This window comes from Dromaius novaehollandiae, chromosome 14, assembly GCF_036370855.1.
Source record: "Dromaius novaehollandiae isolate bDroNov1 chromosome 14, bDroNov1.hap1, whole genome shotgun sequence".
In the NCBI taxonomy this organism is placed as follows: domain Eukaryota; kingdom Metazoa; phylum Chordata; class Aves; order Casuariiformes; family Dromaiidae; genus Dromaius; species Dromaius novaehollandiae.
Genome location: NC_088111.1, coordinates 17,873,585 through 18,158,553, shown reverse-complemented (window position 1 = coordinate 18,158,553; position 284,969 = coordinate 17,873,585). Strand labels below are relative to the sequence as shown.

Sequence of the window (284,969 nt, the reverse complement as noted above, 5' to 3'; positions counted from 1 at the left end):
GACCTTCAGACATGCCTTGCCAATGCCCCAGCTGCAGAGTGGGTCCTCCCCTACCAGGTCACCTTCTGGGTGGGCAGCTGCTGACAGCAGAGATGGTAGGTGATGCCTTTGTGTGCAGGGCTGAGACTCAGCAATTCCCCAGAAGGTGCTGAGTTTACAGATAGACCAGTTGCCAATCTGTGCAACCCCCAGAGCCCCCCTGCAGCGACTGCCCCCTATCCTCTACTCTGCTCCAGCCAGAGTCCAACACGCTGCTGCTGCATTCAGTCCAGTAAGCGACTGCTTCAAGGATCTCTGTGGCCTGATCCTGGAGAAATGCTGGGGTGACCTATGTCATTATGTGCATACCTGGAAATAAAGTGGTTCCTAGCTGAAAAGTTGCCTTGCGCTGCCTTCCTCTTGGTTGTGGAACATCATATGTGCCATTCAGGGTGCACTGTCAGGCCCAAGCTCCACTCCCTGTACAAGAGATCTCATGCCATGTACTAGTGTGACAAGGCTCACAAATGAAAAATGGCCTTGGCAGGATGCACAGCTCAAGGCACCAACTCGTTTGAGCTTTGGCACAAGCCCCTGGAACTGTTAAACCTCCTTCACTCTCCTACAACTAACCTGTAGTTCAGCATCTCCCAGCCTCAGAAACACCAGTACTGCATACACACGCTGTTGAGGTGTTAGCTATGGGGAGACTATTTAGACATTCAGGTGTAGTTAGGAACATGGATCTTGGCTTTTTATCTATTTTCTTCCTAAGGAACTTGATATTCACAGTGATTCTTCCCCCAGCACACATCCTGAAGGAAACCTGCCACCTGGACAGACTGTGCTGAAATGGAGCTGGCTGTACTCAGCACTGCACCTTGGGACAGGAGAGGAGCAGGGACCTGTTCTCTGCCCAAGGCCATGGTACCTGGGAAGGCATCGGGCCAGGTTAAGCCAGGACCAAATCTGAAAGGAACACCTAGGTCCAAAGCAGTGAGCCAGGCTGACTCCAAGTCTGTGTCGGTATAAGCCCAGAGTCAGGATTGTCCCTCTGCCCCCACTGTGGCCACTCTTGCTGAAATTCTGGGATTTCAGCTCAGAACTCTGAGCCTCAGTCTGCTGCTTGAGAACCTTCTAATGCAAACGACGAGCAACTGTGGAAACAATCCACTGTCCTGAAGAAGGCTCAGTCAACTAACAGGGATGGAATAAGCATCAGCCCAGGACAGGAGGCACATTTTCTCCCCCGCCTCCTCAAGAAGCAGATGGCATTTGCCTGAGGGAATGCCTCCAAAGCCTTTTTTCCAGGCAGGGGGAACATAAGTTGGGGCTGGCTGTCCTGTCTCCAACAGGACATAGTTATGTGGAGTGATTTAAGTCCTACCTCTTTCACCATTATTTCCAAGCAGATGGAGTGGCTCAGGGCCAGCCCTGCCCAAAGGCTGTGTGTAAGCCACAGCTGTCACCTATCCAAGGTCATCTGGAACACCAACAGGAGACAGCCATCAACAATCCTGAGCTGTCTCCTATGCCCTGAAACTCCAGGAAATGCAGAGTTAATGCAACAATTTGGAATATGTTTTATCTGTCTGTATGCATGTATGAGTATCTAGCTACACCAACACTTCCGAGCTGAAGGCGTCAAATGCTTGGAGGGTGCATTGCCACTGGAACTGGGAGGTGGCTGCTAAAAGCACTGCTGTTTATGTCTCAAGCAAGAACCTGCAATACAAACCACAGCTACCCTAAGACTTGTCTGGCTGTGCTGAAAGGCTGAGTGGCAGTGCTGCCCAAAGAGGCTCCATTTCTGTACACAGAGGTATAAAGTCAGCTTTCCATTTCAGCTACAAGATAGGAAATAAGACGGAAAACTGTAACTCTAAAACTGCAGCCCAAACTCAGAGACTGGGCCCAATTTCATGAGAAATCTCTCTCTTGGGCCAGATGCAGCTCTTTCAGTACGAGGGGAGGACCAGAAGGGATTCTTTGCATCACCTGGGAGAATGTTTTCAGAACAAGTCCTAAAACTGGACATTCTCAGCACCGAGGAAAGGGAATGGCAAGCATGTGCACTCTCTACCTGGCTGTCACAGGACTACCCTAACAAATTTGCAGTAGATGTCTAACACTAAGGAAGCTGTCCTCCATGTTCGCTTCCTCTGAAGTGAGGTGCAAAATGCCAATTAACTTTACAGGGTACAACATGGTGTCAGCCTGTTCAGCTCAAACCTGTATAACTGCATGCATTTCAGTACACCACTGCACCCACATATGTCCCCTGTTACTGCACAAACACTGTGGTTTATTTACCTGTAAACTTTTGTCCCATCCTGACATGACATTTCAAGTTCTGAGCTCTGCTGATGGGGATCTGCCTGAAGTGTGAAGATTCCACCTTTAGGGTCAGAGATTAAGAGATGAAAAAGCTCTTGGTTTTTCAAGTAATTCATGCGCATTCCTTTCTTCAGCACAATAATGGAAGGGTTGGACCTGACACTAGATTTCAGGTGGAGGGAAAGCAAAGTACTTTGCTGACGTAGAAAAAGGGAAGGGCAGGAGAACAGCCTGGACTCGTCTGCCTTGATGAACACACACTGAAGTGAACTCTTCTAATCAAACACTGATTTCTGCTCCTGTGAAGATAAATTGCGATGCTACAGCAGAACTAAAAGAAAAGAGGCAATACACCAGACAAACTCTAGCTTTTTGCTCTAACCTCAGTATGCTTTCGCTGATGCATCAGTCTAACCAACTAAACCTCTCGGTATACCAAGTTCTTCTGTGAGCAGCAGACTAACAAAGCCTGGTTACCTATAAATTTGAGCTGAAGTCCCAATACCACCACCACCCTACACTAATCCCCAACTCCTACCATATTGCTTATGATCTTCTGGCCCTCACATATACTATCTCCTATTCTCTTATAATATATATATATATATATCTTATACCTCTTAATGGCAGGTAGTGCATGTATGCTGATGGGTCAGCCACAGGCTCCACAGAGCAGGTAACTGCTAAGCTCAGACAACAGCCTTACATCTGGGAAAGGAGCACAAATTTGGGTCTTTCCTGTGTACTTGGCAATTTTTTTTTTTCAAAATGTGCAGGAATTTAATATCTGGAGACGTTTATCACTCTTAGCTGAAACTGTCCAGGTGTCCAAAAGTTCTTTTGGGGGGGGGGGGGGGTGGAGGAGGGGGACTGGTACAGAAAAATGCACAATTGCTTTATCTTGTTTCTATAAGAAACCAAGGGAGAAAATGGTGTATAAATAAATATGGAAAATACACCTATTCACGACACAAGGAGGAAAAAACAAACAAAAAATGCAATAGGGGAGCTATCGGAAGAAGCATTTTGTACCTGTCAACTTCTATGGATTTTTGGGTTTGGACATTTGTTCTCCTGGGTTCCCATGGACAAAAATGAAGACAGGCATGTATAGAAACAAAGGGGAACAACAGTAGCTAAACTTCTGGCCTGTTTGAATGCCTAAAGCTCAGTCCACCCCAGAAGTACCAGTATAATTAAAGGGCTGATTTTGTATGGATTTAATTACAATGCATGGCTGCTCTCAGGACATTCAAGCATGGCCCATTTCAGTTTAGTTTAGGAACACTTCCCATTGACACAGCTGAAATACTGAGAGATATTGCATTGAAGGTGGTATTTGAGAATTCCTTCACTGGTTCCATGTTTTAACTTCACTTCTTTAGTCCAACTGGTGCTGCTCTTTGTAGAGACAAGCCCTTGATTTAGTAAGAGGTATGTTTAGGATAAATAAATTTAAGTCAGATTTAAAATCAATTTAAATGTGCTCCCAAAGCAGCTTTCCATCCAGATTTATTAAGCCAACAAGTCTGTTTGGATATTGTGAAATGCAGGGAAATCAAGCACACAGTGCTCACTGGAGTGCAACTCCTGGCACTGTGGTGCATGAGGGCCTGTTCTAAGGCAATTATGGAAATAACAGCATTCCACATTACTGTGATTCTAATTACGGATAAACTGCTCATACTTTGAGAGTCACAAGATTAGCAATCCAAGTTTAATTTTCAAGTTTAATGAACATTATATACCAACTCCTGAATTCGAGCTGGCAAGCACTTCTCAGATGGCAGGCTATTAGCTCCTGACCTGCACACTGTCCAAAGTTTGCATTTCAAGATGCGTCCTGGTCCTGCTACTGAATAGTCAGAAGTCATTATCACTTTCCTCTAGCGGCTCTGGCTTCCTCGCCCGGCGACTGGATTTCCTTGGGGAGATTTCCATGCTGTCATCTTCCACATCTTCTTCATCATCATCATCATCATCCAGGTCAATTTCACTGTCCTCCGAGTCCTGCAGGAGAGAGTGCGCAGAATTCACAACTAGTTTGGTTCTCAGAGCTACCTGCTACCACTAGACAAAGCTCACCATTCACAAGGCATCTCTGCCAGCTCAGAAGTAGAGGATGCTGCTGCTGACTGACATTAAGTTGCTTCCTCCCCTGCAAGCAGCATGATCACACACTTGGGGGCTGAGGGGAAGGCACTTTGCCTCAACTAGTAGGAATCTAGATCTGCACTTGTTCCAGCGAGCAGCAGCAGATTCTGCAAAAGGCTTTGCTCCAGCCTGTAGCTCAGGCTGCTGTGCTGCTGGCCTCCCAAAAGAGTGAAAGGCTGAGCTAAAGGCCCGCATGGCTTTCACCTGCACTTCCCCACTTTACTAGACAGTGGCTGCTCCATTCAATCCGTTGCACGCCTCCTTCCACACTGCACAGGGCTGACAACAACAGACTCCCTCATTTTGGCTGAACCTGTGGTATTAAAAACTTTGTGGGGCTTTAACTTTAAAGTGGGACCTGATGTGACCAAGGGACTTAGGCCTAGTGGAAAAAAAATAACTGCAGGAGAAAAACCTACCTGTGCCTTGGTCTTGCACATGCCTGGCTGGGCTGGGGCAGATCCCCCCTTGGAGAGTCAGAGTAGAAAGAACAGGAGAGGCAGAGACAGAAAAAAGAAAAAAACAACCCAAAACGTACAAGAACATAAAAGAAAACAGAAAGCAACCGGAATGACAGCAGGAGAGAAGGCAGCAGGGAAAGCAGGTACAACTGAAGTGCCATGTGCAATACTTGAGAACTGTTACACTGCTTTCCAGCAAAGACACTGGGAATACAAACAAAATGGAGGAAACTCAGCTTAAGCTATCAAGAAAGAGCAGGTGCCTCAAGACCTGCTCTCCAAGAGGAGGCCTGCAGGTGCTCCTGCCTGAGACACATCCTCTAGGAAAAGCAGCTGCCTGGAGTGGGAGGGGAGCTGAGACGAGGAGCAGGGAAAGGTGGGAGAGCTCTGTGGCCTGGGTTCCCTCTGCCTCTCTGCACAGGGCAGCGGTCACCTTCAATTCAAGTGCTCACCTTGCCTTCTCAGCTACTCCCAGACTCGAGGGCAGCTCTGTTCAAAGACGGGGTCAATGCTGGGGCCTCCTCTCACAGCATAGAGCTGCAAGAGAAGCCCTGCTCCACAGAGAGGGGGAACTCTCTCACAAGGAAAGGTAGGGATGCCCTGAGCTGGACAGGAGGCCCAGGATCACCAACACAGCTTAAGGTCTCACCAGACATGGGGAGAGGAGGAAGGAAGGGGAGCCACACTAGCAAAGAACCAACTGGGGCCTGGCACACAGCTGGTGGCTCTTGGGGTCTCAGCTCCATAGCCTGATTAACTCTTTGAGAGGTTCAAACCAGCCTCACTAGTTTCCTTCCCTGGCCTCAGACACACAGATACCTGTCAGCATCCCCAGCAAGCCTCTCAGCCCTGATGCCTGCTAAGATGCTGCATCAAGAGGGCAGGGCCATGACATGACCAAAGTAGCTGCAGCTGAGGGCCCTGAGAGGCAGAAGACCTTGGCTTTCCACACCTGGATGTGCTGGGGCTGTGCCAACAGGGAGACATGGGAGAAGGTCACAAACAGGATGTGGTTAAAAACAAAAGGAAAGTCTGACAGGAAGAGAGATTGCAGAGGAAAACACATGGGACAGAGCAGGGACAAGATGACTATCTATAGCCAAAACTGGTAAGAACGTGGTCAAGGACAGTCAGTCAGAGCAGCATCTCATATGCTCTGCCGAGCAGGCCAGCCCTGCTCCCACCGACCTGCTCAGTGATCTTCAACAAACTTAACAAACCCAGACATAACTTGCTGCCAAGAGTCCAAGTGCTAATGCAGTGAGTCCTAAGGAAGTTCAGCCTCCCACGTGCAGAGCAGAGGTCTTCCCTTGTAGTCTCCTATCCCCTTTTTGCAGAGTGTCCCGCTACAGCCTCCTAAACTCCCATGGGCTGCCTTAGAAGCAGGTCACGGAAGCTCACGGGGACAGGAAAAACTAAGGTCACAACACCTTCACCTAAAGCACTGGCAGCTCCCATCCCTACCCAGAGATGGATCTGAATACCAAAGGCATAAATCGTTCCCCAAAAGGCACCAAACAGCTTTAACCAGATCCATTCTGGCAGAGAAAACAGCAGAGCATGGCCAGGTAAGCTCCTTTCCAGGGAAAATGTGAAGATGGGAAGAATGAAAGGCAGTTCTTCCCTCTCTAATAAGAAACTTAACTCTCTTAACACTAGAGTGCTTGTGTCTTCCTACGGGGAACACAGAAGAGCAGAGGTGTTTTCTCTCTTCTGGCCCTGCCTACAGGAGAAAGTCTGCCCAGACCTCTGTGTGGTTAACAGCAGTGTCAGACAACTGTGCCAAAGAATGGCTTTTGTATTTGGTGGTGAACATTAGGAGTTTCCTGCTATTCTTGTCTCCTCTGGTAGTGATTTCCCCCGTCAGCTTCCCTCCAATTTTAAATCTTTTCCTTGGGACTCTGGGGCTTAACAGTCCATTTTGGCTCTGGTGAGACACATCTCTCGCTGGAGGTCTCTAAGGTAGGCAATGCAACAGTATCAGGGGCTTTGACTGTGAGGGCAGAGTCTCTGAAGCAGCCTGTGGTCAGCAGGTGCTGTGCTCTGAGACCCATGTGTAACTACGTAATATGCAGGCTGCTGTGCTGAAACCTCACTGGAGCTCTGAGTTGCAATAGATAAACCCAAAGGCCCCAAATGCTGGATTACAGGGTAGGGCTCTGTCTCACTGTAAGGCTCAACATCTCCACTCCCAATGCAGAATGACAAAGCAGCTTTTGCTAGTTGATGATGACTGTCCATTAATCTCGGCTTTTTGATCCAAGCCAGTGTTTTGCTGCTCACCCAGGGTCTGCAGTCTATAATGGGCTTTTGCGAAGGACTTATTGAAAGAGCAAATTCTTTGTTTCAAAGAGGTTTAATTTCTATGGCATGAAGGTGGCAAAAGGCAGGGCAGGACAGAGAGAGACTGAGGATGCCCCAGTACTGCAGGGCTTCTTGCTGGCCCAGACAAGTTGTCTGAATTTCTAGCATGTCCTCCTCACCTAGACAGGCAACATTGGTAGGGCCCGTGTCCACTGGACAGAGAGACAGAAAGGCTACATCTATACTTGCAAATTAACAGACAGCACAGGTTCAAGGTCTAGTCCACCGTCATCACAGCTTTTAAGTGTTTGTACTACTGCCTAGCACAATTTTGACCTGTGCTAACTAGCACTCTCCCAGACAATATCCTAGCACCATCTGGAGAATAGGACATCCCCACTGTAGGCGGTTTGGATGCAGGCACCTTTTTGGATGGTGTACTGTATGGATGCAGAACATACCAGGGCAGATGTGTTAAGGGCAAGAGGCCCTGTTTTACTTCCTAGTACAGACGTACCACTTAGAGCGTCCAGAAGCACAGAAAGATCGCCTGTCTGCAGCAGGCTGAGCACGGCAGCCAGAATACCTGCCGGCTGTACAAGCCTGTGCGCACCTGTGAGGCACCGTCTGCTCACGTCAGCCTAAACCAGCTACAAAGGAAGGAGCCATGGGATGGCTGTATCTGCAAAGCAGGGATCTCCAGGGGCACAGAGATCACAGTTCAGCTCTCATCCTGACACAGTAGCTGAAGGACTGATGCTTGAGATGCTGTGTGTTAACACAGGCCAGTATGAGGGCTACAAGTCACGGCATGACTTTGGAGCAGTGCATATGCACAGATCCGTATGTCTGACTCCCGCTACACTGAACTGATCCCCTCCTCCCAGCAATCTGTCCCAACAGCTCAGCAGAACAGCACGATGGCAGCATTCCTGCAGCACATGTACCACTGTTTACGCGCTGCAAGCTGAGGTTAATGCACTGGCCAAGGCCCGGAGACTCCATGAGCAAAATAAAAATGGGAACGTATGTGTGTATGCAGATAGCTGGAGGAAAGGAAGGGAGAGGCAGGCCTGTGGCATGAAGATTTGCCAGGTAAGAAACTGTTTTCCTAGCTGAGGAGAGGGTGGTAATTCTAAAGCACTGTCAGAGAAGCTCTGCAGGCGTGTGGGATGGTTACTTACGTCGTCCTCTGTATCTCCACCGTGCATTGTTCCCACGATCCGTTTGCCAGATCTTCCTGCAGAGCAAAGAAAAACACCATAAAGACTGGCTCATGGTTAACAGAGAAGGAGAACGAAAAAGTTCAGAGTTTACCTTTTAGAGAGGCAGTGAGAGGGTAAGATCCCAATGCATGTAAGGTCATCCCACTTGTTAAGCCACAGAGCTCAGGAGAAGGTGGGAGAGGGAAAGGCTGAGATACTGGAGTAATTCCAGTCAAGATCATGTTTCCACAGCTACCTTATGCCACTATGACAGTTCTGTAGGCCAGGGCACATAACTGTTTGAAGAACAAGCGTTTACTTCTCATGCATAAGGAACTTGATAACAATTTCTTGCCTGTGGCATAAACCTTCAAGCAGGGAGAATTCCTGGTCATGTAGCTCAATCTATTTAGCTTACTGGAAATCTGGCTGAGAGATGATATGATTGTGGTGTACAGGTATTCATCAGGAGAAAATCTTAGGGCATACAAGCTCTTAAATTGCTAAGAGAAAGACACAAGAATGTGGGGCTGGAAGCTGAAGCCAACTGAATTCCAAACTAAGATATAGCAATGATTTCTCACCATAAGGGTGATCAATCCTTGTTCCAATGAACAGGATGCTAGGGGCAGAGTCAGGTTTCTCCATTTCTTGTTTTCTTCAAATCCTAACAAATCATTGGTTCAAGGATAACAGGGTAAAATTTAGTGTCCTGTAATACACAGGATATCAGATCTAAGCAAGTGTTCTGGCTTCAAATTCTTGGAAAAAAATCACAAATGGGACTTAGCATAAAACTCTTCCAGAAAAGAGGACTGATTATTTGCCATTAATGCCAAACTACAAGAAAGTTCCTTAACACACGAAGCATGAAGTGAAATAGGTTTTATGCTTTTTAGCTAGCACTCTGTTATGCGGGACAAAGTTATCACACACTGAATGTCCAGCAAGAAAACAATAGCTCTGGCTAAAGTTTGGGAAAAATGACGGGGAAGCTACTAAGGGCTCTCTCTATCCCACTTCCTGCAAGTCTGATTCAGTAATCTTATTCAGTACATGACTCATTCCCAAAATGCCTTCTGTAAAACTCTACGTACTCAGGACAGAAAATATTAAGTGGAACCATGTGTATAACTGTTTTAAGGATTTCCATGCAAACCTCTACTTGCTTCCCATCTGCCCATGTGAAGTTTGAGAAGTTCAGAACAGGTCAATCTGTACAAATCTGTAGAATTCACTTGAATCTGAAAACAGGGCAAAACAAATAAAAGGACTGTCCTAGGTTTGGCCACAGATCAACCAAACACTGGCCTTCTGTGGCTCCTGTATACACAGCATGGCAGCTCCTCAGGATTTCAGGGGTAGGACACCTTGACTCTCTGAACTAAACTGGTATACTCCTTCCTCTCCTCTGGTGCTTAGAGAATAAAAACCCTTCTTTTCCATGCGATCAGTTCCTTAGAGAGCCCCGATATTCTGATCTATTCAGACCTTCCAGCATGTATCGATCTCACAGAAATCCTAGGCAGCACCAAGGCAAATGTCAAGAATTCCCTGCTGAGAGCCAGAGGTGCAATTCCCTGCTGAGAGCCAGAGGTGCAGAGGCAGGGGGAGTTCTCACTGGTGGAAGAAGGGTTAGAAGGAATTTACTGCAAAGGGAGAAAACACTTGTGTCTTGTTTTGCTACTTTTGGATATGTAGGGGTCACCTGAAATGGGGAAGATGCCAGTGTGGCCTTCCTTTGCAGCTCCCTGGAAGGGGTGGGAACACGTAGAGTGGAGTTGATGGGGAAATTCTGCATGTGGGTTGCCTGGGCAAAGGGAAAACATTTCACTTCTCTCCGCCTTGCTTTCTGCAGCCACTGGAAGTCACTCAGTGCTAACCAAATGCCTATTCAACAGCCCTGCTGTGAGTATCAGATTTCACCATCTATTTACCTCCTGTCATCTTATCTCCTAGTTTATTCCACATCAGATATGTGTCTTTGCAATCTTGACAAAATCTGTCTTTTCAGCATGAGAACAAAGCAACTTTAAAATATGCCCTCTCTAACCTCCTTTGTACTTCCCAAAGTACCAAAACAACACAGGTCCCTTTTGCTCCCTTTGCAAGTTTGATTTTGGTTAGGCATAACAAAAAGCTGGCTAACACATCTAGAATTTGCCAAAAACCTTGCTATGTCACGGCCGACAGCTTAAAGCACCTCATGTCTCTAAACAAAAAGCCGTGTCCTCTACCCACCTGCTTGCTGACAACAGAGGCAATGGAGATTTGTCTCCAGAGAATTCCTGGAAAGAGAATCTCCTGCCAAGCTTTAGAGATATTTACTGTGATATATGCTAGACCAAACTATGTAAATTCAGAGACAACTACAACCAACATCCTTAGGAGACAATAGATCTACATTGTCTATAGATGGGTCCAAGAGTTTAACTGTAATTTTGGTATGTACAAGACTCAGCATCAAGTGCTGGATAGGGAATTATTACTTCAAAGGAGAAAGCAGAAGAGAGCTCCTGAAATTTACTGATGAGAAAAAGATGAGACACATCCTGAATGTAAAAGAGAATCAGGAAATCAAAGAAGGTGATGTGATAAAATAAGACAGTGCAAAATCACCAATGAGATTGCCAGCAGAAGACCTGCAGGACACTGGCAGACCATCAGTGTAAAGACATCTTGTGAGCATCTAACTGACTGCTGCAGCTGGAGAAAGAAGAGAATCAAATACTGCCCTGACTTTGATCCTTACATTGGTTTCAGCCAGGAGCACCTTTGAACTAGTGTCTGTGGGATCAGCATTAGGTCTCGTGGCACAACTCCAGGGCACTCACAGGGGACACTAGGGGATGTGGAGGGCCTGGAGCTTCAGGGTGTGCAGTATGCTGTAGCCTACGCAGGAGAGAAAGCAGATTTTCCACATTAATACAAGACCCTCTGTGGCAAAGGTGGGAGGCATGCTTTATTTTTCAGATATTGAAAAAACAAGTTTCTCTGCGTGGGAGCAAGAGACATGACAGATGGCCGGAGTGCATTTGTGTACTGGCGGGGAGGCAGGAAAGAGAGAAGTTGTCCACACCAAACAGGGAGAGTTGGCAGGCACGGGGGGTATGTCGCTTGAAATTTATTGGGTACAATTTAGCTGGGCTCAGCTTGCTACGGCATTAGTGCTGCATCGCTCTGGCCACAGAGGCTCACGCAGCTTCCAAGTAGGCGAAAGCTGGTTATGTTTACTTACAGACGATACGAATTCAGCTAGGACAGACTGTACAGAGTGATAATTAGGTAAAATGCTAGTAATGAGCAGACTGTAATTCACTGCACCTTTGGATTCAAATCTAATCTCAGTGCATCGCCATGGTTTATAGCAACTGGAGCCATCAAAGAGCAGAAGCAAATGCATATCCAAGATTAAGCCTGTGAGCATTTGCAGTTTTTCGTCTGCATGCAGTGCTTGCCATTGTACTAATCTGTGCAGCTGCCTACAACGGATCTGCAGGGTATGAATGACTTTCATGTTCTTACTCAGCAGAGGGTATACATTAACCCCGTGCTTGACAGCAAGACACGACACTTCACCAGAGAGGTCAGGACAACCTACCATGACCTTACCATGGGGAGACAGACTTGCAGCTGAAACATTTTGCTCTCATTTTGGAGATCTGCATTCAGTCCTGAGCTCTTAATGCAAATTCCCAGTGTGAGCTTGGACAAGACACCTCCCTTTCCTCCACTTCACCTCCTCACCCAGAAAATAGGGATAAATCCTTTGCCTGATCTCTCTGATCTGCAAGTCCTTTGGGGACTGCCTTCTGATGCGTGAGTGTTTGTATCCCTGAGTGCAAGGCCCTGCCCTCAGCAGAGTTTTCTAGGCATTGCCAAAGTACAGCAATCAAGTCCACTACAGCTGTTGCTCAGGATAAGCATACTTCTGGCTATTTTTTTTTTTTTATATAACCTTCCTGAAAAGGAAATCTGCTTGGGAGCTAGTTGCCCGTCTCAAGTCCACCACTTCTGACCTACAGCATCTCCTTCTCCTCCAGTATTGCAGCTGCCATAGCATGGGCTGAAGGCATACAGGAAAACCTTTTCTCTCCCAATATGCATTTGACTTTGCTGACACAGCACGCGCACCTGAACACCGCTCTGTTAGGAAAAGACGAACAGATTTGAGGGAGGAAGCTCTATTCCAAGTTAAGACAAATTAATTTCTGTTACTTCAAACGGCAGCCCCTTTTCTAGGACCTGAACTCTTATTATGTGCTGAGCGTTTCCAAAAGGCTTGACTGCTGCCCTTTCCCCAGCCACGCAGTCCCAGTAATGCCCAGCAGTGAGCCATATCACTAAAGCAAAAGACCTTTCAGACTCTTATCTAGAGGATGGGAATCTATAGAGATTCACATAGAAATATTTTAAAATCAGAACAGCAATTATGTCAAGTTTCCTCCTTCTCAGATTTGTTTCCTTTAAGCACTGACATTCAAAGCCAGTGGCTCCTAAAGTACCTATAATGTTGACTCTTTTTCCTTCCTGCTTGAACTGAAGAGGCAAGGAAGAGGAGACTAATTTGACTCTCCAAAATGTTTTTATGGGGTTTGCAATTAGAACTTGCTTTGCTTTACTAGAAAAATACATTCCAGCATGTTTCGGAAGCACGGTCACAAGGAGCTGCTGTATGCCACACATACAGAGTCCCAGTCAGGGTAAAACTGCACTTTGTGGCGTTCACAAAGGAAGAATTTATTTTTAAAAGCTCATGGAGATCAATACCAGTTTGGTAGAGTCCTGCAAGGCTGTGAGCTGCTTTGAGGGCAGATGCAACTAGAAAATGGTCCCCCTTGACTTCATACATCATTAAACAGCTGGAGAAGTCGAATACCATTAATACATAGCCAAACACCTTCCTGCATGACGCATTCTTTATGCCTCTCTAGTCCTCTTCCTCTGCCACCACCATGATAAGCAAAATCCAAACCTGCTCATCTCACTTTCACAGACTTTGGATCAAGGCCCATCTGCCAAGACATGCAACGAGAGGCCTGCAAACATCAGGGCTCATGAAGAACCATCAGGAAGACAGCAGCAGTCTGACCAGATTGAAGGATTTATTGTGTTTCTAGTTTCTGTTCATCTATTGTTAATCACCAAGAAACCAGATGTGGATTTTCAAAGCTTCCAAGCACAAAAATCGCAAACCCTACATGGAAAGGAAAGGTATGAAGAGTTATAAGCCCAGCAGAGCCTGTGTCGAGGCTGCTATTCATACCTGACTCACCACTGCCTGTCTGGCACCACAAAAGGGCTATAGCTCTCCCTTCTGTGCAGACATCAAAGTCTAGCCAGGTGCAGGCCTCCAAAGGCAAGAGGTGCAGGGTACCTGCAAGCCCCACTGAGTATGTGACCTGCAGATTCCTGGTACTTTTGATACTCAGGCCTTGACATGATGGAATTGCTGGGACATCAAAAGGAGACTGGCAGTTTCTTGAGTCTGTGGCTGAAGTGCGCATGTGAAACAGACCCTTGACAAATCTTCCAGAGTGGCAGAGATGAAACACTTTCTTCTGGGCTTAAAACAACACAAGCTCCAGTGCCTCTGACTGCAGCAGCAGGGACGTCCTGTCCATTGTTTCTTAACGGTTTCTGGATATGCTGACTGGGAGGAATGACTCTGGAAAGGTAAAAAGGGAGACTACATCCTGCACTAAGCTGCGTGCCAGTAAGAGGCAGCTGTCCCTGCGGAAGAAGCCGAAAGATCAGGGCTGATGGGATCACACAGCGTTGGAATGATGCCTAGGAAAGTGCAGGGTGCTTCAGCACGTTTTCCCTATCAAGAATCGTTTCCACCATAGAAAGGAAGGCAACACTGAGAAAAAGTGCGATCTGTTCATCTTGTATTTGTAAAGATAAATGCACTTGCATATGTTTCTTGATCTTGGACTCCCAGATATAATAGCTTCCTTTAGGAACCAGAGAGAAGGGAAGAAATAGATTAGTTATTTAACATATATTTCTAACAATCAGGCAGGTGACACCCGCAGGAACTCAATGTGAGCAAGGCTCTGAACAAACAGGAGGCAGCTGTTGTATATTCCTAATCGAATTCCTTCACTCCCCTTCAGATTTACAGCACGTCTGTGGTTTCTACACACCTCGGGGAGGCTAGAGAGAAGGAAAGCATTCTAGAAATGCAGTAGCAGATGTCTGAACGTTGTCACAAGCTGGAGAGAGGATTTCTGTAAGAGAAGTCTGACCATTTCAACAGAGAACAAACCCAGATCATGACTTTCCTACTTTTTAGCTTGTGTACTGTAGGAAGGGATTTAGAAACAGGTCAGTGGAGCTATTTCTTGCTGTTGTGTCAAACCTCCCTTTTCCCCCTAAAAGATTAAAAAAGAGGGCAATTTCAGCCTTCATACCCTGCACACTGCAAAAAGGTTATCTCTGGCCCTTGCCCAGTGTCTGCTAGCCAGCTCCTACTTTACACTCACAAGCTCAAATTTAGCAAGAAAACTAGGACAGGGAGGCTAAACATTATCATCACCTCAAGACCCTGAATGTCTGACGTAACAGCAGCATCAGCATGCTTCGGATATATGCCACTCCATGTGCAATCCCTCCGTGAAATATATCCATGGCAAGATGAGGAACATGCACAGGCCTGGCTATAGCACAGGAAAAGCTGGCATTGGTGAGTCGGCCTCTGGTTGGGTTTGATTGTTGCATATTTGGTTTTATGACCTCCAGGGAGAGACACTTTGCTTTCTTAACAAAAAACTTCTATTCTCCTCATTTGCCACATCCAGACATTTTCGTCCTTGCTGTGTTTAACTGCGCAGGTTTTCACAGACTAAGATTTTATCGAGGTACAATTGCTAACCTGTCTGCCAACACATCATTATCACGTTGATCCTCTGGGTGCAGTTCTGGAAAGGTAAAAGGCTCCAAGAAAGCTGCGCTCTCATTGTCTGACTTCGGACTGACTGTTTACTGAGCAGCATTTAGAGTGCGATAAAGCTGCCTTCTTACAATAAATACCAAATGAGGTTGAAGCTGTTATTGCTTCGATAGTGAAACAGTCTTTTCAATACAAACAGGACAAAAATGCCCTTAATGTCAACATTAAAGGGAAGCATAAGAGCTTCCAAAACATTTGGATATGGGAGCTGAAAAGTGGATAGAGGAATAGACGGTGATTTAATATGGACAAGCGCAAGTCCCCATGCCTGTCTGCTCTGCAAGTGTAGATCATTTCTGTTTCACTCTGTAGCATTTCCACGGCCTACCTTGTTCCAAGCACAGCGTGTACCAGTCTGCCATGGCCTGCACAATGAGCCAGTACTAGACTAGGAACAGGAGAGATTCTGAACTGATTCATGATTCCAAAATGCATTTCAGAGCTCTTGTCTGAATGAGGCTGAAATGATAGATCTGCACATGTAATCACAATGTCACTTCAAAATCTGCCACTTCTGGTAGCGTGGATGCTAAAAAAATCACTTTAGTTCAAGGGGAGACTGCACAGGTTCTTAGAAAAGAAAAAAAATCTACTGAGAGTTAAACCAAGTATGCAGAAATCACATTCAGCTCAGGAAACCCTGATGGAGGTTGAAACAGCTGAAGGATGGGAGAGTACCGAGGGAAGTTCTTACACTCTCCCCTTGGCATTTTCTTTCAGCCAGCGCTGGAGACAGGAGACCAGGCTAGGTGGACCTTTCATCTGACCTGGCACGGTAACGTCTACATTCTAGGACAAGGTTTTGCTTTCCTCATCCCAACATCCACCCTGTCTGCACATGAACAACTAACCAGTTGCAAACTAGGGGTCTATAGCCCGTTTCAGTCAAGAGGCTTCTTTACATTGCAGATGATTAAGACCTTAGAACACTGCAAGAATTTATTTTCTGTATTTTTTGGCACTCTGATAAAACACAGTCTTACTCCAAATTCCACTGCTCACCCATAGTGTGACCCTGGGAAGGGCTGCTTAACTTCTCCATGCATCTGCTGTTTCATTTGTATAACTGCCTCACTTATCTCTTGCCAGACAGAATGAAAGTGCATTATGCATTTTTATTCACATTTACAACCTTCAATTAGAAGGTACAGATGATCAATGTATTCTTTTATTTATAAAAACAATGATTAGTGACACGTGGATTTAATTTTAATAAGCCACATCAAGCAGGAGACTTGCCTGCAATTGTGAATCACTGTAAAACAGGCTGTAGTTTCACAAACTCAATAAGCCAGCATCTGCCAGTTTGGCTACTATCTTCCTAGCCATTTTTTCTCAGCTCCATGCCTCTTCCCTTCTTGTACCAACATGAGCCTTCCTGGCTTGCTAAAGCTAGTTGACTGCTTTTTGAACCAGAGCCTAAAAATCTTGAACTACAATGGAGATACAAGCTACATAGTGCATTAAAACTTCCTTCTCAACCTGCCCCTTCTTATTCCTCCCTGTATGAAGAGAATAAGGATTCGATTTTCTCTCTGTACCACAGGAACTAGCAGTTTGTCATGCCTCCCCTTGCCAACACTCTTTTCTGCTTCATGGGAGACTAAATCCTATCCCTTCAAGTCTCTGAACTGACTAAAAGAACAAAACTAGGAGCAATTGTGTCAAAGCTGCATTTAGTTTGAGTTTTGCTGCATCTAGACAGACCTCATGAAAGGACTCTTGAGCCTGAAAGTGTGTCCATTTTTCTCAATTATACCAAGTGGCCTAAAAAGAGATACTATATCTCCCTGCAAATCTTGCCTCTATAATGGCCAAACACACTGGAGTACCTGCCTACCTATTATGAACAGAGGGAGGAAGTATTCTCTTAACATATTAATAACCTGTAAATTAGAGGTGTAAAACTGAACCACAGCATCTGCATAAAGTGACCACAGTGGCCTATTTCTCCTCAGCAGGAGGACAGATGTGGCTCAGAAACACCACCTTTTAAGAAAATACAATTCTTTAACAGAAAATGATTGAAATGTCTTGAACTGAGTCAGGAAAAGAAAGTAGTAATTAATACAATAATGTTCTTATTATACTGCCTTAATAATTAAGTACATTTTAAATGCAAACAGTATCTATGCTGAAGTATACATATAGATTTTTTATGTATTTAATGACAAATGCCCAGTGAGTGTTGAGGCTTGATTTTCCAAAGAAGCTGAGGCACCTGACTTCAGTCTCAGGTCTTGACATGGTCTCCAGCATGTCAGTATGTGAGGGTCACACAGTCAAACATATAACATCACCAGTGAAGGACTGGGACCAAAGGGGCCCATTTACACAGACAAGTGCAGATCTGAACCTGTTCTTAAGTCCAGAATTGCTCATCATGTAAGAATGCACTCCGGATCAGGCTGGAGCTCCTGGAGGAACGCTCTGGCCTGACTGGTATCTTGACATAGTCCAAGCCTTTGCTCATATAGTCTGGACAGATAAGGGATGGGCAGGACTGAGCGAGCCAGGAGAACAGAAATCCCAAGGTTGACTTTTCTTTAAAAAAAAAAAAAAAAGTAGGCATTTTGAACCAAAGCCAGCAGTGTGGACAGAAAGCCTGCTCTTAACCTCACAGTACAGATAGAGCTAGAGAGACTAGGTGACTAGGCTCAAGATTATGAAGAGAAACCTTAGCAAGGCAGAAAAGTGAGCCTAGGCCTCTCAGCTTAAAAGCTCAACAACATCTGTATCTGTCTCTGCCAGAAGACTGTAGGACTGAAGTGCTACGAATACGAGCGGGAGAGTACAGTCATTACTCTTCTGGATGAATTGCAGAAAAGAAGCCATTTAACCTGGAGCTGATCCAATAGTTCTGTTCATAGCAGGCGGAAGGCAGAAAGAGGACAGAGCAGCGAAGGGAGGCTTCCAAAATACAGAGAGATACGGAAACAGTAAACATTGGGATGGCCACCTTGTAGCCAGCAAACAGCAGAGTATGTGAAAGTCAGAGGATAATTACGTGCTAGAAGTAGTTTACTATACAAGGAAGAGAGGTACAAAAGCATAGCAAGCTATCTAAGCAGCACGGCAGAGAAACATCTTGGGGATTATGGGCGCTTGAAGTGTGACAAGCACTGACTTAATGTTGAGTTTGCAGTCAGTGTAATTAGTGATAACAAAGCTCTTCCTAGAAAAATGCTACTTGTAACAAAATCTACAATTTTTATAATAGAGCTTCTTTCTCCAAAAGCTGATGTTAAGAGCTGACTATGTGACTACAGACAGTTCCCATGTCTCTAGGTTATCACTCCCGGCCTAAGAGAAGTGATGAGATGGGGCATCTTAAACAGTTATACGTAGTCACTTCTAAAGCCCTAAAAACTCTGTATGGTCTTTTCTCTGAAAAACTGCAACGTAAAAAAATACTAGCAAATATCAGGGTTTCTGGCATGTTTCAAGAAGAAATAGAGAAAATAGGGATAAAAATTCTTGGATTACATTGATTTGCGAATGTCAGCTTCTAGCTCTGGCCTTGCTCAGAGAAGGGAGAGCAGAATTAGACTCAGACATAAAAATTCATTTGCAGTCTATCCAAGTAACAGGTTCGAACAGAAGTACTGGCACATGAAATTACCCACACTGGTACTACATCCAGAGCCCAGAGGGGCTTTTGATGGTGGTCAAAATCACTCACAGCTGACAAGAATGCCAATGAGAGCTAGCCAGATTTTGTGGTTTCATTTTGCTGGATTGTAAACTGGGCAGAACATTTTTTTTTTCCACCTAAGTGAAACACAGCCCCTCAGACAGTAATTTCTTTGAGTTGCTACTGACCAGAATCTACTGGAATCACCAGCCAGAGGCTAAAACTTCACTACATGTAAGCAGAGACAGAAGCCAGATGTCCTTCCATGAAAGAAATAATTCAGGTGGTCTTGCACCCATAACAGTGTCAGTGACGGTGGCTTAATGAACTCACTAAAGGTCTCCTTTTGAAGATGACCCTACCAGGGCTAGTGTCTAGAGCTAAAGGAAAAGAAATGCTTTGCAATGAGAAATACAACTACTTTTCTAAGGCTTTCTATACAAAGCTACTCCTGAATCTGCAAGACAAAACTAAGGGAGGATTCTTCTCACGTGGTACTCTTTCCAGTAAATACTCCGTAATACGCTCCCTTGAAAGCACTATGTTTTCTCCACAAAACACTGTCCTCTTAAAGCTCAAGAGAACTCTGCAATGTTCTTGAATACTAAAGGATCTTACATTTAAGATGCTTCAGAGACTTTCAGCATGTTCTTCTGAATAAAGAAAACTAAGGAAAGGTTAAGATACCTTGCACTTTGGTCTCCATGGCTGTGCGCTGCTTCATTGTCTGCCTTTCTTCCCCCTCAGTATCAGATCCTTCATCCTCCTGAATCTCCATGTCGGAATCATCATTATCTGGGTGAAACAAAAGCAGTTGAGTAACATCATTTGAACCAACCCACAACAACTCAGAATAGCAGTTGGATACAAGAGCATGCTAGCAGTCTCTGCCTCTGTTACAGGCCAAGATGAACTCAAAATGCAGTAGCAGACAGAGCACTGGCTCTACTGACAAGCACAGGGAAATAGCCAACCTCTTGGTCCTCACTAAGGCAGGCATCATTGCAGACATCAGTGCCAAAGAAGTTGAGATGAACAGCATGTACAATATAAAAACCCTTGAGACAATTCTCAGATTGTACCATAAAGGCAATGTTCTAAATATACTCCCTGGCTATGAATCATATATATACAGTCAGAAGGTGCTATTTCAGCAATTGATTTCAGAATAAAAATCTTTTAAAAGCCTTTGGAAAATGTGGGGTTATTAATATGTCTCCAAATCTTTTATCCTGACATAAGGAATATCAAAAATGTCCCCTTAGAATCTTTGCCTTTCATTTAATCATAGGTTAGAAAAGCACAATGAAACATCCCACATAAATGCAATTAGTTATGGCTAAACCCAAGATGCCTGGAAGGATAGGAGAACTTCCCAAGGCCCAGGAACTTCTCCAGATATTTTCATAATCTGCCTTTTCATTTTCTTCTTCCTATCCCAATCAAATCCTTGAGTCCTGACTCCCATTCTCCAGTCACTGAATTGAAACAAACCTTAAGAACTCAGGTTAAACTGTCCTTCAGTTGTTTGAAAGGGTGGCAAAAATCTTCAAATGTGTAAAAGTGTCTGCAGAAGGAACAGGGCAGACTACTCTTCATGTCAGTTGTACCAGTCCCATATTGGTACTCACAAGCATGACCAGCTGAACTGATTTTCCTCCGAGTCTCCTCTGAAGCTGTCCAGCTGGGCTCAGAAGCAGGTGGAAGGTTTGGAAGGGGCTCTGCTCCATTTAAGGCTCCTATCCCATGGGCTTTTCTGCCGCCCCCTCCCCATTTCTGTTCATGCCAACCTGCTTCTGCAGACTCCCTGGCTCTCCAGACTGAGCCCTACTTTCCAGCTACTGCCCACTTGTGATTACTTCACTCATCAAACAGTCAATCAGTGAGGCAGGTCCTCAGCTGACGCAGGCTTAACATACTCTCTGATTTAAGTAGCAATGAGCCCCTCTACGCCAGCTGACCCTACAGCTCAGAGCTGGTGCTCTGGCAAGGACTGCTGCGTATGGCAGATCTACACGAGCCTGTGGAATCAACAGCCCTGTGACAAACCCAGCGGATGCGGTGTTAGGTCATCACCCCGTGCAGCTACAATACCAGTTAATTATTTAGAGAAAACAGGCAATCCTTTCCCAGGCTCATTTAATTACACACGTCTGTGCGGAAAATTGAAATAACCACTTTTATTTATGATTAGTAATGAGCTGATATATCTTTGCAATATTTAATTATCAGACAATGTACGAATACTAGACATTTTTCCATAATCTTTTTTTCATTGCAATATTAAATTAATGACAAAACATAATAGCAAGGGATGTATCTGATATCCTGGTAAGATTATGAAGCTCATAACAGTGCTGGCTATGATTTCTATTTGCATTGCAGTTTCTTCTTTGGCAAGTGAAAGAATCACTTACTGCGGTGTGACCTGAATACTGTTTCTGCGTACCTGGTATTCCGGAAAGCTAGATTTTGTTTAGTCCTTGCCCAGGCAAACACCTTGGGAAGAGCAACGTGTAGCCTACCTAAGGGACTTTGGTTCATGCTCTGTATGTTAAACAGCAAGACTGCTCCATCTGCAACGGTTCTCAGGCAACTACCAAAATGCCGTCTTGCTTATTTTGGATTGTTTTTTGTTTTTCTGTTTTTCTTGAGCAGCAGTTCCTCCTTTTCAGATTTTGTCAAACATGGTACTCTGGCTACCAGCATCACTGGCCAAGGCTGATGATGCCACAGAGAGCCAATATGATTCCTTTGCCAAACCATTTCAGATTCATTCCCATTAGCACTTTATCCTTTTCACGGGGACCTCCGGAGCACAAGCACAAGATGCAGACTAATGGAACCAGTGCTTTCTGCTGATAACCCAAAGCGACAAACCCAGTTAACACCACTTCAGGTGTAGTAAGGCTTACAGCATTCACTCGGCAGAGATGTGCAGTGATGTGATTCTCCTCTGGGAAGGGACACTGCTGTCACAACATGGGGCTTTAATTTTATATTTCACTTTTCTGGAACACCCCCCCCCCCTTTTTTTTTTTAAACACTTGTGGCAGCAGACTCTCAGATATAACATGTAAAATACAACTCCCTTGGGGAAAAAGCAGGGGTAAGAAGACAACCTTCCCCCCCCCCCCCCCCCCCCCCAGGAATGAATCTGCCATCTTCCTTTAATATACTCAGAAATGTTATTCCCTAAATACCTATCTTCCTCTGTGGCTTAATGCTCTCCTGAACTATGGGAACCCTTCCAGCTCCCTGCAGCGCACTCCTTTGCACTCCAGCCATTTCTGACCCATTTCCACTTGTTAAAAGGAAGCTCATGTCACCATACAATTCCCCACAACAATTTTCTATTGGAAAATGGGACTTGCTGTAAGATCCTGTGCCTTGGGATAGAAGTGATAGCTACTTTGGAGAGAGAATGATGGCTGGAGGGCTCCTAGCTTTTTCTTTATGGAAGGAAACGGTTTAAACACAACTTTTTTCTCACCCAGCCCTTTTCTTCTTTCTCTCAGTTTCTTAGCTGCTCTCCACCTGCTCTTATTCACATTTCTTTTATCCTTCTCACCCACTAACTTAGATGTTTAAACTTAATGATGGAGCTGCAGTTCTGTCCTGTTCAGCCCATATGTGGATGCAATAGCATACAACCGGCCAGCCCCTGGAAAGCATGCCCTGTATCCCAGCTCCACCGCCCGAGTTTCCTAAGCGTGCTTGACAAGTAAGGCCAACAGCAACTGAACATCTAGCTGTCATTTCTGCCTTTAAAAATTCTGGATTACTCTTCAATAAAAAAAATGAAGGAAGATTCACCAGGCGGATTAGCAGCACATAAACACAGCGCAACATTTTTCCTTCTGAGTTGTGACTTTGGAACAATTCTTGTTAAGAGTGTGTGGCAAGAGTTTGGATTTTCAATAAACAGTCTGGCGGGAACTCTGATGCCCATACTCTAACACGAAGCATAAGCCTGCTGCTATAGTAAAAGCACATTGGAGGAACAGAAAAAAGGGAACTACAAATGCAAATTCAGCAACAATAAAATCTGTGCCTCTGAGTCTCCTGCAAACCATTCGGAAAGAAATCCAGCACATTTTCACTTACAAAAATACAAACGTCCTGCTCTGACCCAGCACTCTGTGATGGATGGCTCAGGAGCTGCTATCGCCAGCCCCAGCTCTGCCTTGTATACAGTCAGAGTTATCGCCAGCAGAACAGAATTATGCTAGACCAAAATACCAGGGATGCAGAAGCAGAGCATATTGCTGACAATTTATTTAAATATACAAGATAAAGACCAGCTGAGTAGAGGCTTCTTAACGGGATTAAATGGCACACTGGGCTAATGCTCTGTGTGACCCATCTTATCTAGAGGACTACAGGGTTCGAGCATCCTACATTTCTCATCGTATATGCCCACTCTGTCCAATTTGCAGCAAAATATTCTTGTTATTCATGAAAAGATGACAATTCAGGAAGCTTCACTTAACAACACATAGAGGGAAACTACCTGTTGCCCTAGGAGAAGTCACAACCATTCACTGTGTATTACTGCATTAATAGAAATGACAATGCATCAATTCCAGGGAGCTAAGGACTACTCTTAAAATGTACATTTCTCTCAGTATCAGCATAAAGCAATCAATATGATAAAGCATACTACTCCAAATTCACACATACTGGTACATGAAGTACAGAACACACTCTAACGCAGCTGGCTTATGAGATTTGCATTGGTTTACATGAAGATTATTTGACATTTAACAATAAATTGCAATTTAGCAATCCATGTGCCCAAATTTAAGCCAATGCTGGCAGCTTCCTGGAGCTTAACGCTGGTCTATTTACTGAACCCTGTATTTTTACTATGAAAAGGTGATCAACAGAGAGACTCTATAAACTGCATTTGGCCCATTTTCCCCACTGTTGTGATTTGCTCTCATGCACTGACAGCACTGGCAAAGTATGAGACTGTCTGAGAGAGAAGATACTGGACTTGGGGATTTTAGACTTCTCTCTCCTTGCATTTCAACATTTCCACTTCATAAATTTTAATCAACTACATTAGTTTCAATTAAACCAGTTCAGCAGTAAAAAGTACATACTGGCCATAGCTGAAAAACGCTGCTCTCAGAAGATATGTTACTTGTTTCCAAAGCACACCTGTTTTTTCCAAAGAGAAAAGGGGCAGATGCTTGGACCGATTAATATTGATAATGATTTAATTTTAGGTAGTTTGCAATGCTTGAAAGAAAAACAGCATGATTTAATAACGTGCAGTGATTTCATTACAGATTTGTTTGTTTGCATAAATATTCAAGCAAACGTATGCAACTGTAAAATAAGAAGCTATTGGGGTGAAGATAATGAGCATAAGGTGCACAGTTTAGTGATGAGCTTTAGAATTAAATATAAATGTTGTTTAGCATATAATTTTATAATAAAAATCACCCCTTTGAAAACACAAGCATTGGCTCTACAGCAATTACTGCATTCAGTAAGATGTTGATTTTGGTGAAGCAACATTATGAGAGAAACAAGTGGATAACTAACAGCCACTTGATCCAAAAATAAATATCTATTTAATACAAGGAAATTTTAGAACTGGAAAAAAATGGGAGGACTGGGATTTTTAAAGTGAGCTAAGGGAGAGTGGAGATCAGTTCTCATTTGAAAGTCTCAGTCTCAATTCTACCAAAACTCATATTCATGTCTTGTCTCATCAAACTCAGAGAAACCAGTCGTGTGTGTCAACCCGCATACTTACAAGTTCACAGCTCTGCAATTTGAATTAAAAAAAAAATGCTTTGAAAGAGATGGAAAATTTCAGAGGGGAACATCCTTTGTCCGTAGCACAAAACTAAGATCCCTCATCTGATTTGAGAAAAATTCATCTCAGTACCAAGAGCTGGTGACCAAGCTCCAAGCCCCTGAAGCTCCTACAAACTTGGGCAGAAAGTGTGGGCGTCCAGACCTTAACATACTAAAACTGGGCAAGACCATACTAACACACACCAACTAGTATGTTGCAGAGTTGCGTCTAAGGGCATTTTCTTACATCTCTTGGTTATTTTAAAATGGCCTACTGCTGCAGCATCCAAGTCTCACATTTTTAACAGTAAGGATAATTAACCGCTGCCTGGAGAAGGAATAGGTCTCTGTCACTTGAAATCATTAAAAATAATTGTTAAAGACAAGTTCCATTTAAACTAGGATTTTTAGTCTTGGCACCGGAATGAGTAGGTAAGATACTTTTTGGCCCATTTTACAGAAGAGGTCATACTCAATGACCATAACAGTTTCTAATGACTTTAAAAGCCAAAAATCCATCAAAGCACTACTAAATTAAAACACGAATTTGCAATTATTTAGCAAGCAACACACAAGACTTGTGGACGAACTCCAAGTGTCTGTCACAAAAAGATAGATGGTCTTAGCATCCCGCTGGCGAGGGTGCTGAGCACTAGCAAAGTTATCCGGGCTCCCAGCCCTCGTGGGAATTACCCAGCGACTTACTGCCACACTTCAAGTGTGACAACTGTTGTAATAAGGCTTTTTGGTTATCGACTATCAGACTTCAAAGCATCAATTCCTGACTAGAGAGAGCACAAGAGTCGGTATGACAGCAAACTGCAAGTGTCATGCGATCCGCCATCCTAAGCACATCTATTTGCTCAGCTTAATCAAGCAAGACGATAAAGTTCAGCACAGTTTACCTGCCTGTCCAAAAAGAGAAAGCAGACCTTGCCAAGAAAACGTTTTGGGTGTGTATCGGGCAGATTTCAAGCTCTGCAGAAGTTAATCTTGTTGGGACATGAGTTTTGCTGAACAACGCTGACCTACTGCAAATTCACAATCCTGTGTAACGGGAACATTTATTCATATTACAGAGCAAGCGAGACTATGCAGGGCTGACTGGCTGTACTGACAAACCTGTGATTACATCTTTAGTCTTTCAGGTTTACCTAACTGAAGCTCGGCATGATTTTTGCAGAAAGTGGTATATTCATGGGGGGCAGGGGGGAAGCAGTTATACAGCAAATTTCAATTGCAAATTTTGCAAATTTTTTTGCAAACAAATCAAATTCTGAGCATAGCTTTGGTCAAAAGAAATGCAGGAAATATTCTGAAAGTTTAAAGGTCTTATTTTTATATTTTCAAAACCAAATATTTTAAGTGTTTTTGCTTTATTTGATATATTCTGCTTTTAAATGGACAAAAAAACAGAAAGAAAAATCTGTAAATGAAATAAGCTGATTAGTCTGGAAAAAATGTCTTTTAGGCTAGAACATCTGTCATGTGTTCCTTTTTGCTCAGCAAACATGTTTTTTCAACCATGCATGAACCAGAAGGAATAAATCCTGAGTTTCTGTTGTGGTCAGGGACTTTCCTAGCCCCCTCCTTCCACACCAAACCATATCCAGAGCAGCTCTTCATGTCTCTGACAATAGTTCTACCAATGGTCTTCACAGTGGTCATCTGAGCAGTGTCTAATATAATATTTTAAGAGTTCTTATTCCATTTTCCACAGTCAAACCAAGCCCTGCTTTCCTGTCAAGTGGCACTTGTTTCCTTGCACCAGCCTTGGATGTGCTACAAGGACAGCGCAGTGTGTGAAAAACACCATGCTGTATGACAAACACCACATCGTACATTGGTTTCTCTAGCAGCGTCTTACGTGAAATAAAGATTACAAAAAATACCAGCACTTTTCTTATCACTCATCACGAGAAACATGTTTTGTACTGCTACAAATACTTAACTGCATGTATTTTCATCATGCAAATAATACTAAAAGCTTGATCTGTATCTAAATTTCAACATCTTCACATAATTTAAGAATGTTTTTTCATGTAACTTAGTATTAGGGTTTTTTTAGCGCAGTAGTTTTATGGAGATGCTCTGTGAGAAATAAGAGATGATTTGCAATGTACTCCAGCAAAAGAAAAGAAAAGAACCAGGCTGTTACTAAATTACATGAAAGATTTTTGCAAATTTTATGCGAGTGTCAGGACTTATGTAGCAGCTTTCTATACTCCTAACCTTGGACCTGCACAATTTAACCGATCTTCTATAACACATTTTCAAAAAATATAGGCTATGATTTAGGATTCTCTGAAGTTAGTTCAGCCTGAAACTAAAGTTAGAGCTGTCCAGAACTCCTGCAACTTTTGCTGCACAGAAATGAACTGTTAATTTGCAATCGCTTCTTAGCAAATTAGCGGTAGAAAAGGTCAAAGGATTCAGACAGCAAGAGAAGTGCATCAATTACTAAGGCACGCAAAGGTAAGAGTGCTTACAGGGACAGGACGAACGCTTTTTATCAGTTAATGGTAACAAATTTATCAACAGATTCCAGTTTACGCTGTTAGAAGAGCCTCATTAAGTGGTTCGCAGCTCTCAGGGACAAAGTGTAATGGGACTTGGAGAACCTTTCCCTTTCCCTTGCAGGAGGCACTGGCCCCCTCTCTGGAAACACCTTTGTGCAGGAAAACAAGGAATCTATTCAAATGAAGCTAACAGCACCACTCAGGGACTTGGAAGATTCACACGGAGAGTCTTAAGATATTAGGAGACAGCAGGCCAGCTTGCCTGCTTTCCACCGAGGGAGGCTGCATGGGAAAGGTGGTAATCCCTTCAACTCCAGAGCACATTGCATAGGCAGGACCAAGTCATTGCAGGACCCGCTTTCACAGCTCTGTGACCAGGCATTAATATATTAGTTGACTTAAAGGCCCAGACATTTAAGTCCAGAGGTGGGGTTTTTTTGTTCGTTTTTTACAAACTGAATACAGATGACAACTTACGGTAAAAGCACTTTGCTTTGTATGTGTGGGATTACTTACAAATGCAAGTGGAATAAGCATTTTTCTTCTAAAACCTACTTTAGAAATATCTTTCTGATGGCCTTCTATCTTCTGTGTGTCTGTCTCATTAAAAGGGCACATCCTACCTCAGAATGAGGACCTGGCATACAGAATCTCAGAATATGGGTGAAATAAGGCTTAAGTGTTCATGCCTGTTCCACTTTACACCATTTTGCCAGAATATATATCAGCTTATAGCACACGTTGATAAAAATCACTGACTGCCAGACCAAGGTTGTAGGGCTCTTGGGAAGCCTTGACTGCAGAAACTCCATCCCTTATCATGCTTTCTATTTCAAGCATGAATATTACAACAATTAACCTTTGGGGTGGTTTGGGCAGGCACAGCTGTTTAGTTTTTTTTAGCTGCACTGATTCTGCTGCTGTTTCTTTATTTCCCCTTGTGCACGGTATGTGCCTTTTCTTGTGACCAGGATCCTAAACTTATGCTAACTCTTCTGCAAATATACCCCTAATAGGGCACCATGTCATTTAAGATGCCAGCCTCTGCATTTCTTACCAAAACAAGTATCTTGGTTTTGAATTGTATAAAGGGCATCATTTAACTAATAATGAGAGGAGGAAAGTGGGATCTAGTCTAAAGGGAAAGCAAAGACTGGTACATAATCATTATCTGATAGCAAATGGCTGTCTCAGCTTTACAAAATTCAATAAATTAACCTTACAGCATCCAGTAATTAAGCTGTATTCCATGCTCATACCTGGGGAAACAGCCTCCAAGAGTCAAATTATTCTCTCAGTTATACTTCTCCAGGGCCACAGACTTCAAAGCTGTATGCAGACAACGACAGGCAAAGGCTCAGAAGGATGACTGGATTTGCCCAGGGTTACAGGACAACCAGCAAAGGAGCCAACAATGACACCACAATCCTAGTGCTCTTATCACTAGAATAAACACTAATTTTGACAATTAAATACTTGAATAATGATGTATTATGGTAATATTCTCTATGTCATTAACAGTCATAATCATGTGTTCTTAGGTACCATTAGATCACTCACTAAAAGGCAAGATTGAAGTATTCAGAGATGCAAAATCACCGAATAGTTTTTCAAGTGAAGCAGATCTGGAAATCTTCACACTATACTTCATGCTGCTAACTACTAATCGTAAATGTTCTTCCCCTGTTGAACTTATACCTACCTTGGCAACTGGCAGATAGCAGGCCATGGACTTTCTCATTCGAGAAAATCCTTGAAACAATTCCACATTCTTGTGATTGATATTAAACATCCTGTATGTTTCAGCTAAAACTCCTTCACTTTGCACCGCACTGCCATGGAGAGATGAGATTAAAGATGGCAGGAAGGAGTGAGCTTTCTCTTTCACAAGCTTGCTCAGAGAATATCTGCCAGCAAACTGAAACTGTCACATGTAATTTTAGCTTTCATGCACTGTCTCTGATCCAGAGAATCAACCCTCTTTCTATTTTTTCCTCCACCATATAAAAATGCACCTATTACAATATTAAATTTATACAGTAATTAATGAGGAAGTTCTGCTGATGCTTAACTCAAAAGGAGCAAAATCTGGGTTGTGAGCTTTCTGAAAAAGTCTCAAGAGGTTATTATTCTCTTCTGATCCTCAGCCAGAATTCTAATTAATTAAAAGTAAGTTTAGAAAAAAAGAAGAAGACACAAAATTTTAATTGCTTTCACATTTTGTAGGTACCCTAAAATCAAGGAAATGCAAGCAGGCAAACATGTCCCACTCTTTGAAGATTACTGATATTAAAGAGGATTTCAAACTGACGTTTTTTTCATCTGTGAAAGTTATGACCTGAAACGCATATCACAAAGAATTAGCCTGTACACAAACCCAAACTCCAGGGCACACGTATAGCAGGCAAACTACTGAGAACAAGAGCTGTACTCCAGTTTTGCAAGGCACACAAGCACATGTGTAACATGAGGCAGGTGGTCCCACACACCAATGAGCCTACTCACCTACACACAAGCATTTTGCTGGGTGAAGTCTTCTAACCACACTTGTTCGCACACCAACCTTTCACAAGCAATTCCATTGTGCTGGGACAATTGCACTGTCCCCAGCTAGTCCTTGCAGGCTTGGATAATAGCAAAATGAGGGCAAAATCTGCTCAGTGGAACTGCATAGTATGTTTAACGAGGGAGTGCTTTCACTCCTCAGCACTGCAGGTAAAATTTGCAAGGTACAGGAGCATTTTATGGAGGTTAGGTTACCAATTTCACTGATGTCCTTTTCAAGTCATTATCATTCCACTTTTTCCAGTATACTCTGTTGACTCTGTCTTTCTATCCCCACGTGGTTGACCCATCTCTGCTCAGCTTCAGGCTTTTAAGTGGATACTTATATATAGAGTAGCTGGTACTTAACAATCTTTCTGCTAGTACAAGCAGTGAAGAAATGCAACTTACTTCCACTTTTAAGTAGGTTCTGCTCCTCTTCCTTCAGCCTGTTCTGCATAAGATGGAGTATGTTGGCTGCTTCCTGTAAGAGGTGAAAACTGAATCAGAAAAGCTGCCACATTGCCCAGTCAAGTGGCTATCTGGATGGTCCTACAGCAGTTAAGGACACTCAAAGGCAGAGTGAGAACAGAGAATTTCAGCATTGAAAATATCTTAGGGAAAAAAAAAAAAAGGTCTTAATTGAAGTATGGGAGCTCCTACCTACTTTGCCTATAAGGTCAGGATATAAAGAACATACCCAGAAAATCAACCACATATTCCCAGTGGCTGAAACCTCACTCATCACATTGAAAATGGGTTCAATTGTCTTCATCCCACGGAGAATTACTGCCATTACAGAACGAAGAGGACTTCCTGTGGAAAGCAGTCTTTGCTGGTTGTTTTCAACTCCATTAAACCCCAGAAGTGGTTTGTGAAATGACTGTCACCTCATAATACATAAACTAAAACAGAACAAATTCACACATTTCCATGCATGCAAACAAAATGGGAGGAAACAGCCCAAACATTAAGCATTAGAAGTATAGCCAAAACTGTATTTGGGTGTAAATGCAAACCACTATAGCAACCCTGTGCAAGATGGTTTGCTGACTTCCTTCATTAAATGTAGCAGGTCTTTAGATAAAAATAGGCTGAGAAACACTATTGTATGTTGTATTATTGTATGTACAACACTTGTATATTGTATCAGCTATGATACAGTTATGACAAAGGGGGTTAAGAGCAAACAGAAACAGGTAGCTAGAACAGTGGTTGCTCTAAGAGAAGCAAATGACAATTCTCAACCCATTCAAACGAATCCAATGAAAACAGAAAATGTTACAAAGACACCTATAGAAACTTACAAAATCTAAGTCTGGTAGAGATAACTGAGTAAGATATGTGTCTCTTAGACAGGAAAGGTGCAGAAATGGCAAGTATTTTATATTTAGGAGTCTGATGAAAAGCTCAGAGGGAAGAAGCCAAGCTGATGGTAGCAGGGGCAACGGCGGTTAAGACAGACATTTCCATTCCAGCATAATGGATTAGGAAGAAAATGTGCTTTCCTCTGTAAACAGTAATGGATGAGAGCAATTTTGGTTTTCTAGGATGTATGCATTTGCAGAGCATCATGGACAAGGAGACTAAAGGTACTATTTGATTGCTAAACAGCCAAAGCAATTGTAGAAGGTGTTGCACTGAGTTCTTCTCCATCCAGTTAGGACTAAAATCTATCCAAGATATTAAGAGACAATTTTAGGGACTAGTGTTCACTATTGCAGGAGCAGCATCAGACAGGAAAATGTATTTTTTAATGACAGCAAGTTTAAATTAGGACAACGTTAATGGTGAAAAGCAGACTAGACGTGATAGAGATACAAATGCATGCAGTAAGATTAAGATAGAACCTACAAAACTAACCATATGGCAAAAAACTGATTGAAGGATTTAGCCACTAATTTGCTCAAAATACCCTTGATTTTTAGTCTCTTCTACAATTCCAGCCAAGGAAGACAAGTAGATGGGGACACTAAATAACTGTGGATTGAACTCAGATTTTTTCTGAGCCTTTGATTTGCTAGGCAGAACCACACACAACCACTAAGATAACAAAGAAGTATACAATTAAAAATAACAGAAAAAAACTTGCTCTGACAGGCGAACAATGGGTCAAATCTATGTATTATCTGTGCATTTGTGGAAAGGAAACAAGAGCTCCAACCGGTATTCATATGGGACAGAGGGAACAAAATGAGAAGAGAAACCAAAAAGAGTTATACTTTAGCTGAATCATAGGCAAGCTTTTTACACTTTCAGATGGATATGTGTATCTTTATGCACAGCAGCAGTGCACTAGCAGGGAAATAAAATCTCCTCCCACCAGCCTCTAGGCAGGAGCAAATTGCAGGTCCTACCCAGCGCACAGGGAAATTGCTAGGGACAGAGGGCTGGGGACTGGCTTGTGTGATGCATCACTTCTGGACTAACTGGCATAAACTTTTGTCTTGGGAGTCAAAGCTTATGCTGAAAAAGCTTACAGAAAAGTTGCTTACAAGTAATAAGGTGAGGTGATTTAAGTTCTGCATTTGTCAATCAATATTTGAAATAAGTTCTGAATAATCCTTCTTTTCTTTTAGTGTTGCTTGAGTTTGGTGGTTAGATTGAATTAGTGAAATGGTAAATTGTCACAATTTATGTCTAATCTTACATTTAGCAGAATTAACAAGCAAGGTGAGCAGTGACACTGGTAATGGCGATCAGCACCTGCATTAACATGTGGCACACATGCAGGCATCTAAAATCATATCATATAACCTTATAACTTGTTTCCAAGTTGTTGTGTTTAACCAAACATACAGTTTTGAATGTAACCAGAGTGGGGTGAAGGCAGGCAAAGTTTTTATTAAAACTTTAACCAGTTACGGAGGTCAGCCACCTACACTGCCACGTCTGGTACTGACAAAAGCCACCAGCACAGGTGTCTCGGGAAATTTCAACTGACCCAGCCAAAGACGCCCTGGAGGATACCTGCAGAGGAGATTCCCACAGCACCCCTCAGACAGCAACGGGCCATCCTGTCTAAGAGCTTTCTGATCAAGGTGCACCCCATTTTGAAGAACCTAATTAAGCTCACTTACTAACATATTGCTGCAGCTGTTCACATAACACGTGCAATAATTAAAGAAGCACAGGCAAGTATCTTTGGATTTGCCTAAATTGTAGGAAAATAAAGCTGTAGAAATGGAAGCCAAAAGCTACCCAACCAAAAGACAAATATGCCCTCATACTGAGGAAACTGCTTATTGATAAGGCTAATTGTTTGGGTAATGATAGTAGCGGCTGCCCAGATCTCATACCACGACAGATGAGGCACAGGCTGCAGAAGAACTTAGTTGGGGGACCTGCGCCTGTTCCCCAAGATCAAGCAGACACAAAACCTGTACCTGCTGTCCTGGTGAGAAACAAAGGTCAACGCCTCCTCATGCCCACACAAGGAATAAATTCTGATCCAAAATCTGCTTCAGATAACCATGGGAAGCGTCTGCCCACAAAACCCTTCGCTATGGCTCCACGGACTCTAGGAAGACTGATAATGATTGCTTGGAGGTCTAAAAATAATACTGCAAAGGCAAAGTAGGCACGACGGCTTCCAGGGCTACAAAGCAGAAGGTCAAAATGCAAAATCATGATGAATACAAGATACTCCAACAGCAACTGGCAATAATATAAACTACTGAAATCTCTGGAGAATTGGGAGTCCATGCTTTCAAGTAACCAGTTTTCATTGCCTGTGATTCAAGGTCTACAAACCCTTACTTACATATTCTCATTCTGCACAGTCCAAGGGGAGGACCATGAATGCAAACAGAGAATCTCAAGAACAGCACAAACTCAGCATACTAATATATTTCATAATCATCTTCTCAAAGGTTTAGTTACCCACCTCTGAAGCAGGAATCACTGCTTCCTGGTTCACAAAACATATTTACTTAAATTAAATCCACTGCATGTCCTATACCAAGACTAAGCAGAGCTCCCCAGGTCCCAGAAGCCCCTGGTCTTTCTTCTACAGCACTCATGAGATCAGCTGAGCCCGTGGTCCCAAATCATACTTCCCACAAGGAAGAATCCCTGCCCTTTGGCTTTCATCCTCATTACTGATTTTGTCCCCTGGGTACTGAAGAAGTGGCTGTGTATTCACAAAAGACTTTGCTGGGGAAAGTGGAACAGGCCAAAGGGACCAGCATAATTGTTAACCTCTGCCCAGCAATGATACAACCTAGAGGAGAGGAAGGTTTGAAAGTGAAGAAGCATATAGGATCTACTCACAGCAGTGGCTTTCTAGGCCCTGCCACTGAAGAGATTTGCCTTTCAGGATGCCTCGGTCCTTCTATCCTCTTACGGAAACATAAAACTTTTCAGTGAAACACCAAGCACTTCAGAAAGATGCACCCATTTTTAATTTGTTTTTATACACTTAAACAGCTCTGAGGTTTCTTTCATCACACACTTTTCCCCCTTTTTCTTAAATTTTTCTTGGGGAGTAATTGTGTGTTCCTCTTCCTAATTGTGTCTCCATCTTCTGGGATGGAGGGGGACAGTTAAATAAAAGAAGGAGGCTGTGGTTTCTTCAAGTCTCGGCTGTTCCAAAGAAATTATAACACAGCTACCTTTCACAATTACCTTGCACAACACGGACAATGCCCAAGGGAAGAAAATGATCAAGCACCAGAGGTATCTAAGTAATACTGTGCTAGTTCATGAGGGCGGTATGGGCAAGACACAAAAGACTGGAACCTAGCAAACAAACCAGTACATTTTAACAACACAGAGGGCGAGACAGTGAGAAAAGGCTCACTAGGAATTGTCAGTATGTACGTGGGGAAAGGCCAGTAGGCACAGAGAAGTATTTCGGCTCATAACATTCTGACCAGAATCTCCTGTGTGTTTGTACAGGTACGTATGAAATGTTCAGTCAAGCACTAGTGGATTTTCAAAGTCACCAACAACTTGCTCTGATGGACTTCCATTCAATGCTGGGTCACCTGCATTTACAAAACTGTCCAGGAATATAGCAAAGATTCTGAGAAAAACCAAGTGATTGCTTGCTGGGAGATGAAAAGGAGACTGCTGTTACAAAGAATGCTTAATAAAAGGCAATTATGGAGTAGCTATTCTACCTAGAAATTAAAACTACTGGTGATTGATAAATATTCTGCAGCAAGAAGCTTCCAAAAGGAAAACAAACTAATTCAAGCTGAGAAACAAGGAAGAAGAAGTGTTGCAGTTGTGGGGAAAAAGCAGCGAGGGTAAGAAGAGGTGGTACTATCTCTTTCAGCTTCAGTGCTGGTTTATGTGCTTAAAATACAGGAGAAGTGGAGTCGAAGAAAGTGGTTTGACCATACAGATGAGTCACTTTTCCGTCTTTCTCCTAGTCTTTTCCTTGTGCTTGGACTAGAAGCTCTGCTGACCTCCTGGAGAGTCAGCTCAGAGAGCTAAACTGGCAGAGCAATGTTCACTGGTGTTTCTTATGTTGATTTTCTGCTGGTTTAGGTTCCTCAACAGCTCGATGCAGGGTCAAACAAATGCCACTGTCAGCCCAAGGGAACTGATGAGTGCACCACATCGCCTCTTTGGTTCAGCCATGCTGCCAAACCACCACCTACAGAAGCTTACCATACACTGCAGAAAAAACCTGTTTCAAAAGGCTGGCCTCAACTACGCAGATAAACCCTAGTTCTGGTGAAGTTAGTGACAAAATGGCAACAATTTCATTGGTTAAGGATTATGGTTTTAAAAACAAATACATTTTTTTTAAAACAGCTGAGTTGGTGGCAGCTTCACATACTCTCCTTCTCTCTGCCACTTTCAATGACCATAATCATATGTCTGTATTTTTGGCCTGACTGGGTTTCCTTCCACCTTCATGGTAGACACTATTCCTCACACTGTAAATTATCTCAGCAGAACTGATTTATACCCTGTGTGTGTATTTAACATTCAGCTCAGCAAAAACAAGACCATGCTAATCAGAGACACTTTTCAGTTGGCCACTTCTATGTGACCCAGTGCTTTTGAAACGTGACAAGGGAGAAAAGCTAAGATGATGATGAATGTAACAGCACAGATGCTTTTTCAACCCATTAAGTAATGTGGTACAAAGGACTTTAATAGAACAGCACTCACACGGGCCAACGGGCACGCTGGCTGTGCAGTGACAGCTCCATGCGACGACAGATCTGGCCTTGCCCTCGCGAAGCACCCATGGGGAACGGACTGAACGCCCCCGGAGGCACAAGAGCAGCAGCCGATACTGTTCAGTCTATCCAGTAAACAAACAAGGCTGAAATGCTGCAGGCAAAATGCCTCACGTATCTTACTCTAAAAGCTAACTTTAGCCAAATCAAGTGGCAGCATCAGGTGTGGAACCACAGTGTCAAGTTAACACAATTAACACTGTGCCAATTAACACAAAACCAGTGTCGGTGCATCCCATCCGAACGCGGTCCAAGGCCTTTCAAGACACCAGAGAACCTGGATGCCCTGGGGCTGAAACCCCCGTTTCGGAGGCAGACCGATCTCCATCGAGATGGAACTTTACATCTTCTGCTCCACAGAGCATGCGTTCTTCTGTACTGCACCGACAAAGTCTGCTCTGCGAAGAGCAGTCAACAGATCATTTTTACAGACTCAAAGCAGACAGTCTAGTGAAATGTGCAGCAATGCAGGAACTTGTGTTATCTAATTTATGACTGGAATCACAGGGTCCAATCTTGGGACCTTAGGAAGTCCCTAGTCCAACTTCCTGCTCCAAGCAAGATCAGCTATGGGATCAGACCATACTGCTCAGTGGTTTAAACAGTTGGGTCTTAAAAATTTCTAAGGACAGAGACTGCACAACCTCACTGGGCAATCTGTTCTGATACTAGACTATCCTAAAGTGAAAGAGTTTCCTTATATCAAGTTCGAATCGTTCTTCTTTGCTAACAACTTGTCCAGGTCTTTACCTTATAAGGGTTCTACTCACACTACTTACTATTATGTTACCAGTTTTCCATAGCAGGCACCTTATCTTGTGACATTTAAACAAATGGTCTCTATATATTCAAAACTAACAGGAAATTAAAAAAAAATCATTTTCTTGACCTACTAGGACAAACAAGGGCTTTTTAAACAAATAAATCTCACCTATGTTTACAATCCACTTAGCCCTTTCCATGCCAACTTCAAGTCTGCCCAACTCAGCAAGAATTTTACCTGTCTTCTGCAGAACTTTGAATGCACTAGTTCAAGACAGATGTATGCTTTTCATAGAACAGAATTTGAATGAGAACAATACAGATATTCTCCTGTACCTTGATCTACTTTAATTGGCAAAGCAGATGGCACTATGTCTTGTATCTGACTGCGAAAGCCTTTGAAAAATAGGAATAAGACAAAACACATAGCTGCTTAGCAGAATGTTTTAACATAAACTAACCTATTTCTCTGCAGACCAGTAAAACCTCATCTGCAGGTTCCTAGGGCAGGGTGAATAGGACTCAGCTTTGAAAAATCTTTTTACAGAAAGTTATATAAATGCATGGCCTGAGAAATGATTTTTTATTCATCAGCTTATTTAATTTATACTGCAATTTCTTGAAGAGAATGGTTATTAAACAGCATGCAATTACAACTATGTGCAGCGATCTTTGTTAAAACAAAGAAAAACAACAAAAGAGGCCAATATGCCAACATGTAGAATATCCTCCAGCAGTTGAAAACATTGTTTGACTTTGGGCAAGCGAATCATGGCTTGAACAAGCCATACAATTTCTTGATTGCCACTTCTTTATGATATAAATTCATGCTGTTCAGTGTTGTTTTGAGCAATAAAATCAAGTTGCTGAAATCATGATACTGAAGAAGACACTCTGCCCCTTAAGACTGCAAAGCAGCAAATCTAAACAGCATGCTCAAAAATAGGAAAAAAACACTCAAAAATGATGCAGTATTTGGTCATTTAAAACATCTAAATATTTTTAAGTTAATCCCAAAATTTTGTTGAGAAAGCTGCAGAGAAAACACTGATAGGATTTTGAATAGAAAGAATTTGTGCCCTGGAGCCAGCTGGCCAGGCAACATGGTCACCACTAAGAAGAAAGAAAAGAAAGAAATGGGAAAAACGGGAAGGTGATAAGTGTAAAAGAATGACAGGACAACAGCTGGAGATAGCTGACTTTTTTGTTCAGATGCCATTTTCTTTTCTTCCTAAGCTATTTCTTCTGTTCGCACCTCAGCCATCCTCCAAACCCCACAAATCTCTCTAGACATCTCTCTGTAGCATACGTTTTCATCTTAGTAAGGGAAAACAATGTTTCCTTCTGTTTTTTTTTTTAAAGGTGATTTGCTAGAGAACATTGCTAAACCTACTGCTCTGCAGTATACTTAAAATGAACTGATCTGAAGATGGATTGAAATGCCTCCTCTTCACATTGCCTATTAATCTCAGCAGCTGTTTCTCGCTTTGTTATAGAACAAAGCAATAGAGATTAGCTCTTACTATGTGCACGCAACGGGATTTTTTTTTCATAATAGAGTGTTGCCACTCATTCAGCAAGGGTGAGATACAAGGACCAGGAGAAATTCTGTGGTGCCTGAACAGAGAATGTGACAGTATTCTTAATAAGAGGAAGTCTGCTTAGGTACAACAGAAAGGTAAGTGAACACAGCATTAAGGTTGCACTGTTAAAGTACACGATAGCATGAGATGCCAACTTACCAGAGCTGCTCTTTACGAATTGAAGACAACGCTTAGTATCTTGCTGAACTGCTTTTAAATATCTGTCCCTACACTCATGCCCAGTTTTTTGCTGTGAATGGAAACCTGCATAGCTATGGTTATGTTTAACTAAAAGCAACTGTAATGCTATAGGGTTTTATCCTTCTTATTTCACTGAGGAATGAAGACTACAGGAGAGAGATGAGATCCATCAGAAAGAGTGAGGTAGAAGACTCCTTGCCAACACATTTGCTAACCTATGAGAGGGGCTTTAAACTAGGTTCGTCTGGGAATGATGACGAAGGCCTGAAGAGAAGCGGAAGCACTGGGAACAGGGAAAGGACATGATCTGGCACTTCCCCTGCGAAGGCAGCACAAGTGGGAGCCCATCTCAAGTGCTTATACACACATGCACATGGCATAGGAAACAAATGGGAGGAATCAGAAGTCTATGCAGAGCTGCTGAGCTTTGATCTCACAAGGATTACAGAAATATGGTGAGATAGTTCACACGACTGGAGTGGTGCAACAGATGGATACAGACACTGTAGAAAGGATAGGCTGGCAGGTGAGGAGGACAGGTTGCCCCCTCTGCACAGGAGCAGCTTGAATGCACAGGACTTTGCCTTGCAGTAGGGGATGAGTCTGTTGAGAGTTTATGGGTAAGGATTAGATGACAAACTGCTAGCCTATAATACAACACAGCTCACACTGCATAAACTGTTTGCTTTAACCTTGCTTTCTTAAACTTTTAAATGCTTAAGTCATATTCTCAGCAAATCAGTCACTTCAGTAAAAACCACAACAGGGACTTTCACTTTCCCATAAAAGCTACAAAAAGTCAAAATTAAAAAACTTTCAACATCACATCATACTGCTCTCAGTAAATAGTATAGAACCACAATGAAACGGGCTTACAACTGCTTAGGGCAATAAAGCAGCTTCCTGGCATGCTGGCAGAAAGAAGAATTTTGCATCTGGAGGTTACTCTTCACAATTACTGAGGTGGCATCATCAGTCAAAGAAGTACTATCACGGTGATACAGCTGTCAGAGGAATACCAAAGCAGCTTCTCCCCTCTTCCCCTGCCCTGAATTAAATCAAGTACTGTGCGCTTCGGAAAATGTGGTCTCAAAGGAGCTACTGCTTCAAATACAGCTTTCTACACCAAAAAAAACCCAAACAAAAAAACGAAACACACACATGATTCTCTGGATCCAACATCAAGGTTTATACTAATAAATATTCAGCTTTTACATAGGCTTAGGGATCTTTACCATTTTAGCCTGAAGAGTGTCTGAAAATCACCACCATTTGCCTATTTTACTTTTTTAGAGAGGTCATCCTTACAGTGGATGGGCACACTCTGAAGGCATTGAAAATCATCATCCCCTATTATAAAACCATCTGCCTCCTCTCTATTTTCATTATTCTCATCTTCTCCCTCACTTTCATGTCCTGAAGCAGTCATCTCCTCTCATCATTAATACTCATTTTAGAGTAATCATTTCCATTGAAACGCATGTAAAGCATACTTAAGAGTATTTTATAGTCTTAAGTGATACTCAGCTGAAATTCACCAACTGTTATCATAACATTGTCATCACTGGTGATGGTGCAAGGGAGGAAAAATTCATTTCTGCTGTAGTGCCATTATTTTATATAAAGAATTGGAGTCATTGTCCTTCTTCAGAAAGTCTTTTATTTTGAAATTCTTCTTCTTTCCCAACTAGCCATTACATCTATCTAGAATTAAATTCTTTCAAAAACCAGGAAAGCTTATGCTGCTTTACAATGTGACTTAGTCTTTTTGGTTTATTCTTTTCCCATCCTAAATCTTGATAGTCTCCTGCTTTTCTTCCTGTTGTGGTAGAAGTGTTCACTGACAGCACTGTAACAGTAGAAGTACTTCAGTAAATGGGGCAGAAGACTATTATTCCTTAAAGTTGAGAGAATAATGCAAAGGGAGCATCAAGTCTGACTTTGCACTGAAAGAGGCTCTGCAGAAGCACAAGGACCAAGAAGTGGTCATGTCACTCAGTTCGCAGTGAACTGATGCCGCAGCATGTAGCGTCCTGCCCTGAGGAGTTCTGACCCAAGAACTCCAGTGATCACAATTATGGAAATAATGAATGAGATTTGTTAGATCTCTACTGAAGTGCAAAGTCACAAAAAAACCTTGAAAACTTCTTGAAAGGTTTATCTTCTCAAGAAAATATATAATAATCTAACTAGGCTTCATTCAGGATGTCATGAAAATTAGGAAAAATGCCTAAAAAATTTTTCTTATGTAAATGAAAACTATCATAGTAAAAGATTCCTAGGATTACTTTGTTCTAGGGAAAGTCTAGGAAGGTAAGTTGCTGCTACAGTCTGTGACACCATGCAGCAAGGATCAGGCCACCCAGATGGGCCTTCGCACAGTGTCACGTAAGAAGCAGAAAGCAGAGACAGGAAAAGATGCGGTTTATGGCCTAAGATACCTCTGCTGATGCTATCCTAACATAGCAGCTCTTATGGCTATCAAGCTCAAGATGCATGAAACCAGCCAGTGAAGTGTTAAAAAAACCCAAACACCTCCCCCCCCCCCAAAATAACAAGATCTAACACAGCCCACAGAACAAGTATTTTGAAATTACATTGGTTTTATGTTTCTCACATACAGGCTTTTTCCTAAAGCAGCCATAGGATTATTTAGCAGCTCTGACTTCAGTATGTCCCACTCAAATGGTGCAATAACCACTTGTTGCAGAACAGAAATTGGAGATGGAACTGAGCAGCATGCTTCATAATCTGAAGTCGAGAGATAGAGTCCTGAGACTTAAGACAGATCAGTTATTGGCCCTCTTTAATGAGCAGTTTGTGCACAAAGGTCTCATCTAGAAATGAATACCTTCCCTTTGGGAACTCAAAGAGAAGGGACTAAATAGAAAGAACATATTAGCTCAAGGGTACACATCCAAACTTTGTAATAGTTGGTTGTTCTTGCATTATGGATTGGGTTTAATGACTTGCGCTATAAATACAGATGCCATATTTATGCTTCTTAAGAACCTTGTTAGCTTCTCTCTACAGCTTTCCCCTCCTACCCTCGAAAAGTAAGCAGATATTTATCCTAGGGGCAAGTTTCTTGAACAACTTTCAGTGCAATATAAAAGCTTTCTGCCCAGGTTACTCCACTTCTGCGCCTACACGCTGCATGTTTTTCAGCATTAAACAACCAAACGGTGGAACAGTCTGCCCAGAAACGCTGTGCAGTCTCTACCCTTGGAGGTTTTCAAGACCTCATTTAAAGCTTTGAGCAATGTGGTCTGATCCCACGGCTGATCCTGCTGTGAGCAAGAAGTGGGACTAGAGACCTCATGAGGTCCCCTCCAACCAGACTTCTTTGGTGATTCTGTGATCAAGAAAGCTGCTCATGAAAGTTATTTAGCTATTTAGACTTCATTCTATCAAAAAAAGAAAAAAAGAAAGAAAAGAAAAGAAGTATCTCAAACACACTCCTGCCCCCGCCACTGCTGCCCTGTGTTTATTTTGGGTTATATACTAGGATGAATAGCAATTCAAATTAAACACCAAAAAGAATTGAATATAAGCTACCTGAAGGCTCTTGAAGAGAATGGCAGCTCAGCTCTGTGCAACCACATCTACTTCATTATGAGCTCTGCCAGTTCTGGAGTCATTTCTGGCTCTGATAAGCCTGATGCTTCACATCCTGCTTCATTCTGTGAAAGTCTTTGCCCTCTCCATTGGAGCTCCAATGATTAGGATCCCTTCTCACATACACACACATACAGCCTTTTTTCTTTTCTTTTTTTTTTTTCTTTTTCTTTTCCCCACTGCTTCTTGGGCCAGCCAGTTTCCCCCACATCCATGTAGCACTTTGTACAGTGTGGGTCACTTCCTTTCAGACTGACATAAGAGTTCCCTCGACCACCTCTATTTGTTCAACAACAACAAGAAACAGGCACCATAAATATTGAGAAGCTTTCGTAAAAAGACAGGTGACACTTATATCAAATGCTTCCGCTGAACTGCTTTTCCACCACTGTTCCCAGAGCGCACTTGGCCATGCCACTAGCCACAACCACCTTGTTAGGCACACAAATTGGGCCATCTTGAGAGTGAGGAGTTTTGCAGCGTCATGATTAACCAGAACAAGTATGAGAATAAATGCCTTTTTCAATTAGTTAAAGGTAGCATAAGGATCCTGCTTTTGGGTAAGTAGCACATTTAGGCATAAACTGAGTTATCAGGAACACCATTTTTCAAAAGAAACTTTTAAAAATTGACATATCCAAGGAATTGCAAAGCCTTAAGCTATAAGAAGTAGCACAGCACAGGACAGGAATAGGGCAAACAGGCACAGAATCACACAAAGGCTGAGGTTGGAAGGGACCTCTAAAGATCTTCTCATTCAACCTCCCTGCTCCAGCAGGGTCACCTAGACCAGGACCATGTCCAGGCAACTATTGAATATCTCCACAAATGGAGACTCCACAAACTCTCTGGGCAACCTGTCCAGTGCTCAGTCACCCTCAGAGTAAAAAAGTTTCTGCTTAGATTCAGACAGAACTTCCTGTGTTTCAATTTGTGCCAGTTGCCTCTCGTCCTATCGCTGGGCACCACTGAAAAGAGTCTGGCCCCATCCTTCTACATCCTCCCTTCAGATACTTATACACATTGATAAGATCCCCCTCAGTCTTCTCTTCTCCAGGCTGAACAGTCCCAGCTCTCAGCCTTCCCTCATATGAGAGTTGCTCCAGTCCCTTAATCATCTCAGGGACCCTTTGCAGACTTGCTGCAGTAGCTCCACGGCTCTCTTGTACTGGCAAGCCCAGAACTGGACACAGTACTCCAGATGTGGCTTCACCAGGGCTGAGTAAGGGGAAGGATCACCTCCCTCAATCTGCTGGCAGTGCTCTTCCTAATGCAGCCACTGGCCTTCTTGGCCACGAGGGCACATCGCTGGCATGTTCAACTGGTTGTCCACCAGCACCGTCAGGTCCTTCTCTGGAGAGCTGTGTTCCAGCAGGTCAAGCCCCAACTTGTACTGGTGCACGGAGCTATTCCTCCCTAGGTGCAGGGCTCTGCACTACCCTTTATAAACTTCATGAGGTTCCTCTATGCCCATTTCTCCAGGCTGTTGAGGTCCCACTGACTGGCAACACAACTCTCTAGTGTAGCAACCACTCCTCCCAGTTTTATATGATCAGCAAACTTGCTGAAGGTGCACTCTGTCTCATCATCCAGGTCATTAACAAGTAAGCTGAACAGGGGAATCAACATAGAAACAAGAACTGCAACAACCAAGACTCACAGAAGATTTGTAGGAAGGGACTGCATAATCATAAAGTGAGTATAAGTTGACAAACTGCCAGGTGACCTCAGGACTCTTCCTTACTCTTCCCAGGGAGCTCTCATTCCTAGTGCTTCATGACAGTAGCTCACCTGGCAAGATTAGGAAGATTCTCTGAGGAAGAGAAGATGGTTATGATACCATGGTGGCCAGAACAGTCTTGAGAGTATAGAAACAAGCTACAGGGCAAACTGAAGTTGGAACAAAAATCAAATATACTGACAAAACTAATCATTTCCTGTGTCTCCTGTGTTGGTGGAGGGGGAAGTGAACCCCCAAAGCCTTTCTAACCTTTTTTTGTTTCACGGTAACTAAAGCATGTCCTCCTGTTACAAGTACTGAAAGGAGCAGTTACCTCAAGACTTTTCTGAAGCCACAAAACCGAGAACTGATGGAAAGCTTACATGCTCTGGTTTTCCCTTTTGGTTTTCCTTTCAGAATCAGTACGGTTCAGATTCAGTAAAGCTGGCTAGAGGCCTGAAGTCAAAAACCCCAAAAGGACGCAAGAAAGATTCCTGAGTCTAGGGGGCAGAACGTCACAGGTAACACACCACTGTGGAGGATTTACATGACCATCTACAATAGAGTAAAGTGCAAGAGGGTTGTGAAGAGAGAAACAGAAGACAAAAGGATTGGAAAGGAACTAGCACAGACTGCAGCAAGGCAGTGGTTAAGATCACAAGCTTTTAAATCATTCCACAGTGTCAAATGATAGAATCCAAACAGGACTAGATGGTGGGGGGGTGGAAACCAGCAACAGACTAACATTTTCTGCCCAGAGTTTTCCAGTTAAAAATGCTATTATACAAGGCTCAAGTCAGCACTAACACTCAGGAATTCACTACTGCCTAAAATAATGTGACAGAGGAGGGACTTCATTCTGCAAATCAAATGTATTCATTATTAGATAATATGTAAATTTACCGTAATGACAACTCCTCTCTTTACTTTTCCTATTTGCTTCTGCGGAAGATAAGAATTATAATGACTCAGTAACAGTTCATTGAGCATTCCCTTCATGTACTACATTTTTATTGTATTAGCTTACAAGCTATATTGGTTGGATGTGTGATATTTATTTGAATAATGTACAATTTTGCAATGTAAACCTGAGGTCAGTTTGCACTGTCTGAAGAAATTATCACCAAATTAATATTGATTGGAAGTTAGTAGTCACAGCTGTGCCTTGCTCCTCACCATAAAGCAGTCACTGTCACATCACTGCTCTAATCTAACGTCAGAATTATCCTCTCCCTATGTCACAGGTAGCACAAACACTTAAGTGTTCCAAAGGGAGTTGGGAGTATGCGCTCCTTTCAAGTATACTGTTTATTATATTAAAGAGTAGTTGTTCTTGGTGAACTTGATGATTCCAGGAATTGATAATGCAATCTGTTGTCTTTCATCTCGAGATCAGCTAGCTTGAATACAGCCCATGTTCATTATAACAAAGAATCTCTTCTCCAGGTGGCTGACAAACTTCAGTTTATTTCTTATTTCCCACCAATTAAGTCCCAAATTAAGAGGCAGCACTAGCATCCCTCTCTCTAACAGTCTTCTTGTTAGAGCCCTTACACATGAATTAGAGACCTGGGTTTAAGGATTTCTCCAGCCTGAGAACATTTGAGCCCCCAGTTCCTGCTTCCCAGGACAGTGGTCCACATATCTGGCTAGAAGACTAAGATAAAACTATTTTTATATATCTCACTTTGATGAGTTAGAGAAGGAAAAAGTAAGAAAGACTAGTAATGCAGACAAATCCCTCATTTGAAAGGGGATGGCAAGTTCTGTTTTTAGCACTGTTCATTTGCATTAGGTTATGATTCTTTAGCACAAAACAAATATGTAATCTCTGAGCAACCAATCTACAATAGCTACAAAAATTAGGCTTGCCTTTACTTATTCTTCTTTTCTAGGTTCAATAATTCCACATTCTTCTCTACACAATCTCCCAGCTTAAGCAGTAGGAATACAGGGGCTTCATTCGAGTCTGCTCTACAGATTAAGAAACAAGCTGTGGGTTCAAAATCCTTGTGCCTGAGGAGGAACTGGAATATAGGATGCACTCACTTTAAAGACATCCTTGCTTTTTGTCAGAAGACAGCCACCACCAGGTATTTCAAGTGAATGTGACACTGCCAAAGTGAGTTAGACCCTACTTAACAGGCTGGGCTATGACTAAGTCAGGTTCTTCCTCACCCCTCTCAGAGGTGCATCAAAGCTTGAGTAGGAGAGAGGCATATTGTTCTCCAGGTCGACACATTCAAAAGAACAGGCTTTCAGAGAATTTAGTGGCCTAAAATGGAGGCTCCCATTGGTTTCAGGCATTTCCAGGGACTATATTGTGCTTGAGATAAGCCTAGATGAGAATGTAAGTGGAATTCTGGCAAGATCAGTATTCCACACAGTCTCTGGGCAGAAAGGGGTATCATTTGCCCTAGGATTTCTTACTTTTCCTTAATCCTGATGCTTGGCCTTGTTCAATGGTTCTGTAATGGTACTGGGTCACAACTGGGTCACAACCCAGCCCACGGGTATCTCAAACTCAGAACCCTGACTGTTCTGGAGCTTTCAGAGGAGGGAAAGATGGAGGGCATTGGGGCGGGAGTGGTGGCAGGTTTTTGCTCCAATGGAGTGAACACATGCAGCAGCAGCTCCTTGTACACTTCCATCTTTTCTGACATGCTCTTCACTGGCTCTCCCACCTTATCTTTACTTCTAGGACTCCATGCTACCTCTCTCATCTCCTTCTGTGTGATCACCATGTCTCAGTCCAGCAACTTCCTACGTCCTGTTGTCCCAAGCTCCGTTGCCCCTACTCTCCCTCTGCGTACTCCTTTCCTTCTCCATTTTTTCCCCTCCACATTTCTCCATTATAGGATTTGTGCATCTCAGCCCACCAAGCTTGTCATACATGCACCCCAGACTAAATACAAATATAGCTGCAATCAACAATCAAGATGCCTATGCTTACTTTTAATTCTGATATTCAATATAATTTAGCTACACTGGACCAAGAGTGCTCTCCTGGTACCCATAAAAATGTTACCAGTCATAATTCAAATGTACATTAGCTGGAAGTTTAAAAGACTATAACCAAATGCTTTTCATATTAACCTTCTGTCCAGCTATTTTAATAAGGACACATTGCAATGGGAATTTCTAGATTTAATATTTCAAATGGGACAGCTGAATGCAGAAGATAAAAAAAGCAGCAGAACAAAGGAGTACCGTGGAGTGAAGCAGAACTCAGATATCCCTATTATGCACATATTCAAAATAAACCATCTTCTGCAGGTATGGAGCTCTGATGAGAAAACGAGCTTAATGAAGGAGAGGGGATACTTGGTGTGGAGGGTAGGAATTGCAAATGGAAAGTCACAGTTGTTTGGCTTTTCCTTGCTTAATCTTTTATCATGATGGACTGCTTACAAATACTAGTACCATGGTGATGAAAAGAAAAATATTTCAAGCAATCTGAAGCCAAAGATAAGGACCATGTGACTACGTGTGTACTCTCCCTTCTGTGTCCACCACAACACTGGTACTCCTTAGTGGAGAATTCACGGTACCATCATAACAGCAATTTTAAAAGGATGTTTGATGATATAGTATCTTAGTAGAAATTAGTTGAAGGAGAAGAAAGTACTTCAGGGATGTTCTCTGAAAAGTACAAGAAAGCATAAGCATATTCTGTCTGGAGAAAAGGCCAGCAAGTGGTAAAATATATTGCTGAGTTATTCTGGCATTACGCAAGCTAGTTTCAGAAACACCGTTTTGAACTGTGTTAGTCTGTACTGTCCTTTAAGTACAGACATTCATTATAGTCCATGGAAAAATTCAGCCTCCAAGTCTGAAAAGCCCTAAAAACTTTGATTTTTGGGGTAGACAGAGTTCTAATAGCTTTAACATCTCAACATCAGAAACAATTTCATTTTAAAAATAGAATAAAGATTAATGAAATGTACTTTTCTACTATGTAAAAACAGTCAGTAAGAACAACTCTTTGAGGAGAACTGGCACATACAGACCCCTGCTAGCACACAGAAACGCAAAGGCACGGATCCCATGAACAGCACAAGAGAACAGCAACAGAATAAAAGAGGTGACTGAAAATGGGGGAAAAAAAGTCTATGGAAACTGCAAAGGCAAAATATCCTCATTTAAACTCCTTTGATCCAATAGGTGCATGTCAGTCTGTCAACAAATGTGAAAAAGCTTACTCAAAGGAAGAGTTATGTGGGGACTTCTAACATGTCCACCAATCAGAGTTGGTAACAGATACATAATTTCATATTTTTCATACATTTCAAAGGGCTTTCACAGCAAACAGGCAGGTACTTTGCAGGTAGTAGTTTCACCATCAGTTAACTATTCAGTTCTTACAGTACATTCAGTTCAGACTCAAAGCCAAGCTTTTAAGTTCTTTTTAACACTCGGGGATATTTCTCAGTCCAGTGCCTAGCAGGAGACCACTGTCAATCGCTTTGCAAATATTACTCAGTGTTATTACAGACAGCGTGTACAGACAGTGTGTAGCAAGAGGAACAGGAAGCTCAAGACCACCACAAAACAGGCTACAGAGCCTCTCTCTCTGTATAACGGTATACCCATGAAATGAAAGAACCAACCAAAAAAAAAAGAAAAAGAAAAATCAACTCAAACAACCAGTACTGTGCGGTTTGGAAAGGCTGGAGTGCTTTATCTACTCAAAGTCACTTAATTAAAATTGTGTACTTGGGTACAATCTTTAAATCACTTTTCTAATTAGGAAATGCGCTCTGGCCAATGTCATTAGCTGTGCAACGTCAGCATGGTACCGAAACAGCTTTGAGTGCAAGTGCACTAGAGATTAGTCTCATTATTCTGCAATAGTATCCTAATCAGAGGAAAAATTCATCCTAAAAACATTCATCTAGTGAAGGAAGATGGTCCAGGAATCAGTCCCCACTACTGAATGCCAGACAGGGTGCTGGATAAATCTAATTACATTGGAGTTCTTTTTCCTAGGAAGCTATTTAACAAAACACACAGAGATGATAATAGAATTGACTCTCATTTCTCCTACAAAAGGTAATTAAGATTTGTTTGGTGGAACAAAAGACAAATCATGGTTGGAAAAAAAAAAAACCAATGTAATTTTTAGTAATTTTTGATAGTTGGAGAGAGTGGGTATTGTAATAGATTAAATGCAATTATTCTAGTCATTTTCCCTCTTGTTGATCCTAAAAATGATAACGGGATGATAAAGCTCAGAACAACATGCAGCATCAGCTTCAACCTCTTGGTGTGCAATTGTGCTAATTTTGGAGCAAACTGCTTTTTTTCAAGCATGGAATAAGCTGCCCACAATTTTGCTTCAGCAACAAATAGCCAAAGGTGATGAAATACTACCTGAAAAGCAGATCAAGACCTATGGAAGAAGTGAGAGATGCAATAATGTTTTGGGATGGCAAGGAACTAATCTGAAGTGGATTAAACACTACACTGTCTTTTTTAAATTAAAAAAATAAAAGTAATTAAAAAAAATCCCACCACTGGTTTGGCAATAGGAGTGCACCAGCAAATCTCTTGGTTTAGTTAAGCTTCAGATTCTTCATCCTCTCTCATTTGCCGAGTCTTGGAGCCTGGCTTTGAGCACGGACACCTCATGATTACTTCAGATAATAGTTTGGACTCCAGCACTTCTGAAAACCTGCCTGTAAAGCAGACATAGGCATAGCTGCTTCTTCTACAGCTAAGTAGTCAGGGCTACTTGAGTCACTGGATTGCTCCCCATAAAGAGACAGTTAGCGTCTCATCCTCTAAATACTCTAATACTATTTTTAGATACTCAGATTTTTTGCTGTTGATCCCCATGCTTCTTTCTCCTGATCTGGAAAACAGCTATCAGATGTAACCCTCTCCCCCAACCTTCTTTTTAAGTTCACACAAGGCCTGTGAACTAATGCTGAATCCACACACAAAGACATAGGATGGTCGGGACACAAAAGCTTACAGAAAGTGGGATTCCTATCTACTACTCCCTAGTGAAAACACTTAATAGACTCTAATATAAATGAAATGAAATAACCTCCAGATCTTTTCAGGGTTAAATTCAAACTATAGAACTAGATTTCACGCCGGTTTAAGCTAACACAGCATATTCTGCAGAAAGTTTAAGCACAGGCAACTTGATTACACTTGATCATGGGAGTATAGCCATGGTTAGAGACACCCAAGTACAGACCGCTACACATGGTAAGAATGTATTTCAAATGCAGGTGACCTGATGGTATTTTAGCATAAAGCGTATCTTAGTTAAAGATCTTTCCCAGCTCTGATGCCTAGTAATGCATACTGCATATAGCGAGCGACTACAGCAAATGGAGGGAAACACGGCTTTTTGTCACAAGACTTTATACTCCTTAGTTTTGCACGATGCTGAAGTATTGCTGTCTGCTTATCCTAATAAATTAAAAGCCAAAGTATATGGGCATATTCTTTAGGTGTCTGAGAGTTAGACAGAAGGAGGAAAAAAGAAAATAAAAAGTGTTCTCCATATCCTAAGCACAGACACATTCCTGAATGGCAAAAGCTCTTCCTTCATCTTTTTGTCTTTAAAAAAAACTCCTCTGAAGAGCTGTATGCCAACTTATTAATAACTTCTGTTCAAAAAAACAGGTTCTGGTAGCTCAGTTCAAAAACATTCCTACTCTTGATATTAAGTTTCCTGGTATTTGAAAAGAAAGGAAAAAATAAGATTTTAGGCTACACTTCAAGAGTACCATTTAATTGACGCTTTTTTTTTTTTTTTTTTTTTTTTTTTGCCAAAGATGTGGGCAAGAATGAGAACATTATAAAACAAGAGACATGAAAATATGAAGTTGACTACAGATTAAAAATATGTGAACTAATGTTCATAGAGATAGTGCTTATAAAAAGGGATGTTAATGGGAAATTGTTTCACAGTGATTAACAAGCTGTCAAATGCCTGGGTGGACTTGTCAATCTTACACTAGTTTTTCAGATCCCATCTTATCTTTTAAAATAAAGGGTATGTTGCCCCTCTAGCAAACAATGCAGCAAAATACTTGAGCCTTCTCACCAGAATACAGCATACCCTTCCTATGTCGGAAAGAGGATGCAAACCAATCCTATTTCCCCCATGTCTGCAGAGTTGACTGAAGCCTGGCTATGAAGCCCCCTGCCCATCTTAGTGTCACGTCTTAGCCAACACTCAATGCGGGAGGCTTCTGGGTGCAATCAGTTCTAGAGGGACAAGGCTTTCTAAAAACACCATCTCGTAGATAATAAGATATGCAGTTTGCAGGAGCAGCGGGACTACAAAAGTTACCTTATCTTCAGCATAAACACAGATCGCAACATTTCACTGTAACTAAACAGAGATATGATGATGTTAAAGGAGGAAGGTAAACAAACACAGGACCAAATTTTTTTTCTTCACATCGGTAGGCACACACAGACATAGGAAAAGCAAAATATGCATTTATAGGCTGGATACAAGGAACGTTATTCAAAGCCCTCCAATATTTGTGTCAAGAACAAGTTGCATTAACAAAATAAAATACAATCGTCACATGAAAGATAGGAAGATCCCAAGAAAGGAAGCACTGGTTAATTTAAACAAAGTAAAGAACACACACTAGTTAATAATAAAAGTCCAAGGAGACATCATTCACTGAAACATTCATTTAAAATGAAGAACAGAAAATGTATGGGGTAATGATTGCAAGAAAGATGAAAAGCCAGTAGTATCAGTAAAACACAAAGCTACAGAAAGCTGAAAGGAAGGCTGCCTGAATGTACTGCAGTCAAATAAACACCCAAAGGAAAGCAGGGAGCAAGAAGAGACAGAGATGCAGATTATCCAGCAAGATAGAAAAGAAACAAATAATCGCACTGAATTGATACAATTCAGGAAGTCAACAGAAAACAGAATTTCTGCCAAACAAGAGTGAAGTCTGTGTTAGAGAGGATTTCGGCAAGTCTGATCTTTTCATTGATACTTTTTGCTGTGTTTTCACTGAAGAGGGCAATTATAAGGAAATTGAAGAACCTTGTGCTAAGAAACCCTTACACATCAGTTGTCAGCAAGCGATAAAAATATATATATATATATATATATATATAAAACTCTTAGCATATACACTGTATGTGGCACTGGAAGATTAGAAATGTTGAAAACATCCTTCAGGAACAGAGACAGAGAGATAAAGGAAGAATCAGGGAAAGTCAGAAATAGGAAAAAAGTTAAAGCCCAGCATTGAGTTCTGGGTGCGTTTTACACTGGTCTAGCTTCAAAAGCTGCGTTAGGTTTGTCTGAGAACAGCCAAACCTACACTGCGTGGCAGAAGATGGCCAGTCACTCAGAGGTGGATCTTCAATTAATAACATGCTGCTTTAGTAAAGGGGCTGCTAGAAAGTTTTTTGTTACAAAGCCAAAGCCAATAGCATATGTACTGGAAGCTGGCTCCGTTAAGGAGACGTGGCTAAACTACAGTGTCACTTGGGAATTCTAAGCTATCTTACCTCAAACATCTCTTGCTCTGTTCTACGATGATCGTCTAGGAGCTGCTCCATACAGGACAGATTATGGAATTTTTCTATGTAACTGCTGTATTGTTTCTGCAGTTCCTCCTCAATCTTCTCATACTCATCCATAAAAGCAGGACTAGAGAGAAGAAGGACAAAGTGCTCAGAGAGATACTGACCTGTAGACACAGAATTCTGAAAAAGCATTTTTGTTTTTGAAGTTTCCTTTCCATATCTGCCAAACCAATCTAAAAGGACCTTTAATTTTCAAGATTCTGTACTACTTCAGAGACTAAAACCATTAGACAAAAAATACTAACCTATCCCGCAAAAATTATACATAGCAAAGGAAAGGTTACTGTGTACCTGCCACCAAGCCCTTCCAAACAAGCAGAGAGACAGCATTTCAGCAGACAAATCTAAGGAGAGGTTAATCATCTTGCTATTCCATGATTTCAAGAACTAGCTTGTAGTATGGCTTGTAAGTCACCTGCCTTGCCTGAAGACTTATTTTATTTGCAACTAAACTGTGCTGTGTAGCTAGAAGTATAACCAGACTTGACAGCAGTAAGCCATGATGTCCTTTGCTACAAAGGCAACTACTGGGCCCCAAAGAACACTACTGCTGTTTATGCTTCACAGCTACACAATATACTTCCCCCAAAGTGTTACTGATCAAAACGCATCTAAATGAATTCAATGCCATTCCTTCCACTGCTCATTTTCCTAATATTTCTACTATTTTCTCTCTGTATGAAGTCACAAATAGATCTCGTAGACAGTATAAGCCCCCTAATGAACTAGGGGCATGAAATCAGTCCAAATTGTGATTCTCGACACTTTGATTTTATGGCAGGCTGCATCACTGCCTAGAGGAACTGATCCCAACAAAGGATGCTTAGTGACCTTCTCTTAGCGGTGGCTGGGAATGCTAGAAGCCTCTAGCAACATAGGGCACAGTTGCACCAGTCAGTTGTCATTTTCAAGAGAACTATCTGATACTGTTTACATTTAATATCCTAAAGAAGAGCCAGGCCTGCTACCTGACTACTTTGTACAGCTCAAGCAACAATTAATAAAGAAAACTCCAAATTATATTGTGGCCACTTTAACAGCACCATATTGCTGATTTCAAATACACAGTAATTGAAAAATGAACAATCACAATCCATACTGGGCACCTGTAGAGGAGAAAAAATCTCTTGCACAGGCCATCAACTCAGACTCATTCCAGACTTCATTTCTCACTGCAGTAAGTATTAAGAATGCACAGTACCATCATTTATGCCAACAATTACTTATGCAGTAGATGATCAGTTCATAATGTTTACCGAACACTTTGTAGGGTCTGTAGCCTCTTCTGGCTTATTTCCAGTTCCAATTTTCGTTTTTCAATTCTGGCTTCCAAATTGGCTTCATCCAAAGCCACGTTATTCAACATGTCATTAGTCTTTTGGACTTGTTCCTATAAGAAAAGAGCGGTGAACCATGGCTTGCGCTGGAATAATTAGAATCATCTTTCAGACGCTGGCCCAGATTCCGTATTATCTCACGTCGCATGCTATCAAAGAACCTCAGAACAATGAGCTAGAGCATAAACTGAGCTCAGGTGATTAAAAGTTTTTTAAAAAATGCTCTTTGGGACCCAGGTATCAGACTAGCTGGACCTCTGGTGTGACCAGGCATAGTTCCTTCTTAGGTGTTTACATGTTGGCCACATCAAATATCGAAATCATTATTTGTCATGCGCTCTCCACCAACAAGTACATACCAACCTGGCCTTGTTTTGAGTTGCCCAGTCTTGCAGTGGCTTCCCCAGACAAGCTGAGAGTGATAGTGAACAGTCCCTCTGTTACAACTATCTAGAGGATGGTGGGCTGGGAGATGGGCTCCCCTGTCTGCTTCTTGGGTGGCAGCACTCCTCTCCCTGTTCTCAGCAGAGGCCCAAGCAGAGCTTTTATATTTGAGAAGGGTCAACGTATCCCAAAAGATGGATAGGTCAGGGTCTCTTACTTTAGGAGGTATGGAGCATAGGGATCAGCACAGGGACAGAGAGACCTGACAGCTCACAACCCCTAAAACCTCCCAGACCTTTCATCCAGAAAGATCAGTAATATTAGAATATTAAAAAAAAAAAAAAAAAAGGTCAGCCATCATCCATCACTACAGAACGTCCTGCCTTGCTGCAGGCTGAATTCAAACGGCATAAGCTACAGCCAATGGGCCTACTACCACCACTGTCATGCCTGGCAGTAGACCTGCCATTAAAATGCCAACATAATAACAAAAAATGTTATTTATATTAAGAGAGAATTCAAGCATTATTCGTTGTGGAAAGCTAGCATACCTGGAAAACATCTACAGGTATCTCCACATCTTGCACAGGAGGCAAGACTAATATGCCCCAGCTATGTCAGCTTCTCCACAACTTCCCGTCTCTCATTTTTGTATTTCCTGACCTCTGCAAATGCAAAATATCTGATTTCTTTAACAGTTAAAAAAAAAAAAAAATCTGCCTTGGCCTTCATTTTTCCTTCTCACTAAAAAAGCAGTAAAAATAGGAAGGAAATAAGGCCCAAAAGAAAATCTGACAGGATGCACGAAGACATCTTTCAACATACAAATACCTGAACAAACACAGCTGAGAAATCCCTGGTACTATTTTAGTGAATTTTTAGGCTTCCATCAATATTTCCACTATCTTCGTCCTTTTCTGAGTCCTGCTGTATCCATCTTTTTGGAAGCTAGGAAGCATCCCTAACATTACAACAGATGCTACTGGAATCAGAAGGGGAAGCTTCTTAAAATGAGCTGGGTACATTAAATGTGCTTGTGCTCTAGAAATTGTGAGCATCATGAGTGAGAGCACGCAACTACTTGCTTGCTGAAATTCCAGCACTGTTACTTGCTGTTCAGCTATAATAGGTCATCTCATTAACTGGTCCAGAACTAAGCCAGCTGAGGTATGTGTTATTGATATTTCCCAAGAAACCAACTGCTCTAATATGATGTTAGTTTATTAGCACTACTGCCTAGAATATCAATAAGAAAAGATCACCTGGAGTATCTATTGATTAGGCATTGGCTATTTAAATCTGGAACTTTGCTCTGTGTAATTATACAATTGGACTGGACACAGTCTGCAGTTAAATAACTTAAATTACTTACTAGGGTTTAATTAGCCACCATACTCGCACAATGGCTGGCAGGGCAGCTAACGGTTCAGAGATATAGAAGCGAAGCACTGCAGCAAGAACAATGTTCCCAAGACTGGAACAGACCAAGGGACCTCGGGAACTAGAACCATACCGACAGACCAACATGGCACTAAATTAGCGCAGTGTCAGTACCTCTCACCTCTTGACTGGTTCAGCTATCCTGCCTCCAGAGCCCAACTTCACATCTCCAGAGGTACCAGCACATTTTGAGTTAGAAAATCTACAGAGGTGGAGCAGCAAGTTTAAGTGGCTTAGAAGATGTAGACGGATTGTAGATTTCTGTGTTGATTTAAGCAACTTCTATCCTTCCTAGAGTCTCTGGTGCTACTATCTAGCCCCTATCAGAGATAGATGGTGACTAAAATGGCAAGGATTTTTCTGTCGTTTTCTCCCTAAAGCAAGGGAGGCCAAGCATAGCTCTCTGATGCAGCTGTATTGACAGAAATACCACAGGCTTATCAGCAAAGCCACATCAGCTGAGAGAATATGCCTGCACATTGAACCAACGCAGTTAGACAGCGCAACAGCTTGACAGCAGATCTGGTCTTAACAGGTTCTTTTAGGGCCTGCTGCTAACATAGTTTACCCTTTCCGCTGCAGGCTGTGATTGCTAACTGTCAGCTCAGAATCACCACTGTGCAGGCACCTCTCACCCTACCAAGAGCTATTAGCTTCAACAAACAGGTTTGCTCACTTTAAACACAATACTTTTCCTAAGGAAACCAAAAGGAACATCAATGACCATATTCATTGTCATGACAGAAGGAGTCATCGCAGACTGATCACTGCCCTGATGAATTTGTGTTTGCACATTTGATGTTACCTAAAGACCAAAAGCTGCATTAGCCATTAACCAAAGTTTAACATTGCCTGCTAACTAACCACGTGCAGCACTGCTTGGCCCAGATCTTTGAAGGTGATGTGTGTTATGCCATGTTTAACCCTAGACTGTTGCTAAAACAAACTATGTTCTTCTTGCAGCAGAGGAATGAAGGTTTTGCAAATAAATAAGTAGCAATTTGCTTACCAGAATATTGTCGATGGCAATTTTCATCATCTTTTCAGCCTCATTTATCTCCAAAGGTCTGGCAATAGATTCTGTTCTTGCTTCCTATGAAATAAAAATACACTGATACGGTCAAACACTACACAAGTGAATTCATATTTGCAGAACAGAGGGTGTTCAAGCAACTCCAATATGACCAGCTGCATAACAAATGGAATAGGACAATATGTAAACACCACGGCTCAGATTATTTAAAGAAGGGGAAATTACGAAAAAGTCAGTTAAGTGATGCTGGGATTAACACTGAGTGTTGGGGCCTGGAGCGTATTCACCTTCTAGGAGTCTAGTTTGTTAAGTTAAAGAGTTTAGCTGGCTGAGTCTGAGGTCAGCTCCACCGCAGGTAAGAGCTGTGGTGAAGAAAGCTAGAAGCAAGGGCCTGCCTCACCTTTCCCTTGGGAACTGCTTTTATGCTAAGGCTCTACTGCTGGTCTCCATCTGTACCACACAGCTGCTGTGCAGCTGCAATGTCTGCGCCCAGTCTCCTGCTTCTGCAAGTCTGACCCTGCACCCACCAGCTCAGCTGCCTGGCTTGACCTCAGACCTGCCGCAACCCTATGGACTTGTTGGGTGATCACTGGACTGCATCTGACCCTGACCGCTGTCTCTGGCCCTGATCCTGACCTGGACTTGCCACTCTGCATCCTGGCTCCTTGTTAGGGAGGTCGCTGCTCGTGCTTGCCTTATTATTGCACTCAGTTCCCGGCTCACCTTCCTTTGCAGAGCAGCCAGTCCTCATTGCTCCCTGACACTAAGTATTTAAGATACCATATCAAAAAAGACGAGTGCTACTGCTCTGAACTGCAAGTATTCTTGAATGCTTATTTTTAGGAACTGCTTATTGTTAAGATAAAGGAAACCACACTGGTCATTACGTAGCATACCTTGCTCAGTGTAACAGATTTTATCATCTTTACATGACACAAGAAAACAATAGGGCAGACAGATGAGCCCAGTGTCACAAATACGCAGAGCAACAAGCAACACGAATGCATCTAACCCAGCCAGGCAGATGCCACAATCAGCAGGTGCCTCCTGTGCCCATATGAAAATTAGATGATCCAGGTGTACTGGTCTTTTTTTTTTTTTTTTTTTTTTTTGACTCTGATAACCAAGTGACCTGAATTCAGACTCATCATCAAAACAGTGCTCCTTGTTTAGATCCCAAAGGATGAAGAATCCTTTCTCAGCCTCATCAGCTTTGGGGACAGATGGAATGAGGGGTATTCAGCATGTATTTATTAGTATGATGTCTTACAAAGCTGACCCGGTCATTATATGAAAACACTGAACTACCAGTGTGCTACTAGGACGAAAAGGGGGAGACCTGTCCAGCTAAATGTCCTTAAAATGATTTTATGTTGGCAAACCATTTGGCAACAGGCAGGTGAAGATGGAAATAGCGTCTCTAGAGCACATCTAAGAATCTAAAAATGCTTTAGACACCCTGCAATAGGCTGTACCCAGCCCACTGAAGGATGTATTCTAGCAGCAGATACAATTGCTGGAAAAAAAAAAAAAAAAAATCAGCTTTTTGTGCTGAGTTTATTCTTCCATTGGATCAATTCCCTGAACAAGCCTACTGCATGCTGCACAAACTTTTTTTGGCACAAGGGAGGAAGTAGGAGAAATATTCTGTTGGGGACAATGACAGGAGCTACATCTGTTGGTGGCAGTGACAGCTTATGTTGCCTAAAGTGCTTGTGAACATTCCCCTACCCACACAGAAATATAAGCTCCAAGCAGCAGAAAGTTAATTTGGATGAATATAAGATATGAAGAGACAACACAATACATATTCCTCAATAACTCCACAGGTAGGCATTTTTGGAGGAAGACAAGACAAAAATAATGCATTTCAGTAGCTGTTAGGAGAATACTATGTATATACAAGCTCAATCAAATGCCTATTTATTTGTGAAGATTTTCCCCGAGAAAAGATGCACAGAAACTGAAAGGGAAGCCAGGATTCAGCCTGCTGGAGATACTGCCCTCCCTACTATGCTCAGTTCTTCCAAGGTCAACAGCGAGCTCTCTCCTACAGAGCAAACATATTTCAAACAAAATAGTTCATCACCCAGCAGGAGGAAGGAAATGATTTTCCTTCCCATTTTCAAAAGAGAGAGAAGAAACAGAAAGGACCTTAGGTTTTAATTAGAAATAACCCCCTTGCCAATATCCTTCTAGTAACCTGGTAAAACACCCGCAGAACATGCACAAGTCACTACAGTCTGTGCCAGATCCGGGTAACTGCTTTAGGCATACATTTGATTTAATGTAAAATATTTAGATATACTGTTTTAGATACACTTCTGAGGATCTACTTTAAGTTGGAATCATTTATGTAAGTTTGACGTGGTTTCCTCCTCCACCTTCCCTCTATTATCTGTGCAAGTCTCACATGCAGACCACAGTCTTTGTGCAGAAATCCCCATCAGTTTCTCAAGCTCATGAAAATTTGTCAGATCAATCAAGAGCACTACAAAAGCAGAGATCTGTATTTTCAGACCTATTTGCAGGATCAGGCCTGACTGAACAGCAAGAAGGTCAGTGCAGTTAGCCTTCCTGCACCCCTGCAGACAGGGAAGCAAATCCAAGGGGGATGTCCCAGCTTCTGGGCATGCACAGCTGCCCCCCAAGGCTCTAACCTGACACATGCATATTCTTCACTATCAACAATTACCACTAACCCAACTGTGACACTTCTGGGTAGTAAACGTAAGTGGGTACTAAATCACAGTGGAAAAATAAACTGTATCTGGTAAGTAACAAAGCTGCTGAAAAAGGTTTTGATTTTTTTTTGTACCAGTTTTCCTGGATATCTGTCACTGGCTCACTTTCTGTTCTCCTATGAACACTCTTCAAGAGGAAGGTTTTATTTTTAATATCTCTTTTCAGAAGGGATCCTGCAGTTGGCCATACAGAAGAGGATTAAAAGGAAGGCAGTTTATATTAATATGCCTGGCAAAAAATAAAAACAACATAAAATAATCATAATAATAAAGATTACCAGTATGTTAGGAAAAATTTTCCTTTAAAACACCAAAGTAGGTTATTTTAAACATTGTTAAGACATTAGCAAATTAAGTAAGTTAATTTAATATCACACAACTGCTCTGACAATCTGACTGCCCAGATGAGCAAAGTATGTTTTTCTCCAGTTCAACTCATCACTGCTATTTTTTGCAGAATATAGAATACTTAGCAATAGGACAACTGAGATTTTTAAAACATGGCTTTACGCAAAAGCTCCCCATTTGTGCTTAAATTTGTAGATACAGATAGATTGTATATTTGAAGGCAAAACCAATTTTCGACTTCCATCCAAATACCAGGTACTACATTGTCACTGGCTGTACTCATAATTCCTTGTGCTCAAAAAAAGCGTGCAAATGAAACTGAGCTGAAAAATATGTCCTTGTTCATTTTCTTTTAAAGTAATGTACTCTTTGCAATTAGGTGTACTAATCAGAATACACATTATAATACACAAGAGGTTTTCTTTAAATTAAGCATTAAAAATAGAGTTCTCAGGAGAAATGAAAAATATAGGAAAAAAAATTATCAAGGCAAGAGGAGGTAAGAAGCAGAACAATTTAGGACTGTGCCTGATAATTACAACTTAAGAAAACAAACATAAACAGAGAGGTATTCCTGAGCAATTGGATTGTTTACCACTTACCAGTGCTTCCTGTTCAAAGTGTCCAAGAGGTCCATGGCCACGGTTTTACATGAGAAATACTGATTAAAAAATCAGGGAAGCCAAGTGTAAAATTATTTCTGATGAACTAAAGCTGATAATTATTACAGAAAACACATAAAAGCACACAGGAGACACTATTTGCTGGCAAGGTTTTTATCCTTTCTGCTTTGACTAATATGTGGTGCTACATGGAAGGGCTGAGATTTTAATTCCGCAAGTTTTAAATCTCACTTTTGGACACAGCCAATTGGAAGAACTAACAAATTAGTTGGCTGGCTTAGACTGGAAAACTTTGTTCTCTTTGGAAATGAGAATTTCATTAGAAATTAAGACAAGTTTCTACTCAAAGACCAGCTGACTGCCCAATTAAGCAGAACGGAGCACAGCCTGACAGGACATTCCCCACAGGAGATGGAAGGCTAATGCTGAAGTCTGCTCTGCCCAAGTCACACCAGCTTTGGCATCAGAAGTGAAGATAAGTTTCCTTAAGCAGAATTGCCCTGCAGTTGTTTCAGGGAATAACATTCATCTTAAAGCCTTCAAACGTCCACCTGTCTAAAGAATTTACTCATCTCAAACCTGCGTCCACACCGAGGGATCCCTTGGGTCAAAAAAACCAGCTAGGGAGAAGACCACAGCTGCTCTTCGCAGCAGCAGCGCTGAGGCTCTGTCCACAAGACTCAGATCAGCAGCCAGCCTTGGAAGAGCAGTGCTGGCCACTTACTGCCTCTGCCACCTTTTAGCTCTCACTGGAAAAGTCAGACTAATACAGGACACAAAGTACCCTGTTCTCTCAGCACGCAGTTTACTGTCACAGCCCAGTTTCTTCCTGCCAAAGGACAATGAAGCAACTGGTTCAACTAACCAGGAGTTCTACATCACTCGCCAAAAAGCATCCTGTAGGATGCAAGCACAGAGGTAGCAACCTTATCAAACCCTCCCGCAGCTCCACTCCCTAATACCCAGCTAAATGTAAAAAGGCCATTTGAAATATGAAAGGCAGAAAAGCAGCACTGGACCAGCCCTGCCTGTCACTGAAGGCCTGCTCCATAAAGCTCTGCAGCCTTAAACCTCCTGCCGTGTTCTTCAGTGTATGGCTATCGCTGATACTCCTTCCCCTCTTAACACATGGACTTCTCTGGCCCACTAGGATCATTAGGAAATACTTAGTTTTTATTTTAAGTATACTACCTCTTATGGTATGTATACAATATCTAAAAAATATGCTAAAATACAAGGGACTCCACTGCCTGAGGCATCCACTGTCATTTTCCAGGTGGTGCAGGTACGCCCTAATCCCTGTATATTTGCCAGACCCTTTCAAATGTCTTGGACACCCTCAGACATCTCAAATGGTACTAGACACCTGTACAGCAGCTTACAAGCGCACAGTGTGGCTTTGTCATCTTCCTGAACACAAAAAAAAACAGCTAAAAAGCTTCTGAAAGTTTGGATTTTAGCCCACTCACAATTGTAATTGTCAATATAGATTATTTCTTGTCTTAAAACAGTTGAGAAGACAATTCAAAACTCCCCCAAAGCATTAGGACTTAGCAGTAAACACAACAGAAGGAACTGGTATGTTGTCAAGTATCACATGGGCTCCACAGACCAAGTACTGGGAGAGGGTCAAGATTCGGCTTCCTCTGAAGGCACGTGTGATCATGGTCCTAGCAGAAACTGGCAACAGCAAACGGCACTTTCTGGGTACACAGTACCTTTTCCATTACGTGGATGATGTTATAACCCGATTCAGAACTCTCATACGAAAGCTAATGCTGCAAGTGCCTGAGAACACGGTCCTGTACCTTCACTGGGGGAAGGAGGTTGAGGAGGGGAAGGTTTTCCCATTCTGAAATACAGAAGTACTTTCAAGGACTCATTTAACTTAAATTTCAGACCTAGAATAGGAAATAGCTGTACAATCACTTGGCCTTCTCCTGAAGAGCTTCTCTTAAAGTCGGTCAATTGTCAAGGAAGCAGCAATGATGCAAGCACTTGTCTGTATGTGAGAGCTGCTGTGATGTGAACTAGGGTGTGAACAGTGACTGCACTACCTACCTCACATGGTCTTGCTGTGTGACCATGCTAATGTGCACGAGTGATGCCACTGACTGAGGCAACTCATTCCAACTTCTTTATGCCCCTGCTGATACTCCTGTCTCCCTGTCCCCCAGCGTTAACACGGAACACCTAAGCCATCCTAAATTCACATACTGCCTTGTTGCACACTATTGTCACCATATGGAGAAGCCAAATGTACTTACTAGACTCAAAAAGTGAGAGAAGGAGGACACTACCTACCATTTCTGCAGATGCACCCTCCCACTTCTATTACTGAGATTTTTTTTCCCTCTGGGAACTTTATACTTAGTTAACAGTTAGGAGCCACTACTGTAAAAAAAAAAAAAAAAAAAAAAAAAAACCACACATCATTCTGTAAATATACCCAATGAAGCTAACAGACTGAAAAGGGGCATTTTCAACTGGTAACGGTTTCCATCACAGTGAAACAAAAAACAAATAAACCAGGTTCCTGCATGCTTGACTTACAGAAGGATAGACGTACATATCTTCTGAACTGAGGTAAGGAAGCGAGACAAGCAATTAAGCTTGACCAGCACACAAGTCACTCACGCTGAATGTGATGTAATATATGTATATATACATGTACCTAAGGTCTAGCAGAGGTTTCTAAACACCTTTTTTGTGATAAGGACAAGAAATGAAATCTTTTTTCCCCATTTACCAGTCTTTGCACCAAACATTTTTTGATCACAGCTTACATCTTTGCTGGTTGTCTCAGGAGCTCATAAGCCTCGTGCATACAAAAGAGGTCCCTCCTCACTGCTACTTCCTGTTGCACTCCATCTTAATCCAGGATCTGTTACATCCCACACTTCATTGAGGTAGGTTTTTGCAACTACTGCTGTCTAGGCAGGCAATAAAACTCTCCTTTTGGAGAGTTTATTTTCCAGGGAGTTTATTAACAAACACTGGGATTACATTTGGCCAAAACAAGGAATGGATCATTAGGCATAGTTACATCTAAACAGGAAGGTACAGGAGGGACATGAAAAATAATCAAGATGTTCTGAAGGAACCTGATACTTCCTAACGGCTTATTTTCTTCCTCAAGAGATTAAAGCTCAAACTAATTGAGAATTTTTGCTGCCTCCAGACTCCCATAAAGCTATGCTGCTTTCTTGTATGCTCATCTCAGCAGTCCACAAAGTGAATCCACAGAGACATTTCCCTACTCAGCTATGCAGAGCCTCAATCAAAAACAGTCTGAAACCCCCCTGGCTGTCATGTTGTTTAAAAAGTATGCCACAAGAAGAGAGTCTGAGATAGAGAACCAATTGGGTAGCTTAAGGTTTTAACATGAGTGACTTTGCTGCAGACAGACCAGAAAGAATCCGAAGGTCTGCCTGGCTGGATAAGAAGGAATCTGAACATATGCTTTATGACAGAATAAACCCCTTACAAATACGAGCATACAGACTGCTGGACTGTGAAGCAAGAAAGAGAACTTTAAAATTTCTGACAGGCGTGAAGTCATACTGCTCTCTTCCCCCTCCTGCCCCCAGTACAGATCTCCAGGTGGTCAGTCCACCTCCTATTTCAGTAGCCAATTTCACTGAATTACCCTTAGTTTGCGAACGCCAGGACGTGCTTACCTGCATCTTCCTACATCCCCCCAAAACCTCATCTTTAACCTACTTCTTGCAAGGCTTCATGGCACGTTACCTCGATAAAGCTCGGATTAGTCCACAGGACTCTACAGGTGTTACTTGGACAACACACCCTTACCAAGGGGTGGTTTGCTAAGTCTCATCCGCTGTCTGGCAAGAAAAGAATGAGCATTTTTCTCCTAGGAAATGAAAAGCTACACTTGTGAAAGAATTTCCTAATACACGTAGACAAAAATGTCCTTGGTCAGCATAGCCAGGTGGAATTTTGTCTTTAGTTCTCAAATGGTGAAAACAGCAGGGTTATCAAAAAGGCAAAACATCCAGTTAGACAAAGAAAATCTTTAGTATCTTCTTTTATCTATGTTCTCCTGTAACAAGTGTCAGAAATAGCATTTCTTTTCATTACTAGATAATATAAAAGAAAAACTTCAGGAAGGCTTGAGATTTCCTCAGAAAAAAACAAGCAACAAAAAAGAAGATACTCTTCAGTAGCACCTTTCGGACCTAAGGGATATCCAAAGACACCATGCAAAGCTGCAGTATAAGTAGGAGCAGGTATTGTGTATGCAGCAATGCTGTATGAAGAGATAGATTAATCTTTTAATGTGCATCAGGCCTTTGACTTTAGCAAACATTGCCACACGACTGAAGCTTTTATTCTCAGCAAAGCTTAACCAGCCAGTGAAGTGGCTGTAGCATTCAAATGACAGAAATACTGTGTGGCTCCTGTCAAGCAGAAACAAAGGCAGTTTAAGTCAGCACATTTTGCTCTGGTGTAATTAAAATTTTGACATGGTTTTGCTCTGTGTCTGATGAGAGAAGATTAGGAATAACAAGCAACAGAAACCTCACCAGCATTTCTGATTTAGACCAATTATTAAGTGGAGTTTCTTGCAGCCATAACAATCAGCAGATGGATAATGCTTCCAACATTACAAATGGAATAATTTTCTGTAGTTAATTTTCAAGGAGTACTGAAGAATGCAGCTGTTGCTCAAATACATACCCATACTTCATAAAGAGAGGCAGGCAGCGACTTACAACAGCATGAGCCAGGAGACATGGAGAAAGGGCTCTTTAATCAAAAAGTTGGGAATAAAGAGATCCAGTTAAATGCCTTTAGTGGCAACTCTTTTCAATGCAACTATTATCCTTTCGATGCCACAGCTGGATCCAAGTGCCTCTGGCTCTCCTAAGAGTTTAATTCAAATATTTCACACATTGAAGTCTGTAAAGAGGTTCCCAAGGACTTTCATAAGTTTTGGAACAAGCTTACACTGTGTGCACGCATAACAATAATAATTAATCACAATAATAAAGTGTAACACCCTGCACTTATTTTTAAATTTCTCCTCCATAAATCTGCAAACACTTTGTCTGGCTGTTAAAAGCTTTAAAATAACTTCTATAGTTTAGTAGATTATACACACACAAGGATATACAGGGACTACATGGTTTGCTCAAGCTCCGAGAAGTAGTAGGTGCCAAGAGCAGGATCAGAATACAGACCCACTTTGTCACCCATCTTCGACATGAGCAAAGTACATCAGAGGAATGATTATTTTCACCCTTCTTTGATTTTACATTAGATCTAATTGAGAGGTAAATAAAATGAAATCAACCTTGAAAAGGTCGGAATTCTTTATGCCTGCCATCAGCACAGAGGCAATTTTATTTGGGGATTTTTTTTGCTTCATTATCTCACTGCATCTAATAATTCAGCAAGTCGAAGCAAGGCAGCTTCGCGACAGGCTGCTGCTAATATGTCCACAGGACCTCTGGCAGATGCAAAGTGGCAGGCTCTGAGAGCCAGGCAGCTTAGCTGAGGCGTTATAAATAGACATGAATTTTTCCTTTTGGATTTCAAAAGTTCAATGCATGGTAACTCAGGAGTGTCCTTCCTCAACTGATCACAACCGACCTTGAAAGTCATTACTGCTTTATTTCGAGCTATTTAACTTTTCTGGATCACCTCATCATTTCCCTTGTCCCCGCAACATCCGTCTTGCCATTTCCCCCATGAATGACCTATCACCAGCTGTTAAACGCATGCAGGAGACCACTGATTTTCTAACATCTTTTGGCTGTTTACAAGACTGCAGCAGTTAGCTGTGCAAGCCCAGAGTCAGCCACCACACATGAAAACCAACGTGACTGCACAGTGAAACGGTGCTGTGTTTTGCTCAACTACCAACATTAATTACACTGCTCCTTTTTTTTTTTTTTTTTTGGGGGGGGGGGGGGGGGCCCTTAACAGCACCACTGGTAATTTCAACTTCTACTTCATTTAATCATCCTAAACACTGAAAATACTGTATAGAGAGAGAGAGGAAGGGAGGGAGAGAAATCCAAATAAAATTTCCCATCTGTAGTCAAAATCCAAATCAAATTCTCCTTCCCCACCAAAGAAAACAAAACTAGGAAACAGCTTAAAGAAAGCCAAAACTCAAGGTGTATAGTTAATCATCCAGAGCTGGACGTACATACTCTGAAAATCAAGGCCACATAGTTATATAACACAGAGAAAGCCCCCCTGGAAGCAATATCAAACACTGAAGATAAAACACATACACCTTTGTGCATAGGATTTGCTTTTCAGCTAGGGATCTCACTGTTCTATCAAAATGTATTCATCAAGTTCACTACAATCCCAATGCATATGCAAAATCATTCTAATTTTGATATATGGAAGAAACAATTAGATTGTGAAGAACCAATGTATTCAAAAAACAGACTCCATGAATTCCCATTTTCCAGTTTCTATGTTCTAAGATGTAGACCATCAAGACTTCAAACTGCAAAACACCTTGCAAAATATAAGGGTTAAGCAGGTTGTGAAATAAAAACTGTTTCTCACACATTGCACTACCACAGGACACCAATAACCTATGCTGTGCTCATTTACAGTTGTTCTAGAAAAAAAAAAGAAAAAAAAAGACATCCCAGCAACTTCAGTGCAATTCCACATTCAACTCCAACGATCCTCTCATCAAATATGGCTCTGCATCTCCTTCTTCCTTAGCACTGAATTGCTGCCTGTAGGTGCAAACTTGGCACAGTTAACTAACACCTAGGGGTGGCACAGCCGTAACAATTCATCTGCAGCTCCTGTCCTTCTCCCCCTCCGCACTTTGCACTCCACAGCCCGCTGCACAAGCTGGTATCCCACTGATACGGGATCTGTGGACACCAGTCAGGAGAAGGGAAATCTCTTTACCTATCTGCAGGCTGGAACAAAATAGTTTCTCTTCACATTTCAACTTTCTACTGCTTCAGGAAATGCTTTACTTTTGTTTTTAAATATAAAATCTGACTTCTTTTTTAAACTAAAAATGACATTTGTGATTTTTGCTTTATAAAAAAAAAGTATAGCTTTGGGGTGCTCCCCCCGCCCCAATCTTAACCAACAGCATTACAGTCTGAATTCAGCAAATGAATATTTGCAGATTTTGTTTCCTCTGCTATTTTTAAAATGAAGGGGTTTTCTACCTTATATACTACTTTCAAAACTAGTTTACACCAGAACCATATATTCAATCTGGAAATGATCTATTTAAAAGGAACCAGAAAGTCACAGCACTGCATTTCCAAGAAAACGGATACAGACTTAAGTCCTAACGAATAAACGCACACGCATAACAACATCAATATGTATCTACAATACATTTATTAGAAACATTCCCTTGTTCAATCTATTCTGCTCTGCTCCAGCAGAAATCTGTTTTCATTCAAAAATAATTTATTAATAAGCAAGATATCCTATGACTTGGAAAAAAAAAGAACAAGATTTATCTTATGTATAGGCTTTTCTACACAACCTCTACACAAATTGCATGCAAAAAAAAAACCTTCAATAAAGAAAGTAGAGGTTGCGGTGCAAATTAGAGTCAATATTTCTACAAGAAGTAAGAATGAAAACTTTACTTCACTTTTCCCAGTGATCCTTCCCCAAAAGCTGCTGAAAGGAAACAATGAAAGCAGACCAATTCAACCTATTAACGCCAAATGCTGGTATTTCTTTTACAGTTATAAGAAAATAAAGCATCCTTCCTTTAGGATAGAAATGAGACATATCATTGGCTTAATCTGGGTAGCAAGATCCTTTATTTCAATATAGGGAAACGAATGGATTGGAAAAGAAGTGCGGCGGTGCAGAGAATACAAAACTATCATGTTTTAAAACTCATTAAAACAATATCACAGCTGTCAATACATTTTAATATATGCAACAGGTTTCAGGACATAAAATGTAATGAGCAAATAAACCATATTGCTCTCCTACTGCCCTTTCATAGCACAATCCCTCTGCCAATGCAATTTACTGTGTGCATTATTTTGCCATGTAATACCAAAAAAAAAAAAGCAATGGAAATCAATAATCTCCAAATTAAAAAATAATAAAAGTAACCTGAGATTATTGGCAGCTAATTTGACATCTAGAGACAAAGTTCTAATTCTCTACACAAAGCCAGAATTAAAGACATGTCTGTCTTATATTTCTGCTCACCTGGAATGGGGTGGAGAAGAGCTAACACAGGATCCTATCCCCGTGAGCCCAAAGAGTACAAAATCTATGAAGGACCCAAGGAAGCCAGCGTGAACTGGAATGGGGCAATTCCTTACTGCCCTCAATATTGGCTACTGCAAAGAACTGTAATGCCACTGACTTCCTTGGGGTTTAAACAGATTTAGCAGTGATGAGGGGAGCAGGGGGAACCCACAGCATGCGGCCCTGTCATGCGTCTGTCATTAGATAACTTTTAAGCGAGAGACGGAGCTAGATGCTCCTCTAAGCTCCTAATTATTTTAAAATATTTTCAGATAAAACATAGGATGATGAAATCTTCTCATATATCAGGTCACATTTAACAGATTACCTGCCCCAAGTTTACCATACATCTCCTTTTTCCCAAGGGGCATGGCAGTGCCAAAGTCAATAAAACTGACCAACACTTTGATAACTTCCTAGTGTAAATGGTCTGCAAAAAACCTGGAATTACAAGTTATATTCGACTCATTTTTTTTAGAAGATCACTTTTTCCAATGCACAGCCTGGAAATATTTTTACAAAATGGCAGTTTTAGATACCACAGAAATTAACAGCAACAACTATCTATTCATTAAAGAAACTTCCTATTACTAATGGAAAGCAAATTCTTCAAGCCTTGCTATCAGTCCATATATTCTTTAAATGATTTAATAAGCTTTCCTTAAAAAGTAAAATAGAGATCCCAACTAAAAATCAGCCACTGTGGAAGTGCTTTTCTACCATCCATTTTACAAGATCCATCCAATAGAACGGGACATGAAGACACAGCAATCAGAAAAACCATATCCACTGCGTTCCCACAGGCAGTACTAGATGGATCGCAGGCATGATTCAGTTCTGGAGAACAGCGCAAGTGCTCAGAGTTACCATTTAAAAAAAGAAAACAAAACCCAACCCTCCAAAAAACCCAGCAACAACCACCACCGGTGGTCTTTGTAAGCACAAAGCAATGAAATAAAAAAATTTAAAAAGGCTGTTTATGCTTTAAAAAAGGAAAGGTCAATAAAGTTGATTCAAAAATTGGTTATTGCAACCTCATGGCTTTTAACAAGAAAACTGTTGCAAAATGGTCAAGTCTCAAACTAGTCACACACTAGGTACCAAACTTGGTGTTTAGCACATAAGCCAAAAATGGGTTCTTCAGCTTTAATAAATCACTCAGAAGGCTGGAACCAGTCACAAATCATCAGGAACAGACTGTGGAATCCCTTCTGCTGCTCTCTGGAGGTTCTCACTATGCTGTCACAGTGTCACCTTGTGCCTTTAGGATATAAACTCACAGCTAATGAGACAGAAGCAAAGGTCATCTTTCCTAAGACTGGATTTCTTAAAGACAACAAGTTTAGTCTGTCAAATCTTTGCACAAAATATAAAGTATGTACCTATACAAGATTAGCCTGCCCCAACTTGTGCAGTCAGTCATTACGCCATGAGAAACATGCTCTCTACAGGATATAATAAATCCTGCCCTTTTAAAAATTGCACCCTTAAATTGGCTTCCATTGGAGATTTCTTAACAGGCCCAATGAGAAGTGGTTGCACAGAAGCACTTACTTATCTCTTGATTTTTCATTTCATGCTTTCAGCACTCAGCACCTGCCTAAGTCCCTCTTTTAGGGCCCAGTTCTAAAGTCGGTTGGACTCCTAAAAGCTGTGATTTAAAGTGATTAAAGAATGCCCAATTTCAAAGAAATGCTTAAGTGTTTTTTTTTAAATGTTGCCTCGTAGTGACCTACACTTGACCTTTTAGCCGAGTTCTAAATAAGGGATGCTGTGCGCAGAAGGAGCTTAATGCCCCGAAGCCAATGTTAAATGTGAAAACTATTTCAAAAACCAAGAAATTAAAAAAACTTAATGCAAGATGAGAAGCGATTGATTAACAGTTTAATCCAATACATATGATTGGTACAAAACTGAGGTTATCACTTCTCTCTCCCTTCAAGTATCAATGTCTTTCACACCTCTGCATACACACTAACATACACAGCAGAAAAGGCAAAACTCCATAGAAAATCTTCTCTGTACATCACCTACCCTTTGAAACACTTGCACTCAATCAAACAAGGATCTGGGAGCATTAACTATCAAGGCACACAGTCTATTACTCCTACAGGTGCACTTTCTACAGCTCAGCTATTGCAAACCTGAAGATTAACAAAAACAGTACTAGAACGTTCAGGGTTTAATGTCTGTTATCAGTAAAAGAATAACCTCTGGCATTACAGATAAGTGTATTTAAGAAAATAATTGAAAGACTTACTGGCAAACATGAGTGTTCCATCACACTTCTCTAATTTCATGCAACAGCTTGTGATTTTACAACTCAGCTAAACAATACGTACCTACAGGTTTATGAGGCCCTCAGCTACTGTAACAGAAATAAACAGCTTTGCGTTTAGATAACTAAAAGCATTAATCGCTCATTTATCTTTTAGAACATGTCTATCCCCACTACTAAAGCACACATATAGTGTTAATGTTTCTAAATGATTTTTTACAAAGAGTATTTCAGTTTTCTTCTGAAGAGAAGATTTTGAACTGTTCTCCTCTCAAGACTCACTGCAATGCAAGTATTAATGAGAGTGGGAAGGAAAGGCAAACTTTCTGATCCCTTCCTTTAACTCGCAAAATCTTCATTTCAGATGCAGCTGTTAAAAACAGCTGCTCATACTTGTCTCACCTTACTCCTTTGCAGCATCCAGGGAACACAGCAAGTTCTTACACACTCTCCAAGGTGTACTTACCCTTAGTTCAACTTCTTTGCCAAGTAAGTCATACAAACTTGCTCCTTTGGAGGTGATTTCAGAAGCAAGCTGTCTAGCTGCCTTCAGATCAGCAACCTGGAAACACAGCAACAGCACTGAGTAGCAAAAGAGAATCCCCAATAACACAAAGAAAGTCCACAACAGATTTTCCCCATTTTGATGTTAAAATTACATGGGGGGACATCAGCACAGTGGCTGACACACTGCTGTAATACTGAAGAAGCTGTCCACTGAATTGAAGTGAGCCTGTCTCCTGGTCTTATCAATGTCTAGAGCAGGCTCCATTTATTTCTAGGTGAAACCCTAATCGCATCAGGCCAGCAGAAAAACTCCTCAAAACTGTGATTTTTGCCTCTGCCCTGGGTAACACCAGCCAACAACTGCCTAAGGCAAACTTCTTAGTTTTTATGAACAAAAGGACAAAGCATATATTCCAAGGTACATGACTAGCAAATTGCTTAGGTAATGTTTCCTGACAATCTAGAAATGTTTTTTCATCATTTCATCATGTACTTTCTTTGAAGAGACACAACAGATTTTACACAAACATATACAAATTCCTCTTAGAGGAAAATTTCTGTGGTACTGCCATTCTTTTCCAAGAAAAGTAGTAACATTGCCTAACAAGCAGATATGACATAATATAGCTATAAAAGAAACACAGACTAAAAATATCAAAATGTAGAAAAGGTACGAAAATTAACAACAAGCAGCAATAGGGACTCAATTTATTTAAGAATCTTTTTTAATATCTGCAGAAGAATTTTAAGGACTTGAACAGATTTGATATCTGTTAGGAGAATACATAATTCTCCTTTCCCTTCAAAGCAAACTTGTTGAAAAACATATTTCAGTCAGTATTGTGCAAGCTTCCCCCTTACAATAAGGTTAATAGGTTGGATATACTATCTCTTCTGGCCTACTCCAATTTCCACAATTTCAACAGCATTCTGAAACAAAGATGACCAGTTTCGTGCCATTGTTGCTTTGTATTATGCTGCTGGTTAAGACTACAAAGAGATTAAAACAAGTCATAGCACACTAACTCAACTACAGAAAATCTGAGCTAAAAAATACAATTAAGCCATACCAATTCCCTTGTGTGGACACTCTCTATTTAAGTTTCAGATAGCTTATGAAAAACAAATCTATTTTCTAACACAAACCCCACACACAAGAGTCCAAGTTTTCCTTACTTTTGAGCCAAGATCAAACTTGAACTTGCTGCTGTCTTCCTCACTCACTTCTGTGCGCTCCATTCCTTTGGTATTCATGGCACTGTAGAGCACAGAGGTGATCTTTAACAGCTCCTTCACTGCATAGCCATCTGCCTGGTAAAGCTTCTTAGTGTTGAGCTTGATGTGCGCTTTGGTAGCCTTTCAGAAAGAAAGAATTTACCATGTCTCAGAGAACAGAATCTTCATTTACCTATTCACACTTTATTCAAAAGCAATTTGGGGGGCACCATGCTCTGCTTTACACAAATAAAACTTGCTGTTTAGAAACACAAGTTTATCTAAAATATATTACTGAAGTTTTGAAAAGAAATCTTTCTGATACACGTGCACTTTCTGTGCGTCAGAAACATTTGCAGATAATTACCAGAATGAAAAAACTCAAACTATCCATTAGTTCTTCCCTGTGTGAAGATCAGCAAAAACCCTGTACGCCACTTAAATTCAAATTAAATTTAAGTGGAATGTAAGTGCTGCCCAGGTCTTGTGATGATGCTGCACAGAGGTAAATTTCACCCTTAATGAGTTACAAGAATAAGATCAATTATCCTAAATTAACTGTCTTCTTTTCCAGGAGTATCTTCAAAATGGTATTTTATTGTTTGTCTCGAATTATTCCCTGCTTTGATACTAGTGACTTTGATCCCTTTTCTTCCACCTCTGAAAAGCACAGGCAAATGAGTAAGGAAATGCCATTAAAAATTACAACATTATCTTTTTATACTTTAAAATACTACAGGGAAGGAAAAGTTAACATAATGGAAAGTACACACCTGTCGCAGGAAGGACAAAAACGCAGTTCTTGAAAATCTTGACAAGATTATGTTATATGAATAGCCAGAAAGAGCCAAGAGCAAACAGCAGGGAAAACTCTGCAAAAGCCTAAGATTCAACTATTAACGTGGTACAAGTTTTGTTCACTCTGCCCTGCCCTTCACTGAATAATTCTGTGGGAAAATACCCTGTGAAACTAAAGGGAAAAAGGACCACATCTCAAACCATGGATTTAACTCCAGCTTTTAAAGGAAAAAAAGAAATGTAGCAAAAAGTTGTAGGCCCACATCTTTTCTTATGCATCTTGCCAAACTTTGTGATTTTACAGTCAGACTTCTCCATTTTTAAGAAGTGTTTCACTCTTACCTCTTTCTTGCACGAAATCTCAACACAGCAGAGAAAATTGATTCTACCTGTACTTCCTGTACAGGGGAAAAGAGCTAAAAAATGAAGCCAAGACTTCCAGAGGGATTACTGATGTTGTATACCCTGCCTGGGCGGAGTACAAGACTTACGGCACAAAAACACCTGGTCACTTGAAAATTGTGACCAGCATGACTTTGAATTAACCAATACACAAAGTAGAGAGCCAGATATGTTCTCCTCCACTCTTTTTCAGAAGAGGGAATCTAAAAAATTACCTATAGAAGCAGTAGGTATAAATTTAAAGAAAAGCATGACATTAAATTGACAGAATCCTTAACCATCTTCTATACAAAGGAGCCTAATACACCGCCTTATAAAGGATGTTGTTAAAGACAGAAATTCCAATTTCAGTTCCATTCAACCCCAAGAGAGAAAAAATCAATGTCTAATAAAAGGGAAAAAGTGTTTTCCACTCAAAGACTGCTCAGAAAAAGAAAAGGAAAAAATACACATGCAAGTATGTATATTTTTCAGATTGACATTGTTTACATAGGTAACTTCATGTTTGGAAAGCTTGAGCCTTGGTCAGCTATTTTATAACAACTCCAAATGGTTTTAAAGTATCGTTAAAGAAAACCATCCCCACCTATTCTGAATCTCAGATTACCACGATGCAATACAAAGAGAATTTAAATGCAAGAATGGCATTGATAGGTAGGAAGTTTGCTTTAACATCTGTCTTACTATTATTACAGAGTCAAATTTTGGACACAAGGCAGAGCCTCAGTAAACAGACTGATAACACCAGGAACGCAAACGGTTCCTGCATGATCCATGGAGTTACACTGCACTACTTCACTTCCACCACTGTTGCATTATATTTCTCCTTCTGGGGAAATAGAAAGGCTGGTGGATTTTCGCAGTCCCACCCTAGTTTCCTCTGTGTGTTGGGGGTAGGAGGGAACACTACACCACCTAATGTACAAGTTATTTTTAAACAAAGGATAGGCTCAGCATGATTTAAAAAAAAAACAAAACAAAACAAAACAAAAAACAGCAGACACTTCAGAAACTTCTGGGTCCAAAAAAGGAGGCACTTGGTAAGTTCTAGCGCTATATGGTGAGCTACCCACTTACATGAACATATTCTGGATTCCTATGTTATGCTTAAGGACCTCAGTCTTGTTCTGGATCTGACCTAGGATCATTAGAGAAAGCGGAAGGGCAGAAACTATTTTCTCAGATATTAAATGGCATAGCAGTCTTGAACCATTAGAAATGTTAATTAGATTAGAAATATTTAAGCCTAGTGACATAGGGTAATGCACCATTTGGGTAAAAACTTAATACATTTTTGCTCCTTGGTCAGTATAGGAGATAGATACCGTAATTATATTTCATGATGATTAACCCATCCTGATATTCACTTTTAAGGTAAATCTATCTCCATCAAATGTCACATGTGGCTATAGATGCAAAAAGCTATTAGCTACTAGAGAATAATTGTGTATTTCATGGACAACAAACTATTGTGGAAACGTCTAGAAGATTTTCTTATTCTGAAAAGGAAGAAAAAAACCTCTGTACTGACAGTCTGGCTACTGAAGAACTACAATAATCCCCATATTATCTTGTAACATTAACTGAGACTTTAAGTACAGGATGATTAAAGAACCTTCCACTCATTTCATCTTCTGAATCATATTATACAATTCTTCAAAGCCCTTAGGGATATCTTACCTGAAATCAACAATTACAAGAAAAATGTATTAATAATATTATTTCTGTTTCCTTCCTTGTCTTTTTAAACCATGCTTGACTTGGAGGGTGGAAATCTCTCTAAACAAAATAAATATGTCAACCACATCTTATGATGCTCCAAGGCTGAAAAGTGCATTCTGGTACATACAGAAATGCATCATATTTGAACACATTAAAATTAGAAATTAAGATAATTTATGGCGGACAGCATCATAAGTCTCAAAGCAAAAGCTGTCTTGGAGAGAGTGTCATTTTAAGATAATATACGAAAGACAGTTTCAAAAAACTTTATACGAAATTAATCTTTGGCCTTAGCATAAGGATTCCCACTGTTTCCTGACACACTTGCAGCCCTGTTAAGTTTAGTCTATCTGATCAACAGTGCTATGCAAGTCTGTCATTACAACAAATATTCATGCTGCATGAAAATAACAAGTCATGTGAACAACAATGTTATCTTATTCCATCAGACTAAAAAAATTAATAGCCCAAATCAAGTATGCTTATGCCTTAAAAAAAGTCTATGAAAAGTTGCAATACTTCTGTGTATCCAATCTTAATGAAACCAATTCTTTTTAAAATATTACATATTATAATATTATATTTTTTATTTTTATACAATAATAGAAAATAGTAAATACCCAGGATTTTTTAAAAATATTATAAAATCCAAAGCATTATGCTTGGGAAGGTGGAAGATTTTTACTATTAGCACTTCCATCTTCCTCGTCAAGTGCTAAAAGCCTCTTGTACTGCTTTAACTGAATTATCTGGTCCTTGATCTTTTCAGCTTCAGCCTTCATTCTAACACTTCTCTAACAGTAGGACCCAGGATAAAGGTTCAGCACGGTAACGGCTCATTAACTAAAGACAAGGCTGGTAAAAGATCTGATCTGGGAATATATGCCTTAATAGAGTAAGAGAGAAGGCTCATACAGTAAAACACCAGCATATGATTTTATATCAAACTGAATATATCAGTTGAGGCTATGACTACCCTAGTGTATACAAAAGAATTAGGCATCTGAAGTTAGTCATAGATATAAAACCATGTGAAGTCCTTTAAATGAGTTCAGAAGAGACCCTGTCATATCTACAGCTGAATCTTCCACTATTATATTACTCAAAAAAAATGTAAGAGTGATAAGCATGAATATTGTTTTATGGTGTTAGATGTTTAGATCCCAATTCTGCGAAGACACAATTTCAGTAACAACACACGTGGTCTTTTCAAATTTATAATAGCTCTCACCACAGGGCCTCAAGTCATGGACAAGGTCTCCACTCAGTTTGGTGCTACATAAACACATAACCAAAAGACTCCCCTAAGCCCAAAAGGGCTTATGATCCAAGTAAGAATTCTTCTACTTGACTTCAGTACTATGACTTAAATGAAACAACCTATATTAATATATACACTTGCACTGTTGCAAGTTTTGAAGCTGTAATATCAATAAGGCTCAAGAACAAAGCTCTCTTCCCCTGCTACATCTCCTCACTATTTTTTAATACTTAGCAGAATCCCCAGGTCAATTTTATAGCTTGTGTATGGTCATTTCAGAGAGAAAACAAAACTGACGTGGAATTGACATAGAGCACTACAATACAATATACACTCAGCCATCCATGGCAAAGAAATTACAAGGGGTTAAGAGATTAAAGCATTAAATCTAATATTGAAGAGTTATTTCAGTGGCCTTAAGCCAGACCTACCATAAACTGAGCTACAGCCTTAATGAAAAAGACACGGTCCTGCTCTGTCTCCACATCAGGAGGAATATCAGTCTGTGGTTCATACCTGGGGAAAGAAACATCCATAGATTCTGACAAGAAATACACATGCAGTATTAAAAAGACTGGTACATCTGTGAGGCAGAGTCAGACAAAAATCAACATGTGAGAGGCTGCAAAATAAATCTTTAGCTCTTAAGGCAGATGGGGTATCTAAACCCTGCGGTGGGATTGTGTAAAAACTGCGGAAGTCATAAAACCTGAGATACTTCTGCAGAAGTAATTATTACTTTTGGGTCCTGAATTAATCTTTTCACTTAGTTTTGCAAAGGAACAAAGTTTAGCTGGCTCAGTCAACTCTATGAAATACTTATTTTCAGAAGTAATTTATCACTTAAAACATAAGATGCTTATAGGAATCAAACTAAACTTAATTACACATGGCTTCACAATTTAAAAACACTAGGCATACGATTAATTATCTCAACCTTTAGCATGTTAAAATGACTTGTAATAAAAGAGTTCATAGGAAAAACAGTCCCCTTGTAATTTAAAATGTTGGTATGTGTTACCACCTCTTGAAGTATAGAAAGAAGTTCATACTCACAGACAACATTTCAAACACATTACTTTCAAAGCTAATCCAAACTAACGAAACAGTAGATTTTTGAGCGTGTTGATATGAAAGTATGTTCTGCAAGAAATTTTCTGGACACACAGAGAAGCAAATATAGAATTCTGGTTACTACTTAAGCTTGTCACTAAACTAACTTCTCCTTCACTAATAATACATTCAATATTAGATCTTTATAATGCCTTTCAACTGGAAAGACTGTGAAATGCTTAAAAAAAAAATGTTAGTAAGATACAGAAACTTCTAGAGTGGAAGTCACCAGCCTACAGGAATCAGGGAAGGAAAAAGAAAGCATGTTTCCTGAGTCTTATAAAAGGCTTTGAGATTTTCAACATTCAGACAGACAAAATAGCACCCGCACTTTTAAATCACATTTGAGACTAAGAGCAAGTCAAGTGCAAATTAGCCTCTCCGCTTTAAAGTATAATTAAAAGGCTTCTAGAAGTAGGAATAGCTGTCTGTTGGTGTTAAGTGCAAATTTGACTTGTAGCACAAAAGAAATCTAGTGTTTTGCTGCTATTTGGTCTGCAAGTGAAGCACTTCACTAATAGACATAGGGCTCCTAGTAATCTTCTAAAACAGAAGTTTAAACATTTAAAAGTGTTCAGGTACATTAGACAAATACATTTTTTTAAAAACTTTTTTTTCTTTCAATTCTTTCAATTACTCTGTTGTGTTGCTGTTATATATTGTGGAGGGATACCAATTTTTGTTTTTAAATGTGAGATGGAAATGGCAAGTAATTCAGACAGCAGTACTTTAAAGAATATTAGGTAATTTAATCTAAACAATTTTGACTGGTTTAAGTATTCCTCTATTTTATTTCTTCCCACTTGTGACAGTATTCAGCAAACATATAACAGAAGAGAAATTAAACTTAATGGATATTAATTACAAATCCGGGCCAAAATAAACCCTGGAAAATGGGTTATTTTCACATTTTTCCATTGCAATATTCTATATTGAGTAGCTTAAAAGTTAAAGTATTTTACTTTTTCATGTACATAAGTGAAAGAAGATTATGTGTAATTTAATCAGCACATCAAGTTTCATAAATATTTAAATAAAGTCTGTCAATAGGTTAGGTGAACATAAAACTGCATCTAGATAGTTGCAGATTAATGCTGTGGATTTTTTTTATTATTATTTACATAGCATGAGTGCTACACACTACCATGTTGAAACACTAATTCTGATTGCAAGATAAAAACTAAATGTATCTTGAGAAGTTCTCATTGTATACTGCCTTGTTTAGAGTACAAGGTCAGACACAGCAAGGATGGTAACAGAGTTTGTAGAACACAGGATTGAGGGATACAGCTACACTCCAGCAATAAATATATCCACCTTCAGGAGGCAATCTCTGCCAGGACTGAGTCATTTTATTTTTTACTTCAGACACATTTTTAGGGTTCTATAATTAAACTAAAGACCAGAGAGAGCATTGCATCTAATTTCAATAGGAAGACAGAGTACATGCTCAGCAGCTTAATAATGGGACAAAACCTCAAAAGAGTAGAAGTGAGATATTTTGCCATGAGCTTAAGTCACAATTATAATACCCTTTTCACTTATTAAAAGCCAAAGAAACAATCACTCAAGCCAACGTAACAAAAATGAAGAAAACAATATTTGATTATTTCAGTATATTCCTACTGAAATATTATTCAAATCTGGAGTGATGGGACCCCACAGGGTTCCTTGTGGTGCCAAGTCACTAGTGTATCTGTCGATGTAGAACACTAGCAAAAAGCTACCACTGTGCATTTCAAACAGTAATCTTGTCTTCCAGTTTGAAAACTATTTTAAAACGATGTCTAGCTAAGAACCAGATCTGAAAGACTGAGTTAGGACTTTACTGCATGAAAGTTTTCTGAAGTGTCAGAAGGTCCGTGGTCTGCGCAAAGGGAGATGTGGTGTACCTCACTTTACTTTTAAGGAAGTACTTCCAGATCATTCAAACACCACAAATGCTTGTGAATGAAAATAGCTCAATCTTGTACTGCCTGAATTTAACACCGCCAAAGCAAGACTCAAGCTGTGCGCTGGACTACAGAGTCTCAGAAGAGCAGCAGCTACTACCAGTAGCCAGAAGAAGGCTTTCTTTACTGTCTGTGTCATTCCTTTGGTTTAGCCATTGTTGGCTTCTTTGAAAAGCACAGTGAGATCCACGATACACACGGACTACTGAAGCCACAGGCCTGACACTTAAAATGCAAGCTTAAGTACAAACTTCCTACCTGATACTCATAACAGTAGCTCCCTCAAAACAGTAGCACTCTCTTAAGTTTCAATTTAAGTTCCTCTTTAGACAAGATCTATCTTAATACAATTTCACACCAAAACATCAGCTCCAAATGCAAATGTCACATCCGAGCATCAGTCTTGACATTCATTAGCCTAATCACCAACCTTTTCACCAGCCAGAGAAGCACCTCTGAAACTAGCATGAAGTTTGGGGTGCGAAAATTCTCCATAGAAATGAGTCGAGGATACCCCAGTGCCTTCATCATCTCAGTAAAATCTGAAAAACAACCAACAGCAGCAATTTTTTTTTCCATATCCACCACTGACGTCACTAACAACTCAGGTTCCCGCAGCACGCTGCTCATTGACAATTAGACGCAGCCTGGTAAAACCACTCCTCAAAAAGCTTATGAGCAGAGCAAGGGAGAAAAATAATATCACTTCACTGGAAAATTACGTCAAAGTAAGTAAAACTGACTTTTCAACCAAAGAGTCACTAGGTAGCGAGGGAATTTTCAAACAGTGAAAGACTGCAATAATCACCACCACTACGTAAAGGCAGCGCTACCCCAGCCACGGGGCTCAAGCACTCAGACACTGCGTTTTTACACCACGTTAAAGCAAAGGCTGCCCGTTAAATTAAGAAACACTATGACCATCTTTTCAGGAAGATTGCCTGCATGTGAAGCACCCGGAAGGTCATAAGCAGCGCTTGATCCGCCTGCGCTGGACCCTGGTGTGGAAATGCAGGGTTTGAAAACAACTTAACAAAACTTCAAGCCTGGAAAACCCGAACGGCGGCGGGGCCGCTCGGCTGCAGGCCGCAGAGCGGAGCTACGCGCGGCCCCGCCGCGGCGGCGCCCGGGCCCCCCGCGCGCTGCCGGCCGCCGGGAACCCCGCTCCCCCCGCCCCGCCCAGCGAGGCGCCTCACTCCTGAGGTCGCGGAACGACATCGCGGCTCCGCGCCGGAAAGCGCGCAGGGACCCCGCGGGCCGCCGTCGCCGCCGTACTAGGCCGCGCCGCGCCGCGCGGTCGCTATGGCAACCGCCCTACGGCACCGCGGCCGGGCCAAACTGCCGCAGAAAGCGAAGCGCCGAGGTGGGGGCGAAGGCCTCGGCGTCCCCCGGCATCCGCGGCGCCCCCAGCGCCTCAGCACGGCAGCGCGCGTGGAGCTGCGTCCCGCGGGGGCGAAAACCCCGGGAGGGGCCGGCTGGGCTTGGCTGTGCTAAGCCCTGGGTGGAGACAAGACCTCCGGGGAATCGCGGGGAGGGAGGGCCTACATACTGCCTCCAGGTGTTTTCAGGGAAGAGCCGTGGTGCTGCTGCCACGAGCAGCTGTGGCGGCTGTGGTTGAGCTCCCCAGGAGCGCCAGAGCCCACCTGCTCGCCTCTGCCTCAGTGGGTGCGAACCCGCCTCTCCTGCTTCCAGGAGAGGGCTGCCCGCGGCCCTCTGGCACGCTGGGGTCGCTGGGGTCGGGGCGCAGGGCGCTCCCGTCCACCAGAGCCCTGGCGGCCTGAGCGGCGAGGCGGTGCGGGGTGAGGGCTGGGGCCTGTCTGCAGGCGCTCGGTGGTCTCCGGCTGACGCCCAGGGTGCCAGAGCTGGCAGCGATCTTTCCCGTGCTGTGGAAAACCAGCATCCCCATGGCGGCCTCCTTTCCCCCCCCCCCCCCCGCGCAGCTCCGTGCCACCCCTCAGCTCCGGCTGTCGGCTGTCGCTGGCTGTTCATGTCATCACTGCTTCATAACGTACCAGCTGTGGCATCCCCAGCCTGCCCCCACAGACCTCATAGCCAACAGGAGTTTTCCTGTTGATGCATCAAGTAAGGACAAGATGACACTTTTTCTGCTAACGCTTTGTGGTTTCAGACGTCCTAGAGGCATGGGAGCTCTGACCACAGGACTCTGCTGCAGCGCCGGCCAGAGTGGCCACAGCTCTGCTGACAGGGTCATCAATATTGCGGGGTGGAATGAGCTGAAAATGATCTAGATGTCAGGCTGATCGATGGCTGTCTCAGTACACTGTGCAAAGCTTTCCGGTTGTAACTGCCCAAGTGTATATAACACATGCACACATCCATGCACCTGGCTCTATATTGAGCTGTACCTATTCAAATGATTTAAAAAGTAATCAAAAACAAGGAAATAACAATGAATCCTTGAAAGGTAAGTGCTGGAAAGAAGCAGCTACATTAGAAAATATGAGACATGATTAAAGGTCAGGTTTCTTATGATGGAAAGGCACAGGATAGCAGACCTTAAATAAGTCACTGGTTCCAGATTGAGTGTCAGGCATCTAATAACTTCAGCAGGGAGGACAAGAGAAGGAAGGAAATGTTCATCTATTTTATTGCTGTGGTACATTGACTAGTGGGATGTGTTATGTGTGGGGGAAATCCAAACTCATAAAATAAATGGAATATAAATGGCTGGTGTACTGTTTACCTCAGGCATGTCACGTCTTCATATAAATATCAATGATATTTTTATAGGAGAATATTAGGTAGCACAGATGTGCAGTTGGGGATGGGGTGGATGCAGCTTTGAACTGAACAGTGGCCCAGAGGGAAGCAAACTGCAGCCATTTAACTGTGGCAGAAGCTCACACCACATCAGTGAGGGCTAAGCCCTCCTCCCTCCCACCGTTCTGTTCCCAGAAACCCACACCCGAAAGAAAAAGTGATACACGTCTATATTCATACCTCCAATACAAGAACCAAATCCCGTGGAAACAACTCCTCATTCCACAGCAAAGTGAAGTTATTCTTCTCCCATGTAATCCCCTTCCCATCTGCCCGTGACGGGCGTGCATACAACTACAGTTCTTGATTATGGGTACCCATGGACCTGGGTTCCCCAAATTCTCCAGCTGTGAGGCGGTCTCCAGACCTGACTCCCCAGAACCCCATTGCTTTGTTCCTCTAAGTAGAGTTTATGCTTTAATCCAAAAGTTACCCTACATGGGGGAAGCCGAGGAGTGAGAGGCAACGACCGACACGCTCCAGCAGGACAGGGACACAGAAACCAAACTGTCGGGTCCTGAGCCGAACCTGCCAGCAGCTCCACAACACAAGTGCTCCTCTGGCACAGGATTGCAGCCAGAAGTGCCATGACTGGCATAAATGAGGCAGCTGTCACCCCTCTGGATTTTGTTTTGTATTTTCAGACTCTGCAGACTCAAAGTCCGCTGGGCCCAGTTGACACTTTTGAGGATCCTTTTCCCCCTTCACTGATACAAAAGCTGCAAACCTTGTTGGGAAGGAACAGAGACCTAAATTTTGGCCCAGCTTTCTGTGGCAACAGGTGAATTGTCAGACAACAGTCATGGATGTAGCAGGTTGCGGAGTACAGCTGATAGCACCTTTACTGCACCTCTGCAGTGACCAGTCTCCTTCAGAATCACTAATTTCATTTAAGAAAGGGCAGTGGGAAGCCACAGCCCCTGCTAGGGACCTGGTAGAGCATGAGAAGCCGCCAGCCAGGAATGGGGTTGGCCAGCCCCGTCCAAGCTGTACGTGAGCGTGCCAGGCACTGACCGTCGCTCAGACCCAGACAGACTGATTTCTAGAGGAAGGTGGTGATCCCGCCTCTCAGCCCGAACTGCTGGCGATTAAGGAATTAGCAGCCCCGGCTGTGAATGTCTTTATTCTGAAATGTAGTTTGGGATGACAGAAGAGACGATTAGCAACAGCTATTATTCAGCACCTCACAGATAAATTATTCTGCTCTGCCCATTTCATATTCTGTACATGTGAATTTGGGGCTTACCAAATGACCTCGAGGCTGACAAGCTCTAAGCGTGCTACAGGTGGGGCCAGGCAAGCATCTCACATGCCAGCCCTGCTAGCATGATTTCACCCTATTTACTGCCTTCCTTTTGGTTTCAGGACTCTGCCAATGCATCTTAGCCCAGCAATCTGGCTCGCGCACATCCTCAAAACACAACTGGTGTAGCCATCCTTTGGCCCACGAGCATCCATTAATTGATGATTTCCCCAAGGAATCATTGACCTGGGCAGCTGAACATCATTGATTCAGGCTACATGCCATCGGGTCGCTTTTGACTACTGAGAGCGTGGTTAGTATAATGTGCTTTTAAGTAGCATTACATCATTCAAATGTATCGTCAGACAACAGACAACCCGATGGCTTTGTGGCAGTTCCTAACAGAGGAAGAACAGTGCCCGAGTTTGCTGAGCACAGACTCTCCTTGCCTGAACTCCAGACTTCTCCTTGGGAGAACCTTGTTTTCCAGACCAATGCTAGAGACACAAGCTCTGTGGTCAGAAGAATAAGGGAAGGAGAAGTAGTCTCATTGCAAGGATATCCAGACCTTGTGGCTCTCTACCGATCTCCTCTGCTTATTCATGAAAGCCATTTTCACAGACTTGAGAGAGGAAGAGCTCTTTCATCACATTTGCCCAGGCAGGACTCCCCCTTTCTCCTGTATATATTTTCTACTGCTTTGCCCTGTTGTTGATGTTTTAGGATTAGAGAAACAATCTTTTGATTTGTCTGTAGGCTGAGAGACCCCTTTCCTCACTGTATTGTCCAAACAGTCCTTATGTCTAAAACATGCCATCGATCTATCAGAATCCCCAGATGATCAGCCAGCATTTTTCATTCTTCCAAGCTCATCTCAGAACTGCTGGCTGCACCCTTCAACAAATGCTCCTGTCTCAGGCTCTGCACAATTCCATCACTTCTGGATATTTCCCCTTGTATCTGGCAGGTTTTCAACATATAAATAATCAGCTCTATTAATCTTTCCCTCTGTCAGTCCCTTCAGCCTTCTACTCAGCCTTCAACTCAGCCTTCTACTTCAGCCTTCAACTCTTGTCACCATCCTTTTATTTTATTTATTTTTAAATAGATCTACTGCTCTTTCCCTAGGCTGTTTTGGGGGAGGGCTTCGCTATCACATATTTCTAGCCAAATTCTCACTTTGTACATTACAGTAGATTACCCTCTCCACAAGGTTTTTCCCCCCAGTAACAGAAAATGTTGTTTTGTGGAAAGCTGTTGTTTCATGCTGTTCCCATGGGGCAAACTTTTCCTTTGGGTCAGGTTGGCCTTGGCCGTGCTTGGGGTACACGTCTGGGCTTATGGACACAGCGGGTGGATGAGGGCCTGTGGCCAGTTGTGAAGACAGGACTTGTTCCAGCTCGTACACAGCCTGAAGGAGCAGCAGTGGTGCCCCTACGAGATTACTGGAATGGAGATTTCGATGCCTTTTGATGCCAGAATGAAACCGTGCTCAGCGGCCAGGTGAGCCATGCCTGCAGGGCAGTTTGGAGTGAGGGAGCGTGAGGGCATGGAGAGGCCGCTGCTGCAGTGGCCGCAGCCACCTTCCCAGGGGACAAGCTGAGATACAGGAGGGTGAAGAAAACTCTGTGTGACATGCCGAGACACTCATCTCTAACCCTGCTTCTGCTACGTGCCTAAAGCAATGGCTCAGGTAGGTTCCCGGTGCAAAGTGCTAAGCTGTTAGTCTTTCCACTGTCCCACCACCTGGTTTCCCCATGTGTTGGAAAAGCCAGCAACATTTGATTTTGCCTCCTAAATATGCAGAATTATCCAGTGAGGAGCAGATCACACTGCTGTCAGTGCAGATAAACAGGCTCTTCCAAGACTGGGCTTAGTCTCGGAGTGAGACCGCCTCCGGTGCAAAGCTGCCCGGCCCTCCTGTGCTGGGCTGCAGACCCGTTTCTCCTTAGGGCATTTAAACAGTCTGTACTGCAGTTTCATACAAAACTGCGCCGAGATGTCTGCCTGGGAATCCACATGCATCGAAAACTGAAAAAGAGCTTTTTCCAGCTGAGATCTACTTCCGAGAGCCTGACTGCAGCCTCCCCTGGCAGGACTGCTGCAAAGGGGCTGGGGGCACACTGCCCTGAGCCAGGGACAGCAGCACTGGGCAGGGGGGTTCATGCTTTCCCCACTTCTTTCTGATATCATTTTATCTGGTTATTCTTGCACTGCAAATTCACTCCTTCACATGGGGTGACTGTAGTCTTCAAGGCAAGGCTAGGACATACTTTACTTCTGAAACTCTGATCAAGTAATTTTTATTCTTGCTTCTGATGTTTTTAAATCAGGGATAGAAAAACCTTTGAGATGATTAGGCATTCTTGAGATTTCTCAAGCACCGAATAACAAAGCAAACTCATCTGTGCCCTCATTTTGGGGAGAAGGGAGTTTAAAAAAAAAAAACAAAACAAAACCCTCCAGCTTCGTTTATGCCCCAAGAGACCCTAGTGTGAAGTCACTGTACTGTTTAATTTACTTTTCTAAGTTGCCTTTCAGACAACAGGGTCTTCTTGATGGTTGAGAATACTTCTGCTGGGTTATTCCCCAAGCTGTGTTAGATAAATGCTGTAGGAGAATATCAGCTTTACAAACAGAGCCTTTATAGCTTGAGAGATTGGGAAGGGAGCCTGCCAGAAAGCTTCACTCACCAGAGAGGCTGATGTTGAAAGAGGCATGGTATGAAAGCGTAAAGTTTCCATTTGGCTGATATATGTAAGTGTCATATAGACACTTCATGCTCTGTCTTTTGCATCCACTTCCTAATGTCTAACCCGCGAGGAAAAACCTTCTGCTCCTCAAATCAGAGCCTCCCCCATTACCCAACCAGAGAGACCAATTTTCACCCAAAGGCTGTTTTCTATCTTCACTGCAACGTTCACTGCCCCGGCCGCACTGTCAGAGGTTTGTTTGCCACCAAGGGCTGGCTCAGCACGCAGCCGCTTGCGGACTCCTTGGCGTTAGCATTGCAGTTTCAAGAGCAGCTCTCTCGCTTTCCACCTTGCTTGCAGCTTTAACATTACCCTCACTGCAGAAGCGAGAGAGGAAAATAACTGCTGCTTCTAAGTACAACAGTACAGTGCAGACCCAGAGGAATGGAAGTGGCTCAGGATCACCGGTGGAAGCCTGAAGTGCCATTTGCGTGGAGGAACCCAGGGAAATCAGAAGCCTTTGTGTTTGGTGCAGGAATGTCACGTTTCCCATAATTACATTGCACAGCAGCTCCCTCCCTGCTAATGCGCTGCCATTAAAGAGAGCGCCAAGAGCAGAGTGCGATGTCCAGGATAACGAGCAGCCCATGTATCAAGTGGAAGGGGTAATATATCAACAGCCACCACTTGATCACTCAGCAGATAAGCAAGCAAAGCCGCTTAGGGTGAAAAAGCATCCCCAAGCAAGTAGATTTCCAGATCTATCTCAGACTTTGCCTGACAGGTCAGGAGAGGAGAGACTAAGTACTCATTTGCATGCAGTGAAAAGCAAGATTGCATTTCCCCCTCTGTTAGCTCTCCTCTAAGCTCAGCACCACTTGGCCTGCCTGAAGCCAGCCAGAGGTGCTTATCTACCCTCATCCTCCTAGTCCTGAGGTGTCCAGCTTAAGATGGCACAGCACAACTTGACTTATAGAACATGGGGACTCCGCATGCCTCTGGGAGTTGGAAGTTCAGATTACCTTCCCTAGGAGCGTCATTTGCTCTTGAAAAGTTTTGGAGTGTTTTCCTGCAGAGTCAGCATTTAGGCTCTTGACACGCAAGGGGGAATGGTACGGAGAGCAACCAGCCAACATGAGCACAGCCTTAATTGAACCTTTTCAGAGATGGAGAGTCAAAGTAGGCTTGGAATAACCCTGACATCAATTATTGATTTGGCCTTTGGGATGGGGATCACCAAGTGAAACATGGTGCTTTCCCGTGGGAGCAATACATACCCCGTAAAGAACAAGGGGGCCTACTGGGCAAGCTCTTTTTCTCTGGGCTCTGGTCTTGACACAGCTACATTAATTGACTAACTGCAATCATAATTGAGGAACTGCCATGAGAACTAAGGACACAAGTAGTTAGAAGTGAGCTCTTCCGAGAGCACCCTACGGACTCATTACCTGTGGAGTTGCAGCAAGGCTTTTGCTGCGGAGATGCCGTCCTCGCCCCGAGCACACCTTCCCTCCCTCCTTCGCTCATGGGCTGCTTGCTCCCCTCTGCTGCTGTCAGGGGCCTGGTTTCTCGCAGAGGAGCCCAAAGGGAAAAGCAGAAGTAATATTAGCATTTAAACAGTGAGCAGTTGCTTCAGCTTACAGCCTTTTACACTGTCAGGAGAAGAAACAGCTTGCTTCAAATCATTTCAGATTTGTCAAACTGTAATGAAATTCCTGAAGTGCCTCTCTGCCTGCACGGCCGAGCGGAGCAGCTGAGCCCCGCGAGGGCGAGTTCCCTTCGCCGGGGCATTGCTTACATGTGCTGCGAGCGCAGGGGCCCTTTCCACAAGCTTTTGATCACCGCTGCCTTCTGGGTGCTGTCAAAAGCAGCTTTTAGGCCCAAAGGAGAGAGGGAACTTGGTGACGGGAAGCAGTGGGAGAAGGCAGGGTGAGTGCCGAGGGGATGCATGGGGCAGCGCTGCACTGAGCGTGCACTGGCACCGTGAGCGGTCGCAGCATCGCCGAAAGCTCCAGACCTCTGTCTGAGCAGGTTCAACCCCAAGGACGCTGCCCTGAAACCCTCAGCCTGGTGGGCAGGGCTCTTCTTTAGGAAGGGAGCTGGGTTTGTCTTCTATTCCCAGATCTGCTTATACATTAAGCAATCGTCGGTTAAACCAAAGCCCCTCCACGGCTCTTAGCTCACGGGGAAGTCAGGGTCTTGGATAAACAGACCTTGGGTCTGAGCCAGCCTGGCAATTTTTTGTCCCCGTGGCAGCAGAAGCCTCTGATCTCAGCAGCAGAATTAAGTGTTGCTCTGTTAAGAGGTCAGGGCAGCTGGTTTAGGTTCAATACAGCTAAAAATAGGTTTGTGACAGGAAAACATTTGAAGTGAAAATAATGAAATGGAGGAGGGACTTGGAGCAAGGGACAGGGCACAGCAGGAGCTACGAGGAGACGCGCGAGAGCAGCATGGGGGGACCAGGACGAAGGGCCCCTTACCGGCCTGTGCAGGGGAGACCAGGCAGGGCAGCACAGCTCTCGGGCTCGCAGAAGGAAACGCACATTCGCCTGTCTTGTCCAAGTCCATGCAGTGCTGGCAGGCTCAGGACTGCCGAGGAGCACTGTCCACTCACCCTCATCAGGTGCTTTGCACTGCCAGGGAGCAGCTCCTGCCGAGTCACCTCAAGGTTGTCACCTCCCGGCTGATGGGTTCCCCAAGAGCTTCCCGTCCTCCTTTGATGGCTCCTGGAGATGCTCCTCTCCTCCTTTTGCAGGTCGCAATGCCCAGAGGTCCCACATCTTGTAGCTGGATCAAGCCCTCATCCTGTCCATCCGAGGCTGAAAGCTCAAGGCATAGGGGACTCCCTTTGAGTCTTCCCCATGGATTAACTCTCCGCTCAGAAGTTCAGGAAAGACAGAATGGGTAAAAAAGCAGAAACAGGAACTAGCTTTTCAGTGGTTTGTGATCCAGATAATCCCAACAGCTTCATACAGGTGGGTGACCGCGGCTGAGGAGAGGCTTGAACTGCCAAGTCCTCCTGTGGGACCCTGCCTCTCAGCTTACAGCGGAGTCGGCGGGATTGCAGTGCCTGGTGTCCCTTGCCCCTCAGGGAGCATTGGTGGGATTGCAGTGCCTGGTGTCCCTTGCCCCTCAGGGAGCATTGGTGGGATTGCAGTGCCTGGTGTCCCTTGCCCCTCGGGGAGCATTGGTGGGATTGCAGTGCCTGGTGTCCCTTGCCCCTCGGGGAGCATTGGTGGGATTGCAGTGCCTGGTGTCCCTTGCCCCTCGGGGAGCATTGGTGGGAATGCAGTGCCTGGTGTCCCTTGCCCCTCGGGGAGCATTGGTGGGATTGCAGTGCCTGGCGTCCCTTGTCCCTCGGGGAGCACGGCCAGGCCCCAAGCACGGGAACACTACTGCAAGAAGAGGTGGGCGATAGGTGGGATCTCATCTGGAAATAAACCCAGCTCCTGCCCCTTCATCCTTTCTTGTAGCTACCTTTTTCTATTGCAAAAATACAGTCAACTGTGAAATTGAGCTTAGAGGAAGCTATTCCTCTTAGATAAATTCAGCAACATTTTTAGCAGCTGTCTTTGCTGTGGCTGTGTCACGTGCCTCTGTCCGAATCATACAACGGATGTAGGGAGACCTTATAACCTTTCTGCTGTTGAAGCAAAAGCTATTGCACTGAAGATATTATGGGATTTGGGGAATTATTATCCCCTTTGGTTAGGTAACGAGGATCTAAGGCTCCCTGAGCAAGTGATAGATTGCTTTCTCTGCAGGCTAGAAGACTTCATTGGCTTTTAAGCTGTTAGAAGATTAGGAGATCTCTGGTCACATCAAAAAAAAAACCCTTGGGATGAGTATGTCCTGTGCCTCTTTATGAGAGGAGGTGATATGTACATCCAGAAATCTCTCTTTACTGAAGCTCCAGGAAACACATCATGTTGCCAGCTGAGGTTTCATTAGCTAAAACAGAAATAAATACTCCTCAAAACCTAGTCTAAAGCTTATCGAATCACACAAAGATGGCCTTCAGGGTGGAAAAGCCGCAGAGCAGGAGCCTGGGGTCATTCCTGCTTGCACCTTCTCAGCGGAGAGGTTTGCTAACGTCCCGTCACTGCTCTGCTGGAGCATGGAAACCTCCAAGTCAACGCACAGCCTCTGGTGTTAGCGAGGCCCGGGAGAGAGGAGGAGCCCAGGCCCGCTCACAGGACCCGGGCTGCATCTGGGAGACTGAGAGCTAAAGATATCCTGTGTCCCCCTACATGGGAACAAAGCTCCTTGAAGACACAAGATACCGAGACTAAATAAATAAATAAAATAAAAATACACACAAGAAAACCACACCCACACATGGAGTCCATACCGATGCATCCGGAGATTTTCCCCACAACAGCAGAAATCAGAGTGAGTGGAAAAGGAGAAAACCAGGGAACTATGGAGCATCAGCTTTTTATACTAATTAATTGGCTTTTCTATCATCAGAGGCAGAGTCATGCAAAAGCAGCTCTGACTAATGCCAGAATCAAAGGGACTGTTTTCAGCTCAGCCCACAACATCTATTAATAGTTATAGAGACATACAATCCAGAAAGATTTTGTACATACACAAAAAAATCCGGTGCCAAAAAGGGCCCAGAACAATAGCATGTGCCGAGGTGCCCAGATTCTTTGTGTTCGAGCCTCAAGGAACAACAGTACGCAGGAGGCTGGGTTTAAGCAGAACAGTCATCCCTCCACAAATAGCAAGAGAAAGAAGCACGGCAAACAGCAGCCTCTTCCACTAACGTCATAACACAGAGCAGTGTCAAACCTTCCCAGCCTACCGGCTAGTTGGGAGCTGGTGGGTTCGTATGTGCAAGAAACTGGTAAGAGGGGAGGAAGCCGGCAAGTCCATCTTCAGTCCTCCCAGAGCAAGGGAAAGGGTCCAAGTTTCACAGCAAGCACAGCTAAGTTGAATAACCTGGTGTCCTGCAATATGGTAATGGGCCTGCGACGGGCAGGCTGGACCCTCACGAACCTGCGGGCTCCGGGCAATTCCCGCCCAGGGACGTTGGAAAAGATGCATCTTGACACACAGAGCGCAGGAACGGTAGCTGGGCTTCGAGGGCTGTCACTCCTGCCTCGAAGGACCTGCCCCACGACACAACGCAGGGCACATACAGGCTCAGCACCTCCCTTTCTCCAGCTAAAATATATTACTTATCACAAGGGGGGTTATCATCCCTGTTATCATCTTTTTAAAGCCCTTTAGATCTCCTGGTGAGAGACGCTAAGGAGATGCGGAGCATCCCTCTAACCCTGCAGGTCTGAGCAACTCCAGTGTCTCACTAGAGTGTTAATGAATCATGCAGATTACAGTCCTGGGGAAAAATACATTTTCTTCCATCTTATTATAGAAAAGTTGGCAAAAGACCCAACTCAAGACAGCTGAAAGGCTACAAAGGACTCAGAATACACTCTAAGACAAGGCAGCCTCTTAAGTCACTATTTATTTGTCTCTGTTTTGCAAAAAGAGATGTCAAAGTCATGCAAAACATCAACACCTTTCAAGGCGGCCGAGCCACGAGAGCGCAGGGAAGCGAGGACAGGGCTTGCTGTGCCACCGCAGCTCCGAGAGGCCGTGCTAGCTCCCCCCGGGGAACGCGACTGCCTTTGAGCACCGCTGCTCCTGACACAGCTTCATCTGTCAGCAGCCCAGACAAATCACTTGGGGTATTAGTACCATCAGAATAAAAATAAATACAGCCCAGCTTGCACAGAGGGGGAGAGGCATATTGCAGGGGCAAACACTCCTGGCTTGGCAAGCACACATCATGTGCATGGCTCACACTTCCCCTGACCCAGCAAAGTACTCCCCCAAACACACCTTAACATGAAACACATACATAGTCCCAGCAAAGCCAGTGGGATGATCAGATGAAGATGCCCCTAAGAGCTCACACCTGGGTTAGCCCAGCCCATCACCCAGACTGTGCTTGATGACAGATTAGCTGTCACTCCACCGGAGTGGGGTCAGGAGAGACAGAGGTTAAAGACGTGGCTCACTGCTAAGCCCAGGGTGGCTGCAGCAATAGATATCTCAGCATGTGTGGTGGCATTTTGAAGCAAGACCTGTTTTTCCTATCGGAGACAGTGAGGACTAACATGTGCATCTCCCAGACGGAGCAGACGCTCCGTTTGCTACCCACCACTAATAAAAGCAACAGCCCTGTTTTGTTACTGTGAGCCATCTCGCCCGTGGGCTCCCTGCCCGTGGTGGCCACGGTCCCTGCTGAGGGAGCCGGCGTCCTCCTCCTGCGCGTCCCTCCAGCGGCCTTCCCGCGTAGCGTAGGCAAGGTCTCTGGGGACTTTTTTTCAATTCAAGGCTTATTCCATCGCTTCTTACAACCTTCCTATGAATATTCTCCCAGCTCCCATGGGGAAATGGAGGCACTGAAGCAGGACACGTCTCCCCCAGTGCTGCGTTCAGTGCACTGCTGGCTGAGCTGGGAATTAAACCTTTTGGGTAGGCAAGCCCCTGTCCATCATAAATACAGCGAAACCCGTTCACCTGCAAAACACCTCACACGACGCTGGCTTGTCTGTAGCGGAGGCACCGTGAGAAGTCCTGCGGGTCGTGGGGTGGGCTGGGGCCATGTCTGGAGCCCCCAGGTACAGCAGCTCGGTCACTGCCGCAGCCGGCCTTCCCTTGGGGCTGGAAATGCCTAAAATTGCAAATGCAATTTTCTTTGCAGGTTGGATGAAAAGCTGAAATACCATCATTTGGGTGTATTAAAAAAATTTAAGGGCTAAGATCTTTGGGAGAGAAATGTGCATGTGGACACACAGGGTATTTTTAGAGTGCTTTGTACCATGTACTTCTCAGATAGGACTCTGAGCACGATGAAAGTATTTCCAGTATCATCAGTGCAGGCAGGTATTCCTGCAGCGAGCAGTACTGTAGTGCAGAGCTCAGCAAGGTATACGAAGTTACCGGCTACCTTTTTAACGATTGAACCTGGCCTTTATGAAAAGAAACCAGAAAAAGAAAGCAGAAAAAAGAGAGGTGATAGGTAATATAAGCACAAGTCTATGGAGAGCTGAAACCAATCTAAGCTCCTGGTCTGAAATGATCTCAGAGAAATGTGGTCAAAGCGAGCCGGCAGGCTGGGAGCACGGCTCTCCGATCGCTGGAGGCCAGCTACTACCATTTCCCTTTTATCTGTGTTTTCTCAGCTATTCTGAAACACATTCTTCAAACTGGGGCATGCATTGGGTGAAGCACTTGCATTTGAAATAAAATTATTTCCTCAGAGGAAAAGTTTTGGTGCTCGTTTGGCTTCCCTATATTTCAGTGGAACAAAGTAAGATTCAGCGAGAACTGACCTGTAGCCAAATTGCTTCAGAAAATAGCATTAGTGTTTGCTGCTGCTGGGCTTCTTTGCAATTCAGACGTGGAGATGCGCGGAGTCTCCCGAGGAGCTACGCGGGCCGGGTGAAACCCCTCCGGAGCGTCCCGCGTGGTGCGTGCACCCCGGGACCAGCGCTGCCGTGCCTGGCTCCGGGTAAAACGAGCAACACGGGACAGGCACGTCTCGTCTCAAGCCTGTTACTAAAAGCTCAGTGAGTGAGCAGGGTAGGAGGTGCTGAGGAGGGCACCAGCTAAGCTCCAAGTCCATTCGTTTCTGCCCCTGGCTCCCCCGGGGAGGGGGCAGCTCAGCTTTCCCCGCGAGGGCAGAGGGGTTTAGCAGAGAGGGGCTCGCTGCAGCCATCACAGCCACCTCTGCAGGCAGCGGCCAACGTTTAATCTTCAACTCCTGCCGCTGCCGGCCCGGAAACCTGTTCGTATCCTCTTGTCTTTCTGGGAAGCAGCCGTACCCAGTTTGCAGAGCCCCCCGGGACAAGGCCGTGCCCCGAGGACTGCCAGCCTGCTGCCTCCCGCTCAGCGGCCGAAGGAGTTTCGCGGTCCTCTTCGGGGCTGCGCTTCCGATTTGGGAAGTCAGCCGCGTTTTCCGCACACACGCGCTGGCTGGAAACGCAGCTCGGTGCGAAGCCCGGCTCCAGCCCTGCAGGACGGCGCGTGACGGATCGCCGCGGCCCGAGGCAGGGCCGTGCCTCCCCGGGGAGCGCGGGCGGCCGGCGGGACTGGCCCAGCCCCTCTGCCCTGAGCCCGTCGGGCCCGTGGACCCTGCGCGGCAGAGCAGCTGCGCGGGAAGGCGTCCAGCACCTGTATTTTCACGCTGTGTCCCCGCAGCGGGTGTCCCCGCAGAGACGTGCAGGCGGCTGGGGGATGCTGTGCTGCGCCTGCCGCGGCGCAGGGGCGCACGGGAAAAGCCTCCGCCGGAGCCCTGGCCTCGGCCTTCCTCCTTCCCAGCTGGGCTGGTGACACCCTGAAGTGTCGCGGGACCCCAGAGGAGCAGCACTGCTGCTCTGGGGGAATCGCTGCTAGTTTTGGGGGTCAGGAGCAGAGCGACGGGCAGTAATAGGCCTGAACAGAGGGAAAAATGTAACTTTGAATAAAAAACAGCTAGTCTGGCCAGAAAGGGAAGACAGGCAAATAGTATATTAGACTGCAGTTCTGTTTAAATAGGTGGTAATAGAAGTGGCAACCAGCTTCCTCGTAAGCAGGAATGAAACAAAAGACACAGCCTCTTGTCTGCTCCTTGAATTACTGATGCCAGGGGTGCAGCGTGGGATAGGGATGCTGCTCTGCCTGCCAAGGCTTTACATATGGAAGAGGGCAGGCCGTGCCCTTCAGCAAAGGACGGGTACAAAGAGTCCAGCTACGAGGTAGGATGTGAATATAAATGATTTTCAGAGAAGTTCTTGATCTTATCGTTTAGCCTTTCCGCTTGAACAAGGAGGGGAACCACAACGGAAGCTAAGGGGACTTGCTAAGCTTTCAGCACAGGTCCAGCAACTTAAATATCCACAGGCAATCTGTAGGAAAGGCATCTGTTGAGGATTTCTCTGATTAAATGCTGAATTCAATAGTGGCCTTGTAAGTGGAGAACAGTCATTTATCAAGAGCACACGGCAGCGCCGCTCTGAAGCACCGCGTTGGCAGTGACCTTTGCGGCAGACTGTTGAATGCGATGGAATCCCCCGGCCACGACCGCCTGCGGAAAGGGAGACGGGATGCTCCCCCCCTACTCACAGTGTGTTTTGTCATGGATCTAGCAAGTGGACCTCAAAATCCCTGGGGGACAGAGCGGGAAAGAGAAGTCCCCTCCGCACGGGCTTGCAGCACCCGGTAGGGATTCCCAGGCCGGGTGCTGGAGGGGGAAGGTGACACCACGGCTTCGGAGGGAGCCCAGAGCTGCCCCAGGCTCACCTTGGCTGGCAGCAAACTTGCACGCTTCCTACTTCTCTCCTCAAAAGGACATCTCTTATCCAGCCAAACTCCTTTGGCCATTACTACCTCCGGAAACCATTAAAACTATTTGGGAATAAATGTCCAAGCAGCTGATTCTGTACAAAATCTCTTAATCATAAATGGGCAGCATCTCAGTGGCATTTGGCTGATTTCTGGCTATGGACAGGTCAGCATATAATTAATCTCTTTATAATGGTATTGGAACAAAGACTGTAGCAATCAGACAACTGCTGAAGCATATAATAGCATTAAATACTGCACTTCTCAAGGCCTTTGCAGGAATTAACCCCCAAAGCAGCCCGTTTCCCAGAGGTGAGCGCCAACAGTCCGCTCCCATGAAATCCATGGTGATGTCCTTGTTGGCTTGAGAGATTCAGTGTTTCCCAGAAGGTATTTAGGATATTGCTTTGTATCAGAGGGTGAAGTCAGACCCACCCAAAACCACTGCAGTAAAGAGAGGGGAAGCACTCTGTGGCTATGCAAAGCTCAGAGTCATTTTGGGGGAGGAAACATGAAGTCTGAAGGAAACTCATCGCGAGCCCACCACTCGGCGGCTGCTGAAGTGAGCCAACGGACCTGCTGCAGCACTTAGCCTGGCAACAGGGTGCTTTTGGCTCAGATGAGGGCTGCGTGCTGCTTTAGGGAAATATCCCCTCCTGAACCAACAAACAAACCCAGACAGATTCAAGCAAGAAAGAAACTTTTCTTAGGTGCACTCAACAGCTTCTAAAAAAGAGCAAACACCAGAGCAAGCAGCTCAGCACTTTCAGGGATCTGCTGCCACACGTTGTGGGACTGCACTTTTGCAGCTACCTTTAACAGCACCAGTTGTTGATACTAAAAACATTTTGCTTTTTAGTATACAAAAGACTTTAGTGCATCTGAGATTGCAGCAGACTCCTAACATTAAGTAGCGAGCAGTGTGGAATTGAGGTTGCAGTGAGGAACATCTTCCCTGACTTTTACTTTCTCACATGGCTTCATATGCATTCATGTGCTAATGGATGTCTCTACCTGGTAACGGTCTGGCAGTCCTTTCTGAGAAGTTCTTTGAATAATTGCAAGTCATGAGTGTTGATTAGCATTTCTGCTCTCTGAATTACTTCTGCATGCGAAGCAAAGCAGCACCACTAGCCCAGTCTACAATAACACACACATGAATTTCCCTGTCAATAATGGCTACATGAAGTGACACCTGCTTTTGGGATGCATTTCTGTGGGTAACTGTCTTTGGAGAAAGGAGATGATCCCTGTGCGCTTTTCGGGTGCACCGTCTAGCACAACGCGGTGCTAACGGCAGATGATGGCGGATGTACTCCAATTTCTGAGCAGCTCTTGCAGCACAAACCCTCTCGGTGCTCAGCCTGCCCAAGAGAGGCATCAGCACCTCAACGTGCACGACCATGCAGGGGCAATTTTCCCACCTCTAACAGTGAACCCTGTACCCTGAGGTTTATTGAGCACGTCTCCGCAGTGGATGTTCACGCAGCACAACCAGCATCCCAAAACCCAGTCCTGGTGAGACAGGGGCCGCTGCAGAGCGGGGGCTGCTCTCACGAGGTTTTGCACTTTGGGTGAGGAATTGGGAAGGGACATTTCAAATGGCTGCAATTGCCACTGAGTGAAGGAGGATGCGATCACTGAGGCAGCAAGGAGACATGGAGCAGCAGGCTCCATCGGCACATCCATCCTGGGAACACTGCCTGCATGTTCGCTACAGGTCTCTGCCAGGTCCCCGGGTGAAAGTTCCCACTGGGCTCCAAGTTTCCCAGAGCGGAGGCAGCCGGGGGGGTCCTGGCCACCTGCCCCACGCCCACCCCTACCTGCTGCTTGGTGGCACCCCATCGATCCGGCTCCGGCAGAGCTGCGGGCACCGCAGTCACTGTGGAGACAGGGCCAAGGCACATGGACGTGTGGTGGAATGGTTTGTTCCTCCCCTGCCAGCTCCTCCTCACAGCCCCCTTCGAAGGTCCCACAAGCAGCTCCTCTCCAGATGGGCCCTCCATCCCCATAGGCCACCATGGCCCTGACCTGCCTCTGTGCGCTGGGAGCACCCGCTCTGCGGGGAGGTTGCCTCTGGCTGGGTGGCTCAAGGTGGGTCCTGCTGGCAGCCCCCGGCCCCTCTCACCCACCGGGTGCTCAGCCTCCCTTCATCACCGCTCTACTCCAAATCCGGGATTACAGGGAGATGAGCCTGTCCGCTGCTGCTTCTCACACAGGCCACGGGGAGCAGATGGGTTTTGGCAGGGTACCAGTCCCAGCAGAGTCCTGGGGACGTGCCAGGGCAGCGTGGCAATGCTGCAGCCGAGCCATGGGGCATCCAGAGCTGGAGAACATGGCTTCAGGCAGCCTCCATCCCTGTGGGACACCACCACGGGCGAGGACACCACTCAGAGGTACATTAAAGAAGCGGCAAAGCCTGCTGGGGGGGGGCTGCCTGCCTGCAGCACTGGGCAGAAATGGGGCAGGGTGCAGGGGACTCGTCCCCCGGGATCAGTCCTCCTGCCCCACTGCCACTCCTGGACTTTTTGCGTGCAAAAACCAAGACTCTGCCACCTCAGCAGTGGCAAAAGGATTCAATTCATGCAGCGAACAGAAACGGTCCCTCTAAGCAGCAGTATTTCCAAAGGATTTAATTTACCAAACCCCAGGAAAAAAAAGCTTCTCTTTCTTCCTGCCTGGACATCTCCCCGAGTGCTGCCTCACACACGCACGCTCTAACAAACTGCTAATTTCCGATGAAGATCCGAGTTTATTAATTTCCTCCAGTGCTGTTAATGTTAAAAGCCTGAATGCATATTAGCATCCTGGTGAGAGCGTTGAGCCTGTGCAGGCGGAGGGAGGGCAGGTGCCCAGCACCGCGTGCTTGCTGCACGCAGCATGGACCTGCGTGCGGGGCAGGATGGGACCCTGCGAAAGCCAGTGCACATTGGGTCCTGCTGCTGGGGCTCGTGCATTCGTGCACCTCGGGTGGTGTGCGAGGGTGGTGTGTGGGAGCAGCAGAGGGGCCCCTGGGCTGCTGCCACCCGCATGCCGAGGCGGTCAGGAGGGTCCTCTGGCCGGACCCACTGCCGAACCCTGTGCCAAGGGAGCGCGGGTGATGCGAGTGCTCCCCTGGTGCTGGCACACAGCCGGGGAGCCCCTTACACAATTGTCCCCCCAGACAGAGGAGTCCTCGTCTGTTCAGGCACGCTTTGCGCAGAAGCTTTCCGAGCCACCAGCCATCCTCCCTGCTCTTCTCCAGAGGCATTTTGAAGCAGGGGGACAGCACAGCAGCTACATCCTCCCCAAAGCCCCACTTGCCCCATCAGCACTAAAACCACCACGTGGAAACATCAGCCCGTGGAGAGAGGGGCAAAGCTAGGACGCGAGCAGCCAGCAGCCCGGCAAGCAATACGGAAGGGAGAAATAAGGGGGTGAAGCAGTTCTTTACCTGGAGCAACAGCCAGTCGAGGGAGAGGAGCAAGGCTGCAAACGGCAGCGCGAAGGCAGCCGTCCGGGGCAGGGTGAGACGGGGGGACCATCTGGAGCTCAGTGTGCAAAATGAGCCACAGAGCTCCGGTGAGTCACGCTCGGCTGCCTGGTGTAATGGAAAAATCACGGCGAAAGGCAAAGTTTAACTGTGACCATCTGCACGAGAAGCCGTGCCTGCCCGGGCAGCGGCGGGGGCGTCGGACCCTGCCAGCCAGTGCACAGTGGCATCGGGCAGACGTTGGGTCCCAGCCTCGGCCGGGAGACCGGGCTGGCTGAAGCAGGGTTACGTGCTCACACAGAATGCGTTTGTCACTGGGAAAAAGTTTGCTGTCCAGCAGGAAAGAAGGCAGCAAAATCCCCAGCAAAACTGCTTCAGCAGCACAGCTGCGGTGACTTCCCAGGCCACCCCCCTGCCTTGTGCCCCTGTCCTTCCCTGCCACTCAGTCACCTTTACGGGTAATAACTGAGGCCAACTGCTCTCGGCGTTAATAGTTGCTACATCTTACTCCAGCGAGGTTGTTACCGGGGGCAGAGCACCTCTGCTTGTGTTAGCTCATCCTGCCTGCGGGCACAGGCACCCATTCGCTCACACCTCTCCATCTCTGTGGTTTACCGGTTTCCTTGCCCACAGTGCTGCTGGTGGCTGCCCAAGCACCGGGCTGTGGAGCCTGCTTCTGTCCCCCACATTCGGGTGCTCCAGTGACGCTCATGCAGAGAAACCCCACAGGAAACCCTCTGCTTTCTCATCATCTGCAGTCTGGAGGCTTTAAAGACTTCTAGCATGGTCCGTCTTCCATCTCCACACTTGGAGGTTTTCAAGATCAGACTGAATAAAGCCTTGAGCAAGCAGCTCTGACCCCAGCACCGACCCCAGCACTGACCCCACTTGGAGCAGGGGGTTGGACTAGAGACCTCCCGAGGTCCTTCCAGCCTGAATTATCCCACGGTCTCCACCGCCAATGCTGTTGCTCCGTCTTAATCTTACTGGTGTCACCCATGCGTGAAGCCAGCTGTCTCCTGCCACCGTGTCCCCACCTTATGGTGAAGTTTGGGCAGCTGGACCTTCAGATGACCCCGTCCTTCAGCCAGACCCTGCCAACTGTAGATATTCAGTACCATGCACAAACATCCCCCCACAGTTTCCGCAAAGGCACCTTCATTCCCAGGATCCATACAGTGCTCCTACCATCCCTACCTACCGCTTGCCTTTCTCGGGCCACCCCTGAGCGCTCGGCTGACCAGCAGCTCTCACTCAGCAGGCTCTGATGAAGTTGGAGCATGGTAGGTTCCACCTAGAAACATCCTGCAAAGGGCTGATACATGATGTTCAGGTCTTTTCATTACCAGTTACCAGTTCTGGAGCATTAACCATCCCAGCTGTCTTAACCGTAGCTTGTGGCTGTGGCCAAGGGCTGTACTACTTTCTGCCCAGGTGTTTCTATAACCTGCCTGGGTCAAGCATCAGCCTCATGCTGGGGCAGCCACAGGTCATGGCCTAAGCCTTCAGAAACCGTGTGAATAGCTGCCAATGAAAACGTAGCCATCCTTGGTATTTCTCTGGCACTGGAGCACTGGAACAGGTTGCCCAGAGAGGCTGAGGAATCTCCATCCGTGGAGATATTCAAAAGCTGTCTGGACAGGGTCCTGGGCAACCTGCTCTGGGTGACCCTGCCAGAGCAGGGAATTTGCACTAGATGATCTCCAGAGGTCCCTCCAAGCTCAGCTATTTTGTGATGCTCTGGCACCCACCCCTGTTTCCAAAGCCCTCTCTCCCAGCCCGATTTGTCACCCCCATCACTGCTGTCCAAGGAACCCGGTGAGTTTTGGTGGGAGGACGTTGCCTTCTGCCTGAGTCCAGATGAAGAGAGCCCCCCGGGAACGTGGTAGCTCGGGGCAGCCCCGAAAGAGGAGGGAGGCACGTGGCTGTGCACACACACGCTGATGGCTCTGGCGGAGCTTCCCGCCCGCAGCACAAGGACCTCGGAGGCAGACGCTGACCCCAGTGGCAGCGTCTCAAGGCTCACACTGATTTCTCAGTTTGGCTCGCTGCTGGTGCCCAGCCCGCTCCTGCCGAGCTGACCTCCGGACCTGCTGTTATCGACGTGGCCTGCTGCAAGCCTGGGAGCTCGGAGGAATGAAGCAATTGCGGTTTTCTTTGGCTCTGGCAAAATAAGATATGGATTGCCAAGGGTCTGCGGAGCCGCATCACCCACCTCCACGTGACGCTTGTCACAGCGCTGGGCACCGCTCGCTGCCTCCGCCAGCTGCGCGCTGGGTTAGCGGCGCCGTGCCCGGGCTCTGCCGAGCGGGGAGGCAGGCGGGGGTGTGCGCGAGGCGGCCTCCCTCCGAGCACCCCACAAACTCCAGCCGAGGAGCATCCCGCCACCGGGGAGCCTGCCTGGGGGCTGGCCAACACGACAACGTCCTCGGTGAGCAGCTCTGCTGGCTCACGGGGCCGTGCCACGCGGCTTGTGCCGGGCACAAGGGAGGTCGGCTCCAGGCTGGAAGCGTCACCGACCCCGGGAGGGGACAGCGTGCAGCTGGTGCCACCGCCGAGCTGAGGACCCGAGCCAGGACCCTTGGCGCCGGGTGCCCAGGGTGACCTCCTGCGCTGTGCGGGGACGCGGGCACGTGTCCTGGATGCGGACGAGCCCCCGCGGGGAGAGCAGGCACGCGGCGCACGTGTGCTACGTGCTGTCCTCACGCAGCGGCTGGTTTATCGCTGCCAGCCCTCCTAGAAAACCGTTTTGTTTCTGCCAGTCCCCTTAGAAACGGGGAAGAAGTGCATTCCTCGCCGCACGGCTAGCGTCACCGACACACACCCGCCAAGCGGCTTTCCGGCCCCGGGAACGGCCAGCGCTGCCGGGACGGGGCCCTTCCCCGGTGGTGTTAGGGCAGGTTGGCGCCTGCAGCATTTTGCATCCCAGCAGCGCAGGGTGCCTCGGCCAAGCCAAGCTGCAAAGGTAGCCAGTGCCGAGCCCAAGTGTGCCAGGGACCCCGGAGGGCTCTGCAAGTCACTCTACGGGGAGCGAAAGCATCTGACCTGGATGTCCCTCACGCGCTTTATCTCATGCCCGGGTCTCTCTGTGGGGGCTGTTTCCAAAGGAGGGCTGAGCTCGGGCTGCCTCCCACCCTCCGCTGGGCCACGCGGGCAGGCGCTGTGCTCCAGCACCCTAGCACGGGAGCGCCCTAGCACGGGAGCACCCTAGCACGGGAGCACCCTAGCACGGGAGCACGATCCCCCCCCGTGCAGGTTAAGCCAGGGACCCGTGCACCTCGCTGGCCCGCGAAGGGGCTCATCCTTCACTAACGGGGGCTTTGCATGGCTGCAAGGAATGCAGGAATGACCCTGGGCGCCAGGGCTGTCCCCCGGCCCCCGCGGCCGACTCACACCTCTGCCCGGGGCCCTCGGGCGTCCTCCTCCCCCAGGGCCGGCAGCCGCAGGGAGGCCTGGGGCAGGCACACGTCTGGCTGCAGGCTGCCCGGACCGCTGCCCGGGCTCTGCCCCTTAAATCCTGAGTATTATTTTTAGCCTTCCATCTGTATGTGCTGAACAGACCCGGGAAAGTGATATAATCTGCTTATAAGCAAAAGCATCTGTGAAGCGTGGGAGCAGAGAGGACCCAGAGAGAAAACGTGAAGCAGACACCGGGGTCACCTCTGGTTGCAGAAGGCAGCCGGAGGGCAAGGCTTCCCCCGGGATCCGCAAAACGCCGCGCAGGCGGCGAGAGACAGAGCTGCCCCTTGCGGCAGCACCGCAGGCGGCTCTGCTCCGCTCCTTAAACATGGTTTGCTTTTTCTTTACTTGAAAGAACTGGACACTGCTCGTTTTGCTAGAGCAACAGATGCATCTCTTAATTGATCTGGATTTGTTTGTTTGTTTTGAGCCCATCAGACTGGTTGCAGAATAAACATCGCCCTTCTGCAAAATAAACGCATTTTCAGATGCATTTGGCCAATGCTGCTTTCAGGGCATAAGCCAGACCGCCTGCTGCCTCCCTGACCCGAGCGGCTTCCGGGCAAGGGCAGCACCCCGGCACACGGAGACTTCACACGCTTTTACGAGACGCAGAGGAGGAAAGCACTGCTGTTCCTGCCGTGAACCTGAGGGTCTGGAGAAGCAAAACAACCACCCGGGTGGAGCACAGCCAGGACACCAGCACACACCTTCTGGCCTTAGCACTCTTAATGAGCACAGGCTGTAAAGATCTCCTTTCTGCAGCCCGTCTGAAGGACAAACCTCCGATTTGCTGAGCACCCCCTCAGTCCTGGGCCCACCGCTCCTCCCCGGGCAGCTCTTCCACTCACCTTCCCAGTCCCCAGGGCTTCCCTGGGGGCTTTCAGGCAGATCTCAGCCTCTGCCACGTTTCCTCCTCCTTCTCCACTGGTAGGGAAACCATGTTCACCCGCACATCTCCTATCTGCAAACCTTTTAATTAGCATGCAGTACAAACAGGGGAGCTCTGCCGTACCCCTCCCGGATGCTTTCAGAGCTGGGAGAAGCTATCTCACAAGGGTTTAGCACGTCGGGGTCGCACTCAGCCCGTGGAGGAGGGCGCTGCCGTGCCCACCTCTCTTTGGATGGGGTGGAGGGTCAGCGCAGAGCTGCTCCCTTCCCCGCGAGGGCCTGCTGCCGAGGCAGCGTGCCCAGGGGCCGCCAGGCTCACGGCACAGCTTGCCCCCGGGCCCCTGCTCTCGTGGCCTCCCTGCTGCTGGGACCGCACGATCGGATGGAGTCGCAGGGTGTGATCCTGTGCCGGAGGCCCAGCGTGCCGCCCTGCCTGGGCCCGTGCCCGGGGTGGCCTCGGGGGCGCCCAGCTCCTCGTCCCTGCAGGCAGGGTGGCCCCGGCAGCTCAACCTGCCTGCGCAGGGGTCTGTGGGTGAGCGCCTGGGACCACGTCGGCTCCCTGCAGCAGCTGGCCCAGGGGACAGTCATGGGGGAGCCCAAATGTGGGGGGCAAAGGTCCCCTGCGACTCACCTGGGGGCTCTGGGGGAGCCTGGGGTGCTCCGGCAGGGCTCTGTGTCCATCCCTGTCCTTGTCCCCAGGTGCCCCACATAGGGAGCCCCAGCAGGGCTGGATCCCATCCCTGTGTGCCCCAGCCGGGGAGCCCTGGGAGGGCTGGACCCTGTCCCCGTCCCCGTGTGTCCCCAAAGGGCTGTTCCCCGGCCCCATCCCCGCGTGCCCCAACCGGGAGCCCCGGCAGGGCTGTTCCCCGGCCCCAGCCCCGCGTGCCCTGCCCGGGGGCTCCGGGGCGGCCGTGCCGGGGCAGCGCGGCGGGGGCGGGTGCCGGCGGCGCCCGGGGCGGCGGGCAGCGGGCAGCGGCGGGGGGGCCCGAGCCCCGGGAGGCGGTGCCGGCCCCGAGCCCCCTCCCCGTCGGGGCACGGCGCTGGCGGGAGGCGGCCGCGCCGCAGACGCCGCTCGCTCGCCGCCGCGCTCACGTCGCGGAGCCGGGGCTGCTGCCAGGGCTGCCGGGCAGCGCGGAGCCGCCGCCGCGCACGGTAAGCGGGTTCCGCCGGGCCGGGGCCGGGGCCGGGGCCGGGGCCGCCCCCCGTGCAGCCGGGCGGGCCGGGCCGGGGGTCGCCCCGGGGCCGCGCTGCGCCGTCCGGGCGAGGCTGCCCGAGCGGCGCTGCCCGGGGGCACGGCCCGGGGCTGCCGGGCTGGACGGGGCGTCCCGGGGCTCGGACGGGAGCTTTGCTGCCCGCGGGGAAGGGAAGCCCTGGGGGCGCGTACCGGGGGCCACCTAGCCCGGACAGACGGGGACCCCGGTGGGCTCGGACAGGGGCTGTCCATGCTGGCTGGGGAGTCGTGGTGGGCTCAGACCAGGATCTGTCCCTGCTGGATGGGGAGTCCCGGTGTGCTCGGACCAGGATCTGTCCCTGCTGGATGGGGAGTCGTGGTGGGCTCAGACCAGGATCTGTCCCTGCTGGATGGGGCTCCGGTGGGCTTGGCCAGGGGCTGTCCCTGCTGGATGGGGCTGCGGGGGACCAGTCCCAGGCTGCCGTATGCCAGGCAACTTCTCCCCTGGAGCTCCCAGTGATTCCTCCCAGGCGGGTGTCCCTTGGCAGCGCTGTGCGGGTGCAGCCGGGGGTGGGAGTCCTGAAGGCTGGCAGGACGGAGGTTGTCTCAGCGTGCTGGGATCTGCCCTGCTCCCCCGCTGGAGCTGGTGCTGGAGCAGCCTGGGAGGTGATGGGGCACAGCTCCCTGGGCACAGCTGATTCGGAAACATTTCCCTGCTGCAGTGTGGGCAATGCCTGGCTGTCAAGCGCTGGGGTGGGGGTGACACCGCCGGTCCCAGCTGAGCCACAGGGAGAGGTTTCCTCGCCTTTCCCTGGGGTCGGGGCCACTGTAGCGCTGGCCTGAGCAGTCCCTGGCTCGGTGGAGGCCACACACCTCTCAGGTCCTGCAGAGCCACCACCACGCTGCCCACGGGGGTGCCTGCTGCCCCTCGGGGTACAGGCTGCCCCTGGGTGCCCTGCCGTGGGCTGCGCGAGCCCTGCGCCCCGCTGCAGCTTGGCACGGCCGTGAACCCGGCTGGCCTGCGTTTCTCTGCCACCCCTCGTGTCTTCTAGGCATGTGGGGACCAGGGGCCTCCAGGTAGCACCGCTCAGTAGCTGGACCGATTCGTGTTAGCAGGCTGCACGGCTGCCATGCCCGCCGCTGCTCAGCACCTATGTGTGGCTGTCCCGGCACGTACGAGGGTGGTGTGTTTGTGTTATAGAAATGATTTTTGCACCCCTCCGGCTGCAACGTCGTGTCCCCCCACTCGCTTGCCAGCTGCCCTGTGGGCTGGCGGAGGCAGAGCAGAAGCAGGCACTGCTCGGCCGAGAGGCATGATGCAATTACGCCTCGCTCCGGGCTGCTTTGCCTAACGCTTCCTGAGATCATGGGCTCTGGCAGAGGAATGACTCCAGGGTCGTGCCAGCCCCGTGCGCGCCTGCAGCGTGTGCCCGTCCCGCTGCGGAGGACAGTGCCCGCTGCACCCGGGCTGGGCGTTCGGGCTCCGGGGCAGCTCAGTGACGTGTGTCGCCAGCGCGGTCCCCAAGCAGTCCGCTCTGTCCCAATGTGCTGCTCCGTGCACCCCCCAGGACAGCAGCCAGCACCCCCGGCACTGCTGGCAGGTCAAGGCGGGCTGGCGAGGGGACGCAGGGCACCGTGCTGCTGGCGGGAGCGTGGCAGCGCTGGCTGTACTGGCTCCTTCCAGAGCTCGCGTCCTTCCCACGCTGCTGCCCGCCTGCCCCCAGCTCCGGGCACCCTCTGCTTCTCTGCGCCCTGTGCTTGGCCCTTCTGGTTCCCACCGGTGTCTGAGCACAGAAAGTCACCGTGCCACCGCCTCCAGGAGCACCTTGACAAGCCCCAAAGCTGCCCTGTGACGATCTCTGCAGTTTGTCCCAGTCTCCTGCCTGCGCGGGGGCTCAACCGTGGCCAGAGAAGGGCCTTGCCGGCCTGTGCCACGTTGGGGTTCGCGCTGCGGTGCTGCCTTGGTTCTCCTCCTCCGCCTTCGGGAGCGCATCTCCCTGGCCCACGCGCGCAGGGGCGAGCCGGCGGCGAGCCCACGCCGTCCTCAAGTTGCTGCCCTCATGTCTCTCGCTCAGGACCGGGGTCCCTGGCTCGGCTTGGAGACGCGCTGCGGTGCCGGGAGCACCAGCCGCCGGCCGGTGGGGACAACCATGAGGGACGCGCCTGTCTGCGGGTACCGCCGGAGGCTCGTCCACCTCGCCTGGATGTGCCTCTTCTCCTCCGTGCCGGTAAGGGCGCAGGGCTGGGGCGGGCCGGCAGGGCGGTGGGGCTGGCACTAGCCGCCGTGCTTCCCTGCCTGCGCCCAGGGGATCCAGCCTGCCGCAGCCGCGCTGGGCGAGGGGGCCTCATCCGGTGGCCTCAGCACCACTGGATGGACGGGACCCAGGGCTGAGCGCCTTGGCCCGCTCCTGGCGCTGCCGTCCCCTGGGAGGGGGGCACCAGCCCGGGCTGGCGAGCACAGTCTTGCTGGGGGCAGGGGGTATGCGGCCCCCCAGGCCCTGGCGGGCAGCAGGATGCACTAAGTCCAGCTCTGGGCTTGCAGCACAGCGGAGCCAAGGTGCTGGAGAGGACCTTTGAGGAGTGGATGCGGTACCGCGACGAGTGCCTGAGGAGGATGGCGAGTGAGCCGTACCCGGCAGGTAGGGCTCCTGCGACCCTCGGAGGCGGCTGCCCGGCTCGGCGGCTGCGGGACGGCCGGGGGTGGAGCGCGGGAACCCGGGCACCTCTGTGCCGGGGGTTTCTGTCCGTGAGCACTTGCAGACACCAAACCCGGCAGAGCAGACCCCTCGCCAGGCCTAGCGCTGCAGGTACCCCTGCACCAGCCAGATCCCGGCTGAGAAGAGACGGTCTGGGCTGCTGGGGGGCAGAGGGGCTCTTTCCCCTTCATACGTCCCTGCTGTTCCGCGGCACGTCTGCTGCCACGGCCGGGGATGGCTCGGGGGCTGGACGGGGCTGTGCCGTGCACGTGCGACTGTCTGCTTTTCCCAGGGCTCTGAGCTTTGTCTTTGCCTTTGGAAGGGCTTTTCTGCAACCGGACCTTTGACATGTATGCCTGCTGGCCGGACGGGAGCCCCGGCACCGCCGTCAACGTCTCCTGCCCTTTCTACCTGCCCTGGTTTGAGAAAGGTGATGACGACCCTCTTCCATCCTGCACCCGCAGGAGAAACGGGGACCCAGGGCTGGGCTGACCGGGAGCCTGAAGTGCGTCGGGTCGGGAGAGGCTCTCGGGTGCCTTCCCTTCCTCCCGCTGCGAGGAGGAGGAAGGGGGACAGGGGCAGACGTAGCTGTAAGGGGACATCCATGGCACGTGTAGGACGGAGCTGAGCCAGCCTGGCAGCCAGCCCGGCCCGTGCCCTATGGCGTGTGCCGGCAGGCCGCGAGCCGTCCCACGGGGCCGGGAGCAGGAGAGCAGAGGGTGACCCCGCCGTCGCGGGGGGGGATGTCTTGCGGGGGGCACGTGAGCCTGAAGGGGCCGGGGCCGTGTTTTGTGTCCGCAGTGAAACACGGGCAGGTGAGCCGCAGGTGCGGGCCGGACGGGCAGTGGGTGACGGTGAACGGCAGCCAGCCTTGGCGGGACTACTCGCAGTGCGAGGAGGAGATGGAGTCCACCATCGAGGAGGTGGGCTTCCCCTCGCCGCTCAGCGGCAACCCAGCAGCCGTGGTGGGAGCCGGGGTGGGATGGCGACGCTCGGGGAGGCGGCTGGGCTCAGCAGTGCCGTGCTCGCGTGCAGGAGGGCGCCCGCAGGCTGATGGTGAGCTTCAAAGTGCTCTACACCGTGGGGTATTCGCTGTCGCTGCTGACCCTCGTCTCGGCCCTGCTCGTCCTCACCGTCTTCAGGTAGGGAGCACCGCGGCGGGACGCCCGTGTGCTGTGGCAGGGAAGGGGCCGGTGCCGGGGGCACCCCGGCAGGCGCGTGGCCCCCTCCATCCCCGCGGCCAGCAGCGGAGGCCCCCCGACGCCCTTGCTGTCCGCAGGAAGCTCCGCTGCACCAGGAACTACATCCACGCCAACCTCTTCGCCTCCTTCGGGCTGCGGGCCACCTCGGTGATCGTCAAGGACGCGCTGCTGGAGAAGCGCTGGGGCATGGAGGTGGCGCGGGTGGCCGACTGGGAGGCCTTGCTGAGCAACGAGGCAAGCGCCGGGGCGGCGGCGGGCACCCGGGAGCGGGCACGGTCCCCGCGGGCAGCGTGCCGCCTCACGGCCGCGTCCTCTCCGCAGGCGGCGATCGGCTGCCGGGCGGCGCAGGTGGTGATGCAGTACTGCATCCTGGCCAACCACTACTGGTTCCTGGTGGAAGCCGTCTACCTGTACAAGCTGCTGATCGGCGCCGTCTTCTCCGAGAGGAACTACTACAGGCTCTACCTCTACCTGGGCTGGGGTAGGGGCCACCCGGGCGGGGGGGCCCCCGCGGCGGGCGGGCGGGCTGCTCGGCTCAGGCGGGCGCTTGGTTTTCACAGGGTTTGCTGTGACTTGCAGGCACTCCCGTGGTGTTCGTGGTGCCCTGGATGGCCGCCAAGTACCTGAAGGAAAACGCCGAGTGAGTGGGGAGGGACGCGGGTCCCCAGGGCCGGGTGTCCGCTGGGGCTGGGCGCTCACGGACGGGGACCGAGGCTGCTGCGGGGGCCGGAGCCGGTTGCACGCCGCAGCAACGCCGCGCTGGTCCCGTAGCCCACCTCGCCGGGGCTGGCACGCTCGACGGGGCTCCATCCTGCTCGCGGCCCGGCGTCACCGCGGTGCTCTCCCTGCCCAGGTGCTGGGCGCTGAACGAGAACATGGCCTACTGGTGGATCATCCGCATCCCCATCCTGCTGGCGTCCCTGGTAAGGAGGGCGCGGGTGTCTCTTTGCCATCTCGAGCGCATCCCATGGCTTTTTGGAGAACAACAGTTTGCCCCCCAGCTCATGGCCCTGCACAGGGCCACGATCCATGGGGGCCATTTCTGGTGCTGGAGAGTGGCTGCCAGCAACCAGTCCTGCCCCTGCCCGGCTCCCCCTTGGAGAAGCATCGCCATCCTGGTGCCCACTGCACAATGGGGCCACCTCAAAGGCGCTGTGCTAATTGCCTTCCTTTTTTTTTGTGCACAAAACTGCTAACCATCCCTCTTGTAACCTCAGGGACATGGAGAAAAGGAGGGCTGCAGGCCCCCCGGGTCGGCGCAGAGGGGCATGTCTGTGCTCAGCCAGGGAGAAGGGGCCTGGATGCAGCCCCTGCTGCTTCCCGGCCTGGACTGGGGCTGGGGGACAGGCCCTAGGGCCCCAGTGCTGTTGGGCTGTGCAGCTGGCCATGGGTGTCCGTGAGTTTGGGCAGCTCGCCTTTGCCGGTGGGTGGGCACACCTGCCTCCCCCCCCCCGAGCACAGCAGCCCCCAGCCCCTCGAGGGGTGCCAGGGATGGGCTGCGAGGTGGGGGCATGCTGGGGTAGGGGTGCCCCCCCACCCAGGGCACTCCTGTGCTAGCACCGTCTCCCGCCAGATCAACCTGCTGATCTTCATGAGGATCCTCAAGGTGATCCTGGCCAAACTCCGTGCCAACCAGAAGGGCTATGCGGACTATAAGCTGCGGTGAGCTTGAGGGGAGGAAGGGGACTGCTCTCTATGCCATGCCACCCTCCACACTGCCATCTCTTCCAGGGCCACACGCTGCTCCTCAGTCCTGTAATGTCATTAAATGACCATCCTGATATTAATTAATGGGCTGTCCCTGCTCAGCTCTGAGGTGCACTTTGCAAGCATGCCCCAACCATTTCGTACTCACAGCTCTAGGGCCCCCTTCTACTCTTTCAGGCTGGCCAAAGCCACACTGACCCTCATCCCCCTCTTCGGGATCCACGAGGTGGTCTTCATCTTCGCCACTGATGAGCAAACCACAGGCGTCCTGCGCTACATCAAGGTGTTCTTCACCCTCTTCCTCAACTCCTTCCAGGTGAGGCAGGAAGGTGAGCTGTGCAGCAGCACATGGCCCGCACAGGGAGGAGAGGCCCCTTTTTTCTGCCCAGTGCCAGCCTGGTGGTGCCCACCACTGCCCCTCATCTGGGCTGTGTCCCTGGCCTGGGGAGTCAGTGCCATGCCAGCTCCAGGCTGCATGCACCCACAGCATTCACGTCACCCTCCTGCAGCCCAGCAAAGGGAGCATGACCCAGGCTGTGGTCCTGGCTTACGCTCCCAGCTCCAGCCTACCTGAGCCAGTGGTAGGAGAACACAGGTCCTGACCATGCTTGCAGCCTACTCAGGCACTATGGAGCAAAAACCCTGCCACACACTGGCCCCTAGCTGAGCTCCAAGAGTGGGGGGGGTCACCAGTTGGGCAGCCCTATGGCCAGCAGCAAAACCGGTGGCACTGTCACCATCTGCTTAATGACAAGGGAGAAGCTGATGCGTACATGCCTGCTGCACCATGCCCAGGATGTTCTCCGGGCTGGTGTGGGCAGCAAAGGCAGGGTGACCTGCACCCAGAAATGGCCTCATGAGACAAAACGCACTGCAGCTCCCAGGGCCGCTGAATGCACCAGCCAGGGAGAGACCGGTGGTGGTGTCAGTCTCATTCTGTGCTCTTGTTCTCTCCCCAGGGCTTCCTGGTGGCAGTGCTGTATTGCTTTGCCAATAAAGAGGTATGTACCACCTCTGCTAGCTTTGCCTTACAGCCCACCCACTTCTGCCTAGAGTTGGTGCTCCCTCCCTTGACCTACAGCAGGGCGCTAACTGCATAACACAGCCACAGCCGGGGTGAGAGGTACCCAGTCTCACGTCCCAGCCTCTCCTCGGCCATGGCGTGGCCGGGTCTGGAACCAATCACTGCATGAGTGCAAAAATGCTGCAGGATGCTTATGGCTCTTCCTTCCCCTAACATGAGGCAGGATGACCTCAGAGATGGCCAGGCCCAGGCAGCGTCAGCAAGCTGTGCTGTGTGTTCAGCCCAGCCGCCGCTGGAGGTTGCATGCCTGTACTGAGCATGACCCATTTTGCCACAGCATTAGTTTAGGGTGCCAGAAGCCAGTAAACCCAAAGATGGGAGGTTTCTTTGCGCCTTGACTTTATTGCCATTTTGTGCTGGGAACTGGGCTAGGCTTGTGTCCTGTCAGCCACAGGCTTTGCAAACTTGCCTCTTGTGCCGACTGGTTTGTGGGGAGGGAAGATGTTCCTTCAGAGCACGCAGGCCCAGCTTGGCCCCAGAACATCCCTAATGTCCCACAGGGCCCTGACCTTAGCCTTACCTGTGCCTACAGCAGCAGGTAGGAAGTGCGACAGGGCACTACTGCCAGGGAAAAGCCTCTGTGGCATCTCATCTCCTTGCCAGGTAAAGTCAGAAATGAAGAAGAAGTGGCAGCTCTGGAAGCTCGACCACCCAGCGCTCTGCTGCGCCCAGTGATGGCAGCACAACGCGGCTGTGGCGACCTGCCCCAGAAAGCCAGAGGACACGGGGGCTGCAAGTGTCACGACCACCAAGGTGGGAGCTGCGCTGAACCTGGCTCTGGTACTGCACCTCTGTTGTCTGCGGAGGAGCACGCTGGGAGCCTATGTCCCAGCTGCGCCAAGGACCTGGAAGCAGGGCACAAGCCCTAAAGGAAACTGCAGCAGCATGCATCAGGAACGGCTGGGAGCAGTTTCCAAAGCTGTGCTGCATCCAAGAGCAGTGGAGCTGCCCGAGGAAGATTCCCTCCAGGGCTGAGACAGACATGCTTGGCTCTTACAAGACATTGCCATCTCCTCAGAAGAACCTCACCTTGCTTGGGCTTCAGTGCAGAGCAGGTAGGCTGCGTGGGGGAGGCCAGCCTGCTCATTTCTACCACTGCCTGACCTGACTGTACAGCACCACGAACTACCTCTGTTGGCACCCGCCAGCCCTGCACACAGGAACCGCCTCCCCATCAGCACTGATGCCTTGGGCAGCTGCAGGAGTGGGGTCACAGCAGCTAGAGACAGAGCCTGGCCCTCAGCAGGGAGACATTGCGATGCTGCTTGGCCCTGACATTCCTGCACAGCATCTGCTGCCACCGTTCTGGTTAACAAGCATCTCTCGCTGCCACTGTATTCAAAGCTGGAGAGCTGAAATGCCCTGAGCTGTGCCAAGCAATGCTGCAATCCAGGGCATCACATTCCTGCTCTCCTTGCCCTAAGACAAAAACCACAGTGCTAATGCCCTGTGAACTGTCTGTCCCAGAGGCCTCCTGCAAAGCTCCTCCTTCATAGGAGGGTGCACCTTCTCACCACCCTCATAACTGACACAGAACACAGCCTCCCTCAACATCTGCCTCCCTCCTTCTCTCACCACCCTCCAGCTGCCCCAAACACCAGATTTCCTCCATTCTCTGAGCTCCTCCTACAGCAGAGCCACCTCAGAGCCTCCATTTGCAGTGAGCAGAACCAGCGGAGTAGGCAAGCATGTACGTTACTGCAGCATTCGAGCGCTTTGTATTTATTCTCATAGCACCCCTTTAAGCAAGAGCAGCACTGCTTCCTCTTTGGCAGCAGGGGAAAACCACAAGAAGGGAGGCTGAAGGACTCCAAAGCACCAGCCTACAGCAGAGCTAGGAACTGAGCCTTGACCTCAATGAGTGCTAGGCTCAGTATCTTAACCCTCTCTTCCTTCCAGAACTGAAGTCCTGCACTGGAAACATCTTTGGCTTGGGAACTGTTTTGCTGACAAAAGACTGGGCACTTCTAGTCGCAGCTGTGCAACAGATGTTTTAAGATGTTTTCTTTCTGTAGGACAACGCATTAGCTGCACACCCTTGTCGAGTGTACCCCAGAAATTCCAGAACCTGTTCCTTTCTTAGCTCTTCTCAGCAAATCCACCGATCCTGAGAGGCGGACACTGCAGAGACAGCTGCTCACGAGGAGTGCACGTTGCAGAGCCTAATGGGAGCAGCTTGTCTATATTGCCCTGGCACCCTGTGGTATCCTGGCTGCCAGGCTGCAAAAGGGCTCCTGACATCCCCACACAAAGCATCAAAATCAGAGACGAGCCAGCAGCAAGCAATACTCCCCAGTGAGTATGGCTCAGAGCATCGACATGTCTCTCTCCCTTTGGAAGTGAAGCATCTGTGCGGTTCAAGCACTGATGTTCACTTGCATCTGGCTTCTGCCAGAGAACAGCGGCAGGCAGAGCTACCCCGTGGGACCGATTCTGGTGCTCTCCCATAAAAGCCAAAAGTGCAGCAGCAGATGCCAGCGATGTCCAAGCCCCCTTGCTCTTACCTTCAGTAGCAGCACGCTTCTGAGACTGCAGTCCATATCATTTACTTTACCTCGCAAGAAGGGCCACACCTCCATCAGGAGGGTGAAAGCAGCTCTGACTCTCCATTACACAGAATTGGATACAGGTAGTTCTCCAGCTCCAGACAAGCTGCCCACACAGAGGGAAAGCATCTTGTGGTGTCTTAAGGAGAGCTGCCTTGAGCACAGGAAGGAAAGGAGCCATGCCAGGCTCAGCTGCAACTGGGTTCAAGGCTGGAGAGCAAGTCCTGCAGGAGTTCTTTCCCGGATAGATATAACCCCTGTGAGACCATTTTGCACATTAACTCTTCTCAGATGTAAATAAATGTTTATTTTTCAGCAAATGGAGCATGCCACTTCTGTCTGCTCTGAGGGAGGGAAACAGCTCTCAGGCAGTGAGGTAGAGGCAGCAGCATATGCAAGGGCACTGATACTCACTCTGCCACGTAAGTACACGCACTCCCAGTTATAGGAGTATCAAACCCAGAGCCCCTGACTCAAAGTAGAACACAGTTCTATTCTCTAGGAATAGATTTCAGTTTACACAACAAGGAGGTAAGTGGCAAAATAAAACCCTTATATGATAGCGATAAATAATACAAACAGCTACCCAAATCACACGTCAGGCTGAGCCATCTACAAAACAAGCAAGCAGATAGTTTCTCCTGGATAGGAGTTGGATTGCTCTCTGGATGCTCCTCTGCTGTTTGCTGGCTGCTGCAAGCTCCAGCATCCTACTATCAGCATGTGTTTGGGGGTGCTGCTACAGGATTTGATGCCAAACCTGTTAGAAGCCACATTGCCTTGGGAGGAGAAAGCTGGCCCTCTTCCTGAAATTACAATTAATCCCCTTGATGAGCACTGGCCTCTGTGCTTCCACATGCTCCTCTCTGAAGCGCTGCTCAGTGCAAGATGAAGCTAATGAGAAGAGGCAGGTAACAGTTCTCAACTCCAAGGACTCACGGCAGTGAGGGGGAGCTGCTTCCAGTTCTTTCCCAGCAGTTTTAAAACTGCACATGGAGACAGGAAACCCTTGCTGCATATTGAACCACTGCCAGGCTGCTCTAGGATATAAGGATTGTGAGAGCAAGCTCACTGTGCAGCCTACTCTGCTCCACTCCCACCAGTCCAGGCCCCAAGTCAGCTTAGCTTGTGTTGAAACACAGAGCGCTTTAGTTTTGGCTAGAAAATGACAGAGATCTGTTTTTGTTGCCCTATTTAAAACTTTCTGTAATAGCTGCCGAATTGTATCCTCTTGGTGTCCCATCTCCAGTGACAGATCAGAGCTTTGGCTGAGGGTTTGGAAGAGCTTGGTCACACTGACAGATCACAACAGTCTCAGACCAGAGCTGGATGCTAGGGCCTTTTGGGGGCAAAATGTGTCAATTCCCAAATAGGGAGGAAGGAGCTGAGCTCTTTGAGGAGCTCACGCTTTGTTACCTACACACACTCTCCCTCTGCAGCTCTGGCACTGCCTGACCACGTGAGCTCCCACATCACCTTCCCAGCTTGTGCTGCAAGGGTGTCCCCTTCCTCAGGAACCAGGCAGGGACAGGTAAGCCATGGATGAGGAAGCCCCAGAACGCTTTGGCATGTGAGTGCCTGGGGAGAAAGCTGGAAAAAGCTGTATGTATTTCTGACCGTCCTGAAAGAAATTAATCAAGTTATTCACAATTCGACAACCCTGGCTCCCTCCAGCGAAGCCCACAGACCAGGCACTAGGAACAGATTTTGTTTTTTATTTTAATCCAAGTCAGCAAATGCTATTTTATTTAGCCAGCCAACATAGTCTGCAGGACAGCTCAACCTACAGTAGCAGCAGACTCTCCCTGCTGCCTGCACAGCCACCCGTTCAGCACTGAATGCTTTTAAAATCCTGCATTTAAGGGATTGCCTCCTTAAAGAAACACACTGTTCTATGAACATCTCATCTCCAGTGTCCCTGTAGGGCTACTCTGGAACTCCTTTAAACCTTTACATCTGGGTTCCTGCAGCACCTTTTCTTTGGGACTCCCCTTCTTCCTTCACATCTACACCGTTGAGTCTCTGGTGCACCCACACTCTGCACCCTCATTTCCAGTTCTCCAAGCACTAAAATCCCCAGGATGTCCCAACCCCCCCCCGCCCCAAGCCCTTCCTTCCACCCTAAGACCCAGCAAAGTTGATCCCAAGTCCATGCAATCTCTCCTTCCTGCCATCCAATTTCCTGCATAGCCTATCCAGCTCTACTAAGGCATCGCCAGGCCAGGGCCTTCCGTGCTCTTCAGATGCTATGAGGCCCTTCCACTAATTTCTTGCCTCTACAGAAGTCTCCCCTTCCCCCACAGGCACCTTGCCTTAACTGCAAGTCTGTCCTTCCAAAGGAAGCAGCACTGACAACACTGTGCTACTGCAGCCAGAGACACCCTCAAGGCTGGGGAGAGGGGAGTACGCCCTGCCATGGCATTCCCCAAGTTTCCTCTGGCACCAGGGAATGGAGGACAAGGCCCAAAAGACTGTTCCCAGTAGTCATGTCCTCAGCACTCTGAGAACCTGTCAGGGTTGCTGCCTCAGGAATTAAAGCCTTCAGGAGAATCAGCTTTGCCACAACAAAAAGCTTTTCAGGGTGAAGCCTCCTGCGGCCTTGTCCTACCGCCTGCTGCCCAGCTAGGCACCAGATGCATACGTGCGTGCACCCATGCCATCGACTCATTTGCTAAACGTGGCACACAATTTTTTGGTCTCAAGTTTAAGAGTCAAACATGAGCACAAGGCAATGCCACACAGCTGAGCACACAAGCTGCACACAAACTGCCAGCAGGGCAGGCTTGTGGAGTGGGCCTTATCTGCCTCAGTGCCCCAAGGTTGTCCCCCGGAAGCACAGGTACACCTTTCCATTGGGACAACTAAGCTAGATGTCACTTATCAAACATAGATTAGCTTTCAAGCCCACCTAAATGGTCCTGGGCTGCTGATCAGAAGGGCTGACTCCAGCTCCAAGGATGGAGCTAGAACTGATTTTTGTACTTTGCTATCAGTGATCAAGCTCCCCCCCCCCCAAAAAAAAAAAAAAAAAAAAAAAAAATCAGAAAGAAAACACTGTTTCTTCCCCTTCCCAGGGAAGAGAAGGACAATTTTCCAGGCTCCTCAAGCCCACTCAGAATTAAGGTATTTTCCCCCACAGGACTCAGCAATACACAAGAACAGAGAATCACTGCACAGTCCTGGAAACCATTTTGCTTTAACACAGCTGTCACTGGCCCCCATATGGCTGCTTGCACACCTTCAAGAGATGGGCTAGTCTCTTTGGGGAGTCAGCCTCTTCCTGCACCACCTGCTTGAACTCTGAACACACCTGCACTGCTGGTGCAAGAATGCCTTGGCAGATCTATTTCCAAACACTGAAGCCTGGAATTCAAGGGCAAGCAGTCGTTGAGGACTGAAGCTTTGCACTGCAGCAAGATCTGGGACATGACTTTTTACCCATCTCCCAGAGGGGACGGACCTCTATCCCTCATTCTTATTCTGCCTGCCATGGCACTCTCCTCCTAGCCAGAGGCACAGGAGACTGAACAATCTCTGGAGCTTTTCCTTCTCTCTCATGTCCTTCCAGGGGCACATATGCCTTGCAACTGATCTCAGTGTTGGGATCTTGGCACGGAAACTTGACTGCCAGGGTCTCTGCCATTAGGCATTTACCACAAGAACAAGCTTTTTGGAGCTGAGGAGCACAATCACAAACAACTCCTGAATGGGGCAAAAATCTGGACTGAACCAGGGTGGGCTGCTGGGAGGGAGAGGTTTTGAAGGACAGCTCTGGGATGGCAGAAGGGGAGACATGCCAGCTAGAGACTAGGCCTGCAAAAACTGTGCAACTCAGTGAACTGACAGACACTACTAACTACTCACTTTACCCACTCACCACAAGCCTGCCCTCCTTATTGCTTCAGACATTTTTGGAGTCAGCTCCTGGACAACTACCAATTCACATGTCACAGGAGGGGCTGTGGCAGGTGTCAGAGGTCTTGGGGAGGATGGGATGCAGAGAGAAGGGTAAGTCAATTGCTGCAGTCAGCTTTCTAACACCACACAGCCCTTAATGATGAAGGCTGCAGGAAGCTTTAGGCAAATGAACCCTCCCAACTCAGTGCTTCTCCTCTCAACTGGACCTTTTGACATGAACAACATGGTCCTGTGAACCCAGACAACAGTGAGGCCCATAGAGCTGTCAAGTCCTTGTCCTCTGTTGTCCCTTGTTCTCCTAGGCACGTTCTCCAGTGGCTGAGACCTTCTTCCACGTATCTGTCAGCCGTTGCAGCACTCTCAGCCGAGCTGCGGTACTGCCAGCACAGCCCTCACGCTCATTCTCTCAGGCACACTTAGCTTCCGGGTGGAACAGTCACCCGACGTCTGTATTCCTGCAGCCATCAGGAAACACAGGACAGTCATCCTTTCAGTGGGGTAGGGGGACAAGGGGGCTAGGGATTTTCCAGAGGGGAAGGCAGTCAAAGGGCACATACTTAGGACTAGTTAGAGCAGAGCCCAGCTGTGCAGGCTATGACTGAGCACTGGGCACAAGCAGCAGATGGCTGTTACCTGCTGTGAGCAGCAACACCCCCTCTATCCCATAGCTCTCCATAGCTGTCAATACTTCCTACTCACCATCCTGCTTCGTTATGGCTCTAGCCAGCTCTGCCTGCCCTGTCCCGGGGCTTGAAGCCTTTGGAGGTTTTGAGTCACAGTCTGCAGAGCTTTTCCTGAGGACAAACCAAAAGAAAAAATCATTAGCGCCAACAGGCCAACAAGTGGCAAAGAACAGGCTGCAGACTGCATTGTTGCTGTTCTCTCGCCTCTCACACTGCCCCCGTCCTTGCAGCTTCCAGTGCTCCACAAACAGCCGCCTCTTTGGCTGCCTGCTGCTGGGACATCTCCCTGCCATCACAAGAACAGGGCACAGGCATTGGAAGCCACCTCACAGGCAGCTCTGATAACTGAGCAAAAGGAGAGGATGGTAGCTGGGCTAGCTGGGGGGCTTATATCCCTTTCTCTTAGTCTGGTTCTGTCAACAGAGGACACTGTAGAGTCCAAGCTTTGCAGTGAGAAAGAGGCCTACTCAGTGACCAGGGAACTGGATGTTCCTGGCCGGGACGGGACTAAGGCTCCTGAGCTGTTGGGCAGCTGGAAACAGGGCCCACACTTCCATCTCCTGTGCAGCTCAGCACAGGCAACAGCTCTCCTTTGCACAAAAGTGCTGCAGCAGATCTGGCCCTTCACTGCAGCTTAGGCCCATAACTGTGCAGGCACAGGGTGTAACAAGTTACGCTGACACTACAGCTCAGCAGTACAGCGCTCCTAGGCTTGTTTCAGAGCAGGCAGCAATAAATCCTTGCTCTTGGCTAATGCTCATCCTCTCAGCAAGGTAGATGCAACCATCCAAGGTCCAGGTATCAGCAGCTGCTTTATGCTCAGCAGTGACAACATTCCCAACACCTAGAATCTCTCAGGGGAGAGCACACCATAATAGAGTCCTGCAACCACGCAGAGCATGTCTGCAAAGAAGCGAAGCCACAGGAGTCCAAGCGCTTTAGTACCATTGGAGATCAGACTGCTAGGACAAGAGGCAGAGCAGTGACTGGGCTGAGTCTGGGGAAAGCTGCTGTTGAGCTGGACTGGCAGAGCATACTGAGGCACAGGGAATGCAGCACTGGGGTAAAGCACAGGACAGCATTCACACCTCAACAGAAGAGCCAGAACTTCTGCGACACAAAGGGAAGAAAAAGATGTAGAAGACAACAGAAGAGGCTTTTCCTAGAAATCTGTCCCGCAAAAACACATCAGGATCTATTCTAGCAGCAGAGAAGAAATGCAAGGAAACGCCAGCACCAGCTTCAGAGCCTAGAGACTTCCCTGAACATGATGGAGGATGATTAGGTCCCTCCAACCTGCCACTGCTATCAGGAGCCTGCCCAGCCATGTGCTCCAGCACAACAGGCACTTCATGTGATCAGGGTTCTCCCTGACCTTACCCATTTCTCCCACACACTCCTCTAGGACAGCTGATAGCTCAGGCAAACTCAGAGACTTCAAGGAAGGCGGCCATCCTTTTAGACCTTCAAGAAAGCGAAACAACATATTTATAAGTCCGCATGTTCTCCATGACACAGTGGAAACAAGGGTTTGGTGTCACTTTGACAAAGTGGCTCCAGAAAGGGATTCTGTATTGCATGCTGAAAAAACTGGAATCATCTGTAATAGGAACGGAGTTCATTTTTTTTTGTGCCAATTCCATCATTTAAGAGAATTAAGCTCATGTGCTTAGATTTTTTTTTTCTTTTTCTTTCTTTCCTCTTTCTGGACAAGTCACTAAGTGAATTACGGAGGGATTAGATGTAGTGGATGGGAAACACCAAGATCTTCACCTGTCTCACTTTTAAACACAAACAGTGAATTGCATATCTGGAAACTTGTCATCAGGCAGCAGCATCATCTGCTAACTCTGCAGCAGGGATGCAGTGGGCCATCCCTACCCAGCCACATACTGCCTCAGTTCACACTGCCTCAATATAACAGCACGGTTCCCCAGACTGGGCAAGGGAACCTACTGGAACTTTTGATTCAAACTTTGCTCCAGAGCACAGTGTGATAACACATCTGAGGAGCCCACGTGCTGTACAGCAAGGGGAAGTCACAGGCCCACGAAGCTGAACTGTCACTGAGTGCCTGTGCTACAGCCTTGCATTTCTGGACACAGACATACCTGCCAGACCCCAGCACTTACTTAGGAAAAAAGTTTCAGAGAAACTCCGCTGCAGTGAAAGTCCAAAGGCCCTGGATGCTTCAGATGCTTTCCCTGATCAAGACCTTTTACATTAAATTTGGGGGTTTGGCAGCTCAGCCATTCCAAATCACTTCTAATATTATCCTCTCAGCAGCATAAGGCACAAGCATGTGCCTGCTCTGGGGTTTCCTGTTGTTTACTCAACCCCTGCTCCCTTTCCCATAGGGTCTGATAAGCTCTTCCTTCCCCAAATGCAGCACGTGACTCTCACCAGGCCGCCTGCTCTCACCGGTTCCAAGCTGCACCTTTGTGTCCAGCACTCTGCCAACCGCCTGCTCTTGGATTAGCCGGGAGGACAGCTCTGCCTGACAGGACCTGCCAAACGAGACAAAGACCATTAGAAGCGCCCCTGTGCACTTCTAAGAACAGCATGCCAGTCTCTGCCCTCCTACATCCTGCAAGTACCTGCTTGGGGTGCCGAGGGACCGCATCTAACGCCCTGGGTTACAAACTGCTCCTTGTTCCTTCCCAGGAAGAGGAAGACGTGCCCCAGACAAAGCTCAGGGCGCTCTCCACTGTGCCCCATCTCCACAGCAATCTCTGCCCCTGTCCACAGAGGAGCTGCGGGGGGAGAAGAGAAGGAGGGGGCGGGTTGAGCAGGAGAAAGCCTAAGCCAGGGACTATGCCTGCTTTGCATGAGAATCAAGCCTGATCCAAGGTTTCTTCTAATGGGCTAAATGAAGCTAGCCCAGGACAGGCATCAGGTTAAAGGAAAAAGGCCATGGATAAAGTTGTCTGGCTAACATCACATCATTGGTTCAAGCAGTGCAGCCTCAGAGCATCACGGAGTCCTCCTACCAAGCAGCCTGAGCTTCAGTCAGAAGGAAGAGAACGGTGCTCTCCCCTCACAGTTGGGAAGATTACTTTGCTGTCCTTTTGCAAGACAATCTCATTTTACCCTGGTTCAGAAGTGACCAGACACCATCCTTCTACTGGGCCAGGAACTATAGCAGTAGGACTAGTGCCAGCTTCAGGACATGTCAGTCCTGCACCTAGGTAGAAAGGGGCCCAAGACAGAAGGGTAATTCAGTTGGGGCAGGGAAAAAAGGGCCACAAGTGCAATAAAGAATAGATTAGGGGGTGCAAGAAGAGAAAACATTAAGGCAGTGGTGGGTATGAACAGGGCAGGTTTTTCCTGTCACGTGCCACTAGAGCTGCTAGCAGAGTCCTCTAGCCAGGGCAGGACACTGCTAGCCCTCTGATGCTATCTGGAAGTTAAAAACTCAGTCCTGCATCCACCTGAGCACCAAGGTACACCCTGAAGCTGGTCCCCAGGTGTTCGTGTAACCATGAACAAAGCACTTAGCCCCTTAGTTCCAAAGGTGCTGAGTGCCTTCTCCTTTTATGTGAAACACAGCACTTGGCACCTTTGAAAAAACAGGCCCTTTATCATCTCATGCATCAGATGAAAGCTTCACATCTGCTCACATGGCTTTGGCTTGCCAATTGACACTGTCGGGAACAACTCAGAATGGGTTCAGATGCCCGGTAAGCTCTCCTGCCTTACCCTAAGAGTCACCTGCAGGAGTGCCAGTGTCACCCCTGATCCCTGCACAGCCTATATGCCCAGTTTCCAGTAGCCACGGTGCCATTTCCTGGCAATGACTTACTTGATTTGATCCAGTAGGACCCCAGCATTCTTGGTGATAGCTTGAGCCTCTCTGAGCTGGCATTGGACATCATTCAAGGTCTCATCCCGCTCCATCAAACAGCTCTCGGCCACCGCACGCAGCTTCTGCTCCTGGCACACCTGGCCCTTCATCACCTCTACCTCTTCACACCTCTACAGCAGGGCAGAGCAAAACAGGGACTAGGCTGAGAGTGCTGTATATCACCCTCTCACACGCCTGCTCCCAAACATCCCTGAAGTCTCTGCTGTTTTAGTGGTCTAGGCAGTCAGAGGGTTCCTAGAAAAGCATGCCCAATCCAGCGGGAAGGAAGTTGGCTGAGATTCACACACTCAATACAGATTTACCCCACACCAAGACCAGCCCCACAGTTATGATTCTCCTTCTTCTCCACTTGCAAAGATACTCTGAAGAGCCAGTTTCCCAAATCAACGGAAAACTATTCACTAATGGTTTACAACTTCACTGGAAGAAGGACACTGCCAAAAAAGCAGAGGCTTTAACATCCCCCAACCCTTTAATTCCCAGGTGGATGGAAACTACAGATGTAAAGGTCTTGCAAGCATAGAGCACAGACTAGATAACCTGTACTTGGGGTGTTACCTGATCTACTTAACACCTAATGCATCCATTGAAAATTAGGTCTGTTCCTTTACCCCAACCCATTAGAGGCACAACATAACAATGCGCTGCTGATCACTTATTCCAATGTGATTAGCCATTGAGCAGCTCACAGCAGACTTCTTACCTTGTGCAGCTGAATGGCCAGTTCCTGCATCTCAGCCTCCAGCCGATCCGCATAGGCCAGCTCCAGGGCATCACTGGGGGGGCGAGCGTTGCTGTGCCAACGAGCAATGGCAGAAGTCATCTTCCTTTTGGGTCCGAACAAACTAGTGGGACAACAGCAAACACTTCACCATTTGGCCCCTGGCCCAAGGGGATGCCATGAGGACCTCTGCAACCTCCTGGCTTTTCCAAGGCACTGTCAACAGCAGGAGTCTGTGGCAGCCAACAACTAAGGGATCTCAGCATTGCATGGGAGACAGAGCCAGGACAGAAAAGTGCACACCAGCTAAACTTTCCTGATCAGACTTTGCACACTGTTTCTAAGGGAGAGGTTATGCAAATTGTAAGTGGAAATGTGAGAACTACATTACAGCCACTCACGTGATGCCTATTTCCTTCAGATCGCTCTCTGTGAGGGTCAGGAAGATTCGGAGGTCAACATCTTGCTCCTCAAACACCTGCAGATACTTCAGGCACCCAATCTGCTCAAGGAATGTTGCCAGGTCCTGCAGCCCATCCAAAACATACTTATTTATACCCTCATAAACAAGAGCACCACATTTCTTGTTCATCATAAACATCTGCTTCTTTGTGTTGCTGTTATGCCTTCCTAGACTTCCATAGCACTGTATAACTGCACTCCTCTGGAGTCACACAGTGCAACAGGACCGGCCTACATGCTGCAGCTATCGCATCTTATACCTAACATGAGGAGGACAGAAACACCAACATTTCCCCTAGCCCCCACCACAGTCACAGTTGGTAGCATGCTCACAGACTTCAAGGATCTGGAATAACCTTCAGAGCAAGAGCAACACTTAAGCAAGCAGCTCTTTGTAGAAGAGGCTGCTGTTCCACAAACATCTGAGCTGGGGCAGAGGTTTGGTGTCAATGACATTTTGCTAACAAATTCCCTTTTACCTGACAAAGCCAAGAACGAAGCTTGGACACCCTCAGAGAAACCTCCAGAGCTTGATACAGTGGCATGGTCTGCACTACTTCAGAAGAAGCTTTCTGTCCTTAGTTACCTGGGGTCCTGTATAAACAGGGGGCTCAGGAAGGATGAGGTGCTGACTAGAACTCCCAGGTTTCCCAGGGCAATGTGTCCACTGGCTATCACTGTTGCTGTAGCGGTTCTTGATCTTAAAGTTTTTGGCTTGTTTCCGACTAGGAGGACTATTTGCATGGTCAGAATCCTAGAAAAGAAAAATCATCACAGGAAATGTAAAGAAGGATCATGTAAAGATGTCAGGATCACTATATGTAATAAAACAGTGAAAAAGAAGAAAAAGTGCAGGCTCATTCAATTCCCAATTGTTAAATTCAGGCAATGGCCCACAAACACATGCACTGAAGACTAGCAAATCCTTTATCAGAAAGGGATGAGTCAAATAGCTCCAGAGTTGCAGCTTGACACAGTGTGACTGATCTAGAATGGGGTCTGGCTCTTGCAATCCCAACCTTGGAAGCAGCACACTGAAGCACAGAGCAACACTGAACCAATACAATGCACTGAGTTATCTTCTGCAAGAAGTGCCTCAAGAAACAGAGGACTTGTGTTCATGCCCAGCTACATCACCCTTCTCTGTATACATGCCTACAACAAATCCAGAGCTGGCTTCAAAACGTGACCTATGACTTGAATCACCAAGTAACCTCCTGCCTCTTCCCCTCTCTGTTGGTACTTCAGAAATGCCAGTATGGCAATGCTGCACTTCTCTAAACCTTGTGATGCTGTTTGTCATCTTGCCAAGCCAAAGAACTGGTCCAAGCTCTTGCAGAGAATGTCCCTTCTAGACTTCTAGCTAGATGGCATTTGAGAAAGAGCTCCAAAGCTAGGGAAGAGAGTACTTAGAAGTTACTGACTAGCCATCAAGGACCTACTCTAAAGTGACCATGCTCTAAGAGTTAGCTTATTTGATCTCTCAGGCTAGTAGCCAATTCGTAATGCTCACATATGGAAACAGATTTTCTTGTCTCTGCAGTACTGCCTTTCTTTATCTAGCCTGCTACTACAGTCTCCTGTGGAGGTAGGGTCAGAGCAGTTTGCAGAAGGGTGACAGCATCAGCCAAGCTGAAGGCAGAGATAGGAAAATGGACATCCCCACCTCATTGCTCTCCAGGGAGCCTTCGCTGCTGACCCCCAGGGCTTTGGTCAGGCATTCACTGCTGCTGCTGCTGCTCCTGACGGTTGCCAAGTTGTTGGTGCAGAAAACATTCTCCTCTGGAAAGGAAGGAAACAAGCCAACCAAATAAAGAAACCAAGGATCAGCTTCCTTATGTTCAAACCCAATTTTGTCACACAGCTAATCAGGGAAACCTGCTGGGAGGTACAAAGAAAGCAGAAACACAGAGCAGGGCTTCACGTCCAATACTCATGACATGAGATGATTCTGCAGTATCACGTGTCTGATCCCAGGCACTGGTTTTCTCTATGTCTGTTTAGTATCAGAGAGCAAGAAGGCTGAGAGACATGTATACACGTGAAGTTCTTGGCAGCAGGGTGAAGAGGGGATTGTCACGACCAAGCCTGTACGCCCATTACTAAAATCCAGGAAAGGCCTTTCCTTGAGCACAGTGCCAATGCAGACCTACATTTTCCTCTACTACGCTTAAAGTGCCCACAGATCCTTTATTCCTCCTGCTCCTTCCATTAGAGCACCACACTCACTGCTTGGAAGTCAGCACCACCCAGTTTTAGCCACAGATGCAATAGTGTGATGCTAAAGACCCTATGACCACTGCTGCCTGAACAGGCTAAGCAGATTGGGAAGGGAACATACAAGCCAAGGGGCTGCAGGCAGGCTGGTCCCACATCCAGGCGTGCACTGCAAGTCAGGTTCTTTTCTGAGGCAGTAACTTACCCCTGCTGCTGCTGCTCTCCACATCCTGCTCATTGATTGGAGAGGTAACGTCCCGGTTCCGGATATCATCTGCTTCGCAGCTGCCATCATCATTGAATGTAACATAGCCCTGAAGAGGGACCTGCTCTGTGTGCAAGAGAAGGGGAGAACAAGCAGGGAAGTTAGGATGCAAGTTATCAGAGAGGCTCTAGCAAGAAGGGCAACTACCAGCAACCACTCAGGGCTTTGAAAAGAATTCAAAGAAGGGACTGTAGTTTCAACTGGCGGGTTCTATTTAAACAGCACACAGAAAAATTGAGAAATGCACATGCCTACAAGTTCCCGCACACAAACACACACCAAATGTACTTTATCTCCATAGTGACATTGAAGAAAAGTCACAGGGAAACAGCCTTGTAGCAGAGATGCACCTTATTCATGGAGCTTTCAGCATTTCCTCCCCTCTTTACTCCCAGACTATCAAGGAGAAAAACCTTCTGCTTAAGAGAGAAAAGTGCAGACTGTGTCCACCCCCCCGCCAAGCCAAGCGCATCCTGTAAAAGCAACCCTTTTGCAGCTGTGTTAGTACACTGGTAGCAGCCCACTAAGATTTCAGAAGCTGGCAGTACTATTTTGGTACAGTCGCTATCCATGGGGTAGCATGTATCCATGCTAATAAAATTAACCAAACATTAAATATGCTTCTAAGCCCATATTTGTAGCTATTCTGGACAATGACATAATCAACTTGAGGACTAGCTATGGTCATGGACACAAAGCAAAACTCACACCATTGCATCTAGTGGTTTATGTCTAAACTAGGACCACGTTTCTCCTTACCTATCACACAGGTTTTACGATTTCATTTTTAAGCAGGGAATATTTATTTCACCTGTCACAGAAGACAAAACTGACAGGTCTAGGAGCAGCGAGTTCACTTTCATTATCAATGATATCTTGGCCTGTGTAACCGCTTACTCCATCATCAGCTTGGGAACCGCTCAAATCTACCTCCAGAAGGGAAGCTGAACTGTACAACAGTCGGGGGAATAATGACTGAGCTAAGAGTAGCATTTGTTCCACTGATAAGTGAAGCACACATCAATATCCAGCTCTGACAAGAAAGTTCAGGTGTTTTGTTTTTAAACCAGAGATTGTATAGCCTTGTATGAGGTGTTTGCTACCTTTTTCCTGTACAAGCCACACAGGAAATCCCCCCCAACCCCCGCCCCCCCCCCAAAAAAGCACAGAAATAGCTGCAGAGCACTTCAGAGATCAAAAGGACTCAATTTAGCTTTTAACTTTTCTCACCATAGCGAGACTGCTTCTTTCCCCCAATTCCAACTGCCGTTATTTTAGCCAAAGCCTGGGGCCCCTCATGAATGCTGGGACCCTTGGTCCTACGAACAGGTCTCTGTCTCTGGGGAGCAGAACATGATTCATCTGAGGAACTCAAATCTTCATATTTTCCTGTGGCCAAGACAAAGGCTGTTAACAGTATGTTAAATTTACCTACTGTATTTGCTACAGGTCCTGTAAAAAGCAATTAAAAAAAGTTAACTAGCTAAGAAAAGGAGCAGATCAAAATTGCTAGATCCATGCTTCTTTCACTCCAGTGACTCTTGTTACTCCAGTCTTCAAAAAGGGCAAGAAGGAAGACCCAGGGAACTACAGGCCAGTCAGCTTCACCTCAATCCCTGGCAAGGTGATGGAACAGCTAATCCTGGATGCCATCTCTACGCATGTGAAGAATAAGAAGGTGATCGGGAGTAGCCAGCATGGATTCACAAAGGGGAAATCATGCTTAACTAGCTTGACTGATAGCCTTCCACAATCGGATGCCTGGCTAGGTAGACAAGGGGAGAGCAGTGGATGTTGTCTACCTTGACTTCAGGAAGGCTTTTCACACCGTCTCCCAGAACGCCCTCATAGGCAAGCTGATGAAGCATTAGCTGGATGAGCGGACAGTGAGGTGGACTGAAAACTGGCTCAATGGCAGAGCTCAGGGGGTTGTGATCCGTGCCACAAAGTCTGGTTGGAGGCCTGTAGCTAGCGGTGTACCCCAGGGGTCAATGCTGGCTCCAATCCTGTTCAACTTATTCATCAGTGACCTGGATGAAGGGACACAGTGCACCCTCAGCAAGCTTGCCAACGATACAAAACTGGCAGAAGTGGCTGATACTCCAGAGGGCTGTGCTGCCACTCAGACGGACCTCGGCAGGCTGGAGAGATGGGCAGAGAGGAACCTCGTGACGTTCAAAGGGAAGTGCAGAATCCTGCACCTGGAGAGGAATAACTGCATGCACCGGGACAGGCTGGGGGCTGACCTGTTGGAAAGCAGCTTTGCAGAGAAGGACCCGGGGGTCCTGCTGGACAACCAGTTGGACATGAGCCAGCAGCATGGCCCTGTGGCCAAAAAGGCCAACAGGATCCTGTGCTGCATTAGGCAGAGCACTGCCAGCAGGTCGAGGGAGCTGATCCTTTCCCTCTACTCAGCCCCAGGGAGGCTGCATCTGAGTACTTTGTCCAGTTCTGGGCTTCCCAATACAAGAGAAACATGGAGCTACTGCAGCGAGTCCAGCAAAGGGCTACTAAGATGATGAAGGGACTGAAGCAACTCTCCTATGAGGAAAGGCTGAGCAAGCTGGGACTGTTCAGCCTAGAGAAGAGAAGGCTGAGGTGGGTGGCACAGAGGGGATTTTATCAATAAGCATCTGAAGGGAAGGTATAAAGAGGACAGGTCCAGACTCTTCTCAGTGGTGCCCAGCAATAGGATGAGAGGCAGTGGGCACAACATGAAACACAGGAAGTTCTGTCTGAACACGAGGAAAAACTTCTTCACTGTGAGGGTGACTGAGCACTGGAACGGGTCGCCCAGAGAGGTTGTGGAGTCTCCATCCTTGGACATATTCAAAAGCTGTCTGGACACAATCCTGGGCAACGTGGTCTAGGTGACCCTGCTTGAGTAGAGGGGTTGGACTAGATGATCTCTAAAGGTCCCTTCCAACCTCAACCATTCTGTGATTCATCCTCAGAAGTACTGCAATTTCCAGGGCAGATCAGCTAATGCTATCCCTACACAAATAATTACATGCTTTCAAAACAACAAGCACCTCTCCTCAAGTTCTGTCTAAAAATGAACGAGCTAAAACATTTCCCTGTTACCTGGACCCCTGCAGAAGACTTTGGGCACTGGAGCTGTATGGAAGTCTATCAACCCCACAATCTTCATATGTCCATACTTCATGGCCAGTGTCCGTGCTGTAGCTCCAGTGTTATCTCTCACATCTGCTTTTACTCCCTACAGAAAAAGAAATACATGTTTATCACATATATAGCAAAGGGAACCATATACAAAATTCAAGGGAGCCAAAGAGTTGTCCTATTTCCTCTAAACCCATCAGAAATACAGGCTCGCCTTTGAAATACAATTCAAGCTCCACTAACTAATCCCTTGTTGTCTTCCTAATTATCTAGTCTCTTCAATCCCAGAACGCCGATTAGCCCAGGTATCCTGCTCTTGTGCACTGCCACTGGGAACTAGTCTGTTTTATCCAAAATATGCTTTTGCATTGCTGCTTCTTTGTGGAAGCAAGCTGGACCAGTTAAACGGGATATTAAAAAGGCACTGTGTAACACCAAGACACATGAATGTCCACAAGCTTTAGGAAAGAGGCACAAGATGCCCACTAGCCAGAGCACACAAACCTGTAAACACAACACAGGAGTAACTGCATTAGTTGTTTACCAATTTAGTCATTATTTAGTCTAATCTGGACAGTTAGATCTCAATCCTATTCATGCAAAGCCAGTGTGCGATCAGAGCACTAGCATTCTGAAAACATACTTCCAGAACAATTCTGGAAGTTTGGATCTTCAGAGGTGACTCATCAAGAGCCAAACATAACACTTCAAGAAGTCTGGTGTCAAACACTCAGTTCTTCCCCACTGAGGCGTGGAAACACAGATTTTCAGCTTTACAGAAAACAGTCAAACAAACACTTACATGATTGAGAAGGTACTGAACAATTATCTCATGGCCAGAAGCAGCTGCTTCCATCAGAGGAGTATATCCATACACAGGCTCCCTAGAGAGAGAAAAAAAAAGAACACATTCACATGGGCTGAAATCAAAGATGATTCACATTTGAAATATTAAAGACATCTTTTGAGAGATTAATTCCTCCTTACCTGCAGTTGGCATTTGCCCCATTGTCCAGCAAGAACTTCACCATCTGCTGATGTCCAGCACTGGTACAGTGAAATAAGGCTGTCCAACCATGAATATCCTTCATCTCCAGCTCCGCGCCTTGCTTCAAGAGAACAGAGAATGTTCTTTACTGCATCCCCTCTGCTGGGTCTGTTAGCCATTGCCCCTCTGTGCTGTGATACCAAGAAAGTTTAAATCCCTGTCAGGAAGCTGAACTCACAACAGAGCAAAAACTGCAGTTTGGTCACAACTGATGGAGAATCCTACTCTTTGTAGATGTAAACCATGTAGTGGTGGCTTTACCTCTTTATTACTGAATACACACCTGGAGAAGGAAATAAGCAACACTTTCATTTCCACAGCTGGAGGCCAGCATGAGCGGTGTCTGCCCTTCTGGTGTTGGGATATTCACATTCACTCCTGCTTCCAGCAGCAGATGCACAATGGTGTCATGACCAATGTAGGAGGCATACATCAGTGGGGTCCAGCCACCACAGTTCCTCTTATTTAAATCCAGATCTCCACTAAATAACAGAGAAAAGAATTCTGCTGAACCACTGGCCTGGAGCCGTAGATCACAGTAGGTTTCTGTAGCCTCTTCCTACCATCACTGCACTGAAAGAAGGTTGAAAAAAATTCTAGCAGCAAGGCCTTGTCCACATGGGAATTCTTATCAGCTGTAGAACAATTTCCACCCAATAAATGAGGCAATAGTTTTCAGCAGAAGACCTGTTCCTTCCAACCTTGTGCCTAAAGACACTGCAGAAGTTCCAGTGATGTACCCTTGTCCCAGTGTTAGGCAGACCTGCATGACAGCCAGCAAAAAATCATAACTGGAATTAAGTAACAACAGACCTGTACCCTCTCTAACCCTCCTTACCATTGAATGCACTCCTGCACCACTTCATATTGGCCGACAGAGGAGGCTGTATGCAAGTCCAAGGGAACGTCCAGTTCTTCCCGACAGATCATCTGACTGACCCCATGCCACATAGAAAGGCTGCGGCTCAGCAGCTCCGACTCACTGGCTTCATCGCTCAGCTCCGACATCCTGCCCTGAGCAACCAAAACAAAGTGGAACTTTTAGCTGGCTGATCTCACTTCCCTACAAAACACAGCATCACCCTTTGGCTCTACAGCTCCAAGAGGCGGTGGGCTTGGAAAGTGGTCACCTCAGGTATTACACGTCAAATTCCTACCTCTGCCTTGATCCTCTCCTTAGCCTGCTGTAGCCTGGAGCACTAAGATTTGCCGAGGAGGTTTGCTGGCAGTTTGCTGCAGTGGACTCTGGGATTTGCATACACTAGAAAAATAAAAGTCAAAGATACTAAGAAACCATCTTTTAAATCTGATTTTAAGATTTTGGAAACATTGTCTTTCTTTCTTCTCCCTTCTAATCAAAATCTGCTGAAGGTAACTTTTGAAAACCCTTGTCAAGAAAAGACATTTAACTCTTATTTAAGCGCTTGACAGCACACTTAGTATTTTACTAAAGGATTGATTTCTGGTCTGTGTGGTTTACAATTCAGAGAGAATTAAGAATTTATGCATCAGGGGAACACCAGGAACATCTGTCTTCTGCTGCAGCATAGCCCTGCTTAAATTACAATGAGGTCATTAATAGCGACTATCAACTGCTTTCAGAAGTAGTTAATATCACCTGAATAGAGCGGACACTTCATTATGTCATACGGCTGTCAATAGGTTGTTTTTACTGTTTATTGTTTCAGCATTTCACAAGCAGCCCAGCAGTCCTGTCTCTGTGAATCTTGGAAATGGCTGAAACACACTTTGATCAGCAATGCACCTGCCCATTCGTTATCCGAGTGTGTCCACTGTACTGCAGACAGTAACTTAATTACAAAGCTAGCACAGTTTCACAACTGTCTGAAAGGTTTATCTTCCATCCCTAGCCTTGGGGAGCAATTGCGTATTAATCACTTTAACCACTCACAGGAGAACATTCTTGTCTGGCACTTCATAAAAGCTGTTTGACACAGCTGCATCTATCATTTGATGTCTTCAGCTGCGGTTTCAGGCTTCAGGCTACATCCAAGACAAATCCAGTGGGGAGTGCTTTCCCTTCCCTCTAGTCTTACCACCTTCCATGCACCACTTCTGGAGTTTGCCTAATCCCACCATGTGTTATGTTGGGCAGCTAAGCCAGCAAGACCTAGTCTTTTTTCTGATAATTTCTTGCCAGTTTATTTCCTCAGACTGATTCATGGCAGGGTGATGCAAATGCCAAATTTGGCATCCATGAGGAATAAAAGAGAGCAGGAGCATGTTTTTTTTTAGCAGTAGTTGCTCTTTAGATTGCCTCAGCTGAAACATTAAGACCATCCTTAGATTTTCTAAAGAATGCTGAGCCCTTTTCTTGCAACCACCAGCCCCTTTTCTTACAAAAGAAGAAAAACGCCTTTAACTCCCAGCCCCTTCACTCCCCAACTGCATCTTTTCTCCCATGAATTTGCCTTTTTTCCTCCTTCTTCTGAAGTTTAAGATTATAAAAGCACCATCCATTCTACCTAATAAAGGTCTCCTAATAATAAATGATTCCTTTTTAAAGAATATCTGTAAAGGCACATATTTTACCTAATAATAGCTATTTCTATTATAATTGCAACCCAAAGGCAAGAATATACAGGGCTGAACACAAATAAAAGACAGCCCACATCCTGAATACCTCACAATCAAAATACAAAAAGATATAAATGGGTATAAGTGGATGATAGGGGGAAAAAGTAGGAGTGTTTCTTACTGCAACAGATTAAAGCTACCATTGGAAGGCAAAAAAGTCATGTTCAGAGTTAAAGGAGGTAAAACCCAAGACAACTTGGAGAAGCACATTCAGATGAAAGTGAAGCTCCTTGTCTTCTCTCCAGACCTCCTTGTTAACTGGATATGTTAACTATAACAACTACAGAGGTTTGGTCTATTTGGCAATATTGACACAAAAGAAAGGTTATGTTTGAGACCAGAACATTCAAGACTCAGCCTCCTTCCTCCTGTTTCCACTGTGTTCTGCCTACATCACTGTTCCTCTTACTGTGAGATTTCACCTTGGCATACTAAACTGCAGCATAATGTCAGCTGCACATGCACCTGCAAAAACACAGAGGACAATCAGGCAGAATCCAGAGAAAAATAAAAACAATCACAGCTGTAAAAACTATGACATACTACGCCTATCAGGGTTGTCTGGACTAAAGAAGGGAAGACAGAAGGGGGCATGCGGTAACAGCCTTCACATTCACAAAAGGCTGCTGCAGACAGGGAGAGGAAAGAAATAATCTGTTCCTTGTGGCCATGGTGAATACAACAAGATGCAATAGGCTTAAATTGCAGCAAGGAAGATTTTCGTTAAAGACCACAGAAATCACTCTGAAAGTAAAAACAACAGTACTGGAATAATTACCAATGGAGAATTACAAACAGACACCCTGGGCTGTTCTTGCTTTGTGGCAGAGTAATTAACTTGACATTCCTTTGAGAATTTTCTTAGCCCTGTGAGTCTAGTTATTATCAATTATACTTAACATATCAACACCTAGCTATTCACCATGGTCAGAGCTCTCCTTTGCTGAGACTCAACGCAGACAGTGAACAATACAGTGTTTCAGATTCAGAGAGTTTGGCTGTTGAAGCAGACAAGGTAACTAGAAGGTAGGGAAAGGGAAACACACCGCAACAGCTTATTACATAAATTGCAGCAAACCACACCTTAATATCCCTTTTTGAAGGATAAGGCTAGGAAGAAATAAGTGACAGTATATGGAAAGAGAGGTAGAAGAGCAATACCAAAGGAAGCAGGAGGTAATTTGAGAAGAAACTGGGGCAAACAGCCCCCATCACAAAACAAAGTCCAGCACTGCATGTTAATCACTTGCCCATCAGTCACCATTAAGCTGCACTGACACCGCTAAACTCACTTCAAAACTCTTCCCCAAGCATAGGCAATGGAGAAACAGCCACACAGGCCCTTCCGTGGCAAAAAATACCTCTCCAGGACAGCACAAGCGTGGATGCTGGTGGAGTTCCCAACTGAGCCACCAAGCTGATCACATGCTTCACTTCTGCTTCCACCTTTGCCACCTCCACTAAACTCAGCAGCAATCTATCAGAACTATAAGAAGCCTTGTCACACCCTTGCAAAGGCTCAAACAGCCCAGCTGTAACTAGCTCAGCCACCACAGCCAGCGCTCCCAGAGCCGCGACATCTCATATCCAGACTGCTGTTTCCTGCGGACTGATCGGAGGCAGGTACACACACTATGTTTGTGGAAACAGCACCGGATTTCATGGGACTCACGATACCATGATCTAATTAAGTGAGTGTGAGAGAAGGAGCCATTCCCACAGCATGGGCGCTGGCTGAGGACCCAGCATACCCACGCTCAATCCTACACGGGCCTGCGGACAAGTCCCTGTGTTGCTCTACCCCTCGCCTGCAACGCAGGTGTGACACTCACAGAGGTGTTAAAACAACAAAACGCTGCCTAACAGAGCCAGGTAAAAGAGGAACTAAAAACACTTCAACAGCCGCACCAGGAAGCACGTTTCCTGAGACGGAGGCTCCTCATCGCACAGCCGAGGGGAGGGCTCCAAGCCGGGGCAGCTGGCGGCCAGCCCAGGACAACCTGCCCTCGGGACGGCAGCTCGGGGCGGCCGAGGAGGGACAAGCTCGGCTGCAGCCTTCAGACTGGGACAGCCAGATGCCTCTGTCCGCACGGCCAAGCGGCTCCCGAGCGCGTCAAGCCGCCCCGCCGGGGCTGCCGCGCCCCGGCTCCCCCGAGGCCCTCCCGGAGCCCCGCGGCGGGGCAGGCCTGGCGCCCCCGCGGTGCGGAGCCCGCCCGGGCGCGGCCGGCCCGGCACGGCCAGCGGAGAGGCCCCGCCACAGCCCGGGAAGGGCCCCACAGGCGGCTGCGGCGGGGCAGGCCCACCCCACGGACGGACACCCAACCCGGCCCGGCCCGGCCCCGCCGCCCCTCACCTGCGCGCCCGGTGCGCCCCGCGCCCGGAAGCCGCCCCGCCCGCGCGGAGGATGCTGGGAGCCCGTCGCCCTCGGGAACTCGAAACCACAAACCCCAAGAGCCTCCGCGGCGACAGCGCCGGCTCCGCCCACTGCCGCGCCTCGCCAATAGCAGGCGGCGCCTCTCGAGGGCAGAGCGCCGGCTGGCCAGTGAGAGTCGGGCTCGCGGCAGGGCGGGCGGTCCTGGCAGGGGGCGGGGACGCCCCGGGGGTTGAGGTAGGGGAGAAAGAGCCTCCAAAACGGTACCGAAGGGGTGAGGAGGAGTCGTAGACGCTCCACACCCCCGTTCTCCCTGGGTTACCCATCCCGGTTTCTCTGTACCACATAAGTTACGGCGATTTGGTTCCGCTAGCTGCCAGGACCCGGCCCAGGGGCGGGGCCAGTGCGACGGCTCGGAGGCGCCCGGGCGGGTTCTGTGAGTGAGGGGAAGGGGCGGCGCGGCGCGGCGGTGCACGGGGAGGGGCGGCGGCCCGCGGCGGGGCACGGCGGGAAGGGCGGGCGGGCCTGGCGGGCCCCCAGCGCAGGCAGCCGTTGGCCGCGTTGCCATGGCGACGGGGCGGCCGAGGGGCGGGGCCGCGCGTGCGCAGCCCCCCGCCATCTTGGGGGCCCTTCAGCGGTGCTGCTGGCTCTCGTCGCGGGGGTCCCGAAATCGGTCGCAGCGCCTAGGTGTGCGTTAGAGCTGCCTGACACAAGGCTGTTCGCCCTTGGCTTAGACACACGGTACTGCTTGCTCTGGGAGAAGAGGGGTTGCATTAGATGAGTGGTGCCAGGAGCAGGCTGGATTTGGGGATGCCCGGGGCCCTTGCCTGGGGAGGCTCCGGCCTCCTCCCGGTGGCAGGGGGAGCCGCAGTAGCTGGTTGGTTTTCATCCCCTTGGGAGTCCTGTTCTGCTCAACAGCTTCTGTTTACTGTGTGAACATATTTCAGTCTTGGTGATCCCCCTCAGCATTACATAAATCAGATTCCAGCATTGCCTCGTGTGGAAAAAAAAAAAGGAGTTGCTGTAGGTGGATGACATCGGAAGTGTTTGCAGGGGCACTTTGTGGGTTGTGAACTTACGAGGGCATAAGATGAGTTTTGCTTTATATTGAGAAGAGTGTTGTCCATCCATGCCAATGCAAATAATAATGATACTGTAATTATACGAATAATCAGCTCAGTTCTGAACTACATACGGTCACAAACCTCTTAACCTTTCTTGCCAAATGGAACTGATTTACTCCCACTTTACATTCTCCAGGGAACCATGCAATTGTAGCACAGAAATTCAAAAAGCAAAGGTCTTCCATTAGGATTAATTATCTAACAAGCACATTGGTATCCCCTAATATATTTTCTCAACTCCTTTTGTACATCAGGGAAAACATGAGAAAGGAGTGCACTTTATAAATGGTTTGAGAGGTCAAATTCCAAGAGCATGGCTAGTCTAAACTATTTTTATGCAAATCCAGTGATAAAAAGCAATGATAAATCATTTTATCAATCTCTGAATAGTGGAAGGAGGGAAGGTGAGGAGAAATACGAAAGCCGGGTAAGGGTCAAATGAGAGCAGAGGTGTCACACCTTCTCTTTCCCTCTTGATGTGGGCAGTGAGAATGTGCTTTTCTGAGAACACAATTACAAATCAGCCCAGCCAGGAAGTGCTTTATAAGTGAAGGGCTAAACTGGCTGCCGGATGGCCCCAATTATGTGTGTGTATAGTGAGCAGGGCAGGAAACTCTCAGCCTTGTGGAACTCAGGTGAGAAGGAAAGGCACCAGGAATGCAGATCTTATTCATTGCTGGGAGTGAAAACCCTGTGAGTGTTGAGAATTATGTTGACCCTGAATACACATGCTTTGTTCTTGCTTTGTACTGATGTTATCCTTTGCTTTCTTTCATGGTGTGTGTCATTCATTTGATTGAAAGGAAGCTGTTCAAATGGCCTCAGAAAGGCAAAGTGAGAATACAGAATGTCCACCAGAGCCTCTTACAGCTCCTGTTCAGAATAACAGAACATTTCAATGGGGAGCCATTCTCGCTGCAGTGAAAGATCAGCTCCCGTCTCTGGACTCTGACACTTCCACAGTAAGCACTGGAACCCACCCTTCTTTCACAGTCTTTTAGAAAAATCTCTCAAAAGCAAGAGAAAGTCGCCTCCTTAGCCAGGCATTTCTGAGTAGCTAGCACAGTATCCTTGATGGGCTGCTTTTTTGTGCCAAGTACTGTTGTAGTGTCCATTAATCATTAAACTTTTGCATTAGCTGTAATTGCCAGGGTGTAATTGCCACCTCACCTCGCTGCATTCTTTGGAGCCTAAAAATGGGACTGATTTTCACAGATGCTGAGTATTGTCAAGGTGGGAAAATGGAGGTAGTAGGTATCTCACAGAATGAACCTACATGTCTTTGTTTGCTCAGCAAAGAGTATGAAAGAAACATACAGCTGTGTTAAAATGAAATCTGATCTGGTTTTATCCTTGAGAGTATTATGCTATTCACTCGAATAGCATACTGGCCAGGCAGTAGGCCTGTTAGTATGTTTTCCTATGTGTGGTGCTTGCATGGAAGTCATATTTCTGAAGACTGTGGTAATCTGGAAAAAGCAATTGGCAGATACTTGAATCCTGGATTCTGTTTTCTTCCTTGCCTGTAATTCTTAGCAAGGCATATTTTCTTCCTGTGCTTCAATTCTGCCTGTAAAGAAGGATAATGCCACTTCCCTTTTTAATATGAAGTATGAGGTTGATGGATATTGTGCAGTATTCTTTACTGTTACAGTTATTTTACAAGCTGCATCTCAATCTGGGACTGACTGCTTATTGGCCACCTGATGACCTGAAGTTCTCTGTTCACAGGACAGCAACAATTTGTTGGCAATAATACAAGTGTATATCTCTCTAGTCTGAGTTGCTAGCTCTGGTAGTGGCTTTACTGAGGTGATCATGTGTCTCAAGATTTGACTATTAAGGGCGTTTTGTCCAAATCAGAATATTCTGTTAGTTTTCAAATGTATTTCCTTGAAAAGGATGTTTTTGAACACTTAATGGAAATATTTTATTCTGACTTAGTGTGCCCCTTCATCATACAAAGGGAGTCCTGTGAGCAGTGACAGGGATGGAAATGCCTCCATGGGGTATTAAGTAGCTATTATTAATCAGTCGTCAGAAGCAGTGTGATCTAGTGGGTAAAGAGTTGATATGGATGCCGTGACTTGGAGTCTGTTCCTGGCTCTGTCACTAACCTGTTGGACAATCATATTGCCTCACTGTTTCTCAGTTCTCTTCTGCCTACATTCTGTTTGTTATTTAAAGCAGGCATTGCATTTTAATGTGTGTCCGTACAGTACAGATTAAGACCCTAGACTCAGGAATGAGTTCTAGGCATTCTCGTTGCATAAGTATACGGCAATGTTATGACAGAAAAATAGCTTTGTGCTTTGGTGCTAAGTACCAATCTGTAACTGAAAATGATATTGAACATTTTTTTACTTATATAAATGATCTCCAGATTTTCTTTGTTTCTGTTACATATTGAGCACATTTCCTGCTGGAGGAACTGAGGCAGTCTATTTGGCACTTACTTGCTACCCCTAATTTGCATTCAAAAGATCTGATTGTATAATCCCTCTCCTGCTTAATATAAAACAGTGGCCTGCTGAGACTGTGGTTTTGGTGCTGCACCTTTGTCTGGGTGGTTTCTGCTCACATCAGGATACATTTATGCATCTGAGATCTGTAATCTCAATGGGCTGTGGTCCTGTATTTGGAAATGGCGGTAGCAAGCAGTATTTTATGCCCCAAGGGTACTTTGGTCACCCTGCATCTTATTAAGGTAAAAGCAGTTCTGCTGCAGTTTCCTCCATGGTGAGGAAAATTAATCACACCAAACAATGAGAATTCTCCACAGTGCAAGTTACTGGAAGTGTCACATTGCAAAACAAAGGGACAAACAGGAAACCTGGTCCTGACTGTCTACTGAGGAGGTGTTTAATGTCAGTTCGATGTCTATGCATAAAGATTCATCGCAAACATGTATCTTATGTTCAGGAAAGAGATTTTCAGTTCTATTTAAACTCTGTCCAACCAAGGGTGGACACTGCTTTGCATTTTGAATAGTGAATGAGGCAGTGTGGTCTGTTAGATTGGCAGGTGCATGGGATCATTTGGGAGTTGGAAGACTTGCCCACTCGAGTCTTCATTTAGCTCAGGGGGATGTTAGTCATCAACCTCCATGGTAATTCAGACTAACATAGCTTGCTCAAATGTTAGGCCACTGTAATGACAGCCTAGGTTGCTGAATGTTGTGGTATCAGACTGTCTAGTGAAGATGTGACTGAAAAGAATATTCTTGTCTCTGAACTTTAGTGAAGTGCTGAAGAGATGAAATTTATCATTACAAGACAGATAGTTGGAGGTTAGTGTCTCTCATTTAATTTCTGTTTTTTGTTGGCAGTCTGATTGTGAGAGCGATGGGGAGCTTTTCATCTTCCAGCGAGAACATCCAAACTTAATTCCTGACCTGTCAGAAGAACTGATGGATTTTTCCTGGGAAGACTCAAATATGCAGGTTGTTAATTGGTCTGTGCAGACTGTACTACTGTTAACTCCACTCTTTCGGTTGTCTGCAGCGTGGGTAGTTACTTTTATTAAACCTATTTGACTGAATTGTGTTATATAAGAGCATAGTTCCCAGTACTTCTTTGCACTGTGGATTAGATCTTTCTTTCTCTTTACACAGCTCCTCTTTGAAGCTTTCTATGCTCTGGAGATTTAGGGCTTTTTTTCTTTATCCCATCTTCTTGAAGTTTCTATTATTGTCCTTCCACTCTTTTTTCAAGACCTATGGCACTCCTTAGTTCCTTGGATCCCCTCTCTTCCTCTCTAAAATCCTAACCTTCTTTACTCATTGTCCTGTCTCTCAAAATATCTTTTGGCCTCTTCTAAATCTAACAAAACTTATTTTGAGTAACGTACATATCAAACATGGGCAAGGTACTGGTTGTTGTGTAATAACAGGTGCTCAGTGAGAAACAGCAAATTGCTAGTCAGAAAGAGCATCCAAGTACTTATGGGTTGATGATAACACCAAATTGCTAAGGAAGAAGATGCTGCTCATTGAGTCTATGGCCATTTCTGTAATAAACTCACGACCTGCAGCTCAGTTGCTGAACATTCATACCCTCAGGTTGAGGGCTCTGTGAAGCCACTGTGCATCCATGCATTAACAGGAATGCTGCAGAATGGCTTCTGAACTTTTCAGGGTTTGAAATAGTTTCAACCACTACTTTATGCATCTAGAAAATGTAGATTTAGGAGTGTGGAGGACTAGTGGAGGACGAAGAGGACTAGTATGAAGTTAATCCCTTGTACAGCTGTTCTGAGATAAAATGATTACATTGTATCTGCAGTGATGATGACTAGTCATCACAGGAAGCTGGAAGAGAAGCCAGCTGACTATTATTTCATCACAGGAAGACTAGCTTCCTGTGCTGCTTTTCCCATTCATTTATCTTGGTGTAAGACACATCACATTATGACTAGATGTAAGGCAAATTAATTTCAAGGACATTTATCATTTTCTGAAGTTACAGACTTTGCAAAGTAAACAGTCTTACTGTTTTCCATGGCAAAACATGCTGTGTGCTGCTACCAGATGGTGTCTGAGTTGGAACTGCTGTCTGCCAGTCACTTTGTTTTGGCTTATTGTCCACTTCTGTAGCTTAGTAGGGAGATGTGACCTTCTGCATGTGTATTTTCTCTACCTGCAGCAAATACAGGAAACAGCAAGACATCCACGAGACACCTGGAATGAAGACCTGGAAAGTTTTGGTTTGCAGAAAGAAACAGATAGTGTCCAAGTCATTGCAAAAAAACATGTGCAAGTGATTAAAGATGAGACTTCCAGTCTTGCCAGCCATACTGAAGAAATTCCAGGACAAAAGGGAACTGTTCTTGAAGAATCTCTTGCAGATTCCACAGATCAATTTGAAGAGAAGGAACCGGGCAGGAGACAGGCTGGGGAAACAGAGGAATTTTGGCTTAATACAGCATTGTCTTCAGAAGAGCCAGGCAGTGAAAAAGAGAGAAGAAAGCTGATAGAGACGAAAATACTCTCGAAAATATTTCTGGAGCCATCACCAGGCCACACAGAGCTAGAAGTGAAACCACCCTTGGAGGGCACTAGCGGCATTCTAGAACGAATCACTAAGGAAGAAACTTCCTCAGCTGAACATCCTCAAGAACTAACCCATTTGTCGTTGCAGGTAAGTGGGCCAAACAAATGGCATTTGTTGCTGTCACAAACTGGGATTTTGTTCGCTCAGATGCTGTACAAACACAGAACCCCAGATATGATCTTTGTTCCATAGAGCTGTCAAAAAAAGTGCTTTATGGTAGCAAAAACCATTGATCAGCAGCAGGGTAATGTTCATATTCAGGAAAGCCAAGGTCTGTCCCTGGGAAGACATCAATGGTTTCTGTTCACAGTCAGACTTTTCATTAAAGCAATGAGGTTTCTGGCCTTCCAGCATCTTGACTTTTCTTCTGTGGTACTGCAGTAATGCTAGAGGTGAGAAAAAATGGCAGTTAGGGTTCTGAAATCCAATACTTAAATGTCTCTTCTTGAATCTCTTCCACCTAAGCCAAGTGCTTAGATTCATGAGCTGACCAGTTCATCTGCACTTGACGAGCATATGGCCCCAGCATGGACACTGTTGTTTGCTACAATATTTATTTAGTTCCTATGTTGATTTAAAAATCATTTGGACTTAGTCAGCAAGAAACACAAGAACCTGATATTTTTGATCAAAGCTGTCCATGGAGTCAGAGTACAGATGTCTCATTTCCTCTTTCATCTACACCCCCCACAAAGTTCGCTTTCTGGAGTTAGAGCCGTTACAGGTTAGGCACAGAATACAAGTGCCTGCCGGTGTTGTGAATTATACTGCGTTGCTTAATTATGTAATTATTGGAGGGGATCTTTTTCAGGTGTTTAATTCCCACCTCACCTAGTTTAAGTCAGTTGCTCTAGTAATTCAAGAGGCATGGCTTTCCTTTCAGTACCTATTTGATAACATTGACTTCAGTGGACTTAAATTTGATGTTTCTGGGTGAGTGACCAGGCTCAGTGTGTTGTATCTTTGTGCAAGTGAGGGTAAGACTGGGTCGTACGTGTACACAGTGCATGCGTTTAGATTTGAAAGCTGATAGTTACGGCCCAGCTCAGTCAGATGACTCAATCTATGTCTGACTTAAAAGATGTTAAAACTAATATATATATAATATATATATTTTATATATTATATATATATAAAAAACATAGTTAAGGCTGATTTTTAAGATTTAAGACTCATTTAAGACTCATTTTTTTTTCTTCCTCAAGGTATATTTTCAAGTCTCTTTCTCTGCTAGGAGCTGAATCCTGCAGATCTTCATTTATTTTTCTTATGGAGCGAGTACAGTACCTTACAATATTCTTATTTCTGTGAATAAGTTTTCACAGGATAAAGACTTAGTAATACAGTAGGTTACCTGACAGTTTGATTTTTTTATTATAATGATTTGTATTAAAATATTAAGCACAATTTTTAAAATAAGCTAAGTACTAATTGCATTATAATTAAAGCAGATGTGTACATTGTATTTCCCTTCAGTTTGTTTGCTAAAAGTTGCCTTTTATCAAAGAGCACCTGTACTGAACTGTGATGTGTTTCTCATGGTAGTAAGCTCATCATTCTTCACTCTTTCCAGACCAATACATCTAAATGATATTGCTGAACCAAGATTAGTTTCATGTCAGTGTAAGAGGCTTCAGCTTGTGGCTATCATCAGGCTTTTATCTTTATTCAGCTGCAGACTGTAATGTTAGAATCGACCTAATCATGGATCAGCTACCCATGGAGATTTATTGGTCCGGAAAGAGTGAGAATCATCTCTTAGGTGAGAGTGACAGATGATGAAGTTTTTTACAAGGTGAAAGTATGTTTGGTTTTGAGGCTGGTGCTGCCTTTTTTCTAAAAGGCTTGAGTGGCTGTATGAAATGTATGGTTTTGTTGTAAGTGTGACATAATTATGTCATAACTGACAGCCAACTTCCTTTTCAAAAAACAGTAAGTATTTTTAGGTAATCTCTGTTATGATGATGATATTTCACAGATTAGATGCAGATATTTGTAATGAAAAATTAAATTTCAAATAATACTCATCAGGGGAAAGCAATCAGTGTTTTAAATGCAATTGGACCTTTGGATCATCACAGGTAGACTGGTTCTCATACCTAAATCAGCAGCATGCAGTGTGAGCGTACCCTCAGCCAGTGTATGCATGGTTAACTATTCACACTAACAAAATTGTTGAGATTATCCCTATCTTCTCATTTTGGATTAGCTGTGATCTCACAACTCTTTATGTTGACGCTGCTTAAAGGAGCAGGAATGTGCCCTGGTCAGAAGCTGGAAGTGGAAGAAAAGGCTGTGGGCCTCATCTCAAAGAACTGGCCTTCCCATGTCAGTGAGAGTAAGAGGTGCTCAGCACTTGCCAGCTTCAGAATCTGTGTGTTTGGTACAAGTATCAGGCCATCTTTTCATTCATTATACTGTCTCCCTTAGTTTTTGTAATCTATTTCAAAGGGATGAAGAGGCCTCAGCAGAAATGGATGAGGCAGCTGGATAGGTGCAGTACCCAAAGAGATGATGTAAATGCTTCCCTTTCATTGCAGCATTTCTCAGTGTAACTTTTTAACATAGCAAAATGGCAGTATTAATGGGACCCTGATCTTTCCTGGAGGTAGTGAAGGGGTGAGGAAAGGTAGTTGGAGATGTGGGGAGAAGGAGATAAGATATGGGGATATCTGATACTGCTAGTGGGTTTGAGGGAAGAAGAGGAGCACTTGCTGTTGTAAAGAGATTCCAGTATGTGAATGGATGTGGAAGACTGAGCTGTATAGAGAATAGGCTACGCCCTAGCTGATGGAGGTAAGTGTCAGATGGGTGTTAGAGAGATGGAGTTTATGTTTCTCTTTTTAGGGCACTGCCAGTTCAGTCCATTTTAGAAGCTTCTGTTTAGGCTTTGCAGTTTCTCCAAGTGTGGCAGGAGATGGTATTTGATGCTTGAGCATCAGTTAGATTCTTCATTGTGTTTTGTTAGAACTTGTACTGCACTTGCCTGTGCCAGATGTGCAGAGCTGTGACAGTAACGTGAGGTAGGCGATGTTCAAACAGTAAATACCCTTTTGTTAGTCATGCTCAACTGTGTAGGCTCATGCTGAAGCTGCTGTGTCCACAATGGAGCACTGGTTCATTTACTGGCAAGTGATGGCAGCACAGTACTGGAGATAAGTAGGACAAACTTCCAGATGTTATCCACGTACTTAGGTGTGGCAGAGGAATCTGACAGATTACCACATAGACTGTGACTCAAAGGGATTTATACGTTGTAGCAGCCTTTTGGGGGTGAATTTTCCATCACTGTTTGATGGTCTTCTTTCAGGATATTGAGAAATGGGATCTAGACAAGATTTGTGAAGAGCTGGAGCAGCAGAAGGATAATCACGCTTGCTCAGAGGAAGTTGCTTTCTCTTCAGCAGATCATGGTAACACTGCAAAACTAATACTACCTTTGCTGAAAATGTGTGAAAATCAGCCTCATGTGTTTTTATTGTCATTCCCTGCAGCATCTTCTTGAATGTTGAGATCATAGTTGTGCTTTGACTGCCTCTTTAAAAAATCTCTTTTAACTAAATAGCTCTCCTTAAGAATTTATTGTGCTTCTTTAGCTTGAAACCAGTGCTTTTGTGGCCTGTCATGGTCTGAGAGTGAATCAGGGACAAGACAGGTGAGGGTTTGAAGTGGGCTTAGTTAGAGCCAGATGACAATAATATCTTTATCACTCCCCTTCTTGTGACAAACTATAGAGAAAGCGACAGTGTGAAAACAGGGAAAGGGGTATGTGGGGTGATCCCATGGCAGAAAGATCATAACTGATCTTTTTTCTTTTGTTCTTTCATAGAGACCTTGAGGGCTAGGTCTGAAAATCAGCTCATGAAAAAGCTAGAAGAGCTGTGTGCCAGGCAATCCAGGACATTATCTCCATACTGCAAGTGGCCATCAGCCAAGCTCTCTTCCTCTCAAGAACAGCAAGAGAATAAGAAGTAGGTTCTCTTTCCCAATTGTCACATACACTGGGTGATCATTAGTAGCAGTAGGAATGCCTGAAAACTCATGGTGTCTTATAGATCCTTTTCTCTATAGCCTTTGCCTTTGCAGAAAGTTGATGCCGTAGTTGGAACGTGCTACAGTGGTATTAAAGGAGAAAAATAAGGGTCAGTCATTCATGTTGTATATTTGATGATAAAGAGTATCCTGCCACCTTACCACTCTCCATCAAACACCACAGCTTTGTCTAGATTTTGTAGGACTTATGTTTAGCACTGCATTCTCCATGTTCTGCAATTTGCTGTACATACAGAGAGCTTACAGTTTAAAAGGACAAACACGAAGGGCTGAAGAACAAGGTTGAGCCAATAAATGATCAGGGTGATAAGTGGCTGTGTTTTTGTCATTCAGAGTACGTTTAAGGTTTGCAATTTCTCTTATCATCCCTTGATTTGGCGAAAATATACCTAGCAATTTTCTGTAGGTGCCAGTGTGGATGTCAGTGCATCTTGGGGAGGGGTCTGTGTGAAGGAAGTGGGTTTCCAGACAGTTCGGAGGGAACAACTTTGATGGCAGTATGGAGGGAACAATAACGAAAGAAGCCAGTAAAATGGAAGATGGAAGGTGACCTCATCTGCAGAGCAGAGGGAGCTAGGAAGATATTTGCACTGTGTATACTCTGAAGGATAAGATAAAATTGCCAAAGGAGGCAGAGAGGAAAAAGGGACCTATTTTACTCATTGATTTGGGACTCTTTCAAAACTTGTATACCTTTTGGTACAGCAACTCTCTGCCTTTGTGTGTTCTACAGTGTGATTTGACAATGTGACATCCTCGTCAGTTTTTAAGAACTAAAAATAGATAACAGGCGGCATGATGAGGGGTGTTCCTAGAGGGAAGCTGAATCTTTTAGTTCAGCTCTGAAAGTTGGTGGTCGGTAGGCGGAAGCCGAGTTCGAATCTGTGCCTTAGCCAAACACAAAGTTCCTTTGTCAATCTAATTTTGATCATAACGCGTGCCCTGCAGGACTTCTTGTTTGGATAAGGAGGAAGACATGCTGAAACAGTGTTTTCTCTACTTAGGGATGTTGCCTTCCTGTCATCTTCACCAAATTCTCTAAGGATGGACATGATGAAATTAAAATGCCCACCAGAGCCTCTAACAGTATACATTGATTTAAGAGATGCTAAACCACAGAAGTCAGTATCATTCCCTGATGAGAAACAAAGGTAAATTTTGGCTTTACTGTTAATGAGAAGTAAGTAACAAAAAGTTATTGAAATGAAAATTTCAAAATGGGAATTGAAACCTTCTCTTTGCGTCTCATACTTATGGTAAAATATAACTTTTAAAGTTTTCTCTACTTTTCCACCTCTCTGTGACCTTAGTAGGAAGGCATAGCCTCTAGTTGAACATGGAAGCATTCTCAAGAGAAAACAACCTGTCTCAGTACAAGCAGGGGTGCAGGGAGCATGGAAAGGGCATGCAAGTCCTCCAGGGAAGTAACATTTAGAAAGTTTTCCATCTCCGAAGAATTAGGCAGTGCCTGCAAAGCAATGCTTGTAGTTGCCTGTTGGAGTTGGGCTAGTGTTCTGACAGCACTGTGTAAAAATAGGAGTCCTAGACTACACTCCTGGGCAAGCAACTTTGGTGCTGGTTTCTCAGTCTCCTGTGTAGATAGGAGGGCCTTATAGTCACTTCTGGGAGGCCAGATTCTTCTCAAAGTCTGGTACGGATTCTGGCAAACATCCTTTCTCCTAGAGATAATGGGGTCTGAGGTAGCTGTTTGCTCCCTTCTCAGGATGTGCACTTGCTATGGAAAGGGTTTGAAGAAAACAATCACTGGAAAAAAACTTATAGATAATAAACAGCAAGGTGCTTTAAATGCCCTCAGCTAACACATTGTGGTCTAGAGGTGTTGCTTGAATATTTTTTGCTGGAATGATAGTGTGAGGAGCCATCCATAACACCCAGGGATCTTCCTCAAAAGAGTGTCTCCCTTTTTTTCCTAATGTTTTTAAATTTGCGTCCTAGAAATGGCTAGTAATCCAAAATCCAGTTTGAACAGAGTTAACTAATATTCTGGTGTCTCATTTGTTTCATAGTGGAAGTGACAGCTCCACTGAAGAAGAAGAAACTATGACAACTAAGGACCAAGCAAAAAGGATAATGTAAGATTCTTTACCAGGACCTCAGTTCAAATGACATAAATGTCCACTTTTTCTTGAAATTAAAATAATTCCCCAAACAGCAATTAGAGGGAAGGCTCCCATACTGAAATACCTCCCTTTGTGGTCCTCACAGCAAGTGCCCAGCCTAATAATAAAAACAAAGTGTTTCCATCTGGCCTCAGGACCTTGTTCTGTTCTTCCTGTTGCATGATAAAGGTACTGAAGTTAGAAAATAGTTGTTGATGCTTGAGGCAGTAAAGCACTGTGCTCCTTTAGAGCTGCAGGGGAACAACTCAAAAGACACATACAGAGTAGACATGGGTAGTTGGGAACTTGACTCTTTTTTCCACAGAGATGTTTGAATGACATGAGAAAACTGTTTTTTCAGTGACTCAGAACCAAACTTTGAAAGTGTTAGAGGGAGTTGACTCAGACAAACCTTTTATTTTTAGAAATAACAAAACAGATCTAGAAATGGATGTTGATTTAAAGAGGTTATTGAATACGTTGAGTGGGTAGGAAAGCTCACAGTTCTCCTTAATTGTGTAGATATATATAGTCATGGAATCCTAAACTGTAAATTCTTCAATATGCAGAGATGCCAGCTTTTTCCTGTTACTAAGCATAGGATTTGATTCATACCCATAGGTCATTAGACATTTGTTTAACTTGAAGCATGTATGTCAAGTTTTAAACATCTTATTGCATTTATGCTCTGGATTATCTTTGGATATCTGATGCATGTAAGCTCACATTACAGCAGTACAGAGGACAAGCAGATCATTTTGTATTGTTGTGCCAGCCAATTAGTCTTACTCTTTTTTAGTAATTTGAAAGAATAAATGACTTGCCAAGGAACAGAGCCCAAACAGTGTAATTTAGCAGTTCAGAACACCTAATCCAAAGCCAGCATAAAGCAGGAATGTGAATATGTTTGGGAAACTCACTGGCACTGATGCAAATTCAGAAGTTGCATCAGTGTAAATCTGCAGTGATGAAAAGCAGAGCTTAGCTGATAGAATTTTCATTAGTTTTAATGTTGCTAAAATACACAAATCAAATGCTTGGCAAACATTATTCTATTCTGTTCCCAAATAAGGAAGCTTCATCATCTGAGCAGGGCAAGATTCTGATCTCATTTACTTGGAGTAAATGCTAATTTCATTCTTCTGATCTGGATGGAGTTATTCTTAAACTGGGCTCTGTCTTCCATAGCATAATATATCTACACGTTATGGCCTTGGAGGGAGAGACTTCTGAAAATCTCCAGGAGCTTGCTTACCCTGTAAAATAGGCTGTTGGCTTATCCCCAGAGTGGTCAGTTAGTCAGGGCCATCTCTACCAGTATGCCTCATGTGGCCTCAGTCCAATACATGCCTCTCTCCTAAAATTCCCACTTTATTTCCGGACTGTTTAGTGGGGCAGAGTAGGCAGAAGAACACGATACAACTTGTTCAGTTGTCCCTCTTGTCTTCTTAGAGACGAACAGATATCAATAACCTTCAGGAATGTGTTGATGTATGAGTACTCTTTATCCGGATTTTCTTTATGTTCCAAGAAGCATAATCTAATTTGGATAGGTACAGCGCTATGATGCTGTACACTCACAAACACTGCCTAACCACAATGTCAACGTTCAGCTCAGTCAGTCTGTCACTCAATCCGTGTATTTTTCAGCTACAACTAAAATAAGGTGTATTATTTGCTTATAGATGAGTTACAGATTAGTGGGAGTCTTACTTTATCAAATAACTTGGGAGTCTCATCATCACTGAACAGGACTGCAAAACAGAATAACCATATCCTGCTTGTTATGCCATGGGTAGGATATTTCACAGCAGAGTACAATCCCAAGATTATGATGCTGACAGTTACACAGTCTCATTAACATGGAGGACACACAGGTGAAACAGAGCCAAATACTCCAAAATTCTAAGATTACTGGAAGAACTTTTCCCTCTATATGTATTTGAAACTCAACTGCTATGTCCAAAGGGGAAAAAAGCCTACAGGCTATCTGTTTGCCATGTGAATATTACATTTGGCCAAGGTTCCTCCAGTAGGTGTTTTTTAATCCTACTGCCTGAAATCCATAAGAGGTAAGTAAACTGCCAGTAAGATCTATTTCACATTCTGTAACTGTAGTGCCAAATTCTGTTGCCTGTGTGCCAGTGCTGCTATTGTTAATAACCACTACCCATGTAGATGCCATATAGATGCCCAGTGCCTCTTTTGAGCTGTCACTGAAATGAGAGGTTCCTCAGTATGTGGATTTATTCCCTATAATGTTCTATCTTGATTGAATCAGTTTTGTATTTTCTTTGCAGAGAGAATTGCTCAGGAAAAAGCCTGCTGCTGCGACAACTCCATACAGCCCATAAAGAAGCCTCAGGGCATCTTTGTAAAACATCTACCACAATTGAAAGACTTGAAAGCGTAAAACAGGATCCAGAAAGTTTGGAAGAGATAGGTGCCTTGAAAGTCAGGCGAAAACAATATTTTAAAGTGAGACAAGAGACAGACAAGGTGATTTCCAGGGAATTGATGAGTTTGGAACCAGAGAATGGAAATCTCCCCTCGTTGAGCCATGGGGACAGCAAAGCTGATACAGAAAAGGAAAACAAAACAGAGACTGAGGTGGTTCCACATTCAGGAAATGCTCCAGAGTCTCCTCTGACTACAACAGAATTGCTAAGGTACCATGCCAGAAAAAAAGTCATCAGTGGTTTTGATTACATTTTATCTAATTGTTTAAGATTAAAGAACTTTATTTGTTATCTTGTCTGTAACTTGGGGAACAAAGATGTGTCTGGCTTTGTTTCCCAGAAAGACAGTGAAACCTGGCAGCTGTTCTTAATGGTTTTAGAGACAGCCTGACTTCGTAGACCAGAGAACCGGCCTGGGATTAGGTATACTTTGCCATTGCACCACTGACATCATAATTTTAGCCGTTTTCTTTAATTTTGATTCTATGTAAAAGGAGGATAATGGTATGAATCTCCTTTATGAAGAAAAATACTGAGATCTAGTAAGCATAGCATCATAGAAAGTAGGGCTGGAAGGGACTTAGGAGATCACTCTGTCCATCTCCCTCTACCGGGAGAGATTAAGCTATAATCTAATCCTTTCCTGGCAGATCTTTATGTAACTTGGTCTTGAAATCTTTGATCGTGAGGATTCCTTGACTACCTAGGCAGTATATTCCACTGCTTAATTGTCCTTACAATTGTAAAGCTTTGCCTTAAGTCTGATTTAAATTTTTCCATCTCCAATTTAAGCTTAATTACTTCTTGTCCTGTTCCTAAGGGATGTGAAAATGGTTTATTCCCTTTCTCAACATAAAAAGCCTTTTACACATTGAAAGACATATCATGTCTCATCTCTTAACTTCTTTTCCAAAAAAAGCAATTCTGATTCTTTGTCTTACTTCATGAAAATTGCAAGAGCTTGAAGGTACGATCTCTTTGCTTTTGAGAAAGTATAGCCATGAGGAACTGACATAGCACTGGAATATTTTGGAAAGCTAAAAAGAGGAATAGCAATGGTATCAATTGAAGAAATTGCGGAGAGCTTACTCCAGTATTTGGGCTTCTGCCTAGTTGGGCTTAGTTTAATGTAATGCATCTTGCTAAAGGTCTAATTTTAAGATTAAATCAGGCAGCTGCCTTGTGCACCTGCCCAACCGTACGAGAAAGCTCCGTTATACTGACTTTTCAAAGGTTATATTAGCTGCCTGCTATTTTCAGGGTGAAATTTAATGTATTGACTTTGACATATGAGCCCTTGAAAGAATTAGAATCTGCCTGCTCCAGAGACTATTGCTTTTTCAGTGTTAAATAGTTACCTATACCCAGCCATGGGGATGCTTCAGCTAAGATGTACTTGGTTTAAATGGCAGATGGTTGGCTACAGGTTATTTCTCCAAGGGATTCCTGACATTAAAGCTCATTCCTTCCATCACTTCAATAAAACTCCTATTTGTTTACCTGTTAGCCTGCCATATAGATGACAGACCATCACTTGGCAGGAGTCTGGGTTGTTTGTTATTATTGCAGTGAGTAAGAGCTCACAGTGATTTTAGCGAATTTCAGTTCTCTTTCTGGCCAATCTAACTGTTCTTGGGGCACCTGGAGCTTGGATAAAGAATTCTGAAGAAATCAAACTTAATTTTTGCCATGGAAAGGGCAGATAAAATTTTACTGCAAACATCAAAATATACAAAGATGGAAAGTCTTGGTTCAGGGAAAGCTTGTCACTGAATTACAGCAGATGAGAAAGGAAAGGGAGTTAGAGATCCACTGAGAATTTTGGTGTGGAAAAGCGGAATGAAACATCAAAACCAAACCTCTGCTGACTTCCACTGTCTTAATGGCATGTTCCAGTCCCCAGATGAGTGGTTGTCACTACTAGTCAGAGATCTGAGTTTGCTCGTTATCTTCTTCGTTGTTTCACAGAGACATAATTTTACCCAATCGTGTAAGTCCTTGTGCTCCCACAAATACCAGAATTGCTTTCTAAATCTATTTTAGCCTTTTTCTCCTAAGTAAAAATTAAAGCAAAGAAGAATCTGTGTATTTTTCAGGAGAGAAGAAAGTAAAAGAGAGCTATCCCAAAAGGAAGCACAGATGAAAGAGAAACACAGGAGAAAGAGCTTCCAGGAGCAGCTGGAGAGATTGCAGCCTCAGCTCTCAGTTACTGGAAAGCAGCCCATGGCAGAGAAAACACCTGTTTTGTTCCACATGGTTAGTAGTTCAGTGTAGGACTATCCCTTTCAGAATGGCTTCCTGGCCAAATGCAACTGTGATCCCAGAAGCAAAAAATCATTTTCATTGTATTATTTTAAATCTATGTTTGTTTATGGAGTAGCAATACCCTATTAGATGAGCAATCCCAACAGCTCTTCCTTCATGCTAATGATACCTTAATCTTTCACCTGTCTTATATGGAGAGTGCTCCCAAAACTGCCCACTCTCCTTCCATGCTTGATGTGTGAGAGTATAGGGGAAATCCTGGCTTGCTGAAGTCAATGGGCTCTGTGTTATCTACTTCACTGGAATCAGATTTTCACACACAATTTTCATAACTTTTTAGAAAGACAGAGATATTTTAACTGTCATACTTTCAAAGCAAAGCTTATGTTTTGAGTTCTGTCTGGTTTTCTGTCCCTGGTAGCTTTATATTTCTTGGGGTTTTTTGTGTATGTGTGAATAAGCAGTTGATGAGGATTGTGTCTATAGTAGTAGTTTCTGGTTTTGGCTGATGCTTTTAGTAAGGGAATATGAAGTTATTCTGATTTTTCAAAGCTCAAAACACATCTCAGAAGCCCAGGCTGTTTCTCACTCTGGTAAGATGTATGCATCTAGTCCTATTTCAATCTGGCACTGACTTCATGGAACACAAGGCCAGCTAAGAAGGTAAGAGGAGGTAAGAGATACTGCAAAATTTGCCATTGGTCCACTATAAATGATTGATTTGGGTTAATAGCAGTAAACAAATCTTTTCTATCACTGCAAAAGTTGAAAGACCTTACAGGCTTCTGACTGGGGTACAGGTTCGCATGTTTTGTAAACAATCAACTACTGTATTTCTGCACATTAAAAAGCTCATTGCTCAGTGAACTAATCACTGATGAGAGGTACAGGACTAAAATTGCCAGCTGAAATTCTCTCTACTGACTTGCTCTGGTAAGGACAATGCACTGTTCCCTTAGCTCCTTTGATCCCTGTTTTGAAGGTTGTGAAGTCTGTAAATACAGTCTTCAGACCTGCTTGGTTCTCAGCCTGCTGAAAGGTGCCACTGGCAATTCCAATTAGCCTTCATTAAGATGCAGGCACTTGCTCATTAGAAATGTACTTGAGTCTTGCTAACTCATTCCTCACATTGCACCAAATGGTTGCTGGATTGTGGGGCATTTCCCATATTTGCTGGACTGAATCACAGAATCACAGAAGGGTTGAGGTTGGAAGGGACCTTTAGAGATCATCTAGTCCAACCCCTCTACTCAAGCAGGGTCACCTAGACCAGGACCAAATCCAGATGACTGTTGAATATCTCCACAGATGGACACTCCATAACCTCTCTGGACAACCTGTCCGGTCACCCTCAAGGTTAAAAGGTTTCTCCTTAGATTCAGACAGAACTTCCTGTATTTCAGTTTGGGCCCACTGCCTCTCGTCCTGTCACTGGGCACCATTGAGAAGAGTCTGGCTCTGTCTTCTTTACACCTTCCCTGCAGATATTTGTACACATTGATAAGATCCCCCTCAGCCTTCTCTTCTCTAGGCTGAACAGTCCCAGCTTGCTCAGCCTTTCCTCATAGGAGAGTTGCTTCAGTCCCTTCATCATCTTAGTAGCCCTTTGCTGGACTCGCTGCAGTAGCTCCATGTTTCTCTTGTATTGGGAAGCCCAGAACTGGACAAAGTACTCAGATGCAGCCTCCCTGGGGCTGAGTAGAGGGAAAGGATCAGCTCCCTCGACCTGCTGGCAGTGCTCTGCCTAATGCAGCACAGGATCCTGTTGGCCTTTTTGGCCACAGGGCCATGCTGCTGGCTCATGTCCAACTGGTTGTCCAGCAGGACCCCCGGGTCCTTCTCTGCAAAGCTGCTTTCCAACAGGTCAGCCCCCAGCCTGTCCCGGTGCATGCAGTTATTCCTCTCCAGGTGCAGGATTCTGCACTTCCCTTTGAACGTCACGAGGTTCCTCTCTGCCCATCTCTCCAGCCTGCCGAGGTCCGTCTGAGTGGCAGCACAGCCCTCTGGAGTATCAGCCACTTCTGCCAGTTTTGTATCGTTGGCAAGCTTGCTGAGGGTGCACTGTGTCCCTTCATCCAGGTCACTGATGAATAAGTTGAACAGGATTGGAGCCAGCATTGACCCCTGGGGTACACTGCTAGCTACAGGCCTCCAACCAGACTTTGTGCCACGGATCACAACCCCCTGAGCTCTGCCATTGAGCCAGTTTTCAGTCCACCTCACTGTCCGCTCATCCAGCTAATGCTTCATCAGCTTGCCTATGAGGGCGTTCTGGGAGACGGTGTGAAAAGCCTTCCTGAAGTCAAGGTAGACAACATCCACTGCTCTCCCCTTGTCTACCTAGCCAGGCATCCGATTGTGGAAGGCTATCAGTCAAGCTAGTTAAGCATGATTTCCCCTTTGTGAATCCATGCTGGCTACTCCCAATCACCTTCTTATCCTTCATGTGCTTGGAAAGGGTATCCAGGATTAGCTGCTCCATCATTGAAGTATTGAACTCAATAAAATGAAGATAGAGGTTTGGTAATGTGGTTTCAAGTACAGCTTGGAGTGCATCTACACAGTAGTCTTGCCATCATGGCACCGCAGTGTAAATATACCCTGAGAGCTTTAAACGTAGTGCTGCCAGCCTAGCCGTGGCAGTATGGACATTGGGATAAGCTAACCGTCCCAGGGTTTACTCAGCTTCTGATGCTTGTAGAAGCAGCTAATCTGCTACCTGGTACATAAACTAAGTGACTGCCTGCTTGAGGGAAATCTGCCTGAGCTCTTGAGGCACTATTGGTAAAGCCAAAATCAGCACAACCCCTAGTAAACACATTCTGTGGGCAACATTGCTCTTCTTGTTCAGAAATATTCATTATTAAAATTAAGAAGAGAATAAAAAAATGTATCTGCATCATCCATCAAATATAACAGTTGTTTATAAGATTACTTGAAATTCATCCTGACAGCAACAGCATTTGTCTTTGAATTAGAACAGGTTTTTCTTCTTTGTTTCTTTTTTCCTTTGCTATACATAGGGAAGCAGAAAAACTTGAATGTTTTGACATTTAAAACTAAAAAAGCTGTAATTTGGCAGCTGTGTCTCTCAGTGGAAATATGTAATATCTATATATAAACATGTATATTCAAAGAACAAACCAGAGCGTATGAAAGAGTAGCACACTTTCAAATTTGGTTTTGAAGTCCTTTGTTCTGGCAGTGATGGATGTTCAGATCTGGAACACTTGTCATAGTTTCCAGAATTGCCCTGACCAGTTTTAATATACATAAATAATTGAATTGAATAATAATTATAAAGAAAAAGTTTAGAAACTCTGCAATTAGGGTAGCTGAGGTACTTGGAAAGAAATGTGAAAATTTAAAAAGCTGCATTATGATTACATTAGAGTTCTTGTTTAAACTTTGAAAGCAGTGAAATTCAGATTTAATGTTGCCGTCTTTTTAGCTTAACCTAATTCAGTCAAACTCTGTACTCAGTTTCACTGTCAGTGGGAAGCACTAATATAAGTGAGAATCAGGTTTGGGGAGAACACTTTCAAAACTATGCAGGTAATTTTGAAGACCGAGAACTAACTTTCAGAGGTATTTAAGCATCTTAAGAAGGAGCTGATATCCAGAGGTATTTTCAAGATACGCGAGTACCAGATTCTCATGGAAATCAGTGGGAATTAAGCACCTTATCATCCTAAGAATTCTGCCTGTCAGTCAGCATCTGAAGTACCTGAATACTTTTGTAATCTGCCCCAACTCGTATTTTCAAAGATGCACAAAGAAAGAGCCTAATTTCTGCCCCCCCCCCCCCCCCCCAACTTTCAGCTCTGCGAAAAACAGGCCCCTTAGCCTTTGGATCAAATTCAGAACTGAAGACCAGCTGAGTGGTGATGTAATCCATATTGTAAGGTCAGGTTGTATTAATAGCTTGGAGTAACACACATAGGTTTGGTTTCAGTTTTGGAGAAGAACTAAATGGATGTAAAATGAAATGGGGTTGACTTGTCATTTCATTCAAGTTGCATGTTATTATAGAGTAAATTAGTACTAATTTTGATTTCCATACTACATTGAGATTAGATAGGGTCCAGTTAATTGTTGTTATTTTTGCCAGGCTTATACCTGACTTTTATGTGAGGGGGAAGTAGAAGGAGGTCCCACTCTAGGGGAAGACAAGCCAGGAGCTGAGGGTAGCAGCAAGGCAGGCAGGGGCGGTGACTGCACTGGCAAGGAGTGCAGTCCGACAGCACCCGAACAAGAAGAGCAGAGCAGGTCCTGTCAGGGTAGGCAGTTCTTCCAATAGTCCAGATCCCCAGCAAAGTCCACAGTGGTGAAGTAGGTCTGAGGTCAAGCCAGAAACCCAAGTCAGCAAGGCAGAGTCAGGACTGGGTCCAGTAACGATAAGCAGGATCAGCCAACGGTTCAGTGATCACCCAGCAAGTCTGCTGTGATAGAGGTCTGGGATGAAGCCATGAAGTCAAGTCAAGGAGTTAGGGGCAGGGCTGAGACCAATGAGATACCTAGGCACAGCTATAGCAGCAGCATAGCTCAGTCAAGAGCAAGCAGCTCAGCTTAGATGCAGCTCCGAGGCAAAGAGGGAAGGGCCCCCATGGAGGCTTCTTGCAACTCTTTCTTGCATGGCTCTTTTCATAGCAGTCTAATCTGAGGTTGCACAGCTGCACTGTACCAGAACTGGCCTTGAGCACTGGCAGCTAAACCCCTGCAGGGGTGGTACTTATGGCCCTCATATTTTACATCCAACTATGGATTTAATTTAACTCAACAGACCGCAAAAGGCAGAGTTAGCTTTTATTATTAAATTATTTTATTGTTGGGACAAGACAGTGGTTTTCCAACATGGCTTCAGCTTGATTCTCTGTTTACCTTTATTGCTTTATCATGATACAGCAGAACAAGATCATGTAGTTTGAAAGCCACCTCATTACCAGTTCCTTGTAAACACTGTTTTATCTACCTTACTTAGTCAAAAACTATTAGATGAATGTATTGACTCATATATACTGCAGTATCTAATTCTTGGCTACAGAATCACTTTGGTTAACCTCATATTAGTACTTATATTACCATGATCAACATGTTATTACAGCTTAGCTTTACAGCTGGCTTACTAAACAAAAACGTTTTAGCATGCAACCCAGTCATTCTAGCTTAACAAATATATCATGCTGATGTTTTCTTTTCCAACTTACAAACATAATCTCTATAAGCTTTCTGGCAGAATTGGCAGTTTTCCTATATTAGTATGCCCTTGATTCAGCTCACTGATGGCAAGTAAAATTCTCAGACCAAAGGATTTTCTGCTTGGGTTCTCGCAAAGTTAAAATTAACAATATACTAGGGTCAAAACCTTCCTTGCCCCTTTACTGCTTTAATCTCCTCTTGATCTGATATTACTTCCATTGGAGACCACAGGAAAATTCTTGACAAAATTCCTGGATCTTGCCTACCATCCAGAATAGCACTGAAGCATTATGTATTCAGTTACTGTGACAGTTACCCTGAGCTAGCACAGTAAGACTGTAAGTAGAGATTGATTTTCAAAACTTGTAGAAATATTTTTTAGTTCCTTCTATTACTAGTGTCATATGGCCTTTTATATAGTAGATGCCTTGATATCTGCACAGCTGTCAGGGATATGCTCTTGATTATTTACCTGTCTTACTAAAGTAGGTATCTGTGATTTCCATTATTATAGCCTGAGTGCCTTGGTCTTTTTAATGCAGGATTGCTTGCAACATCTTTGGAAATTGCCTTTATCTTACATTTTGCCTGAGCACACAACAGGTTGCTTAAGGTCCCAAAGTCCTAGCCTAACAGTTTATGAGATGGACCATACTTCTGTGATATCTCACCAACTCCATTGTAGAGTTGCTAATATCAATGTACTTAGGTGAACTCCCAAGCAATACTTTTTTTAAAAAAATCTCCATTTTTTTCCTGTATGGAAGACACTCAAAGGAGAGGAACTGTAAGATTTCAGCGGGTGGTTAACTTAATGGGTAAATCTACTTACCTTTATATATTTGTTTCAGAGCAGGCTCATGTTGACCAGAGAGAGAAATGAAAGTGAAATTCACATCTCGGAAGAAAGACTGTACAAGGCCTGATACCCCAGTTAGGAGAGGAATAGATTTTTTACTAATTCTGCACAGAAAGCCAAATTTATCTCCAACGAAGGGGTTCTATGTACATCTTAAGTAGAGGAAAATAGTTATTTTCCTATTTCAGTTGTGATTTCCTATTTCAGATCTTGTGACAAAAGTAACTGAAGAATTTTTCTGTGTCTATGTTACTCCAAAGCTGATTTTGTAAGTTTATATTATCCTGTGGCCAAATGTTGTTTTCATTTACACTGAACCAAAGCAACCACTACGTTTGCACCTGAGTGAATGTAACTGAACCCAGCATTTAGCCCTTGCTACTATTTTAGTGTAGGTTGAAAAATGTTAGTTGTAAAATTTGCAAAATGTGTTTTCAAGGCTGAATCTGTTTCTGGTACCAGAGCTGAATTTGGTCCGTGCTTCCTCTAAGTCCTCCTCACTTTTCTTGGTCTGATTCTATGGGGTTGTGGCCAGCAGTGATGTGCCAAACTGCCAGCAGATGGCCCCTGAATTCTTCCCTTTTTGTAGAGTGAAGTATTTAATGAGTTTCTGAAACAAGATTAAAATCTCTTCTACTTAATGAACCTGCTGCCTCAACTCAAGAAAGGATTAGAAATAAACTAAGGCAATTAGAGGTGGTGTAGTTAAATTTAGCAAAAACAGAAGACCAAGATTCCTTTGTGTGCCACCAGTCCAGCACGCAAAATCCAGAACAGCATAGAAGTTCCCCAGAAAATGTTTTCCTACCACAGGGGACTGTTAGCTGACACAGAGCCAGTATTTCTGGCCTCTTCATCATCTTCCCACTTGGTACCAACGTAGGAAGAAAGAGGGGTTTGCTGGCACAGTATTTTAGGCTTCAGTTGAGCTTAGCTGGTTTATGGTATCCTTGGCTGCAGTCAACAAGGCAGAGGAGCTAAGGCTGCTACAGCCTCTAACATGGCCCAGTATAGCACAGATCCATCCTAAAGATTTGTCCATAACAGGCAAAGCAGAGAGTCCAAGCCTTAAGTGTTCATTGTAAATAACTTGCTTTACATAGGCGGAGTTTGCCTGCTTGCTCTTCATGTTCTCAGAGTAACAGGAGTTATGGAAGTGTGTGCTTTGGATACTCTTGGGGCACAGATTAAAGCAAGTCAAGAACTTTATGTTCTGATGACTCTTCTCAGTAATTCTGCACTCACAACCACGGTACTTGGTTAGAAAATGACATACAGTAATCCTGCCTTAATATGGCTCTTCAACAGGTTCGTCAGATACATTGCTATATATATGCTCACCTCGTTGAGTGTGCTGTTCCTTGTAATTTCATTACATCCTTAACTGAACAGTGCTGAGAACTAGAGTGCTACTTATTTGAAATCAGTCACGGTATGACAGATATTTATATTATGGCAACCTCTAGGAACCCCCATTAAGGACTGCGGTCTTGTTGTGCTAAGAATTGTACAAACACAGAAGAAAAGAAAAACTCAGAACCAGATTACTCACATTCTGTACTGAACACAGTGAAACTATCAAAGCAGCCATACAGAACCTTCCATTTAAACTTCCTTTTTGCCTCTTGCCTTTGTCCATACTAAAACATGACCTTGCCATTACGGGCTTACAGTAGGAGAAAATAAGTTGGAAAGAGAATTAAATTCCAGGAAGACAAAGTGACTTGCCCAAGACTGTAAAATGTTTACACAAGCAGAGTAAAACCTGGGTCTCTGCTCATGGTTTTACAGGGGCTCCCACCTTTGTCCATTGCACTTTCCAGCTACAGAATGAATTAACACAGTCAGTTCTCTCCAGAGTGACTGTTTTCAGTCCTGTTTCACTGATTGGAATTTGAAATGGCCTCAGGAAAATGTGAAATATTTAATCCTTTATATTCCTTGGCACATCTTGGAGGTGATTAAAATGAATTTAGGCCTATCATTGAATATATTTATGCCTGATCTTGACAGATGGGAACATTTGTTGCTGTTGCATAAGGGAAAGGTTAATATAAGTAAAATGAATATAGTTTCCAGAATTATGTGCATGAACTTGCTGCCAGTAGAGGTCCTAAATACTCCTCCATTTACAGTAGCAGAATGGTTCAGATAAGCTTGAAGTAAGACAATATAAAATGTAAATAGTAAGAAAAAGAAATAAAAAGTCCATTGGCTAAACTCTATTTCTCATTCCAAGGGGGCAGGAGAGAAAGCCATTTCTGTACCCTGTGTTTTTAAAGGTACTTGCTCTTTGACAAGCCTTATGTTTGCTGGCAGAAGTAATAGCTGCCATAAGTTTGCAATGCATATGAATGAGTGTCAGTCGTGTTTACTCATACAGAGAAATACTTTCTGCCATACATCTCTGCTTTGGGATCAGGATAGTATTCACCACTCCTGGTCTTACCTCACAGCTATGGTCAGTGATGCTATTTGTAACTGAAAGGAGGCTGATTCTGGCCCTCTATTTTTGCAAGGAGCAAAATGTGTCTTGCCACATGCTCCTTGCAAGGAGCATGCATCTGACACAGCTACAACACTACTGTTAAAGCAGCTGTATAGTCTAAACTGTATTCCTAGTTTTTCTCGTGCCTTCTTTTTTGCCATTATGACTTAGGTTGGACTGCAGTTCCTCGTAAATCTTAACGCATTGGGGATGAGCTCATTCACAACTTGTAAACGCATTACACAAATAATAATTATGGAAACATTACTGGCAAGGCAATCGTTACTGGCAGGACTGTTGGATGGAATTTGAGGCTTTATCGGAGTTTACAAAGTGGAAGAATCCAGCAGTTATTTTTATTTTAAAAGTGTAAAGCACTGTCCAGCTACGTGCCAAGCACCTGGAGTTCCCACAAGCATCTGTGGAGATTGTAAGCACCTAGTATTTCTCAGAATCATAGATAAGCCATCTTTCCTGCCTTGGAGGATTCCTAGGTGTCAGAGTTTATCTGCACAGGATTTTGCAGCTGGACACAATATTACAGAGCTCATACTCTGACTAGCTGGACCCAGTCCATCTCTGAACTGGAAGCTGATAGTTTGCATAGCAGGCCACTTGAGCTGTGGTAAAACTTTGTGATAAAGTAGCTGAGGTGCTTTCAGCAGTCAAGCTCGCACCGTTAGGATGCTGCAGTATGCCTTACAAATATTCCAGACCAGAACCTGTTACCACGCTCACAGTGCAGGGTGGTTGAGCTCACTCTGAGTTTGCGTGTGATACAGCCTCTGTGTGTGTGTGTGTGTGTGTGTGTGTGTGTGTGCGCGCGCGTTTCCTTTGGGGATTCGAGTATTGCCAAAATCAGGGGCTTGGCCCCTGGAAGTGGCCACAGTGTGTTACATGCTGCAGCAATGGGACCTGTGTAAGGTCTTGAAAGAGAGAGCATAGTTGGTCATTCTCCCCCCCTTTTTTTTCCTGTGGGATTTCCATAGAGCACCAGGGGAAAAGACATTCAAAGACACAGATTTAAAACTAGAAAAAATAAGGGTTTACCTAAGTTACTGAGTTGGTGAATCTCTTGGAGTATCAAACTAGAGCCATTTCAGGAGTAAAACCAGCTAAGACCAGGTGTCACATAGTAGCCTAGTGCTTAGATGACTCTGGACTAATTCCTTGCTCTGTCACAGCACTTTAGAGTGATCATGTACAATTTCTTTCCCTGCTTGGGCCTGGAAACCGGGATACAGATTTTATTTGTGAGGTAATTCAAAATTGGTTGAAGAACTGTGCTATGGAAGATATAGTTACTACTGTTTGCATCATAGACGACATGATACTGTTTCAGGAATGTAAAGAAAGGGAACAGAGATGAATTTTGAAAGTTTCTTGATAATCTCAACAGTTACTCTTCAGAGTGTTTTACAGGCTTCTGATAATTAATCCAGCTAGACAGGGACTAGGATAAGGAAGTGCTATCCTTACTTTACAGTTTCATGGAGATGGAGTTTCACAGAAAATAATCCATTTCAGAGCCAGGACTAAGACACAAGTTCCTGATTCTCAGTCCTATGCTCACATGCAATGTGCAAGTAATTTAACTTCTTTTACTTACTTCAGCTGCTTCTCATTAACCAAAACTATAAGCTCATTAGAGCAGGAACTTTGTGTTACATGTGCTTATAACACCAACACAATGAGGTTCTGAACGGCTCTAAGCCTCTCCAAGTGTTACTGTAGTGTAAACACCAATCATGGAAAAGGCACTTCTCATTTTTAATGATTATGTCTCAGAAAGCAAAGAAAATCAAATAGGATTTAGTGTCAGTTTGATTTAAATTTTAGTGCAGTTTTCAGAGCAGTTCTTTGTTTACCTGAGAATTTGAGCCTTTGTCAGAAAATTTGCTCCCCCCCAGCAAATAAAGAGAAAATTGTGTGTAGAACAGCTACTTGTTACCAATTATTTGCAGCAGTTATTTGATTGTTTTTCAGTTGCACTCAGACTTGGTGCCAAATGGCCTCAACTGACACAGTTTTTCTTGTCAGAATTTGGGTGAAAACGCCATTTTCAAACGTTTTGGGTTAGTTAACATGCATTACAGCTGTACGTCTTTTCTACATTCCAAAGAAGTAATTCAAGAGCAATTCTGTCAAGGAAGTCACCATAGCTCTAACTGTGCTTGCCCATCACTGCTTCCTGATAGATATTTTTGTTCCACTCATAGTATTCTGACTGACTAGAAATATATCATCTGAAAAAGGACATTAGCTGGTTGTGTAAGACTATTTAATAGCAATAATGTTTGTAGACCCAGGAGAGGGCAGGAGATGACAGTGAGACACACTTATATTCACATAAATATACATACATGGGAGAGACAGCATAGCAAGGGCAGTCCTGTATACTCACGTGAGGAACACCATCAAGAAAAGTTCTGGTCAACAGAGAAATGAGCAGGTTTGGAGAGGAAGCGTACTCTAAGATACAAGACTCTCTTGGTTTAAAAGCAAATGGTTGATGCTTTTGAGTTGTCTTGTTCACTGCAGATAGCAGAATAAGTGTATCTTAAATTTTGGGCTGAGTATACCTTTCTGTCTGCAGCTGTGGACACAGTGTCTCTTCCCTAGCATATTCTTTGGGACAGATTCCTGACTCCCCTGCCAGAGGGGTTATACATTTCTTTCATAGCACAGATAAACTATTCATTCCATTAACTTTAGTGAAGTAGTTGAGGATTCCTTTAATGTAGGCTAATCCAGAAGTGGCATAGAACCAGTGTAATTCACTCGACATCCCATTCCTATGTTGTCTTCATTTGTGTGGAGAAAGATGGATTGGATTGGATGAAAAAGGACTTTTGTGTAATGCTCACGTGTCCTGAGCTGGAAATTTAACTGGTCCTAGCTATCATTAACTGTCTGCAAGTGTTGTAGGAGCAATAAAGCTTCTTTAAATTGTACTTGGGGTTGACCACACTCAACTGGCAGCAACATGAAAAGGTGCACAAAGTAAATTTTGCTCTGCTTGGTTCCTGTGCCAGGCAGAGCTCGGTTACTTTCTATGTGGCACTTCTGAACTGTGCTCCCATACTCAGTAATTTCTGGTGATGAGCTGACATTTCTCTTTTACACTTGCCGCCTTTATGCTCCAGCAGAGATGCTGGCTAGCTTTAGCACCTTCATGCTGACAGAGATGGAGAAGTAGTTCCTTCTGAATTAGGAGAGATTATATATTTCATGGTCGAGACTAAGCATAAGCATCCAGAACAGAAGATACTTTCAACAAAGACATTTTCTTAATTTTTATTATTTTTAACATAACCTCATATGATGTGTAATGCCCTAACTAATTGGAGAACTACAGAGATCATAACAAATACCGTAATGCTTTCGTTATGCAGCTCTTTGAATTCCTGCAATCTTATTTTGGCAGTGTTTAAAATTACCTGTTTTGAAGGATCATACCTCCTCCATTTTAGCAATCTGAAGTTCAGTTCAGGTCAGAAAATTTCAATACAATCCTGCTACCATCATATTTTTCAGATCAGTAACCTTGGCAAGTTCAATACTCAGAAAAACCACTTGTGCTATAGAGAGTGAATCTAGTATAAAAATGAATTAACAGAAAGACCATTCAGACCATTAACATCAATCATACTCTCCTTTATGTTATTAAATGTTGCCTTCCTAATTACAGTATGTTCTGCCAGTTGCATACAGGAAATGCAGATACTTTCTTCATTCTTATCCATTGCTCCCAGTTTGCAATGATAAAGCAGTTCTTTGAATGGTTTCAGGGTTTATTCCACAATTTAATGTGGAATTCAAATTGTCCCACAGATGGTATTGTCATCATTTTTCCTTCCCTAAAGAATGAAAAAGAACAAACACTTGACATTTCCAATACATCTTCATCTAATGCAAGAATTTTTAGAAGCCATAAAAGAGTGTTATTTGCTTTGCACTGGAGAGATGGGCAGAACTGTTAAATGTCTCCTAACTATCTACTGTCCTACACTGGCAACCTTCCATCTGCATTTGAAACATGCATGACCTGTTCTTCAACATGGTTGCATTTTCTTTTTCTGCCATGAGCTCTGTCTACAGTAAAGCATGAACATGCAATGCTAGAGCTATTTCAGCATACAGAGTATAGGATTTTCATTACAGGAATTAGCTAGAGCTGCTAAAGTACCTAGAAATCAGTTCACATTTACAAATGTACAGCAGATGCATCATTTGGCAGAAGATTTCTGCAGTCAGTAATTTGCCATTCATCAGGGATTGCCTCTTAAATCTGCGTTATCCAAGCTAGGGGGCAGATGACATAGAAGGATAAATTTAGACATGGCTGAAAACAATTATTTTGATTAATCCTCCAGCCAATGAGAGTAAGATTCTGCCTATCCCACCCCTTCCCCCACCATAAAGAAGCGAGAGAATGCGCAAGTATAACTTCTCCTCATTTTGCATGTAGTGCATGCTTTTGTTTAGTTATTCCTGCTAGAGAATCTGCGCAGCACAGCAGGGGTTATCTTTTAATTGATTGTGATACCTTGCTTTAACATTAGCATCAGTTTAATGCTGAAGAAGGTACTAGATGTAAAATGCTGAAACTTTATTTAGCTGCAGAGGAGAAACACTATCTGTAAAAGGTGGCCTCTTCCAGACCTTCCTGTCTGATGGGAGACACCTCAGACTGAGTGAGCTACTTCTGCTGAGAAATACTAACTTTTTTTCTGGTGAAATGAACTTTCTGAGCATGCAGTGTAGCACATTCTCCACATGGCAATTAGATAGCAACCACTTTCACTTGCTGTCAGCCTTGTACCTAGCTGGTGACCAGCAACAAAGTTTTCGGCTGCCCCTCTTGGGCTCCTGCATTACTCTGCTGCTCTGTCCTTCCAGCTTCCTCAAAGCTTGGAGAAGGTTTCTGAGTATTGGGACAACAGAGCTGTCTGTCCAATCTGATTCAGAGACTCACTGAAAGGAGTTGTAGAGTGATGCCAGCTAGACTTCTCAAAAACCATCAACAAAAGCATTGTTTAACCAATTAGACCCATTTTATTAGAGACAAAATAACATTAATCTTGGCTGACAAACTTACATCCTCCTAGCTTCAGCTTGCTGTGATTATAAAAAGCTCTTTAAGAAAAGTATTTTGAGATAAAATGGTGCTTTTTTTTAGTGGCTGTCTGTACATATCCCTTCTAATTGCAATTTTTTTATGAATAGTTGTTTCTTCTGGGTCTGTGCCTCCATGTATGTAATTTTAACACCACTGTTGCTGAAGGTTAGAAGATATGGGTGTCCTTAAGTTGTTTTTCAATTCCTTTTTGCTCATTTCTTCTTGGTGTGGATTTGGAGTGGGAGGGCTGTTTAATTTTTACATAAAACAAACTATAGAAATGTGTTCTTCCTTGGCTGCTCAGTGTGACTAGTGCTTCTACTTACAGTGTAATTATGCTGGGGTGGTGATAGATGGTCAGAGCTGGGGGTGGAGGGGTGGTTGGAAAATCAAGCTGAAGGGTGGTAAGCTGCAATATTGTAAGATGTAATTGCAAAATAAAATGGCAAGCACTTTGAAAATAGGAAATTTTATCTTATTTGCTCTATGGTAACTGTTGGCACTTGACTGCCATCAACTGCAAGCCTGTCTGTGATTGATAACACAATTCAAGCAACCAAAAATAACACAGGATTTAAGTCATTTTTGTCTTTTTATAATTTAGTGTTGTCCCAAATAAAAGCTGGTGTAAAATGCAGGCAAATTGGACTCTCTTCATAGTTAGCCTAGGGTAAATTGGACAACTCTGGGTGAAGGCATACTAAGAAGGCACTGAATGTAGCTGACTTCAGGTACTCTTGCCCAGAATTAAATAGGATTAGCTCTTTTTTATTTTTTTGTTCATTAGCTTTAATATTTTTGCAGCTAGTTAAGTTTTTATACTCTTGGATCCTTAGAGTAAGGGGTCTGGCAGAGGGAAGGATTAACATTGTTCAAAACCTCATTCATTCTGAGGAAGAACCTTAATAAATGAAGAGGCAAAATTGTTAACTGGTCTTGGTCAGAAAACGTATTGAATCTTCCTCTGCTGCTGGGCCAAGCAGATTTGGAACAGTTGGAATTTTTCCTGCTTAAGCAGCAGTAGATACTGGTTTAATCTTTTGCTTGTGAGTTATCTCCTGTCACTGATCTCACTACTCCCGTCTTGGTGAGAGAGGACAGAAGTAATGTTTTGCCAATATAGGATGTAGAAGCAGGCCATCTTTTCCTAAAAGTCCCCAAGTTTTTTTAGGCCTTTTCCTCTGAGAATTATGGTGGTACTGCCAAAGCCCTGATCAGTTCTGTTAGCTCCGTAGGACTACAGTAATATTAGCAATGTGGATCTGCAGCATCAGAAACTTTGGCATGAATGTTTTTCTCTTATTACTGATTGTAGTTTTTATTTAGTACTGGCAGACACTACTGCTATCTGTGGCAGATGTCTCATCATCAAAACACTGTGCAGCACAGTAGATCTGCTTGTGGCTCTTTTATTAATGTCTTTTTTGAAAACTTTTAAAAACTTGTGTATTTTCAGGACAGGCAGGAAAGTCAGGCTACATTAGCTTGTAAAGTGGATTAGTCATTAAACACCTTTGTGGAGATTTTAATCCAGAATTAAAGTGGCTTTAATTGGATTTAGCTTACTTTGCTTCCAAAGTAAATTCAGGTAAATCAAATTAAGGTTAATTCAGTGTAAGGGCAAGGGCAGACATCCTCATTAAGGGCTACCTGGAGTAACTGAAAACATAACTGTCCAGCTGCTCCTTGACACCCTCCTGCTCCAACTGTGTTCCTGCTACGTTCACACAGCTCCTCTCAAGGAAAGGGGTGCTCTCTGGTCTCCTACAGTAAGAGGTCATTTCAGATTAATTCTGCTCATTTTAACTACTAGTTCAGTCTGTTGGCTGACTACATTGGCACACACAGGAAAGGCAGTCATATTCCATGTTGGTTCTGCAGTGGGGAGCATAGCCTTCAGCCACTGCTGTAAGTAGTAGTGGGGAAACAGTAACACCATAAGCAGCTCCAGCTATTTGCACACTGCATGCGTGTCTAGGTCAGTAGAATATATGCATTCAGGATGCCTTGGGGGCCCTGGAGGTCCTTATTAGAGGGTCATAACTGTTGAGATGCAATACTGTCTTTTGGCAATGCTAGAAAAACTTTGTGAAAAACTTTATGGACTATCTGTCTTCCTACTTTACAAAGGAAATGCCAGGGGCAGCAGACTGAATGTAGATAGAACAGCAAACCAGCTACTAATTACAGCTGCAGCAATCACATCTTTGGAAGAACAAAAGAGATTCCATGAACTGTAATTCCACAACCCAAGCTTGGGTTTTTTTCTTTAAAGAACAGATCTTTTAAAGGAGAGGGATTTGTACCCTAATAGACCAAGTATCAATACTAAAGTAAAGAAAAAGGAGATGAGTTCACCTAAAAGTGTATCATCATCTAAAAATGAGGTATGTTAGACAAAGCAGAAGATAATGAATGTTTTGACACTTCTATCAGGCTCGTTTCAAAGGCATTTCACTGATTAGAAAGTTAATGCTAAAGCTTAATACAGAATACAAAATGAATTTGATCATACTATTTCCAGTTGTGACCATGTAACCTTCCATTTGCCAAGCAGTATCAGACTAAGGGAAGACCCAGGTGATGGCTCTCCAAGAAAAGCTGAAGTGCTCCAGAAGGTGTTAGTGAAATAGTGACCCAGCTTTTATGGCACAAGCAATGTATGGCCTCATGATCCCTCTTTGGTAAATGCTTGCTAGATATTAATCGCCCCTCCTGTGATGGCAATGAATGCAGTTCATTCATGATGATGAATACAGTTCAGTAATCCAAATGACTTTCATTTTCCTCCTTTTTTCTTTTTTTTTGACAGGAAGCCTCTTATTTGCCAGATATTGATATGTTGCCTAGACCAGACAGTATGAGAAATGAGATGCTGCTTATGACAATTTGGCTGTCAAGTTGTGGCCAGGTAGCTGCAGATCAATACAGTGGGCAAGTGCCTAACATGGTGCTGACAGCAGCCAACATCTACCAGGCCCTTGTGACATGGCTTCTTTCTCTGGTGAGTAAATGCAGTGGCAGTGTGCAAGAGGTGGTGCATTACTAAAGGCGTATTTTGCCCTCCAGTGAATATATAATCATTCTAGAAATCTCCTTCTTCCAACAGATACAAAACAGTGGGCTAAACAAAAGAGAAGTTATGTCCCAACTTGCCTTGAAATCAGTAAATGAAAGTCATACTGATTTCAATGGATGCCGGAACATGCCAGTAGTTTACAAAGAATATGACACAGAAAATAGAAATCGGTGGGACAGACCTGAAGTAATCAGAATTGAGTGAAAATAGAGGGCTGAGTGTTATACTTGTTCTCTGCAAAAGAAGTGAATGTAGACAGGTGCCTATTTCTTACCACTTGGTCTGATTAAGAGTAGATCCTTTTCAATAGTCAAAAGAGGGATATAAACAAGTGATGGTCTGTTTAATCTTAATTGTCCTTTGGATCACATCTCTTTCTCCCCTAAAGAAATCTTCTTTTCCTCACTCTTCCCATTCATCCTATGTTAGTCTTCTCCCTGACGGCAAGTAGGCAATGCCTGTTTCCTTTTTTCTCCACTCACATGTTGGCCTTATTCTTTTCCCTCATTGTAGACATCAGCATACCAACCTGCACACTCAAGAAAAATCTCGTCCTGTGCAGACAGCCTGCACAAGGCTTTTAAATCACTTAAACGCCACTTAAACAGTATTAATTATTAATGATGTTCACACTTCCATTAAAATATTGCGAACATTCTTCAATGTTAGTTCAATGCTAATAAAAATTGTCACTTGAACAGCCTCAGAGTCTGAATCTTCCATTCAGAAAGTAGCTCATAGGCAACTGCTTTGTGAGCTTTCTTCTCTTGAGTTATTCCCACTAAAAAGCCTGAACTTGAAGCAGCTTTCTGCAAGGCTGAAAGGACATCTGAGCTTCCAGGGCTCCGTGTCACACTACTGAGGCTGCGGGGCTAAGTGTCGTGATGGACTTTGTGCCTGATAGAAACTGGAATGAAATACAGCAATCATTTCAAACAGGTCCCCTCACAGCTGTTGGATAGCAATGACAAAAAAGGCCTGCATTTCTTTTTAAAAACAAACAAATACAGTTGAAAAGTTGAGCCATGTCAGACCAAATTCTCATCCAGTTTAAATCTCTATAGCTCCACTGTTTTTCTGGCTTGTGTAAATCAACATAACTTTGTGTTCATTGGAGATGCACTGATTTATACCAGCTGAGAACATGATCCTCCAAATGTAAGCATTCCCCAGTGGCAGGGCTGAAATTCCCTTGTGAAAGTAGTGATCACAGCAGTCAAAGATTTCTTAGTGCTACTTTGAGTGACCTATGAAACAGTTTGAAAATGCACTCAAGGCTTGTGTTGACAACCTGTTTTTAAACACATTTGTTTCACTGTAGTTTTATGTTATATATGCAATAAATAGCAGGGCTGTAAATCCATCATCTAGAGAACAAAGCTTAAATGGTGTTTGTGTTCACCAGAACCCTGGGAAGGAATCATAGTCCTGTGATTCAACCTTGCCTGTCTTTTCTTTTCATGTGATCTGATTCAGGAATCCTCACCTCACATGGCTGCTGTTCCTTTCTCATGGCTTCACTAGTTAACTGTGTCTTTATTTTCCCATAGCCCTCTCCCCTCTTTCACCTGCTATCCAAGTCTCAGGCTGTTTTTCAGCACTACAGTGCCTTTCCAGTCTGTTTCAGGTATCTTTCCTTTCTCTTCTCTACACAGTAGTGAGGTTTCTCATGTATTCTGTATACTGAAATGCATCATGTTTCAGCCTGACTTTGAGCCTTGAGCCAATGAGTGATCTATGCACCTGGAACCCTATCTCTGGAGCTACACCAATATTCATGATAAACAATGCCTAGTGTTCATCTTGGGGTTGGCAGAAGTCACTTCTTATCCTTCTTATTTGGGATCAAATCTATATATTGGAAAATAGAATGCTTGCCTCCCACTCATGCACACAAAAATAAGATCTGTCTAAAAGAAACCACCTCAATCTAACTAAAAGGTGGAATCATTGGATAGGGATTGATGGAGTTTTGGCTATTAGTGATCGCTAATGGGGAGGATGAAGGCTATTAAAGAAATCTGTACTAGCTCCTTAGAATGGCATAATCATTTAGTATTGATTTTGAACTGAGATTGTATTGATCTCATTATCATTAATAAAGGCAGCACACAGTACCACTGTGGTAAGAACATGCAGTGCAGCGTTGACAGAGGCTCCGTTCTCATTTCTTGCTAGACTAGGGACCTAAAATGACCTCTTGCTTTCACATGGCTGGCTGAATTCAGAGCTTGCAAGTTATGAGAGTCCTCACTGAGAAAATAAATCCTATGATTTATCAAAACCTACGTGTTATTCCTATTTAATTTGGTCTTTATTGAGTTTCTACTGGCTGAACCATAGCTAATCCACTAATCAAGCTAGAGTACTCCCTGGATTATTGTACACTGTGTGTCTCTACTCAAAAGCAACAGAGTGAGATGAAGGGTTATTTTCAGTCTCTAAATATAGCTGTCTAAAAAATGAAATTCTGTTCAAATGGATTTACAGGTGCCTCCTGTGAAAGTGAAAGGTGAGACCAAAGCTCCATTTCAGGTGGTAGGACTGCAACAGGCCTGGCAAGAGAATGGCTTGGCCCTCTATGCTTGCCTAATGCCAGCAGATGAATCTCCAGCCCTGAACAGCACCAAGATCTGGAAGATTAAAGTGAGTAGCAACACTTAGACTTGCTAGTTATGCAGAACTGCCATGGGTATGTACTACTGTTATTTACTAAGGACCAGGCTTGGATATGCCAATTCAAGCTCAAAGTTCAGTGAACTGGGATAGGGTGGCCTTATGCTGCTCTAAATTATAATGGGGGAGCGGTGCAGGATTTTGGGAACAGAAAGATGAACATTGTGGGAACAGTGCAGAAATTTGACTGGAAGCATATCTTTGACATGCATTGTTTTTGCTTTTATATTTTAACCATGCGAAGAGTGCAGCCTAGGAGAGGGGATGTTTCTTGCTATTCAGTTCACAAGGGTCAAGACCCACAGATGGGACCTGAGACTCCATTCCCTCAGAGCTGGTAGACTAATGAGTTTGTGCTGTGCTATAAAGCACCAAGCTGAAAGGTCCTCATCTAGCACATGCAGGCAGCACACTGTAATGTAGGGCATGATTCCAGCTTGTGTCCTGGAAACAGCAGAGCTATGAAATAGCAGCTCTGGGCCCTTGTTTGTTAGTTCTGTCTTTCAGCAGAACTAATTTGAGCAGGTTATACTCTGAGCATGCTGATGCATCTGTTCTCTTTTCCTTTTTGGAGACAGCTTGTTAGGTATTACCCTGAGACCTACTCTGGCCTTGCTATCCCTGCCTGCTTCAGATACCTGTAGAAACAAACGTGTAGTATAGCTGACTTGCTGGAAAATGTACCAAGGTATATCTGAGGAACAGTGATCCTTGTGTACCTGGGATCTCCTCTGGATCACTTGCTTGAATAATCATCCTCTTTTTGAATAACCTTTGCTGAGACACTGGCCCTGTGCTCTGTAAGGGCTGGTGAGTTGCTCTTAGGTGGTTCATTTGTGGCTTTGGTGAGCTCGTAGTGGATTTTCTACTCCTGAGACACTTTGGCTCACCTTGACAACTGCACTGTCTCTGCATCCCTATTTACTGTCTGGTAATATGAACAGGAACGTGATGTGAGAGATTTGATAACTTGGCATTTCCTCTATGCCGAAAAGACCCCATTGGATCCAGTAGAAGGTGGTTTTAGGGTGGCCCCCAGGTATCCTAATTCACACCTGCTGGACACATCATCATGTGAAGTTTAAATGGAAGAGGAAGTGTAAACATGGTTTAAAAACACACACTTCCCCTGTTCGACTGCAGCAAGAATTCTTGATTTGCAGCTGCCTGTCTATGAGCAGTAAAGATTAAATTTCCCATGATGTATCATAAAGCCTAAAATGTGACAGCTGTGGCTCCACTGCTCCTGCAAGTAAATGATTGATGCTAGCAACAAATGTAATGATTAAAACGCTTGGAAAAAAAAATACAATAAGTAATGTTTCTGCCAGTGTCTGGGCACCTGTGGACAGAAGCAGCAGGGCTAATGAGACTCAGCAGCCTGCTAGGCTGGCCAGGGGCTTAATGGTGATTTCTCTCTCAGGCACCTGGATTCAAGATATTTTTTATGGCACAAAGTAAATGGAGGAGCAGAGACTGACCTGTCTTCTGCCCATTTGCCTTGTTGAGATCTACTAATTTCAGCTGAAGAGCTGGCCAAAACATCAAAATTATTGAGTGCTGAATATGCTTAAAATAGGTATCTGATGTCATGTAATTGAATGAACTTTTCAAGCTACAGGCTCAGGCTGCTCTAACATTTGGTTGGAGCTGGGAAGGTTGGCAGAACATGCCTTACAGAGCTTCCAGTCTGCGTGTAAACTGTGATGCTATTCTACTGATCCATTTACAGACACTGACGTTGCTGTCAAGTTCAGCTAATACGCACTGCAGTGAACATGCAAGGCATTCGGACAGCGTTCTTTAAAGCAAGACTACATATCACTGAGGTTTCCTCTCATTAGCGGCTCTATCATGTGTCTTTGCAATAATGACTTTTGTTTTTTCTGCATTCTTGTGGTATTTGTAAAGGTGCTGCTCTCTCCATTTCAGAGATCAAAGCTGATGGGAACGACAAAAGTCCTTCAGAAATGTCAGCCACAGCAGGGACAAGAAAAACAACAGCACCTAGTCCTGTCTCTCCATTCCTCCCCTTGAGCAGCTCCAGCTGTTGTTATAGAGAAATTTGATAGATTTTACTCTTCAGACTTAAGTCTCTTGATATAGTGTTAATGTACAATATTTAATGGTTGAATTGATTAACAATATTCTGCTGTTGCAACATTTAACAATTCTTGTTCTAGTTGTCTCCTATTGGCATAATGAGAATCAGTTACCAGGGCTTATCTGCAAAATATGAATATCAGGAAAAATACCTGGGGTTCTAGGAGTTCTTGTTGCAGCTATTGGCTATAAGAATATAGGAAAATTTTAGTTATTTTTTTTAGGTGATGTATAAAAAGACACACTAAGTAGTATAAACATTAACCAGTAGCATGATAACAAAACTGGCATTTTAATGGTCTTCATGTGAAGAGTACAGAGTTCATTTTTAGTGTCAGAGATGGATACATACTGATTGTGCAACATATTAGGTACAAGTTAGTGCCTGTTTGATGGCAGGAGGGAAATGCCCATTTTTCTATGTGCATCTCTACTATATCTTACGATAGGAGCAAAATGGCCGTTGTCCATGGACCCCTACAATTAATTTTTTTATGATAATATGAACATAATCTTTACAGCAGGTGTTGGATTGCTTGTCTAAGAGTCTAAGGACATACCTATATCAACGGGGCAAGGTTTCACTTTCCCCAGCTTGTCCCACTGACATTTCCCAATGCTTATCTGTTGGAACATCCTGAGTGCGTTTATCAGCCTTATTGGCTTTTGGACTATTTGCTTCTGTGGCTTGTTGCCTGCTATAGTGCTGAAGCTCTAATGGTGGTGGGGTGCAGTCCATCACTGAGAACTGGACCAAGACAACCTGCTTGCTTCATGTAGCTATAGGTTGTTGGAGATTTCCAGTTACTAGTAACTGGGGCTGAGCTACTTTCTAGTCCTCTAAACCATCAGTATTTTATTTACTAGCCATTTTACTGTCAGCTATGTGTCTTCTATTAGCTGTCGAATTTTATGTCTCCAACCCAAGGTCTAATGGTCTATAAATATAAATATAATAATGGTTTCTCAAGGAAAGAGCTCCTGTCCCCAAGCAAGTTGAGTTTTGGCTCATTCAACCATGACAACATCTATTTGTATAATTTGAGCTGCTGCTCAGTGTTTTCTCCCATTATTGTCAGTTTTTTGGGTTTTCATTTGGGCTTTTTATTTCTGTCCTCCCTCCAGACAGTTGATTGAAATGAGACAAATATAAACATACCTACGTGGCTTTGCTTTCTTGAGTTCTTGTCAGAACAAATGCCCATACACATACCTCTCATAATTTTTGCATGCTGATAAACAAGCTTCATTTACAGGCATATCCGGGGGGAATTAGATTTGTATGGAGTGTGCTTTCTAAGAATCTACTCAGCATTCCCAATTAGGCAGACGAGCACTGAACAGGGCAACGTGGCTCTTTTCTGCACACTTTGGTCACTTAACAGTTTTATGGTGGTTCAAAACAACTTGTGATATCTGTCATAGGATTTGGGGGGTTTTGGAGGCTTCTACTGTTCGAGCTTTAGTTTCCAGGAGCCATAGTAGATGTTTTAGAGAAAGTGCTTTGTATAATTGTTCATTTTGTTAATTTCTAATTAGGTCTCATTGAGTTCACCAATTTTGTAATCCGAAAGTCCTACTAATATGGAAGAACAGGGAGCTTAGAGGGGAGGCTAAACGATGGAAAGCTGTATTTTAGCATCATGATGCAATAGTCAATAACAACCTTAAAAATCCTGAGATTGATAAAGCTATTCAATTATGTAAAATATCCCTGTGAAACCTTTAGTAAATTGATGTTATATTGTATTAGGCTGATTTATGGTCCTGTTTATGGTGTTTTCTCCTTCTTCCACTTGGTTTATGATAAGTCTGGTTATAGTTACAGGGACTGCACCTCCATAAAATATTTATTCAGGAGACACATTCCACAAGGCTGCAGACAAATGGGATATCATTTGACCCCCCAAAATTACCTTTGGTAGAAGAATGTTTGGAGATTGTAATTACTGGCCCCTGCCATCTGTTAGGCAGGATTTTTAACCTTTTGGGCATCCAGATGACTTCTGCGGTACAAAAATTTGGCTGTTTGTGCTGCACTTTCCTCAACCATCCCAGCTCTCCTTTAACACTGGCCACTTCTTCCTTCCTTACCTTAATGTATAGGTCATGAAACTGCGGTATTCAAACTGCTTCAGAGTAATTCATGTGGGCTGATGGATATCATGAGCCAGTTATCTTATACCAGCATTTTGTAACCAGTTGAACATTACTGTTAACTGTCCGACCATCTTCTGTGATGAAGTTCTATATCTTAGCAGTCTGACTGTTTCAAGCACCTTGGTGAAAGGTCAATGCTGCTAATTTCCCCAGTGGTCTTTACCAAGGGCGATTTTCTTTGGGTCAAGTCTATGTGGAAGCAGTCATGGGGGGAGCACTTCCACACGGTCAGCTGATGAGTTACTGTTGCAAACAGCATCTCCTCTCAAGGAGCTCAGTCAGCATCAGGACTGATTTTGCATGTGAGACGAGAGACTTGGCAGGGTGATAGCAGGATCATGTGAAGAGTGCACTTTCTATGGGTAAGAGGACAAGGTTAGAGCCCTGGTTGTAGGGATGCAGGGTCTGATAGTTTGGGAGGCTGAGAGGGATATTAAGTTAGGGTTTTGGCTTGGAGAATTTGAAATTCACCTGCATGGGAGATGCACAAGGTGCGAGGTTGGGATTGTTTTTGTGGGACAGAAAGAAGGGAGAAAGCTGCTGCAGGTACATGGCACAGAGCAGGGAGCTACTGAGGCCATCAGTGATGGGTTTTAACCATTGACTCTTTGCAGACTAAAGAAGATCTGCAAGAAACATCCACTTTTTACCAGAAGATCTCTGCATTTCTATCCCATACATGGCTTCCAGATGTTATCTGGTGGAGGGCAGAACTGGCCAATCACTTCCAAAACCAGCCGTACCCACTTCCTCCTGAAATTCCCTCTGTCCTGCTCAGTTACATCACTGCTGTTAATCCTTATCCTCAGGTACTGTACACAAATGCTTAGACTTCTGATATTTTTTCTCATTAGATCCAGTAAAAGTTGTTGTTCTTCTTGTGTTACAAATATTTTCCTTTGGTTTAGTTAAGGGTTTAAACTCAGTTTGAAAAAAATGTTTCTAAGCAGTGTTGCTTGCTTACCACTGAAGAGTGAGATTACAACTGTGTAACATCTCTTAAAATCAAGTGCTTAAAATCATTTGCCTGCCTAGAGAAGTCTGGAAGAACATTCACCTCATGCTGTCTATAAGTAGAATGATAATTAACTTTTTCATTTCTTTTGGGATTGCAAGTGCTCCATAAATATTTAAGTGAATGAAATGTTACAAGAATTCATATACTTGTGGCTTATTGTAGTTTATTCCTTGAGGGCATCTAATATGGCTTTTAGGCCTCTAAGTACTGAACAGCCTGTCCTACCTTAGTGTAAATATTCATATCATTTTTCAAAGAAGCGCTGAGTACTTTTGAGGGAATGTTCCACTTATTCCTTTCCCATAACATCACCAGCCTTTAGTCAATCATGGTCTTTTCTCAAAATTCCTAGGTCAACAAAAGCCTTGACACACAATTCCAGGGAATGGTGAACACTGCAACTCAGGTTCATGTCTAAGTCCAGTTGTTCTGAAAATAATGTAGCATGAGAATTCTTCTGCAATTTCAACCAGATTTGTGGATTAATATTACTCTGAGAATCAATACCATGAAAGCTTAGGGGCTTAACAGTGCACTTAGCAATTTGCCTTAAATTTTATCCCACTTCTATGAAGGAAAAGGAGGCTTAAATTTGTTGATTTGCAGTCACTGTAGCTTTCAAGTATAGGCGAGTGCTATAAGGCAGTCTGACATACAGCAGATTTATCTTTCCCAAGTACATTTGTAAGGCATAAAGTACGGCCTCATTTAAAACCGTCAGGGCCTTTATGCATATCCCTTATTAGGGGAATTATAAATTGTTACAAATTGAACAGCAAGATAAATGCTTTCTGAGAGTGAATCTTTGCCTCAATGGCATAGAAAAACTGAAATCAATTTAAGACCGCATTCTCTTCCCAAGTTCAAAAGCTCAGTGCCACTCAGGTTCAAGGCCTGAATTGCACTGAGACCACTAGGTGTAATGGCTTCTTGACATATGTATCTTGCAGTTAAATGAAAAGGCTGCCTTCTCTAACCAAGGTGCAATGATCCAGACTTTCAGGGGACAGCAGCTAACCCTGTTGCCTGCCCTGAGGCTTTACCAGTTGGTACCAACTGAAAATGTGTCCAAGTGTCATTAAAAAGCAACCATAGAAGTGGCGTATAGAAAATGTAGTATCATTTTCAATCAACTTTATCAGATTGAAAACCTTGTACAAGGCCAGTGATCCATGTGTGTTACATATATTGAAATGATGTGCACAAACCTAAGTAGACCAAAGTATCCTGCTACTTTGTGTTGGAAAAGCATGCGGTAAGCACCCGTTTTTGCTCCAAGTGGTTTATCGTCCAAGAGGCAAGTCCTGACAGGTGGATGAAACAAATAGGCAGGAGTGAAGGAAGGGTGACCATGAGGTAAAACTGCAGTTTACTTGTGTACTGATGAGCTCTGTGTGGTTTATAAGCAATTGGTAGCAGTAATAGTAATAACCTTCAAGCACATTGTTTGCTAGTGTGAGCCAACGTCTTGTTTTCAGTCAATTGGTCTAGCAGTTTCTCAGTCTGTTCTGAATCCCAGATAGATTGCTTTTCTACTGCTGTCCTGCTTTGAGGCTCTCCATTGTAAATGCTATACATGCAGCCTATTAACCTGCAGTACTTCACTTTGGAAATGAAAAGTAAACTCACAACACAGTCATTAAAATGCCAGGTTAGGTTCAGAGTAACATAATCCCTGTGGAGGCTATTAGCTACAATGTCCCTTGTCAGCAAAAAGAGGATTGCTTCATTTTAACATAAAGTAAATGTAAGTACTTTCTTCTGTTAAGCCTTAGGATGTAAGCATTAAACTTAGGGACACTTGCTGAACTCCCAGCCCATACAGGTGCCTGCTGTGACAGAGCAGTCAGGGCATAGCAGTATGGGGTGGGCAAACATGTCAGAATGAGGTTTCAAGGAGGAAGGGAGCCTCCACCTCTAAGTTGAGGTGAATGAGAAAATTTTTTAGCTCCAGCAAATTGATTTTGTTGCACCTCCTGGTGATTGGAAGTCTCCCACTTACTTCCCCAGAGCGCTTTATGCTAGTTATTTCCCTGCTGACTTCCAGCACAAGGGTTATGTTTTCTTCTTTGAGACAACAGTGCTGATTAATGGCAGGTCTGCATCAAGTTCCCACCTTGCAGTTCACTCAGGCAAGGCTCCATTGAATTTTTTTGATACAGTTTTTTCTGAGCATGGATAAGAATTCCAGAACTGGGTCTAGGGCACCAAATTTGCCATGATGTCATAATTCAATGCTGCCGAAAAAGCTTTAAACAGCATAGACTGAACTAACAGGAATTTCGATGTATAGAAAGGGACTTGCAGAAAGTACAGCAGTTCTGTACTATGGTATTTCTGTAACGCTCTGATGCAGACTTTTGTAATTTCCCTGCCCATGTCACCAGAAGAGCTCTATACCCACACACTGCCAACAACAATTAACACCACCAAAAAGCTTCGAAAGGTGCAGACTTCTTTTCAAAGACTGCAGTAACCATGTAGCTGCAACAGAAGAGCAGCACATTGCTGATGAAATTCACTGTTTCATGCTGTGGAAACATGGGCCCAAATTCATCACTTGTTACTTTGTGCACTTCAGGCACCTACTTTAGATATGCAATTGCCCTAAGTTCCACATATAGTCTCTGCGGAGGGAGTGAGAGGCATTTCCAGAGGGTGATTCAGATCCATCGTTGGTGACAGCATGCACAACATGACCCTTCTCCTGATTCAGGCACTTAACCGCCCTAGTTGGGATGCATTAAGTCTCTAAGGACTACAGAGAGAGGAAAGCTGCATGAAATGAAAATTCTGAGACTTGAAAAATCTCCCAAGAGAAGCAGCCAGAAACACCATTTGCAACATTAAAAGCAAGAGTAGGAAAAAAAAATCTAGCAAGAAACTAAGGTGTCCCAGCAGAATGAGACAGATCATATAGTGGGGCTTTTCTGGCTCTCCACTTCTCTGACTGGAAATGAGGAAGCTTCTTCCAAAGAAAAACATGCTAGTGGAACCAGAACCTCCTAGTCGAAAAGTTTGAGAGGAAAAAAAGATTTTTGACATGGGTGAGAATAATCCTTCCTGATAGGTGTGGTGTTCATGCTGCATTCCAGACAATACAGTCTATAGGATATATATAGGATATATAGGACAGCTTTGAGTCTGTTTTCCTAGCATAGGTTTGACAAAACCCAGGGCTTTAGTGTTTGAATGCTGTCACACTATTTCACGACAAGCATCATAGCCTTACCCCTGCTGAGTGGCTTCAGTATCTTCCACTATCTTTTACTATAATTTCTTTTAACACCAGTGCTAGTAAGAGGCTTGCTCAGAAAATTGCTACTTGCCACATCAGCATCTCACCTTCACCTGGCTGCCTTCAGGCCTTTGGCTGTGAGGTCGCTGCCTGCCACATGCAAACTCAATCGTAATAACTAATGGTATGCCCTGGTTCAGTGCCTCACGGATGTTGGCAGTTATGCTGTTCTGTTTTTGTTTTATTAACCCGTGCATTCTCTCTTTTTTTCTCCTTTCATGCTGTCTGAGAAGCAAACTAGCAACACCCAAGTGAGGCCATGTAATGTTTCATGGATATAACAGAGCCTGAGCTACCTGGAGTGCAACACAATTTGGCCAGCTGTCAGATCTGATCCACATGTTGCTGTAAGCTGTCACATTCAGTGTATGGGCTCAGGGCCATATTTTCCTCCCCTGAAGCTTCTGCTGAGCCTGATGCTAAAGCTTGAAGGATATGATTGTTGAGCAGCTGAACTGGGCTTTAGAGTACTGGTTTAATGTACACAGTGGGATAGAACACCCAAAACAACACCTCCGCAAGTCTGCTTTTCCAAACCAGAGCCAGGAGGTTGCTGAGGCTTGCAGCATGGCAGATGTTGACCCCTAAGACACCTGGACTGTTTGAAGTCTAGGCTGAAGCTGTAAAACAGGAGGTCTGCTCATCTGTAGTAGATGTCCTTTGTTTTCCAAATCTTGCTCCTATCTCATCTTTACTGGAGTTGGTGCTAAGGATCAGGCCCTTGTGTGTCTGGCAGCCTGAACCTGCCATGCCGCCCGATAAAGCCCTATCAACAGCTTTGGCAAGAGCACTTGCATACATATCACACGCCATCTGACTGAGTCTGCATGAAGATGACTCACCCATAGGTGAGACTTTTGTCCTGGGGCCTCATCTATATGAATTTACAGAAATGTATCCACAGTCAGAGAACAGCTGCATGGCAGTGTCTCAAAGAGCCATCTTCATGAGGGTAGAAGGGAGAAGGTGACATCCTGGCCCTAGCTGACTCCACTGGAGTTTGCCATTGATTTTAGTGGGGCCAGGAGTTCATTCTGTCTTTGGTATTTGTAATTAAAAAATCTAATCTTTAAAATGAGAAAGCACTACAGTAATTTTTGCCTGAGTTGGCACAGGGATGAAGACATAGCTTGGGGAGGAGTGAACCATTATAGTTGTTCATTCTTGCTAAAATTTGATAGCTCACATTTAAGTTGTGACCATCACTAATTATTCCAGAAGAGAGCAGTTTAAAAGAACTGTCAAGCTAATTTGCTTGGCCATTAGTACTGTGCATGATGGTAGGTAATGGGCAGAAAGAGTAGAAATTAGTCTCATCCTTTCTCTCTTCTGTGTGTTAAGACACCTCTTTCGCTGTCTGAAATGGAGGCAAAGGTAGGTGAGATGCATCTTCAAACTGCCTAAAATACAGTCAGCAAAACTGCACATCTTCAGTGACAAAGCTCTTAAATACCCCACCTCTCTCCCCAGCCCTTCTACTGCCTGGGGTCTTCCTACTGTGATTTCACATTCTCTGAATTAAAATCTGTAGCCAACTGAAGTGAACATGGACAAGGGGGAAGGAAAGGTGTGCCCAAAGCAAACTGAAATTTGTGTCAATCTGGATTCCTCAAGGACTTGTGCACTAACACATTGGAATTCATGACAGCAGGGAGAGGAGAGAGTTTAAGTATAATGCAGCCTAGTTTAGGGGCATGTTTTAGTGTATCATACAGGACATGAGCCTTGCTTTTGTGTTAGCATGAAGCTAGAGTGAGAACAGTTCTTCCCCTCTGCTGCCACTGATGTGTTCAGTGGAGTTGAAAGGGAAAGGATATACGCATACAGAATTCACAGTCTGTCTCTAGAGGCAATGGAGGATACAGGATCCAAGGGGATTTGGGTGCTGTCCCATAGTGATAATGGCTGAGCTAATTTTTGCATCAGCCCCTCAAGTGCAAGGGGGATGAGGCTGTGGAGTACAGAGAGATTCCTCTTTCTGCAGTTTCTTCTTTCCTGCTGCGGCTGAGAAACATCCCTTAGCCTAGAAGACTCTTGTTGCAACTTAAAAGACTCCTTAGGTCACCTGATAGCAAAAGCCATTTCCTTGTTGTCGGAAATGAGAAGAGAATATACTGTAAGCAAGAAGAGGAGATATTAGATTTGGTCATATTTCTGTGTGATGGTTAAATATTCATGTTTTCGCTGTACACAGCTCCAGTGAAATGCAAGTTCCAGCCTTCTCTCAAATGTTCGTATTCTTGTTTCTGCTCAATATTTTACGAGGTGTTTTTGTTCTGCTGCGAATTTCCTTCCTATGACTGCCTGGTTTCATCTCAGCATGTTGTCTGAAACAAAGAGTGAATCTGGGTTGTTTTTCACAATTTTTGAAAAATTATATGTGTATTCAATCCTAGCTATGGTACTAATGAGTCTTTTCCAGTGTCTTAAGGTAGCAGAAATCAGGATTTGTCTGCCAAAGAACAAGTAAGAAAAAGGAAAATTGAGAAAAGCAAAGAATGCCTTCAAATGCAGAGTTATGGACATGCCCTTCTCTTCCTCCTCTTTCTGAGAATAGTGATATGGATGGAGAGGATTTCGGTGCTAGAAGAAACCCTGCTTTCTTACAGCAGGGTCAGGGAGATGGAGTCATGGAAATGGTTGTGGTGAAATGATCTCAGGCTTCAAAGCGTGTCACAATACAAGCCAAAGTATCCCCGGAGCTGCTGTATCTTCCACTGGCTGACTGTAGGGTACCTTTCTATCCTGGTGTAATGACTGTGCTGTGAGACAGGAGATTATTACAATGCTCTGTGTCTGCAGAGTCTTAGAAAAGTATTTTCAGCCAGGTATTGAAGGCTGGACTCCCTCTGCTCCGAGTGGTGCGTGGGGAGGGAATCCCTTCTCGTCCCTGTCAGGATGCAGGTGGGCATTAAGCGGTGAGCTGTCAGGTAGTCTGGAAGAGACTTTCTCATTTGCTGTGTTTGCACAGAAGCTTTACAACTATTATGTTGCTGGTGTAACTAAGAGAAGAACCAGCCCTGCGGTGAAATCAGTACAGTCCTCATGCCTTCCCTGTCCCTCAGCATGGAACATTGCAAGATAGCACCAATGCAGCATAAAAATAAATGGCATCAAAATCAAGATAATATCAGTAAGAGTTTGGCCACTCAGCTGCCTTGGGGGCTTACTGGATATTATATGCCAAATAGGGCTCATCTCGCTATAACAGCCTCTATGTGATTTTCTCGTAAATATATGGGAAAGTTCCATTATAAAGCATGTGTTGCACAGGAAGGCAATGCCAGGAGTCTTCCTCCTGTGGCACATCTTAGCTAGACCGGACAAAGCAGGGGCTGTCATGCCACAGTTGTCTCCGTAGCTGGTCTTACCCCTGAGGAAAAAGCTCTTCTAGGGGAACTAATAAGACTTTTCCAGGTTCTTTTTCTGTTGCTTTGTGAAATCACGTTTAGGTTGCCTGCTAGAAAATACAATCTGACAGATCATAGAAACAATTTCTGCAGGCCTTGCTTCCCTAACAGCTATGGCCAGATCCCTGCTCTGATGGTGGGGAGGTGAGCCGTGTGGCAGCATGCCTAGGATCACAGCCACCCCAGCTCACACTATGGTATTACATAAAGGTCAGCTTTTACCATGGATTTGTATCCTCTGTGTTGTGACTGGAGCTGGGTGATTGTAATGAAGGTTTCTATAGAAATGTACACTAGAGTTAGTTTGACCACAATTGTCCCTTCTCTTTTCTATCTTCTTGAAAGTTTGTAGAATTTAGGTTTGTCCAAGGAACAGCTTGAATATATGGAAGACTGGAGTCTTATTGCATTCCCATTTTGTAAGGCTTGCCTGGTCTCTGTGCTCACTGCACCACGCAGCTTGCATGCAGGGGCTGGCAGCAGATGTTGGAACTAGAGAGGGTCTTCCTGTTTCCTTACATCAGTGATTTCTTGCTTTTTCTATTATGGTATTTTCCACAGCAGCTAAGTGTAATATCACAAGCAGAGGCTGGTGAGCAATGGAATGCAGAAAAAAATTGACAAATCCTTGAGAGCTGTCAAAGCACTTACTTCAGTGGAGTTTTGTTGACTGAAACCAGGTGAAATGTCAAATCCTTAATTCTGCTTCCAGGCAAATATCTCATGAAGCATAGGAAATGCAGGAAGGAGAAAACACAAAAGGCTGCTGAAGCAGAAAGGAGCCATCAGATGTCAGAGGGGTTTTAATATTATTCAAGTTAATCTCTTTTTCCAGCTGTTGTTTTTAAACATCTGTAGAAAGCTATGATGTGCCTATCATTTGCCCAGCAGCCCCCCAAAAAAATTTCTCAGGTGGCTGCATAATTAAATGGCGTTATATGTACCTCATAATCCAGAATGGACACTTTTTCATATAATTAGTGTATCCTCTATCTGTAATAAAAGTCTTAATCAGACCATGTTGAAATTTAATTTCCTTTCTATGGAAACGGTTTTAGTAACATCTGAACAAAAACATGTGAGGTGAGGACAGACTCAGGCCTGCGGTATATCAAAGTAGAGACTTTCAAAACAGTGAGGCTACTCTGATTTACACCACCTGAGCCAGTGTCCCAGAAGTGACACTTTTTTTAGTCTTAGAAAGAGTTCTGCTCAATGTGAAGTCCGCATAAATGGATCTGTATTTCTGGAGTGCTCAGTAATGGCATAACTAGGAATATCACTTTTTCCCTGAACCAGAACATGGTGGACATGACTTTCAAAAGCTGTGTTCATTCTGGGGCTGTGGCCTTGCTTGCTAAGCATGGAGTCGGAGCAAATTCTCCTAAGTGACAAATCCTTAAATATCCTTAAATGTGCACTTGAGCAAGTTGCTTGCTTGGTGCTGAGACTGAGAAATGCCACACTTCTGTAATGCTGTGGCCTAAAGGCCAGTGTCTTTTGCGTAGGTATGAATATGTGGTACAATAGGACTTGCAGATTGCCACTTGAGGTGACATAACACAGTAGAAACATACCGTTTTTGTTACAGGCATGTAAAAATTCATACGAGTCTTTCCCTACCCCTTCACTTTGGTTAGTTAATTAGAGTACTCTCTTTACAAATCCCTCTTCTGCCAGGTCGTCAGCACAATCACAAAGAATCAAGGTGCTCAAGCTGTTGGGCCTGATCCTGTAGTGCCTTTGGCACGTAACTCCCATTCATGTCAGTGGGCACTGTGCATATCGGAGACCATGGGACTGTTCAGCCTCTCAGGATGGCATTGCAGATTCCTCTTCTTGGGATGTCATTTAGTTGGAGCTAATGGAACAGATACAAAGCAAACGATGTGGTAACAACACTGGACTAATGAGACTAATCCATTATCACCTTGTGTGCTCTCTATTAACATTAACTATACTATTTTTCTTCACTCTTGATTTTGAGGGATCGAGATAACATACAGATAAGTGATGTCCTTTGTGCATTTCAGGCAGTGGAGAAGGTGTTTGCCGTTCCAGCTGGATTTTACTGGCAGACAGTAGAAACTGATGAAAAATACTTCCCTAACAGCAGTGACATTGCGGCTAGCAGAGATACAGACACTGAGGTAAAAAAGCTCCTTTCTGACTTGTGGAATGATGTGGGAGGTTGAGAGATAATTAAAAATGACCTGGAATAATTGAATCCTTACATTTGGTACAAATACTAATCTCAAAGTATTTCTCACTCAGACTTAAACGTATCAGCTAAATCTTTTGTGTCATCAGTACTGATGTGCTGATTGCTCTAGGTTATGTAAGATTGAACTATGAAAGGTACTGGTTGAAGAAATTGCTACCAAACAGGTACAAATCAGCAACAGCGGACAAATTTTGATAACCCAAATCCACATGACTGCAAACCAATATGCTACACAACTTGTTTACAAACTGGGCTCAGAAACATAATAAACGTTTCTGAAGCTTATGGTACTATCTACCTGAGTTGTAACTGTGTGTGTTGTATGAACAAACAGGAACTAATTCTACTTAGCTTAGCCTAGAAGAAGGGAAGGTTATGGTAATTTAACTCTCATTTGCCTCAGTTTAAGGATGCATACCAGAATTTACTGGACCCTCACCCATGCATGAGAATTAACTATGGTAACATTTTTCTTAGCTCTTGCACAGCACAGAACATAGCTGCTTGGCTTGACAGAGTTCAGTTTCCTCTTAACATTGATTTAGGAAGGTGCAGATACATTATGTTCTTCCTGAACATGCAGCGAGTCTGACACTGAGAATGGTTAGCACGTGCCAGGCTTGCCCCTGGAAGATGCTCCAAGTCCACAATTAGGATGTGAAAATACTCAGCACTTGGCACAGTCAGGAAATACCTCGTAATGTCCTTATTACCATTCCTCACCTTGCCTTTGGAGTGATACTACAGAACTTCTCACAGCAAGGGCAGGATACTCTGGTAGGGAGAGCACACCAAGAGCAGAGACTAACAGCAAGGCAGGCAGGGCCAGTGAGCTCCCTGGCAGGGGCACAATTCCACCTACCTAAGCAAGAGAAGAGCAGGTCCAGCAGCAGTAACCAGAGTCAGCCAAGAGTCCAGTGGTTGCCCCACAAGTCCATAGTGATGAGGGCAATCCAGAAGGTCAAGTCAGCAGGTTAGGATCAAGGCCAGAATCAGGGGGGTATGAGACTGGGCACAGGCATACCTGCAACATGGCTCAGGGACCACGGCCAAGTGCCTGAGTTTAAAAGTAGCTCCCAAGCGAAGGAGAGACAGGTCCCTGCCAAGGTTTCTCAACACTGGACAGCTGCATTATCAAAGTTGACTTTGAGCCCAGGCAGCCAAATCCCCAGGGGCAGGGGAATACACTCAGGGCCCTCATAGCAGCTACAGAAAAGTCCTCTTTTACTGGCTGTTATGAACAATGGGTTAACATCAGGAGAGCAGAACTAGATAAATATAAAGAAACAGAGCTTTTATTCCTAGTTAGACTACTTTTTTATGATTTGGCTAGATTTATAACTTCATTTATCATGATGTTATAAGCCTCATTATGTGTTTATGGACGAGTAGCATTTCATTTAAAGTGTCCAGTAATGATGAATTCATTTGGCATTCACTGCAGCAGTAAAGCTCCTTGCTGGGGATGGCACTGTGTGTCTCTACAGGCAGGAGAACCATGCACAAATCTGAGGCCAGTACAATCATGCTTGCCTGATCTACAGCTAGACAATTTATTACCCGCAGAGTATCATGTACCACACAGCTTCCTGTCATAAAGCATGTGCTTCTTGAAACAATACAGTTCTTCTGATGGGAAAGTGCAGAACTCAGGATGATTTACTTCTCTTTTGGGTAGATTCAGTATGTATATGTATGTATATCTTCCTGTACGCCAGGATGAGCTGATTTGGATTCATCTGGAAAAGAAGATTTCAAAATATAAATTAGTGACAGTACCAGTGATGTCTGCTGTCCGACTCTTTTCTTATGTTGATTCTGGCACTTTTGTAGGTATAAAGAAACAACCAGTTGGCCTATTATTATTTGACTGTATTTCTGTAATATGCACAGTTAAACAGCAGGATTGATACATTCCATTCTCTGCCCAGAGAACTTGCAGCCTTTTACTAGTAGGTTTATGTGACAAAAGGCACAATTTTATTATTAGTAGTAGATTATTATTATGGTCCAATCTGAGGCTAAAAGCCTACTGTACTCAACTGCATGTAAACATAAATGAAAAGAAAGCCTCTTTGTGGCTCTTACAATATAGATAAGGCATGGGAATTAAAGGTGAGGAGAGAGATACAGCTGTGTGATCATTGTGGGCTTGGAAGCATTTGGCTCATTTCTCCAATGTGCTCTTGCTGTTCAGGTTGCTATGGTATTGCTGTTTGAAACTCTGTTCCGAAGTCCCCTAGCTATCCATCACATGTTACAGCTGGTTCTCAGTTCTGGTTTGGATATCTGTGGACTCCGCCTGCTCTATCCTCAGCATGATGTGCTGCTCTCTAGCTCAGGTGAGGTCTAGTTTTCCTTCCGAGATTACACCATGTGATAGTACTAAGGTGAAGATCTGTAACTGTACTGAGTTGAAGACCCACACAGTGCTGTGAGCATGGGGAAGAGGATATCAGATTTACAATCTGATACAATTTATCAATGCTCTTATCATTTCTTTTGGAAATAATAAGATAAGACCTTGGGCCTTTTCTTTCTGTCTGTTCCCACTGTTGAATATCCATGAGTTGTATTTCTGACTCTGGATATCTTTGTGTCTCAAGCCTCTTTAGTTGTTGTCTCTGTGCAGAGATTTCCCAGATTGCACTGCTCTAAGCTGCAGGGTTAGGTTCATGTGAGTTAAATATGCTAATTTACCTCCCACTGGTTTCCTGGAGGTTTGAGTTACAGAGAAAGCAGCCTCTCTCTTCCTCAGTCCCCCCATTGCCTCCAGACCTTCAGTCCTTCCTTGCCCTTTAGGAGCACTAAAAGAGCACTTTAGGTAAAAGAAGACAACTGATCCGGCCATCTCCTAATTGCTTTGGATGATAAACCTTCACCAAAATGTCACAGACCATAGAAGATGGCCTGAGATGAGTCACGGAGAAGATAAGGCCAAACAAAAACGTCACAGGTCTCTGAAGTTAAATTCCTAAGCCTTTAACATTAGAAACCAATATTTGCAAATATTGGCCTGTACCACTCAGGTGTTCAGTTTCTCCATTTGTGAAATAAAGATAATGAAAACTGTCTCAAAGTGTGTATTGAATAGTATTAATTGCTAATGCAATAAAACTCTAGAACAACAGCCATTGCATTATCTGCAAAATGTAGAGATTGCCTCTGCAGTATGGCTACTTTCTTTTCAGCCAAGGAGTTCTCCTGGAAGGCTTGCCTGTGACATCAAATCACATATATATCTAATCCGTTTCTCTTGGGGAAGGTTATGGGCAGGCTGAGAGAAACAAGTTTCCTTTTGCTTAGACAGAAGATGATTGAAGACCAGCTTAATCAGAGAAAAATTCTGCAGTCTCCCTGCCCCCTTTTTACACTTGAAAACAGTAGAAGCAGACTGGCTCAGAAATGGGATTGCAGTTGCAGTTATCTCAGCACTGTGTACATAATACATTCATACTGATAGCTAGAGAGATGAAGAAGGACTTCAGAAATGAGTAGGAAAACCATAAAATCACCAGTCATTAAGAGAAGACAGGCAGCAGATCTGCTTCAGTGCTTTGTACCCTGCATGTTATTTTGGAATACTTCTTGTGAAGAGACAATTCATTTGAGCTGAGGACCGCTATGCAAGTCTGTAAATTGCATTTTTACCCTTAGCTCAAGAACTTTAAAATGATGATTTTAAATATTTATAGTCAGTTTCTCTATTATCTACCTGTTCTGGAGATCTTTTGTTCTGGCTTCTGATTCTTATGCAACAAACGATGTAACTGAATATGTTTAAACCCCAAAGCAGAGAATGACACACCTTGCCTCTAACACCTGCAATAGGAACTGTGGAGGATCCAAACTTATTCTTTTTCTGTTTTTACTTATTGGACCCCAACTATGCTGATGGTAGACATGGAGAAGGATTTGCCAGAGATGTAGGAGAGTGCTGTTGCAGAAAATAAGGGAAGCCAGAGTTCATGTCATGTCAGGGAAATAAAGGCAGATAATTAAATACTTGTCTGAAGATATTATTACACACAGTGTAAAATCTGCATTTGATCCAGGAGGAAATAAACTGGAAGAGATGTCCATAGATTTCTGGCTTGTGATGCCTTTCTCAGTGTTCCCTTGTCTGATGAAAATTACAGAAGACATCCCTCTCCTCAAGCCCAGATTCTTGCCCTGTCTCCCCTTGAGTCCCACCAGCCTTCCTTGTGGGTCTGAACAAGATACGGCAGAAGAAGTTAAAGTGTTGCCTTCTATTAGTTGCTCTGTTGTAACTACTGCTTCCCCACAGCAAATGTGAGGCAACCCACTCCTTTTTCTTTGACAGATAAGCTACCTTGAATTATCTCAGATTTACTATGAGGTAAAAATGTACAGCTGGTCACCAGCATAACACCCTCAGGACACGTAACCAGTAGGCTGTTTTGTCTTAGTCCAGCATGACAGAGCAAAAGTCTGCTTAGAGGAGTAAATAAGTTATCACCTTGGCAAAATATAATGGGAGTGGAATTACTGATAAACTGTCACTCATCTGAGAGGAGAAATGATCCGAAAAGAGCCCTTGAAAGGAATGAATGAGGTTGGAGCACCTTGGAGCACCAGGCTTTAGTCACACATGTGTTTATTTTTCACAGAAAAACTGCCTTCTTCCTATACTCCAGAGACTGGCAAGATGCCACCAGTGCTGGCATTAGGCATGAGAGGGCCTAGAGCATGCAGCACCTTGCAGAATATCCTGGGGCCGTCTGACCCACAGCTGGCCAGCGTGACAGACTGCACTTCCATCAATGCCCTCTACTGCAGGAGCCGAGCGGAGCCCCTTGCGTACCTGCCGCACCTGGACAGCCGTGTGCACAGGGAGCTGTGCCTGTGGTTTGGAGGGAGAGTTGCTGATGCAGCACTGCATGTTGATGTCCTGAATCTGGCTTGCAGATATAACAGAGCAAGGTGATGGCCCTGGCCTGCGTGTTTCTGAGCCACTGTAGTTCTCCCAGAAGGAGTATGTCATGGAGACCAGGCAGGCAAGCAGCTAGTGTGCTTAGTCTTTACATATCAACCATTAGCAAAGGGTCTCAGTGAACAAGAGTGCAGCATGGGAGCATCTGTCTATTTCTGCATTTCCAGATGAGTTATTACAGTTTGTGAAAGTCCTTCTTTCACAGGGCTGTCTCTTCTGCAACAGATAATACCTATGTCAAGGTGTCAGGCATGGGGCAATGGGACTCACAGTTTCCCCCCATCACTTGTTTTCTGGCCTGCATCATACATTTGCAGCACCTGCTCTTGGACCTTCTCTGGCAGATACAGCTGATCAGCCTGATCTGAGACCTCTTCCAGCAGCGTCTGGAGCCGGAGGAAGGCTGCAAGGTTGTATGCCACTGAGGAGCCCTTTGCCAGAAATCCTGGTCTCCAGGAATAGCTTTGCCCTGTGTCCATTTCATATCAACTGATTGGATATTGGGAGTTTCAAATTGAAAAAGTTCTTTGGAGGAATTGGACACAAGTATGTGAACATGAAGGGTGGCTTAGAAAATCTCAATGCTAGCAGTCAGCATGAGAAGCACAATTTAGGAACTGATGGCATAGCAACAGGGTGTCATAAAGTGTTGGGAACAAGTGAGATTCAGGAGTCAGGAATCTAGCTCTCAGACGGGGCTGGATGTGGCTGCAGAGTGAATTGGGCCATTAAGCAGCTATTACTCTATCATACAACCTAGAGCACCTGTGCTCTGCTGGCTAGTGCTACAGAGAGGGGGATTACAGCCCCCAAAGCCTCCCATTAAATCTGTCTAAGATCACCAAAATCTCATGGTTTTTATTCTTAAATTTGCTTGGTTTATAACACAGGTGTTAGGCTGCCAGAAAGTCTGCTCTTGGCCTTACTCAGCAGAGCAGAGCAGAGTTGCATCAGGGAAAAGCCAGAAAAAGGAGAGCTTTGTGGAAGCCAGTACTGAGCAGTCCTTGCACACCATATCCGCCTTCAGAGAGACAGACACAAGGCTGGACCAGTAGCCTGGATGCGCTTGCAGCACTCCTTCCCAGCACTTTTTCCAAAGCTGTCTGGGGCTTTTCCATGTTGAAGATGAGTGCTTTCTGCAGTGTGAAACAGTCATGTCCCTTCCTGGCAATCTTGCAATTTCCTGGGCTGAGACTCAAACATAAGAATCCAGGAAGCACATTTAATGTGTAAATGAAGGGCTCTACTGTGCTCAGAGATCCCTTTCTTCATACTGTTACAATGAAGTATGCTGTCCTGTAAAGGGAAGAGAAGAGGTAATTCTGTTGGCTTCTAGCAGACCCCTCTCTGACTGTTCCAAGCATGGAGGAAGCTGCTATGGTTTGAAACATTTGTTTTACAGTGCTTCATGGAAAGCTTTGGCTTAGGGCTGCAAGAAAGTTCTGCAGATCAGGAAAATATGAAACTACAGACCACCTCTCCGTGGCTGTCATGCTTGTCACGCAGGCCTGTGTAATTACATGGGATACTAGCCTCTATACTGGGATTTGCAGGCCCTGGGCATCTCCTTTTAATATTACTGAACTGAATAAATGATGCTGTGGTGAAACTCCACTGCAGAAAGTCCAAACAAGGTCCATGCACCTGCAAGTTCTGGACAAGTTTTTAAAGATCTACCACTTTATCATTGGCATCAGGCTACAGCTTAAGTAATCTGCAGTCCTCATGGTGCTTTCTGCAGAGAGGCAAGGCTTACCCATATAGAATTAATCTGATGCTTATATAGAGATTCCCCTTCATAAAATTGTGTGTCAGAGTTCAGTTCTGCATGACCATAGACAGTGGCTCTCATCATTTTTACTTTTAAGATTTGAAAAATCAGTTTGGCAAAGTTTCATTCTTTTTTTTTTCTTTTTTTTCCCTTATTTTTTTCCTAGTGATAGTTTTCCTCCTACAAAAGATGATGTATTATGCTAGCCGGTCTAGAGAGGTGCTACAATAATGTGCTTGTCTTATTCTTAATGCTGGTAATTTTGTCCATTGGGAGATCAGAATACAAATTGCATGTCAGTTTTCAGTTTTTCAGATTTCACTTGCAAACACCAGCCGCTTCTGCTGGTCTCCTGGGAGTGAACAAGCAGGATGTATTCCAGCCTACTCAGTGGCAGGGAATGAGGCAGGCAGGTTTGCCTGAGCAGTCTGCACTTCACAGACTTAGTCAAGCTGTTTCACAGACTGTAGTTTGTTTTACTGTCAATCCCTGGCCTGCAGAACCACAACTTATGTTCACCATACCAGCATTTGGTCCTTTCAGGTGTGCAGGAACACTGTAGATGTTTCACTGCCCTTAAACATCTCTGCCAGACTTGGTTGTACTTGTTGCTGAACATGAAATGCCAGAGGAGTATGATAATAGCTTTAAAACTGCTTAAACTCCAACTAAAGAACCAAAAGTGAATAGTAACTAAGACATATCTGCGGGTGGGAAAAGCTTTGACAATATAGCCTGGCATATTGCTTGATTCCCAGATTTCCTCGCCAAGCTGGCCACTTTGCATTAGCTACTTTTAATTGAACACAGAGAGCCTCAGAGGGGTAATACAGAAAAACATTCAGTCAGAGAGACCTTGATGCAGCTCATGTCAGGGACAAGGGAATGAAATGTTTTTCCAGTAAAGCAGTTTTACCAGAGGAGTTTCCTGGTTTTGGTCCTGTGTTTGTTGCAGAAAGTGGGTTAGAGTCAGAACCTGGCATAACAACTTTTAATACTTACTGTTTTTCTTTAGACCTCAGAGTCCCTCATCAACTAGAGCAGATGCTGAGGAAGAAAAGGTTCATCTGCAGGGCACGGTGCTGTCTCAACCTCCAGCAACACTCGTCGCAACCACCAAAGGTCACTGATAGGGAACAAATATTGAGGTTTTCCTTCACTGATATTATTTCCTTACTCCACCCCACCTGTTTCAGGAAATTTGCCTTCCTGGATTTCCCAGTGTTGTGACCTGGCCAGGTCTAAAGCCAGGAATGAATTTGTGGTGAAACATTATTGCCTAAAATGAAGGGACAGAGGAGTGTTATCATCACCTAGTCCTCCTCATGGGAGTAGCTGCTAGAGCCCTGTGGGCTGCTTAGATTTCACTGAAAGATTAAAAAAAAACAAAACAAAACAAAATAAAACCCAGGAAATCTCTGCTCGTAGGGGTGTATTTATCAAGAAAACATTTATGTGAAGAGCTAACAGTGTCTTAAACTGCATGCCTATCTGGTTACAGATCATCTGCCTCTACTAGTCAGGAGGTGAATATAATCATCATGAGGTATGAAATAGTTCAGACTTCACTCAGGCCAGAGCTGACCACCCCATTGGAAATAAAAGCGTTTTATAGAGCTAATATTAACTAGCTCTCAGCTGGCTTCTCTGCCCAAATTCCCATTTTTCCTTTGTGGGAGTAGTCTTCCAGTATCTGAATTCCTACTTAGTAGCAAGCTGACTGTGTTCAAGGGGAACCTGCCAAGGCATGCAGGCCTTACAGGCTAAGAAGGACCTGTATGATATGGAGGTATCTGATGTAGGTGGACCAGTGTGCTAGCAATCTTCTGTAGTTGAGCCTCTCTAAAGTTGGATCTCGGTAAAGCACAAGTGGTTTTGAGACAGTGCCACTAGAGCATTGCTGTCCTGTTTCGACTCCCACAAGTGAGGATATTTCCACAGAAAAAAAATGGGGGTATGGAAGCTCAGCAGCTGTCAGGGAGAAGATGGCAGGAAGAAAATAGAGTTGCACTGACATAGAAAGAAGGAACATAAAATTAAATTGCTAAAGGAAAGAAAGTATGAGAAAAGAACACAGGCATAAATCCAAAACAGGAAAGGAAGGGAAAGTGACAGAGAGGATGACAGAAAAAAAAACAGAAAAGAAAAAAGAAAAGAAAGGAGATTCTCACCTTTGAGCTACACTCACTGGTATAAGTGGGCATGTTAACTCAAGTAGCTTGGCAGGCAGCCATTGACTCTATGTTATTTGGGATTGGTATTGATGGCAGCTGGTTGCTGCTGATGGAATGAGTCACATTTTCTGCCTCCCCTTCCTTTTATGGCCATTAATGATTCACATTTGATGTGGGCTGCTGAGTTACACCACACCACGTTCCATCTGTATTTGGGCTCAGGAAGTCACTTCCAAGCTTTGCTCTTTAGATAACTATATCATGACTCTGAAAAGCTGGTCTGGGAGCAGAAACCCTATAGGGCCGTTAAGGAAATGAAACATTCACTGACTCCTTCTGTCAGGTCTCCGGCAGTTCCTCTGGGAGAGAGGAAGATATATCCATGCAGAGCATGCAGAACAAATACACTGCTGCTCCCGCCGGATATATCTGCCCCTTCACAGTAATCAAAGCTTTACGGACCCTAGGAAATATGATTGTTAATTTGGGATATGCGTATGTGAAATACAGTCTTTTTAAGTGTTATTAACTAGAGAGGGGCAAAAGCCTTACCACCTGCAACCTTGAATTTTGACAGTTCAGGTATACTGGACGTGGCACTAATGTCAGTCTGGCTCAGAGCATGCAAAATTAAAGCCATATAGAAATTTTAAGCAAAAATACCCTGCCTGTCCCATCCTTAATAAGAAACACAAGCTTTCCCTTCTTCTATTGCCATGGCTTTGAAATAGCAGGCTAAGGCCTGGTCTAGTTCTTGGGGGACAGATATCCATATCACAAAGTTCATAGCTACAAGAAACATTCACTGTTGACAGTTTTACCCAAGAAACCAAGTGTAGTTGGGGCACAGAGACTAAAATGCTTCCAACCTCATTCTATAATTTTGTCAGAGCTAGGGAAAGTTAACAGGGCAATGTAGAGGAAACGCGTGTAGAAAGGATACTAAGCGTATATCTTCTCAGAGCTCTTTCTTGGTAGGTTATGGAGATCTGAATGTACACCGTGTACAGAAAAAAGCTGTGTTAGGACTAGAACAGTATAATACTGGAAGCAGTAGTGAGAGCAGAGACCAAGGGTAGGATTAGAACAAATCAAGGACCTCAGGTGGATTAGAGGCTTCAGGGAAAACCTTGAGCAATGTCCTGTACCTCAGATTGGGCTTAGACACTACTCAGGAGGTCTCAGCTCTTTCTCCTGAGTATGCTGATAGCATATATTGCCACCCCGTTGGCACTGAGCTTGTGGCTTCAGCTCAGAAAATAGTAGTCTACAAGTCCAAGGTTCTAACCTAACATAAACTCCACTCCTTCTGCAACCTTATCTACTGGGATGAGGGATGCAAGCAGAATATGGCAGACAGCCCCAAATATAAGGCTCAAATGAAACGCAGGTGGAGAGAGCAGTCTGGTATTGTTATCATGATGACTGAGGTCAGGAACTTGTGAAGCCACAGATGGTACCAAATTGAAAAATGGGGTGGGGTCATGGTCAGAGGCTGGTCCAAAGATTCAGGGGCCTGTGCTATAAGGCAGGCTCTGGGATGGACATAATACAGGACTAAAGAAGGGGTGAGAGGAAGCAGAAGGTAGTGCTGAAGAAGATTGTAGAGGCTAGCTACAGACAAGGACCACCAATAAGAGCAGAGAGGAATGGTGGGATTGCTTCATGTATCTTCTAGTGAATAAACCACTAGTTAGTCTTCTTGGCCTCATTTAGCTACTCGCCAACATGGCCAGGCTTGTCAGGTCCTTAGGCTTTCAGGGAATTGACTGCTGTCAGATTGCTGGCTGTAGTTGTAATGGTCCAAACAGAGCCTGGCAGGGGCTGACACACAGCTATCACATGAACTGAGGGCAGAGACAGCTAGATAGATACTTCAAAGGTAGATGAATAGCTCATAGATAGCTAGGTTGACCTGATGAGCCAGACTGACTGCAATAGGTGATTCATAAAGAGATTATTAATGTTGCCATAAGCTTTCCTGTCCTCATCTGGCCTCTGATGGCTGCCATTATGGGCTGGATAGAGCACATCATAGAATGTGGTGTCACCATTTGGGATGTATTTCAAGTTAGAGCTGGCCACTATGAGAGTTTCCTCGTGTTGAGACCACAGATTCTGTGGAAATAATATGCTGCTTTTCTTATCCTCTTTTTGATCTAGGGGATGTCATTTTGTTGGTGTCACCTGTGGTATCTCCTCATGCATATGGTAATGTGATTTCAGTCTGTACTCATCGGGGGTTTGTTCTGCAAGGAATCAGACAGCTGCTGCTTTCACCCAAGCAAGCCGTTGTGCTGAGCATGACAGCAAGTCAGGTACCAGACAGAACACAGAGCTTACTTGTATACCTTGGGTTACCAGTTGTTCTGAAACTTTTTATGCTGTCGCACTGAGCAAATTCTAATCTTAATTTCTTGAAAGAATCCCTGATTTTGATATGGTTTCTTTGTAATTTGGCCTTCCGGGATATCACATGGTCATCCTAAGATTTTAAAAATTGTAGCCAAAACCTTCAGGTTAACTTTGTGACATTCCTCTGATCAGTGCCTTTTTCAGTAGTTTCCCTCAACATGGTATAATTGCATTGGGAAACTCACTTTACAATCCTGTCTCAATTTGCAAGTATCAAAGCATTTCCCCCAAAGCAAACAAAGCTTAAACTTCATTGCCTTGACATTGTTTTAAATCAGTTATTTTGTTTACTGTGCTGCCCTAACCAGAAAGATGATGGGGATCATAGCAATGCTGGCGTTCCCACCACAGTGTTCATTCAAAGCAGCCAGAGTGAATCTGGGAGAAGGTTGGGCAATGATGGCATTTATGTACTTAACCATTTTCTTAGTCTACACAGAGCTAAATGGGACTATGAATAGTTTGTATTTGCTAATGGAAAATCCTGTTTTCTTAACAATAAGAATGTATCATACTGGAGCTGTATGTTAATACATGGCGTTCTTGGGTAGTCTTTGTTTGTTGTTTTCTTACACTATGGATGTGTGAGCTGACACACCTCTAGTAAGTGTTTTCAAGGATGCCCATTATTTCTCTAGTAGCTAGCCAGCACTCATGTTCTCTGTATTCCTGCAAGTGGTATTCTGTTTGCTTTCAGTGCTGTTTTTTTTCTTTAGTAGGAAAATCCCACCAGGATCTAGCCTCTCCCTCTGAACAGAGGTGAAAATTCACAATCAGGCCTCCTTCTACTAAGGCAAACATGAATTTTTCCATTGATTTCAAAATAAGCAAGAGCAGGCAGTAGCCCCATAAACCAAAATAACAACTTTTGATCTGTGAACGTGTTTTCAAGAGAATAGTCTTCATCTAACAGAATGATGTGTGATTATGTACTTCACAATCCCTCCAGGACTGCTTATGGGCTTTCAGTATATAGAAGTCCCCTAGTTTTATGCATTCACACAGATTTTTAAAAGAGCTTTTCTGTTGTCAAAAACAACAAAGATTTTTTTCTTTTTCTCTGAAGCTCTGTGCAACATGATGATAGATTTATTTGAGTTAGAGTGCAGTTGGCATTTTGACATGTCAGCCCAAGGAAACAGAAGTAATCATAAATGCAAGACTTTCAGTCAAACTTACAGTCAAACTTATATATGCAAGAAGTCCAGTTCTGCACTTCTTACCGAATAAATCACCCAGTGATTCCTCTGACACTTTTTCTTACAAAGGGAGACACCCCTTACTTTAAATCTCTTACCATCATGCTTAGGGTTGTTTCCTCAGTGAATCAGGAAATGCATCATTTTGCAAACTAACATCACTAATTGAATTGTGTACAAAGCCCCTCTTTTCTGCTTGTTTGCTGGTCAGACCTGAGGAAGAACACTTTCCCTGCCCATAATATCTTGTAGAATAAACATAACTCTTATTCATTGAATATTATAGCCCAAATAGCCAAATATTTGGAGCAGTGCTCCTAAATGGAAATGGCCATTTCAGAAGTTAACAGCAGCAACAGCAATTAGTGCTTTAATGGGGTTTCTGGTGCTGAGTGTTTTTGAAAAGTCTTTTAGGGCTCAAAGTCATTTGTGCATAAGTGACTTAGGATGGTGGTACTACATGTCAGCTGAGTTTTAATAACTGTTGTGTTCTTAACCCAGCCCAGCCCAGTTATAGGGCAAAACATGTTATATTAAACCTTTTCCCTGAGGTTTAAATTAAGTTGCTCATTCTTATGAATACATGACGCATGAGCACACAGTTACTGGAAGTTACTATGGCTCAGCTGTTGTGCTGTATCATGTTATGCTGCTGTAACTTGACCATTTGCTTGAGCCCAGTAGTGCCTAAATCTGGATTTAGTAGTCTAATCTGTCCCTTGTTATTTCAGATTGCTGTATTTTGCCCTAACAAGATTTCAAGTTCAGCTGATAACAGTTCTGAAAGAGGAGAACTTTCTGTTGAACCACGCATGCACTGTCTAATTTTATTGCTGAGAAAGGAGAATGCTAGTCATCATATTCCTGCATTGGTAAAAGGTAATGCTATTCAAGATCCTCAGAAGAGAAGATTTGCATTTCAGTGTGTGAGCTAAACTTAAAATTCCAACCAAAGCTGTTACTTTGCAAGAAAGATTTACTGAGAATATCAGGGCCTGATAGTTTTCCTGTATATATCTGTAGACCCAAGTGTAAATCAGCCACTATTACACATCGTACATCGCAGACTGAATTTTGTCAGTCATTTGATCTTTAGCACTGAAGTTCTTTTGAACTTAGATTCATAGAATAATTCAGGTTGGAAGGGACATCAGGAGGTCTCTCATCCAACCTCCTGCTCAAAGCAACACCAGCACTGAATTCAGACCAGGATGTTCAGGGCTTTTTCCAGTCAGGATTTGAAAATCTCCAAGGACGGAGATTCCCCCGCCTCTCTGGGCCTCCGTTCCAGTGCTTGACTGTCCTCATGGGGAACTGTTTTTTCTTTATGTTGTACTGGAACTGCATCTGTTTGAATTCATGCCCATTATTTCTTGGCCTGTCACTGTGCACCTCCATAATGGGTTGGCTTCATCTTCTTAGTAACCTTCTCTTAGATATTCTTATTGCCCAGAGAGCTAGGATAGCAGGAACATGTATGTGCCTCTGAGCCTGAGAATAGTATCCTATTCTGTCAGCCTCAGACTCGAGTTCTGCATATGTCCTGCAGCCCCAACTTCCAAGCATATGCACAATTTGTTTTCTAGGTAGGGTCTGTGAAATGATAGTCAAGTGTCTGCGCCAAGTCAGTCATCTTCGTTGAGTCAGACTCTGTTCTGAGGCTCTGCTTCAGCAGAGAGTGTTTGGTTTTCATAAGGACGGGCTGACTTGGTCACAAGTGGGGAAAATCACTAACAACAAGTGATCAGCAGGGAGCAAAGAACCTGCCCTGCCCGATTCACAGAATCACAAAACGGTTGAGGTTGGAAGGGACCTTTGGAGATCATCTAGTCCAACCCCTCTACTCAAGCAGGGTCACCTAGAGCACGTTGCCCGGGATTGTGTCCAGACAGTTTTTGAATATGTCCAAGGATGGAGACTCCACAGCCTCTCTGGGCAACCTGTTCCAGTACTCAGTCACCCTCACAGTGAAGAAGTTTTTCCTTTTATTCAGACAGAACTTCCTGTGTTTCAGTTTGTGCCTGTTGCCTCTTGTCCTGTCACTCAGCACCACTGAGAAGAGTCTGACTCTGTCTTCTTTACACCCTCCCTTCAGATACTTATACGCATTGATAGGATCCCTCGTTATCCTTCTCTTCTCTAGGCTAAGCAATCCCAGTTCTTTCAGCCTTTCCTCCTGCTCTGTCAGTGGGCTTGTTGCCTGTGATGGGAGAATCCATTCTTGCATCTGTGTTTCTGAAATTCCCCCCTTCAAACACCACCACTGAGAGAAGACGAACAGAGCACGGCCTCCAACACAGCTGCTGACCTCTCCACCACAGCTAGCTCCAAATGGATCAGTGAGAAGGAGTGGAGGGTATAGACATTCGTCTACTGCCTGTTTACCCCTTCTGATCCATCCACAATGGAAAAGACCATTTAGAGCTTTGAAAAAAAACATGACAGCTCAGAAAGTCCTCTGCTTTGTCTCCCAAGACTGTCACAGAATGCTCTGAAAATGTGTTCGGACACAGTGGATTAATCGTGGCAGACCAAATACCACACTGCATCACCTGCTACCTCTAGACCCAGGGAAAGTCACTCATTAAAGAATTACAGATTCTGCTCCTTCTGTGGAAATTGAGGCAAGCCACTCTCAAAGAGAGCATCACAGATGATGTTTAATGTGTTTGTGTTTTGCACTGGGAAACTTGTGCTAGAAATATCTAGGCAGACACTGGAACAAAGATCATTCTGCAAAAGTAAAAGGTTTTCCCTTGTTTTTGAGAATGGTATTTTTTTTCTTTGTTTGTAGACAGATTTTGCAAATGTCTCTTTCCTGTCATCTGTGATTGCTTCAGAACGGATCCAGAAAGGTAGCTTATTCCAGAGCCCTGCAGTGTGGAAACTGATATTCTTGTCACATAAGCTTTGGTTTGTTGTTTGGGAAGTGCAGAAAAGCATTAGGAATTGAGTAGGGTAAATACCATGCTAAGAATGTTTGCATTTTTAAACAGTACCCCTGAAAAGCAGTCACCGCTTCGTGCTCCAACATTTCAATTTCCAAGCAGGGAAAACTTCAGCAATCATGCCTGAACTAGAGCACAGAGATATGTGTCTTTAAGTAACGGATCCGCAGCTTGAGGATCAAACCCCACGAAGTTTTGTCCAAACTTTACTTTCTGCCAGGCATTAAGTTTGAACAGAGAGCAGGTAAAACTCTGGTGTAATAATGGCACATGTTTTAGTTACTTGTGCCATCTGAATTTTAAAAAGCAGGTAGGTGATTGTCACTGGTGCTAGCTCAAATCTCTGTCGGTGCCATGTTGGCATGTGTGGCTTGTCATCAGTGTCTAGTGCTAGCAATCCACTTCCCATACTAGGCCACAGTAACCTGCTGACAGGCATGTGTATAGTAAAAAACTATAAAGTGTATACAAAGTAATTTGAAAACAAGGCTTTAAAACCGTTGTCTGAAATGTTATTGCAGAACATTGAATAAATTGTTATGAAATTGTACTATATGCCAGTACCTTCATCTGCTGCCTCTGCATAACCTGGCACTTTGAAGGGAGAATGGGAACTGAGAGATTGCTAGTTTCAAGCACTTAGTGTTTGTGAAAGTGGAATGGAAGCAGGTATTTTCCTGATGGAAATGTGAGCAGAACATGATGACGCCTCTGTTAAGGACTATAATCCTAGCGACACTTTCTGTGGCCATTGGTGCTGCGCAGGACGCAAGACACTGGCATTGCTGCTGACGTGGGGGGCCTGGGCTTGAGCACTGGCCTCAAGATTTGTGACTTTTCTCCCTTGCAGACACCAACTTACTCAAGGCACATTTAGAATTCAAGAGTTGTGTAGGCTCTGCTGTATGCGCAGTCTTTCATTCAACCTTTATTTTATGAAAGGTTTCATTCCACAGCAGGGGTTAGAAGGTAATCAAGGCAGCTGGGTGCTGGTCACAAAGCAAAGCTGTCTCCAGAGAAAGCAGTGGCCAAGCCTCAATTTTTCAGCAGCCACTTGCTCTGCTGTACGAGAATGTGACTTGTAGTCCTAGGGGAGAGGGGATGATGGGAGCACATCTCATGTTTCGCAGGTTAGCTCAGCATGACCCACATTAATGTCTCTGTAATGGGACTCTGGCTGGATGACTCAAATATTTGATAAGAAGCATATTTTCATGCCACACTCCATCATAGCGTTCTGCATTCCTCACATATTCTTTTGTTCTGTACATAGCGCTGATGAATGAACTGGCAAAACAACACCTTCTTGGAGATGGGCAGAGCAACTTGGGGGCTAGCGGGCTGGAGTCCTCAGTGTTTTTTCATGTGGCTCCTTACACCGAGACCTTGCTGCAGACCCTGGGTAGGTCAAAGCTATGGAAAATGCATTGTTCTGTCTTTTTTATAAAGTCTGGCAACTATATTGGGGCATTTCCCTGAATAAGAACATTAGGAATATGCTTGTTTTCTGCAATAATTCATTTAGCATTCTAATGTCCTTTAGTAATGACTCTCATGAGATGTGTTCTACAGCTGGGTAATGAACAGAAGGATCAATAGAAAAGCAATACGGAAATATACTTTGTAAGGTAAATTAAAAAATATACAAAAATATATCTATTTAAAATCAAATGTGACCTGACGACAACCAATTGAGCCTTAAGCCTGCTATAATTAAAATAATAATACCCAATCAATATGTATTTACTGCGATAGTTTCAAAGGGAAGTCAAAATATTAAAATGAGAGAAGTTGCTGGTTAAGCACGTAAAACTGGAATTTGCTGAAGGGATAAATGTTGGCAGCTGTAGTTTCTTCTGTAGGTACAGAGAAGGCACTTTTTCATTTCACTTTACTCAGATGTTCTTAATTTCAGTTTATAGAGCTGAATTCACTTCAGTAACTAGTTCATTGAAAGCTGAGAAATCGATAGGACTTGAAAAAGCAAGTAAACTTGTTTTGTGTTAAAAATATGACTCAGATGGGTATGAGAGTCTTAGACCTACTAGTTCTAAACACTTGGAGGTCATGGAATCCGAAGTAAGTAGTTTATTTCACTAACTGCAGATAATATTTTCTTATGTGTTCAGCAGATGTAATATAGTTTTAATTTGTTAATTTATTTTAAACATTGGATATTAGGATTTTTAATTGACATATATTGCTGTCCAATAGCAAATTCACGTAGATTATAAGTAAAAATAATAATCTAATGCATGTCATTCACCATTCTCTACTATTATGAATGTTAAGAGGTAGGAATAAATGAATAAGTAAATAAATGTTAAACTATGCATTTGCTTAAATAATGATTGAGTGTAACAATACAGAATCAGACACACACTTCTGATGAGGCTAGGGATTTTGTAGGCTGTATTGCTCCTGATAGGACCGTGGATGTATGCATGATACACTAGCAGTCTCCTATCTAGCCCTAAATTGTATGCAGTGTATGCACTAGAGAGTAAAAGGAAGTATTAATTTAATGTGAAGGCAGTCATTAGTTATCAATCTGAAACTGATACCTTAAATCATTTTGGTATAAATCTATCCACTCTGCTTGACAATTTGAATAAGGATGCCAACATTAGGGTTGAATGTATTTGTTATACATGGCAAAAAGTAAATCCAGTTAAGAGGCATGACTCGTTAGTAAGAATTTACTTCCTTCTGTGCCATGTGTGTTATGTAAAGAAGAGAAAAGAATGGATATTTCCTTATGTGGATTACATGTGAATAGTGTCTCTACTGCCCAGTGGAGATTGAGTCAATTCCTTCACACTGAATAAGAGAAGAGATTCATTTTCCTGGGTTAACTAGGCTTGTTTTGATGCTCTCCCTGGGCAGGAGGCAACCTCAGTGCAGTGCCAGACCCCTGTAACATTCCTCTGGATATTTTGTACAATCGAACATATGCTTCCGATTCTGAAATGGAGCAAGTTGTTATGCTGACGCTGATTGGAATGGATGCTATGAAGAGCGCTGGAGAACTCCTTCACCAGATCCTTCTTCCTGGGGGCAATAAGCAACCTCAGAATGCAGGTGATCCCAGCTCCTGGGGGGGCTGCAGAGATGGGTCAGGAAAATCTAATCTATCCAGCTATTGTTATCATAGCAAGAACATGAAGAAATATGTGGTGAAAGGGGCCTCAGGAAGGACAGGTTTGTTTGCTTACCTGCCTAAAGCAGTGAAGAATCTATCATGGCTCGTTAGTGATGGGCAAGGCCGCTTTCCATATTGCAACAATAGGTTGGCTCAGGTGGACATCATTTTCTTCAGAGAGTATCAAATTAGTTCAAAGATGTGCTAAGGCATAGCAGGACTGATATGCAGTCCAGACCATTTTGTCTCTCCCTAAATATCAGGAGGTAATGCAGTTGTGTAAGTGGGGCACAGTGACAGGAAATCAGAAGGCATAAATTCTGCTCCCTGGCCACTGACGTCCTGTGTGATCAGAAGCAAGGTGCTGCACCTCTTCATGCTTCATTTGCTCATGTGCACAGGAGGAATAATGACACTATCCACCTATATTAAATGCTTGCAAATGCATACATGAAGAGTGCTGTCACATGCTAAGAAGGATGATGGTTTTATACAATTTCATGGTACAGTTTGTACCAAAGTGTAATAAAACAGATGGTGTACTAACAAAGGGCAGAAGTCTGGCACCTTGTCTTACACTATGCTGTACCCTGCGCTCTTGAAACAGTACTGTGGAGTGAGATCCATATCACAGCAGGCCAGGAAGGAGATCCTAGCTCACAGAAACTTCCAGTGACATGCAGTCATAAATTGAACCCCTAAATCTCTTGCTACATTGGAAATAAGACCACTTTGCAAACACAAAGTTTAAGTTATTTTAGAGACAAGTCAGCATTAAATTGTAAGTTATTACTATAATAAATATAGCTTAAAATGGAATGTTATGGGAGGTGATACAGGATCTGTAATTATGGATTATGCTGTGTCAAAGCACATTGTTATCATTGTATTCTCAATGTTTCCCTTTCAACTGCTCTTCATTAGCCATTTTTTCTAATCAAATCAGGGCACTTATTCTCTATGGCTCCCTGCTGATTTCCCAGATAGCCCATTCTTTGTTTTCAGTGCAATGTAATTTCCTAGCAGTTGTAGTGTGTAGTGTTTCCCACTGTGTTCCTGTATCTGCATTACACTCCACTTTGGACAGAAGAGAGAGTGGAGGCAAAGCAACTTTGGAACCAGTTGTCTAGTAAAAAAACAGTGTGAATTTAGAAAACTGGTCTCCAAAAGAAAAGCATGGCTTCTAGGAAACATATGCTGTCAGCTGATGATAAACAGATTTCTCTTGACTTGCAGAAGGACCAGATTCAGGATTTGAGCTTCTAGGTCTGAAGTGGTTTCCCCACCTCACTCGAAGTCAGGCCAGAGAAATAACCCCTTTTGAGGTTGGAGATGTTTCCTGGCAAAGAAGCATTGATACACTCATGTCAAATCCTGTCCTTGTATGTGCATTACGGCGGATCAATGCCTTCAGAGTTCTTGCAGAGACATTGGAGAGATTAACACCATGCAGGGAGAAGCTAGGCAAAAGTAAGAGTGTTCTGCAGAGAGTAATGGCCTTGACCCCAGAGATGACGTTCAGACAAGCTGTCCTCTTCTTCACAGAGAAGGATTTTGTAACTGGTAAGCCTTGTTTTTACTGTTTATAATGTTCTCAGTGAGAGGGTGTTTGGGAATTTATTGAACTCAGACAAAAGAATCTGTTGCTGTCAGTTCTGCTAAGGCACACATTAACAATAATTTGGGGTCAAATTCTGTACTTGGCTGAGTGTAAGTCAGCAGGAGTCAGCTGAGGACACCTACAGTTTGGCCTGTTAATTGAATATGGCTATGCATGCCCTGGCTCCCTTCCTCTGAAGATCTCAAGGTATTCCATAAATAATAAACAGGCATTAAAGCTCTTGGCAGGAGCAGTAAATAATACTGTATGCATTTTGCCTCTTTATATAAAGAGAAGCTGGGAGACAGAGGCCAGGATCTATCCCACCTAAATGGAGGCACTTAATTGTGATGCCTGACTTAAGAAGCTGGATGCCCTGATCTTGCCCTGTACAGGCCTGCCAGCTTACCTAAGGTCTGTGTTGCTCTTGGGTGTAGCCTGTCTCTCTGCACTGACCACTGAAAAGGCTTAAAGCAGCCATCTCCTAAGGTGAGAACCTCTGTTAACCACTTACATCCAAGCTGAGAAAGGTAGCCCTACAAGGGGACTCCGTTGCTTTTCTGCTGGGCAGGTATTAACGAACCATCCATAAAGGCATTTAGGTGTTCCAGCATGCTTAAACAGCATAAAGTATAGTCTAACTGACCTCCTGGTTTCCCATATATGTGCAACATTGCTTCCTCTTGCTCTGTCTAGCTTTCCCTCTGAGAGCCAGGAGCAGTACTGAGGAACTGTTACTCCTCTTGCTCTTGCAGAAGAAAGCAGATTTTCATGAGAATTTATTTTTATCCTGGAGCAGAACGAACAGTTCGTGAAGAACGGAGACCACTGTTGTCAATAGCTTCTGAGACTCTGATGATATCTGCTAGCATTGATCTTTCTGCATAGTAAACCTGCTGCTCTTCTTCTGTAGCAAGAAATTTATAGCCACACCTCCTTAAACCAAATCACTGTGCAGACTGTGGTGTTATTCATATTGCATGTTTTGGAGCAGCAGAGTATGAGCTCCCACTGTTTTTCTTCTAATAGGAAATATACTGGCATATTGCTTAAGTTATTTGGGAAGCCTGACTCCCCACACTTGAAGGTAAACAGCTCTGAGCCTGCCGATTTCTGATTATTCAGACACAGAGATAAATCAAGTTTGTGGTAATTCCATATATCAACTGAGAAGGAAGCAGCAGAGTTCCATAAGCACATTCACACTTTGTAATTTACAGCTTTTCCCCTGTCTCTTCATGGGGAAGAAAGGTCCTTTGTTGTCAACACAAACTTATATGCCACTGTCAAACACACAGTGCTTATGTAGTACAGAATAACAGATTGGCTTTATTGAATAGAAAGAAGAGAATGTGATGGTGGCAGGAGAAAGATACTCGTTCTGTTCTCACAAAAGGTAGATCTGACAGTGAAATATGTGGGTGTTTTATGTAAGATTGGAGAGCAAGAAGAGGAGGTCTCCAAAAAAGAGAAGGTATCAAGCCTCCCCAGTTACTACATTAAACTCTAAGGATTCATGCAGGCCTGCCCTTAATTGGAGTTATCTTGAGACCAAATGCCAGGATAAGAAAAATGCCGAGCTGTAAGATGAGTTTATTGAGGGAGGTTGTAGTCATAATGCCACCCTTTCCCATCCAAGCCATTGTCAAGAACACAGAAACATAGACAATACTTTTAACTGTGGCTCCGGCATCCTGCACTATCCTTTTTATAAGGCCATCACGTTTTTTCCTTCTGTTGTTGTTGTTGTTGTTGTGGGAGGAAGGGAGGGTCTTTGTTTTTGAGAATAACTTTTCAGTATTTTTCCGCTGCTCAAAGCCCAGCATCCGCACTCCCCCAACTAAATATAATTACCTTTCCCTTTCCCCTCCACGAAACAGTGAAAGTCCTCCAACTGTGAATCCATAAAAACACCTCTCTTTCATTTTACAGATGCAGAACACCGCCCTGCTATGAAATACCTGCCACCACGTGGCAAGAGGTCCCAGGCTGAAGGTAAGATCAGAAGTATGTGCTAGTTGCCCTTTGGGTAAAAACAAATAATTTTATATTCTTAAAATAGATGGAAAAAGTGCAACTCTACATCCTTAGTCGGAGTCATCAACATGGGACTAGTAGGCCTTTGGTTAGACATTGTAATCCGGTACAGTTAGGAAGAAAAAGCCAGATGAGTCCAGTTGATACTGAGGGAAGGTGGTAGTATCACCTAGGTCATCTAAATACTGGCTCATCTTTCTCTGCACAGTTCTTCCCTGCTTGCCTGGGCAACCTATCTAGAGCTGGTTTGGAATATAGATTAAAATAATAATCCCAGCTCATTTGTAGCACTTTTCAGTTGTGGACATCCGAGAAGGTAAGTTGCATTATCTTTTACGGAGTAGCTAATTGAAGCCTAGAGAGGTGAAATGATTTGGTCACCATTGCCCGACAGGCGAGTGACAGAAATCAGAGCAGAATGCACTTTTCCTAAGTCTCAGTCAGGGGCTCTATCCATTGCATTACAGTGCCACCCCAGTCACTAGGCACTTCACAGTTTCTAGGAGTTCTTTCAGATAACCCCAATACTCAAGAAAAAAAATGGTGCTGTGAGGATGTGAGCTAAAAGGCTATGAGGCAAGCCTCAGAGCTGATTCTGCCTTTTATATTCCCTCTTACTATTCCAGCAGAATAAAAGAGATATATGGAAAGAAATCAAGGTATCATTAAAAGGAAAGGACACTTTGGCTAGATAACTTCCAGATACAGTGCCCTGGGAAATAGAAATATAGGGCTTTCAGACAGTAATAAATACACAAGAATGGTAATGACTGTTTTGACAAACAGATTTCAGTTTTCTGCTGTCTGTCTTGCATCTGTCTTGTGCTTCTCTGACTTATATCAGAAACCAGACAGGTTCCAACTTGACTGTGAAATATTGGGAGCACAAAGGTAGCTTAAAACCTCTTTTGCCAATATCTGCCTGAAATGCCCCGAAAAGGTAACTGAAAATCAGACCAACATACTTTAGCACTTGCAGTGCTTCTGGCGTATGCCACTGGACTGACTGGAGAAGTGATAACTACTGCATCTCCCAAGATCTCCCAGTACATCTGAATTCCCACCATATCTGAAATCTATGTATGTCGCAGTACAATATTTTAAAATAACAGTATGTCATAGCAATGCTGGTTGTATTACGTGCAGCTGGTGGTAGCGTTCTCAAATTATTGTCCCAGAACATGCCTACCTCTTACCCAAATATATCTGCTTTTATTTAGCGGGAGAGACCTGGAGGTGCCATATGGAATCACTGTTCACCTACTTGCAAACAGGTGAGAGAAGAGCAAATTGAAAAATGTGGATTTGGCAAGGAATTTGTGGAACCCATTCATCTAGAAGAATCAGCAAAAACCAAGCAAAAGGAGTATACCAAATGTTTCCTTAGGCCTGAAAAAGGCAGTGATATGCATTCTCTTTCCTAAACATGCCAGGAAATCTAGTATTTGCTTCTCTTGAGATTACACTTATTTTAAACCCATACATATCCAAAATATGGTATATAAATGGTATATAAAATAAACACAGCAGTTTGACTCTATTACCCTTTGCAATCAAAACCTGTGTAAATACTTTTTTGGAGAAAAAACATTGGCTTTGAGGAAGGGATCTAAAAGTACTATGGAGCAGAAAAACATAACAAAGACCAGAAAACATGGGCAGACCTGGAAAGGTTGCAAACCAGCCAGAACTGAAGGTGGAAATCAGGCATTTTTGAGGGCTGCCAACCAGATCTGTCTGATAATTCATGATCAGTAGAGACTGTTCTGTTGATGGTTAGAGATATTTAATCTAACTGTAGTTGCTTATAGTCACTGGGGAGAGAAAACCAACTCTAAAGGGCAAAGTGTCCTACCTGTGTTAGACACTTGTCTTTAACCAGACCAAGATGGCAAAGTGAGATAAGACAAATCCCTCCTGAAGTGTCTATAAAGTACATAAATATGCAGCATGTATAGTGGTGATTCATGTACCACAAGAATGAGAATGTTTGCTCAGAAGCATAGCAGATGGTGAGTAAAACATCTTGAGGACAATGAACACTTATGTAACAGTATACAATTTAGATTGCATTCTGTATGCTAGCAGCTGAGTGGATCCGAGAGGCTTGCTGCTGCACTTACAGGCTGTTGCTATGGCATTTAAACCTTTCAGTTCAAGAATGATGTGAAGAAAATAGCAGACCTTTAATAGGAGGGCTCCCAGCAGGATAAGGGTTAAGTTCTGATATCAAATGGGGGGCAGTACTCTTGCTTTTTATATTTTATCCCAGATTTCTCTGTCATGAATCAGCAACATGCCTCTTGCCAATTGAAAATAACAGTATGCATCAAATTATATGTAGCATTGTTGATGCTTCAGTGCGTTGACATCTGTATAATTAGTAATGCAGTGTACAGGAAACATAAAATGATATTTTATGTACACAAACAGATAATCATGGATCAGTTTTAGCAGCCTGCAGTACTGTTACCTCATGCTTCATGCTAATTGACATGGTTAGGCAACAGCAGTTAATGGGTCCTAGCTGGCTGGTTCCAACACTACAGTTACCAATAAATCTTCAGAGGATGTTATTAGGATAAAATCTTAAGTATATTCCCAGTAATACAGTACTTTACATTACTGAAACTAATAGTTTGAAAATGTTGTCATTTAAACATGAAATTTTTGTGTTTTCTGTCCTTAAGTACACTTTATATTATGAGATAGCAAAACTATCTTGGTCAATTTTGTTTTCTGGTTCTCATAGCATACTGAGCCTGGCTGGCAACCCTGCTGGGAAAGCTTTGTCAAAAACAAAAAGGTTTTGCTGAAATTTTAGTTTTAATAAACAGAATTCAATCCGTAATAAGTTTTGTAACATTACTTGGGGCCTGTTGTACTTGTTAGTGCTTCTCTGAAACATATCTGTAACAGATACAAAACTCCAAGAAATTAACTAGGAGGAATAAGAATTTGTTTGCCGCGTTAAGGATTACATCGCGCAATCACTACAGTTTGCATGAGAAATGGAAAAGGGAATATTTTATCCCGCTTAAAACATTCATATATAATACGAAGGATTGAATCTCATTCTACAGACATGCCAGGTAAACCTTTTGGACTTGCAGGTAGAGCAGATTTCCTGCAAAGCAAGTATACAAGCCCTGACTGTTCTAGATAATTTTTTTACTGAAAAGACAAGCTATATCCACATCTTTTTTATGGACTTGTTTGGTTCACTCAGCTTTCTGTGAACCACGTGCCAGGTGTTAGGTCGTCCAGTTCTATAGATGCCTGTCCCAGGCAGTAAACTAATATTGCTGTATGTTTTATCTCTGTTTTTAGGAGCAGCTTTGGGCTTCATTATTGTGCTTTGTTACAGGAGCCCAGGTTCTTTGCACAGTGTTGCTGATCAAACCTGGTGCCTGGACCCGTAGTCTTGCTAGGATCCTCCGAAAACTAGACCTAGAGAAATTCAGTGTGGTTGGGATGAAACACACAAACCTGGAACCAGACGTTGCCTTGGGACTCCTTTCTTCTGAAATGAAGCAGGTTTGTCAAAAAAAAAAAAAAGGCAGATCTATGACTATACTTGGGTTTAGCATGGGGAAATGTGATAGATGTTAAATAATCCATTCCTGAAAAAAACAAAAATTCCCTTCCAGGATTTCTGCCTGTTGTCAGAGGTGAGCTATATAGAGTCAGATCTGCCCTGATATCAGACACAAAGAAAGCTGACATGACAACAGTTTCTTTTATTGCCTGGTATAAAGAAACACACCAGGTTTCTCTAAAAGAAAAGTTCTGAAGGTATGGGAAATACAGACCCCCCCCAGGAATCTGTTTGGTTGCTAATTTACAATACAGGTTCTTAATTGTGAAGCAGGTGTCCCTTGTTTCTTCCCCACAGTCATTCCAGGCAGGGCACCTCTAGCAGGGTACCGCACTCCCCGCACGTGTGCCTGGTTTTCCTTCCATGCATTTAAACCTGGAAGCTGAGAAACACTCTTAGCGCCACCAGAGCATATATACCCCTTGAGCCCCGTTATGTTTTGATACTATATCACATATACAGCTGAATCTCCGTTCCAGAAGCATGTGTTCACACGTCCTTAAAAATGACCTGCATGGATAGAAAATTGGGGCTGCTGTCATTTCCTTTGTCTAATAGACAATAAAGAGGATTTTTAAAGCGTGGAATATTACAGCTTTTTTTAGCTAAAAATAGATTTATGTTTCTATTCTTTTGTAACATCAGAAATTCATTTTTACACAACATGAAAGATTCTATGGTGACAGGAAATCTAGCGTAAAGATTCTGTAAAAGCCAGGAAACTAAAAGCTGAGCATCTTAGGAGTTAGATTTTTTCTTGAAAAAAATCTTTGTTATTTGATTGTTTCCGTGAAGATATTTAACCCATTCACTTTTACAGAGAACAAGTCTTTATAACAGATGTTGCTCTTGGGTTAAGCTGGGAGAGTTTATGACAAATATCATAGAATTTTTTAATAGTCTTCCAGAAGAAGACAGGAAGGCAGTGCTCTAACATAACCAGCAATGAGGAAAAAGGAATACCTTCTGCATGATAGCAAACAAATGGGGCACAAACATCTGATTTTTAAATATTTACAAATCACTAGTAAGAGGGATGCAGTGGCTATTAGAGTTGATGAGGAAGTGCTTTACAATACACTTTTTTAATCATATGACTAAACAGAAAAATTATTAGTTGATCATCTGAAACAAAAAACACTTAAAAAATCCATTGTCTACCCCAAGAAGTAACATGTATGTATATATACACACACACAAGCACACACACATATATATATGCGCAGGGTAAATTTGTGTGTATATATACACATACATATATAAATATATATGCAGAGTAAATTTGGAGAGAGATTGTTTCGTGAATATCTTTTTACTGGTTTTTGGATTTCCTTAGCACACCAGAGCAGCTAGTGCGCACTGATGTAGTTTCTTTGAAGAACTGGTGACTAAAGAGTTTAAAAAATACAGAGTATTGGGGTTTTGTTCATGGAAAAAAAGCAGGTTTTGAAAGTGAGAAAACAGACATAATGGACTGCCTTTGGCAAGCGGGAATGGACAGTAGGAAATGCTTTCTGCTGAACAGGGGCTCCTCCTCATTTGTAGCACGCGTCTGAAAGTCTTTCACTCATGAAGGCTGAAAAGGGCTCAGCTCACTAAATAAGTAGGTAGATTTTCAAAAAGCCTCAGCATGCTTCATGGACTGGGTTATTTTGAAAATACAGCTGTAAGTTTTACAGTGGCAGCTCGTGGGGGCAGAGCCTTTTTTCACAGCTGAACTTCATAGAAATATTTGAATTGGAGCAGTGTTCATTGTAGACATGTTTCTCAGTCTAGAGGACAATTGGATAAAATGCTGTTTTTAAAATGGGGCTCTTAAGGAGACAAACTGCTGAAATATGGCAGCTCCTCTTGAAGAACATGGAGCCAGTGTGTCAAATCCTTCTAGAAATTCTGTCCAGCGTTTTCTACCCCCTTCTCAGCTTGAGCCTGATCCAAAATCCACTGAAATCTCTAGAAAACTCCCATGTGCTCTGCAGTATGCCCCTTCCAGTTGCTTTTATGTACATAATACTTAATAGCAGAGTTTGGTTTTATTCACTGATCACAAGACTACCTAGCATCCCCTTCCTCTTTCAAATGTATTATCTACATGCATGTTGACAAATATCCCCAGCAACATGATTGCAGAAATATGATTCCTTTTCCATCTTAAATATTAACATTCATTTTCTAAGAAGCCTTTGGCCTGTGGCATACAATAAATAATAGATTGGTCTGCTATTTGCTGAGGTTATCTAATCACAAGAGCCACAATAATACTTTTTATCTGAAGATTATTAATAATAATAAAAATACTAGTCAACTAAATGGAGCTGACACTGTCTTCTCAGCCCTCACCATGGCCTGATAGCCTTTGGACTGTGAGAAGGGACGGCTCCCAGAGGGAGTACTGCCTGTAGAGGTTGTACCTCCTTTCTGCACTTACCAGCAGATTCACAGTTGTGGCTGCTTGCTAGAAAGTTTGATTTTAACATAGGACCTGATCATTGCTTTAGGGATTACCTGATATGATTGCTTGTGGTAGCAGGTCACTGGACTCAATAACCTGATGGAGTCCCTCCAGTCCTGTCCTGTGATTCTAACTGCAGCGGCCGAAGGACAGTTTTGCTGCTTTTTAATCCTGTTAGTCCTCCAGAGCCAGTGCCCAGCCAGAACCTCCTCTCTGCATCTGCATCAGCAGAACTGCTCACTGAATTCAGTCTGCTGCACATGGGCAGTCCCACTGCAGCTCCTCGGGTATCAGCAAGGACAGGATTTGAAGACAGTGTGGAGGCAGGATGTAAATAAGGGCATCATTTGGCTGGTAGAGTCTAGACTGGATGTGAGAAGGCATCAGAAAGAAATCACCTTGACTCACTGACAGCATCAGTAGCAGACAGAAACAACACAGTCTTTGACTCACAGTCTACACATTTGCTGGGGAGCAACTGAAAGACAAGAAACAGAGAAAACAGTTTTGTTGCTTAAATCTAAAAGCACTGTTCAAAAGCTTTGGAACAAAATAATTTTCTTTTTTTTAACATTCTTTCTAACAGAAATGATATTGTTTAACTTTTGCTTTTGCAACTCCTTCTGATATGGAATCAAATGAATGTTAATATGTTATATCCAGTGCTTTTGAAACTTTTTCTGAAATTGTCCTCACTATTTTTTAAGTCCTAAAGAAAAATCCTGGTGACTACTTAGATAAGTGGATTATAGGTGTATTTTTTAAAATAACAAACATTTCCAACAAAAACCAGGTTTGCTTTGTATTAGAGAGAACAGAAATAACTTCAGAATTTTGCAGTGCATTATGACATGCTGAAGCTCTTCATCTGCATCTAAACAATGTTCTCTTATCATGATACAGCCTGTGAAACTTTTCTGTACATTTTTTATGGGCAATCATGCAATATAAGTGATATCACAAGGTTTCCTTTGTTCTATATTTCCATGAGACGGGAGGATTGACAAGTATCACAACTTGTATCACAACTCTTACGTAACAAATCAGCTGAAGAATGGAGCTGTCTCATGGATAATTTTGCATTTTCAGGTGCAGCAGGAAAACATCAGGATTGAGCCAATGGTTTTCAATTTATAACCTACTTCTTAGAAATGCAGTTTGGGAGGAATATGAGTGAGAACAGATTTGGGTCAAAGTCAATGAATAGTTTCATATGATAAAAACGGAGGCTGTCTTGAAGTATTTTATTTCCATATTTTTAAATAAAATGGTAGGATTTTCTTTTGGAAATGTTTTTATCTTGACAATTGCAATACTCTGGTGCTTTTAAAAGATGAGAAAGAAGAGAGGAGGGAAAACATTTAGGGCTGAATGAAGTGATTCAGCTGAATCAAACAGGATTTTCTCCCCATGTTTTCATTTCTTGAAAATATGAAATAATTAAATAACCATGGTTTGGTTCAGCCAACAAGCTGAATATGCTGTAGTTTAGAAGCTGTATAGAACATACTGGCCTGGAGCTTCTCTGCAGCACAGGCGTTGCTGAACTTTTCCACGTGGAGCATAGGAAGGCAGAGCTGGGCTGCTCCTGCCACCTTTTAAGATGCAAGGGGCAGGAAGAGGCAGCCTGCAGCTGCTATGCTGGACACCCTGTCATTACCCTCAGTGGAAACCCGGGCATCAAGCCTGGCTTTCCAAGACTTTGCTTAAAGAAAATAGTCAGTAGGGCCTTGGCTGCTTTGCTGCCCCTTGGCAGCCTTCTGCCTCAGGCACCTGCTGCCTTTCCCTGTGCTTCTCATTCATTATATCGCTCTCTGGCCTACAAATTGGTCTCTTGTTGCTGGCACAGTGGTTGCCAGTTATTATAATCACTCATCCTTAGTTGAAATCAAGATCCCAGAGTGTTGTGGACTGCACAACTATATGAGAAACATCGCTGCCCAGGAGTGTTTACAGGCTAAATGGACAACACTTGGAAAAGAAACCAAGAAATTTGCCATGGAGCACACTGTACATTAGGTACAAAGTCTGGAGGACAAATGGTTTTCTTTCAGCCCCAGTCAAGTGCCCTATCCTGAGCCTCCTTGTTTCGAGCTCACTGTTTCTGTAGTCCTTACCCTAGTGTATGAAATTATACTACCTTCTAGAAGCTGGGATCTAGCAGTAGGGCAAGGAGGTCCTTCCTTTTGTGAATTCAAAAAGAGAAGTTCTGGTATTTTTAATCTTTCATTTTATATCAGCAGAAGAATTAAATGTACCTCCTTATTCAAGGTATTTTTGACTCTGAACATATTGCTGTTGTCCATTGCTTCCACCCTATCCGTATGTCACATGGATGGAACTGCAAAAAGAAAATGGTATTTTGCAAATCAGAGCTTCAGTAGTAGAAAAGTTTGCACCTGATTGATCCTGAGCCTGCATCTCTCATGTGGACTGCCCACCATCAGCAGAGCATGTCTTACCTTGAGCCTTAAAAGCAGTTGCAAAACTTTTGAACCCACAGCCCTCTACGCATGTTGGATGCTGAAGAGGACACCTGCCAGGTACTCCAGGTCACCCGTGGTTTTGCACTGTCACATATTTGGACCAAGCCTTTCCTCAGTCTCAGCCCTGTAAATGCTGATCTGGTAACATTGGTGCTGAAACCCTTTCGTATGGCTCCCCTGCACTGGAGCTTATGCCACTCTCACCTTTGTTTCCGAAGCTGCTAGTGCTGCTGCCAGCATCAGTATGGGCTTCATCTCCCACTACTTGCATCGCAACTGGATGAAAGCAAACCATATAGTGTGGAACATAGCCACTCTCTTTTCTTTCCATTTTCTAACTCCATCCATCCTTTCATAAAGCCATCCAAACTGTATCCAGTGGCACTGTCTTCTGGAGGTAGCATAGGGAACCCTGAAGGGACATGTGAGCTGACAAGGGAGACTACTTCTGCTTTTCAAAGTCCTGCAGTGGGGCTGAGCCCAACCCTTAGTCATTCAGAGGAAGAGCAACACTGTCATGGACTGGCTCAGTCAAGTTGTAATCTGCCCCTGTTCCTGCAGTTAGGAGCCTTGCTGGCAGCACTGGTGATGTGTCCACAAATTCATGGGTCTTAGGACTAGAACAGGCCATTACAGTTACATGGTCTTACATTTTACATAAGCTATACTAGAGAACCTCCCTTCTTTTCCTTGACACTAGTCGAAGTCAGTGTGATTAATCACAAGGCAAGGAAGGAGATTCTGTCCTAAGAGAAGTGCTTCTTTTAAATGCCATGATATCTGCCATATTTTTCTAAAAGAAGAGAAGTTCAGTGCAGAGTACCATTTATGAGGAAAACATTCTTTGTCCCATTAAATGAGACAGCAATAGCTGAGACTGTCTAGCTAGAATAAGGATATAAACTTCTGTGCTTCAAAGTGATGGCTGATCACAAATTGCTTTAGGTCAGGAAGAAACTTCCCCTACAGGCAATTTGCAGGTTGCTCATTATGGTCTTCCTTGCACCTTTCTCTATACACCTATGGAAAAGAGTCTTTAGTCTGAGCTCTTGTCTCTGTTGTTGGGATGATTCCCATGTGTGGTAGAATTCTTGTTTTCAATAAATAGGTCAAAGCTTTGTAAAGTCCTTTAAGATAGGCAGAGGACAACGTTCTATTCTAACACAAACTAACAAATTTCTGTAACACAGTATTAGTAGTTGCTACATTTCTGAAGCAGAGAAAGCATCAAAAGTTTCTAATGGAGTGTTCAGAGGTGTCATGTTTCCAACATTAAGTCTTCAGTGTGCATTTATGTAAGCCTAAGAATGATTGCAGCACATCCTTTGATCCCATGATTGATCAATAGCATTTTCACTCTTCCTGAGCAGGTTATGACACACCCTTCTCTCTCCACTGTAGACAATTGTTCACTCCTTAGAAGGTCTCCATCTTGCAGAAGCCACTGAGAATTTTTTAAGATTTCCTTTGAAGAGAGCATTAGAACAAACTATAGTAGCCAATCCATGGTAGCGATGGCTCTTGTAGCATAGATTATAGGCAGTATTCAGCTGATATTCTCAGCATTGCCTTGTGGGCACTGTGCAGAATTTTTCAGAAAGGAGTCCCCCTTCTTGGCATCTCTCTTCTTCATTGTGATCATAGCACCAATATCTGATCCTTTTCATTCATCTCTAAAATCTTTAATCACTGACAATACTTCCATGAACAATTTAGAAGTGCTCTAAGAAAAGAACCAAGCTTGCTGTTTGACATAATCAGAGGTTGTTATGCGTTATAGTATTACTGTCTCTACTGTGCTTTTCCTGAGCAGAAAATACCGTGATCTTTGAACAGAGCACTTTCTCCAGGTGAGAAGATGAGAATAATGGCTACCTGCAGAGTAGCAATTTATTTGTGTTCTTATCCACTGAAAATGAACTCCACCTCTGGTGCCTATGTAGATAGGCATGTCACAGCACAAGACTTTTCTTTTAGAAACAGGTTTTTGTTTCCTTTCTTACCAGAGAATTTTAGGAAATTACTGCTGAAACTGTACGTGTAACAACCACCATTGGCTGATCTAAGACCCTGAGGACTAAAATCATGAGCTACCATGACTACGGTACAAGCTCAGCACCCAGCTTTCTTTAGTTCTCTGTGGGCTTAGGGTAGGAACTGGACCTCCTATTACTTGGCGAATGTCACACGCAAATACTGGCTTACTGACCATAGCATGTGCTCTGGAAGCTATGCCTGCAGAGACCATTAGCCTATATATTAAGAGGAGAGAAAACAAGGAATAACGACAGATGCGTTTGCTTCAAAAAGGGGTGGATCTAGCCAAAGAAAGGCTGGGATGTACCCAGCACTCACCAACACTGATTATTATAACCTGTTCCCTTTCCATTATTTCTTTTCAGGATCCTGCTGTTTTAGAAGCTCACTGTACCTACCTTACCTCAGGCTCTGCCCTTGTGCTGTGTCTTCAGAGACCAAATGCTGTAAAGAAGCTGCTAGATTTACTGGGGCCAGAGGATCCTAAGCTAGCCCAAGCACTAGACCCATTCCTCTGGAGGGCTCAGTATGGCATCAACACTGTCCAAAATGGATTTTATGGTAGGTTTTTGTAAAAGAAAAGTGTGAAGGCTCAGATATACCAGTGGAAAAAAATACATAACGTTCTGTTACCTCCAGCATTGTCAATACAGGTCTAGCTTTGGCAGGCAGTAGAGACCATTATTCTCTAGAAAGCTTTCATTGTTTTCTTGGTGGCTGAGTTGAATATGTCTCAAGCTATGAAGTATTCTCCCAGAAGATAAATAAAAAGGCTTCTTCCCAGAACAGTCCCAGATCTGTCTTCCACCAGAACAGAATTTCCTTTGGTCTCTTGACTGCTTGGTCACTTTGTAATTGTCCCCAAGCACCCATCTGTCTTCTCTCTGTGAGTTTCCTCCTGATAATTTTATAACCCACTGGCCAACTGCGGGCGGGTTTCACAGAGGGGTAAAAGACTCCATGATACTGAGCTTCTGTAAGGTCTCAGAAAAGTAGTGACTGGGTAGAGGGAGATGACCAAAAAGTGTTCTCACTGAGGAAAAGCAGGTAAACTCAGCCGTTTTCCATTTTGACACTCACTTGCCGGCTGGCAGATCAGCAGACACACCAGCTAGTCAGCATCCTCGATGCGCTGAGCCAGCCACAGGTCATGCTGCTGCCTGCCCAGCAGCAGGCAGAGGAAATGGGAGGGAGCTAAGATGTTGCAGTGTGTATGGTGGGTGGGATGGAAGATGAGCGATAGCTGAGAGTACTGGGCAGGGGGATGGGAAGTGTTGCAAGAGAAAGGAGTGTATGGAGAACCAAGAGTATTGCAAGAAGGTGTCTGGGCTATTGCCATAGGCGAGGAGCAAAGGATTTAAGTCAAAAATTCTAAGCATCACTAGTTTTTCTTCGGTGTGGTGCTGGTTGTGCTGTAGCTACAGGAATATAACAATGATAAAATCAATATTTTCTAAAAACATAGGTGAGCTAGCAGGAACAGTAAGCCTTCAGGTTCCAGAAGAACTTTTCTTTCAAGATACGTTGGATTAATTAGCTTTTTCTGCCCTATTCTGTGCTATCAAATCACCCCCTATTTCATCCCTATCAAATGGTCTTTTCAGGAGAATCGGTAGGGAAGGAAGTATCCACCATGTACAGCTTGGGGAGTAGAATCAACCCCTTGATGTAGAATCTCTTTTTGACAAATCTGATCATAATACTTAGGACCAAGAATAAACCTAGAGAGATCTTTCACCATTATTATTGACAGGACCTTATTCATGAGAGTAACTGAAGAGCAGGATCTGCCTTCACAAAAGAAATGCTCAGGGCTGTTCTACCAGTACTATTCCACTACCAGATCCTGCTTCTTTTGCTCTTAAGGATTAATGGGTTGTGTATCCAGGTTGTTTTGAGAATGAGAACTCAGCAGTCACGGCTAAGAATGGCTAACATATCCAAAACTTAATACACCTGTGCTAGGACTAGAGCACCCTTAGCATAACTCAGTTAAAGACTATTTTATATTAACAAAGGAGGCTTAGTCTCATCCTGTCTTTCAAGGGAGGTCACAGAGCGTTCACTGTGTTAGAGAAACCCTTAGATGTTTGCTTAGGGATTCCCTCAGTTCCCTGCTTCCTTCCAAGATGGGGCTGGCACACAGATGAGTTAGCTGGGAACCCGCCATTTATATGCACCTGCCCCCTGAGACCAGATTATGTGTTAGTATGTCAGAGCCAGCCTGACGGTTGGCTCACAAAGCTGTCATTACACACATACCAGGGAAAGGGATACAGCTGTAGCTAATGCACTCAATAATTCAAACTGAAGAGAGAATCTGGACTAGCTCACTATACCAAGGAGAAATCTGTCCTTAAGGAAAGGAGTATTCGTAACCCCTTGCACCTCAAAGAGCTTGTCCTCCAGTAAGGGAAGAACATTTGCAGACAAGTAAAGCAGGAGGAGCTTAATTGTTGCATGAGTGATAATCTGGGGACTGTGGAAGAACACCTTTCTTTCCTAGGAGGGAATACCAAGTTCCTTCAGTTTTGCCCCAGATGAGGGAGATCTCCAGCAGAAGCCTTCTTGCTGAAGTGAAGCAAACTCTAGCTGTGTGTTTTTCTCCCAAAGTGACTAGGGAAATTCAAGTAAGATGAAGACCAAATTCCAATGATGTAGTCAAACCGAGTAATGTAGTTTTAGTACTCTGAGACTCAACTGCAGAGGTAAACCTGCACTCCTCCCATCTCTTTTGGGCCTTATGAAATCAATGTATGATACTTCTTCTTGAACACAAAGAGTTCTTCTACATGCATCTTATACAAACTTATACCTGGAACAAAGTGAATGTAAAGTGTTGCTCTTCTACTCTGGAAGCATTTGTGCCCTATTTGCAGTGGCATCGCTGATACACACAATGGAAGATTTGACATAAAGATATGTAAAGGATATAGAATGACTTATACAATGGTGACTTACACAATCTTAGGATTGTAAACTACTGCATTAAGGACTCTGTCTATACAATACCTAGAATTATGAGGTCCCAAACATGGCTGACTGGTCTAAGAGCAGTATGGCATGATTTTTTGAATGTGTCTGCACATTCAAAGCCTGCAGAAATCATAATATTTTAGAGGATATTTGCCTTTTGTGTATTTGTGTCCCAGGAATATGGATCCGTGCCAGCACATTGACAATCTGTCTGAACTCCAGTTATATAGGAATAATTTTTCCTTCTCTAACATTTTCCACCCACAAATCTGAAAACATTTGGAGTAAAGCTTTATAACACTGTAGCTTTACAGGGAAATATTCAGATGCTAAGCCTGGAGGGACCTCTCAAGTCATTGAGTTCAGTTAATTCTCTCACAGGTACCCCATTATATATTCCCTCTCAGAAGCATTCACCCCTATTGGACGGTTGTTCCAGAACTTCACTTCTCTGATGGCTAGAAATCTTACATTTTCAAACTGAAATATATTCATATACAGTTTGGATGCATTTATTCTTGTGTCAATCCCTATGTTTTAATTTTAAGTAGTTCTTTTTCTTCTCTGACCTTTTCCACCTTGAGGTATTTATGGACAGAAATCAGATTCCTTGTTAGCTTTTTTATGTTGGGCTGAACAAGCCAAGATCTTTTAGTTTTAACTCTTCAAATTATTCACCTTTCCTCCTCTGATCCTCACACTCTTTCCCTTTGTCTGTTCCAGGCTGAATTTACCTTTTGTGACCAGAGGTGAACAGAATAATATACTGCTATAAGCAGTGTCTATATGAATTCTGATTTCTATTACTCTGTTGTAAATTGGAGCCACCAGCATATTTGGGACTTCCATTATTGTTACTAAGGACATTTGTTTTACTAACTAGTAGTTCCTTCCCATTCAGTAAGACCAGCCTGACGTGATCTGGAAGCATGGGAACAGCGATGCGGGGGTCGGAGCTGGTCTTCAAGAGTTTCATAGGCTCCTTAACAAGATTCCCTTGACAACACTGTTAAGAAAGAAGGAGTCTTGTTTACAGGAAGAACAAACTGAGCAATAATAGGGCAGAATCAAAATACTGAGATGACAATGGAGGTATTCTAAATATAATGGTTTTAAATGTTTGCTATTACTGTACAGAACAGCTGGCCTTTAAAGCAATTACTTCAGTAAGTTGCACATCATCAATCTCTCAGGAAGATGAGTGTGAGTCTAGAGAATGTTTAATTCATGGCCTGAGAGAATCTTCTCATTGTATTTATCTCTCAGGCTCCAAATCCTATCAAATAGCTGTCCGGGATATGAAGCTGTTTTTCCCAGAGGGGCTGTGCTGCGCTGACTGTCAGACATTAGAAGAAGAAGAGGTAGGAGTCTGCCCTTTCCTGGGAAGTATCCTGTTGCGTCCGAGCAGTGGCTTTGGCGCTGCTATCCCATGACTTGGGCCCTCTTACGCTGTAAATAATGTTTTCTTGCTGTGTTTCACCAACTGCCAAGTTTTTCTTCTCCTGTAGATGTTCCTACCAGGGGGTGCTAACTTTGTGTTGATCCAGACGATCTCAGTGGAAATGAGTGCTTTTTCGGATTCGTTTGTTCAGTAACCTGCGCTGTGGATTCAGGAGGGCTCAGAGCTGATGCTTTAGAACCAAAGTTCCCAGACTGAGTCAATGTCGCTCTGGCAGCCGGTCACGGGGAGGGACAGCAACGTCATTGCCAGTTGTTAAGACACAGTTGACCCAGAGGCTGTTTTTTACCAGCTTTTTTCATATAGCATTCGGGAACTGAGGTGAAGTGGGGCAGCTGATACCATAATTCACTGGATACCAAATGTCTCCCAGAGTCTGCATGCATCCGTGCACTCACAGCAGGAACCACTGCCACACTTACGTGGAAATGGTGCTGTCCCATGTGCCTTGCCAGTGGAGGTGTCCTAAAAGGGAGCACCAGTCCACAGCACTGGAAAGGACTGAGCTGACTCATGTAAGACATGTCATGGTGTAAAGTACAGGCCCAGTTTATAGAGCTGCTGGGTGTCTGCATCTTTCCCTGCTCTCCGTTAGAGGCATAAAGACTCAGGATCTTGCCCCTTGGCTTGTATTATAGGCAGCACTGAGAAACCTACTAGCGCTGGTGTAGCCCTCTCTGCTCTTCAGACTATGTGGATGCTGTCTCTGATTCCAAACTTCAAACCACCATAATTTGCCAATGACTAAAATGAAACAATAAGTCTTTCCTTTTCAAGTAGTTTTGGATTTCAATTTGCCGGTTCATTCAGAGACAGTCTGGGAACCACTATGCACCAGTGAGGCACTGGATAAAGATGTCAAAGACGCTCAAAGTCCTTGAGTTTCTGGCCTTGAAGATCTAGGGACAGAGACTTTACAAGGGTGTCAGGATGCAGGATCTTTAAAAGGATAACAAGGTGCCATACTGAATTAAGCCCTGATAAAGGGGAATGCACACAAAATGTTCTTGTAACTCCAGACAGACAGGTGTTTTCTAGACTGGCAATTACAGGAGTACACAACACCAACAGAAGCTTCACAGCTTGCCTGAATCAATACTTGAGAATTGTTGCCCTCCTGATTAGGTGATGGTGTTCACATGACTTGCTTCTCTCTCCCTCCCTTCCCTCCTGCAGATCTGTAACCTGAAACGTGACCCCATAGTTGGTTTGGAAATCAACAAGCAGCGCAAGATCATAAAACGTAAAACAAGAGAGCAACTCAATTTATCGGGCTCTGAGCAACCATGCGATCTTGGTAAGGAAATGTGTAACTCTTATTATAGATTGAGGCTGTTATTGATTAATTGAACAGCAAGACAAACCATCTGGTGGCAGCAAGATTTGGTATTGATGTCCTTTCAGATGACAGAGACAATTCAGAGCTGGAAAGAACAGCTCCAGTGGAGTCCAGCCATTTAACCATTTGCCTGCTAGGCCTTCTTTCTACTGCCCATGTTTTGATGGGTTTAAAAACAGGGCTGTTCAGAAGTACTGACCTGACTTCCTGCAGGAAAAAAAAAGCCCTGTCAACACAGATAATTCTCTGCTGAACTTTTACGATATGTTGCAACACTGGCTTGGTCACTATGGTTTCCATGTCCGTTCAAAGCCTGCCACAGAAGAGGCCAGGACGCCACAGTGATGGACCGTTGTGAGACCTTTTGTTCTGTGAGTTGATAAATAACATTTATGCAGGGAGTGTTTTTTGGCAATGTGGACATCTATCTCTTGGGAACTGGACTGAGATCTCATTCAGTTCCCACTAGCTGCTGAACAGCTGCCAGCTCAAAATGACTTCCAGTTAGTTCTGGCCTGAATTTGAGTCGAAGTTGTGGCTTCAGCAAGCCTGTAAGCCATTCACTTCCCTCAGATGCCTGCAGCTTCTCTGGGCCTTGCCTGTTGATTTTACTGGATAGTCACGTATGCAACAGAGGCTTTGATGCAACCCCTTTTATGTCAGGAGGTGAAACTCAAACATGGATGCTTCCATGCCGGGATTTTGTTGATTGATCCCAAGCCTTTATAACCAAGCAGTGGCCAGGTAATCTATCCATGCACTATTCACTGGGGAGCAGACATGTTTGAAATTGGATCATTTCCATTTCTGTAGCTTGAGTTCTGAAATGACTGGCAAGCAGAAGGGTGGGCATCCGAGAAAGTGTTCCTGTGCTACAACTGTTCAGTACGGTTCATATTCCCCATCGGTAAAGCTGCAAGATTGCTGTAGACTGGCAGAAGAGCATGATAAAAATGCTACAGAATTACAGACCGTTACTTCCCACCTTGAACCCCTAGTGATGCAGCACCTTTGAGGGTTGATCCCATTACCAACAGATGCACGAGACAGCACATGCAGAAATGAGAAATGCAAGGAGGGTGGTGGCAAGTCATGACCTTTGTCTCTGCCTTAATGAGAGCATGGCTGCTTGGTAGGCACCAAGTTACTCTTGCATAGAGCTCCCTGAAGGATTTTTCCCAAGGTAATCGCCAATGGATTCTTTCTACTGTCTTAATCTTGGCTTTGGACTATGCCCTGCACATGCTCCGTGAGCCTGACAAAAGTCACGTGTAAAGCTGTATCTTCTCAGACAAGCTCATTTTCTTGCATTGCACACTAATACATCAGGGACTGGCTGCATGAAAGTTTGAGGCTTAACTGTTGTACATGGTGAAGGGTGAGGCCTATCCCACATTACTTACATTCCCAAGCCACTATATGAGCACTGAAACAAGAGATTGGCGATTGTGTGTATGTAACAGCAGCTTTTCTGAGATGGCCAAGCTACCCTGCACATGGTCATATGACCTTCTCATCTGGGTAACTGCGGAGATGTGATCACATCATCGTGTTTCCTGTCTGGTGTTGTCAGCTCAGGCTGTGTTCAGAGGACAAAGCTGCAGGGAGAGGAGACTTGCAGGTGTTCCCAGTCTAATCTGTCCTCTGTTGCTATTGCTGACAGGCAGAGTATTTCCCCCAACAGGTGCTGCACAGTGGGAAGGGACCAGGCCTGAAGCACTTCTTAATTTTTAGAAGAGATTGTAAGTGAAAAAAGTAATAAAGAGTGAGTTGTGGAGAGATGACAAGCATTCTGCAGGCTTTGTACAGCCTTGTCTTGGGAGCAAATCTCATGATCTGCGTCCATAATTTCCTGCTTCATGAGAACCTCTTATGTTTTTGCTTTGAATATGGCTAAGCAGAGTGAAAAGGAAACCAGTGCACAGCCCTGATGTGTTAGTGTCTAAGAAAACGTTTTTCAGAGAGTTACTGTCCTGGGAAAGCAAGTACACGTGATCTCTGAATTGTCAGGCACAATATAGTAAGCGCCTCCAGCGAGCCAGACACATCATTCACGTTACGATCTCATCTTGAACACTAGAGGTAGCTCTTGCACACAAAGAAACCTCTCCCTTCAGCAAAGAATTATCACAAAGCTTCTGCCTAATAGACAGATTTATCATAGGGAAAATATGAAATACATTAAATTTTATGAATGCTGATCAGAATTACATTTTGGATTATAAAAGCAGCTGGATTAACAGATTTCTTTGCTTGGAAGAAATTAAATGGAATAGTATCTCCTGTAGCAAATCAGCAGCTGTCCTTGTCTGACTCTTGAAATGGGGTCACTACTGCTGCCTTGTGATCTCCAGATACGTACACGTAGGCATACAGCAGTTTGACAGTTTGGGATGAGCAGTCACATCTGCGAACATCCCCAACAATGTAACAATGCCTGAACATCTCTGATCTTCCAGTTATTTGTCTGTGGCAGGGAAGAATTATTTAGAGGGCTAGCAGTTGAAGGGGTAGATATAAAACAACCATCTGTTTGTTTTGATCTTTTCCCATCAGACCTGCCATGGCTTGATACCCTCTGCCAAACCACTTGCCTCATACTGCCTGGGATAATCCTGCGGGGTTCAGAGCACCCACCTTATGTTGAACTGCTTGATCAGCTTATTGGCAGAGATTTCACAGTGACTGGAGTGCGGCTCACTGTCCTGGATGCACCACAAGCTCATTGCATCTCTGAGACATTAAGCAGGACAAAGTGCAGTGTTGCAGCAAAGGTAGGAAATAGCTGGAGCTGTGCTTTGCTTCCTTCCCCAGGAAAGAAGAGCCATCTTTATGCAGTGCTGTGGTAAGGTACCCATACCAGCTCTGAGCAAGCTAGCTTTGGTAGCAGTATTAGCACAGCACTGCATCTGAACTGTAATACCACTCATAAATAATTTGGGCAGAGTGCCTTGCTAACTAGTCCCAACCTTGTGTTCCTATACTTCTGCAAGCTCATTGACACCTAACCTTGACATCATTATGTGCAAGCATGCCCTTAGTTTGAGTGACACATCTCTATTAAACCTTTCATTCCATTCACCTATTGGTGCACAGTTGCTACTGTTAGGCTGTTGTATCCTGTTTTGTTCTTCCAAATAAATACAGTTTCTATTTCCCTCTCCGTAATCACACCCCATTAATCCTCTTCCACAATGATACATAACTCTTCCACTTTTTGGACTGTGCCCTGGACTTCTGGGCACAGATTTTGTTTCGCCTCTCCGTTAGTCAGTGATGACAACTCAAGCCATGGTCCACAACAGGGTTTAAGCAAGTGCCCAAACTAAGCATGAGCTGTGCTTCTGAGGCCAGCAGATGATTTGCTTTACATGAGGAGAGTATCTGGCCCAAACTATTTTTCTCTTTGCACTTGGTCTAGAAGAAACCCTCCATTTCAGGAACCTGACTAGAGCAAAGCAGGGAGGTATAATATGTGAGAAAGTGCTGTCAAGAGCACAGAGTAAACAACAGGGGAAACTGCTTATGCTGGAAGTAGCTCTCAATGAAGGGCTGTCAGAGGCACACAGCAGTCCCTCTGAAAAAATACAGACAAACATTTGTGTTTGCAGTCCTTCAGTTATAAGAGTCTTAGGTGTTACCTATAATAAGAGCAGGTAAGATCTTTTCAGATTGTGATTTTTTAAACTGACAGCATCCCTTTGAAGTGTATCTGTATAGAATAGCAATTACATCTAGCATCCAATTAGCCTAAGCACTGGTTTGTTCTCCTGCGGTTCCCCTGAGGATGCCATCCCTCTGCACACAGGAATGTGCACAGCTCTCTAGGAAGGACAAAGGGAAGCAGCGTGTTGCAAGCAGAGCTGTGGCAGTGGCACTGCTCTCCTGGCGATGGAAACGCTTCCTCTTGTCAGAGATTAATTCCTCTGGGCAGAGCTGGCGTGTTCCCAGAAGGGCCTGATGCTGCTGAGCCAAAGGTGAACATTACAGCATTTGCTTTCCCTAGCCGGAAGGGAGATGGGCTCCTTCGAGTAAGAAGTGTTCCAGCTGCAGTATCTCAAACATTTACAGTTGTTATCTGTGTTCCTGCTTCCAGCAGACTTATTGACTGAATAACACACCTAAGTAACCTGCTCATTTTCACACTGAGAGGGGGAACAGGAGTAATAGTATGCCATAGGAGCAGGACACCTAACAGTTCAGATGTAATACTCTCTCAGTTCGAAGGAGTCTTGCACTGTGTCTTTCATCCCCTCACACAGCACACAAGCATTTATCTATGCTGTCAGCAGCTCATCAGTGAGGCTTACAGACTTATTTAAGTGGATATCAACACCAAAGCTCTGTTCTTCCCTCTCTTACAGTGTTCCCTCTTAATGGATGGTTTGTGTCTGGTGTTAGCAGCACAGAGAGACAATGCAGTCATTTGCTTCGACTCCCTGCTGGACAGGTAAGTGAGGATGGCATCACTTTAACAGCACTTTTTCACCACTGTCTCAACCCCCTATCAGAGAGCTTGTGATTTGAGCAAGGGCAGCCAACCTTCCTTCTCTATAATTCACTTCCAGTTTAGATTCTCCTGAGGTTAGGTGCCTCTCAAAGGCAACCCATTCTTCATAAGTTACAATTTTTCCAGTGCATCAGCACCTCAGAGTGTTGCTCAGTTTGGAAGTCACATGTCCCATACTGAGGACCCTAAGTAGTGGCTCGTGGTGTTCGTCAAAAACTCAGTGTGTCTGTGAGACTTGGCAGCATGGTTCCACAGATGCAGGGAAATCCCTAAAATAAAAGCTCACATTCAGAATAGACCTGCCGAATCGATAAAATTCCTAGGAGAAATATCTTAGCAGATTTTATGTTTGCTATGAGAAAAAAAATACTTAAAATAAACACCAGCAAGCAAAATCAAAAACCAGCCTCTTAAATAAATCACCAGAAATGCTGGGTAGAGGATTTATAAGCCTGATAAAACAAACAGAACCCCTCTATTGGGACTGATTAGTGGAATAGAATGATTATCAGGCTAATTAACCCACTTACCCCAAGAGGGAAAGTTTCCTTGTTAGAGGGGCTGGTATTTGGCAATGTGATGTGCAATTCATGCACATGGTTTCCTCTGGGAAAGGAAGCCAAGATGTGTTTTCAGACACATCCAGCATGGAGCAGTCCTACAGCCACACTGATTAGGCTGTCATGTCTTTGGCTGTTCCGTCCAGAGGACTTCCAGACAGCACCATCAATGCGACAGAGTAGGAACTCAAAAATGCTAGAGTTTACAAGCATCAAGGCGATCAAATCCAAACATCAGTTGGTCACACTGGGGAGTTCTTGTACTTTGATCAAATTTTGTGGTGCTCGGTCACAAGTCCACAGTGAGGATGGAGAGATGGAACAAATACCATAAGTTAGTTTTCAAGAATGTTTTTAAGCTTGTGTCAACTTTTAGACATTGCTCACGTTCATTTAAAATCTCACGCTTGGGCGCCACATCCCAAACCTCCTACCCAACAAGTTACAGCACTGAGCGGAAGCAAAGAGCAAGTTACCTAATAACTTTTTAGTGAGTTTCCTTCCACCTTTTCTCTGATTTATAGGAGAAAAGGATCCGTCAGAAATCCCAGAGATCACTGCTGAAGGTGAGAGAGTGCCTGTCAGCAGAGCTGGGACCAGATACAGAATCCCCCAGCTCTTTATTTTTCCTAGATTATTGCTCAGCATAGTCAGGGATGCTGCATAGCAAAATCCATCTGCAACATAGCACTTCCCAGTACCGTAGGTTTAACTTGATAGACTTCAAGACTGCCAGTCCCAAGGCAACACACCCAGAGCAAACACTGCAGTGGCTTCTCACTGCTGCTTACAGTGAGCCGCAGGGTTGAGGAGTAAATGGCGAGGAATAGGTGTGGACACTGCCAGTCATCTCAGCTGTCTCTCACCCCTCATCGTGATCTATGCAAGTGCAGCTGTCTGTACAACTTATAAACTTTCTTGCCAAACTCCAAAATACGTGTGCATAAATTATGGCTGTTAGGAGGCACTCCCAAATGGCGAGTTCCACTCTGCCTCTTACCCCAGTGCCAGAACTGGTGATTGTGCAGCCATTTAAAAATAGCCTCACAAAAAAATTATGATTATGTCTTTATGATTGATGGTGCCTGTGGAAGGGAGAGGCAGCAAGGTGTGCCCAAGGATGGGGAGCAGGAGAAGCAGTGATTCTCAGAGCGATTTAAGCCAACGGTGAGATCATACCCTTATTGCATCGCGCAAGCCATCATGGTGTTAAAAATCAACTTTGCAAATATCTTCAGAAACCCAGCCTGACTTCACTGGTGTCTCATAAGGACACTTCATGCTAAGACATCTTCATTGCTTAGTTTATAAACATTTCAAATTAACATGTAAGGTTAATTACTCTTATGACTCCATCAGCAGGAGCCACGTGACCTTTCTTGCACTAAATAAAGCTCTGTATATTTGTTTCACTTCTATTGCCCTGGTCCAGGATTCCAATAAAATCGCCGGCTCTGGTCTGCATTTCAGCTGCATTGCTGAAGCACCACTGTGTAAGGGACCTTTTTATGGTGCTGTGAGTTGATTCCCAGCTGAGCCGTATTACTTAGGCTTTGTGCCACAGGGAGAAACATTGCCATCTGTGTGGAAGCCCGGACAGGGTGTCAGAGGTGGGCTGTGATAAGAAGCAGGAATCAGGTGTTGAGAGGGACAGTGTAGGTGCTGCTCCTATAACTGCCAGTAGTTCAGAGCCTGTTAAAACTTTTCTGAGCCAACTCTATCAGTGGCACATCAAGGAGAGATGTTCACTCACTGGAGAATGTGCTGTGCAGAACAGTTGCCTTAGAGACACAGACCCTCATAACTGTATAAAGATTATTGTTTATGAACAGCAGTACCCACTCCCTCCATTCTCTGGACATGTATGAAGAAGGGATTATTTCTGCTCCAAAGGGCAGGAAGAATAGAGTGGGGGACAAACTTTATGCAGGTGGGGGCACAAAAGCAGCCTGTGAGCTTGACTGCTTGACTGCAAAGAGCGGAGCCAAAGCAGGAATCTGGGATAATCTGGAAGAGTGCCAACGCACAGGGCAGAGTGAAGTAAACATTCGAAGGAGGTGAGGGGAAGCTGAAACACAGCCTAAGAGCAGTAGGGACCCAGGGGAAGAATCCAAAGATGGAAGTGACACAGTCCTATCCACAGACAAGGAATCATGATTTGAGGCTTACCTTTCTTGTTCTGCCAGCATCCAGTTACCTGGATTGCCAGTGTTAAGCATTTGAATTTCCCCTGTCATAACTTGTTTTTAAAGCCAGATTTCCTAGCTGCAGGGTGGCAGAGGGAAGAATTTATAAGTAGATTCAAAGCAGCTACTGGAAGAAAGGCATGCTCTGCTTTTTATGCTTCTCGCATGACATGCTAGATTTAGTTACCTTACTAAGTGACACTGATTTAATAGTGATCACACCAGAACTTGTTTCTCTATGGTTCTTTGAGCTTTTTAAAAATAATGGCTTTACTTGAAGATGCTCATAAGATTGTTAGGACTTAACTGTATAGTGCATGGTCTTCAGGAGTTCACCTAGTTAACATCGTACTGAACACAGTAAGCAGTGATTGACTAAAGCACACGGAAAGCCTAGCTGTTTCAGAAGCAAATCTGAGTGTAGACTGGGCCTTGTACCTTCCCATTTTTTGAGAAGGTAGTGCAATCAGAACAGAAGTCAAGTGATTAGGAACTTTGCTAGATGTTATTCTGTCTGAAGAAACATTCTTACCAAGTGTTAATTGCCATCGGTGGGGAGTGATGTTATCCCTAGAGGAAGCTTATCTCTGGGTGCAAATTTGCACAGTGCTTCAGAGTGGAAGGAGGTGTAGAAATCAAAAAATGAACACACAAGGTGTAAAATACTGGAGCTGTTGAAAACCACTGAAGGGAAAACTGTTGCCAAGCACAATACCTGCTTATGAAGGAGTGGGGAGTGATTTCAAAAGTATCTGGAGAGTTTTCAAGCCTCAGATGCTGACTGTGGATGGAGTTAGTTACAAAGGCAATTTTGAGATTTGTATCTTGCCTTTTAATTTCTCTTGAATACCTTGTGTGGTCAATTCATGTGTGACTTCCATGAGCCTGAGAGTGCTCAGAGCTAAACAAGGACGAGTGAAGCAGACCCTGCTGCTGAGGGCAGCTCAGAAAGCCCTGGGTTTGTTTTTTGGGGAAAGCACACAGATCATCTTTGTTGAGAAAATGGCTCTTGCACAGAGCTTAAATCTCTAGATGTAGGTATATTTCCCACTGCCCCAGAGACCTGATTATGCAACAGGTCATTACTGTTTGTTTGAAGGCTTATATTTTAAGAATCTAAATCCATTTATACAAAGCTTTGTACAACCCCGGATTTATCTGTGTAAAGAAGTTCAGTAACAGATGCACATGGCCAGAGCTGCTGGCACAGAACATAACCCTCCTCAAAGCTAGGTCATCTGCAATGTCTGACAGCTTAGATGGCAAAGTAACACTTGCTTCCCTTTTTCTTTACCCCCAGTGTTTGCTGGCAGAAGCAGTCGGTACTGGACACTGTGCAGCATCTCCTCTATCCCCAAAATGAGAAGCAGGCAAGTAGAGAAATTTATGGTACGAATACATGTCCTTTGTGCCCCCATGATGAATGAAGCTTGTCAAAATAGGTTGTGTTTTTAAAGAAAATTTCAACTTGTACAAGACAGAGGTGGTGCCTCATGGCAGCCCCTAGCCTTGACGCATACTGAGAGCCGAGCACATGGTGGAAGGTGGGACCAAAAGCCAGTCAAACTGTATCTTCCACATGACACCAGGAGCACTATTTTGAATCAAAATATTTGGAGGTTTTAGTAAAGAATCAATATTTTCCATAGAAGTCAGTTACTTTTTATGAAGAATCAACACTTAGTAAAATATTTGTGATATTTGTGAAAAAGAAGCGACAAAAAATGTTCATTCAACCTTACTGCAAAGCTGGCACATGTCCTGTGTTCTGGAAGTTGTGTTTCAGGAGCCCAAGTCCAAATGGAGAAAGAGAAATGAACTCATTAGCTATTCCACTGTTGGGCTAGCTGAATATTTTCTCAATAGCTCATCCCAGAGAAGGAGACACTAAGCTCCAGGTTCTTAAAGGCATTTGGTCAGTTAATAGGAATAAACTGCACAAATACTTTTAAAACTCTAGCTGTAATCATCAAAGTTCAGTACAAACCAAACAAGCGACTTGGAGACAGGAGGCAGTGCCTGAAGAGTTAGGACTAGGAGTTGTAAAAGAATTGGTGCAGAGTTAAAAATGGTAACAAGTAGACAAGCCTCTCCTCTAGGTTCCTTTTGCTCCCCAAGAAAATGCAGCAGGAGACTTAGATGTGTTTGTAATATCATATCAGATAACAGAGCTGCTGCCTTCAGCACCAGCGTTCTAAGGATTGGGCCTTAAAAGACATAGGGCTTTCTCTGAGATCCATGTTCCTATTCGTAAACCAGGCCAAACTACCCCAAAATTCCCCAAAGTTGTACAGCTGCTGTTTCCAGCAACTTTCCCCAAGGTGCAGTAAAGTTCTCCAGGAGTTTAGCTGGGATTGTGTGGGATGCAGTGCCTGGGAAGTTCTGCATGCACAACTCTGGGAGAGCTGCAGGCTGTCATAGCACAGTGCTTGCTGCTGCCAAGGTGCCAGTCTGTTGCCAAGTAATGTGACAGGGCAGCAACTCTAGGCTGTCTTCTGGTTTGCTTTGAAAGGGACATTACGTATCTGTGGCTGACATAAAATCCCTTCTGCTTCATGGCAATGGGAAATTAGCCTATCAGAAAGAGGTTTATGATGCTTTTTGTGATAGACAAGAGAAAAAGCAGGTATTTTCAGCCCTTCTCCCTGCTCTTAGCAGCCTGGACCACTGCATCAAATGCCTCTGGCTTTGGTAGATGCAGGGGCTATTCACAGCAGTTCATGGTTTAGACCATCAGCCTAATCCTGAGAGGAGAAAGCGATGCCTCACCATTTTGCAGCCAAATCAGAAAACAGCCTCTGGGACAGCAGTGAGTGCAGCATTTCTCATTTGTTGGTTACCAGAAGCACAGCAGAAAGTAACTTGTCTTATTTTCAAGTGGGTCTTTTGCTCAAAAACTCAGTGTAGATCTAGAAATCGTAAAGCAAGATCTGAGGAGTAAACTCACCAGAGAATGACTGTACCTCAAAGGATGTCTGTAGAAACCATGTTTGATCCTCTGGTCTCTTGCTAATGAGTTTACGAAATGTCAGCCAGGCTTTCCAGGTCAAAGCTAATGAGCAACAACATGATATCAGGCAAAGTTCAGCAGGGTTAAACGAACATGGATTTCAAATCCTCACGGTCTGAGCATGGCTGCAGCGTTCACTGGTCTAGTCAAACCCTGGAAGTGAAACGGAGTTTCATACTTGCTCCCTGTGTGATTAGGGACTAGGCATTATGGTGAGACTTCAGCTTTCCAAATGTGGACTGTTTCAGTGCTGATGTCTCTGTCTGGGCAAGTTGTTTTGCCTTCCTCCATAGTCATCTGGACTATAGTAAGCACTTCTGCAGCTCATTTCATCTGCCCTATTTGAAATACCACCTTAGGAGCAGGTAAATTCATGCTCTGAAAGTTCCTTATTCTCTCCGTCAACATAAAGGGCCCCTGGATGGGGAACTCGGATGCAGATCCCTCCACTGCAGTCCCCTAAAGTGTGATGAAAAGACTTGACTTGCCCTCACAGGTCTCTTAGCAGGACTGCATTTCTAGAAACCATGAGGATGGGATTTATTTTCTAGTGCTTATTCCTAAGGTTTGATTCCATGTAAGGAGAGTATGCGCAGTCTGTTGGGTTTTATCTCTGGAAAACTGGTGTCTTCTCTGTTTAACAAAGCACAGCAGACAGCTTTGGTTGTCTGGAGGAGGGAAGGCTGATAAACCCCAGCTGAAAGAGCAACTCAGAGAGTACCAGTGCTTCAGGACACACTGGCCCCACAGGTGCCTGCTCCCGCATGGTCTTACCTTGGTCACAGCGCCACACAAACACCCAGAGCCAGATCGTATCTGGAAGTGGTAGAGCCACATTTTGGTGGTGCCACTATTATGGGCTGTCAGACTCCAGCGGGGCTCTGTGAGGCAGTCTCAGGTGTCTCTGCACCTGTGGCACGGCTCATACCTGAGCTGGAATCCCCCCAGAGATAAGAGAGAGCTGTCAGGGTGTGCTGTGCTCAAACAGATGATACCGCGGGACTGGGACGTCCTGTGGCTAGATGGAGTTTCTCTTCACGTGCAGCTCTCTGCACCTTGCCTGGGATGAGGCCACATGGCTGGGCTGGCTGCTCCTTGGTGACGGTGCAGGGTACAGTGCATCACTGACCTGCCACTGGTAGCCACTCAGAGGAGAGAGACAGCACAGTTCCTCCACAGCCACACCTCGCCAACCGTCCCATGGATGTGCAGTCGTGCCTCTGCTGACTGGCAGCACTAATCTTTCCGCTCTGCCTGGAGCCCTCAAGCTCTTACCAGTCCCCAAGCATCTCCCTCCCTGCAGAGACAACTGAAACCTGGGAGTGGAGCAGAGCAGCTCACGGGAAAACGCATCCCAAGCACTCTGGGCAAGGTCCTCAGCCCCTTAAGAGCAGGCAGAAGGGCTGGAGTGCTGTAAAAGAGTCCTAAAGCCCAGGGCAGCTATGAGGATAGGCAGTGCTGGCAGAAGGGGAGCCTCAGAGGCTGTGTGGGGTGAGCTCTCAACACAGCATGTGAAGTGCCACAGGGGATCGCTGCATGCATTAGCACAGTCGGAGGTACAGACAGGTCATGAAGCCGTTTGCACTAAGGTGGCTCTGAAGCAGCCGTGACAAAGAGCTGCACAGGAGCTGAGCTTGGGAAGGTGAGGCAGAAGCAGCCAAGGGGAGGGAGTTACATTTCCCAATTGGCACTTTGCCTGTTTTTGGTTTTCTTCTCTTCCTTGAAAATGCGAATCTTGAGAAGGGCCAAACAGTGATAACAACTAGCAGACATTTCCCAGCTGTTGGACACTCACAGCCACCTCTGTGCTGGGACTTTTTCAATCCAGGACACAGTCACCTGGTAAAACATCTCCACTATGCTGTCTGCTTGCAGCACAAAGAAACTTACCTCTGAAAGGAAGAAGTTTGTTTGACATGCACAGAAATCACAGCTGTCTCCCAACCCCTTTCATCTTTCCCCCCACAGGCTGAAGAGCTGCTCTGTTGCCTTTTCGACTCCCTGACATCTGACAGCATCCACTACATTGAATCCCAGGATTGCTAGCCAAGATGGTCTAGGCCCCCAAGCAACCCATGGGTAGATGCTACTGTGGTTATCTGTGCAAATGGACATGCTGGGAAGTCCCAGCCGCCAGAGCACTAATATTTGTTTGTTATTAAAATGTCAAGCCTTGAGTATGGTATTTGCATCAGTAAGGTAAATGAGACTGGTGGGAGGAAGGGTCGGTGCCCAAGAGCAAATCTGTCTGAACAGTAGCTGTGCTTTCTAGTGGAGTGCATTCAGCAGCAATCTGCTTGCACTGTATGGAGCAAGGTTCAGAGCAGTCATGATCCTAGTGCGATTCCTCCTTTGCTGAGACTTTCAGTGAGCTGTTTGGCAACAGAGGTAGGTATTAATACAAAGGCCCTCAGTGTTCTTGGGACCCACTGGGCAAATTCAGCTCCTTTTGATAAGACTCTTTTCAGCCCAAGAGGCTCCTGTTCCTCTGTCTGCAGTTAGGTGGCCAAAGACTGGGAGATGCACATGCATCCAGTTACAGATCCTATCTTGGACATACTAAAAACCGTCCCTGTTTAATCTCCAAGTGGTATTAAGTCAGCGCAGCGTGCAGCTGGCTGGTTGGCCAGCCCACGTGCGGGTGCTGCTTGGCCCACTGGCAGGTGAGCGCATTCACACACAGCCTTTCCCACCATGAAGGCTTGATATGAATCGGTCCCCCCCAGCCATTAGCTCACAAAAGCATGTGAGACTGTAACACCTCTGAGATCTCTGTCCCCTTTCAAACTAGGCTGAAACTGTCCAGTAAGTTCCAGCGTTGTTATAGGTCTGACCCCGCAAGCCCTGCTTCCTCAGTCTGGCATCAGTCCTGCCTCAATCTTTCCCTTTCTTCAAGCTACCTTGAAACAGAGATAAGAGATTGTCATCGTCACTGTCAGCTGGGGGAGCAGAGGCACAGGCAGGTGACCTGCCCTGTCCTTGCACAGCAATTCGGTGTCAGAACTGGATGTAGCCCCCCCAACCTCTGCTTGCCAGCACAGTTCTGTCTGGACAGAGGGTATTTGGGCTTTATAGTGGGGCCGAATGTCTCCTGAAGGGAAGCTTCAGAAATCACGTGCCACTGAGGAAGGTGAGGAGCTGCCCCAGTGCCCTGGGAGGTCACAGTCCCAGCAGTCAGGGTGATGGGAAAGCCAGCTCTGTTCCTGCAGCTAAGTAGGCCATTTCCTGCACTCCAGGCGCATTTCTGTCATGCTTGTAAGCCTTGTACAGCTTTGAAACAAATGAAAATTAAAAGGACCCTCCCCCAGCACTTGGGGAATTTGATCTGAAAAAGGAGAATGTTGGAATAAAAAGCAGCCAGTTAACAGCTGAGAGACGAGGCCTGCAGAGCTACGCGTGAGCAAGTGGCACGCAGGGCTGACAGTGGCCCTGCACCCAACCAGCAGGACGGGTGTGATGCGGCCACCAGCGCTGTGTCTGACTAGCCGGGGCTCTTGGACCTGTAAAAACATGGGATCACGGGGAGCCGCCCTGAGCTGCACGGCCTTTATCCCGGGGCTGGGAGACTCTGTACACCAGGCGATGATGCTCTGGGGACCAGAGGCCTTCAAGCCTGGGGAATCAACATCCCGCTTGGATACACCTGGCCCAGTTTGGGCCTGATATGAGGCTGGAGTGCTCCGAAGTTCCTGGCAGGATTTGAGGCCATGACTGTCTCTGTAGTAGGCCATGTAACAAACCAGAGCTTGGCACAAAAAGCACCACATACCCCACCTCCTTCTGGGCAGCTGCACTACGAGGCTTGTTCTTTGCCAGCCCCCATCCACAAACACGCAGAGACTCCTGCCTCAGTTTCCCATCTAGGAAATAGAGATAACAGTTCTGCCACATCTCCCAGGCACATTAAGAACAGCAACATAATAAAAATGGGGCAACACCGAGATATTTTTGAGAGAGAGGCTGTTTAAGTGTCTTCAACTCCTGTTTTAAAGCCCCATTAATTAATCTTGGTGTAACAAACTAGCATGCCCTGCACAAAGCAGGGGAAACAATGATCCGCTGATATTTCCAAAATGCCAGGGTTCCATAAATAACCTAACCAGCCTTTCCTCCCGGAGCACCACACTTCTCGCTAGAGAGCTGACAACCAGGAGCAGCGTGGACCCTGCAAAAATCAATCCCGTCACCCTGCCGCCAGCTCCAGCTCTGTCAAACGGAGCTGCAGTTCGCACGGTGTTTTCCCTGCAAGCTGCCACAAGGCAGCCAGGATTAGCTAATCAGAGCTGAGGAGCAAATTAATGATTGCTAGAACTAGGAGGAAGACAGATTTGATCGGAGATTGTCAGCTTTGCAGCTGGCTCCTACTTGCAAACAATTCATTTAGATTATGAAAGCAAGGAATTGAGTACAAAACCCCATAGATTGTTTGCTTCCTAGAGAAAGAAAAGAAAAGAAATGGAATTTAGATTAAAAATTATGCAGAATAGTATTAATTCCCCACCCTCTTGTGCCTCCCCTCTTGCTGGAAAAACAGAGCTAATCAGAATTTAGCATTGTTCCACTGCCAGTGCTCAGAGCTGGCCTCAATGGAGGAGAGATAAAATACAGTAGGTGGCATTTTCTGTTAACTCCTTAGGGTCCTGCAATATGGAAGACGGGAATGCAGCACCCTGGGCTGCTCCCTCGTTTTCCCAGCGTGCTCTGGCCTGATCGTCATCTCCCTTCAAGACTGTAAGTGTCTTGGGGTACGAAGCAGCTTCACATCCCGTGCAGAGCTCGTGACACCATGTCCTGCGACAGCCGGTCATGGGCACTTCGTTCGCCTTTGTCATGTTTATTCACTCCGAGAAGCTCTTGCCCAATGAAGGCCACACACAGCCTGACAGCCCCGGAGACTGAACTGAATTTGTGGCAGTGGCTGTTGGTGATGCTGGGAAGTGGATGAGACGCCGTGGGTCTCACAGGGAGCCCCGAGGAGCCAGCAGCCGGGCTGTGCCCGCAGCCGGCGCTCCAGGCAGCGATCTCTGCACGGAGGGTGTAGCAGTCCCCTGCAGCCACGTGAGCACTTCACATCAGAGCAGATCCGTGTCCCAAGGAATAGGGACTGGCAGAGCCACACTTGTATCATACGTTTCTAAGTCACTGTGCTCCACTTTGTGCCAAGGACACATTTAACTAATTACCAGTTAGGCCTAGAAATCACTACCTTGCTGCCACCAACAGCAGCGGGACAGTGATATCAAGCCCTGTGAGTGGAGCACTGCAACTGTTTCCGTATCAGCTCCAGGCAAGACATGCACGTGACCCAGTGCGATTCACAGGCGGAGGAGCTGAACTGGCGGCTGATCCGCGCGCGCCCCTCCGCTCCGCTCTGCCCGGGAGCTGCAAGAGGAGCCCCATCCCTGAGGAGCGCACGGAGCCTGGGGCTGAGCCCGGAGCCTCCTGCCCCCTTCCCCGGCTGCCACCCTCCTCTGGGTGTCCTGGACTCAGGGTGCTGCCAAGAGAGGTGGGTGATCTCTCCCCGCTGACCCTTTTGCAGCCACAGATGTGGATTCAGCAGGTGCTCAGAGGTTTTGCACATTGGCCCAACTGATTCTTCCAGCCCCCAAATTAAAATGACAAGGAAAAACCTGAGATAAAGTGAATAACCTCAGAGCAAGATGGGTATTTTGCTTCAAAATCCCCCTCAGCCTTCTGCTGAAGTAAGCATGTTTGAAAATGTACAACACCTGGAGCTGAAGCAGCTCCTTGGAAACAACACGTGGTTGTGGATTTCATTTGAGCCAGAATGACTCTTTTTTTTTACATTTACATTCACCCAAAGCAATAGTACCCACTCCAGCCCTATGCACACGAGTCCCGCTCAGCGCCAGGGACAGCTCACGTCACCGTTCGGACCCGCCAGCCTAAAAATCACTGCGTAGCAAACAGGATTTCCTGCCCTTCCTGTGAACTGCATAGGCATGGCCTTAAAATTGAGCACTGGTTTTCGCCTTGGGCTGCCCACAATTGGTTGAGGACGCAGGGAAGACCTGGTGAAGGAAGGGGGACGCCTGGGGTGATGCTGAAACATCCTTGCTGGACTGGATGACCTTGGCCTGCAAAGTTCCTGTGCTCACAAATGCTTGCCTTGCTCTAGCTGGCTCAGCCCTGAGCACCTTTCCCTTGGCAGCCGGCTGCTGCTGTTGGATTTCCAGGTGTCTCTGTGTGCAGAGGGCTTGTAGGGCCATCACGCAATGACCTGACTGTCAGAGAGCCCAACCGCCCTGGGTGTAAGTGAGGCAAGGAGCCAGGATGAGGGTATGGCAGAAGTGGTTGCTGCTTTCTGCTGGGGGATAGTACTGACACACGGTGCTGTGACCTCCCACGAACTCTGCGTGTTTGTGTGCACCCGTCGTGCCATGTGTGTGGGAGGGTGAACCCCCAGCACAGCGGGTGAGAAGTGTGCATCAGGCTGTGCTGGGCAGGCTGGTGGCTGCTGCGTGGCCATGCATGGCTTCATGCAGCAGCATTTCTGCTATTACAACCTCCTGCGGTTATCCTTGCTCCTGGCTTCAAATTTCAGGGACCAGCCAACGCATCATGTAATGCAACCCTTGGAGCACACTGGAGGTTGTATGCTTCTCCCAGTGAACCGCTGCCCTCGTGATTCACAGGGCAGAACAGCCACAGCCTGGGGCGATGGAGACACCTCGGTTGAATCTGTGGGATCTCCCACCAGTCTCTTTCCTCTTGCCATTGGGGACCCACCACCCTGCCCCACTATGGGTATGGGGGAAGTAGTAAGGTGAAGCCTGGGCTGATCCCTGCTTGCTGCCTCTGCGTATGGGGTGCGTATGACATGGCAGCAGCCCCCCAGCCCGAGGGAGCTGTGCCAGGGGCTGGCGCGGCAGCCGTGTGCTCTGCTTTGGGCTTTGCTGAGCGAAGCGCATGCCTTCCTCTCATCTCCCTGCTGTGGGAGCAGGGCCCCGGCCCCAGTCCCAGCGCCATCACAGAGGCGCCTGCTACACGCAGTGGGCAGTGGCCCCTCTTCATTCCTTGAGCTCCATCTGGGGAACCATCTCCCAGGCCTGTCACAGCAGGAGCTGCTGATTAATTGGTACTTGGCAATTCCCCGTTGACATGGGCTGGAGAAGCACAAAGGGCAATTTGTCTGCGAGGCTGCAAGCTTTGATAAAGCAGGACTGGGATGACTCAGATGTGGGTAAATAAACTGGTTGAAACAGCCGATGGCTCAGTCAGAAACACCAGCTCAGTGCACTAGGAGCTCTTTGAACTGCTGTAAGTGGGTCAAGCAGGAGCGTGGTGCTGGCAGGGCCTTACGCTGGCTCACCTGGCCGTAGCGTGGTGGCACAGGCGTACAAGTAGAAAGCGATGGGAATGCCATTCCCAGGATGTTCCTGCTGGGGAGTGTGTTGAAGAGCTGCTGGGTTTGTGTCTGTAAAAGCAGACATCCCTGGCTGTGCAGGAGGCAGGCCAGAAGACGATCTGTGCCCTGGCAGGTTTGCATGATGCAGGGCAAAGCTTGGGGGCTGTCGGCATTGCAAACACAGGCCCAGCTTCGCTCGGCAGAGGTGCCGCATCATGTCCAGTTGCGCTTCAGCTGTGGTCCCAGAGACAGCATGCAAAACCATTGCAAGCGCTTGTAAACCCCAAAGCCATGCAGACAAGGGGGAAGATCTGTATTGATAACAAGCACTGAAGGATCAGCTAGGTTCTTTGTTCAATTGCAAGTAAAAGCCATTGTGGCCCCTCTGCATGAGATGGAGCTGGGATCATTTTTTTCAGAAGATGCTTTAGCTGAAATGGTCTGGTGAGACGGCATCCAGGAAGGAAGCTAAGCCTGGACTGAGGGTGCTGCAGAGAAGGCAGCAGCCCAGGGTGGTGCGGGGTTACTGCTGGCATGGTCTCAGCATGGCACAGGACACTGAGGACTGTAAACAGGGTGACAGAATCAGAGCTGGGGTGACACAGACCAGTCCCAGGTGGGCTCCACAAGGCAGGTTGAACAGCACGGTGTCCATCACCCTGGGGATGTCCAGCCCCATTCACCCCATCCATCCCAGGCCTGCCATCCCCCCCCCCCCCCCCCAGCCATGCTTCCTCGTGCCAGAGACGCATCAGGGCTGGCTCCCCTGGGATGTAAAAGCTGGCAGTCACCTCCGCTAGCCTGCCCTCCTGGGACATGTTTCTCCTGCCTTAGGGCCAGCTGCAGCTGGTCTCGTGTCACTCCCACCCTCCTGGATGGCTCCCACCCATCAGTCTGGGCAAAAATAGCCTCTGCTCTCCTCCCCCTTGCTCTCCTCCCCTTCTCCCTAGGACTCATGCTGCTTTGCAGCTCCTGCTCTGGCTCCTGCTTCCCTTCAGCAGGGATCCGGCGTTGCTAAGGGCCATGCAAATCCCACCGCTCCCAGCCTGCCACAAGACAGATGGGATGAGCGCAGCCAGCACAGTGATGCAGAGCCGTTCAGCTGGGGTGACGCGAGGCCGCTTGGTCCTGCTGGTGGCTGGATCCATCTCCCGCTTTTGCCTGAGCTGGCAAGGGGAGTCCTTCCCTGTGCCCCCTTCCCTCAGGAAGGTGTCTGTGCCTCCCCCTCCTGCAGAGACCAAAGCCGAAGCAGGCTGAGCACCCCAGCATCTGTCCCTCTATCTCTCGAGCTCACCCCGAATGCCCTGGTGACTGTCCCTCAGCCTCTAAGCCAGGAGTTAACACCAGGCCCAGCATGACCACCCCGTTAGCTCCAGCGCCAGAGAAGCAGGGCTGTCCCCCGCAGCGGGCAGGCCTGGCAGCGTGCCGTGCCCCCTGTGGCATTTGGGCCGCCAGGTTTCTCGTGCCTTGTCGGCGGAGCCTTGCTGCGCGGAGGCGGAGGTTTAAGCAGCCGTTTTGCCGGTGCGGTGTTTCTCCTATCACTAGCTGCGTTTCGAAGGTGACACTGGCCAGCTAACACAGCCTCAAGGAGGTCACGGAAGGGGCAGATGAACACCCCGGGCCCTGCTGAGCACAACAGCTTCTCCTTCCTCCGTGGATGGCCCGGCCCATGCGGACCCGCTCACGGATGGAGTCCTGCGACAAGAGAGGGAGATGGATTTGGCCGGCTGCTGTCACACAAGGCAGCCGTGGCGGGGAGCCGGCTCCGGCCAGCCCCGCTCTTGGCCCCGGGGCCCAGGCGAGCCGGCACCAAGGACACGTCCTGGCAGAGCTGTCAGCACCTGGCACGGGGCGCCCCGCGGCTGCAGCAGGCTAATTCCAGCCCTGGGCGACATAAATACAGCTTCTGCTAATTCTGCCGCTCCTGATGTGCCTTTTATCACATCACCGAGGATCAAAATATTTTCCCTCTGCTGCGGGGAAGTGGCCTGATTGGCGCGGGCTGTCTCCCGCCGGGGGGGCACGCGGCAGCAGCTGCGGCAGCAGCGGGGCCCACGCTGCGCCCGCGGGGACCCCCCGGCCCGCAAGCGAGGGGCCACGAGGGGGGGAACCCAGGGCGGCAGCCGCAGCGCCCCGAGGACGGCGGAGGGAGAGCGCGGCCGGGGCCTCTGCCCTGACCCCCACCTCCCGCCACGCCGGCGCTCGGGCCGGCGGCGACGCCCTGGTCGCGGCCCCGCCGCGGAGGGAGCAGCGCGTGCCTGGGGCTGTGGGGACACGGGTGGGACCCGTGCGGGGACGCTGGGAAGGCGCGGAGGAACGGCGTGAGGCGCCGGGAGACCGAGCAGAGCCGGCCGCGGACCCCCGGCGGGTCCCGCAGGACGACCCCGCCCCCACGCGGCCCCGGCGGGCCGGGCACGGCGCCAGGCACCGCGGGGGAGGGGGGAGGGGGGAGGGAGCGCAGCGCTCCTGGCCAGTCGCGTGCTGCCAGCTGTCTCTGGCCAATCCCGCGTTTCCCTGCCCCTGCCGCTGGCCAATGGCGCACCACCCCCGCTGCTCGCGGCTATATAAGCCCTCAGGGAGAATGGCGGCTTTCGGTGCTGGTCTTGCACTCGGGGAGGGTTGGGGCATGGCGTGGCTCCTGCGTCCTGCCCGGGACGCGGCCCTGGGCCCAGCTGCTGCCGGCTCCTGAGTGCCGTGCCTGCCCTGAGGGCTCACCCAGCAGGCTGTGGAGCACGGCCTGGGCTGTGACTGCGTGGGGACTGGTCTCTGCGGTGTCCCCGTGGGCAGCTGCTGCTCTGCTGCTGTGGTTCATCTTGCTGTGGCAGCCCACCAGCCCACCCGAGCAGATGCTGTGGAGATGGACAGTGTGTGCTGGGAGGCTGCTCCCTTCCTGCCTCTGCAAGAAGTACAGGGAGATGCCCATACCCCTCTGCTGTGTGTGAGGAATGAGATGGGATGGTCCTGCTGCATGAGCTTGTAGCAAAGTCTCTGTCCACACTGATTCAGCATGACCTGTGCAGAGTTCTGCAGTCTTCCTGGGGATGGACTGGTCTCTCGCCCCCCTGGATCCTGCTACTTGAAGATGTGTGTGATGCTTGCCGGAAAAACCAGCTATTGGGAGCCTCTCTTGGTCTCTGTGGCCTTAGAGAAAGACTTTTGCCTCCAGTAAGATCAGCAAGCTTCCACAGCACCCTCAGGTGCATCCAATGGACTTGTATATGGTCAGTGTTCATTGACCCTGGTCTGAAACTACTTTGTGCGCTGTGGCAGACTCTGTTATGCTGTTGGTGCTGACTTAATAGTGGACACCTCAGTGAGATGAGCTGCAGGGTCCTGGCTATCTTCTCTGGAGCTGAAGTCTGTGAGCTCTTACTCCTGTCTGATTTGGAAAGTGAGGGAGGAGAGCACAGCAGGGGAGCCTGGCCCTCCCTGTGCATCTGCTTCAGCTGAGCCTTAGCTCTCACCTGGCAAGCACTAATTGGGGCCTGGGGAATGTATTTAGCTCTGTTACACAGCTGCAAGTACTTCATGGCTGCAGAGCTCTTGCTGTGAGACAGTTGTTTCCATGCTCTGTGTGGTGACTTTGCATGTGGGACTCAACCAATTCAGTGCTCTGGTATCCTGGGCTATTTGAGACTGTGCACAGAGATGCTGATAATCTCTCAAAATGGACTTGCTAACGAACATCTACCTCAGTCATGGAGCCTGCTCAACTGGTCTGCAGTTAGACTGAGTCTCTTCCCTCCAAAATAAAGCAGAGAGCTTCAACATGAGCAGGTGGCTCCCAAGAGAGGCTGTGGGTTTTCTCCAGTTGAAAGCCGGTAGTGACTCAGAGCTGGATACTTCATGGTGCAGGGAATTAACTGTAAGATAATGTGACTGTTCTGAGGGCTGAAGGTCAGCTGTGCTGCCTGCAGCCCTTCCCAAGCTGTGGTTCTGAACTGTGCTGGTTCCAGTCTCTGACCCCAGGCCTCTCCCTCACAGAGCCAAGCTTCCTTCCAGATGTCTAGAGGCTGGCTGGTGTTCAGTTTCTGACCCCTGTGTGCAGACACAGAGAATCACCGTCTGCTTTGACGCGCTAAACCTGATGTTAAACCCAGTGTCCCTGGATCTGGCAGAGCTGATCCTCTGCTCCAGGTGGAGGCATCCAAACTCGAGGGACCTGAGCATACTGAACACTGAGGCTGGTGCTACAAAGCAAGTCAGAAGAACACCAAGAAGCTCCTGACTAAGCCACCACTGCCTTCTGGATGTTGTTGCTGAACTTCACAAGCAACTGCAGACTATACACATTGTCCAGAGCCTCTGAATCAATATGGCATCTGGCAGCCTCCATATACTGTAGAGGATTTGGAGCCAAGCAAGTGTCCTAGATATCCTGTGGGTCAAGTTGTCAGTCCTGCTGCCTACCAGTGTAACGTGGCCAGCCAGCAGCAAGCAGTGCCTTGGATGAGCCCCTTCCAAGAGCCTCTTGACAAGCTTAGACTGTACCTGAAGCCTCATGAATGAACTGAGCCTTGGCAACTGTCACGACTTGCCTGTAACTGGCCAGTCTGATCATTCCCAAATGATGTGCGTAGCCTGGGAATTGGCCCTGCCTAGTTCTAACCCTGTAAAATGCCTTCTGTGGAAGCTGCCATGCCATGCTCTGTGCTCCCGCCTGTCCTGCTACACTCAACCTCTCTGACTGTCTAATCTACCTCAGGGAGCTCTGTCTTTCCCCTGCTGACCACTGTGAAGATGTGGTAGCTCACTTGTCTGGAGTTCCTGCTGTCAAGGGAACAGGCCACCTGCCCCGTGACACTCCGGTAGCAATGCTGACCAGCCTGTCTGACATGGCAGGGGACCACGCTCTCGGCTTGTCTAGGAAGCACCCAGACTACGGGTAGCGCTGCTGGTGCCAGGGGATTCTTGCTGGCCGACTGAACCAGATTCCCAAACATTCCTGGTGCAGCTGCTCCTGCTGCCAGGAGAAGAGTCCAGTAACTATGACAGCAGGCAAACCCTGAGGATGTTATCTGTAGCTCCTCTTCCCCAATCCTGCAGCCCCTCTCTGTGAGAGTAAATAGCACTGAGGAGCCAGCTCTCACAGTGCTCCTCACAGACTGGGCAGGGGAAGGGTCTGTCCCTCAAGTGAATATGGAGGTGTTGGCAAGGTGCGGCAAGTCCAACAGAAGCCGTAGGATGGGGAAGGGGGCTGGAGCCCACAGTGTACAAGGAGAAGCTAAGACACCAGGGCTTTGTCAGTCTGGAGACGAGAAGACTGAGGGAGGGGAACCTGATCCCCTGTCTTCAGTTAAATAATGTTGGGAGCACAGAAGATAGAGGTGCAAAGCAGAAGGAAAAACCAATGAGTAGAAGCTGTAACAAGGGAAATGCCAATATGTGCAAGGGAAAAACTTTTATGGGGAGAGTGGTGAGATGCTCAGGGCTCACTTCGGTGTTTGCCCTGCTCTGAGCAGTGTCTGGTTACCCCTCCAGCCTCTGCTCTGTGACTGGAGTCCTGATGCCACCACAGTGGGCTGTGGTCTGCTCTGTCCTAGCACCAAGTCTGCAGAACAGCTATGCTGGGCCAGGGATGGGGCTGGGCTGGGTTGGGGGGGGTGACAGGGCATGTGTTTCCCCCCTGCCACAGTCTTGAGTTGGGTCCTGCCTCCTGTGGCCCAGGCTCTGCTCTCAAGGCCTAGGGCACATCTTGGGGAAAACCTCTCCCTCCCCGGTGTGTCCAGGTCACACAGGCAGGTTGGAGCTACCCGGCCTCCCTGTGCTCAGCCAGCCCCCTGAGCTGCCACCCCAGCTGGGGCCGTCTGGAGATGGGAAGCCCTGCCTTGGGGTGGTCCCAGACTGCCTGTGGAGATAGTGTTCCCTGGGTTCATTTCCACCTGTGCAGCCTGGGGGAGTGAGGGGATCTGTTTAAAAGCACCTGCACCTTCTCTTTCCTGGGGGCCGGTGCCACAGCTCTAGGGGTGCACCACGCTTGAGGGGCAGGCAGACCTGCAGCAGCCTTGACACTGGGGGAACTCCTCAGCTGGAGGCTGGGCTTTGCCATTGGTGGGGGGGCAAGGCAGTGCAGAGGCCTCTCACCACTGTTGGCTAATCCCAGCTTGCTGGGCCTGCTGCCAGCACCCTGGTAGGGCTGCAGGGTGGCAGCCAAGGGCTGCTTGGGGCCAACTGGGGGAATGAGGCTGGACACAGTGGCTCTGTGACCTGCTCTGCCCTAGCGCTAATCACTGCTCCAAGGGTGACCTGGGAGCCTGCTGCTGGCCTGGTGCAGAGCAGAGAGAGCTGCAACAGGGCCGGGCATCCCTGCCCAGCCTGAGCGGGCTTAACCATACGGCTGAGCGCACCACGCTCTGCAGCAGAGACAGGGGCCCTAGCTCTGATTCGGGCTGGGGGGGGAGGAGAGGAGATGGGTGCGTGGAGCTATTTTTTTTGCAAAAGGCCATCCCTCTGTGTGCAGTGACAGTGCCCAGCCCCCCACGGCATGCTCAGTTCTGGGGGCTGTGACGGAGAGATCCTTGCTGTTTGTAGCACTGTCACAGAGGCAGGGAGCTATTAGGACTGCAAAAAGCCTGAGGCCCCTTGTCACTATTGGTGGAATCAGAAGTCCTATCTGAAGTTATTGCTGAGGCCCATGGCAGATGTCCCTGCGCCTCCCACCCCATGCATTTGTGGCTCTTTGTGGTGAGGAAGGAAGTCAGCTCCATACCCCTGAGGGTATCTGCTGTGTGGGGTACATTGGCCCCTTCTCCTGGCTGTGGGGTGGGGGGATATGAGAGAGGGAAGATCATGGATGTGCAGCCCCATGTCCTGCTGCCTGGGCCCCACTACGGCAGCCTTGGCTCCCCTCTCGAGGTGTGCACCCTGGTAGTTCCCTTCTCCAAGCCACCTTGGTTGTCTCTGCGCTAGCTCCAGGCACTGCGTGGCTGCCCTGCTTCTGCCTGTAATCTTCTGGGACAGCTGGGGTGGAAAATCCCACTTGGGTGGGCCCTGGGTCTTTTGCCTCTTCCAGTGAGGTTGTGCATGCTGAGCTGCTGTGGTTGCACCTCCTGCAACTGTATCCTGTCTCTCCACCTAGAGCAGAGCCTTTCTTTTCCCCAAATTGGGGTGGGAGGTCTCAGCATGTTTTGCCCTGCTGTTCAACAGGCAGCAGCTAATGTGCTAATTAAGAGCGCTCGTTGTACAAAGAAGCCAGCACTCTGCCAAGGGCATCAATCCATCGTGTCCATATTCAGGTCTTCTGTAAGTGACTGAACTATGAGAGGCAGACGCAGCTGAATCTCTCTCCTGCCACCTCTCTCCTCTGGGCCAGTGACCCCCTGCCTGGCGTTTCACCCGATGGTCCTGCCCTAGGCAGGGTGTTTCACGTGGGCAGGGAGTGGGGCTGGGTGTGGGCGCACGCATGTGCCTCGTGTCAGCACTTTGATGTGGCCTGAGGGGTTGCCGGTCTCACAGAAAATTTACTCTTATGCGGCCTGGCCAAGGAGGGAGTGGTGGTGGTGATGCTGGTGCCCTGTCCACCTTCCTTGCAGGAGCATGTTTGTCATAAGCTAAATGCCTGTGAATTCTCTGCTGCTCACCCCGAAGTTGATGGTGGGGTGTTAAAAGCTGTTACAGCCAGCTGCAGTGCTCTTCCCCAGAGGTGGCTGCATTTCTGTTGGGATGCAGCTGTCTGTTACGTGTCGGTCTTGTTGCTTGATTTGGCCATGCCTCTTTCTGTGATCTCCAGATTGCGCATGTCTTTGGGTTGAAACGGGTGGCCCTTGCCAGCTGACAAGGCACCTGAGTGGTCCCATGTCCTTGCTGGTTGTGTCAAGGTCGTACCTGCAGGAAGAGCTCCTGGGAGACCCTTCCTCACCCCCTGGTCGCCTTGTGCTCCCCAGCAGGTCCTGTCTTCACCTCTTATCCCTTGGCTGGCTCTCAAAGCACCTTCTTCTGAGTCTGCATCATGTCGGGCATTGCAGGATCCTGATCCAACCCTCACCCTAGGAACATAAAGATGACCCAAATGTCTCTGCCTATCTTGGGCCAGTGCTGCTGGGGAAGCGCTTGTAAATCAAACTGAGCTACCCCCTCTAAGGTGGCTAGAGGGATAAGGCAGTCTCCTATCTCATCTGTAACCTTTTATTCTAAAGTTTCCTTTACATGGGGTATCTTCAGGGCTACAAGATGATTAACATCCATATTAATGTGTTCCAGACACATTCTAGATGCCTTTAAGCCCCTTAGGTGTTATAGATGGCTTACAAGTTGGGCTCCATTAGTAGTTGATTCACTGTTTATTAAAGCCTCTATTAATCTTGTATTAATGCTTTTCAAATGAGACCTTTCTGGAGGTGTAACAGCTTCTGAGACAAGCTTAATTTCTTCACTGCTGCTGCTGTCAGGGAGGGTTTAGTTCAGGATGTTGTAAAGCCGAGAGCTGCTGAGGGCTTTGATAACAGGCGCCGCTGTGCCATGCCGCGGCCCGCGGTCTCGCGAGGCTGCTGGAAGCTGGAACCGCCTCTGGATGCTCTAATTAGCACCGAGGCAGCGCTGTTCCCCGAGGCCCCAGGCAGCTCGACTGCCTTTGTTCCTGCCCCAGGCCCCAGTCGAGAGCTGTGAGAGCTGAGGCATGGGGCGACTGCGGGAGCTGTGTCTTGTTAGCTCTGCCCTGTGGGCTGTAAACCCCTGAGGGCTTTAAGCAGGAGTCTCTGGCACTTTCTGCCCCATAGCACTGCAGTCCAGGAACCCATCCTCCACTCTTTTCTCCTCCTTCCAAAAAACATTGCTGCTGCTGTTACCCTGGGGAGGAGTTTGGGGCCAAACTGCTGAAATAGACTGCTGAAATGGAGACATTTCAAGTGGCAGAAGGAAGCTCCATGAGCTGGGAACCAGCTAACCCAGACCAGACACATGGTGCAGTTTTTCAGCTGGAACAGTTAGAGGAGAGACCTGCGTATGGCCAGCACGAGTCCTGCATTGGGTCAAAATGGGCTGGTTTAAGGCATACACTGGCTGGATGGAAAGGGATTTTGAGCCATCAGATGTTTGCACAAAGGGCAACAGCCTCTCCTGCTCCCACCCCAGCCAGTCCTGTGCCTTTCAGAGGAATGGGGACGAAGGTCTAAATTAGGACGAAGGTCTAGATTAGGACAGAGTTTGGACCAGCGCTTAGGAGCACGGGTTAAAAAGTAACTTGAGCTTGCTGGAGGCCATGGGCTTCTCAGCATGGCTGGGGAGCATCTGGGCAAGGGGGGAGGTCAGAGAGTGCTTGGCCCATCACCAGCAGAGAGCAGCCCTCCCCGGGGGCACCCGGCGGCCCCAGCGCTGCAGGGCATGGGCTGAAATGGGGGTCTGGCTGTGGGGCAGGGCGGGGGGTGTGTGTTGGAGGGGCTGTAGCGCAGCCGGGGGGGGGGGGGTTGGATGTTCCCATGTGCCTCCTGGTGCAGGAGTGGCAACCTGAGCTCCGGTGGGCTGCGGGCAGCCGGGAGGTGGGACAGGGCTGAGCGTGGCTTCTCTGCCGCCATGGTGAACCGGAAGAAGCCTCGAGGGCGGGTCGGAGCCCAGGAGGTCCTGCCGGTGCCCGCAGCGTACGGGCGGAAACCTCGCATCCTTCCCGAGCTGGGATGCAGCGGTTGCCATGGCGACGCGGGGCCGAGGCCCGCGGGAGCAGAGCACCCGTTAACCGCGGCTGTTGGAGGCAGCGGCGGGCCCCGGGCGGCGGAGGGAGCGTGCCGGGGAGCAGTGCGGCACCCGGGGCCCTCGCGGCCCCCGCGCCTCCCTTGGGCCCTGCCCCAGGCGGCCCAGCCCTTCCCCCCAAGAGCTGAGAAAAACACCCATTTTTCAGCCCGAGGGACCCAGTGAAAATGCTGGATTTTCCATGGGAAGAGATGCCTTTTGGTGAAAAATGTTGTGTCCAAACCAGTTTAGTGTCTGCAGAGCTGTTTGGCGGGGGGGGGGGGGGGGGGGGGGGGGGCGGGGGTGCTTGGCCGGCTCTGGCCGCCTGTCGTGGACCTTTGCCACGTGTTGGGTTTTCAGTGAGTTTTGCCTCTAACGAGTCAAAATCACAAACACGCTGCTTTGTGTGAATGTGACGGGATCGGTCACACGCAGACGTGGCCCCCTCCCCTGGTCTGTCACCAGCTGTGGCCCTGTCACCCCTCCCTGTCCCGGCGGGTCCTGTCCCCAAGGACAGGGCTAGGTTTTTCCCCACCTCGGGATGTTTCTTCCTGCCCGGCTCCGGCAGCTTGTCCCTGCCAGGGCCCTTTGCAGCCACGAGCCTTTGAGTGATGTCTGCCTGTCATCTCCCCAGCGGCCAGAAGCACAGACAGCAAAGAGGGCCCCGCAGAAGAGGAAGGCTTGGCTGGCAGACAAGGGCAGGCAGGGGACAGGCCCGAGCTGCCGCCCTCCTTGCGGTGGGCTCTGCAGCCGCAGTAAAGGGCCTTGTGACACTTCGCCTGCCTACGAGTCCTGCCCTCCCGAAAGGCCAGGTCCAGGCAGTGCTCAGCACTGTGGTGATAGGGCTGCAGGGGTTCCCGAGGCCTTGCTGTGTGTCAGGAGTTCAGCAAATACTCAAGGTGGAGGATTTGAATCCATATAGTAGGGCAAACTGCGGAGAGGAGCCTCCCGTGCATAGCATCACCGTATCTGCAGTCCCGGATGCGCTTGTGGTTTACGCTCTGCTGCACCTCAGTGTCTCGCAGCCATGCTGCTTGGTCACGGAGGGAGAAGAAGAGTCCACCCATACATCTCTTTCTTGTTAATACCCATCCCAGGGCTGTGCAACCATTTTTGTCAGTACCAGAATTTACAGCCAGCCTGAATTAACATCTCTGACGTTGCACCATGTTCAGTGCCCCGAGAGGTATCATGGATTATTCGTGGATTTTAAGACACGTCTCATGGGGCCTTGCTATAGATCCCATCACCTGCAGCTTCCTGGGTGTTGCTTGGTCATCTCTTGTGCTTGCGGGAGGTTGGGTGCCCGACTGTCTGCGATTACTTGCTCAAGCTGCTGGTTGTTTGGGTCATTTTGCGTTCCAGGTTCTAGCTTGTCAAATTTGGTTTCAGAACTGGGTAGCACATGAGTCATATTTATTTCAAACTCCTATCTCCTCAGCTCGGTGCCATCACTATTTTTGGAAACTCTTGAAAGCATATCAGCTATAAGAAGCATATTTAATGAATAATCTTGCAACACCAGGCTTGCTTCCCCCCGATGTCTCAGTGCAGCTTCGCACAACGACTTCTAAAACATGCCTTCAAGGCTTCCCACTGACCTGCTATCTGCTCGCCGGCAGCCTCCGGGAGCCACTTGCAGCCCGGACCCCTTGCTTTTCATCTGCAGTCTCCGCGCTGCCCTGGTGTGTGTTAGGAACACGTGTTACTGGGGACTCATCTCCCAGAACGGCAGCCCCTAAACAGCCTCCTCATGAATCATCTGGGATCTGAGGCATCTTCTTGGTGGCAAAATATTTCCTTTTAAAGGGTGTTTTGGGTTTTTTTTTTTTGGCTTGCTGCAGAACCTCACACCATCCTGGTATTGATCATTTGTGCTCCAAATGCGCAGATCTTTCACAGTTATTTTTACTCGCAACCTCCAGGATTTTAGCTAGGGCTACAGCGGCTCACTCAGCATCCCTAAGCAAAGACTGGCAAAATCTTCCTGTAGATTAAGCTCCAGAAGCGGAGGGCTTGAGGAGGGCAGTATTTGTTCAATATTACAAGCAGGAGGATTACGACAGGACCTTCAGATCTATGATTTTATGAAAGATCTGGACTGTAATCTGTTGGTGCATGTGCAGAATGGAAATCACCTTGAAGGAGAGTCACTTGTGTTACCAGTGTCAAACAGGAGAGGTGAAGGTGTAGGTTTTTAAGGGTTCACAGTTGTCTGGATCTGCCCCATCCTGGTCCTGCATCCAAAACCGATGGTGTTTTTGCATCTGGCAATCTGCCTCTTCCCTCTGGCCCTGCTGGTATCTTGAAGATCTTTACAAATCTATTATTTATTTTCTTTTAGCAAAGTGTCTGTGCTGTTCATCCATCACTTGATGACTGCCCAAGGTCAACAGCCTTGGACTGCCTTCTCTTACCTTACTTTGTCACTGCTTTTTTAAAATCTTAATTTAAAAATTAAAAGCCATAAAGCTAGGCCACGGCGTAGGCAGTGGTAGCTCAGTGCTTATGGGGCTTAAGTATTTGTCTGGCTTCTGGCCCATTGCAGCTTTGCTTTGGGGAGCTATGATGGATGGTGAGACCAGCCACAGCTGGTAAATCTACCTAGATCGGTGAATCCACTCCATCTAGCGAGCTCCCCCAGAAAGCCTGAAAGTGCTTTAAAGCTCACAGCTCCTTAGATCAAACTGCAGAGCTGAGTGAAAAAGCCAGTGCCCTTAGGGTGCCCAGGGCAGGAGAGATGAAGGTGCTGCCTGTGGCTCAGGTGTTGCCGTGGTTTGGGCACAAGAGAGCATGCGAACGAGCCGTTTCTGGTGAGAGCAGGGACGGCGTGGCCAGCTCCTGACGAGGGGCTGGGCTGGGTGTGCTGCCACCTCTGCCCGCAGGTGCTGGGAGCAGGGGAGCAATCGAGGCAGCCCTGGAAGCAGCCCTGGAAGCCCTGCGACGCTCAGCCGGGCTCGGCGGCCCCCGCTGCCCTCTGCCCCGCGAGGCTCAGTGCGTGCTGGGGGTGCTTGCGGCCATCGTTAGTAACCCCGGGTGAGCCTGATATGATAGATAGGAGAGAGTGCAAAAAGGAGACTGGAGCAGAGCCGCGCGTGGTGAAAGGGGTCATTTGGTGCGGCCGTAATGGGGAGCAGCTTCCCGTCACGGGGAGCACGGGGCGCTGAGCTGGGGCTGGGGCTCGGGAAGCAAAGGGAGAGACGGCAGTGGCCCTGCACAGCGGGTAGCAACCCGTCGCGTCCCTGCTGCCTCCCCCTTCCACATTCGCTGCCTGATGGCCCTGGGTCTGCCCGGTCACTCCCCACCCGGCTCCTCTCCCTTCAGCCTCTTCCCCCTAATCTCTGTCTCCGCAGAATTTCACCTGCCGATTTTAATTTCCCTTTCTGATCTCTCCCTTTTGCATCTCTGCTCTTTGCCTGGTCTGCAGACCCCGAGCACCGTCAGAGGTGCGGGGGCTGCGGCGTTCCTGGCCAAACCTGGGAGCAAACAGCTGCCAGGAGACGCAGGGGACGTGGGCAGATCCCTGGCTTCGCCAGGTCGCTGGCATTTCTGACACCGGCCCCAGACTCGTTTTTTGCCACTCGTCTAAATGTTTCACCTGGATACAAGCAAGCCCCATGTTCCTGGCGCTGACTGCTTCTCAGCATCGCTGACCTTGCTGAGATAAAATTAGACGTTTCACTTTGAATTAAAGACAGTCCAGCTGAAAGAAACCCAAGCGTTTTATTTCCAAAACATCAAATCGCAGCGTTTCCTTTCTCTGTCTGTGACTCGGGAGGGGAGGGTCCTTTCAGCCAGAGCCTGGTGACAATGACATTGATTTCCTAGACCTTTCAGCGTGGCCAAATCTGTATTTTTAGCTGGAAAAATCACGTGTCAAAGAAATGCTTTCTCTGCCCTGATGAGAAGGGGGTTGAAAGGAAGGAGATTAAAACCTTCGCTGCTGAAGTCAGCGGATGAACAGGGCGCACGGTTACCTGCGGCGAGCCGGGGAGCTGGTGCCCGCTTCCCTCGTCCCCGTGTGCATCCAGTGCGGCCGGTGCCCGGCTCCGGGCAGCGACAGCATCTCTGGCTGCCGTGCCGGGGGGGCCTGCCAGCTCGCACCACGCCAGGGGCAGACGCGCGGCGGAGGGGAGGCTGGGAGTGCGGACGCCCCGGGGGCCCTTGGATGGGGAGCTGGGCAGGGAGCCGGGCCCCGGGCGCAGAGCTCGCGGGTGCCAGGGCTGCAGGGAGCGGGCAGGCACGTGGGCCCCATCGCCCCGTCCACGCCTGGGCCACGGTGGCCGGTGGGCCCCAGCGCGCCCTGGTCCCACGGGATGGAGGCACCGGCAGGGCTCAGCGCGGCCCCTCTGCTGTCCCTGCAGTCATTTATCTTCCAGGGCAGGCACTGCCTTCATCTCTCCTTTTCTGCCTCCTTCTCACTCTCCCCCACCCTGTTCTCATTTCCCCAAGAAGACTTTAATGAAATCTGCCCTTAATTAAATCCACATTCATTTGCATAATTACCAGGAAATTGAAATTAGCCTGCGGACGTGGCTGGAATACATATGGCTTGAAGCAGTCGGGCCCGTTTGGAGGAGGGGTCCGCAGTGAGGGGGGCTGGGTGCCCCCGGGGTGGCCCGGGGGTGCTGCCAGCTCTGGACGGGGGCTCCTTCCCCCAGCCCTGGTGCTCTCCTTCCCGGCACAGCTCCATGCCCCTCTCCACCAGTGCCCTTTGCCTGCCCAGCTGCCCCCGGCCCTGCCGGCCGCAGCCCCCGCTGGGCTGCTCTCACGTTCCCACCGTCCCAGCCGGGGCTGCTTAGCGCTCGCGTTTGCGCTGCCCCGGCGCTGGGCACCGCTGGCGCGGACGTGCCGCGAATGCCTATGGCCGCCCGGGGAGGGAGCCCGCTCCCGGGCTCGCCCGGCCACCGTCGCCATCGCCTGCTGGCCCCGGCTCCCTCCGGCCGGCAGTGAAGTGGGTTCTGAGCCATGGGACACTCGCGGAGTGGCTTGGACAGGGCTGGTGGCCCTCGGTGATGGTGACGGCCCCTCAGTGCCCGGCAGCCCCTCGACAAGGCTTTGCTCGCTGTCCCCAGAGCTCAGCACCGTGTCACACGGAGCCCAGTGCCTGGAGCGAGACCCGGCCTCAGTTTCCCCGGGTGAGCACAGGGTGCCTGGGGCAGCTGGTGCATCACCCACGCAGCTGGACAGACGTGAGCGGGGCGCGCAGCTCGCTGCGCAGCCATGCGCCGTGGGTGCTCGTCCCTGCCAGCCCTGCAGGGGCTCGGCCATGGGGCGCTGCCCCAGCTCGGGGGCAGAGCTGGTGCCAAGCCCAGCTTTCCTGGCAAAGGCGCTGCAGGCCAAAGCCAGCTGCTTTCGCAGCTTTGCAGATGCCAAGGTATGAAGGAAACCCCAAATATTTGACATATTCAGGCAGCTCAAACTGTGCAAAGAAACACGTCGGAGCGCCTTTTCCTGAAAAGAGATCCCAGCTTTCTCCAACGAAGGCTTGTTTTTAGACAAAGGATTCCCCCCCGCCCCGGGGGAAGCACCACCGCGTTTGCAACACAAGCATCACTTTTGTTTTATTTAAAAAAAAAAGTCTTCACTGCCATTGAGATTTTTTTTTGCTTTTATAACGATATTTTTTGTTATTTTTTGTCTTTTTTCACGTTTTTAGTTGTTTTTTTCCTTTTCAACAGTGACAAACTGAGGTAACGTCTGTGACACTACAACCTCTCCTACAGGAAGAAGGTCCGAAACCCGACAGCCGAGGGGATTTAAAATAAACACCCGACAACCTACCAACACAGCGACCTCAATGGAAACGAAAATCACACCCACGCGCACACCCCTGTAAGGGACAAACTGACCAGAAAAGTAAAAATAACCCTTCTAGGTGGTGGTCGGAATTCCTTATCTACATTATTGCACGAAAGATCGAGGACATTGAGGGACCTAAGGCAAAAAGGAGAAAAATCGCGCCTAACATCTCTAAATCTGTGCAGTGCTACTTCTAAAAAAAAGACCTTAGCCCTGGCACCCCAGAGCACGACGGGTGACACCGACGGAGGGGCGGGCGAGTGCCCGGCGGGCACAGCGGGACGGGGCGAGGGGAGGGCGACGTGGAGGAGGGACGGAGGCAGTGACGCCGGGGCCCGTGCCGGCGGTGCAGCTCCGGGGCCAGGTGCCCGGCTCAGTGCAGCCGGGGCCATGGCGATGGTCGCCCGGCGGCCCGCAGAGTGGTGCACGGTCGCAGCCCGCGGCCGCGCGGGAGTCACGCTGGCCTGCTGCCGAGTCCCTGCCGGCGGCCCTGCGGCCGGGGCGGGGGGTCCGGCGAGGCCCCCACCTGCCGTGTGTCTGCTGTGTAAACTGCTGTTGCTTCTTGATAGCGTTATAGCCCTTTGTGCGGTAATTTGTGGGTCCGGAGGGGAGAGGGGTGCCAGCAGGGAGGTTTGTGCCGACCCCAAGTGCTCGGTGTTACGGGGCCGCCAGCGGCTCCTGCCACCGCAGCCCTGCCTCGGCCAGCCTGGCGGCCCGGCCCGGCTCAGGGGCGCTGAGCAGCGCTGCCGCCTCGCCGCCCCAGGGCAGCGGGGGCCGCCTCCGCCCGGGGGTCCAGGGAGGGGGTGACAGCAAGGGTGGGGAGATGGGGACAGCTTGGGAGATGCGGGGGACCTTGGGAGGCCACTCAAAGCCCCCTCCCTTGCCCCCGAGGTTGTGCAGGAGCTTCCAGGCCTGCCCTGGAGATGTGGCTACCACCGCGGTTTCTAGTCACCCTGTACATGAAAGTCTGCAAATCCGCCCAGGCCTTACAGCTCCGACCGCGTCCTCCGCAGAGGCCCGGGGCACAGCAGCTCTGGGCTTCGCTGCTGGCCGCTGGCTCCCGGGTGTCCCGCCGGGTCGGGATACCTCGAGCCATGCTGAGCTCCAGGCCACGCTGCCCGCAGCCCCCGCCACGGGGCCGGCTGCCCCAAACCCCCGCCGCCTGGCACCGCGGCCACCAAAAGCCCTCCGAGCTCCTACGGCCGTGAGGAGCCCCTAGGCCCTAGTGTGGAGACGACCAGTCCCTCTGGCTGCCGCCATCCCTGCTTTTGGGCCAGTGCCCGGCTCTCCTGTGGGGTGGGGGCACGGGGGACAGTGAGGTGCCAGCCGGGTGCAGCTGGCTGACGCACAAAGACACACAACATATTGACGCTTGCTACATCGATGGCTGCCAGCGCTCGGCCGCCGGGCGGGCAGAGCCTCCCGCGCGGGGAGCCGGCCTGGGGTGAGGGGAGCCGGGGCGGCCGGGCCGGGTGCTACCGCGGCCAGGCTTAGTGCCCGCCTCACCCTCCCCTCGCGGGGCAGGGGTGAAACCACCGCGCGCTCGAGCCTCTCCAAAGGCCTCCTCCACGGACTGGGGTCATTAGCCTTCCTTCGCGCCCGGCACGCCGCCAGCCGGGCCGGCCATCGCAGGGCACGCCGGCAGGCAGGGCCTGCCCTGGGCCCTCCCCTGTCCTCGGCCTGCCCCGCTCTCGGGGGCGGCAGCAAGGGCAGGGCTCCCTCCCTGGGGGTGCCAGGGCCTCAGGCGACCCGTGAACCTGCCCACGTGGCCCCCCCGCCTCCCCCCACCCCAGCTCGCCTCCCCTGCTCATTATTGTTATTATTATTATTAATTATTATTATTACTCGGTGAGCCGTCCCCACGCCGCCGCGGAGAGGAACTCGGCCCAGCCCTCCTCGGCGGGAGGGCCGGAATCGCAGGGTCGCGTGGCCACGGCCTTCCCGGCCCGGCAGGGGACGGGAGCAGCGAGCGTCCTCCCCGGCAGGCGCCCGGTGCCCCGTGGCCGGGCTCCCCGCGCCGCCCACGGCCCGGCCTCGCCTGCGGCGGCTGGAGGGATCAGCATCCTCAGTGCTGCCGAGTGCAACCAGTTTCGTTTTTTTTCCTCTTTTGTGTTTTTTTCCTTTTTTTCTTTTTTTCTTTTTTTTTCTTTTTTTGCTTTGGGAGACACGAATCCCGGTCCCTTCTCCTACCGTAACCAAAAATGAAACCCTGGGCCATCCCTCTCCCCGCGGGCAGGGCGAAGGGACAGGCTGACATCATATCCGCAGGCCGCCCAGAGCGGAGCCGCGCCGCGCCGTGAGGGAGCCGCGTGCCGCCCCCGGCGCCGTCAGACACAGATCTCTATTGCTGTGGCCAGGACCATCTGCCCTTTGCCTTTGTCCTGACGTCCGTCTGTCCTGCTCGCCGTCCCTGGGGAGGAGGCGCCCGGCTCGGAGCCGGAGAGCCGGGGGCCGCTCCCCTCGGTCAGGATGGTCCTCTTGAGCGGCGTGGGGGTGCAGGAGCTGGGCGTCTCGTGGCGGTGGGGGCCGGCCGCCAGCTTGTCTCCGGCGTGCTTGCGGGAGCGGTAGGAGGGCCGGCGGCGCACCTCGGACATCAGGTCGTACTTGATGAAGTAGAAGACCTCTTTGATGGGGCAGCGCTTCTCGGGGTCGAGGGCCAACAGGCGCTGGAACATGCGCAGGGCGTTGTCCGTGAAGCGGCGCCACTGCGAGGGCAGCCCCGCCAAGCGCCCCTTCTGCCACCGCACAAACTCCTCGAAGAAGGTGTCTGAGGCCGAGGCCGCCTCCCAGGGGAAGTTGCCGGTGAGGACGCAGAAGATGAGCACCCCGAAAGCCCACACGTCGATGCTGGTGTCCACGGTGAAGCCCTCGGCCCGGCCGGCCTGGCACACCTCGGGCGCCGTGTAGGGGATGGTGCCGCTGATGCGCTTGACCCGGCAGCCCACCTTGCGGGTCATGCCGAAGTCGGCCAGTTTGACGCGGCGGCAGTCGCGGTCGAAGAGCAGCACGTTCTCCGGCTTGATGTCGCGGTGCACCAGGTTCTTGCTGTGCATGTAGTCCAGGGCCAGGCCCAGCTGCTGCACGCACCGTTTCACCATGTCCTCGGGGAGCCCCACCTGCGGGTGGTGGGACACGGAGCGCGTTAGCCAGCACCCTGCCACCACGATCCCCCAGCTCCCGGGAGCCCAGCGGTGGCTATCGAGGCCACTGGCCCTTTGCTCTGGGCAGGAGGAGCTGGGGGAGCCACTTCTGGCCTCTTTAACCCCCATTTCTCTCCTCAGCTTCATGAGCAACAGCCCCCCCCCAGTAGGGACAGCCCATGAGCGGGGACCGTGTCCCCCCGGCAGGGTCAGGGCCATAAGGGGCAGGCAGCACACCATGGGACCGGGGTACCTGCGCCCCTGTGCCACGGGCATCCCACGGGCTCCCCCCGCGTGCTCTGAGCCCACCTCCGCCCTGCGCCACCCTGCCAGCTGACACTGCATAATCGTACTTCCTTTTATTCCTTTTGCATTAAGATTTCATTACACTTCCAATTCAATTAGGTCTGATTTTCTTTGGGTGTTCTCTCTGTATCTCTCCTTCTCGCTCTGGCTTTTTTCCTCGTTCAATTTTCCAGCCTGCCTCTTCTTCCTTGCCCTGCCTCTTTCAAGGGAAGGAGAGATTCCTGGCCAGAAACACCCCATTGCACCCTGCAGCAGGGCTAAGCCACCGCGAGACGTGGTTATGGGTCGTGGGCCCGTCTCTGGGTGCTGGAGCTCCAGTTGGGGCTGGCCATGCAGTGCTGCATCACCTCCTGCAAAGGCTCCCGGCGGCACCGAGGCAGGCTTGGAGGGGGGGCTCAGCGCCTTTACCCCACGCCCAGGCTTGGCACCTCCAGAGCTCTGCACCCTGGGGATACTGAGCCCTTGTGCCCAGCCAGAGACCCCAAAATGCCTCAAGCAGCAGGCTCTCACCTGAGGCGGGATGATGTCGAAGAGGTCCCCGCCGGGGGCATACTCCTGAGCAAAGACGTAGCAGTCCTCCGTCTCGAAGACCACGTCAAAGACTTTGATGATGAAGGGGCTGGAGGAAAGCGTGTTGGTGATGCTGAACTCGCGCAGGAAGTTCTTCAGCTTCGTCTTGCTCTTGTTCACAAACTTCAGGGCCATCTTAGTGCCTGCAGTGGGGAGAGGGCCGGCATGGGTTTCAGTGCCCAGGCTCTGCCCAGGGCACCGCTGAGAGGTGAAGGTGTCTGCCCTGGGCACCCCCGGGGATGGGAGCTGACACGCAACTCACAGAATCACAGAAGGGTTGAGGTTGGAAGGGACCTCTGGAGGTCATCTAGTCCAACCCCTCTACTGAAGCATGGTCACCTAGAGCACGTTGCCCAGGACCCTGTCCAGACAGCTTCTGAATATCTCCAAGGATGGAGACTCCACAACCTCTCTGGGCAACCCGTTCCAGTGCTCGGTCACCCTGCCGAACTGGGGAGCGGTAAACCCACAGAGCTGGGTGCAATCCCTCCACGTCCAGCGAGGGAGCACAAAGCACCGCGACCGCGGCTGCTGCACTGGCCCAACACAGCGCAGGCAGGCAGGCAGCCTCCTCCCCACTCCCTCCTCCGCGCGCCACGGCCGCGTCCCCGCGCCTCACCTGTGCTTTTGTGGGACACCAGGTCCACCTTGCCGTAGGTGCCCTTGCCGAGCTCGCGGATGAGGTCGTAGTGCTTGTTGATGTCGGTGCCCGAGAGGGTGCGGATGGCCAGCGACTGCATGTCCTCGGTGATGAGGGGCACCCCGCAGCAGGCCAGCTTGCGCGACGGCTCCTGCTCAATCGAACCCGCACTCATGGTTGTGCTGCAAGGCAGAGACATGTCATGACCACTGCGGGGGACATAAGGACAACATGTCCCCAGAGCGCCCCTCGCACATGCCAGGCACCAACGGGCCGGGCATCATGGCTGAACATGGACCTTGGGCACGTGGCCCTCTGAGGCTGAGGGGAGTCATCGGGCAAAGCAGTACGCGAGGGTGTAGGGCACAGCAGAGCCATGCCGCCGCTCACACCGATTATCGCCAGGAGGGCAGGGGTGGGCGCACACATGCACACGCACACACACGCCCACCCCCACCCACCATTTCCTCAGCCCTGCTGCGTTCCCAGCAACCGCCCGGGATGGGAGCAGAGGCTGGTAGGTGCCGGGGAGCTCCCGGCACCGTGCACGCCATGCACACTTGGCAGAGCAAATTCCCCTCCCGGCGTTTGCTCTGCAGCCCGCGCAGGGACGGAGCGCAGCGCCCGGGAGCACGGGGCATGCTCAGGGTGCTGGGGTAACGGGGGGCAGCCCCACAGCACCCACCACTCTGCCGGGGGGGGGAAGCTGCGGCGCTGCAGTTCATCACTCCATTATATAACTTCGAATATCTATCGGCACCGGCTCTTTCGGCTCTGCCCTACCAAAGGGCTGATCTCGCTGATGCAGAGGGCATCAGCAGAGCCAGCAGCACACACAAAACCCACTGATGGTCCTCGTTCATGACAAACCACCCGCGCTTCTCCCTTTTGGATTTTTTTTTTTGCCCTTGGAAGCCAAAGCGGATCTGGTTCTCGGGGCCGAGCCCCAGCTCCCACTTGCAGATGCTTCCCAACGGGGCAGGTGGGTGAGCGCAGATGTGCCAGGCCCGAGAGCGGCTCTGACAGCCAGGCGATCGCGGCACACAAAGGCCGAGCCGACGGAGCCTGGGGAGCCTTTGCACAGCGGCAAGTGCAAGATGAAAAGCAGCCAGCGTGCAGAGTCTTAAATAGCAAAACACCCTGCTGTGCCAGGAGGTTTCATTCAGAGGAAGCGAGGCGCAGGATGGAGCCGGACCGCGCTGAGCCGCCTCCCGCAGTCGCAAGCCCCTGCCCTGCAATCGCGCCTGCTCCTCGAGGAGCGCAGCGAGCCGCCCCAGGAGCACGGCGAGCTCCTTCCCCCGTCCTGCCCGGGTCCACACGCAAGGGCAAAGCCCAGCGAGGTACCAAACTGGCCCCCCACGTCGCCGGCCGCGCTGCCCCCGCGAGCCGCCCCGACACAACGCAGAGAGCGGTCGCGCCACGGTGCCCCGCGCCCAGCCCCAGCCCAGCGCCGATCTGCAGCACAGCAGGTTACGATGCAGAACTGTATTTCCTCTCAAGGAGATTAGTGCCCGCGCACGCACACACGCTGCTGCCCCAGAAACGCAGCAGCGCTGGGGGAGGTTAGCACAAGACTCGCTCGCATCCGCTCGCTCAGGTCTGCTTGCAGCACGTGCAACGCGGTGAGGAGGGGAGCTCCGGGCTCCCGTGCATCCGCTATGGCTTCTACAGGCTTCTCCCTCCTGAGCCTCCGAGCAGAAGCGCAGGGACCACAGCACAAAGAGAGCCGAGCTTAGACTCACCCACCATGCCGGAGCTGCAGCAAAGCCACGCCAGGATCCCCTCGGACTTGGCTCAGGGAGCCGGGCTGCTTTCCGTCATCCCACAAGAGCATGTAGCCAGCGGCTGCTCCTCCTCTGACCTGTCCCGCCGTCCAGGCGCGTGCACAAAGCAGAGCAAAACTGTCCGGTGCCGGCTCACGCCGCACTCGGCACCGGCACGAGCGCTTACTGGAGGCACCCTGGAGAAACGAGCCCCGAAAAGCTGGTGGAAATGCGAGTGCTCAGTGCTGCGGCGATGTATGCAAAGAACGTATCTTCCCCGAAGAAGATGACTGCTTTTTATTTTGTAACAGATTGACAAAAATCATGGGATAACAGCAGAGCGGGAGCCGTTATATATTTAGACTTTTAATGTGGCGTCTCACCCAAAAAAAAAGAAAACCCACACTCAAAATTAATTCCCCTTGCCTCAGCTACAAGCAGCGCCCCGCCGCTAGGAACGGCGCCGGGACCGAGCCGAGAGCTCTGCTACTGGAGCGAAAGCCGGCAGCGCGAGCAGAGGCCGGGAGCTCGGCTTCGGTGGCCGCGTTGGGCTGAGCGGCAGGCGAGGGGCTCATCCCGCAGCTGCGCTGCAGGCGTGCGGCTCAGGGCTCCCGCGCGGGCGGTCGCGGCCGGTAAACCTTCGGCAAGCCTCGGAGCAGGCTGCGGAAGAGGCGGCTGGTTGCAGGAGGCTCTGCGGGCTGAGCGCCGCCGCGGCGCAGCTCTGCCCTGGCCAGGAGGGACGCCGAGGCAGAGAGGGACCGCGGGTGATGCCACCGGCGCGCCAGCGAAGAGGAGGGTATCCAGCAGATAGGAGCTAGAGCAACGAAATTAAGGAACACTTGAGCTAAACCCCAGCACGCATAAAAACCTGGGGGGGAAGAGGTGGAGCCCCGTGTGCTTGGGACGTTGCAATGCCACGGGCAGACGCGGGGCACAAGCCAGCACTGGCAAGCAGGGCCAGAGCGCTAAAAGGGCTTTTCCATTTCTGGACTCGGTGATAAATCCCAAGTAGGAACCGCCACAGGAACCGCTGCTCTGGCACAAAGCAAACAGTCCATCTGTCTCCAGGAGAAAACAGTGCCAGAGACTTCAAGGAAAGATGCTGAGCACCCGTAAAGCACCTAGCGGGGCGATGCTCTGCCCCAAGGGTGACGTCCTCCTCACCCAGGTGTTTCAGCAGCTCGTGCCCTGAAGCATGAGGCTGGGGAGACCTTCTCACATGTTCTCCGACTAGGGTAAGCCTGAGCTCCAAGCGCCCCTCATTTCTTTAAACCACTAACATTTTGCATGCTGTCTCTCATCCCAGAGTAGATCTCAATTTTATAATTTTTTTTTCCTGGGAAGTTGGGCAGAAAATAGAAAAGGAACTCAAACATCATGATGTTCCAAAAATGTATCAGCTTGACTCATAAGATCTTCAAAGCAGCTCATCTCCATAGTGTTTTATTGGCCTTCCTAAAGAGAAGCACCATTTTAGTGTCTTGTTATTGGAGGTGGAGGTGGATTAGTGCAGAAGCAAAGTGGATGCATGACTAAAAACAGCTCCCAGTATCCCACAAGAAGAATTATGTCTACACTTGAATTTACAATCATGCTTGTCAATGTCTGTTAATTAACCTGTGTTGAAATACAATTATTCAAGTCAGCAAAGCTTTTTTTTTTTTTTTTTTTAATGCCTGTGGGATAGAGGAGAGCGGAAATGGAAGGGCTGCCTACTGTTTAAAAGATCTCTCTAAGTCAGGGAGTATTTGCTTTTTCCCTTGGCTAAATCTGGCTTCAGCTCCCTCCTGCTCATTGAGTTTTTCTGGGCTGTTTTGCAGAAAGCTCCTTTCTGATTTTGCACACGTGTGACCGGAATAGAAAAATGGTCCCATCAAAAATGAGCATCCTTTGCCACACGCGGGTGCAACGTCTCCCGTGCTTCCAGCCCTCTGTTTTTGCCTTTTCTCTTTGCTGATGGGGCAGCACCTGCTTTTGCAACAGCCTTCCAGAGACCCATGCCATGCCACCGGCCGCCGAGCCTGCGCGCGCTCTCCCGCCCGCGGGGCCCGGGCACCCCAGGCTCCCCGCTGCAGCGCTTTGTTCTCCAGCGGTTTTCTGGCCCCAGCGCCCGGCTGAAGTAAATGCAATGTCACAAGGCAGCCAGGAGCAGAGCGGAGCGGAAAAAATCCCCCCGCCGCAGCCTTCTGCTCGAGTTTGCCAATGCACTGAGATGGAAACACACTGCAGGAGATACTCGGATTAGATAAAATTCCTCAGAAACCCAGAGGAGGCTCCAGCAGAGCCTCGCAGAGAGCCAGGGCGAGGCGGTGGCATGGGGGGGGGCCCGGGCAGCCCCCTGGGCAGGGACCCTCGGCTCCCACGCCCGGGGCGCCCACGGGGTGCTGCCAGGGGCCCGGGTACCACTGCCAGCTCCGGGACAGGCCACCAGCTCCGGCCAGGCTTGCCGTTTCCCAGGCCCCGCTCAGCCGCCCGGGTTTAATCCCATTTCAGAACCATTGCAAAAGAGAAGGGCTTTATCCCAAATAATTTTTTTTTGCTCCAGGTTTCTTCTCCGAGGAGCCTTTACAAGCATTTGTTCTTGTTCCAGACCAGAAATCTCTCCAAGATGCTCTGACCTTTCTCTGCCCAGCTCTGACAGGAGCCATAAAAAGAGCTCGGAGAGGGAGCAGGGAGGGAAGGGCAGAGGCTGCCGAGCGCGGGCCGGCCCCCGCGGCAGGCGGACGGAGACGCCGACCTTCAGCTCTGCAGCCAGGGCTCGGCCATGGGCCGCTCTGGCCGGCCCACCGCAGCGACGGGGCGCGACGGGGGCTCCTGCCTCCCGGTAAACGCTCACAGCGGGAACAGAGAGCGTGGAAAGCAAGCGGCAGGCAGATATCGGGTGGACGGGGGTTTTGACATCCCCAGCCTCCTCCCTTTCTTCGGAGGCAGGGTGACGCTGGGAGGTGGGAGCGGGCTGTGCTCCCGCAGCGCCCAGCCTGAGCGGCTCGCCCAGCAAACCAAGGGATGCCGAAGGCCCCGGCTGTCTCGGTTGCCATGTTGTAGGCAGCAAACCGGGGAAAACACCAAATCCGCGCAGGGTACAGCCCTTGGGAAGGAGGGTCCCCAGACCGCTTGCCACAGCATTCCCGTTACCGCAGGGTCATTATAACCCATCCCACCCTGCTGTCATCCCGACCTGAAATAGCGTCACGATTACCAGGACCACAGAGCCAATGCCATCCCGGGGGGAAGGAGAAAAAAAAGAGAAAAAAAGAAACTTTCCACCTGGCTCTCTACAACCACGAACGCCGCGGGACACGGGAAGCCCGTTCCGCCCAAGAAGGGGAGCCAACGCCACGAGCCGGGGACGCCTGCGGCCCGGCTTTGCAGGGAATAAATCGGTGAGCAGCCTCAGCTTGGAGGAAGCCGCCACGTCCCCAAGTTTTTCCCCTACTATTCAGCCGAAAATTGTTCTCTGTTTAAGCTCGAGGAGCATTTATCTCATTGAGGAAGAAGGATAATCCACCCACTTCTTCCTCGCTCCGCGTATTTATAGACAGGCGCTCCGTCGCCCGTCAGCGGCTGCCTCCCCTCTCCCCACAGCTCCCCGGGCTCCGGGATGGCGCCGGCGGCGCGAGGCCGTGGGCAAGGCGCCCCGCGGCCGGCACAGCGGCAGGATTCCCCGGCCCGGCACGGCCGCCGCGCGGCACAGCACGGCACGCTGCCCCTCTCGGCGCAAGGAGCCCGAGAAGTAATTGGCAACTCATTAACGGCAAATCGAGGAGAGCAGAGGCTGCGGGAGGAGAGCTGCCCCCGGCGCCCGGCCGAGGGCCGGTGCTGCTGAAGTGGCTGCTTGGAAATTAAGAGAGGAAGGAAGGAAAAAAAAAAAACCCTCCAGCCACAGGCGGAGAACTAGAGGTCAGGAAAACAACCCAGTTATTAAATGGAGTGAGAGGATTTGGGGCCGAGCCCGATGGTTGGATCGCCGCAGCACGGCGGCGCGCCAAAACGCCCGGCGGCTCGCGGCGTCCCCCTGCCCGCGACCGCAGAGGGGCCACGGCAGGAGAAGAGAGAGGCAGGAACGCAGCCGGGGCTCGCGGCCTCCCAGCCGGCCGGACGCAGGACGGGGGCAGAGGCGGATCCGGCCTGGCTCCAGCTCCAGGCTGCTCCGGGGCAAGGAGGAAAGGGAAGAGGAAGGGGAAAAAACACAAAACAAAACAAAAAAGCTTAAAACACCCCCCTGGGCCAGAGCTATTGTTGGAGTCTGTACAGAGACAGTTTTCCCTTCACAGAGGGGGAGAAACTAAAAACACCGGGCAGCGGGGCCAGGGCGAAGCACCCGCTGCTGTACCCAGCCTGGCCGCAGCACGTGGGTTTTGCAGAGCTTTGGGGGTTTTTCCCCGCACCCAAATCCTCCGGGTGTTCGTTAATTGTGGCAGAAATGAAATTAGCTACTAGCGGCAGCAGGGAGCCCTCCGCCGTTCCCCGGCGCTTCGGGAGATCCTCCGCGCGCAGGGCAGGTCACCGCGTCCTCGTTTCCAGCCGGAGGAAACTGAGGCACAAAGGACGGAAGCGGCTGCCGGGGCCGCGCGGTGCAGCCGGGAATACAAGCGGCCACCCCGGTTCTGCCCCTGCAAGGAGCTGCTGCCCCGTCGGGCTCCACCTGCACGGGCCTGGGAGAAACCCTGCCCCGGGGCAGCCCCGGGGTGGGATTGATGCTGAACCCTCCAGAAACGCGCCGCAGCACCACGGGGAGCCTGACCGATGCCTCTGCCCTCAGTAGCTGCAGGAGCTCCAGAGGAGACACCACCACCACCTCCTCCTGGCTTTGATGGAGGAGCTGCTGCAGACTGCTGCGGCTCTTCACGGGCTGCATCCTGAAGCCAAGAGAGGGCTCGTGCTGGGAGTCTCAGCCTCCCTCTCCATCGCTCGTCCTCCAAGCCATCCTCCAAGCTTTCAGGTCACCAGCTGGCCACCGCTCAGCTCTGCCTCGCCGCCTGCCCCAGGGACTTCCAGAGCCCGTTTTGGGAGGGAACGAAGCTAAGGGGAGACCAGGCAGCCAACCCAGGCACGTGCCCTCGCCGTCTGCTAGGGCACCGGGTCCGCAGCCACGGGCACGAGCCCGGAGCGCAAGGCGCCCGCTTCCCGCGGACCACCAGCAGGAGGGGGGGCCCTCCGCCAACCGGCTTCAAAACCCTTCCGCTCTATATTGCTTTTAACTACAAGCTGAGCTGTCAAAGTCATTTGAGGGCAAGCGCTGAGCTCTCCGGCTCGGGAACAGGCAGTGAGACCTAGAAACCATTTTGCGTCGCTCCGCGCTCAGTGCAGCCGGGGAGCGCGGGCTGGGCGAAGCTGGCGGCGACCTGGGCGCTTTGCACCCTCCGGCGACGGAGGGCAGGAGACGGCTCTGGAAAAAAAGAGCCGCGGCAGCACAACCGCTGCGCGAATTTGCCAGCCTAGTGGGACGCGCTGCCAGCGGCCGGCCGGCGACCTTGAGCAGCCCGCGCGGTCCCAGCGCCCCGCACGTGCCCCCAGCCCTCGTGAAAACTGCTGGACCGACAAACCCGGCAACGGGAACCGAAGCAGGAGCAGCCCGGAGAGCAGGAAAGGTGCCGGCAGGCCCGTGCTCCTGCGGGCACGCCGACGCCGAGGGGGGCGGCAGGCGCCGTCCGCGCTGCCCTGGGGGCTCTCGTGCCGCCCCGAGCGGAGGCGGCTGGGTGAAACCAGCCCGGGCAGAGCGGCCCGAGGTCGCCGGCGATGCACACGCCCCCGGCCATCGGGGCAGAGCTTGCGCCAGCAGAGCCGGGCGCCAAGGACCGGCCTCCCCGGACAGAGCGAATTGAAAGCGGATGTGGGAACGGGATGGGGTGCAGCCATGGTGCTACCAAAACCCTCTCCCAAGGCGCCACGGGAGTCCAAAGGAAGCAGCGTGAAGCAGCTCCTGCTCCCCAGGGCCGAGCTCATCCCGGGAGGGAAGGGGGAGCAGCAGGACGCCTTGCCGGGCTGCCTCTGGCCCCGGGCCCAGCCCCGATGCGACCATCCTACCCAGCATTTTCGTTTCTGCCCACGCGGCAGCGTGGTACAGACGGGGAGACCGAGGCACGCGAAGGCACGGCCAGGGCAGCGCCCAGCACTGGCCACGGCACCCCGCTTTTAACCTCTGCCGCCTCCCCCCGACGGCGCCCGTCCGACCCCGTTAGGAGACTTATCTCCCGTCCTCGCGGCGCCGTCGGGATCACAGTGCCGGAGCGGCGGCATCAGCGCCGCTTCCCGGGGGAGCCGCCAAGCCAGCAGCCGCAGCGGGTCCCCAAAGGCGCCTTTGCCAGCGAGGCCGCCTCGTCTCCACGGGCAGGGCACGAGGCTGGGCAGCGCCTGGGCACTCGGTCCGGCAGGGTAACGGCCCTGCTCCGCCGGGAGCCGTTCCTCGCTCCGCTGGCGAGGGCAGGGGGGAGCTCGCCCCACGCGCGGGAGCCGAGCCGCTCCGCGTGCTTTTGCTGGAGTCAGGGATCTTGCAAGGGAAGGCAGCCACGTGGCTGCAGCCAGAAGCGACTTGCCCAAGGTCACAAAAACGGCCTGTGGCACAACAGGGGACAAGAAAAAAAAAACCCAAACAACATGTCTAAGTGCCCCCGGCTCCAGGCCCCTCCGTTCTCCCTGTGTTGCAACCTGCTGCCGTTCGGGGCTTCCGAGCCGCCACCGACCGCGGCAAACGTGCTGTCTGCCCGCAGCACATCCAGCCCTTCGCCTCGGCCGGACGGTGCGTCCCCGAAACCAGACAGCGACGGCTGCCCAACAGGCTCCCAAGGCCAAAAGCACGCGTGGCCTCACCACGGCCACAGCCAGGAGCCCAGCGGCCCCCGCGAAACCCGCCATCGGAGCTACCTCGCCGAGCAGCAGCGGCAGCGGAGCCACCCAGACCCGCTCCGAAACCCCTCGGCCACGTCCTGCTCGGCTGGCGGCAGCGTGACGGGTAGCCACAAACCGCTGCGAGGCGGCTGGTCGCGCACAGCACGTGGGAAGCCATCAGCGACCGTAGACGGGCAGCATTCTGGGCACGGTCCGTCTAACCGCGCATCCCGCAGCTCAGAGGAAGGAGCCACCACCACCCAGAGAGGCAACGGATGACGCAGCGCTTCGTCTTCTTGCTTCTCGCAGAGCAGTATTTCTCCCTCGCCCCTAACTAGGACCACCGCTGGCCTGAGCATTTTGGGCAAACGGCCTTGAAAATCCTGAACAGCGTCACAACGTGCCCATGACCCTGCCAGGGAGGGAAGCCAGAGGCGCGTCTCCCCCGCGTCGAGAGGCAGCAGCAACAGCTTCACCAAATGGCGCGAGAAGCCGGCGGCGCTGCCAGAACCGGAACCCGACTGCTCTGGGCCCCGTCGCGGCCCACGGCTGGCCCCTCCGCCGCAGCGCCTCGGTGCTTCGGAGTCGTGCTCCCCTTGACGATCCCGTGGCAGGGAGCGTCCCGGCTCCCCCACGAAACACCGCGTCTTTCAACCATCTTCCAGGAGTTGCATGACTTCCCAGCGCTCCCAGCTCAGGGGCCCCGGGGCGCGCAGAGGAGAGCGGGGACCCCTCCGTCGCTCCTCCGCAGACGTCTGCACGGGGTCCCCGAACTCCCCATCGCCCAGGGTCTCTCGGAGCCGCTTCTTGCCCGCGCCAACGCGGATGGCCGGGTGTCAAACGTGAAATCAGGACGGGCTCCCCCGGCGGCAAGGAACGCGCAGGAGCGCCCGCACTCCCAGCTGGGAGCCGGCTCCCTCCTCCAGAAGGCATCGCAGCTGCGGGGCAGAGTCCGGCCCCGTTACGCCCATCCGTAGATCCCCTTGGCGAGGAATCCGTCCCTCCTCAGCCGTGACAAGCTGCTTCAGCCTTTCAGCCCCGTGGCTCGGGTCTCGCCGACGGCCTCTCCGGGAAATTTTGGGCAGAACAAGTGAACGGCCGTCCCTGCTCCCTGCCCAGACAGCTCCCGCGCAGGGCGCGCGGCAGCGAGACGCCTCCTTTCTCCCGGGAAGCCGCCCCTCTCCTCTCCCGCGACAGCCCTCTCGGTGCCCTGAGCGCTGCTCGCCTGCAGCTTTTGTTCCCGTTTTCCCTGCCCTCGTTTCCAAGCTTGGGATTTAGCGTGGCACCTTTTCTTTTTTTTAAAAAAAGAAAGAACAAATCCAGATGATAGGACGTTGGCTGCCTTTCAGCGCGCTGCCTTCCCAGGCTTTTCACGATCAATGGCAGAGCTTTGTTAGTACCTCGGCTACTCCATCCGCCAGCTCCTCCCGCGTTCTCCGCGCCTCGCCGCTGGCACCGGGGATTTATGATTACTTCATTGTTTGATTGGTTTTCATCAGCCTGTCATCATCTCCCTCCCAAAACTCTTCCATCAGCGCCGGCAGCATCTCGCCTTTGGGATCTGCAAAGACAAACGGCGCGAGAGGCACCCGGCCGGCCCCGGCCCCGATGCGGCACCCGGGCTCCTGGGCTCTTCTCGGGGCCCGCCGTGCGGCCGGGGCTCCTTTCCGTAACGGCCCGGCGCCTTGCGCTGCGGCAACGTGGCCGTGCGGGGACGCCTCTCCCAGCCCCGCCGCTGCCGGCGGTCCGAGCGGAGCCCGCGGGTGCCCTGCGCCCTCTGAGGCGCTCGTGGGGGCTGGGGGGTCTCGCCCGCCCCGGGCGCTGCCTGGCGCCAGCTTCGCACCCGCTCGCCTGGCCGGGGCGGGTCAGGCACAGCCACGAACATCCAGCAAATATCCCGGGCGCCCCGCTCCGAGGCTTCGCCCAGCGGGTGGGCACGTCGCCCCCAGCGCCGAGGGGCGCGGAGAGCAGCGCGGAGAGCAGCGCCCCGGCCTCCGCCGCGGCCTCGGACCCTCCCACCGGCCCCGGGCTGCGGCAGGGCGCCCGGCACCCCTCGCCCGCACCAGGACCACGCACGGCCAGGCCGGGCGGCTAATGGGGGTCGCAGCTCCTCCGCCTGCATCGGGGCACGGACGCCCTGCCAGCGGGCTCCTGGCAGCCTCCTGCCCGCGTTTCTCTCTTTTTTCCTCTCAGTTCTCCCTGCCTTTCCCGGCGCTCCCGAGGCACCGGCTGCCGCCCCGCAGCCCATCTCGGCGTCGCCTCCTTCGCGGCCCTCGATCCGTCGCGCCGGGGCCGAAGCCGTCCCGGCCGCAGCCCCCGGCCCGCAGCGCGCCGCGGGCGGCGACAACAAAAGCCCCCGGCGCCGCCGCGCCCCCCCCGGCGCCGCTGCCCCGGGGCCGCCTGGTGCGGGCACGGCCGGGCCGCTGCCCCCGGCGCCCAGCAGCCGCCCCAGCCCCGGGCCGAGCCCGGTGCAGCCCCGCGCGGGGCCGCGCCCGCCGCAAGGCCGCCCGGCGCGCGGGCTCCGGCGCAGCCCGCCCCGGGGAGCGGCGCCGCGGCACCGGGGGGCCCGTCCGACGCCCCCGCCCGGCTTCGGGGTTTTTTTCTTTCCCCCCCCCGTTTTTAAATCGCCCTTTCCCACGGCTCGCCGCGGCGCCCCGACGGCGGGCAGCGCCGCGCCATGTGCCGGGGCACGGCGGGCGCACAAAGGGCGCGGGCGCGGCGCCGCGGAGGGCAGCGAGGCACCGGCGGCCGCCGCGCCGGGCGCGGGCAGCGCTCCCGCCGCGCCGCCTTACCGGGGGGAGGTGGGGGCGAGCCGCCGCGCCGCGCCCCGTCCTTCGCGGCCGAGCCGCCGCCGCCCTCGCAGGCGCCGCCGCCGCCGCCTGCCCCTCGCCGGGGGCCGGGCCGGGCTGGCCGCGCCGCGCCGCTCCCGCGCCGGCCGCCCCCGCGCCGCCGCCGCCTCCCTGCCCCGGCCCCGCCGCCGGGAGGAGCGGCGCGGCGGCGCGGCGCCCCCAGCCCCCGCCCCGCGCGGGCAGCGCCGCCGCCCCGCCCCGCCCCGCGCCCGCCTCGCGCCGCCGGGCCCTAGCGCCGCCCACCGCCGCCGCCGCCGCCAGCAGCGGCGCCGCGGCGCCCCCTGCAGCCCCCCCCGCCTCCCCCCGCCCCGCGCGGGCAGCGCCGCCGCCCCGCGCCCGCCCCGCGCCGCCGGGCCCTAGCGCCGCCCGCCCGCCCCGCCGCCAGGGGGAGCGCCGTCGCGCGTAGCCCCGGCGGGGTGCGGCGGTCCCTGCGTGCCCTCCTGGGGCCTCCCGCCCCCACCTCTTGTCGCCTCCCTTCTTATCCTTGGGTCCGGGCAGGAACCTGTTGTTGCCCCAGGCCAGGCTCCTGCCGCCCCCGCGCGGCGCCCTGCTCGTGGGCACGGCCCGTCGCGGAGCTCGGGGAGGCGGCCCTGAGCATCAGCCGGCTCTTGGACCCCCCTCCAGGCCCCCGCCCTGGAGACTCTTTCGAGCAGGTCCCAGCAGAAGCCGGGGTGTCCTCTCCCGAAGTCCAGGGTTGTGATCCTGCTTTTTGTCCTGCTCCCTCCTCTCGGGATGCTGAAACCCCGCCATCGCGTGGCTGCGGCAGCCAAGGCCGCCCCGACCTTCACGTGCCCCAGCAGCCCTTGCTCGACTGTGAGTACAGATACACCCTCTCTCCTGCCAGACCCGTCCCGGCGGGGCAGCCTGGGCCCCCTGCACAAGCCAGTGCTGCAGGACCCCCCTGGAAGACGTGGCCATCGCCATCTTCTCACGCGGCTGCAGCTGGCGCGCCCGGGTGCCATCGTTGCTCGGCACGTGGTGCCCAGCGTTGCCACGCGTGGCTTGAGCCCGGCTGGGTGGCTGCAGCCCTGGTTGCCCTGGGCCAGAGCCAGAAAGCGCTCGGTGCAGCAGAAGCGCTGCACCTGTCCGGGCGGCCGGTGCCGAGTTGGTCGCCGGAGGTCACGGCAGAGCCGGCCTCTGCGGGCTGTTTTTCAAGGATTCAAGTGACGGGATTTTCTTTCCAGAGGAGGCTCTTGCACTGCCTGGATGTGCTGATGGTCCAAGGGCTGGGATTTTCGCACTGCAGGTAGCACTCTCCCTCCGCCCCTGTTTCTCCCCTCCAAAATGCCGTTTCTACCCGGGTGCAAAACGCCGTGGCTTCCCTTCGGCTTGCGCCGGAGGAAGCCAGCGGAGACAGACGCTCAGCCCGGATTCGATTTCAGCTGTGTTAAACGCGTTTACGCGTTTTGGCAACACGTTAAGCAGCTGATGCCAGAGCCTTAAAACGGGAACTCTGGGGCACCTCCAACCCCAGGAGACGGCGTCAGTTCTGCTGCTTGCCGTGCGCGAGGAATCGGAGCAGAGGCAGCGGGTCGGCGTGATGTTCTTCACCCGCAGCATCCCTGGGCAGGTTTATTCTCCCTTTTACAGCATCTTGTTGCCCTCCAGGTTTGGGAGACCTGGAGCACTGTTCAGAGCACGGGCCAGGGTGAGTGTCCACCTGGTGTGACCCTGCGCGCGTCTGTGCAGCTGCGGCATCCACCAACAAGGTGCCGAAGCCCGGCAGAGATGTTTTAATGACCAGCCAGGATTTGCTTGGTGGCTGTATCTGCTCTTTGCGAGGAGGCGCCGAGGATCACGCTCCGGCGCTTCGCTCCCTCCGCTTGCTTTGCCCCTTGGGTCTGCGGTGCACTCGGTCCCTTCGGCCTCGCGGTGCCCCTTTGCTGCCGGGGCCAAGGGCAGCGTAAGCAGGACACTAACCTAGCAGGGATGTGCACCGCGCACGCTGGCGCGAAAATGCATCCGTGAAAATGCATCCATGCCGGGCTTGGGAAGCGTTTTGAGAACAACGGAGAGTTTTGCAAGACTCTTTGGGTACCAAAACGCAGGTGCTTGTGCAAATCAGAGGCGGCCTCTGCACCGCGTCCCGCGCCCCCGGCCGCGAGCACCGCGGAGGGGAAAGCTGCTCGCAGCTAAGCCGTGCGCTCCGCCAAGCGCCCGCGCTGCACGGCGAGCCCGGGGGGCGGCCGAGGAGCCGGCACCACTGACTCACCGCCTCGAGCCGGCAGCTCTGATCCGCTCCCAGTTTAGCGCAGCGAGCAATTAGTCTTTTTATGAATGACTCCAAATGGGGAGGCTGACTCACGTCCTGACACTTCGGGGTAATTTGCTGCCGCACGCTGCTGTGACTCCACCGCCCTTTCTGCGCTTGGCAGCGGGGCCGGGGCACAGCCGGGGCGCAGCCGGCCTCGGGTGCAGGCGAGCGGGAGAGGCAACGGCGGCTGTGCACCCCCGCTCCTGCGGTCCCCCCGGCTGAGCCCCGCAGTTACTGCATCTCGTGACACCGATGCAGAAGACCCTGGCCAGGATCGGGGTGCTTGCACGGAGGGAGAGATCCTCGCTGCATCCAAAGGGAGGGCAGAAATGCCGTCCCTGGGCAGGGACGGAGCCCAGGCGGGCTCCCAGGTCGCCCTGGCTGGGGCGAGCAAAGGTGGCAGGCGCTGGCCCGGGCAGGATGAGTGCCGTGCCACTCCCTGGCACTGCCGCGGCACGTGGGGCAGCCGGGCGAGCTGAGCTGCGCTGGGGGGCGAAAAGCAGGGGGGTGCCGGGGCCGGTTGGATGGGTGCTCTGAGCAGCCGGAGCCGCGTGGCGTTGCGCAGCATCCCCTCACCGAACGCGCGGGCCGTGGGGAACGGCAGCTTCCCAGGCCGGGGCCGGGACGCGTCGAACGGGAGCCGCTACAAACACGTCAGCGTGTCTCCCGCTCGAGGCGAAATGCCGTTTCTCTCCCTGCAGCGAGCGCGGGCCGGGCTGCCGGGCAGCCTGCCCTCGGAGACCTGCCCCGCGCTGCCAGGCAAACGAGACAGGAGCCTGCAAAAATCGCGCCGGCTTTCCCGGCGCTGCCCCCACTGCTGCCGGCGCCCTGCTTGCCCCCCCCAGCTGCGCTGCCCTTCGCCGCCCGGCTTGCCGGTGGCCTCCGCCGCGGCGGTGCTTCGCGCTGCGCCTCTGATCTCGGCTCCGCGTGGGCCTATTTATAGCCGCGGGCTGTTTCTAGGTCAGGCGCGAGAAGCGGCGCTGGGGGAGGCTGCGCGGGGCCGGGGGCACTGCGGCGCGGGGTGCTCGCGCCCCACATACGCCTCCGCCGGGGGCCGGGTGGGCATGGCGCTGGGCGGGCACGGCTTCTTGGAGCGGGTGCCGAGGCCGTGGCCCGGGACGAAGGAGGCAGAAAGTCTCCGGAGCAGCAGGCGCCTCTGAGCTCTCACGGCACCGCGAGAATAATAACAATAACAACAACAGGTCGGGTTTGCATAAAGCTCGTACTCTTCAAAGCGCTCCAAAACCACTAATTAAGATCAGCGAGATGAAAGGAGCCAGATCAAACGGGTTTATCGCCTCGCGCGACCCTGACCGGCGCAGAGCGCCCCAGCTCCCCGCACTCCCCGAGCCTCCCGCGGCGGCGGGGAAGGGAGCCTCCGGGAGTCCTGCAAAAGGAGCACAACGAAAGCCCGGCCGGGGAGCCCAGCGCCGCCCCGTCCAGCGAGCAGGTTGCTTGCGCCTGATACTTGGTGCTTTGAGTTTGGGTCGACAGGCCGCCCCGTCCAGCGCAGCCCGGCGCCTCCGAGAGCCGGCGCCTCTCTCTGCGCCGCGCTGGCGGCGATGCAGCCGGGCTCTTGTGGCCCCAGGAGCCTGCTCGGCCCTGGGTCGGCGGCTGCGCTTGTCCGGGGACGGGGTCCCGAAGCCCAACCCCCCCCCGCCGGGGCTGTGCTCTGGCGGCCGAAGGGTTAAGGCTTCCTCCAGCGCAGGGTTAACGGCCGCTGGCCTCCTTTCGCCGAGGCAGGCTGGACCCTCGGCCGCCGGCATCAGCTGCGCCGGGAATATTAATAGCTCCTGCTATCAAGGTCACAGATCAGATGCAGCCCGCGTGGCGTGCCGCAGTCCTCAGCTGCTGTCCGTCGCAGGGACACGCCGAGCCGAGCCCCCGCCGCCAGGCACCCGCCGCTAACCGTGCCGCGGCACCCCTGCCCGAGCCCCCGCTGCCCGGGCGGTTGTGCTGGCGGCACAGCCCCGGCCTCCTTGGTGCAGGCTCCCGGGTCGGGACCTGCAGCACCGGCTGCCTGAGTCTGCCAGGCAGCCCGAGCCCATCGCAGGCAGCTTGGAGGTAGTGTTGACTCTGGAGCCTAGTGATGACTATTTACTGCTTTGGAGAGCAGCGGAAAAGAAAAAGTACAGGTTTCTTTGGGATGGGTTTCTTTTGAAAAGAAACAGAACTGGGATTGCTGTTACTCCCCTTCATGGGGAGGAGGTGGGATTTGGGGGCAGAGCAGGGTCACGGCACTGTGTCACTCTCTCCTGCTCCAGGTCTGAGTCCTGGGGAAGCAGCAGGCACCGAGTCGCTGCCTTGGGCCGCAATACATCTGTTCTCGCAGCTGCTGCCCGGCAGCACTTCCAGTCCCCTGGACAGCGAGGGACGAGTCCAAAGGGCAAGTGGGAGTCAGCGCGGGGCACTGTGGTGGCAGGCCTGGCTGCCCAGCGCCCAGGCCCCCGGCACCACCAGCACCGCGCAGCCGCCGCGCCGTGCCGCTCGCAGCCCGTTCTCCTGGCACCATCTAGCGAGGGCGAGGAGACCGACACGCTCCCCGCAGCGCAGGCCTGCACGGGGCGCGGGCGGCCAGGTCCCGCCTGGGGCCACGAGCCCCGGCAGAGCCGCTGGCGAGGAGGCTGCGCAGGCCAGCGCGGCGGTGGCCGGCGGTGACGGGCCTGTCCCCCCGGCTGCCGAAAGGCGGCTGTTCGTCTCGCTGAAAGGCGGCTCCCAGGACACGCGCGAGCCCAGCAGCTCGGCCTTGCCAGCCGGTTCCCCTCCGCCGGCCTCCAGATGCAGGCGGGAGCCCCCGAAACGCTGTTTTGGTGTCACGAGGAGGGCTGTGGCACTGTTCTGCAGAGCACCACGCGAGGCCGGGCCTCAGCCCCTCTGCCCCTGCTGAGGGATCAGCCAGGAGCTGGCCCGGGAGCCGGGGAGGGCTGGCGGGATGCTGGTGGCAAGAGCTGCCCCCCGCGGGCAGGAGCCGAGGCTTTGCGGGCGCCAGCAGCCCCCGGCCCGCGGGGACGAGTCCTCCCGGGCTCCCGGCCGCGGCCCGGTGCCGCACGGGAGCAGCTGGGCCGGGCATATGCCGGCATTGGCACCTCGCGTGCCTGCCGGCTGGCGCGCTCGCCTTGGCTGCCGGGGCCGGGAAGGCGGCCGGGAGGAGGGAGCCGCGCCGGGGCCGGGCGGTTGCGCAGGGGCTTCGGAGGCCCTGTCCCCGAGAGCAGCGGGGATCCGCGCTCGGATGAGCAGGATCAGGCCAATCTCTCCACCGGCTCGCAGCCCCGGAGGTGCCATGGTTGTACGACATGGGGCCGTCTCGCGTCTCCCCACCGCCCCGCTGCAAAGCTTGCGGCAGCTGCCGCCCCTGCTGCCATGCCCCTCGCCCCGAAGGCGATGCGGTACCCCGCGGGGGGGCAACGGCCTCCGTCCGGCAGCGCAGGGTCTCCGTCGCGGCCCCGTGGCACCCCGGCAGGATGGGAGACTCCTGCAGGGTCCCTGCCGGTCAGAGCCCCCGGGAGAGGCTGCGCCGGCGGCAGGGGAAGCCTGGGCACGGGAAGGCGGCCGCCATCCCCCGGCCCAGCTCCCACAGCAGCGGTGCAGCGTCCCCAGAGCCAGCGGGCGCCCTGGCAGGGCACAGCATGGACTCACCCGCTCAGGTGCAGGGGCTGGAGCTCCTCTTTCTGGAAGCAGACGAAGCAGAAGGAATCCATGGCTCACCGCCGGCAGCCGCTGCTCCCGGGCGAGGGGGACTCCAGGCCGGGCAGCACCAGGGCGCTGCTGGCATCTTCCCTCCCCTCGCCAGTGCCGCTGATGGCCGGCAAAGACGGAGTCAGGGCGCTCAGGGGCTCCTGCCCGGGGCCGCGGCGCTGCAGCCGTGCCCTGCTCGTGCCCGGCTCTGCCAGCCAGGGGCCGGCCGTGCCCGCGGGCGCTCGGAGCCAGGGATGCTGGGAGCCTCCTCACTGAGGCCGGAGGCAGCGCCCGGCTCTGCCGCGTCCCTCGTCGCCTTCGCCGCGGTGCTGGCCGTGCCCCGCGCCCCCGCGGGTGCCCATCGCCGCGAGCCGGGCCGCGGGCGGCACCGAGCCCTCAGGGGCTGCGGGCAGGGAGCAGCGGCCGGGGCAGCATCGCCCGAGCCGAGGGGGCCGGCAGGGCGGGATGAGCCCCCGGGCGGCTGCGCCAAGCCCTGCGGGCGCTTCAGAGGCCAGAGCAGCCGGCCGCCCCCCGCAGCGCCCGCACCCGGCTCCCGTCCCACGCCCGGCCCCGGCAGGCGGCAGTCACAGGCACGCGGTGCCGCGGCCCTGCCGACACCTGCGGCCCGGCGGAAAGTTTGCGCCGCGCCGGGCGCCGGGGCTGGCGGCGGGCAGGGTCAGGGCCGGGAGCGCAGCGCCAGCCGCCCGCCAAGAAAAGTTGTGGCCCCGGCGCGCTGCGGCTCGGCAGGGCTCGGCGTGCTGGTGGAGCAGCCGGCTCGGTCTGACAGATAAACCAGCGTGCGAGTATTAATAGCTCCCGATTCCTGCGGAGAGGCTGGGAAGTTAACTCCTCGGCTGCCGCAGCCGGCCGGGCACCTCCGGCCTCATCCCAGCATCGATGCGGCGGCGCTCCCCAGCCCCGCCGAGCCGAGACCTGGCAAACTCGCTGCGGCTCCGGAGCAACGCTGGCGCCTGTCCCAGGCGGCCCCTCGGCAGCCCCGTCTCCACGGAGGCGAGCGCGGAGCCCGCGGCACGAGCGAAGCAGCCCGGGCACTGCTCGGGGCAGGAGCTGGCCCCGGTCGCGGGGCGCTGCGACCGGCCGGCCTCGCGGCTGGATCAGGCCGTGCCGCCCAGCTCCCCCTGAACCTGCACCACGAGACAACGGGCCTGTCCTCGGAGGGTGCTTTATCCCAACGCCCGCTTTCCGGCACCTCCGTGAGTGCACCGGGCGGGGGGGACGGCCGCGGGGCCAGGGCAGGGGCAGCCCCAGGCTTGGCCGCCGGGACGGGGCAGCCCGGGGGGGGGGGGTGAGTGCCCCCTTCGCGCCGCACCGATGCGGCCCGGTGGCTGGCAGGGCCCTGTGTCCCCTGGCGCGGGGAGAGGCGCCAGCGCCCGCGGGCAGCTGGGGAAGCCCCTCCGCGCCCGGACCCCCACGATGCCCCCACTGGACCCCCCGTGCAGCGCAGGGGCCCTGGCACCCACCCAGACGCACACTCACCCAGGAGCGCCCCGTGGGGAGCCACAAAAATGTTAAAATTTAATGCGTCGGCTAATGGGCCGGGCGAAGAGGAGCCACGCGGCGGGGAGAAGGGGCTGCTTGCGCCGCGGGGGGCACGCGAGCCCCGGCGGCTCCCAGCCAGCCGAGGGGCCACTTGTGGGGACTTCTGCAGGGCCGTGGGACCCCCTCCACCCCGTGCTGCCCGAAAAAACTGGGAAAATGCCATGCGGGTTCACCTCCGGCGCCTGGCCGCTGGGACCCGGCTCCCTCCCCGGCCGCACTGAGCTCAATAAAAACCCATTAGCTCCCTCGCGGCGCCCGCGGGGCTGCGGGATTGAGCAGCCGGGCGCTAATTCCTGGCTCCGGCGCAGGAGATTGCTGGCGGCCACAGGGCCATGTCGCGAATGGCACTGGCAGCACTGGAAGCGCCGGGGTGGGAGCAGGGGAGGGGGGCGAGCGCAGCACCCCGTCCGGCTTCCCGGGCCCCCGGCGGCTCCTTCGCCGGCACCCTCCGCCGGCCCCGGCACCATGAGGTTCATCCGGCTGATGGAGCTATGGGAAACGCTGCTTCAGGCAGCAATAACGTGTAGTCGCTTTCCTGTGCCGCGTGCTGTCCATCTCCCACCCGGCTGCTCTCCCTGCTCCCCTCCTCAGTGCCCAGTCGCCCACCATTTGGGGCAGCCAGGCTGTTGGAAGGGCTGAATTTCCCAGACGTCCCTCCAAACACACGCAAGCCGATGGAGCGGCGAGGCCCAGCCTCGCCGGTGCCCCTCCGCACGCCCCGTTATCCGGGGGGCTCCTGCCGCCCTTGTCCCGGCCACGTGGGCTTGTCTCGCCGCAGCCCGCAAGCGGCTGCGTTTCTGCCGGCCTTTGGAAGCGGCTCCCGGGTACATAATCTGCAAACAGCCTCGGGGACCTTCGGGGGGAAGCAGCGCTTCGACTTCACCGCATTGCTGCTGCCATTTGGAGGCTAATGTGTTCCCGGAGGAGCCTCGCGCCGGAGCTCTGCTGCGACTTTCCGGTGCATCCTGCTCCGGCAGGAGCAGGGCTAACCAGCCTCCCTTTGCCCTGCCCTCTCCTGGCGCTTCCCAGCAAGGGAAGCAGCCAGCGAGGGCTCTCCGCCTGCTCCGTACCTCCGGGGTTGCAGGCATGGGCATTCGCACGCGGGGCCTTGGACCTGCTGTGTTTTGTAGAGCTTGCTATCCGAGCAAGCCGGCTATTGCCAAGTCACTTAGGAAACACAGGGAGGGGTTGGCGTTTGCCATAAAAAAGGCAACGTTCCCTTGCATGTCACAGTCGCTTTATTGTACAATGCGGCTTAACCCTTCTCTTCCAATCGCTTATATTAGGTAGAAGTGCGGTAAGATCCTCATTTATGTATTACACCCAGAATGAGTTACAGCTCAATTTGCAGTAGGAATAATAAAACGAGATGGAAACATATACCCCGCCAGATCTGAAGTGAAGTATAGACAGCTGCTTGATTGGAATTAGACTTAGACTCGCCCTGAAGGCAAAATCCAAACTGCAAAATTTGAACAAAGCAATTAAATGCAGTGGAAATTTGAATGCATGATTGAGCAGGCTGGAATCAAGGTTGGAGCTGTGTGGGATGCTTTGGTAAAATGGTTTCAAATCAAGTTTCAGTACATTTGTGTGCATGCTTATAATAAAGATAATTAAGGGACAAACCATGCAGTAAGAAATGATTTTCACGAATTCCGTTCCCGTGGTCTCTTAAATTAGCTATTCAGGTCCATGGTATTTCCCTTTCCTCTGCTTTTTAAGATATAAAGTTACTCAAAAAAGCAAAGCTTGGTGTTTTCTCCAATCTCTGAGTACTCACACTTGGGGCTGATTAGGGTGTGGTCTGAATCCTATTTCCTCTCTCTTTAGGAAGCAGAAAATCAGGGGAATGAAGTTAGGGGCCACAAATTAAAATATAGGAGCTGTAGTGATTCAATGTTTAGGGTAACAGTATCTATTTTATTTAGCAAATGGGCTTTCCAGCAATGGGTGGAACCCCAAAAATGGGATGAACAAGGTAAGGGGGGTCTGGGCACAGCAGTGTTCCTGGGACATGGTCCTCCTGATTGCTCCATCAGTGATGCTGGTGAGAGCTGTGGTCTTCACATCCAGTTTTCTCCAAGATCGACAACTCAAATTCCCAGGTGAGGCAGCATGAGACCTTTTATTTCCACAGCAGTGTAAGGCACAAGGATGCTTTTCTGCCCTTGGGGCAGATATTTCTAAACCAGGGCTAAAGGCTTGAGAAGCTCAGAGCATGCCCTCAGCCCCAAATCCTGTACTGAAAGCTGCAGCCTTCCCCCTTGTGTTTCCCACAGGAAATATGTGTGGGGATCATCATTACAAACTCAAGGACTACTGTAGGATTAGGATCTCAGGGAGGCAAGCTCTGTTTATTCAGACCTTTTATGATCACAGGCTGACTCCAGAATGCAGAAGCACAGGAGAAAAGCACCCTGTTAAGATCCAGCCTTTCAGCGCTTTGATGGAAGGTTAAACGTGGCAGCTCTCATCTCCAGGGCTGCCTGCCCTCCAGCAAAAGCAGGCAATGACCCTGTCAGGAATAGAAAGCACAGCAGCTCCAACCTCCCCAGGCTTTCTTCCAGCATCAGAACAGGCAGAGCAGCTATGCACTCATTTTCTCTCCTTCCCAGGTCACGCTTTGTGCCCAGCTGGTTTCTTTCTTTTTTTCTCTTGGTCCCCACCAGCTTGTTTTGTGCCTTCAGTGCACTGAACCCCTTCTGTTCTACACAGGGGAGCTGGATTTGGTTCTGTTTTGTAGGGCTCAAATCACAGGCCCTAGTAATGCAGTGCCAAAAGAAGTGGCCTCAAAGGTAAGGTGTGACCAGAGCTGCGAAGGCAGCACATCTCTGTCGGGCGGGAGGTTTTCCGTGGTCTGAAGCATACACCCCGGAGCACATGTCAACAAACAACTTGTTAGAATAACAAACTGTGATAACAAGATTATCCTTTTAATGGTCACCATGGTAACCTGTCCTCTGAAAATGCAGCTGTGATATCTTGATGTAATGATCACTGAAATAAATGGCGGCTTGAGGCAATTCCAGCCTCTCTTAAAAACACGTGCAAGCGCGGCATGTCGCTTGGCTCAGCTTTGCATTTTGGAGATGTTTGAGAGGTTTTGGAGGCTGTGCTCTGCCTTGCGGTGCATATGGTAATTCATCAGCATGTACCAGCAAACAGGCTGATCTTACGAGCAGCTAGGCAGTGTCGTCTTGGCTGCAGTCTGCAAGCCTCCTGCTGATGCGTTTTCATCTCGGTGAATAAACATGCTTGTTGGGGCCCATCCTGATACCGTGCAAAATCTTGGTCTGAAAAGTGCTGGGGCACCTAAATCGGGTCGTCTTAGGGCTCAGGACTACAGCTCCTTCACGCACATGGGGCTCATCTGCGTTTACTGAACGCAGAGCTGCAGTTCAGCGCCGTGCAGGTGGTCCACCTGGCCCAGGAACAGCATTCCCCGAATCCC

At 47.5% G+C, this 284,969-nt stretch overlaps 6 protein-coding genes across 23 annotated transcripts in view; 3 read left to right on the top strand and 3 right to left on the bottom strand.

The window, feature by feature from the left end:
• The window catches only part of NLRC3 (NLR family CARD domain containing 3), a 16,194-nt gene extending 15,817 nt beyond the window's left edge, over nucleotides 1–377 (top strand). For both annotated transcript variants that reach the window (XM_026106459.2, XM_026106460.2), the window contains exon 18: nucleotides 1–377. This exon is cut by the window's left edge and continues 1,221 nt beyond it. The gene's annotated coding sequence lies outside the window, so the exon portion shown is untranslated.
• Nucleotides 378–4,003: 3,626 nt separating this feature from the next.
• CLUAP1 (clusterin associated protein 1) lies at nucleotides 4,004–81,460 on the bottom strand. Of its 2 annotated transcripts, none has more exons than XM_026106486.2 (12): nucleotides 81,177–81,460; nucleotides 80,411–80,522; nucleotides 77,347–77,431; nucleotides 72,694–72,873; nucleotides 71,477–71,572; nucleotides 56,750–56,833; nucleotides 53,836–53,969; nucleotides 52,502–52,643; nucleotides 30,318–30,390; nucleotides 19,717–19,824; nucleotides 8,420–8,475; nucleotides 4,004–4,326 (listed from the first exon to the last, which is right to left on the bottom strand). In XM_026106486.2, the coding sequence occupies exons 1-12, from the start codon at nucleotides 81,196–81,198 to the stop codon at nucleotides 4,180–4,182; spliced, it is 1,239 nt and encodes a 412-aa protein (XP_025962271.2). In that variant the 5' UTR covers nucleotides 81,199–81,460; the 3' UTR covers nucleotides 4,004–4,179. The 2 variants fall into 2 exon arrangements, with proteins under 2 accessions (XP_025962271.2, XP_025962272.2); XM_026106487.2 differs by lacking the exon at nucleotides 81,177–81,460 and adding an exon at nucleotides 80,922–81,075.
• Nucleotides 81,461–107,112: 25,652 nt separating this feature from the next.
• Nucleotides 107,113–114,586, top strand: LOC112986905 (glucagon receptor-like). The gene is made up of 13 exons (XM_026106477.2): nucleotides 107,113–107,260; nucleotides 107,575–107,671; nucleotides 108,051–108,158; nucleotides 108,530–108,651; nucleotides 108,764–108,870; nucleotides 109,008–109,164; nucleotides 109,252–109,411; nucleotides 109,510–109,570; nucleotides 109,784–109,853; nucleotides 110,504–110,592; nucleotides 110,815–110,953; nucleotides 111,597–111,638; nucleotides 112,325–114,586. The coding sequence occupies exons 1-13, from the start codon at nucleotides 107,183–107,185 to the stop codon at nucleotides 112,394–112,396; spliced, it is 1,302 nt and encodes a 433-aa protein (XP_025962262.2). The 5' UTR covers nucleotides 107,113–107,182; the 3' UTR covers nucleotides 112,397–114,586.
• Nucleotides 114,587–115,962: 1,376 nt separating this feature from the next.
• Nucleotides 115,963–135,620, bottom strand: ANKS3 (ankyrin repeat and sterile alpha motif domain containing 3). Of its 6 annotated transcripts, none has more exons than XM_064520516.1 (18): nucleotides 135,521–135,620; nucleotides 131,727–131,830; nucleotides 131,408–131,583; nucleotides 130,853–131,051; nucleotides 130,509–130,630; nucleotides 130,324–130,405; nucleotides 129,483–129,618; nucleotides 127,629–127,805; nucleotides 126,339–126,464; nucleotides 125,583–125,698; nucleotides 124,503–124,670; nucleotides 123,856–123,980; nucleotides 123,437–123,578; nucleotides 122,671–122,843; nucleotides 121,272–121,375; nucleotides 120,249–120,332; nucleotides 118,885–118,979; nucleotides 115,963–118,640 (listed from the first exon to the last, which is right to left on the bottom strand). In XM_064520516.1, the coding sequence occupies exons 3-17, from the start codon at nucleotides 131,575–131,577 to the stop codon at nucleotides 118,897–118,899; spliced, it is 2,007 nt and encodes a 668-aa protein (XP_064376586.1). In that variant the 5' UTR covers nucleotides 131,578–131,583; nucleotides 131,727–131,830; nucleotides 135,521–135,620; the 3' UTR covers nucleotides 115,963–118,640; nucleotides 118,885–118,896. The 6 variants fall into 6 exon arrangements, 5 of the variants coding, with proteins under 5 accessions (XP_064376586.1, XP_064376590.1, XP_064376588.1 ...); XM_064520520.1 differs by having other exon boundaries at nucleotides 121,290–121,375; XM_064520518.1 differs by having other exon boundaries at nucleotides 127,629–127,787.
• A 78-nt stretch (nucleotides 135,621–135,698) lies between these two features.
• Nucleotides 135,699–237,276, top strand: DNAAF8 (dynein axonemal assembly factor 8). Of its 8 annotated transcripts, none has more exons than XM_064520511.1 (32): nucleotides 135,699–135,974; nucleotides 137,470–137,624; nucleotides 139,991–140,104; nucleotides 141,306–141,800; nucleotides 145,024–145,126; nucleotides 145,543–145,684; nucleotides 146,771–146,917; nucleotides 147,794–147,859; nucleotides 150,187–150,555; nucleotides 152,442–152,601; nucleotides 169,091–169,282; nucleotides 171,848–172,003; nucleotides 176,911–177,105; nucleotides 186,056–186,172; nucleotides 188,444–188,588; nucleotides 190,878–191,190; nucleotides 193,987–194,093; nucleotides 197,309–197,463; nucleotides 199,491–199,638; nucleotides 202,981–203,109; nucleotides 204,594–204,788; nucleotides 206,086–206,412; nucleotides 208,382–208,444; nucleotides 209,707–209,760; nucleotides 211,854–212,023; nucleotides 219,425–219,620; nucleotides 223,302–223,396; nucleotides 224,671–224,791; nucleotides 227,390–227,607; nucleotides 229,198–229,283; nucleotides 233,390–233,459; nucleotides 237,068–237,276. In XM_064520511.1, exons 2-32 carry the CDS (start codon nucleotides 137,478–137,480, stop codon nucleotides 237,143–237,145), a joined length of 5,073 nt encoding a protein of 1,690 aa, XP_064376581.1. In that variant the 5' UTR covers nucleotides 135,699–135,974; nucleotides 137,470–137,477; the 3' UTR covers nucleotides 237,146–237,276. The 8 variants fall into 8 exon arrangements, with proteins under 8 accessions (XP_064376581.1, XP_064376579.1, XP_064376584.1 ...); XM_064520509.1 differs by having other exon boundaries at nucleotides 137,466–137,624; XM_064520513.1 differs by having other exon boundaries at nucleotides 135,703–135,775; nucleotides 137,466–137,624.
• Nucleotides 237,277–257,666: 20,390 nt separating this feature from the next.
• SBK1 (SH3 domain binding kinase 1) lies at nucleotides 257,667–280,020 on the bottom strand. Of its 4 annotated transcripts, XM_064520508.1 has the most exons (5): nucleotides 273,970–274,050; nucleotides 272,578–272,738; nucleotides 262,566–262,768; nucleotides 261,887–262,089; nucleotides 257,667–261,046 (listed from the first exon to the last, which is right to left on the bottom strand). In XM_064520508.1, the coding sequence occupies exons 3-5, from the start codon at nucleotides 262,759–262,761 to the stop codon at nucleotides 260,258–260,260; spliced, it is 1,188 nt and encodes a 395-aa protein (XP_064376578.1). In that variant the 5' UTR covers nucleotides 262,762–262,768; nucleotides 272,578–272,738; nucleotides 273,970–274,050; the 3' UTR covers nucleotides 257,667–260,257. The 4 variants fall into 4 exon arrangements, with proteins under 4 accessions (XP_064376578.1, XP_025962263.1, XP_064376577.1 ...); XM_026106478.2 differs by lacking the exons at nucleotides 272,578–272,738; nucleotides 273,970–274,050 and adding an exon at nucleotides 279,917–280,020; XM_064520507.1 differs by lacking the exon at nucleotides 272,578–272,738 and having other exon boundaries at nucleotides 273,970–274,083.
• Between the last annotated feature and the right edge of the window lie 4,949 nt (nucleotides 280,021–284,969).

Bases quoted from the DNA above. Each gene is read 5' to 3' on its own strand.
- CLUAP1 (XM_026106486.2), bottom strand. From the start codon at position 81,198: ATGTCGTTCCGCGACCTCAGGA. The intron at 8,476-19,716 runs GTATCTTAACCT...TTTGCTCTGCAG, and splicing joins CATGGAGACCAAAGTGCAAG to GAAGATCTGGCAAACGGATC. The intron at 4,327-8,419 runs GTAAGTAACCAT...TCTCTCCTGCAG, and splicing joins GTGGAGATACAGAGGACGAC to GACTCGGAGGACAGTGAAAT.
- LOC112986905 (XM_026106477.2), top strand. From the start codon at position 107,183: ATGAGGGACGCGCCTGTCTGCGGGTACCGCCGGAGGCTCGTCCACCTC. The intron at 108,871-109,007 runs GTAGGGAGCACC...TGCTGTCCGCAG, and splicing joins CTCGTCCTCACCGTCTTCAG to GAAGCTCCGCTGCACCAGGA. The intron at 109,571-109,783 runs GTGAGTGGGGAG...CTCCCTGCCCAG, and splicing joins TACCTGAAGGAAAACGCCGA to GTGCTGGGCGCTGAACGAGA.
- ANKS3 (XM_064520516.1), bottom strand. From the start codon at position 131,577: ATGTCGGAGCTGAGCGATGAAGCCAGTGAGTCGGAGCTGCTGAGCCGC. The intron at 130,631-130,852 runs GTGTGTATTCAG...GTTCTCTTGAAG, and splicing joins TTGCTTATTTCCTTCTCCAG to CAAGGCGCGGAGCTGGAGAT. The intron at 122,844-123,436 runs GTAAGAAGTCTG...GCCCTGCTGTAG, and splicing joins TGGCCATTCAGCTGCACAAG to AGGTGTGAAGAGGTAGAGGT.
- DNAAF8 (XM_064520511.1), top strand. From the start codon at position 137,478: ATGGCCTCAGAAAGGCAAAGTGAGAATACAGAATGTCCACCAGAGCCT. The intron at 145,127-145,542 runs GTAACACTGCAA...GTTCTTTCATAG, and splicing joins TTTCTCTTCAGCAGATCATG to AGACCTTGAGGGCTAGGTCT. The intron at 194,094-197,308 runs GTCACTGATAGG...TTTTTGATCTAG, and splicing joins ACTCGTCGCAACCACCAAAG to GGGATGTCATTTTGTTGGTG.
- SBK1 (XM_026106478.2), bottom strand. From the start codon at position 279,978: ATGGATTCCTTCTGCTTCGTCTGCTTCCAGAAAGAGGAGCTCCAGCCC. The intron at 262,090-262,565 runs GTGAGGCGCGGG...TCCCCACTGCAG, and splicing joins GGTGTCCCACAAAAGCACAG to GCACTAAGATGGCCCTGAAG. The intron at 261,047-261,886 runs GTGAGAGCCTGC...CACCACCCGCAG, and splicing joins TCGACATCATCCCGCCTCAG to GTGGGGCTCCCCGAGGACAT.